We start from the raw sequence: 281,892 nt of genomic DNA on the forward strand, positions 1-281,892 counted from the left end.
CCCCCCCGCCACTAACTCCGAACCCTGGTCACCATTTCCATCCCCTGCCCTGGCAACTGTTTCAGACTGAACTAGACTGCTTGCTATCTTAGTGTTCTATTTTATCCCAAGATGAACTTCCAACCCCACGTCCTCTCCATCACAAAGACCACCTACTGCCACCTCTGTAACATCGTCTGTCTCCACCCCTACCTCAGTCCATCTGCTGCTGAAACTCTCATCCAGGCCTTTGCCACCTCCAGATTCAACCATCCCAATGTTCTACAAAAAGAAAATACTGCAGATGCTGGAAATCTGAAATAAAAACAGAAAATGCTGGAGATACTCAGCAGGTCAGGCAGCATCTGTGGAGAGAGAAACAGAGTTAACGTTTCAGGTCGATGACCTTTCGTCAGAACTGGAAAAAAAGCAGGAAATGGAACAGATTTTTCAGCAAGTGAAGAGGCTGGGAAAGGGGGGAGGGGATGAAAGAACAAAAGGGAAGGTCAGTGATAGGAAAAAGGCAGGAGAGGTTAAAAGACATTAAGAGATACCCATTACCATCTCCTTTTGCCTTGAATATCTCTTAATGTCTCTTAACCTCTTCTGCCTTCTATCCTATCACAGACCTTCCCTTTTGTTCTTTCATCCCCTCCCCCCTTTCCCAGCCTCTACACTTGCTGAAAAATCTGTTCCATTTCCTGCTTTTTACCAGTTCTGACAAAAGGTCATCGACCTGAAACGTTAACTCTGTTTCTCTCTTCCCAGAGGCTGCCTGACCTGCTGAGTATTTCCAGCATTTTCTATTCCAATGTTCTTCTGGCTGGCCTCCTATCCTCCACCCTCTGTAAAGTTCAGTTCATCCAAAACTCTTCTGCTCATATCCTGTACACCAAGTCCCACGTGTGCATCACCTTGTCCTCACTGAACTACATTGGCTCCCTGTCCCCCAAAACCTCCAATTTAAAATTATCACCCTTATGTTTAAATCCCTCATTGGCCTTGCCCCATCTTCTCTCTTTAACCTCCTCCATCCCTACAGCTCTGAACCCGAAATCTCCATTTCACTGACAGTGGCCAGACCACTGGTGCCTTTCAACTACCCTCCCTAAACCACCTCACAACCTCTCCAACTTCAAGACCGTCTTATAACACACTGCTTTGACCAAGCTTTTGGTCACCCCTTCTAATATTTCCTTTGACTCTGCGTCCATTATTTTTGATTACACCTCTGAATCGTTTTGGGATGGTTTTCTAAATTACTTGCTACCACAGGTAATAGTTGAGCCAAATAGATAGATGCATTCAAGAGGAAGCTAGATAAGCACATGACGGAGAAAGGAATAGAAGGATATTTTGATCGGGTTAGATAAAGAGGGGTGGGAGGAGATTCGCGTGGAGCATAAACACCGGCGTGGACTTATTGGGCCAAATGGCTTGTTTCTGTGCTGAAAATACTTTGCAATACTTTGTAAAGCTAGTTACAGCCTGCCAACCTGAAAAAGTCCCGTTTATTCCCACTCTCTGTTTTCTGACCATTAACCAATCCTCAATCCATGCTAATATATTATCCCCAATACCATGAGTCCTAATTTTGTGTAATAACCTCTTGTGTGGCACCTTATTGAATACCTTTTGAAAATCCAAATACACTACATCCACTGGTTCCCCCTTATCCATCCTACTAGTTACATCTTCAAAAAATTCTTAACAGATTTGTCAAACATGATTTCCCTTTCATAAATCAGTGTTGACTCTTGCCTAATCCTATTATGATTTTCTAATTGCCCTGTTATCACATCCCTAATAATAGATTCTAGCATTTTGCCTACTAACCGGCCTAATAGGCTAACCGGCCTATAGTTACCCATTTTTTCTCTCCCTCCTTTCTTAAATAGCGGGGTTTAGTTTCCTACCTTCCAATCCTTGGGGACTGTTCTAGAATTCTCTTTTAATTCATTATGAAATAGCATCTAACATTTCTTTATTTTAATTCATTTTATTTGCTCTTGGGATGTGGATGATGTTGCAAATCTACATTTATTACCAATTTCAACTTGCCCTTAGACATGCAGTCCTTGTGGTGATGGTGTTAGGTAGTGGATTCAGGATTTTGACCCAACAACAATGAAGTAACAGCGATATATGCCCAAGTCAGGATGTTATATAACTTGGAAGGGTAACTTACAACTGATTGTGTTCCCATGATGCTGCTACTCTTGTCCTTCTTGGCGATAGAGATCGTGGGACTAGGAAGTGCTGCTGAAATAATTCAGGTGAGCAACTGCAGTGCATCGGTAGACAGCACACACTGCATCCAGTGAGCGTAATTTCTAAGGTGGAAGGATACTGGTGAAAAAAATATGGTTCAACTTTTGCAATTTGTTCTTGCTTTTGCTGAGCTGGGAATGCTTATTTGATACTGAGCTCAGAAATGGAAAAACATTGAATTTTCCAGCACCTTTTGCTCTGTAATGAGCACAAAAATTTGTCCTAACTCCATTCTTAAAATGTGCTTAAGGTCAAAAAGGTGCAGTTTTACCAATTAGCCTATTGTTTTTGGATTGAATAATCATCTGCAAAGTATATTGTGGAGTTGGAAAGCTTACTAAATGGCTTACAATTTGATCCCAAATAAATTCCATTTTTTAAAAGTTGGATCTCCTGTCTGTGCATCAAATTGCAACGTGCAGCTGGATGGTATTTAAGTAGATGAGAAGTCTCTTTCAGTCTTGAGATTTTTGAAACTAGGGGATAGAGTGGAAGTTAGGCATTGGACTCTTGTTTCTTCAACCTCTTGCCCCACCTGCTGGACTATCACCATCAGCATGTTTGCCTTGCCAGCTACCTCCCTGCCTTCAAAAACCTCAAGACACTCCTCTTGAAATGTGCTTTTGCCCACCCCGCCCCTTTTCTGTTTCCCCCCCCCAACTCAATGTCCACTCTATCTATTGACCTATAAAACAATCTGAGCTGTCTCTTTGTATGTAATGATGCAACAGAAACCCAAGTAGTTGTTAATGTTGGATTCCTTTCCTCATGGCATAATACTAATCTGATCATACGTGCTTGGTACATAACTATTCTTTCTTTTCTTTACTTATTTTCTCTCCTTCTTCAAGTTCCCTGGCATCACATACCATTCTCTGGATGAAATGACCAGCTTAGAATTTGCACCCAAAACTGTTTTATAACTGCCCATTATGAGATGTAGGATTGTGGCCTAAGATGATCTCCCTTTGATTTTTCTTCCCTCTGGAAAGGATACAGTTTTTCTATTCTGCATTGTTTCCTGATGACTCAGCCAAGATTGGGAATTTGCTAAAGAAGTATTGCACTGAGGACTTGTTTTAATTTTCCAACTATGTACAATAAAATATTTTTTCCTTCCTTTCTTTCCTGAAAACAAAAATAATTTGCTGTGGTAGTTCCATGGGCACCAGTTGTCCTCTAGTACCTTGTCTAAGTGGCCAATATTTATGTGTAAAGCTAAACGGTGATCATTAGCAGACTATACAAAGGCATCATTACCGGGCCTGATCCAGTCCACACCTGCTGTCTGTACATACTATTTCATTGGACAGTGTTTAGGATGATTCTTCCTTTCCAAATGCTGAGCCCAACACAACCTGGCTGAGATCAATGAACTCAGGACAGACGGGAGACTGAACTCAGGACCTTTCTGGTCCATATAGTTTAACCAGCTGATGCATGTGGGGGAACTGAGTTTTAAAAAAGAGCACCATGAAGAATTATTAGCATAGGCACATACTCAGAAACTAGTATTGCAGGTACAGCATACACCTGTACATTGCCTCACTCCTCCACCGTAGTGCAAATTCATCCATAATCATGATCAGGGATGTAGGCAATACCAGTACTTCAGCTTATTCCAGTCAGAGATAATTTGGAGCTTTATATGGGGAGCTTTTTCTAGCTTTTCCTTTTGGCAACTTGGAGCCTACTTTAACAGTCTCATTCTCAGGGACTGATGCTGCTTCTTTGTTAAGCAATTTTTTATTTTATATTTGAATTTTTTTTTCCACTAACAATCATTTAGTTCAGTAACTAGTTCTATAACTGCTTTTCAAACTGAGCAGAAACACCAAGGCCAGTAGATGTGCTCTACTTATCACTCAATTTTGTTGCAAAGTTTCACCAGCTCTTATCACAAGATAGATATGGATGAGGAAGGTCATTCAGCTCATCCTATCTCATCCATCCAGAAAAGAAACCCTGCAGTTCACTTGTTACAGCATCAAACTGGGTCTTAAATTATTCCAAAGTTCTCACCTCCATGACTCTACCCAGAAGTCCATTCATAGGTTGATCACTTTGCATGAAGAACTTCCTGACAACAGTCCTACATCTGGGATGTGAAAGACACTATATAAATGCAAATTCTTTCATTACATGACATAACTTGTCATGAGTATTAACAATCCCTTGGGGAGAAGGTAGTGACTGAGTTAATGCAATAACCTTACACCCTTGATTCAAACAAATCACAGACCAATGGATAGAAGTTGTTTCTCTCAGTTGTTGTAAATAGTCAACATAAAATGAGCTTGAGCTGTCTCATCCTGTACTCAACCCAGTTCTTGGATGCAGCCCAGCAACAAAAAAATTGGCCACAAAATTGGCAAGTCTCATTTAAAGACCACAAAGGAAGCTGGTGTGAGAAATGAAAAGCTCCACACTGGTGCTGAGGTTAGTATTAAAGCATACTGTTAGGTTGACTGTAGGAAGTTGTAATCTGCATCTAGCCTGTGGAATATCTCCGTGCTTTTCAATTTTTTCTGTGTGGGGCACCCTTGTAAATATTAACACAGTGGTGACCATGCCCTGAAGATTGCAACACACTCCTGTGACTGTCCCAGGACATCGTGTCCAAACTTGTAAAAGATGGTATCAGCTACCCAAAGGAAAACAGTTCTATCCTAAAATAAAATGATTTGTATTAGTTATATGTAGCAACATGTGCTAGTACTTCAATAAAATAAAGACTTACTATATACTTCGCTTCAAAGATAATGCCCATTTAGCTTGAAGTAAATACTTTACCGAGAACATAAACTACTCCCCTTTTCAACCAGTGCTCTGCTGCAAGTTTTAATAATTCAGGCTCATTCTAAATGCTTCACAGTCTATTAGCAAGGTGTGGAATTTTCATGCAGTTTCCATAGTCCTCTGGTACTTGAGTAAGAGTGCCTATCTCATTTACGATAACACTTACACTGAGTTAAGAACTTGCATTTTTCAAAAGCAACATTTTGAATGGTCAAAAAATGTAGTTTTTCAAAATCTTCAATTTTAAAACTGGTAAGTATGACAGGGTGTGGTAAACCACTGTTTGTATTCCTGTTTGTCCTGTTTGTATTCCACTGTGTACATGCCTGGACATGCCTCGGCTGACTCCTCCCACAGGTCCTAGTATAAAGGTGACTGCTCCCCAGCCCTTGGTATCCTGGACCGGTCGACCACTCGAGGCAGACCTCCATTCTGTTGTTAATAAAAGCCTTTAGTTACTCTTCTAACTCTCAGTCTTTTATGAGTAATTGATAGCGCATCAATTTTATTAACAACATTTTTATAATGGAGAAGATCCTCACACCAGCATGCCTGGACTTAGATCATCGGGAGGCGGACTCATCCACCAAGTTTACTCACTGGCTTAAGTGTTTCGAAAAATTCCTGACTGCCTCCGAAGCAATCAAATCGGACGAGGACAAACTGGATGTCCTGACCTCCAAAGTGAACCACCGAGTGTACTCGGTCATCCAAGACGCGACCTCGTACGCGGATGCTATCAAGCTCCTCAAGGACCAGTACACGCGCCCAGTGAACGAAGTGTACGCCAGGCACCTCCTGGGGAGTCGTAAACAACAACCTGGGGAATCGACCGTGGAATACCTTCAGGCACTGTCTGTGCTTGGCCGGGCCTGTGGTTGTAAGGATGTAAAGGCCGCCGTGTACACAGAGGAACTTATCCGGAACGCTTTTGTAGCGGGCCACAGATCCAATTACACACGACAGCGACTGTTGGAGCAGAGTAACCTCGACCTCAACAAGGCCTCTGAACTCGCACTATCGTTGGATGCAGCCTACCAGGGCATGGATGCCTACTCCTCTGCACCGTGGACGCCGCGGGGAATGACAGCCTGGGACACGGTAGGACCGCCTCATAGCGCCGTGCCACCCCAGCCACACCCCAACAACGGCCCAACTACCGCAGCAGTGTCCCAAGGCCAGACAGCAGTGCCCCAAGGCCAGAAATGCTACTTCTGTGGCCAGGCAAAACACCCCAGAGCGCGCTGCCCGGCAAAAAACGCGATCTGCTCGGGCTGCGGGAAGAAGGGACACTACGCTAGCGTCTGCAGGGCCAAAGCCACCCCGAACCCCAGCAGCGCCGCGTGTGGGCCATGCGGGCCGCCATTTTGGACCTCCCCGGCCGTGTGCGAATCACCGGTACAGCAGCCATTTTGGACGCCTCCAGCCACATGGGGATCATGGACGCCGCCATCTTGGACGACAGCCGGGACGCAGCAGGCCCCCGACACCGCCTCATCTGATACCCGCAGCGACACACCGACCCCTACGCTGGCATCCGTTACACTGGACCAAGCGAGACCGCACCAACTGGCCAGTTCCACAATGGACATTAAGGTAAATGGTCACGATACAATCTGCCTTTTTGACTCTGGGAACACGGAGAGCTTCATCCACCCCGACACGGTGCGGCGTTGCTCTCTCCCAGTCCTGCCTGCGCAACAGCGGATTTCTATGGCCTTCGAGTCCCAGTCGGCGGACATCGGCGGCTACTGCGTGGTGACACTCGTAGTAGACGGGACCGTGTACGATCATTTTAAACTTCTGGTCCTGCCTGACCTCTGCGCTGCCGTCCTGCTGGGGTTAGATTTTCAGTGCCACCTTAAAAGTGTTACGATGGCGTACGGTGGACCCCTACCCCCACTCACAGTCCGCAGCCAGCAGCTTCCAAATTGCCCGCCGCGCACCAGGTGCAACCTCTCCACACTCAGAGTCACCCCCCCACCACTGTTTGCTAACCTCACCCCCGACTGTAAGCCCATCGCCACAAAGAGCAGGCGATACAGTGCCGGGGACAGGGTTTTCATTAAAACCGAAGTGGAGCGGCTCCTGAAAGGAGGGATTATTGAGGGCAGCACCAGCCCCTGGCGAGCCCAGGTTGTGGTCGTTAAGACCAGCGAGAAGCAGCGCCTGGTCATCAACTACAGCCAGACAATAAATCGCTACACCCTGCTGGACGCCTACCCACTCCCCCGTATAGCTGATATGGTCAACCAGATCGCGCAGTACCGCGTCTTCTCGACCATTGACCTGAAATCAGCGTACCACCAGCTCCCCATCCGCCCTGAGGACCGCCAGTACACTGCCTTTGAGGCAAACGGCCGCCTCTATCACTTCCTTAGGGTTCCCTTTGGCGTCACCAACGGGGTCTCCACCTTCCAAAGGGAGATGGACCGGATGGTAGATCAAAATGCGTTGCAGGCCACTTTCCCATATCTGGACAATGTGACCATCTGCGGCCGTGACTTGCAGGACCATGACGCAAACCTCGAAAAATTCCTCCGCACCGCCCAACTCCTAAACCTGACATATAACAAGGAGAAGTGCATATTCCGCACAAACCGCCTCGCCATCCTTGGCTGTGTTGTGGAACACGGAGTCATCGGCCCCGACCCCGACCGGATGCGTCCCCTTATGGAACTTCCACTGCCCCACTGCCTCAAGGCCCTGAAGAGGTGCCTAGGGTTTTTCTCCTATTACGCCCAGTGGGTCCCCTACTATGCGGACAAGGCCCGTCCGCTGATCAAGTCCACCTCTTTTCCCTTGACGGCAGAGGCCCGCTTAGCCTTCCACCGTATCAAGGAGGACATTGCCAAAGCCACCATGCACGCAGTGGACGAATCCATCCCCTTCCAGGTGGAAAGCGACGCGTCCGACTTTGCCCTGGCCGCTACCCTCAATCAGGCGGGGAGACCCGTGGCCTTCTTTTCACGAACCCTCCAAGGCCCGGAGACCAGACACTCCGCTGTTGAGGAGGCCCAGGCGATTGTGGAGGCTGTGCGTCATTGGAGGCACTACCTGGCCGGAAAACGATTTACCCTGCTCACTGACCAGCGTTCAGTTGCTTTTATGTTTAACAACAAGCAGAGGGGCAAAATCAAAAATGACAAGATCTTGAGGTGGAGAATCGAACTTTCCACCTACAACTACGAGATCTTGTACCGGCCCGGGAAGCTAAATGAACCCCCGGATGCGCTATCGCGTGGCACCTGCGCCAGCGCGCAGATCGATAGACTACGGGTCCTCCACAATGACCTCTGCCACCCGGGGGTCACCAGGTTCTTCCACCTCATCAAGGCCCGCAACCTGCCTTACTCTATTGAGGAGGTCAGGACCATGACCAGGAACTGCCAAGTCTGCGCTGAGTGCAAACCACACTTTTATAGACCAGACAGGGCCCACCTGATAAAAGCCACTCGCCCCTTCGAGCGCCTGAGCGTTGATTTTAAAGGGCCTCTCCCCTCCTCCGACCGCAATGTGTACTTCCTCAATATTATTGATGAGTACTCCCGTTTCCCGTTCGCCTTCCCCTGCCCGGACATGACCAGTGCCACGGTCATTAAATGTCTGAACAACCTCTTCACCCTGTTCGGCTTCCCCAGCTATATCCATAGCGACCGGGGCTCATCGTTTATGAGCGACGAACTCCGTCAGTACCTGCTAACTAGGGGTATTGCCACAAGCAGGACCACCAGTTACAACCCCCGGGGGAACGGACAGGTGGAAAGAGAAAATGCGACAGTTTGGAAGGCCGTCCTGCTAGCCTTAAAGTCTAGGGGCCTTCCAACCTCCCGCTGGCAGGAGGTGCTCCCCGATGCGCTCCACTCTATTCGGTCACTGCTCTGCACTGCCACTAACGCCACCCCTCATGAGAAAATGTTTGTCTTCCCAAGGAAGTCCACATCAGGGACATCGCTACCGCCATGGCTGACGTCCCCAGGGCCGGTCCTACTGAGAAGACACGTGAGGACCCATAAAACGGACCCCCTGGTCGAGAGGGTCGACCTCCTCCACGCCAACCCCCAGTATGCTTACATCGCATACCCGGACGGGCGGGAGGACACAGTCTCCATAAGAGACCTTGCACCCTCGGGGACCACAGTAACCCACTACCACCCCCCCCACGATCCGATATCCAGCCCCAGCAGACGGCAGGCCTGGGCCCCGCGACCCGCTCGACATCTACGAGGACGACACGCCTGTGCCACAGCCTACGCTGGACTCGACGCCGGAAGCTTCACTACCCCTGCCGTCGCCACGCCGATCACAGCGGCAGACAAGACCTCCGGAGAGACTCCAATACACTAACTTTTAATACACTTCACCCCGCCGGACTCAATTTTAAACAAGGGGTGAATGTGGTAAACCACTGTTTGTATTCCACTGTGTACATGCCTGGACATGCCTCGGCTGACTCCTCCCACAGGTCCTAGTATAAAGGTGACTGCTCCCCAGCCCTTGGTATCCTGGACCGGTCGACCACTCGAGGCAGACCTCCATTCTGTTGTTAATAAAAGCCTTTAGTTACTCTTCTAACTCTCAGTCTTTTATGAGTAATTGATAGCGCATCACAGGGGTACAAAAGCAAGGGTTGATGAAGGGTCACCGACCTGAAACATTAACTCTGTTTCTCTCTCCACAGATGCTGCCTGACCTGCTGAGTATTTCCAGCATTTTCTGTTTTTATTAAGTATAACAGAGGAACTTTTACTGAAAAAGAATTAAGGTGCAGCAGGGTTACAATTCAATAATGAGCAGCAGAAATGAATAAAACTAGACTAAGGGCACTACAGTATGCAAGTCTTGGATTGGGTCATATTGTTAGGACTTGCCAAATATATGCTAATGTGCATAATTAATATTTTTGGGGAACTTTAATATATTAGTTTAAGTTACTGCCTTGAACTGGGCTTCAATGTCCTGTAGCTACCATTAAAAGTGTTACAGGCTTTTTATGTTATTAGTTGGTCAGTGGCCACTAATCCCAAGTAGCTGATTATACACTCTGAAAGGTATGTGTGCTTTCTAACAAATTCTATACTTGATATGGATGCCTACTTATAAATACCACATCTATTTTCACTCCTTGTTTAACATAGAACCCCAAGGAGACTGCACTAAGGGCACCATGTTTGCTATCTACTTGGTCTGATGTCAATTTGCTCATAATAGGCACAAAGTCGTCTTCTTCGTCTCCTTCTTAGGCAGTCCCTCGGAACCGATGACTTGCTTCCACATTAAAAAAGAGTTCGCAGGTGCGGGACCTACAGTCTCTGTCACAGGTGGGGCAGATGGTGGTTGAAGGGGCGGGTGGGTGGGGTGCTTGGGTTGACGTGTGCTCCTTGCGCTGCCTGTGCTTGGCTTCCGCTTGCTCCCGGCGAAGAGAGTCGAGGTGTTCGGCGCCTTCCTGGATGCTTCTCCTCCACTTTGTGCGGTCTTGGGCCAGGGATTCCCAGGTGTCAGTGGGGATGTTACACTTTTTCAAGGAGGCTTTGAGGGTGTCCTTGAAGCGTTTCCTCTGCCCACCTAGGGCTCTCTTGCCATGCCGGAGCTCCGAGTAGAGCGCTTGTTTTGGGAGTCTCCTATCGGGCATGCGGACAATGTGACCCGTCCATCAGAGCCTTGGACAACATGGACCACTTTGCATACCTCGGGAGCCTACTGTCAACAAGGGCAGACGTCGACGACGAAGTCCAACAACGCCTTCAGTGTGCCAGTACAGCCTTCGGTCATCTAAGGAAGAGAGTGTTTGAAGACCAGGACTTCAAACCCGGCACTAAGCTCATGGTCTACAGAGAAGCAGTGATACCCGCCCTGCTGTATGCTTCAGCGACATGGACCATGTACAGCAGGCACCTCAAAGCACTGGAGAGGTACGACCAACTCTGCCTCCGCAAGATCCTGCAAATCCATTGGCAGGATAGGCGCACCAACGTCAGTGTTCTTGCTCAGGCCAACATCCCCAGCATCGAAGCTTTGACCACGCTCAATCGGCACAAAGTAGATCTCATTCTTCTTATAGAAATCACATGCAAATATAAAATAAAATGAAATTACCCAATCCAATATAGTATTTTTATAAAACAAAGCAAACTAAAGCACAGCTCATGGGATACAGAGGATGCTAGTTTCAGTGATTTTGTTTGAAACATTACAAAACTGTGCTTTCTTATGCATCTTTTATAGGATTTGTTCTGGTAGCAGCACACAAACTTTAGTTACAAAGATCAAAGCAGTCAGTCTGACATTTTTCTATATTTTCTAGCAACTTCAATCTGTATTGGATTTCATGAAACTGAACACAGTGTCTGCAAGAAAACCTCAGAAGTGTTACAATCATTAGAACTTACCATAAAAATGAATTATTAGAGAGTGTAGGCTCCAAGGAACCAGAAATTCTCAGTGGAATCCATTATCTTAAAAGCTATAATGAGAGCTGAATACTGGTGGATAGAAACACAAACCTTCAGGAATGAATGTATGCATATTTGTACTGCTGTGTAAAGGATTTCTACAAATAAAAGGGCCTATACAAGATACAAAAGCAAAACATGGCAGATGCTGGAGATCTAAAATAAAAACAGAAAATGCTGGAAATACTCAGGTCAGGCAGTATCTGTGGAGAGAGAAACAGAGCTAACGTTTCAGGTTGATGATCGATCTGAAACATTAACTCTGTTTCTCCCTCCACAGATGCTGCCTGACCTGCTGAGTATTTCCAGCATTTTTTGCTTTTATTACCTATACATAGAAACTAGGAGCAGGAGTAGGCCATTCGGCCCTTCGAGCCTGCTCCGCCATTCAACGAGATCATGGCTGATCACCCAAGCCCTATCCCCGTAACCCCACGTATTTAATCCCCCCCTAACACTAAGGGCCAATTTTTTTATCATGGCCAATCAACCTAACCCGCACATCTTTGGACTGTGGGAGGAAACCGGAGCACCCGGAGGAAACCCACGCAAACACGGGGAGAATGTGCAAACTCCACACAGTCACCCGAGGCCAGATTTGAACCCGGGTCCCTGGCGCTGTGAGGCAACAGTGCTAACCACTATGCCACCGTGCTGCCCCGAATACAAGATCTTGGATTCAGTATTTGCTCAAAAAGGTGTCAAGATGTGACATTTTGTGTCAGTATACCTAAATGGCCCAGCCTCCTTCACAATGCAGATTGCTTAAGCCTCATTTACAGATACAAACTAAGAATGAAGCATACCCAATCTCAGTCTGGATCCCACATTCAACTGAGTTTTGTAAATGTCTGTTCTTTCATTAAAATGGAAATCACCTATGGGCTTGGTGCCTTCTTAGAACTAATTAGAGGCAGTAATCTACAACTTAGATCAACTGCCAAATTAATTCTCCCTACAGTCCTACCTCATAAAAAGGGGCCTGAAGTAAGTCAATGCAAAATGGGATAATTCCACTCAGGCACTGTAAATTTGATTGTCAAGTCTAATATGAGAACTTAACATTAAAAAATGTTCAGGAAAGAGACTAAGCTTTTTTTAAAAATAATTACACTTTACATTTTGAACTTGACAAAAAGATGCTTATTGAATGTTAATGAGTATGCCTAGGAGTTATTTTAAACAGATGGTATTAACAGGTGTTTGATAACACACACCTTTAGTACAGCCAAGTGTGTCTTGCACAGGAATGTGTGCCAACAGATGGTTCTGTCCTTCCATTTTCTCATTGTAGAATTTCTGTTAATAGTAATTAATGAAAGTGTGCTATTTCCTAATCAGGCATTCTTCAGTCAAACACCTGTCCCTGAACACAAATATAATCCTAATAGTGATCCGCATTGCTGCCTGGCAGAAAGTGAGTCAACAACTAACATTAACTGCTCATTAATGAGATGTTGTCAAGGATACTCTAGTCAGTTCAAAAACAGAAATTGTATTTTTTAAATCAAAAATTGTATTTTTAAAACCAAAAACTTGAACAAATGATTTGAATCATTTACTACAGCCTTATGCTTATGTTGGGGTTACTCATTTTGAAATTAGGCTTTCCTTATGTAGATGATACTATGGTAATGTCCCATTCAACTCAGCAAAGACTAATAACCAAGTTGCAAGATTGGAACAGATTAAAACTAAAAAAAAGGCAATTAATGATTTAGGGCTCTGTAGGCAAAGCAAACAGTTTGATGGATGCAATTTAGACATGGATTATAATTTCTAGTTAAGTTTGGTAACAAATCTGGACTAACATTTGGTTACAGCAAGAACTAGGGAGTTATCTTCAGATTTAACAGAAATTCAGATAGGGGCAGTATGTGCTACAGAAATTGCAAGCAAAAATAAAGCTAATTTCTCATTGCTCAGAAATCTTCATTTCACTAATATTCACCTTTTAGTGAGATTATAACTTCTTTGGGAGGACCCTATGATTAAAGTACAGTGCCTGTTTAGTTACATACTTCCTTAAAATCTCGACTTCCCTTCACCTCCAAAGTATCTTTTGGCTGCTTCAATATGAAAAAGGGACAAAAAACCATTTCCTAGTTTACCTTTGTAGAACTACTTATAAAAAGGCTAGACTGGAACATATTTGAAAAAAAATCAAATTCAAAATTGAGACAGCGGTCTTCCCAGGTTAAAATTGCTTGGATATTTAACTGGACATGAAAAAAGGTTGGGATGCAAAAATTTCCTAACAAAGCTCAAAGGAAAAATTGGGGCTGGAAATCAAAGTTTGTTGCTGAGAAGAACAGACTTGCATTTATATGGTATCTCACCACATTGCAAAGCTCTTCATATTCAATTGTTTAAAAAAAATACAATCACAGCAACTAATTTGCACACAAGATCCCACAAATACCAATTAAGATAAATGAACAGTTAAATCAATTTTTTGTATTCACGGGGAGAGATCGCCAACTGTTCCCATAAACGTGAAGTTCAACCTCTCCCTTAATCCCTTTCCACCCCAGCTCCTGACCACCCAGCTTCCCTTCCTCAAAGCCATGATTGTCAACATCAATCCATCCCTAACCTCTGGCATGGATCCTACATTGTTTCAAAACCATGATCAACCATTCCTCAAAAACAAACAACTCTAACTTATTACTTCCTTCCTATCAAAATCCAGGAATGTGCATTTGTCTTGTAATTGTTCTCTCACCCGAGTTCCAACATACCAATCGGACCTCTACCACACTCACAGCATGGAGATTGCACTGGTTCAACACCTAATGTTTTGCTCCACTCTATCTCTAGGATCTCCTCCAGCTGTATGTCCCTCTGCTCTTCGATTCCAACCTACTCCTCATTCCCCATTTCTGCTCCATTGTCAGCAGCCATTCTTCACCTATGCCACTGCTTTTGAATCCCCTCTCTCAGTATCTCCACCTCATCACTTCCTTTTTTCACCCAAAAGCTTAATTCATCAACTGTGCTATTACCCTCTCCTAATCCCTCTTGTTCTCTCTCCTACACAGCATCCACCACCTTGGAAAATGGTCAGAAATGTTTGCCTGTAGATGAAGAGCGCTAAAGAAATGTAAGTTGCTGTTGGCAGTTGTTGGAATCAACAGAAGTACAACATTGTCTAAACCTTTAGACGTGAAGGCTTTTTATATCTACATCATGTAAAAGCTAGAATTTATATACAAATAAAGATATCACACCACAAGAAATGAACCTAAAAAGGGTCGAGTCATTTCATACCCACAAAAGGGTTACATGTAAAAATCATCTCTGATTCAATGTATACAGCACCTTAATTTTCCAAAACAGAATCAGTGATAGTTTAAATATGACCCACATGAAACATAATTTCTGCAGTGCCCACTTTACCTACCTCTAGAAACAACAGTATAAATTCTTTTAATGTGCTATAATTTTATTCACAAAATTTCAAGTGAGAAATCATTTCATAGAAATGGTTTTAAAAGAACACTTAATTACATTTTATATAAATAGTATCTGATTGCAAACAGTTGTAAATTCACTCAGTACAAGAACATATTTATGGTGCTTAAGTCATACTCAACTGCAATCCCCTGCCGGTCAGATACAGTGGGGTAGATTTTCATCCTTAGCCCCTGGGTAAACCATTGTCTGGCCACAGTGCAGAAACGGAAATTGGGCAGGGAGGATTGCATGCCTGTAACTGTGCCTGCCCAATTTTCTTGCCAATTAATTTAATGGAAGGACATCTGTTGGACTCCATTTCAGGGGTGAGATCACCTCTGCGCTGTGCTCAAGCACTAAAGATGAAAACCTACCCCATGTTCTTTGAAAATACCACACTAAAGTCAAACAATTTCTAACTTGGCAGAGGCATCTCAGACCACTGGGCAAGAGGATAATGCACATGGTCAACATATGCTTTATACAAAATATTCTAATAACTTTTAGATTCTGGAGTGCTTTATAACCAATGACTAGACTACTTCTAAAAAGTAGATTTCTTGTAACATACATATTCTAGGTGGCAGACTAAAAATCCCCTTACTATTTTCCAAAAATGTGAAGTTAAATTCTAGATAAAGGATTTGCTGATCAGTGGAATGCTTTATTGCGTAGATACTGGAAGATTACTTGCATATTTTCTTAAAAAGGCCACGTATAATTCTGTTAAATACAGGATTGAAGCTTAGACAATCCTAGACTCTATCCTGCAGAGTTCACATTACATTCCAGAGACTTATGACCTTGGCGGGCACAAAATGTACTGATGATCAAAAGTAGGGCGCCTCATTCAGTTCCTTCTAGAAGCTTTTGCAGATTCTTCTGTATCTGAAAGTGAAGATACAAAATTTGAGAAATCTATGTACAGAAGGAAATTCTGGCACATTTGGGAAGTGACTAATCGTTGTTTTTACAGTGGTCCATGTCAACAGAAAATTACATTAAGGATATAGGGAGCTAGGTAGCAGATTAAAAAGCAGGACCTCAAAGGTTGTAATCTCTGGATTACTCCTGGTGCCACGTGCTAGTGAGTATAGGAATAGGAGGATAGAGCAGATGAATGTGTGGCTAAAGAGTTGGTGCAGGAGGGAGGGCTTTAGTTTCCTGGATCACTGGGTCTGCTTCTGGGGAAGGTGGGACCTGTACAAGTCAGACGGGTTGCACCTGAACCGGAACGGGACCAACATCCTTGCAGGGAAGTTTGCTAATACCATTGGGGGGGGGGGTTTAAACTAACTTGGCAGGGGGATGGGATACGGAGTGGGGCTATAGTAGGGGGTGATGCACAGCCAAATATAGAGGAAAAAACAAGTCAGCCTGGAAGGCAGAGCAAATATGTAACGGCACAAGGGAGTATGGCAAGGCTGGATGGCATTTATTTTAATGCAAGAAGTCTTGTGAGTAAGGCAGATGAATTGAAGGTGTTGATGAACACATGGGAGTATGATATTGTTGCTATCACAGACACATGGTTGAGGGAGGGGCAGGACTGGCAGCTCAATATTCCGGGTATAGAATCTTCAGGCGAGACGGGGGGGGGGGGGGGTGTAAAAGAGGGGGTGTCGCAATATTAATCAAGGAGGCAATTACTGCTGTAAGGAGGGATGATATCTTAGCAGGTTCCTCTAATGAGGCCGTATGGGTAGACTTAAAAACAAAAAGGGAGCAAGCACTTTGCTGGGAGTGTACTATAGGCCCCCAAACAGTCAGGGAGAGATAGAGCAACAGATGTGTAGGCAAATCTCAGAAGTGTAGAAATAATAGGGTAATAATAGTAGGAGATTTCAACTTCCCCAATATTAACTGGGATAGTCAGAGTGTGAAAGGCTTAGAGGGTGCGGAATTCTTAAAGTGCATCCAGGAGAGCTTTTTGAGCCAGCATGTAGAAAGTCCTACAAGAGAGGGAGCGGTACTGGACCTAATTCTAGGGAATGTAGCTGGGCAAGTGGTAGAAGTGTTAGTAGGAGAGCATTTTGGTGACAGTGACCATAATTCAGTGAGATTTAAGGTAATCGTGGAAAAGGACAAAGATGGACCGGAAATAAAGGTTCTAAATTGGGGGGAAGGACAATTTTAATATGAAAAGGCAGGATCTGGCCAAAGTGGGCTGGGATCAGCTACTTGTAGGTGATGCGCTATCAATTACTCATAAAAGACGGAGAGTTAGGAGAGTAACTAAAAGGCTTTTATTAACAAAGAACAGAGCATGCCTCTCGTGGTTGACTGGTTTCCAAGAAGTCAGGGGGCTGCAGAGCAGTCACCTTTATACCTGGGCATGTGGGTGGAGCCAGGGGCAGAGCCAGCTGAGGCATGCACAGATACAACAGTGTGCAACAACAACAACAACGGTGAACAACAATAACAGTGGTTTACCACAGTAGGAAAATCCACATCAGAGCAGTGGGAGTCTTTCAGAAAGGAAAGAGAGTACAACACCAACATGTTCCCGCAAAGGGACCAACAAGCCCAGGGAACCCTGGATGTCAAGGGATATACGAGAATGGATTAGGAAAAAAAGGGAGGCTTTTGGCAGATACAAAGGACTAAAAACAGTGGAAGCCCTTGAGGAGTATAGAAAGTGCAGAGGGGTACGTAAAAAAGAAATGAGAGCGAAGAGGGGGCATGAAAAAACACTGGCAGGCAAAATAAAGGAAAGTCCCATGGTGTTTTATAAGTATATTAAGGGCAAGAGGCTAACCAGGAAAAGAGTAGGGCCCATTAGGGACCAAAGTGGCAATCTGTGTGTAGAGCCAGAAGATGTAGGTGAGGTTTTAAATGAATATTTTGCATCTGTGTTCACTATGGAGAAGGACGATGTAGGCATAGAAATCAGGCAGGGGGATTGTGATATACTTGAACAAATTAGTATTGAGAGGGAGGAGGTACTAACGGTTTTAGCGGGCTTAAAAGTGGATAAATCCCCAGGCCCAGACAAGATGTATCCCAGGCTGCTGCGTGAGGCAAGGGAGGAGATTGCAGGGGCTCCGACACAAATTTTCAGAACCTCTCTGGCCACTGGGGAGGTGCCAGAGGACTGGAGAACAGCTAACGTAGTACCATTATTCAAGGGTAATAGGGATAAACCAGGGAATTACAGGCCAGTGAGCCTAACATCAGTTGTAGGGAAATTATTGGAAAAAATTCTGAGGGACAGAATTAGTCTCCACTTGGAGAGGCAAGGATAATCAATGATAATCAGTATGGCTTTGTCAGGGGGAGATCATGTCTGACCAATCTGATTGAATTTTTTGAGGGGGTGACTAGGTGTGTGGATGAGGGTAGTGCAGTTGATGTGGTCTACATGGACTTCAGTAAGGCTTCTGACAATGTCCCGCATGGGAGACTGGTCAAGAAGGCAAGAGCCCATGGGAATCCAGGGCAACGTGGCACATTGGATCCAAAATCGGCTTAGTGGCAGGAGGCAGAGGGTGATGGTCGAAGGTTGTTTTTGTGACTGGAAGCCTGTGTCCAGTGGTGTAGCACAGGGATCGGTGCTGGGTCCTTTGCTGTTTGTAGTGTACATTAATGATTTAGATATGAATGTAGGAGGTATGATCAGTAAGTTCACAGATGACACATAAATTGGTGGGGTGGTAAATAGCGAGGAGGGAAGCCTCAGGCTACAGGACGATAGACGGGTTGGTTAGATGGGCAGAACAGTGGCAAATGGAATTTAACCCTGAAAAGTGTGAGGTGATGCATTTTGGGAGGACTAACAAGGCAAGGGAATACACAATGAATGGTAGGACCCTAGGAAGGACAGAGGATTAGAGGGACCTTGGTGTGCATGTACATAGATCCCTGAAGGCAGCAGGACAGGTGGATAAGGTGGTTAAAAAGGCATATGGGATACTTGCTTTCATTAGCCGAGGCATTGAAAGCAAGAGCAGGGAGATTATGATGGAGCTGTACAAAATGCTAGGTAGACCACAGCTGGAATACTGTGTGCAGTTCTGGTCGCTGCCCTATAGGAGGGATGTGATTGCATTGGAGAGGGTGCAGAGGAGATTCACCAGGATGTTACCTGGGCTGGAGCACTTCAGCTATGAAGAGAGACTGAACAGGCTGGGGTTGTTTTCCTTAGAACAGAGAAGGCGGAGGGGGGACCTAATTGAGGTGTACAAAATTATGAGGGACATAGATAGGGTAGATAGAAAGGAACTTTTCCCCCTTAGTAGAGGGTCAATAACCAGGGGGCATAGTTTCAAGGTAAGGGGCAGGAGGTTTAGAGGGGATTTGAGGAAAAACTTTTTCACCCAGAGGGTGGTTGGAATCTGGAACTCACTGCCTGAAAGGGTGGTAGAGGCAGGAACCCTCAACATTCAAGAAGCATTTAGATGAGCACTTGAAATGCCACAGCATACAAGGCTACGGACCAAGTGCTGGAAAATGGGATTAGAATAGATAGGGCTTGATGGCCGGCGCGGACACGATTGGCCGAAGGGCCTCTTTCTGTGCTGTATAGCTCTATGGGCTGGATTTTGATTCTGGAGGCGTGTAGGAGGCGGGACTACAACTTTCGGGATTGTAGTCCCGACTCCATCGAGTTGCAGCCAACCCATATGATTTTCACTTGATTGACCTTGTTGAGCCCGCCCAGCAGGCCAATTTTGAAGCTGTCAAACACTGACAATCTGTACACTAAGTTAATTCCTTCCTCTCAGGCTGATTTAGAGATTTCTCCAGAACAGAAAGCTGAATGCTGCAACTTTTGACAGCTCACGGCCATTCCACTTTCTGTGCCGGTGAGATGAGGGACTCCCGAGACCTGAAGGAAGGAAGGCTGTAAAAGGTTAAGTAAAACTTTTTAAAAACACTTTACACACACCAAACACACTTACCTCTTCACTCATGCACCCATCACTCACCTGAACACTAACTTGGTGTGGTTTGGAGCTGTCGGGAATCCCACACATCAGGAATAAAAATAGGGATTAGGCTAAAAACTGCCTGTTAACTGCCTGTTAACAGGCAGTGATGGGCCTTCAATAACCACAAAACTAGAAGTTATAGACTTAAACAAGTTGGCTTTTAATCACTAAGATCAGAGCTAACATCTCAACACGCCGACTGGTTCACAGGAATGAGTCATACAGATCCTGGGATCTTTATGTAAGAGAAGTCAGGGGCAGAGCCAAGACCTGGAACCTCCCAGGTTAGTCGGGAAAGAGGAAGTGAAACTATACACAGTGGGGGAGGGTAATATACATGAGTGCAAAACGAATACAGGATCAAGACAAACAGATTTCATTACATTCACCCCTTCTATAGATTTAGTCCATCGGGGTGATGTTTCTTAAAAGTTGGTATAAGTGAGTCTGTCAGGAGGTTTTGCAGTTCTCAGTGATCGGCACAAAGCCGGTTGGGGTGCCCCTAGGGGAGTGGATTCTGGTTTCTCCGCTGTCCGGGCCGCCGCAGTGTCTTCCAGGTTATCTGCAGTGTCCTCCAGGTTAAAGTTGGGTATTGATACCTCTGGGCGTCCTGTCTCTTTGTAGTGTAGGTCTTCATCGGGTAGTCTCCCATCGTTCTCTCCGCTCCCCGAGGGAGCGAGGTCTTTTATGGAAACAGTGTCCTCTCGCCCGTCAGAGTATTCGATATAGGCGTACTGAGGGTCTGCATGGAGGAGCTGTACCTTTTCCACAAGGGGGTCCGTTTTATGGCCTCTCACGTGCTTCCGCAATAGTACTGTCCCCGGAGACGTCAGCCACGCGGGTAGAGATATGCCCGAGGTGGATTTCCGGGGGAAAACGAACATCTTTTCGTGAGGGGTAGCGTTAGTGGCAGTACATAACAGAGACCTTATGGAGTGGAGCACGTCTGGGAGGACTTCCTGCCAGCGGGAGGTCGGAAGGCCTTTTGACTTTAAGGCTAACGTGACAGCCTTCCAAACAGTAGCATTCTCCCTTTCCACTTGCCCATTACCTCGGGGGTTGTAGCTAGTGGTTCTGCTAGTGGCTATCCCCTTCGAGAGCAAGGACTGGTGCAGCTCGTCACTCATGAATGACGTCCCCCTATCGCTGTGTATGTAGTTCGGCATGCCAAACATGCAGAATAGATTACAGAGACACTTGATGACCGTGGCACTGGTCATGTCTGGGCAGGGAATGGCGAAGGGGAAGCGGGAATATTCATCAATGATATTGAGGAAGTATACGTTACGGTCGGCAGAGGGAAGGGGTCCCTTGAAGTCCAGACTTAGGCGCTCGAATGGCCGTGTGGCTTTGATAAGGTGTGCACGGTCAGGCCTGTAGAAACGAGGCTTGCATTCCGCACAGATGCGGCAGGCTCTGGTCATTGCCCTGACCTCCTCGATGGAGTGGGGCAGATTGCGGGACTTTATAAAATAGTATAGTCGGGTGACCCCTGGGTGAGAGGTCATTGTGGAGACCCTGTAATTTGTCCGTATGAATGCTGGCACACATTCCCCGCGATAGGGCATCTGGGGGTTCATTAAGGGCTCCCGGCCTATACATAATATCATAGTCGAACGTGGATAGTTCGATCCTCCACCGGAGTATTTTGTCATTCTTGATTTTCCCCCTTTGTTTGTTATTAAACATGAAAGCCACCGACCGCTGGTCGGTGAGCAGGGTGAAACATTTGCCGGCTAGGTAGTGTCTCCAGTGCCGCACTGCCTCCACTATAGCCTGTGCCTCCTTCTCGACAGAAGAGTGCCTGATTTCAGGTCCCTGAAGGGTTCGGGAGAAGAAGGCCACAGGTCTCCCAGCCTGATTGAGGGTCGCAGCTAAGGCAAAGTCTGACGCATCACTTTCGACTTGAGAGGGAATGCATTCGTCCACTGCACACACTGCAGCCTTTTCAATGCCCTGTCTAATACTGGTGAAAGCCTCCTGAGCTTCAGCTGATAGTGGGAAGGACGTCGATTTAATGAGGGGTCGGGCCTTATCAGAGTAATTGGGCACCCATTGGGCATAATACGAAAAAAATCCCAGGCACCTTTTTAAAGCTTTGGGATTGTGTGGCAAGGGCAGTTCCTTTAGGGGGCGTAATCGGTCAGGGTCCGGTCCAATTACCCCATCTTCCACCACACAGCCGAGGATACAGAGACGGGTTGTGTTGAAGACACATTTGTCTTAGTTGTAGGTTAGATTCAGCTTTAGGGCAGTTTTTAAAAATCTCGCAAGATTTAGATCGTGGTCTTGCTGGTTGTGCCCGCAGATAGTGACATTGTCCAGATAGGGGTAGGTAGCTTGTAGTTTATTCTCGTCAACCATGCGGTCCATCTCACGTTGGAAGACCGAGACCCCATTTGTTACCCCGAAGGGCACTCTGAGAAAATGGTAGAGGCGCCCGTTCGCCTCGAAGGCGGTGTATGGACGGTCCTCCGTTCTAATGGGGAGCTGGTGATACGCGGATTTGAGGTCGATAGTCGAGAAGACTCGGTATTGCGCAATCTGGTTGACCATTTCTGATATGCGGGGTAAAGGGTAGGCGTCCAGCTGGGTATAAATATTAACAGTCTGGCTGTAGTCAATTACCATCCGTTTCTTTTCGCTATTTTTAACTATGACTACTTGGGCACGCCACGGGCTGGTACTGCATTCAATAATGCCTTCCCGCAGGAGTCTGTCCACTTCCGCCTCGATAAAGTGTCTGTCTTCCAGACTGTACCGTCTACTTTTGGTCGCTATGGGCCTACAGTTCGGAGCGAGATTAGCGAATAAAGAGGGCAGGCTGATTTTTAAGGTTGATAGGCCACAGGCTGTGAGTGGTGGCTGGGACCCGCCATATGCTAGCGTGACACTTTCGTGGTGGCACTGGAAGTCCAGGCCCAAGATTACATTAACACAGAGTTCCGGCATCACGAGGAGTTTAAAATCCTTGTAGTCCGTGCCTTTTACAGTCAGTGTTACCACACAGTAGCCCAAAATGTCCGAAGTGTGGGGCTTAGCAGCCATAGCAATTCTGCTCCGTGTAGGGGTTACCGTTAAGGAGTGCCGCCGTACCGGGCTAGGGTGGATAAAACTCTCGGTACTCCCACAGTCAATTAAACATTTCGTTAAATTCCCGTTTACCTGTATGTCCATCATGGATTTTGTCAACGGGTGTGGCCTGGATTGATCCACCATGATCGAAGCCACTGTTGGGCCCTGGGCGGCCGTTGAGTCGGGAAAAGATGGCGGATCCCAAGGTGGCGGCCGGCACGGCACGCACGAGGCGGTGACGGAGTTGGAAATCGGATTCCCCCTGCAGACTTTGCTAAAATGCCCCTTTTTCTTACATTTGAAGCATGTAGCGTCCTTCGCCGGGCATCGTTGTCTGGGGTGCTTGGCCTGGCCGCAGAAGTAGCATTTCGGGCCTCGAGACATTGCCGCTGTAGTAGGACTCCTGGGTGAACTTCTGTGTGGGGACTCCGGCGGCGTAGAGCTGGTCTGAGACCTGGATGGGGAAGATGGCTGATTCCAAGATGGCGGCCCCCTCGGCGCGCACGAGGCGGTGAGGGCCGCATGGCCGGAAGAATAAGAGTCAGAGTTTTTCTGGGCCACGTCCAGCGATCGCGCAGTGGCCACTGCCTTTTTTAAGTCCAGGACCTCCTTCTCCAGCAGTCTCTGCTGGATATAATTCGATTTGAGGCCCGTGATGAAGGGATCGCAGACCAATTCGTCAGAGTACGCATTGGCCGTCACGGCCTTGCAGTTGCAGTCCCGGACCAGGTCCTTTAGGCCCTGTAAGAAATCGTCCATTGATTCCTCTGGTTGCTGCCTGCGTGTAGCCAGCAGATGTCTGGCGTACACTTCGTTTACCAGCCTCTGGTATTGGGCCTTCAGGATAGTGATGGCCTCCGTGTAAGAGGTGGCGTCCCGGATGAACGAATAAATCCGATGACTTACGCGAGTAGTCAGTAGACTCAGTTTATCTACCTCGCTAGCGGATGAGGCGCCCGCGAAGAGTTCGAAGCATTTGAGCCAGTGTCCAAATTGATTTGATGCTTCAGCAGAATGTGGATCCAAGTCCAGATGCTCTGGTTTTAGGAGTCGATCCATCCTAGTATTCTTTAGTGATTAAAATTGATGGGCCTTCAATAACCACAAAACTAGAAGTTATAGACTTAAACAAGTTGGCTTTTAATCACTAAGATCAGAGCCAACATCTCAACATGCCGACTAGTTCACAGGAATGAGTCATACAGATCCTGGGATCTTTATGTAAGAGAAGTCAGGGGCGGAGCCAAGACCTGGAACCTCCCAGGTTAGTCGGGAAAGAGGAAGTGAAACTATACACAGTGGGGGAGGGTAATATACATGAGTGCAAAACGAATACAGGATCAAGACAAACAGATTTCATTACAGGCAGTTAATTGGCACTAATCCCCTTCCCGCCTCAGGGAGGCGGGTCCCAGCACAGGTCGGGTATCCGCCTCCTTTGAAACTGACATGGAGGCGGGATGGGTTTGTGCCCCCCGATTGAGAGATTTTAACCCCCCACATGCCTCCACGGCCCAATGAAAATCCTGCCCTATGACTCTAAATTGAATTCAGAAGACAAGAGTGATCCGTCTGGTCATTATTCACTTAATACTCATGAATATCCTTTTTCCTTCATTTAATTTTAAAGAAAATAGAGGCACAATATGCTCATTTACACAACAGTCCCATTATTCTCATAATTTGTTTCCCTGACATTGTAATGGGGGACAGGTGTTATCTGCAGTTTATGATTGAACCCACAAAAAAGGCATTTTGAATTTTAAATCCTCTTCCTCATCTATAAATCTCTCTACCACACCAACCCATTCTACCTCTGCAACCTTTCCCAGTCTTGTGCCCCATTACATCTGCAGACTCTGGCATGCTGTGCAGTCTCTCCTCCCCTGCCCCATAACTTGTGGCAGAGCCTTCAGTCCACGTGGCTCTATTCTCTGGAACTCCCTTGCCAAACCCTTCAGGCTCTCTACCGCTCCACCTTTAAAATGTCTTTTCATGTCTCACCTCTCCCTCGAAGGGTCAGAATCTGTTTTGTGTTAAAAGGTGCTATACTGTTGTTAAACAAGGTTGCTTATTGGCATCTATGTGATTAGTTTTGTGGAGATGGGGGGGAGAAGATATACACAGACACTAAGGTTTGTGCAGACACTTAGTAACAACATTTTCTTTTTTTAAATAGCTGAAGAAAAAATAGGGGTGGTTCGGAGATCTAGCATTCCCAAAGAACATAAGAAACAGGAGCAAGAGTACGGACCCTAGAGCTTGCGCCGCCATTCAATAAAATCAGGTTGATCTTCTACATCATCCCCACTTTTGCACCCTATCCCTTGATTCCTTTGGTGTCCAAAAATCTATTGATCTCAGTATTGAATATGTTCAATAACTGAGCATCCACAGCCCTCTGGGGTAGAAAATTCCAAAGATTCACAACCCGCCGAGTGAAGAAATTACACCTCATCTCAGTTCTAAATGGGCGACCCCTTATCCTGAGACTATGCCCCCTAGTTCTACGCTCTCCAGCCAGGGGAAACAGCTGCCAAGCATCTACCTCATCAAGCACTTTAAGAATTTTATATGTTTTAATGAGCTCACCTTTCATTCTTCTAAACTCCAGAGAATATAGGCCCATTCTACTCATTCTCTCCTCATAGGCGACTCCTCTTCCCAGGAATCAATCTATTGAACCTTCATTGCACCTCCTAAGGCAAGGAGACCAAAACTGCATACAGTACTCTAGATGTGGTCTCACCAAAGCCCTATATAATTGCAGCAAGACTTCCTTACTCTTGTACTCCAACCTTGCAAGAAGGGTTAACATATGATTTGCCTTCCTAATTGATTGCTCTTCCTGCACGTTAACTTTCTGTGATTCGTGTACATGGACACACAAATCTTTCTGAATACCAACATTTAATAGTCTCTTATATTTTAAAAAATATTCTGCTTTTCTATTCTTACTACCAAAGTGGATAATTTCACACTTCCTCACATTATACTCCATCTGCCACCTTCTTGCCCACTCACTTAACCTGTCTATATCCCTTTGCAGCCTCTTTGCATCCTCCTCACAGCTTACTTCCCAACCTAGTTTTGAACAGTCAGCAAACTTGGATACATTACACTTGGTCCCCTCATCTAGGTCATTGATAGATTGCTTGGGCCTCAGCTATTTACACTGATACCTGCAGCACCCCACTAGTTACAACCTGCCAACCCAAAAATTACCTGTTCATTCCTACTTGATTTTCTGTCCATTAACCAATCCTCAATCCAAGCTAATGTATTAAAAAGATAGACTTGCATTTATATAGCGCCTTTCACGACTACCAGACGTCCCAAAATGCTTTACAGCCAATGAAGTACATTTTTGAAGTGTAGTCATTGCTGCAATGTATTATCCACAATCCCTTGAGCCCTGATCTTGTGCAACAACCTCTTGTGTGGCACCTTATTGGATACCTTTTGAAAATACAAATATACCACATCCACTGGTTCCACCTCATCTACACTTCTAGTTACACCCTCAAAAAGCTAATAGATTTGTTAAACATTCATAAAACAGTGTTGACTCTGCCGAATCATATTATGATTTTCTAAGTGCCCGGTTACCACGTCCCTAATGATAGTAGTGGGGAAAATGATAGATTCTGATGTCAGGCTAACTGGCCAAGAAGTTCCCTGTTTTCTCTCTCCGCCTTTCTTGAATAGTATGATTTTCCAGAGATATGCTCTCCAGGAGTTAATTCCATGCTGGAGCTCGATTGTAAAAATCACCCCCAATAAATATTCTGTTGGTTTACAGGGCTATGCATTGCCAAGATTAGATTAGCCTTTATGAACAGCCAACGCTAACTCCTCAAAAATTCTTCGAAGAAACCCACCCTAGTATTTGGATGAATTAGTCAAATAAAGTAACTTGTATTTACATTGTATTGATGGTTAGGTGTTTCTCATCTTGCTTCCCCACGATTTTCTTTGTCCTCCACTCCGGAAGGCAATGCCTTATGTGGCGTATAGTTTTACCGGCACTGGCAGCAAGTTGGTACATCACAATAGCCATCTATAATTGGGTATTTAATTTCCCTGACATCGTAATAGGTGACAGGTGCTGTCTGCAGTTTACGATTGAACCCACAACAACAGCATTTTGAATTTTAAATCCTCTTCTTCATCTACAAATCCCTCTACAACCCAACGCATTCTACCTCTGCAACCTTTCCCAGTCTTGTGTCCTTTACATCTACAAACTCTGGCATCCTGTGCAATCTCTCCTCCCCTGCTCCATAACTTGTGGCAGAGTATTTAATTTAGCTGATGCCAGCAGCGTATTTGCAGTAAAGTTTAATCCTATTGTGTCCAATGTCCATTTTCCAGGAGAAGTTGGCACCCTGGCCGATTCCCTCCACCTCCCTGTGCTGCAGGCACACTAAGCTTGCATGCTACCTCGCTGCTGTCCTGGCTGTACACAGACCACAAATATATCACATCCCACACTAAACATCAGCCATCCAAGATGTCATCTTTACAAAAAAGCAACATTCTTGGAGTTAATGTATTGTAGATTTAAAAGCACCAATTATAATAAGCATAATAAGCAGTGGATGATCCATATCAGCCTCCTCCTCAGGTCCCCACCATCACAGAAGCCAGTCTTCAGCTAATTCGATTCACTTCATGTGACATCAAGAAATGGCTGAGCACATTGGATACAGCAAAGGCCCTGACAACATCCGGCTGTCATGCTGAAGAATTGTGCTCCAGAATCAGCCGTGCCTCTAGCCAAGCTGTAAGAAGTCACACAACACCAGGTTATAGTCCAACAGCTTTATTTGAAATCACAAGCTTTCGGAGCGCTGCTCCTTCTTCAGGTGAAGTGGAGAAATGCATAAAGACACAGCTTATATAGTCAGAGAATCATGTCTCTAGCCAAGCTGTTCCAGTACAGCTACAACACTGGCATCAACAATGTGGAAAACTGCCCAGGTATGTCGTGTCCACAAAAAGCAGGACAAATCCAATCCGGCCAGTCAATCTACTCTCAATCATCAGCAAAGTGATGGAAGGTGTTGTTGACAGTGCTATCAAGCAGCACTTACTTACCAATAACCTGCTCACCGATGCTCAGTTTGGGTTCCGCCAAGACCACTTCGCTCCAGACCTCATTACAGCCTTGGTCCAAACATGGACAAAAGAGCTGAATTCCAGCGATGAGGTGAACGTGACTGCCCTGGACATCAAGGCAGCATTTGACTGAGTGCGGCATCAAGGAGCCCTAGTAAAATTGAAGTCAATGAGAATCAGGGGGAAAACACTCCACTGGCTGGAGTCATACCTAATACAAAGGAAGATGGTTGTGGTTGTCCGAGGTCAATCATCTCAGCCCCAGGACATTGCTGCAGGAGTTCCTCAGGGCAGTGTCCTAGGCCCAACCGTCTTCAGCTACTTCATCAATGACATTCCCGCAATCATAAGGTCAGAAATGCGGATGTTCGCTGATCATTGCAGTGTTCAGTTCCATTCGCAACTCCTCAAATCATGAAGCAGTCCATGCCTGAATGTAACAAGACCTGGATGACATTCAGGCTTGGGCTGATAAATGGCAAGTAACATTCACACCACACAAGTGCTAGGCAACGATGATCTTCAATGAGAGAGTCTAACCACCGCCCTGTGACATTCAATGGCATTACCATCGCTGAATCCCCCATCAACATCATCCTGGGGGGGGGGGGGGGGGGTCCACCATTGACCAGAAACTTAACTGGACCAGCCACATAAATACTATGGCAACAAGAGCAGGTCAGAGTCTAGGTATTCTGCAGTGAGTGACTCACCTCCTGACTCCCCAAAGCCTTTCCATCATCTACAAGGCAGAAGTCAGGAGTGTGATGGAATACTCTCCACTTGCCTGGATGAGTGCAGCTCCAACAACACACAAGAAGCTCAACACCATTCATGACAAAGCAGCCCGCTTGATTGGAACCCCATCCACCACCTTAAACATTCACTCCCTGCACCACCAGCACACCGTGGCTGCAGTGTGTACCATCCAGAAGATGCACTGCAGCAACTTGCCAAGGCTTTTTTGACAGCACCTCCCAAACCCGCGACCTCTACCACCTAGAAGGACAAGTCAGCAGGTGCATGGGAACACCACCACCTGCAAGTTACCCTCCAAGTCAGACACCATCCTGACTTGGAAATATATCGCCGTTCCTTCATAGTCACTGGGTCAAAATTCTGGAACTCCCTCAACAACAGCACTGTGGGAGTACTTTCACCACACAAACTGCAGCGGTTCAAGAAGGTGGCTCACCACCACCTTCTCAAGGGCAACTAGGGATGGGCAATAAATGCTGGCTTTGCCAGCGACACCCAGATACCAGGAAAATTAAAAAAAAAAATCAATGCCTAATCTGCTGCAGTATGTTTTTATTTATAGGTATTTGAATAAATTAATGCTCACCTTTTCCAATTTTGCAAGATTTTCTGACAATTCATCATAGATCACATCTGTATTAACATGGAACTGTAATCCCATGTCATGCTGAGTGAAGGAACTGTACAAAATCAGAAGAAAGTAGGTGCAATGAAATTCATTGTTTAATTAATAAAGCAAAGCAATCATAACTGAAGACCAAAGGTTTAATAGGACATCAACCTGAGCAGCTTAAATCCACTCCCATCCATTCAGCTCTACAAATATCAATAAACCAATTGCTGTGGTTCACTAAGGATATAAAATATAGCCAACATAATGGAACCATGTGCAATCCCTTTATTGCCCCAAAACAGAAATTGTTGCTCATGAAAAAATCTAAGCTCTGTACAAAATTTGCTATCAACATGGTGCAGGGAAAGCTTTTCATACCAGTCAAGATAAATCCCTTTTATTTTAATAAGGACACAGTGCTTGCATTTTTAGTAGTGGCAGGGGCTTTAGATCAATCATACTTAACAGATTACAGTTAAAAAGTAATTTCACAAAATATTCATTTTAAAACTAATACTCACTACTGTGCCAGCCCACAAATCCATTACTGTATGTGAGCTAGCTCTTCAGAGTCTGTTATGCCTAACAGGGGAAAACTATTGGCAATTACTAGCTTACTGAGCATTGAGAATTGAAAGATGCCTTTTCCCCAGGATAAGCCAACCAAAACATACAAATATAGCCATTTCAAGTTGATTCCTAGGCAAAAAACTCCTCTTCATCATCAGGGGTGCATAAGAGGCTGGAGTCAGTAATGGAGAGCTTGGAGGGGGGATAGTTGGAGAAGTTTAGAGATTGCAAGGGTTGAGGCTGTTTATGCACTTAAAGGCATGTAATGAGGCATTGGACAAATGTATGTCAGTGCGCGTAGTCATAATGGGCAAGTGTGCCTTGGTGTGCGAAAGGGCAAAAAATTCTCTGTGCTACTGGTATGTGCTCAGAGCACATTTGCTACGTATGTGAATAAAACTCGTTTATTGAATTGAAGCCAATTGCTTCACACTACATATTTTAGATTTCCTTCTCAAGCTAGATGGCAACTCATGCTGATGTATGGTTCCACAGGCATCAGCAGTCCTCCCACCAGCACCTTGCCAAACAGACCACTCCATGTGTGAAGCTACATTCAATTACGGTTGGGGGCGGGTAAGGATGGGGGAGAAAAATAAAAATCACTTAAGCCATCACACACAGACGTGGATCACTGGAGAGCAGTCATAAGCTCAAACCCAGGAATATAATTATATGGTTACACAGCAGCCCTCCCTGAGATTGGCTAACTCAGCACAATTCTTCCTGATTTGTATGGCTCAATAACACCAGGTGGTATATTTACACACTAAGCATTTTAGCTTTTATTAGTGTTGATTGGAAAAGTCTGAGATGTAGCAGTTTTGGCAGGAGTGTGTTTTCTGTAGCTGCAATATTAGCACGTTGCCTGCTAAGCTTTTAAGAATACACCATTTCAAAAATTGAGTTTGTCTGAAAAATTCTCCAATCAGAACATGATTTCTCAATGTATACATTTGTGGATAGGTCACTTTGAGCTCTTCTGAAAACAAGGTGCTGGAAATAACCACTAGCACTATTTTCAACATTAAGTATCAGTGGGTTTCCAATTAAAATTATACCAGTGAAGAGTGGTCAAAACAGCCCATTGGTCATTACCGACCAAATTTAGTCACTCTGGCTTAACCATTTAATTGTTCAATTACAAAAGCTGAGCAAATAAACTGCTTGGCCAACTGAATGTGAATACTTACTCTTTGTGATGTGCGTGGTATTCTGGCAATGCTCCTAGTGAGGCTAGGCGCTGCTCCAAAGCAATTATTTTTAAGCCCATGTAGAAGGATGACAGAACTAGCACAATGACTCTGTAAAACAAGTGATTCTTTAGCAAGTATTTTCTGTTTCTTGGTACAAGACAGATTCCCACACAACTATGGCCAGTTACATTTTCCAATGTGCAGCAGCTTTTGAATTCAGTACTTTACATTTGCTTAAAGAAGTTCTCACCAGCAGTTATATCCAATGTCTAATTACATTTCATGCAACTTTTAAAAGATTTTAGATTTTGCTCTTCAATACTTCAACTGTGCCTATTTTTTGTCTATGAACTTGACTTCACCACTATCTTTGAATCAACGGTTACTTCAGTTACTGAGAACTGTCCTAACTTTAGCCTAAATCCCCGCCCCCAACAAAATTTAGAAAATCCAACTGCAATTTAAACTTAAACACAATTGGTATAATGTGACATTCTTTGTAAACACCTCCCTCTCCCAAACGGGAAGAAAATAATGGGCTCATCAAGAGTAAGAATGGCCAGAGAAAATAAACACTTCCCAACACCCTCCACCCCCAACCTCACCACTCTGTCACTCAGCATTAGCAGCAAGCACTCCAAGATTGGATATAGCACAGGCTAAACTCCTAATCTACCTCAATGAACCTTAACTTCAACTTCAGAAAAGCATTTGCTACTGCACCAGTGTGAATTTACCAGCCATCAGCTGACCTTTCAGAGTGGGATTCCCAGTTTGTGGGTAGCTTGGTGCTGTGGCCTGAAGCCTGCTACTGTCTGGATTGAGATTGACCAGACTCATTTAACACATGGCCCTTGGAACCAGCAAAAATACATAAATTTCAGTCCAGGTTAGATTCAAACCTGGTCCCAGAGGTGAAAGGATCCTAATCCAAAAGGACATCCAGTCCCAATTTAGCTAGTATCTTCAAAAGATCCATTGACAACATATGCAAACTATCGTATCAAATTTATCAAAAAGTAACTTTAAAATTCTATACAGTCTTTAAGTAATTGAAAACAATACTCACATAATCAGATAGAGCGCCAGCAAGGTAGTCACAGAAAGATGCTGTACACCATTAGATTTCACTTTGTGCAATAACCCCCAGACCAAGGAATGTCCTGCAATTGTACAGCAAGTATCAGAACAATACTTTTCCTCACAAATACACAAAACCGTGGCAAGCAGAAAGGAGAAAAACTAAAAGGAACTGCTGATCATTTTTCTTCTGTAAAAGTAGTTAGAATCAGTGCCCACAGCTACAGGAACAAAAGGCAGTGGCTTTTTCCAAAGTGCTGAGGTGGCTAATGGTTCCTTTGAACCACAAGATGGTTGTTAGAAGGAAGAAAGAAGCAGTGGCAAAATCTCAAATGTTTGGTTCGTTCATTTCTATAGCTAGGCCATGCTCTTAGTTGACTGAAAAACCTCAAGCATTAGTGAAGAATACACATCTTAACCGTAGTCATGGGACTTTCAAGTATTGTAGGTGCTTACAGTGGCCTTTTAAATTCTTAGGCCGTGAAATTTGGGGGTGTAGCGCCAGCCGTTAAGGCCGGTTTTGTTGAAAAAAATTGCAGCCACATCGCTTCCAGCGCAGAACATGGCAGCCGCCATTTTGGAGAGGTCATTAGCGCTGCCGTTGCCTGCGCGCGCCTCTCCTATGCAAATATGCAGATCTGGCGTCAATCGGTGTGCAACGCCAGAGTTGACGCACGACTGCGATTTTGGATGTCGTTGCTTTCCATCCCACCCTCTCGAAACCACATGGAAGAACGTGTGTGCAGCAGTACTACAGAGATGCAGCCAACGCTTCTTAAAAGGGACACGCACATCTTGCAGCTAAGTTTCGATTTCAGCTTTTGGACTTTTTTACATTTTATTGGAGTAGTGACTTGGTGCAATACATTTAAAAAGTTGTTAAAAAAGTGTGCAGGGAGTACCGCTGGATGTTAAAAGAAGGCCTTTGAGAACACAACTTGTTCCCAGTCCTGGGGGCTCTAGGTGCAGTTCCCCTTGGGCTGCAACATCACATGGAGATGAAGCAGAGGCAGCAAAAGGGACAAGCGGCTGAAAGAGAGAGCGTGAGAAAGAAAGAAATTTGCATTTATATTGCGCCTTTCACAACCCCCCGGGAGTCCCAAAGCACTTTACAGCCAATGAAGTACTTCTTGAAGTGTAGTCACTGTTGTAATGTAGGAAAGAAGGGAAGAAGAAGCAGAAGAGGAAGGAGTCAACCCAGACAGCACCTTTCTGGCCAGGATATCCGGGATCGAATCATCCGCCTGCAATACCAGTGAACACAACCTCAATTCCTCTTTCAACATCTGTCCCACACCTTCCCTTCCCTCGGTTACTGACCATCACAGTGTCCTCTTGGACACAGTGCTAAAGTAAAAGCCACCACAAAGCAAAACTTTCCAATACAAATTTATCCTTATATGCATCCAATATTACATTAAAAAAATCAACTAATCACCCTTTTGCATTCCCTTAATGAATGTCTTGCATGTGCCTTTGCCTATTCTAGTGATGTCACACAGTGCTACTCCAGTGGCTGCAGCATGGCTGGTGAAAGGCTGCAGGCTTTCAGTGGGGAACACTGCAAATGGCCTTGTAGAATGACCTTGAGGAGCTGGGAGTGTGAAATTGAGTGACTGTGTTGTTTCTTCTTCACTCTCCTCTCCCACTGCTTGGTCAGGCTGGAATTCTTGAGAGTCTGAAATGAGGAAGACACAAGGGCAGGGTTGTGGTGAGGGGAGGGTGGGAAAGCAAGTGGTGCATGCTTACACCATGTACATCAGAAGAGATTGTGGGATGGGGGTGAAGTGGGATGCGAGAAGGAGGATAACGTTATGAGGATACCAGCATCTTGCATTCTTTCAGCCCCGTCACTGGCCAAGGGTTCAGCCATGCCCCTGCCAAGAATGGCCAACACCATCTCCTCCAAGGTGGTGAGGTGAAGCTAGGAATGGGAGGTGTGCCTTGTGTGTGGTAGAGATTGTTGCCAGGGGAGTGATGGGGGTGGGTTGTGCATTGAGCTAGTGGTGCAGTTGGTAGGAGACGGCTTTTGAAGACGCATTCACTGACCTTGCCCACTCGTCTGAGGTCATGAAACTTCTTTGGGCACTGGAGCCAGGTCTTTTTTTTTTGGGGGGGGGGGGGGGGGGGGGGGGGAGAAACTCTGCTGGCATTGACCACCTCGGCGATTTGGCCTCCCTGTGGGTAGAATGCCCCCTGCACAAAACTCAAGTGCAGCATCCGAGACCCTGGGTGCCCTTTCCCTGGCCTGTTGAGCCATTTGTGTTAGTGCTGAAGCACTTTTACCATTTCTTATGTGCAGAAGGCTGTTCAGTTTTTAAGAGTTGCAGATCGCCTAGTTTGGAATGATTTTTTCCCCCCCAGAAGACAGTTCAGCTTCAAGGGTTAGAGGCTGCCTTCAAAACTAAAAGCCTTGCTGTAAGGAACTGTGGCGTCGCCGCAACCTCGGGACTCCTGTTGAGCGCACAGCCTGTCAGCAGCGAGATAGTCACTGGGCTGTGCCCTAAAATCATTTAAATTAGCAGGCAGCACCAAATTAACATGCTGCCTGTGCTTTTTAAATGGGCGCGAGCAAATCTCACCCAATGGTGCCCAAACCCGTTTTCCGGCCTTATTGAATTTCCCGGCTGTAGAATTATTTTTGGCCAACATTTTGTATACGTCAACCAGATACTAGTACTCACTGCTCTCATGACTGATTCTTCTCTTCACTTCAGGCATTTCTTTTATGTGAACATCAGCAAGCACAGGAATATCATCATTCTTTGCAATTTTCAATAATGTTTGGGCCGCACTGGTAAACTCTGTTAATGACCAAGTTAGTTATTTGTATTTGAACATTTTGCAAAGAAAAAGCTGGTGTTCTAAGCATGTAGAATGTCACTGCACTCTACATGCTCAACATTACAGTTCAGAAACATTTTTACAACTTTGATAATGTTGCAAAGAAGCATTAGGTAAACACATTCAGAGCATTCATTCGAAATCTTGCCAGCCAAATAATTCACCATCTTGCATTCTCACTTGCTCAGTAAATATTACCCATCTTCCAGCTCCACATACCTGCACAGTACAGAACCCAGTTACTAATTCTTGATTGTAATGGATATTATAAATCACAATGTCCATGTTATTCAGCTTTTTGTAAGCTTTTAAAGTAATGTTGCACTCTAAAAAGTTATTCTAGTGCTCGCTAAGGTGCACTGTATTTTGTTTCATCATTAAGTTTCAACAAATGTTTAATTTCTGCATTGACAGTTACCAGCACTAAGGTGCCTGGATAAGTTGAGATTCTACCATACATTTTAGCAAACCAGATCTAAACTGTTCAGGAATTTAACAAAACACTACACTCAGTTAAAAGATCAACTTTTGAATTCTAGAAAGCCAGGCAGACTCTCAGTGAGTGACTAATCTTAAAATTAAATACTAGTATACTTGACGATGTGAATTAACCGCTAAATTATCAAAGTGGCACCTTATTCCTCTGAATTGTCTTAAGTAATAAAACTGACCAACCTTGAGAATTTTCAGACTCTGGAGTTTGAGATCCAGAGCTACTAGATTGCTCCAATTCCTGTCTTCTACATACTGCAGCAAGATCGGACAAATCTTCTATATTGAATTCCTTTAAAAATAAAGATATTTTATATTAGCTTGCTTGCAGATTGTATGTATGCATCAATACAAATCAGTCCGAGTCCTAGGTAGTCTCATCTGTAGTCAGCAAATGAAACATAGGGAAACAAGTGTTTATAGTATGTATTAACTATCTTCCACATTCATGTTCAAACTAATGACTAGCTTCTCGTAATTTACCACCCACTCATCAGATTATGGGAACGCATGGCTTAGAAACCAACTGCACTGAAAAATGTTAGCAAGGATGCAAGAAGCAAGGTAAAAGCGAAAACAGGGTAATGCAAATTACGCTATACATATTATAAGGTAATGTATTACAGGAAAAATTTGCATGGACCAAATCACTGTTTCAAAACTGATTAAGTTTATGTTCAACGGCAAAACTCGCAACAAGAAAGCAAATCATCAAACAGGATCCCATGATATTAAACAACTCACTCTATATGAGGAAGCAATGAAGATTTATTTGGGAGGGAGGCACTGGAAATCATTTTGACTATGGAGATTGCCATTTGTGACAAATTCTGACTCTGTTTCTGCATGGGCTTCCACAGCCTGGAAATTGGGTCATGACATTTAATGTATAATTTTAAAACATAACCTTTCGTCCCACTTTAGATTCAAATTAGTTCCCAGAGATAAATATAAATATGGCGAGAGTGCAAAAGAGAAATAAAGGGAATGCGACAGTGAAGTTAGCAGCAAAGAAGGAGGCCAAATGTGTTTGTGCCAGCTCTTTGCTCCAGCAATGTAAAACTAATCCTACGGCCCTGCTGTTTCCCCAGAGTGAGAGGCGCAATCCACTGCACTATTCAGTTTCTCCTCTGCCCCCAGAGTCACAGGTTATGCACAGCTGAAGGGAACATAGCTGGAATGGGTGTAGGGAAGAAGTGCCTATAACATTGTACTAGTTTAAAAGACATTTTGTACAAGGTGAATGTGAATAGGTCAGCTCCATTACATAGTAATTTGGAACTCAATAGTTTAACTGGCATATTCATACAGGAATGTTGCAGATCCAAGTATAGACTAGCAAATTAATCATATTTTTTTAGCATTTACTTGCTAATTGAGAATACAGCCAGGTGTCTTAACATTTTTGGTGATCTACTGAAATTCAAGTAAATGTTTATATGCATCCAAAGTTACCAGATAAGGACTTGTAGGTTGTAGAATTTATTCAGGGAGACCTACCCTGTCAAACCTTAAACTTTCAGTTAAAGTATATGCTATTCACTGTAGTTTGAAAAAACATTTGTCTCCAGTCGCAGTTTTAACTTGTACACCTGGCTCTAATTCAGCCTCACAGCAAAATAACTCAACTTTCTACTGATCAGCATAGGGAATATTCTCCTGTGGGTAGCACAATTATCCACTTCTGCATAAAGTTTTCTTAGTGACCGTCATATAAAAGAATTTTCCACCTTTGTGTTAATTGCTTACTGCCTATGTGGGCAAATTGATGGAATTGTCACCTGCTGCTTTATAAAGGCTAACTGGTAATGGAGCATATATAATAGTTCTCAGTACAATCTGGGATTTTCAGCCCACCTCCACTGTGATCCTCAACAGACTTGCTGGTCTATACAAGTCTGGGCCTACCCAATTGTGCCATGCTGATTCAGTGCAGTTCCCTCTCATTTTATTGTTCCCTTGGAAAAGGTGCCATGCATCAAGTGAAAGGATCCCACTAAAGCAAATATGGATCCTGTGCTCTTTCTCTTCCATTCATCTATTCCTGTGGGGAAGTGCCTGGCCTCCACTTGGTAACTGCCAATAAGCTTACCATTGTGGGCTATCATAGGCATCTGTGCTCCATTACTCTGTGGTGCTCCATGCCCTTGAGCAAGGTACCACCCAAGACTGGGGCCCTTAAGAATATACAGTAACCACAGCAAGCAACAATACAACCTACTCGCAATTCAAATTATCTGATAATTTTTTTTTATTTTTTTAAAAACACTACATTCCCAATTTGTCATACAAAAGCAAAATGCTGCAGATGCTGGAAATCAAATAAAAACAGAAAATGCTGGAAATACTCAGCAGGTCAGGCAGCGTCTGTGGAGAGAGAAACAGAGTTAACATTTCAGAATGATGACCTTTCGTCAGACCTGGAAAATGTTAGAAATGTAACAGATTTCAAGCAAGTGCAGGGGCAGGGAAAGGTAGGAGGGGAGGAAAGAACAAAAGGAAGGTCTGTGATAGGGTGGAAGGCAGGAGTGATTACACGACAAAGGTATGATAGTACAAAGCAAAAGGGTATGGTAATGGGGCAAGTAAAGAAACAAAAAGATGGTGCAAATAGGAATGGCAGAAACAGCCGACACCTGAAAAAAATAGGGACATAGAATTCAACAATTTCAGACCATAACCGATGTTGAGTCCAGAAGACTGTAAAGTGCCTAATCGAAAGATGAGGTGCTGTTCCTCGAGCTTACACTGAGCCTCGTTAGAACAGTGCAAGAGGCTAAAGACAGAGGTCAAAGTGGGAGTGGAGCGGAGAATTAAAGTGACAGGAGACCGGAAGCTCGGGGTCACACTTACGGACTGAACGGAGGTGTTCCGCAAAGCGGTCACTAATCTGTGTTTGGTCTCCCCAGTATAGAGGAGACCACATTGTGAGCAGCGAAATTGCAAGTAGTACAAGTAAACCATTGTTTCACCTGGAAGGAGTGTTTGGGGCAGGGGACAGTGGGAAGGGATGAGGTAAAAGGGCAGGTGTTGCATCTCCTGCACTTGCTTAAAATTATTGGACAATACAATTTTTAAGCACAAAAAGTGAACTGTCAAGAGTAGACTGCATAGTGCAGTGGAAAGAGAAAATCCCTGTTTAACTGCTATTTAAAATTACTCCAATGTCATTATACTAGCTTATTTCTAGCTATGCAGGTTATATTTTGTCCACTAATAGCAGCCATCAATTCTTGTAGAGATCTCTTCACCAGTGGACGTCACTCTTTGAAGTTATAGAATCATAGAATGGTTGCAGCACAGGAGGCTGCCATTTGGCCCATCGAGCCCGTGCTGGCTTTCTGCAAGAGCACTTCAGCTAGTCCCACTCCCCCGCCCTGTCTCCGAAGCCCTGCAAATATTTTCCTTCAGGTACTTATTCAATTCCCTTTCGAAAGCCATGATTGAATCTGCCTCCACCACCCTGTCAGGCAGTGCATTCCAGATCCTAAACACTCGCTGCATAAAAAAGTTTTCCTCATGTCGCCTTTAGTTCTTTTGCCAATCACCTTAAATCTGTATCCTCTGGTTCTCGACCCTTCCGCCAATGGGAGCAGTTTCTCTCTAGACCCCTCATGATTTTGAACACCTCTATCAAATCTCCTCTCAACCTCTCTGCTCGAAGGAGAACAACCCCAGCTTCTCTGGTCTATCCATGTAACTGAAGTCCTTCATTCCGGGAATCATTCTCGTAAATCTTTTCTGCACCCTCTCTAAGGCCTTCACATCCTTCCTAAAGTGCGGTGCCCAGAATTGGACACAATATGCCAGTTGAGGCCGATCCAGTGTTTTATAAAGGTTCATCATAACTTCTTTGCTTTTGTACTCTATGAGGACGATTTTCCCACTGATAATCTCAATTTTTTGAAAACTTTCCCATGTTTGGCCACTTGATTTCAGAGATGTGGGATGCCCTTGGTCAATTAGTGTTTTGGGACTGAAACCCGCCTCTGTTGACAGCACTTTTCCAGTCTGATTTTATGGCTTCTTGCTCCCTTAGCTCATCACGCCACAGGATTTCTGTCTATGCTGCACCACCTGCAACATATTCTGAGAAACCACTGTTTCCAATTCCAAGGCAAGGGTCTCCCCGAGGCTCTCGGATGAGGCGCTGCAAATGTTGTTTGAGGGGGTGACAGCTAGCATGGAGGTGCTCTTCCACTCATCTGGGAGGAAGAGGCCTGCCAAAGAAACTTCTGTGGGTACAGCTGGCAAGGGATATAACCTCCAGACCTGTGTGCAGATTGGGAGAATGTTTATGTGTATTGTTGAAATGCCATCCCTGTTGGAAAGCATTAAAATGATTTGAAGCCAAAATGTTACCATTATGGCATCTGTTCTTTCACCTTAGGCAGCTCCACATTGTGGGCTCCGCAACACTTGCATTGTCAGGTTGGTGACCTGAGTGAAAGGAGGCCAGAGTCATGTCCATTGTCAATGATATCCTAGGATGGAGCCAAGGACATGTGCAAACTTGGGCAACCTATGCAAGTCTAGCCAGGTAAGTTCATCCCTTGCATCCCAGGCAGCCATGTGCTCGCGTGCTGCCGCTGCCACTGGTTGATACACCGGCACTCTGATCTCCTCCTCCTGCTCCTCCTCATCTGAGGTTCATGCAGAAAGAAAACGAATGGTTCCCATGCTGCTTACAGATGCCTCCTTTGGGGAAGTGTTCATTGCAAGCGGGGAGAGGGTCTTCCAAGGAGGTCCCACAGTTGATTGATTCAAGCTGCAGCACCTCCGACTTCAGAAGGCCTTCTAAAAATGCTCAGAGACCTTTTAAAGCCAAGGTCTGGCACCTGCAAGTAATCCTTGCTGCAATAAACGATGTCTTGTTAGACCTGCAGCTGTGAGGAGGCCACCCACGAGTCAACCCGACAGGTTTACCTGGAGTGGTTCAGGCCGAAATGCTTGAAAAATCACAATGGCCTCTCAAAATAGGCTTAGAGAGGTCCTTAACGAGTATTTAATGATCACAAGTATTGCTATGGCCAGCTGGAGGTGGGACAGTTTCCCGAACTCCAAAACTGGCACCGGCAAAATCCCCCAGAGGTGGGTTCCGAACCCGCCCTCATTGAATCAGATTTTCCTGCCTTTCCCGCCTCCAAACCCGCCTCCTCCGACAGCAGAAAATTGCCCCCTATGCCTCAATTTATGAAGCCCAGGATCCCGTATGCTTTTTTAACCGCTTTCTCAACCTGCCCTGCCACCTTGCAACGATTTGTACACATATACACCCAGGTGTCTCTGTTCATGCACACCCTTTAGAATTGAACCCTTTAGTTTATATTGCCTCTCCTCGTTCTTCCTACCAAAATGCACCACTTTGCACTTTTCTACATTAAATTTCATTTGCCATATGTCCGCCCATTTCACCAGCCTGTCTATGTCTTCTTGAAGTCTATCACTATCCTCCTCACTTTTCACCATACTTCCAAGTTTTGTGTCATCTGCAAATTTTGAAATTGTGCCCTGTACACCCAAGTCCAAGTCATTAATATATATCAAGAAAAGCAGTGGTCCTGGAACCGACCCCTGGGGAACACCATTGTATTCCTTCCTCCAGTCCGAAAAACAACCGTTCACCACTACTGTTTCCTGTCACTTAGCCATGCTTCATATCCATGCAGCTACTGTCTTTTATTCCATGGGCTTCAACTTTGCTGGCAAGCCTATTATATGGCACTTTACCAAACGCCTTTTGGAAATCCATATACACGTCAACCGCATTGCCCTCATCAACCCTCTGTTACCTCATCAAAAACCTCCATCAAGTTAGTTAAACACGATTTGCCCTTAACAAATCCGTGCTGGCTTTCCTTATTTAATCCACACTTGTCCAAGTGACTGTTAACTTTGACTCAGATTATCATTTCTAAAAGCTTCCCCACTAGAGGTTAAACTGACTGGCTTGCAGTTGCTGGGTTTATCTTTACACCCTTTTTTGAACAAGGGTGTAACATTTGCAATTTTCCAGTCCTCTGGCACCACTCCCGTATCTAAAGAGGATTGGAAGATTATGGCCAGTACTTCTGCGATTTCCTCTTCAGCATCCCAAGTTTTATTTTTTTTTAAATCTAGAAATTGTTATTTTCTCCCCCCTCTTTCCCAGAGGACAGTTATAACCACGAACAAAACTAAACTATCAAAAAAAGTTTATTACAAATTTGTGTAGGTTAACTATCATTTATACATTTTAACTTAGCAAGTGCAATCAGGGTGACACCCGGAAAGAAAAGGCTATTTTTTTTGAAGTAATAAATGGCTGAAAAATGATTTTTTTTCTGGTCCAGTTATAGAACCAGACAGATAGAAATGCTCTGTACTTGTGTTTCCGACCAGAGTCCGAGGGTGCTCTTTAAAAGGAATGTTCCAGGAAAAATGTATATCTATATCTGTGAACCTCCCTTCTTGCACAAAACAAAAAAATTAAAACTTACCATTTGGGGTTTTAGTTTTACTTTCACTAATAGTGATCTTGTGCATCAAGATGTACATAAGAACATAATTAGGAGCAGGAGTAGACCTATGGCCTCCTCGAGCCTGCTCTGCCATTCAATAAGATCATGGCTGATCTTCGGCCTCAACTCCACTTTCCTGCCCTATCCCCATATCCTTGGATTCCTCCAGAGTCAAAAAATCCATTGCCCACCAAAAAAACGTAACTACTTGCATGAAGCACTGAGAGACTTCTCAATGAGGCGCCACATAAACGCAAGTGTTTATTTCTTTCAGACATCAGAGATCTTCCTGCACACATCTTCAGAGTGCTCGAAAGTGATACAGGATGACTTGCAAGTGCTGCACCTCATGTCTTCAGACCCTTGAGTTTGATACAATGTTATAATACACTGCTACTCCAACAGGTTCCACCACCCCCCCCCCCCGCCGCCCCCCCATTAGGAATATAGAAGAACTCTCTGCTGGGACTGCAGTTTGTCCATTATTAGAAGTGTTAGTTCTGTACCTGGTATAACTCTAAAGCTGAGGGAAATGTCAGCATTCAGTGCACCCAGCAATGCTGAATCAGTTTGAAAAGCTATCACAGGAGATCAAATGGAAATGGCTGTAATAACCTTCATGTGGAACAATGAACTACAGGCAAGTTTCAGGTTCACATTTTACCAGAGTAGGGTTTGAAGTGATTTTTATGAACCTACCCTGGAACATTCCTTTAATTGCTAGCTAACCTATACATTTCTGAAAAATGCATTAAAAAAATCTTAATATTTTAAAGTATATACATTGAACTGGAAACTTGAAAATCTTCATGCGTCACTGATACGCAATATAAATTTGTACAGCTAAAACTTACTGAGTCATCTTGCTGTGAATTACAAAACAGAAAAGGACCATTCAGAGGACTATAAATTTCCACTTACTAGAGGCAAAGATGTTGGACGCTCAGCTCTGAAACTATTTTCAACAGGGGATGGGTTTGGACTGATATCATCAGATCTCTCCTATGAAAGGTTAAACATATACAACACTGAAGATTAGAATATTGGATTTTGTATAGAATTTTGTTAAAAACAATCCTAAAACCAGTAGTGCATAAATGAATTTGTTCTCATGCTAGATGCAAGAGCACAATAATTTGAGGATTTGAACAAACAAACCCACAAGTGCTACAATATCAAGTGCCCACGCCCGTTACCCTTAATGCTGCAAGTCTAATGAAACAGCAAAATGTAGTTTATCTAAAATGTTATATATTAAACAGCAAGAAATTCAGATTAGAAATAGGTATAATGGCCCGGATTTTGAGATAGGAATAACGCAAGGCTGTCAGTGCTCAGTTATTATGGAGTAAATCGGACAGCAACTCAGGCCTCCGCACATGTGCAGATAAACGTGAAATCAGGAAGTTGTTGTCCAATTTGCCCTGCTCCTCCAGAAGCTTTGCTGTACTGGTACCTTGTTGAGAGACTCGGCATTCAAATACATGAAGGGTGTGAAGTTGCTGTACTTACCCACAAAACATACCAGAAAAGGTTAGGGCTGGTATATTCAGGTGTAAATTAATTTTTAATGGCGTGATAAGTCTTAATTACTGCCAAACAACCTCTCTGGCACTGAAAAGTTCAATTTATAAAAGTGTGGAGTCTCATTCCTTCAGAATTTAATTATTGTTGGAGATGTAAAAAATTTTTTTTTTGTTTTTAAAACTTTTTCTTTGTCTTAGTCCCATCTTCCTTTCTCTCTTTTTATTTTGCTTTCTGTACATGATTTTACATTGAATTAAATATTCTAATTTATACTTCTTGGTTTAGACTCTGCGGTCAGAATTTTAATTCGGAGGCGGGTTGGGAGCGGGCTCGGAAGTGGTTGGGAATGCAAATTTAATGGCAGGGCCCCATTTGCATTTGAAACCTGTTTCCCACCCGCAGTCAGATGGAGAGGCTAATGGGGGGGGGGGGGTACTGGAGGAGGATACAGGGTGAGGAGGGCAGGAACGTGATCAGATGCATCATTGGGGGTGTGGGGGGAAATCGGTGGCCTCGTTTGGTGTGGGGGGGGGGGGGGAGGCAGTTCTCTGATCGTGGGGAGTGGATTAGGCAGGGACGCTGGATCCAGGAGGTAAGTATAAAATTCAGCAAGGCCACACAGGGACTTGTAGACTAGGATTTTGAAATCACTGCATTCGGGGATGGAAAACCCATGTAAAGTTAGTAAGTGATAAGTTACTTTTTCAGATACTGATGCATCTGCTGTATATTTCCAGCATATTTTGTTTTTATAATTTGAATGCACAGCTGTTAGTTGCTCCTTCTCTCTTCCTGTCTATGGATATGGAATCACAGGCTGCAGGATTGGGGAGGGGACAGTGAGTGCATGCAAGCAACAGAGCAAAAAAAAAAAAAATCTATGAACAGACTCTTTGGGCTCGATTTTCATTGAGCCGTGGAGTCGGGCTTGGAGGCGTGTTAATATCGTGAAAACTGGCGGGCAGGACGCCCCCCTCCCTCCTCCCGCCTGGTTCCCGACTCCGAGCAATTTGAACTCGGGCGTGCCTGATGGTCCCGACTCCGTCCCGCATCCAACAGGCGGGACTGGTCTTTAAGGCCCTTAATTACCACTAAATGGCCTCTATAATTCTATTTTAACAGGCCCTTGCAACTTTAACCCTTTTCCCACGTAAAACATGCCTGGTGGGAATCACAAATGTGAAACCTGGCGGGAGCACTATTGGATTGCTGACTATCAACTGCAGGTCAACCATTAAAGAGGAGATTTGATCAGCCGTCATTTGCAGGTGGCAGGACTTAGTGGTCTCAGGTCTGGGGCAACTTTTACAAGGCTTACCCACACCTGTGGAAGGTTGGAGCCTCGCACCCATCTCCAGTGTGGCCTCCTGGGAAACCCCTCTCGCCACCTTCACTCAGTGCTTCCTCAACGGAGGCATATACCAGAAGCATGGGAGCCATTTATTTCCTTCCCATCTGGGCATTAGAGGAGCTCGAGCACCAGCCGTGGCAGCAGCAGAACCAGGAACAACAGCAGCACCAGCAACAGCAGGAGCGCCAGGCTGCTGCTCACCCACCTGAGGCTGCACAGGCCAGAAGGGGCCAGCGCCTGGAAGCCCATCGGCACAGGAGATGCCCCCCAAACAGGGTCTACAGTCGCAGGGTCACCTATCTCAACATGTCTGAGCAGCAGTGCCAAAGGCGGCTCCGACTTTCGCGAGAGGTAGTGACTGACATCTGCGCAATGCTACAGCAAGACCTGCTGCCCAGAGGACCAGGTGGACAAGCATTACCAGTGGCCGTCAGTCACAACCGCACTCAACTTTTTTGCCTCAGGCTCATTCCAGGGATCAGCAACAGACATCAGCGGCATCTCCCAGGCGGCCGCACACACTTGCATCATGCAGGTAACCGATGCCCTCTTTGCCCTTGCGCACAATCACATCCATTTCACCAAAGATTGCGCAAGTGTCACGGCGCGAGTGGTTGGATTAGCTCATCTGGCAGGCTTTCCAAGGGTGCAGGGCATTGTTGACTGCACACATGTGGCCCTTAGGGCACCCCATCGCAATCCAGGTACTTTTGTCAACCGCAAGGGCTTCCACTCCCTCAACGTTCAGCTGGTGTGTGACCACAAGGAGATTTTGCATGTTTGTGCCATGTACCCTGGCAGTTGCCATGACTCCTTCATACTGCGCCAGTCTAGTGTGCCTCCGCTATTCAGTCTGCCAGACCAACTTAACGGATGGCTACTTGGAGACAAGGGCTATCCCCGGAGGACGTGGCTAATGATGCCATTGAGGAGGCCAGCCAACGAAGCTGAGGAGAGCTACAACTCCAGCCACATGTCCACCAGATCCATTATCGAACAAACCATCGGTTTGCTGAAGATGCACTTCAGATGCTTGGATAGATCAGGTGGAGCCCTGCAGTACTCAGCAGCCAGGGTCTCCAGAATTGTCGTGGTTTGATGTGTACTTCACAATATGGCACAGCGTCGTGGCTTGCAGATTCCTGTGGACCAAGTGGCCCCTCACATATCCTCCTCAGATGAGGAGGGAGGAGGAGGTGGGAGGAGGGTGGCGAAAACGAACATCCTGAAGAGGCCCATCAACCAGCAGCAGCATTACGCGAGAACATTGCTGCCCGGGATGCAAGGAACGCACTCATCCTGGCCAGATTTGCTTAGCCTAGTCAAACACTTTTGCCTCGCAGCTTCTTACCAGAGCATTGACAATGGCCAAGAACCAGAGGATTCCTAGCACTCTGACCACCATGCTGACAGTTGCAAGTATTCCTAAGGCCTCAAAGTGGAAGCCCCAATAGCGAAATGACAGACGCCACAACTGCAACATTTGCCATCAGAATTTTTTATGCACAATTACGACATGATGGCATTTTTACACCAAACACAAAATTCCACCCAAGTGACTACCCTTGTGACTACTTGTGCTTTATCTTCCTCTTACGCGTGCTATGTAGTGCTTCCCCTGTGGCTTCAGCAGATGTGGAGGCCCCTTGCTCACTTTCCTGCTGCTCCTGTCTCGACACCTTTGGCGGGCACCCTCTGGGGTTGTGAGCCTGTGAGGCTCGTCAACAGTCTGCTGCTCCTGCGGCTGTGCAGGGGTTGAGACGTCTATCTCACTTGGGTGTGGACTCCGGTGGGGCTCTGACCGAGGGCTCTGCAGTGGCATGGAAGTGTGAGCGCTTGGAGAGGAACCCCCACTTCCTTGATGTCTGCCACCAACCTCCCTCTCATGGGTCAGGTTCCCCTCCACGCCTGCAAGTGGCTGGAGAGCACCTTGCTGCACATCAGGGGGGCCATGGGGACCCGTATCTGCAATGGCAGTCCTACTCAGAAGGACTTCCATGAAGGTCTGGTTTCTCTGTTCAATAGATGCCCATTGCTCCTCAAGAGATGTCATTCTATTTTGAACAATGACCATGTTTTCCATACCCTGGCGACTAAGCTCCTCCATGGCCATAGCCATCCTCTCCTCTACGGTAGCCAGCCTTACCACAGAGGTAGCCATTTGTTCCGTGGTGATGCGTTCATGCGCCAATGACTCCACAAAGACTCTGCTCATGTTCGCTATGGACTCCTCCATTCGCTCCACACTCGCAGCAACCCTAAAGACAAAACCTGACAGACTCCTGCATCTGTGCCCGGAGTTCCATCATCTCTGATCTTATGGATGGACCCAGAGGCAGAGGGTCGACATGCTGCTGAGCCAATCTGGCAGAGTCCTGTGCCCTCCGACTAGGACTCTCCACTGCTGTCCCGGTCTCCACAATCTGCTGATGCTCACTTGTGAGCTGTGATACACCAGGTGGCAACACTACTCTATGTCCCAAAGGTCCCACCAAGGTATGAGTGTCTGCGCTGGTGCTGGGTGCGCTGAATTCTACTGATGCTGCGGCCTCAGAGGTTGCAGCTTCCTCTGAAGAGTCTGGCTGCTCAGCCTCTTCTTCCTGGCTAGGGGGGATGGATGCTTGTGATGGTCTTGTGGGGGAGTAAAGGAAAGAGTCAGAGATGTGATGCAAAGGCTACATGCACATAGCTTTTTGCAGATGCTCATAAGTGCATCTGTTACAGCTTCACAATCATTATCAGCAACTCATGCAATGTCAAAGAGAAAGATGGGAAACTTTTCTGTCACCAGCTTGCTGTGTTGCACCCATTTGTCCGTCCCCCACGCGCAAATCATCCTCTATTCCCATAATTTCCAGGATGGCCTCCTCCCAGGTGGTGAGGTGGGTTATAGAGGCTATCCCTCCTCCTGTCCTGGCTCGCTCTCTTTTGTTGTGTGCTCTCTTTTCCTGCAATGAGGGAGACAAGTGGAGTTTGAATGAGAATGAAGGAGTGAGTGTAGAGATTGCATAGCATAGATACTTAGAAAGAGACAAAGATGGAGTGAGGTTGCAAGACCAAGGGCCCTCCCTGTGTGTTAGTTGTGTTCAAAGCATCAGAGTGATTGGGAGTGTGAGGGCTGCATGGTGGAATAGTTATGTGAATGTGAGCATAGAAAGAGAGAGGGAATGGGTAAGGGTGCATGGACGTCAGTGTCAAGTGGAGGAAGAGATTGCTCAAGTGGAGTGCTGGTGAGGAAAGGCAATGGGGATCAGATTGAGGGTGATGGAAACGTCACACTCACTTTACCAGTGCACTGAAGGTCATGAAATCTTTTCCTGCACTGTGTCCAGGTTCTGCGGGTGACTCCCAAGGAATTGACCTCCTCAGCCACCTGCATCCACACAGCCTTGGTCTGAGTGGGAGGCCTCTTCCTCCCTGATGAAGGGAACAGGACCTTCCTGTTGGCCCTAGCCCCATCCACCAATGCCTGCAGTGCCGCCTCATCAAAGCGAAGAGCTGCTCTTGCCCTCCCGCTTGTCATCTTTCCTGCAGGTCCCTCTGACACCAAATGGAGAAAGCTTGGAAGCCTGCAGAAGAAGCAAGGCTTGCTGTGGACCTTAAATGCAGCAGCAAAGATGACGTCATCGGAGGGGACTTGCAGTCATGAAAAACCCATTTGCCAAGGCTTCCCACACGTTGGAAATCAATTGGCCAATTGAGTTAAAATTGCATCAATCTCCCACATCCATTTAGATTCGTGTGGGAAACACGAAATTTGGATAACACAACACCATCCCGCACCAGAGTTAAAATCCAGCCCTTTGTAGCTACAGATGATGCAAACAGTAATGTATTTTATTTCAATTTTCATGCAGACCAGTGCTGCTGAGAAAAATCTGGGGCCTGAAATTCTTGGGGGCCAGGGAGGCCAGAATTTGAGGCAGATGTAGAGTCCAGCAGGGTTCAGCCTCTTTTCAGCCTTGTTGGAAATGACATCGTTTTCAGGGTGGGCCTATAATATGCCTGCCTTCCAATCAGCATAATTCAATGCAAGTCATACGATGCATTTTGCTCAGTTAAGCTCTTAAACCGGGATAATTAAAAACACTACAGACCTGTTTCACAATGCAAAACTAGCAGAGTGAAGCAGGAGAAAATGTTCACAAATGAGCCACTAACTAAGCCTCATGAGCCCACAAACACTGTGGAAAGATGCTGCAGTACGTTCCTTTACTCTACTCGTGCTGGATATGGCACACGTGCTTGTCCAGGACATGCAAGTTGCCCTGGCACTAGGGTTTCTGATGGAGTCAGGAAGGTGGTCAGTGGTTGGGTAGAAGTTCTTCTCTGCCCCAGATCCTCTACCACAAGAATGGTCAAGTTATAGCTTGAACAGCTCCATTGCACCATTTAATGTCAAGCCAGATTGAAAGGCTTGACATATTTTTCTGATATCCTCTTAAATCTAACATAGTCTACTCTTTAATCTTCATTTTCAATTACTTGGACTCACCTCCAGATGCATACAAACGGATTTCAGAAGCTTATAGGCTGCATCCCTGGAGAGCAATGAAACAAACATAAACTGCAACAAAAAGTTTAAAAAAGCATTATTAAACTTCAGCTACATAGGAGGATTACACTTGCTCTGAATTAAATATGTTAAGCCTTGTAAGACAGCATTCCCAGTGTGGCTGGATACTCACCTTCTCAAGGTCTGTTGATATGCATAAAGCATTTGGCACCAGCAAGGCAGTTTTTTGTTTCTTAATCTGAGTCACAGAAAAGGCAGGTATCGCAATCTGAAATGTAAAAAGCAATGTAAAAATAGTTACAAATCTTGCACTTGGTTCATCTGATGCCAGCTTTCAAAACCTCGAAATTACAGAAAATTATGCTGAATTAAATTTTAAAATCTCAACACTGTAAAACACCAAGGGTAAATTTTGCAAGGCCCCATCTCCAACCCATACACCCATCTAGCAAGGCTCCATACTGGGAGCAGGGCCGTTCAAAATTATCCCTTATATCTTTTGGGATTAAGTCAATATTGTTGCCAAGGCAGATGGACATAGGAAAACCAGAGTTAAGGAACTGAATATATTGTTCGAAACAAATTATAAACTACTTACTGGAACATACAGCTCAGAATGAGAGATAATGCAAAGGTTGCAGCAATTTTATAAACCTGGGGTTTAATTATCCTCAATGATCTTCACCCACGTTTATTGATGCAGAAACAGGCCGCTAGACTCCTCACTCAAGACAATGGTCTACTTGACATTTCCTATTAAACATTGCCATAATGGCCAGTTTTAGCCAAGCCTTCCTTGCTCCCCTATACAAACAGTAAAAACCTCAAACCTTAATATCTCTTCCGAAGACTTTGGAATTAAAGCAAATCCAGTTTTCGGACACAAACAGTTTCCCTTGGTATAGTATGTCCTTTTGTAAAGCACAAGTAAAACCTAGAAATAAAATTAAAATAGTGCTGGTATTTTAGGTTTTAAATTTCAGCAAGGAAACACACAATTACTTTTGCTGTCGCCATTCTTAAGTCATCAAAATGCTGTAATTTGGCACAGCTTGCTAGGACTTAAAAAAAAGTGTAAACACCCACCGAAGGGCAGACATCCAATTGATAAAGGCCCCATGTTGCTGAGCCACACAAACAGGAGTTTCCCCATTTTCAATTCGTGGCTTGTGCAGAGTTAGCTGATCTCAGCTGGAGTAGTAATAGAGACATCAAAATTGATCCCATGCCACTGGGCTTGGGGAGAGGTGGGAAGAGAAAGCCAAGGTTTACACTCCTGTTTATCCAATGACTCCAACTGAATACGTGCAGCTGTGTCAACAATGAAAGACAGGATTACGTTTAGCCTACAATGGTTGAACAGGCTGCTAATGCTCACGGTTTAGGTTCACAACGGTCACTTAAGACAAGGTACCAGGAGATGCCCAGCACCCGTGGAACCATACACTATAACCCACACTTCAGCTGACTTCCAAAAAAAACAGGACAGAAACGTGTGTGGGTAGTTCCCCACTTACTTTGTTTTAATGATTCATCCTTTTCAACATTCTTAAAGATCTTGTGGTAGGTTGCATTAGTCTTTGAAGGCTAGAGAAAAAAAATCAGTGATGTAAAAAACAGTAAATAATCACTTGCATTTCTCCTCTCCACCCAACATGTGAAAGCAAAAGAGAAACAGTTAACAGATATTCAGTTGTACCAATTTCCAATGTTTCCCAGTTTTCTTTCCATTCTATGACCAAAAGGGTGGTAGTTAACTAGTTTCTTGGCCTTGATCAGTGTCAGTAATGACTTGTTTAGTGTACGCATGCAACTTAGTAAAACTCCAGATCGGTGTTCAGTTAGCAGATCTTGGGCAAGTGTGCTACAATTGGCAATAGTAGGTACTTTTCGATCAGTTCCATGTAGTTCAGATCCTGGGAGACTAATCACAGTATATACGTTTGCTGCTTTTATATTGTTATAATGCTGCCGGAGACAATCACACAAGTAGTCAATGATTAGATTCATGCAGACTGGTTCTTCTGGCACCCATGGAACTAGAGCAGGCATAAGACATTTTTGAGGATGCTCCATTTTGAAATGTCATTGAATTACAGCCGTAGGAATTTTTCCATACTGCTGATTAAGAATTCTTTTATTTTACTATCCTAATGCAGTGCTTTCCTCCAAATTTGAAGATTCCTTGATCATCAACTTTGATGTTCCATTTGACATCACACCAGATTTGGTTTGATGTTGAACTGGTCCCATGTATCATTGTACTCTTATACCCACATGTTGTGATGCAAGTAAACTTTGTGGATTCACTAAGGTGGTCAGCACACTTAGTGGGCTAATGGAGTGAGTCGTGTCTCTGATGATATGCTGCGAGACCCATGGATAAGTGCACCTCTAGTGCCGCTGGCTGTGTAAAACTTGTGAAGGTCATGGGGGGGAATTTTGCCAGCCCTGGGGAGGCAGGTAGTTGACAAGCAGTTAAGAGGCTTATCCCCATTTTACCCCTGCAAGTGCGGGCTTCCCGACGGCTGCGAACCTCACCAGGGTCAGCGAGGAGAGCAGTAGGTCTGTGGGGGTGAGTGGGATCGAAAAGTCCACTGTGGAGGTGAGTGATGGGTGCAAGTGTGGAGAGGTAAGTATGAGAGGTGAGTGTAAAGTGTTAGAAAAAGTTTACTTACCTTTGTTTCTTCCTGCAGGCTTCAACCCTTGGGGATCCGGAGGTGACTCATCTGAACGGCAGAAATGACAGAATGCCTGCTGCATTCTCGGATGCAGCAGCCATCCGATTTCTGCTGAGGAAAGGAGGTTTGGTGAGCCTTCAGTACAAGTGCTCACCGTGGAACAGAGATGGTCAGTGTTTGACAGCTTCTCAAAAGTTTTTGACAGATGAAACGTCATATGCTGACATCGTCAGTCACCGGATTTCCCTTAATTGGCTGGCTAAGCCGCTTAACAAGGTCAATCAAGGGAAAATAGAGTGGGTTGGCCTGACATCGTTGGGGGCGGGACTGAAACCAGACAACCAGCAGTCCCGCCCCCATTGTCAAAATCCAGCCCTTAGACTGTCAGATGGCATCAGACTTGTTTTTGGAGGGGGAGAAGAAAATGTAAGATACATGTTCCTGATTCCTACCTTAAAAACCCTGCTGGAAAATTCATGTATGTGAATATTCTGTTAGAACAGCCTCAACTTTAGTAAATGCAGTCACCATTTAATAGCCCGTCCATAGTAGTTGTCTAGACTCACATGAGTAGTCATGTGGGAAAGGATCTGAAGGCAGCTGGCACCCATGAAACTAGAGCATGGGTCAATAGCTTCAGGAGATGAGAGAACTGGAATACTGGAAATGTTCAATTGGAATATATAGAGCAATAGCTGCTGCAGCAAATTCCTGCATTTTTAGTTTAAAATTTTCAGTTCACATATACAGCTGCTGAAACCATTAGCACAGTAGCAAAGCATTCAGATCAGGATAATTTTTTTTTTTTTTTACAAAAAACACTGCCATTTTTGTTTCCCTATCAGGTTCCATTGTTTAGTTTTGGTACCCAGTGAGGAAAAAAAGCCTCCAAATTACCTGAAAACTAGCTCCAAAATTGATGAATTATGAGAGTAAACTGGCAATAAATATTAAAACAGAAAGCAAGAGCTTCTACAGGTATATAAAAAGGAAGAGAGTAGCTAAAGTAAACGTTGGTCCCTTAGAGGATGAGAATGGGGAATTAATAATAGGGAATGGGGAAATGGCAGACTCTCAACAAATATTTTGTATCTGTCTTCACAGTAGAAGACACTAACAACATCCCAATAATGGATAATCAAGGGGCCACAGGGAGGGGGGGAACTAAAGACAATTACTATCACTAAGGAAAAAGTACTTGGTAAAATAATGGGACTAAAAGACAACAAGTCCCCTGGACCAGATGGCCTGCATCCCAGGGTCGTAAATGAAGTGTCTGCAGAGATAGTGGATACAATATACCAAAATTTCTTGGACTCTGGAGAGGTCCCAGCGGATTGGAAAACTGCAAATGTAACACCCCTATTTAAGAAAGGAGGGAGACAGAAAGCAGGAAACTATAGACCAGTTAGCCTAACATCTGTCGTTGAGAAAATGCTGGAGTCCTTCATTAAGGAAGCAGTAGCAGGGCATTTGGAAAATCATAATGCAGTCAAGCAGAGTCAGCATGGTTTTATGAAAGGAAAATCATGTTTAACAAATTTGCTGGAGTTCTTTGAGGATGTAACGAGCAGGGTGGATAAGGGTGAGCCAGTGGATGTGGTGTATTTGGATTTCCAGAAGGCATTCGATAAGGTGCCACATAAAAGGTTACTGCATAAGATAAGAGCTCAGGGAGTTGGGGTAATATATTAGCATGGATAGAGAATTGGCTAACTAACAGAAAGCAGAGAGTCGTGATAAATGGGTCATTTTCCGGTTAGCAAACGGTAACTTGTGGGGTGCCATTGGGAATCGGTACTGGGGCCTCAACTATTTACATTAATGACTTGGATGAAGGGACCAAGTGTAATGTAGCCAAGTTTGCAGATGATAAAAGATGGGTGGGAAAGCAAGTTGTGCAGAGGACTCAAAGAATCTGCAAAGGTATATAGACAGGCTAAGTGAGTGGGCAAACATTTGGCAGATGGAGTATAATGTGGGAAAGTGCGAGGTTATCCACTTTGGCATGAAAAATAAAAAAGCAAATTATTATTTAAAGAGAGATTACAAAATGCTACAGTTCAGAGGGACCTGGGGGTCCTTTGCATGTAATACAAAAAGTTAGCATGCAGGTACAGCAAGTAATCAAAAAGGCAAATACAGGAAACTTTTGTTTAAACGGCACCTAAATATCTGGAATTCTCTATTAACCGGCAAAATTCTCCTCCCCAAAAAACACCTCAATAACCGGCAATGTTGCCGAGTCTGAGTCCGAGTCCAAGTCTCCCGCGGTGGCTGAGTTAGTCAGTGGGGGTAGTTCTCCAAACTGCCACTACTCGGCTTCTTGACGCTGTCAGAAGTCGGAACACCTCAATACCCCTGTATCAGGAGTCTGACTCTCCCGCGCTGCCGGTAGTCTCTTCTGATCTGCCATTTTACAGGGGTACTGTGTGTCTCCCACGCTGCTGGTAGTCATTGCATTGCATTACCCTCAACTGGCAGTACTGTACTTAATCAAGCATCTTCCACCATCCATTTAACACAACATTCTGTAGGTGAGTACCCAATTACTGTATACTGCACATTTCTTGATTTTTTAATTTTTCTTTGTTAAAAATAGCTTCGGTAGATAACCCTCTCCGTCATCCGGAATTTTTGATCAACCGGCAACACGCCGGTCTGTCGGTGCCGGATACCAAAGAGTTTCCTGTAGAATGTTGGCCTTTATTGCAAGGGGGTTGGAGTATAAAAGCAGGGAAGTCCTGCTACAACTGTACAGGGTATTGGTGAGACCACACCTTGAGTACTGCGTACAGTTTTGGTCTCCTTATTTAAGGAAGGATATACTTGCATTGGAGGCAATTCAGAGACAATTCACTCGGTTGATTCCAGAGATGAGGGAGTTGACTTATGAAGAAAGGTTGAGCAGGTTGGGCCGAAACTCATTGGAATTTGGAAGAATGAGGTGTGATCTTATTGAAACATAAGATACTGAGGGGGCTCGACAAGGTAGATGCAGAGAGGATATTTCCCCTCGAGGGGAAATCTAGAACTCAGGGGCATAGTTTCAGAATAAAGGGTCGCCCTTTTAGAACGGAGATGGAGGAGGAATTTCCTCGGAGGGTCATAAATCTGTGGAATTCTCTGTCCCAGAGAGCCGTGGAGTCTGGGTCATTAAATACATTTAAGGTGGAGATAGACAGATTTTTGCAAGATAAGGGAGTGAAGGGTTATGGGGAGCGGGCAGGGAAGTGGCTTTGAGCCCAAGATCAGCCACGATCTTATTGAATGGTGGAGCAGGCTTGAGGGGCCAAGTGGCCTATTCCTGCTCCTAGTTCTTATGTCCTTAAAAGGGGCATTTTCATTTTTATATAAAGCTAATTAAGGCCTATGAGGTTAAACATCAAAGTGTTTACATCAAAATATGTGACCAGACTAAGTTGACACATTGGCCCAGAAATTCAGGTCCCAACGCGTGAGTACGGACGGAGTACTCACGCGTGGACCCGATGGAAGTGCCGGAATCTTGCATGCACTATGCATGCGCGGGAAACCGGCATTTCCGATCCTCTGAACCAAGGGGTTCAGAGGTCGAACGCGTGCGCGCAGGAGTCTGGCCGTGCGTGTTGAACTTCCCTTTTTTTTCCCCCAGGTTTGCCCATGCGTGAAGGCCTCCACTTTTTACACTTGAAAAAAGCAGACGTAAGGACTTCATTTTAAAAAGGTAAGTGGTCTAATAATTAAAATTAGAATTTTTTTTCCACAGGTTTATTATTTTTAAAGACTTTACAGTAAGGTAAGTGTATTTTTAGCCCCGATTTTTTATAAAATTACTTTTTTCAAAAATTAAATTTATTGTTTAAAACAGTTATTTAAAGTTATTTATAGTTCATTTAAATACTGTGATTTAAAAAAAAAATTATTTCAAGTTTAAGTACTGTTTTGGGCGCCCAGAGTTTTCATGAGTTTGACAGTTCTTACTGTCAAACTCATGAACTTTTGCATCCTCCGATTGGTTGCCCAGTGCTCACGTGATCCCAGCCGACACATCGCACTAAGTACGCCGCTGGGTCACGCAAGCACAGCACGCCGGGAGCTGAACCAGGCCACAGACAGGAAATCCACGCAGGCCCAGGCTTCAACTGTCGGCACGCTAGGTAAGTGTAGGTCGGGGGCTTGCACCCGCGGGAAGCCCCCGACACGAATTTCTGGGCCGTTAAGTTTTGGACCAGATGTGCTACCACATGGCATTGTTGTCCACAGCATTCTAAAGGGTTAAAAATGTTTCCAGAGCAAAATGTGTGTTTCAGTGCATACATTTAAAAAAGTGTTTCATGCTAGCACTAAATTTGGGACAATTTTGAACACAACCATTTGTATAAAGTGCAAGTGTGCTTTTGCTAGTAAGTCTCAAGTCAACTAGTTTACTACTGACCACTTACTGAAGTCAACATCAATAATGGTAATACTGGAAGGTACATTTGGTTGATGTTATGGGATGCAACGTTATTTCTCCAGTCTAGAGTCCCCAACCTCAGCTGTTTTAATGTGAAAATATATAGTCACCTGATCACTTGCACAGACCAGCTCAGGAGCAGAACTGGTAGAGACCTGGGAATAGGTCAGCCAGCCATCTGCTCAGTTGCAAGACCTAGAATACCAAGAGGGGAAAGAAAGACAAATAAAACCCCAAAACATTAGAGCACATTAAAACACTCACATTGGAAGTGGATTTTTTTCGTTCAAGTTTTTTCTCATACTCTGTAGGACTGGGTGGAAATACTGTATCGTAAGTCTTTGATCTGAAAAACAAATAAACTTGATATAATTTGAAACTTATTAACAGGTTACAGGAATTTTTGCCTCGATTAAATACATATGGCTGCCTTCCAGTTCTTTGGTATAGACATCCACTTAGTCATGAATGCAAACTATGATGCAACAATTTTATTGAAACAGTTTGGCAATCTTCATTGGAGAACATGCAGCTTTCCCAGCTCACTTGATAATAACAAAGACAAATGTCCCTTTAGAATAATCATGTACCCAAATCCTTTGAAACAGAGCTAGAGTTGTGCACATCGAGGAAAAGTTAAAAAGGGATATTGATGGAGTAAACAACATAGGGAGAAATAATATAACAGCGTTAAAAGGCATACAAATGAGTATTGCCTCAAAATTCAAAGAATGTCATGTAGTGCTCTCTGGTATACTTCCAGTGTTTGGGAAAGGAGAGGAATTCGCGAATAAAATTAAGGATGTAAATAAATGGCTGACAACCTGTCAAAGCAACCATGCTACCTTCATAAATAATTGGGAGCACTATCAGAATAAAAAAAGGACTGGCACAGGAGACTAGGGCTGCACCTAAATCGAATAGAAACACAAACTTGCAAGGAATATTGATGCAGTAATTGAAAAATCATTTAAACCAGATAGATGGGGAGGGGTGGGAAAGCTGCAGGAAGATAACCAGATCCCATATGGAATGGATTGTAGGGTAGAATGTAGCTAGCAGATGGATATGGACACAATAACCCCATAACATACATGTGCAGGAGCCCATGCATAAGCAGACATTGGGGGACATGCAAGAAAGCAAATCTGCATTAAGATGCTTGTATATAAACACTAGAAGCATTAGAAATATGACAGAACTAGAGGCTGTTGTGGCAGTAGGGAACTACGACGTGCTGGGAATATGAAACAATGTTGAGAGAGGAGAGCGCGAAACAGAAAAGGAGGTGGTATAGCCTTAGGGACAACTGTGGAGGCAAATAAAGTTGATCCTGAGGGGGGAGAAATGTAAGAAATCACACAACACCAGGTTATAGTCCAACAGCTTCATTTGAAATCACAAGCTTTCGGAGCGCTGCTCCTTCGTCAGGTGAAGTGGAGAGATGCATAAAAACACAGCTTATATAGTCAGAGAATAATGTAATATTATTCTCTGACTATATAAGTTGTGTTTTTATGCATCTCTCCACTTCACCTGACGAAGGAGCAGCGCTCCGAAAGCTTGTGATTTCAAATAAAGCTGTTGGACTATAACCTGGTGTTGTGTGATTTCTTACATTTGTCCACCCCAGTCCAACTCCAGCATCTCCACACTGAGGGGGGAGGCTGCAGAAAGAACTATTTTGGACAGAAATCTCAAATTAAAAAAATAATTCCAAGCCAAAACTGAGAGGACAGTTTGTTTTATAAAGACACAAGAACAATGTCTGACAACAGGAAAGTTATTTTATGGGTGACTTTAATTAACCCAATATAAAATGAGAAAAACAAGTAATCTAGAGTCAGAGTTGGTAAATGTAATGCACGACTGTCACAAGAGGCAGTGCTCATCATGACCTTGTATTTGTAAAATATCCCAACATACGGGAAATGGAAGTTACCGCACCTCTGGGGGCCAATGACCACAGACGACCAAATTTAATGTTAACTGGGACCCAACTAAACCCAAGACCAGGAGCAAGGTTTTTAAACTTTAAAAGGGCCAAGTTCAGAGAGATGAGAGAAAATTTAAAACAAGTGAATGGGAGGAGAATGCTTAACAACATTTCAGTAGAACACCTTTAAAAGAATAATGCTGGACATGCAAGTCAAATACATAACCAAGATCAGCAAACTCAGATTAAAGAAGTGTGATCTGAAATGGGTTAAACAAATTTAAAAAAGTGAATCAATAGGGAAGATTACCTCTACAAATCCTGCACAGAGAAAGGAGAAGGGTCTCATTGAGATGAATAGAAAAACCAGAGAGAAACAAGTTAAAAAGGTCAGAGAGGCAAAGAGAGATCGAGAAAAAATGCATTGCTGTACAGACAAATCAGAACAGTAAAAAGTTATTTCAATACTACAATGGCCCAGAACTTGGTGTCGGGGGCTTGCCGCGCGTGCAAGCCCCCGATCTGCACTCACCCTGCGCGCTGACATCTGAAGCCCGGGCCTGCTTGCATTTCCTGTCACAGGCCCGGTTCAGATGTCAGCGCGCAGTGCTTACCTGATCCAGCGGCGTAGTTAGTGCGATGTGCCAGCTGGGATCAGGTGAGCACTGTACAACCAATCAGGGGAGGGGAAGGTTCATTCATGAGTTTGAGTGTAAGAACTGTCAAACTCATGAAAACTACGGGGGCCCAAAACACTACTTAAACTTTAAATAAAAATTTAAAAAACATCCCAATCATTAAATTAAGTATAAATAAGTTTAAAAAAATTTAAACAATAATTTTTTTTTTGAAAAAAATAAATTTTTAATAAAAAAGGGTCTAAAACTAAACTTACCTTATTGTAGATTCTTTAAAATAATAAACCTGTGGGGAAAAAAATTCTAAATTACACTAAAACACCACTTACCTGTAAAAATAAATACTTACGTGAGCTTTTTACAAGCGTAAAGACCGGAGGCCTTTAGACATGCGCAAATCCCCCAAAACAGAGGAAATCCAAGACGCACACGCTGCCCCCTACAGCGCACGCGCTAGCCTCTTCAACTCTTGGGTTAGAGGAGAGGAAATGCCGGTTTTCAGCGCATGCGCTGTGCATGCTGAAAACCGGCATTTCCTCCGGCCAGACGCGTGAGTACCCCTTCCGTACTCACGTGTTTGGGGAGGAACTACTGCCCCAATATCATGAGGAACATCATTGGCAACGGAGTCAATGGACACTGGGGAGGTACCAGAAGAGTAGAGCAACACAATGCCATGAATGCTATTAGAACAACAGGATGAGGTTGCGGGAGACCTAAGCGTCTCAATAAACTTAATGTTCAACCAATGCAGAGCAGCAATCAACAAAGTTAACAGAATGCTGAACTAAATAGTCAAAACAGTAGAATAAAAGCCTAAAGAAGTCATGATCAAACTACACAGTGCTCTGGTCAGACAACCCCTGAAATATATAATCCCACCACAGCAGCTGGGGAATTTAAATTTAGTTAATTAAATAAATCTGGAATATATAAACGTATGAATTAGGAGTAGGAGTAGGCCACTCGGCCCCTCGAGCCTGCTCCACCATTCAATAAGATCATGGCTAATTTGATTACTCCACATTCCTGCCTACCTACGATAACCTTTCACCCACCCCCTTGCTTATCAAGAATCAATCTACCTCTGCCTTATAAATATTCACTCTGCTTCCACTGCCCTCTGAGGAAGAGCGTTCCAAAGTTTCACGACCCTCTGAGAAAAAATTTCTCCTCATGTGTTAAATGGGCAACCCCTTATTTTTAAACAGTGACCCCTAGTTCTAGATTCTCCCACAAGAGGAAACATCCTCTCCATATCCACCCTGTCAAGACCCCTCAGGATCTTATATGTTTCAATCAAGTCACCTCTTACTCTTCTAAACTCCAGCGGATACAAGGAATAAAAAGCTAGTAACAGTAATCGTGACCATGAAACTACCCAATTGTTGTAAAAACCTCATCTGGTTCACTAATGTCCTTTAGGGAAGGAAATCCGCCATCCTTACCTGGTCTGGTCTATATGTGTCTCCAGATCCACAGCAATGTGGTTGACTCTTAACTGCCCTCTGAAATGGCTTCGCAAGCCACTCAATTGTATTCAAGGCAGCAGCTCACCACCACCTTATCGAGGGCAATAAACGCTGGCCTTGCCGGCGACATCCATAGCCCATGAATGAATTAAAAAAAAAATAAGAAATAGGAGCAGGAGTAGGCCATTCAGCCCCTCAAGCTTGCTCCGCCATTCAATAAGATCATGGCTGATCTGATCTTGGCCTCAATGCCACTTTCCCGCCCGCTCCCCATAACCCTCGACTCCCCTGTAGCTCAAATCTGTCTATCTCTGCCTTTAATATATTCAATGACTCCACCTCCACAGCTCTCTGGGGTAGAGAATTTCAAAGATTCACAACCCTCAGAAGAAATTCCTCCTCATCTCAGTTTTAAATGGGCGACCCCTTAACCTGAAACTATGCCCCCTAGTTCTAGATTCTCCCACGAGGGGAAACATCCGCTCTGCATCTACCCTGTCGAGCCCCCTCAGAATCTTATGTTTCAATAAGATCACCTCTCATTCTTCTAAACTTCAATGAGTATAGGCCCAACCTGCTCAACCTTCCTTCATAAGACAACACCTTCATCTCAGGAATTGACCTAGTGAACCTTCTCTGAACTGCCTCCAATGCAAGTATATCCCTCCTTAAATAAGGAGACCAAAACTGCACGCAGTACTCCAGGTGTGGTCTCACCAGCGCCCTGCACAGTTGTAGCAAAACTTCCCTACTTTTATACTCCATCCCCCTTGAAATAAAGGGCAACATTCCATTTGCCTTCCTAATTACTTGCTGTACCTGCATGTTAACTTTTTATGTACAAGGACCCCCAGATCTCTCTGTACTGCAGCATTTTGTAGTGTCTCTCCATTTAAATAATAATTTGCTTTTTTATTTTTCCTACCAAAGTGGATAACCTCACATTTTCCCACATTATACTCCATCTATTGTGCCCCATTCTGGTTGTGGAGAAATAGGGGAGGCAGTGAAGCACAGGAGGAAGTGAAGGGCAAGGGTTGATCTCTACTATAAAGGGGTCTAGGTTACATGGAGAGACTTGGTTTCTTCTTCCAGCCTGGAAAGGAGGCATCTGAGAGGTGATCTTAGTCGTATATAACATAATAAATGGTATAGAAAAGATTAATATGGAGTACTTCTTAAAATTAAACCATGGGAATAGGGCTGCCTGGGGCTCTCTTGCCGTGCCGGAGCTTCGAGTGACCCGTCCATCGGAGCTTAGTGAGCGTGGTCAAAGCTTCGATGCTGGGGATGTTGGCCTGAGCAAGAACACCAATGTTGGTGCGCCTATCCTGCCAATGGATTTTCAGGATCTTGCGGAGGCAGCTTTGGTGGTACCTCTCCAGTGCTTTGAGGTGCCTGCTGCACATGGGTTATCAATGCATCCACTATCTCTATAGCCACTTCTTTCAAAACCCTAGGATGTAGGCCATGAGGTTCAGGGGATTTATCGGCTTTCAGTCCCACTAATTTCTCCAGTACTATTTTTTTACTAATACTAATTTCTTTCAGTTCCTCATTCTCGCCAGACCCTTGTTTCTCCACTATTTCCGGAACGTTTTTTGCATCTTCTTCCATGAACAGACACGAAGGGCTGGATTTTGTTAATGGGGACGTGATGGAGGCAGGACTCCCACTTTTTGGGTTGTAGTCCCGCCTCCATCAATTTGTGGCCAACCCACGCGATTTTCCCTTGATTGACCTTGTTGAGCCCACCCAGCGGGCTCAGCAGGCCAATTAAGGGACATCCAGTTACAGGTGATATGTCAATCCCTGACAAGAGCTCTTGACAGGTGAAATATCAGCGTTTGACAGCTCTGTGAAGCTGTCAAACACTGACAATCTGACTTCTAACTTGAGTCCTTCTCCACAGACTCAGTTAGAAATCTCTCCAGAACAGAAAGCAGAATGCTGCAACTTTTGACAGCTTGCGGCCATTCTGCTTTCTGTGCTGGTGAGATGAGGAACTCCCGAGACCTGAGGGAAGGAAGCCTGCATTAGTAAGTAAAGGTAAGTAAAACTTAAGCACTTTACACACACCAAACACACTTACCTCTGCACTCATCACTCACCTGAACACCGGACATCTCGAACCCTCCAAGCCCTTCAGCCCGACGGTCCGCCTTGCTAACTTGGCGTGGTTTGGAGCCGTCGGGTAGTCCACACTTCAGGGCTAAAAATAGGGGTTAGGCCAAAAACTGCCTGTTAGCTACCTGTTAACTGGCACTAATCCCCTTCCCGCCTCGGCGAGGCGGCTCCCAGCACAGGTCGGGTACCCGCCTCCTGGGAAACGGGCATGGAGGCGGGAAGGGTTCCTGCCCCCCCGATTCTGCAATTTTCCCCCCACCCCCGCCTCCACGGGGCTTGGAAATTCAAGCCCAAAGTATCAGTTTAATTTCTCTGCCATTTCCTTATTCCCCATTATAGTTTCTCCTGTCTCAGCCTGTAAGGGACCCACATTTACTTTTGCTAATCTTTTCCCCTTTACATACCTATAGAAGCTTTTACAGTCTGTTTTGATGTCTCTCGCGAGTTTACTCTCATATTCTATTTTCCCTTTCTTTATCAAATTTCTTGGTCCTCCTTTGCTGAATTCTAAAATCCTCCCAATCCTCAGGCTTACTACTCTTTTTGGCAACCTTACAAGCCTCTTCCTTTGATCTAATACTATCTAAGTTCTCTTGTTAGCCACGCTTGGACCACTTTTCCCGTGGGGTTTTTGTGCCTTAAAGGGAATGTGTATTTGTTGTAAATTATGTATTAGCAACGTAACAAAATAAAATCACTTGTGTAGAAACATACTTGTCACAGTTGATTCTGTACTTTATAACAATTCAGTGCACTATGGATGCATTGCATAACTAGCTTAACAGGCCGACCAATTTTCGAGCAAAAGATCACAATCGCCCACCTCCTGGGAAGCAAGAGAAACTGAAACAGCAGCTGCTTTTATGCTAGGCGGAAGAGTTTGCAGGTTTCGGAGGTGCTGCCGAAGAAGCTTTGGCGAGTTGCTGCAGTGCATCTTGTAGATGGTACACACTGCAGCTACGGTACGCCGGTGGTGGAGGGAGTGAATGTTTAAGTTAGTGGATGGGGTGCCAATCAAGCGGGCTGCCTTGTCCTGGATGGTATCGAGCTTCTGTTGTTGGAGCTGCACTCATCCAGGCAAGTGGAGAGTATTCCATCACACTCCTTACTTGTGCCTTGTAGATGGCGGAAAGGCTTTGGGGAGTCAGGAGGTGAGACACTCGCCGCAGAATACCTAGTCTCTGACCTGGTCTTGTTGCCACAGAATTTATGTGGCTGGTCCAGTTAAGTTTCTGGTCAATGCTGACCCCTAGGATGTTGTTGGTGGGGGATTCGGCGATGGTAATGCCGTTGAATGTCAAGGGGCGGTGCTTAGACTCTCGCTTGGTGGAGATAGTCATTGCCTGGCACTTGTGTGGCGCGAATGTTACCTGCCACTTATCAGCCCAAGCCTGAATGTCGTCCAGGTCTTGTTGCATGTGGGCATGGACTGTTTCATTATCTGAGGAGTTGTGAATGGCACTGAACACTGTGCAGTCATTAGCGAACATCCCCATTTCTGACCTTATGTTGGCGGGAAGATCATTGATGAAGCAGCTGAAGATGGTTGGGCCTAGGACACTGCCCTGAGGAACTCCTGCAGCGATGTCCTGGGGCTGTGATGATTGACCTTCAACCACCGCAACCTTCAACTTCCCTTGTGCTAGATATGACTCCTGCTAGTGGAGAGTTTTCCCCGATTCCCACTGACTTCAGTTTTACTAGGGCTCCTTGATGCCACACTTGGTCAAATGCTACCTTGATGTCAAGGGCAGTCACTCTCACCTCACCTCTGGAATTCAGATCCTTTGTCCATGTTTAGACCAAGGCTGTAATGAGGTCAGGAGCCGAGTGGTCTTGGCGGAACCCAAACTGGGCATCAGTGAGCAGGTTTATAGCACTGTCGATGACACCTTCCATCACTTTGCTGATGATTGAGAATAGACTGATTGGACGGTAATTGGCAGGATTGGATTTGTCCTGCTTTTTGTGGACAGGACATACCTGGGCAGTTTTCCACATTGTCGGATCGATGCCAGTGTTGTAGCTGTACTGGAACAGCTTGGCTAGAGGCGCGGCTCGTTCTGGAGCACATGACTGCTCCCTGACCCCGTGTCTGCGACATGCAGCTCTTCTCCAAACTTACTTGATCCAGACACTATTCGGGGAATAGAAATAGTTGAATCAATGGGCCACATGTTACTGTAGCACAGTAACTTTTAATTTGACTTAGGAGACAGCAACGACACATAACCAAACCCAGTAATGTATACAACTTCAGGGGTACAAGGGCCTAAGGTTAGCAATAGACTAGGAAGCACCACTCAAAAATGAATCCGTCAACAGTAGATCAAACAAGTCCTTACCATAATGCAAGTAAAGCAAAGCAAATAATGAATAGAAATGGATTAACAAGAAAATTTGAAAAAAAAGAGACAAAGAAAGTTACAGGAGTTATAGGAAAGGAAAGGGCGACCACTGAACTGAGTACAAGATTGTAGAAAAGCAGTCAAAGAGATTAGGAGTGGCAAGAGACAATTGGGGCTTGATTTTAACTCTCCTAACCTGGTGGAAATCAGCCAGGGAGCAGTTAAAACGGAGCAAGAAACTAACCCACTCCTTTCTTGCCCTGGTCTGGCCGAATGCAATGTTAAATTGTGGGCAACAAGGACACCTGCCCCAAGCTGGCTGGGTCCCCTTTAAATATCCAGATCAGGGTCCAATCCGTCATTTTAACCGGAGTCCTGAGCAGGGGAGTCATAGTGGCTTTCCTGCCAGGCAAAACCTCTCGGGAATGGCAACCAGAAGAGGCCCAGCAAGGCAATTTTAAAAATCTGCTTCACCGTTGAGTTGGCCGGACGGGAAACTCACTGCCGCTTCCTGCTCGGGCTTCCTAGTAAAAATTGTGGTTGGGTCCCGATGTTATGAAATGGAGAGGAAAGAGAAAAATGTTTTTAGTGAAGCACTCCAAGGGTCCATGGTGGTACCTTACCTTCTCCTGGCATACATAAATGACCTAGAATCAGTTTCAGAGCAAAACAGTTACATTCCTAGAAGATACCAAGCTGAGGGGGTAGGGAATGAGAGAGGAGGCAACCAGAACTACAGCAAGCTTGGCAGAGTTTGTGCTTGAGCAAATGAAGGTCAATTACAGGCAAATCCAAGGTACAGGTAGACTATCCTTTATCCGAAAACCTCGGGACCAGCCGTGTTTCGGTTTTAGGAAAATTTCGGATTTCGGAAGGTGCGCGAAAACACTTCGGTTTTCGGGAGTGCGGATAAAGGATACACTATCCCTTATCCGAAAGGGTGGGATAAATAACGACTATAAATACTGTAGTTACAGGGATAAATACTGTAGTACAGTTTATTTGTAAGGAAAACATTCAGTAAAACTTCAAACATGTACAGGTACAAACTAAGTTAAATACCTGTACATAAACATGCAATAAAGGTACATTACATCTGGCTTGAGGATCTTGGAGAAGATGGTACATCAGTGTTGTCATCATTGTCATCAGGTTGGAGTTGGACATCTGAAGATGGGCCAGGAACAGGATTCTCAAGTGATGAAGCATGACTACGACAGACGGCCTTTTTAAAGACTTCTTCCAGTGTCATCTGTCTCATTAACATTGGTTTCTGTCTAAGCAGTCTCTCTTTAATTGAGTAAACTTGCATAATCTCTTGCTCACTGATAAATGCATGTTTTTCAAGGCCAGCAATTAACTGATCACACATTGTCACCATATCGTCTATGGGGATTTTTTCACCTGTGTTCACAATGTCATCATCATCATCACTACTGTCCTCATGCTTGTCTTTATTTAACACCATTTCAGCAATTTCCCCATCACTCAATGAATTCACAACAGGTGCATCATTGTCAATGTTCAGCACTTCTTCGATGTCAGCTTCCTCTAACGTATTTACACTTTCGGATGATAAACCTTTGGCGTAAGTGAGGAGGTTTGATATCATCTTCTCCTGACTGACAGGAAATCCTTCAAACTCGTCATCTGCAGGTCCATCTTCATGAAACATCGTTGAAGGCCAAAGTCTGTGCCAAGCATTTGTTAATGTTGGTTTGTCAACATCGTTCCAAGCATTAGCAACTGCATAAATGGCATCCTTAACATTGAATTCTTTCAGGAAGCTTTGGATTCCTTCGCCTCTGTTGATTGCATCAAGCATAGAGTTCAAAAAAACGTCTTTATACTTGCTCTTCATGGAGCGTAAAATTCCTTGGTCACAAGGCTGTATTAAAGATGTCACATTAGGGGGAAAGTTAATGCTGAAAACATAACTTTTCACAAGAAGTTCAGGAGGGGGATGTGCGGAGCAGTTGTCCAGGAACAATAAAATTTTGCAGTTTTCTTCCAGTCCAACTTGCCTGCAATGAGCTCGTGTCGCTGGTACGAAGTGGTTATTGAACCAGTGAGAAAATATTCCTCTGGTTACCCATGCTTTCCTGCTCGCATAATAATGCACAGGTAAATTGCATACACCTTTCAAACAGCTCGGATGTTGGCTTTTTCCAATCACTACCAACTTTAACTTGTGTGTGCCTGCAGCATTGGCACACCCAAGAACAGTCAACCTGTCCTTAGCATCCTTAAAACCTGCTGGTGCACTCTCATCAGCCGTTGCTAATGTTTTTCTAGGAACGTAGCGCCAGAACAGAATTTCATCAGCATTGTAAATTTGTTCAGGACCGAGGTTTTCATCTGATATTATTTTTGCAAACTCATCTATGTAATTTTCAGCTGCTTCATGATCAGCAGAAGCTTTTTCACCACAGATTTTCAGATATTTTATACCATGACGCTTCTTAAATTTATGCAGCCAACCTTCTGAATATTCACACTCAACTTCAATGTTCAGTTCTTCATGGTATATTCTAGCTTGCTTCATGACCATCAAACCAGTCAGTGGCACACGTTCACCTCTGCGTTGTCGAATCCACTCAATCAGCACACGGGGTCAAGGTCTTCATTTTTTGCCCTATGCAATGTTTTCCTAATTTTCATTAGTTTATGGTCATCACTGTCAGTGTAAAATTTCAACAACTTGTCTTTCTGTTTCTTTAAGTCATATACGGTGGTACTTCCCACACCATATTCTTCAGTAAGATGTCGCACAGACACACCACGATCAAGCTTCTGCAATAACTCCACTTTCTGCGATATCGATAATGAGCGATGCTTCCTTCTCTGCTTCTCACTGTTACCCATTGGGGTATCTGCAGCTCTTTTTAGCATTTTCACAAATTGTTAAAAGCCAGCAAATATCTAAGAGAGCAGCAAATATCTAAGAGAGCAGCATAACACCTGCGTGGGTCAAGCATCGGCAGCGTCGGGTCATGCTTTGCGCCACTTTCGGCTTTCAGAGGTTTTCTGGTTTCGGATGTGCGGATAAAGGCTGGTACGCTATCTCTTATCCGAAATGGGGTGGGGGTCGGCGGGGGTGGGGTACGGCGGGGGGGGGGGGGGGGGTACGGCGGGCAGTGGGGGTCGTGGTCGTGCGCATTTCGGTTTTCAGAAGTCATGCTTTGCTCCACTTTCGGCTTTCAGAGGTTTTCTGGTTTCGGATGTGCGGATAAAGGCTGGTACACTTACGCTGAGCGATTTCGGTTTTCAGAAGTGCGGAAAAATGCTACACTATCCCTTATCCGGCTAGGCCTGTAAGTCGTGCGCCACTCTGGTCATGTCATGCGCACGACTTACGCTGACCGAAAAAACCTTCGGTTTTTAGAGGGTTTCGGTTTTCGGAAGTCCGGATAAAGGGTAGTCTACCTGTACTGCATAATAGAAGTAAAACACATCTTCCATGGGTGAGTGAGAGACAAAGAGACAGAGGAGAGAACTGAAACAGCCATTGGACATCAGTTAACTCATTGAGCAATGAGTGAACAGTATGAGGTAACAAAAAAAAAATGATGCCTGGTTATATTGCTAAATTATTCAAAAATGAGTGCCCGTTCAATCCACTGTGATACAAGCAGCCATCTAGGCTTAGACATAGTGCAGAGGAGAGCAGTTATGAAAGGAACAACTTGATAAGCTAAAACTCTTCAGCCTTGAAAGTGGCATCCCATAGTGGACTTTGAGATATACTTAATGGGTAGAGAAAATAAAACAATGTTTTCAGATATGTGGTTGACGCTTAACTGCCCTTTGAAGTGGCCTAGCAAGCCACTCCGTTATATCAAACTGCTACAAAAGTATAAGAAAAATAAAATTGGATTGACCACATGCTTTCGACCTAGGCATCAGATTCGGATACGTCAACTGCACATCTGGCCCAGTCGACCCTGCAAAGTCCTCCTCAATAACATCTGGGGACATGTGCCAAAGTTGGGAGAGCTGCCCACAGACTAGTCAAGCAACAGCCTGACATAGTCATACTCACAGAATTCTACCTAGGAGCCAACATCCCAGACTCCTCCATCGCCATCCCATGATATGTCATGTCCCACCATCAGGACAGACCCGCCAGAGGTGGCAGCACGGTGGTATGCAATCGGGAGAGTGTGCCCCTGGGAGTCCTCAACATTGACTCCAGAAACCATGAAGTCTCATGACATCAGGTGAAACATGGGCAAGGAAACCTCCTGCTGATTAACACCTACCGCCCTCCCTCAGCTGATGAATCAGTACTCCTCCTCCATGTTAAACACCACTAGGAAGAAGCACGGAGGGTAGCAAAGGCACAGAATGTACACTGGGTGAGGGACTTCAATGTCCATCACCAAGAGTGACTCAGTCGTACCACAACTGACTGACCTGGCGGAGTCCTGAAGGACATAGCTGCCAGTCTGGGCCCGCAACAGGTGGCGAGAGAACAAACACAAAGGAAAAAGCTACTCGCCCTCGTCCTCACCAATCTATCTACCAGACAAAGATGCATCGCTATGTGACAGTATCCCCTCCCTATCTCTGTAACCTCCTCCAGGCCTACACTCCGCCAAGATCTCTGTGCTCCTCCAATTCTGGCCTCTTGCGCATCCCTGATTTTAATCGCTCCACCATTGATGGCTGTGCCTTCAGCTGCTTAGGCCCCAAGCTCTGGAATTTCCTCCTGAAAGCTCTCTACCTCGCTCTCCTCCTTTAAGACGCTCCTTTAAACCTACCTCTGACCAAGCTTTTGGTCATCTGTCCTAACACCTTATATAGCTCGTATCAAATTTTGTTTGATAATGCTCCTGTGAAGCGCCTTGGAATACTTTACTACATTAAGGGTGCTATATAAATGCAAGTTGTTATTGTTGTTGTAGTATTGGTAGGAGTGAGCACCGCACAGTCCATTTGGAGTCAAAGTCCTGTCTTCGCACCGAGGACACCCACCATTGTGTTGGGTGGCACGACCACCATGCTAAATGGGATAGATTAAGAACGAGGAGTGTAGAAGAGCATGCCAGGAGCGGCACCAGATGTACCTGAAAATGAAGTGGCAACCTGTTACAATACAGGACTGCATACATGCCAAACAGCAGAACATAACAGAGCTAAGCGATCCCACAGCCAACAGATCAGATCAAAGCTCTGCAGTCCTGCTACATCCAGTCATAATTAAACAACTAATGGGAGGAGGAGGTTCCATGAACATCCCCATCTTCAACGTTTGCGCAGCACAGCCCGTGAGTGCAAAAGGCAAAGCTGAAACGTTCACAACCATCTTCAGCCAGAAATGCCGAGTGGATGATCCATTTCGGACTCCTCCCGAGGTCCCCACCAGCATGGAAGCCAGTTTTTAGCCAATTCATTTCACTCCACGTCAACATCTCCCTAAGGTGCACAGTCTGCTCACCAGCTATTGCTGCTGGAAAAGATACAGTGCATGCACGGCAGCACAGCAAATTTAAAGGGGCTGCGCATGAAAAAAAAGCTAGAGAGAACATTGCTCCACATAATATCAAGAAATGGCTGAGTGCACTGGATACAGCAAAGGCTACGGGCCCCAACAACATCCCGGCTGTAGACCCGAGCTTCAGAACTAGCCGCGCCCCTAGCCAAGCTGTTCCAGTACACCTACAACACTGGCATCTACCTGAAAGTGGAAAATTGCCCAGGTATGTCCTGTCCACAAAAAACAGGACAAATCCAATCCAGCCAATTACTGCCCCATCAGCCTACCTTTCAATCATCAGCAAAGTGATGGAAGGTGTCATTGTCAGTGCATTTACTCACCAATAACCTGCTCGCCGATGCTCAATTTGGGTTCCACCAGGATCACTTGGCTCCAGACCTCATTACAGCCTTCATCCAAACATGGATGAAAGAGCTGAATTCTATAGGCAAGGAGTGAGTGACTGCCCTCGACATCAAGGCAGCATTTGACCAAGTGTGGCACCAAGAAGCCCTAGTAAAACTGAAGTCAATGGGGATCAGGGGGAAAACGCTACACTAGCTGGAGTCATACCGAGTACAAAAGGAAGATGGTTGTCGTTGTTGGATGCCAATCATCTCAGCCCCAGCACATTGCTGCAGGAGTTCCTCAGGGCAGTGTCCTAGACCCAACCATCTTCACCTGCTTCATCAATGACCTTCCTTCCATCATAAAGGTCAGAAGTAGTGATGTTCACTACTGATTGCACAGATGCACAGGGCAGGATTTTCATTGTGCCGTGGAGTCGGGATTGGAGGCGGGAGGCGGGGGGGGGTTAAAATCCCGAAAATCAGGGGTCTCGACCCCTTCCCGCACCCTTCCATGCTAGTTTCAAAGGAGGTGGGAAGGGATTAGTGCCAATTAACTGCCTGTTAACAGGTAGTTAACAGGCAGTTTTTAGCCTAATCCCTATTTTTGATGTTGAAGTGTGGGATTCCCGATGGCTCCAAACCACGCCAAGTTAGAGGAGGCGGGCAGTCGGGTTGAAGGACTTGGAGGGGTCGAGATGTCGGTGTTCAGGTGAGTGATGTGTGCATGAGTGCAAAGGTAAGTGTGTTTGGTGTGTCTAAAGCGATTAAATAAGTTTTACTTACCTTTTCAGCCTTCCTTCCTTTAGGTTCTGGGAGTCCCTCATCTCACCGGCACAGAAAGCAGAATGGCTGTGAACTGTCAAAAGTGACGCCTTCAGCTTACTGTGCAGGAGAGATTTCTAATGGAGTCTGTGGAGAAGGACTCAGACTGTCAGTGTTTGACAGCTTCAAACAGCTGTGAAACACTGATATTTCATCTGTCAAAAGCTCTTGACAGATGAAATTTCAGTCTGTGACGTCACCCGTTGCCGGGTGGCCCTTAATTGGCCTGCTGAGCCTGCTGGGCGGGCTCAACAAGGTCAATCAAGTTAAAATCGCGTGGATTGGCCGCATCTCGATGGAGGCGGGACTACAACCCCGAAAGTTGTAGTCCCGCCTCCAAAGTTAAATTTCTGCCCAGTGTCCAGGTTCATTCACAATGCCTCAGATAATGAAGCAGTTTGTGCCTGAATGCTGCAAGACCTGGACAACATCCAGGCTAGTCAGCTGTGGCTCAGTGGGTAGCACACTCGCCTCTGCATCAGAAGGTTGTGGGTTTAAATCCCACTCCAGGGACTTGAGCACATAAAGCTAGGCTGACACTCCAGTGCAGTGCTGTTCTGTCAGAGGTACAGTCTTTCAGATGAGACGTTAAACCGAGGCCCTGTCTGCTCTCTCAGGTGGATGTAAAAGATCCCATGGTATTATTTCAAAGCGGGGGAGTTATCCCCAGTGTTCTGGCCAATACTTATCCCTCAACCAGCATAACAAACAGATTATCTGGTCATTATCACATTGCTGTTTGTGGGAGCTTGCCGTGTGCAAATTGGCTGTCGCGTTTCCCACATTACAACAGTGACTCCACTTCAAAAAGTACTTCATTGGCTGTAAAGCGCTTTGAGACGTCCGGTGGTCATGAAAGGCGCTATATAAATGCAAGTCTTTCAAGTCTTTCTTTTTTAGGGCTAAGTGGCAAGTAACATTTGCACCACACAAGTACCATCTACCCATGATATTCAATGGCATTACCATCGTCAAATCAACATCGTGGGTCATCACTGAGCCACATAAATACTGTGGCTACAAGTGCAGGTCAAAGGCTGGGTATTCTGTGGCGAGTATCTCACCTCCCGACTCCCCAAAGCCGCTCTACCGTCTATAAAGGCGCAAGTCAGGAGTGTGATGGAATACTCTTCACTTGCCTGGATGAGTGCAGTTCCAACAACACTCAAGCAGCTCGACACCATCCAGGACAAAGCAATCTGCTTGATCGGCACCCCATTAAACATTCACTCCCTCCACCACTGGCACACCCGTGTCTGCAGTGTGTACCATCTACAAGATGCACTGCATCAACTTGCCATGGCTTCTTCAACAACACCTCCCAAACCACAACTTCTACCACTTAACAGGACAAGGGCAGCAGGTGCATGGGAACACCTGTAAGGTTCTCAAAATTCCCACATTCCCCAAAAGTTATGGATAAAGGGACCCTGCATGGACAAGTTATTAAAAAGGGTACCCAAAATGGCTTCTGTAACCTCGTGACCAAAACGTACAGGATTTTAAAAGCAAGGCCCTGCAAAAGGCAGGCACTTTCAAAACCTGAAACGAAACCTAACATGCATGGATTTGTGAAAGACTTTGTGAAGCCAGACAACTAGGTAAACACAGAATATGCATTCTTCATCTTGGAACAGATCAAGTCAGAATGGGCCTAATCTTGAGGCCATTAAGTTTCTGCATACATAATCGGTAACAGCTCAGTAGCTACCAAGGCAGGAAAAAGACAATTAAATTTCATAAATAACAAACAGCCAGGATATCGAAGCCATTAAACCAGGGGACAACCGCCCCAAAAGCCGTTAAAGTGGATGACCGTAATCACTTTGGACGAGCTCGCCAAAAGTTAGACAAAGGACTGACCTGATTTGGCGCGCAGATAAGAGATGAAGAATCGGGTATAATTGTAGGCCCACCGGTAGCCAAGGTCTCTTGCCGCTTGCCTCTTGGGTCTCTCCGCTCTCTCTTGCCTCTCGCTTTGTTGCGGGCTCTCTTCTCTCTACCCGCGCTACTCGACACCAAGGATGCCCATTACTACACCGGGGGCCAAACGCGGGAGGAGAACGAGACCCGAATCAAAAACGCACAGGACACACGGGGCCACGAGCGGGCAGATGAGGCGAGACAAACGTTAAAACCGATAAAGGCAGAGAAGGGCAGCGGAAAAGACGCGTTGGGGACGAGCGGGTACTCACCCCGGCCTAGTTATAAGCTGGCGTTCGAAGCATGGGTAGGAAGATCAATTGACAATATAAACCACCAACTGAGCCCCAACCGCAACAAAACCGTCGGCGACCAAACTGCCACCAGAAGAAGAAAACCTATCGCTGCAAAGTACCCAACGAAGACGTTAATGGAGGAAAAGGAGGGTACTTCGCACAAATGACTCCATCGCCGCACCCTGTGACCACATGACAAAAACGGACCCCAAAAGGACAACAAGAGCGAACCCCAAAAACCACAACCGGTTTAATCAACAGGTTTCGAATTGGTGAGCATAAATCCTTGGCCCCTCATAGCTTAATCTAGTTAGGTATTGGGGGTGGGACAAGGGTAGGGGGATTTTAATGTGTTTGTTCCCTCAATGTACAGTGTGTTCCCCATTCCCAAATAAGTGTATTGTTTTTATATGCCTGTAATTATCCTAGTAATTCTCAGTATTGTGACTTTGTTTTGCCTTCAATAAAAATTACGGTTTTCTTGCACCAAGCCAGTTGTCTACTCTATTTTCTGTATCGCCGCCTGTACCTAAGTCCGGTGTCCAGAACCCAGGGGTGTGGGAGCGATTTGAACCGCTCAGGGGCAGAGCTGACTGGGCACATGCCACCCCCTACAGAAAATCAGCTCCAAGTTCCCTTCCAAGTCACACACCATCCTGACTTGGAAATTTAATCGGCATTCCTTCATCGTCACTGGGTCAAAATCTTGGCACTCTCTACTTAACACTGTGGGAGTATCTTCACCAAATGGACTGCAGCGGTTCAAGGTGATGGATTGTCACCACCTTGTCAAGGGCAACTAGGGATGGGCAATCAATGCTGACCTTGGCAGTGATGCCCACATCCAGTGAATGAATAAATAAAAAAAGATATGCCAGGGTATCAAGACAAGAGGATACAGATTCAGGACTGTGAAGGGCAAATCTAAGACAAAGTTCAGGAAATGTCTTTACAAGGGTGATTAAAGAGCTGGAATGGGTTGCCAGGAAACTGGCCTCAATGGGATGACAGTAGATTAAAAGGTAGGAAATTTTGGAGGGCAAGATTACCTAAAATTATAAGCTGCAATGCAATTTCTAAGTGTTTCATCATAAATAGAGCGCAACTCAGAAAAAGACAACTAGCTCTTCTGATCCATCATCAAACCCACAGTTATTTGATGTATTACGCTGTGGTAAACTGTAATCCTATGCAAAGCCGAAGGTAACCTTTGCTTTCCTCAGCATAACTGAACAAATCTTCCAGGATTTTTTTTTTTTTTTTTTTTAAAAAGGATGGAGGGAAGAAGGGGAAGGGAGACGTGAAGAGAGATTTTCACAGTGTGCTAACCCCAAGGGCAACATCCAAGTTCTGAGCCCGAAAGGAGTGTAATGGCAGCACATTCTTGGTTTAACAATGATAGTCAAAACAATTTTTATATAGTTAACTAATACTGTACTTTAAAATCTAGGATAAAAAGCTGAAGTGAACCTTGCAACAGAGATGCAGATCATGTTTTAAATCATAAAAGGCAAAAATGCTTTATCTTTTTAAACTCACTTTTCTTCAGCTGCTCCCTATTGAATGGGGGTAGAAAAAACTGAGACCAACCACTGCACCAGGGTGCAAAAATCTATGGGAGAGTGACAAGAGACATGTTTCTTCCAGCTAATGTCAGTTTTCAGAGCCAGTCTCCAGGAGAGGAAAAAAAAGGACAAACTTGGAAGTGAAATGTTTGAAGAAAAAAATACTTCCATCAAGTCCATTGCTTTTGTAGCCAACAACATTTAAAAAGGTTAGAGTCGCCTTTGTTACTGAACCAATGATCACATGGTGAAGTTGATAACACACACCAGTCACAACATTCAGGACTAACCTGGCAAAAAGAGTACTTTGAAAAAAGGAATCAGAAGGAATGCACAAATCTAGATTTTACATTCAAACTCCAAAGCAGAAAGAAAAGGAACAAAGCACATATGTGCAAGTTACCTAAACTCTGAATTCATTTTAATAAACAATTACTTTAGCTCCAGAAGGGTTAGTTTTCTTGAAAAACAGTTTGCCAAACTTGCTTCATTGTTATTATATAAAAGTAATTTAATGATGGATTTTGCCATAATTTATATTATCTTGGGGAAACTTTTAATTCAGTAACTTACTTTGAAGGAAGACGGTGGCCCTTTAAATGATCTTCTACTTTATCATACAAAATATATATTCTGGCTTGCTGAGTCAACAGTCATCTGAGCCAGAGAATCAAAAGGCCATCATGCCAGTCCTGGTTTCTTAATCAAGCCCAGTAGATGAACCTGCATGGAGAGATATTGCAGCTATCCACTTCACACTGCTGTGAGCGTCAGCGGCGGCGGCGGGAGGAATCTCGGCGGCGGCGGTGATATAAAAAGGCCCCAGAGGCTCAGGTAGGCCTCAGAGCGTCAGCAGCGAGTATTTAAAGCACAGTGGAGACCAGGTAGGTTTACTAATCTCCAATCTCAGAGAGGGAGAGAAGTAAAAAGTAATCGAAGTGTGATGGCACCAGAAAGCAGGTAAGTGATTGGTTGGTCAGTATTTCTCTCTTTAGAAACTATAAACCACAGAGTTAAAGTTTATAAAGTCGCTGTGGTGTAGCGGGGACTGTTTATAAACCAGGGCCCTTAAATATACCATTTAACTGTAGTGTAATTGGTGGGATTGATTTGATTTAATTTAATTGCAATTAATTAAAGGGTAAGTCATGGCAGGACAGCCCGGTGCCGTGGTATGCTCCTCCTGCGCTATGTGGGAAATCAGGGACACTTCCTGTGTCCCTGACAACTATGTGTGCAGGAAGTGTATCCAGCTGCAGCTACTGGCAGAACGCATTGCGATGATGGAGCTGCGATTGGATAAATATTGGACCATTCGCGAGGCTGAGGACATCGTGGATATCACATTTGATCAGTTGGTCACACCGCAGGCAAAGGTTGGACAGGCAGAAAGGGAATGGGTGACCAACAGACAGTACTAGGCACAGGCAGGTAGTGCAGGGGTCCCCTGTGGACATCCCCCTCTCAAACAGATACACCACTTAGAGTACTGTTGAGGGGGATGGCTTATCAGAGGAAGGCAGCAGCAGCCAACTTCCTGGCACCAGGGGTGGCTCTGCTGCACAGGACGGGAGGAAAAAGAGGGGTAGAGCTATAGTAATAGGGGATTCTATTGTAAGGGGAATAGATAGGCGTTTCTGCGGCCGCAAACGAGACTCCAGGATGGTGTGTTGCCTCCCTGGTGCAAGGGTCAAGGATGTCTCCGAGCGGCTGCAGAACATCTTGGAAGGGGAGGGTGAACAGCCAGTTGTCGTGGTGCATATAGGTACCAACGATATAGGTAAAAAGCGGGATGAGGTCCTAAAAGCTGAATATAGGGAGTTAGGAGGTAAATTAAAAAAATAGGACTTCAAAAAGGTAGAAATCTCAGGATTGCTACCAGTGCCACGTGCTAGTCAGAGTAGAAATAGAAGGATATTTCAGATGAATACGTGGCTAGAGGAATGGTGCAAGGGGGAGGGATTCAAATTCCTGGGACATTGGAACCGGTTCTGGGGGAGGTGGGACCAGTTCAAACCGGACGGTTTGTGCTAGTGCTCTGGGGGAGGGATTAAACTAAAATGGCAGGGGGTTGGGAACCTGAGCAAGGGGACAGAGGAAAGGGAAACAAGGATAAAAGCAAAAGATAGGAAGCAGAAAAACAAAAGTGGCAGTCAGAGAAATCAACGGTTTAAATCAAACATGGCCACAGTAAATAATAATTCTAATAGGTCTAAGAGCGTTAAAAAAACAAGCCTGAAGGCTTTGTGTCTTAATGCGAGGAGCATTCGTAATAAGGTGGATGAATTCGCTGTGCAAATAGAGGTAAACAAGTATGATTTGATTGGGATTACGGAAACATGGCTCCAGGGTGGCCAAGGCTGGGAACTCAACATCCAGGGGTATTCAATATTCAGGAAAGATAGGCAAAAAGGAAAGGGAGGTGGGGTAGCATTGCTGGTTAAAGAAGGGATTAACACAATTGTAAGGAAGGATATTAGCTCTGATGTGGAATCTGTATGGGTAGAACTGAGAAATACCAAGGGGCAGAAAACGTTAGTGAGAGTGGTATATAGACCTCCAAACAGTAATGCGGAGGTTGGGGATGGCATTAAAAGGGAAATTAGAGAAGCGTGCAATAAGGGCACAGCAGTCATTATGGGTGACTTTAATCTACATATAGATTGGGCTAACCAAATTAGTAACAATACTGTGGAGGAGGAATTCCTGGAGTGTTTACGGGATGGTTTCCTGGACCAATATGTCGAGGAACCAACCAGAGATCAGGCCATCTTAGACTGGGTATTATGTAACGAGAAAGGATTAATTAGCAATCTTGTTGTACAAGGCCCCTTGGGTCGGAGCGATCATAATATGATCGAATTCTTCATTAAGATGGAGAATGAAGTAGTCGACTCAGAGACTAGGGTCCTAAATTTAAATAAAGGAAACTACGATGGTCGGAGGCGCGAGTGGGGTAGGATTGATTGGGGAATGTCACTCAAAGGGTTGACGGTGGATAGGCAATGGCAAACATTCAAAGACCACATGGATGAATTACAGAATTTGTTCATCCCAGTTTGGCATAAAAATAAAACAAAAAAGGTGACTCAACTGTGGCTAACAAGGGAAATTAGGGATAGCATAAGATCCAAGGAGAGGACATATAAATTGGCCAGAAAAAGCAGTAAATCTGAGGATTGGGAGCAGTTTAGGATTCAACATTGGAGGACAAAGGGATTAATTAAGAAGGGGAGAATAAAATATGAGAGTAAGCTTGCAGGTAACATTAAAACTGACTGTAAAAGCTTTTATAGATATGTGAAGAGAAAAAGATTGGTGAAGTCAAGCGTAGGTCCCTTGCAGTCAGATTCAGGGGAATTTATAATGGAGAACAAAGAAATGGCAGACCAATTAAATACATATTTTGGTTCTGTCTTCAAAGTAGGACACAAATAACCTACCAGAGATGTCGGGGAACATAGGGTCTGATGAAAGGGAGGAACTGAAAGAAATCAGTATTTGTAGGGAAATGGTGTTAGGGAAATTGATGGGATTGAAGGCCGATAAATCCCCAGGGCCTGATAATCCACATCCTAGGGTACTTAAGGAAGTGGCCCTAGAAATAGTAGATGCATTGCTGATCATCTTCCAACACTCGATGGAATCTGGAACAGTACCCATGGATTGGAGGGTAGCTAATGTTACCCCACTATTCAAAAAAGGTGGTAGAGAGAAAACGGGGAATTACAGACTGGTAAGCCTGACATCGGTAGTGGGGAAAATGCTAGAGTCCATTATAAAAGACGTAATAGCAGAGCACTTGGAAAACAGTGACAGGATCAGACAAAGTCAACATGGATTTACAAAAGGTAAATCGTGCTTGACTAATCTCCTGAAATTTTTTGAGGATGTAACTGGTAAAATAGATAATGGAGAACCAGTGGATGTGGTGTATTTGGACTTTCAGAAGGCTTTCGATAAGGTCCCACATAAGAGATTAGCGTGTAAAGTTAAGGCACATGGGATTGGGGGCAAGGTATTGACTTGGATAGAGAACTGGTTGGCAGACAGAAAGCAAAAAGTTGGAATAAACGGGTCTTTTTCCGAGTGGCAGGCAGTGACTAGTGGGATACCGCAGGGATCGGTCCTTGGACCCCAGCTATTCACAATATATATTAATGATCTAGACAAGGGAACTAGATGTAATATCTCCAAATTTGCAGACGACACAAAGCTGGGTGGGCGTGTGTGCTGCGAGGAGGATGCCGAGAAACTCCAGAATGATTTGGACAGATTGGGCGATTGGGCAAAAACATGGCAGATGCAATATAACGTGGATAAATGTGAGGTTATCCATTTTGGTGTCAAAAACAGGAAGGCAGATTATCTGAATGGCAATAGATTGGGAGAAGGGGAAGTGCAATGAGGCCCAAGTGTTCTTGTGCACCAGTCGCTGAAGGTAAGCATGCAGGTGCAGCTGGCGGTTAAGAAGGCAAATGGTATGTTGGCCTTTGTAGCGAGAGGGTTTGAGTACAGGAACAAAGATGTCTTGCTGCAGTTATACAGGGCCTTGGTGAGGCCACACCTAGAGTATTGTGTGCAGTTTTGGTCACCTTATCTGAGGAAGGATGTTCTTGCCATGGAAGGAGTTCAGCAAAGATTCACCAGGCTGATACCTGGGATGGCAGGAATGACCTATGAGGAGGGATTGGGTCGATTGGGCTTGTACTCGCTGGAGTTTAGAAGAATGAGAAGGGATCTCATTGAAACTTATAAAATTCTAACAGGACTGGACAGACTAGATGCAGGAAGGATGTTCCCAATGTTCAGGGAGTCCAGAACCAGGGGTCACAGTCTATGGATAAGGGGTAGGCCATTTAGGACAGAAATGAGGAGGAATTTCTTCACCCAGAGAGTCATAGTCATAGAGTTATACAGCACAGAAAGAGGCCCTTCGGCCCATCGCGTCCACGCTGGCCATCAAGCCCTGTCTAATCTAATCCCATTTTCCAGCATTTGGTCCGTAGCCTTGTATGCTATGGCATTTCAAGTGCTCATCCAAATGCTTCTTGAATGTTGTGAGGGTTCCTGCCTCTACCAGCCTTTCAGGCAGTGAGTTCCAGAGTGGTGAACCTGTGGAATTCTCTACCACAGAAGGCAGTAGAGGCCAATACATTAAATATATTCAAGAAGTAGTTGGATATATTTCTTAAGGCTGAAGGGGTCAAGGGGTATGGGGAGAAAGCAGGGACTGGGTACTAAATTTGGATGATCAGCTATGATCGCATTGAATGGCGGAGCAGGCTCGAGGGGCCGAATGGCCTACTTCTGCTCCTATCTTCTATGTTTCTATGGCTCTCAAATGGGATTTTTTTTTGGTGTTTCAGATCGATATCAAGGTGCGGTATAGATGTATTAAGAAAAAGGAAACTTATACAACTGCTGTAACCTCTGGGAAAAAAAAAAGAGTGCATCACTTTCTAACAAGACTTTCTATCACAAGCTACACCACATGACTAAGTTTCACCGCTGCTGCTAAGTCAAGTTTAATTTGAGAAAATGAAATGTTAAAATTACAAAATAAATGCCTACATATGATAATTTACAAAAGTTTCCAAATGAAACATGCAACAAATCACAACGGTCACCATATTCCTCCACGACAGTGTATACAAAATTAGATCCACAATTTGCTTACATTTATGCACAACATTCTTAAGTTTTATTATTCAGCTGGTTTGGTCACTTGCACTATGTGGTCAGGTCTCATTTAAATGATGTTAGTTAGTTGGTTGGCCCATCTCATTTAAATGTTATCACTCGTATTAATGAATAGCAAAATTATGTAATGGCAATGGAAAATCTAGATGCCATTTATATTTGATAAGTCTTCAAATTGATTGCACACAAATTTGTGTGTGGACTAAATCAAATGTTTTAATTACCACTCTGGAGTTTTATATTAGCAATTGGAGTAAGATTTATACAAATACACATTCCGTTCCAACTTTCAATTGGCAGTATAATGGTTTAAAAATCTCCCCCAATAGAATTAAAACATTGGGATTATTTTTTCAAGTTGGGGGGGGGGGGGTGGGGGGGAGGGGGGGTGGCGGGAGCAGTCAAAGTTTCAAAAGGATACAAGTCTTTTATAAAAGAATGTTGTAGTTCTGCTGGTCTAACATTCTCTAAGCTGGTCACCATTATGGAAAATTAAAGCACTGAATACAGCAAAGTGTTCTTTAAGTTTGGTTGTTTTCTGTGAATACTGCATCAAATAGATCTTACCTGGTCAGGTAAGTTCGCTTTTTAGTTTCAAAGATTTCTGCATCCAAGTTCAGCGACTGTAACTGTTGATTAAGCAGTTTCCCAGCTTTCTTCGGTTTTTCTTCCAGCCCTGCATTTTCCGGCTCTGAACTGCACACAGATTTAGAGTCAGATTACTGATCAGTCAAACACAAAAGAAACATTCTACAAAAAAAAAGAAAATCCAGTTCTGAGCAAGTTACCATGGCAATTTTCTTACAGCATTGGTGAATTTTAATAAGGTTCACTAAGCTAAGAGTTTACGGTTCACAACTGTCCTGTAATATAATGGCATCCATTGATTTCCTAAACAGTGCCGTGCTCTACGTATAATAAGATGAGCCACAATAAAGTTGCTTTATACTGGCCTCATTTTAATTTCAATCTGAGAGGCCAGCATCTGTGAGCCAGCTCCTGGCATTTATGCCAATAAATCTGGCTCCCTCATCTCGGAGGCAGACTCATAAATTGCTTTTATATTGTGCGAGACCCATACCAATGGTATAAGCTTTGATATGTGGGTCTTGCACAGCCAGCTGCAACCTGAATTTCCTCATTCAACATTCAGACAGGCTCATTTTCCAGCAGTGGTTGCTGGATAATGATCAGGAATGGGATCCCTTGCTGATTTTCCTTTCCTTACCCTAGATGTATTGAGGCCATTTGTGGCACCCAAACACATTTTTGGCTGAAGTCAGCTTACTCAGCACAGACTGACATTCCAGTTCGCCCTCCTTTATGAGCAATTACCTGAATTAAATATACATAAAGAATAAACTTCTGATTTCTCCCCAGCTCCTGTCAGTGTTGATACAAGTTGGCGGACAGGATTCACACTTTGTGGAGGATAGATATGTTTAGTTGGTTCACAGCATATTTTATGTTGAACAGAATAAACAAAGGCTTTGGGGTCCTAAAGCAGCTTCAGAATCCCCAAAGTGACAACTCACCCTATCACCACCAATCTGACTTCAGCCTCATCAGATTGAAGGTCAAATGAATACTCAAACAGTTAGGCAAATTTAAAAGCACAGAATAAAAGAAATGGTGTACAAAAATTTTACAAAGAGCTCACTGATCCATTTATACTTTTTATTAAAAGTGGAAAAACTTCAATGGCATAGTGGGTAAACTGCACAACTAAGCCAGAGAGACCAAAAGATCACATGACCGATTCATAGCTTATGCCGAGGCAACAGTTGCAGGTTTTACTACAAACTGGCCTCGTGCTCTAGAGCATGGAGGAAAAGGACGACTGGTTTCCCGATTGTTAACCAGTGACCCAAAAACGAACCGCTGGGAACATCAGGTTTGACGGTCATGTCCTCTGCAGTCGAATGACAGGAGTGCTGGTTGACTAGGACTCACACCATCAAACTGTACACTTCAGTGAGGTATGAGAAGACAACTGCTGCTCTGAAATCATACCACAGCAAGTTAGTAGCCCAGAGGGAGGTAAATTGGAAAAGGGAAAACAAAAATTTGAAAGTGTAAATAGAACTTTGAAATAAAATTCAGTAGTTTGTGAAAGTTTATATTTCCATGAAAAAAGTTATACAATTCGAATTTTAAAAAAGAGGATAATGTTAGTAAGCCAGAAATGGTCATCTATGGACAAGGAACTTCCCATTATAAAAAACTGTAGGAGACAACCTCCAATAGTCAAAAAGCTTAATGTACTCCAAGTAGTACTACTATTGTATTGTTTTCCTCAATACTTAAAAAAAACTATCCATTTGCTCATGCCATTAAGCATCTTACCAGATACAAAATGAAATTGACTATTGATTTTTCTTCAAGTCCCATTGATTTTCTGCATGCTTGTGAGCGCCAGCCTACATTTTCTAACAGAACTACTGTGTTGGTAAAGGGAGAAAGGACTGACTAAAAATTACATTTAGCAGGAATGGGTTTCTGCGTATGCCCCAAATACTTACAGTAGCCAGCTACATCGACTTTAAATGTCTGAACAAGGAATTACTTGCAATACGTTTACTATCCTAACTGCGAACAGGTAACAGACAAAATCCTCATAATACTTCATTCTGGGCGACATACTTAAATAAATGCAAAGTTATACATTTCTACCATTAAATGGCAAAAGTGTCAGCACAAGGATTTTAGACAACCCATTGCCCTCTTTCTCCACACTCCTTCCCGAGTCTGTAAAAAATCCAAAATAAACTACACTGGTTTTAAAAAGTGTAATTGATATGTTGTGAAAAATTATTTTTATGATTAATGGTCCCTTTTTGCATCGGGGCAATTTGATTTCTATAGTACTCTGTAAATTGCAGACCAGAAAATTAACCTAATTGTTTTTAGGGTTGTGGCAAATGCACTCAATTGGATCTAGTTTAGAAAAGGACACCTCAGCCAGCAGAATTTGACTGCTGGCTTCAATCCGTTTCATCTCAGCAATTCCGTAAGTCAGCAGACAGGTGAAAAACACCCAAAGAGGCTCCTGCTGTCATGCAGCTTTCGTTTTCGTATTCGTTCTCTTCCCCTCGCTTGCCCATACACACACTCACACTTGACTGCTGCATAGGGAGCAGCTGACAAATCAGGATAAAAAGGGCTCTCAAAAAAATAAATGTGCACGATAGATGTCATGACATCAATTGTCAATATATTAATTTGCTTTGCAGAGAACCACCCTCCCTACCGCAAATTGCATTGACAAATGGCAGCTCTGGTTTGGAAGGATTTGTTCAAAAAATGAAGGGGGGGGGGGGGGAAGTACTCCACAATACTGGGAGAGGAAAGGTCAAACCTTGAGCCAACATGAAATCTGACATGACCTCTCCAAAATTACAACCCTCCTCTTCTGGAAACAGTTCAACGCCAGTCAGCAATGTGTTTTGATGTTTATCGTGCGTATCCAAACACTGAGGAAAAATCATCGGTCACAGGAAATCTGTGCAACAGTAAGGAGGGCTCTATGAAGGCGCCGGACGAGTTATACAGCATTAGAAACAAGTTCATTTCTTTCAACTTAAAAACATTCTATTACCCGCCAAAGCATTTGTTTTAAAGTACAAAACACCATCTGTTTCTATAAATCGTATACCGATGTAATGCAAGATTTCAGCAGAAAATAAACAGCCTTTTGTCGATGGCCTGGACAATATCATTGGAGAGGTCGGCGTCATGGTTACATTCTGGCAGCTCATTTTCCTGTAAGACTGCTTGCTGCCTGAAGGCCCACCTACACAAACCAAAACAATTCAGACTTTTACCAAACTTACGTTGGATACTCTCACTGTAACAATAATGTAAGAAGAAAAGAACTCCCACCTCCCCACGTTCATTGAAGTTTCTCCGATCCAAGGACTTTAGAAGCAGTCTGGTCTAAGTTTAAGTTTCGGCTTACTTCCTGCTACATGCTAGGCACTGTTGCATCACATCAAGCTTGTAATTTGATACCATCTGACACAGATCCTGGGATATGAGAGGACGCAGAAACGTCTACGCTCTGAAGGATGAAGTAAATGGGCTAGAATTCAAATATGGTCAAACGTTTCAACCCAAAACAACCCCAGAAAAATCACCCCATCATCCGAGTACTGCTGTGTAATCAGTTGCCATTACATTTTCACCTGTGAGAGATAACTAGTTTTAGTTGCTGGGCCATTCTGAAGCTATGAACCTGACTGCAGTCAGTCATCATCATGCTTATAAAAAGGGAGACATTTTAAATGGTAGCAGAGATGTGAAAAAAATCTAGACCAATAAACTGATCAGAAAGTTAGAATTCTCTTAACCACTCTACACAGCTCAGTCTAAAACTCAATCAATCTTTCTCATTGCCTTTATTTAAATCCGCTTTTATACTCTGCCTCATGCGAAGGGGGAGGGGAGGAGGAAGAAAGAAAGAATCAGGCACTTTGACAATCTAGTCCATTCAGATGGATATTCTACATTCTGTTTCTTTATCATTCTTTCCTCCACTATCTCTCCCTGCCCCCCATACTTCAGCTAGGCATGGGAGTCATTAAAAAACTTCTGTATAACACCAAAGCTGTTCAGTTGACCTGTGGCAATTATCAAATAATCAGACTATTCAATTGGGCAAGTGGGTGGGTTTTTAAAATCAGAAGATTGATTCTTCACCAAATATCTCTGTAAAAGGATTGGCTACTGAACAGCTCATGCTTATACACATCTAAATTCAGGGTTTATTATCTAGAACTACCCAATTAGAACATAAGAAATAGGAGCAGGAGTAGGCCATTTGGCCCTTCGAGCCTGCTCCGCCATTCAATGAGATCATGGCTGATCTTCTGCTTCAACTCCATTCACTGGCCGTATCGCCATATCCCTTGATGCCCTTACTAGTCAGATATCTATTGACTTCTGTTTTGAATATACCCAATGACTGAGCCTCCACAGCCCTTTGGGGTAGAGAATTCCAAAGATTCACCACCCTCTGAAGAAATTTCTTCTCAGCTCAGTCCTGAATGGCCTACCCTTTATCTTGAGGCCGTGGCCCCTGGTTCTAGACTCCCCAGCCAAGGGAAACATTCTCCCAGCATCCACCCTATCAAGCCCTGTAACAATTTTGTATGCTTCAATGAGATCCCCTCTCATTCTTCTGAGTTTACTCAATCTCTTCTCATACGACAGTCCAGGCCATCTCAGGAGTCAATCGCGTGAACCTTCGTTGCACTCCCTCTATGGCAAGTATATCCTTCCTTGGGTAAGGAGACCAAAATTGTACACAGTACTCCAGGTGTGGTCTCACCAAGGCCCTATATAATTGGAGTAAGACTTCTTTACACCTGTACTCAAATCCTCTTGTAATGAAGGCCAGCATACCATTTGCCTTCCTAATGGCTTGCTGCACCTGCACATTCACTTTCAGTGACTCATGTACAAGGACACCCAGGTCCCTTTGAGCACCTGCATTCCCCAATCTTTCACCATTTAAGAAATACTCTGCCTTTCTGTTTTTTCTACCAAAGTGGATAACTTCACATGTATCCACATTATATTCCATCTGCCATGTTCTCACCCACTCACTGAGCCTGCCGAGATCCCCTTGAAGCCTCTTCACATCCTCTTCGCAAACTGCCACTGCCACATAGCTTTGTATCAGCAGCAAATTTGGAAATGTTACATTTAGTCCCCTCATCCAAATCATTGATATAGATTGTGAATAGCTGGGGCCCAAGTACCGACCCTTGTGGTACCCCACTAGTCACAGCCTGCCATCCTGAAAAAGACCAGTTTATCCCTACTCTGTTTTCCGTCTGTTAACCAATTCTCAATCCATGCTAGTATATTACCCCCAATTCCATGTGACCTAATTTTGTTCACCAACCTCTTGTGTGGGACCTTATCGAAGGCCTTCTGAAAATCCAGATACACCACATCTACTGGTTCCCCTTTGTCTACTCCACTAGTTACATCCTCAAAGAACTCAAATAGGTTTGTCAAACAGGATTTCCCTTTCATAAATCCATGTTGACTCTGCCCAATCTTACTATTAGTTTCTAAGTGCCCAGTTATTGCATCCTTTATAATAGATTCCAGCATTTTCCCAACTACTGATGTGAGGCTAACAGGTCTGTAGTTCCCGTTTTCTCTCTCCCTCCTTTCTTAAATAGTGGGGTTACATTTGCTATCCTCCAATCTGCAAGAACCGTTCCAGAATCTATAGAATTTTGGAAGATGACAACCAATGCATCCAGTATCCCAATGGCCATCTCTTTCAAAACCCTAGGATGTAGGTCATCCGGTCCTCAGGATTTATCAACTTTTAGTCCTATTAATTTTGCTAGTACTTTAATATTAATTTCTTTAAGTTCCTCATTCTCGTCACACCCTTGGTTTTCTCGTATGTCTGGGAAGTTTTTTGTGTCTTCCTCCGAAGATAGAAACAAAGTATTTATTTAATTGCTCTGCCATTTCCTCATTCTCCATTATAAATTCTCCCGTCTCAGACTGTAAAGGACCTACACTTACCTTCGCCAGTCTTTTCCTTTTCACATACCTATAGAAGCATTTACAATCTGTTTTTATATTTTTCGCTAGTTTGTGCTCATATTCCATTTTCCCTTTCTTTATTAATTTCTTGGTCCCCCTTTGCTGATTTCTAAAAAGATCCCAATCCTCAGGCTGACTGCTTTTTCAGGCAACTTTATAAGTTTCCTCCTTTGACTTAATACTAGCTTTAATTTCTTTTGTTAGCCATGGTTGGATCACTTTTCCTTTTGGGTTTTTATGCCCTAGAGGAATATATGTTTGTTGCAAATTATGCATTATTTCCTTGAATGTTAGCCATTGCATGTCTACCTTCATACCTTTTAGTGTAGTCTCCCAATTGTAAGAATTCGCAATAATTTACAGTTCTGTAGATTCATTTTTTTGATTAAAGGATCCCTGAGCGAGTGGTGCTTTTAACTTTCCAGGGATAAAATGGCTGTCACCACATGGCCGAAGACAAGGACAATACTTTGTTTCCAAAGCAACTGAATGCTATTAGCATTTGTTTAGATACACCTGAAACTGCAGAAGAGACGTTTGCACCTTGAATGGGAAGCGTTAACTTTAAATGGGTTTCCAATCACCCAGTACTGGACTATAGAGCAGATGTATCTCCCTTTTGTTTCAGCAAAGGGAGCTCTGAAAATCACATTAACTCAATCTAACCACTTTGAGTTAGCCTATCACAGGGAAATTTTGCACACAGCCTGCAAGGCAGGATATGAGGGGCTCACCAGGTATAAAGATAGATGCTGAAGCCAGCTCTTTCTCTTGACTTCCTGGGACGATAAGGTGAGCTCTCTCTCTCTCTCTCTCTCTTCGCTGGACCATGTGAGCAGAGATTTTCTGACTCTCAACAAGGCAACCTAGCAGGAGTTAAAGGGGGATGGTGATTTAAGGGAATTGCTAAGATTGTTTAAATACATTGTCGCCATTGTACCCCTCGTTTTTGCCGTGTGTACCCCCTTGATATATAGTTTTACAATTTTACTGTGTTCGTGTGGGATAGTTTGATATTGTGATTGTAGTTTCTTTTAGTTAATAAAGATTGATATTTTTCTCTCATCCAAACCACGTGTTCCGTTTTAATATCATTAATTATAAGTTCCTCTACTCAGAACTAAAGGAGGGGTAGTGATTCGAAACCACTGTTTTAAAATTGGTTTAGAGTGCAGCAGCAAAAAGACTGCTGGCCAGGTAGATTACCTTAAACCAGTTAAAAGAAACCCCCGAAATCCTTACACAATCGACCATGGCCAACTTGTCCCTCATACCCTTGTAGTTTCCTCTGTTTAGATTGAAGACCTTAGTTTCAGATTGGACTACATCACTCTCAAACTTAATGTAAAATTCCATCATATTATGGTCACTTGTCCCTAAAGGCCCCTTTACCACAAGATTATTGATTAGCCCTGCCTCATTACACAGTACCAGATCCAGAATAGCCAGTTCCCTGGTTGGTTCCTCCACATACTGATCCAGGAAACCATCTTGCATGCATTCTAAGAATTTGTCCTCCACACCTGTAAGAGTCATGAAAGTTTAAGAAAGAAAATACTTTAAAATATTGGTTAAATAGTATAATACAGTTAATTTACCTGACTGACTTATTGTATTGAGAAACCCCCTATTTTCTTGTTCCAATAGTATAGTCTGAGATACCCCCTTTATTCTTGCTACAATGGTACAGTCCTTAAGCTTGTCACATGGTATCCAGCCATTTTACAGCTCAAGCTCCACGAGGCTAGAGAGAAGGTAAAAGCTTGATAGTTGGAGCAATATAGTTTTTGACCGTGTTCGTTTAAACGTGTTTTGCTTTGTAATTCTGTTTGTAAGGTGTTACAGTAAACAGTTTAAAGACAAAGTTATGGTTTGGAACGTTTTATTTCGACACGCGTCTACTCGTTGTTAAAAGCCTCAAAGCTCAGTGGCTGCATGTTTGGAAATTACGAAGCGCCACTACAACACCATTAGTGGTAATTTGATTTGCCCAGTCAATATGTAGGTTAAAGTTTCCCATGCTTACCGTATTGCCCTTGTTACATACACTTTTAACTTCTTGATTGATACTGTGCCCTACATTACCATTACTGTTTGGTGGCCTATACACAACTCCCACCAATGTTTTCCACCCTTTGCTGTTTCTTAGCTCCACCCAAACGGATTCCAGTTCTACATCACGATCTGCCAAGCAAAGATCTTTTATCTCTACCGTACCGATCTCATCCCTTATTAACAACGCTACACTGCCTCCTTTTCCTTTTTGTCTGTCCTTCCTAAATGTTGAGTACCCTGGAACATTCAGTTCCCAGCTTTGGTTACCCTGCAACCATGTCTCTGTAATGGCAATTACATCATACCCATTTACTTCTATTAGTGCCATTAATTCATCCACCTTGTTGCGAATGCTACGTGCATTTAGATAAAGTGCCTTCAACTTTGCATGTTTCAATTCAAAAGTCTTTCCAGGATTTCCCTCCAAGTCAGCCTTTTATCCCTCAAGCAACACCACAGAATTAGCTGTTCAATCATCTCATTGCTGCTTGTGGGGTCTTGCTGTGTGCATTTACCTACATACCATTTGAAGTGCAGTCACTGTTAATTTGTTGGCTGTCAAGAGCTTTGGGACATCCTGAGGATGTGAAAGTCACCATATAAATGCAACTTTGTTTCCTTCTCCGGGTTTTTTTTGGGTGAGGGAGGGCAACCTGAAGAGGACTTGTCATTCGGTACTTCACCCTCATTTTTTTCCCTTCAGCCCGCTAATCTTCAGGCCTTGTGGGCAACAGCAGCCACGAAGCCCCAACACCAGCAGCTAGAAGCACAATTACTGCTATCACAGGCCATTTATATTAAAAATTACTTTGACAACCGAGTACCAGACAGTGTAAAAGTGCCTTACCAGAGGGTTTCAAAACTCAGTTGATATTTTTTCTTCAAGTGAATTCCATTACAGATATAAATAGTTAATGCTTACTATGGGCATCATCATTCTTTGCTTAGGCACAAAATAGAGAAAAAATAAACTGCATCTAAAAAAAATATTGGAGGTATCCAAAAAAAATGCTTAGCATATAAAATGCAACGGTTTAATATGATTTTCTCCCTAATGAGGTAAGAGTTGGTTTTTAACTCCTGAAAAGTCAGGGTACAATGTATCAATTTTGGTACCAAATTACAGGGGGGAAAAGGTAGCAAACAAGCTACCAATTTAAAAAGGTCATACTGACTGGCTACTGACAAACAAATTATCGAGGATCATCTGAAGCTTCCTGTTGTGCAAGTCTTGGCCAGCACAGATCAACTTGTCCTTATGAACAGCAGCCAAACCTGTTGCTAACAGACAAAATATGCCCTTTGTCAAAAGTATTTTTTTGGGTTGATTTTTAGCAGCAGTTTTGGCCATTTCGCCAACTTAAATTTGACAAAAGTTGTCCCATTTTCATCCCTTCAGGTTTCAAAGTTTTTTCCATTGTGGCAGAAAACGATTTACTATAATAGTACAGCATTATGCCCACTCGATCACATAAAAACACAGTTCAGAAACAGTTTTGGTGCTTATAGTGCAAAAGAATTCAACATATCTGCTAATTTATGCACAAGTATCAGATAGAATGATTGTCATAAAAACCCTTCAGGTATGGGAATCTGCTGCTCCTACCCAGTCTGACATACAAGTCACTCCAGTCCTGCTCTACATAGTTGAGACTCTGCTGCCCATATCCTAACTCACACCAAGTCCCGTTCACCCATCACCCCTGTGCTCGCTGACCTATGTTGGCTCCCAGTCCAGTAATGCCTCAATTTTAAAATTCCCATCCTTGTTTTCAAATCCCTCCATGGCTTCACCCCTCCCTATCTCTGGTTGTAGGTCTGGAGGAGGTTACAATGTTCCCTTTAACCTGCGTGGCAACACAGCACACTGCAGCTCCTGCGCAGGGGGCTCACTGGCTTTTAAATAGGTAAAACCACATATGCACAATATTTTGAATGGGCCGTGCACCCAGAAAACAATAAACTGAACATTGACTACAACCCTCCAAGATCTCTGCACTCCTCCACTTCTGGCCTCTTGCACATCCCCAATTTTAATCACTCCACCACTGGCAGCCTTGCCTTCATCTGTCTAGGCCCTAAGCTCTGGAATTCCTCCCTAAACCTCTCCTCCTTTGAGACATCCTTAAAACTTACCTCTTTGACCAAGCTTTAGGTCATCTGCCATATATCTCCTTGTGGCTCGGTGTCAAATTTTGTTATGCAACACTCCTTTGAAGCGCCTTGGGACGTCTTACTACATTAAAAAGGTGCTATATAAATGCAAGTTGTTGTTGTTGATGATGATACTCTCTGAAGTAGCCTAGCAAGCAATTGAGCTGTACAAACAATTTCTGCCCTCCACCTTGTCAGGGCAACTAGGGATGGGCAATAAATGCAGACGTGCCAGAATCACCCATATCCAGAGAACAAAGAAAAGCAAAATTTCAAACATTTTTATGGTTTGGATTGCAGGAGTGCAGGATCTGTGAACTGGGTCTATACATGACAGACCATCAATGGTAGGTTCTACTATGGCACTGGCCATTGGCATGGAGAGAACCTGGTGCTCCCTGTGCTAAACACAGAAGGGGCTGTGCATATCAGAACTTCAATATACATTTTGATATTAATATTTCCAAATGTTGTTGGATCTAACTACTAAATTTAGGAATTCATCTTTGAGAGTACTGTCATGTTTACACCCAAGAAACAAAACAAATCAGAAAGCTCAATTACATTCAGCACACCTAATAAGCATTTCAAGAGAGTGGTACCAGCAAAGAAATAGGTTGCCTGCCCAGCTTCTTAGTCAAGGATGGGAGAGCTTCAAAACAGCTAAGATATTGCAGTGAGGAGGAAGCAAGCTAATTGTGAAGTAGTTATGCATAAATGCACTGTGTGGCATGCAGTGATTTACAGGGAAATATATCCCATTTAGAGAGCATGGCTTCAGTCAGCAACTAACAGTACATTATACCATTATTGGTCATAAACTAAGTTTATGATTAATAATGTCAAGTGTGATTGAGATGATTGCTCAATCATTCTGGAAAGTCTAGCACAACAGTCAAGCTGTGGCTATTAAAGCTGTAGCAGTTTTTAAATCAAATGGTTACCACTTACAGTAGCAGATGAAAAATCTGATCCTGAAAGATGTCTAATTTCAAGAATAACCATTAAAAATGATTGAATATTCAGTATTGGTAACTGTACAGAGATAGTTTGTCATATTGCACGATTTGCTGAAATTAGTACTTCAAGTTATCGTTTCTTCACCCAGTTGGTGGCAATGCCTTCAGCCATCTAGGCCCCAAGCTCTGGAATTCCCTCCCCAAACCCCTTTGGCTCTCCACCTCTCTTCCTCCTTTAGGATGCTGCTTAAAACATATCTCTTTGAACAAGTGTTTGGTCACCTGCTTTGCTCGGTATCAATTTTTGTCTGATTACTCTCCCGAGAAGTGTGTAGGGAGGTTTTACAACGTTAAAGCTCTATATAAATGCAAATTGTTGTTATAGTAGACTGAATATAGGCAAAACAAAAAAAAATGCAAACTTTGTAGTGTATTCAATTACAAAGTCACTCCAATTGCATTTAAGAATAGGAGTACAGGCTAACCTGCACAAGCAGCTACAGTGCAAAGCAGAGTTCAAAAAGATTTAGGTGGTCCTTTGACCTATTTGAATTAGGACCAATAGGGTTACACTGGGTACCCAGTTCCACCATGACAGGCAGCACTTAAAGTGCCTCCTAAAGAGGAGGGCACCACTAATACAACACTATGATGTTCAAATTAAACTAAAAATGTTAAAAATAAAATAAACCTAAATCATAACTGTATTCTCAACGATACAGTTAATGTCCTGCAATGCCCACTGGTTGGGAAGACCTCAAGCAGACTGATGGACATGGAGCGATCCCTCTCCAGAGCCACCCGGGTGCACACAGGGCTGTGGAAGAGACTCAAGCAGTCAGAGCAACCTTCCTTGTGGATGCTATACGTTCTGGACCGGTGAAGAGAGATTCCGGCCACACCCTCAAGGAGGCCCTCCAATCTGCTCGTCTTCTTAAATAGCAGGTGACAGAAAATTAGAAGCACCCGACCTAAGTATAGAAACAAAATGAGGAGCAGGCCTTAATTGCGACCTCTCACATTGCAAATAAAAATGGAAAGCAGCTTTGTCCATGCCACAGCAAGTGCATGTGGTCTGGGTATCCGTCAAGTGGACCAACAAAATATTCAAAGCCACTTCTCCATGCAACACTCTCTAACCCAGGTCCCCAATAGTGCAGGAGAGGATATCCAGATATAAGGCTTTCATTTGTGGACACTCACCTCTGGTGCATAACAAGACATTTTCCCACAGTGTGTCTGCATTGAAGAGGGGGGCAAGGGAATGGAGTGTTTGCAGGAACACCTATACAAGACATACCTCTGTGCAGAATGGAATGGCATTGAGGAATTTCCAAGCGAAGGCTCATGTTGTGAGGTGGAGGTTCCCAAGGGAGGTTTCGGGGCTACGCACTGATGAGCAAAACCAGCCCAGCAGGGGCAAGATCAGACGGAATCGCTCTATGTGCTTGAGCCTCCTCAATACAGTCAATGCAGGGCTGAGTGGCCTTCAGCACCTGAATGGCTCTGGTCTCCTTAGGACAAGCTTTCTAAAAGTTCATTTTCCATCTTTTAAACATTAAAGAGCCAAAAGAACAGCTGTAGATTAAAATATAACTGCTGTCTGGTTCCAGTGATTGGAACTCTGTGCAAACACAAACATGCAGAATTCAGTTTCCTTTAGTCACACAGTATTAGCAATACAGGTGGGTCTAACTAGCCTACATTGCTTTCAGTGGGTGCCAGTCTCAAACTGGTTCCCTGTAGTATGGCAACCTTAAAAGTTCAGCGAGACCACCTTAATAAAGTCACAAATTCTTTGACAACTCTTGTTAGCTAGCAGTGTGGGAACGGGTGACTAAAGGTCATCACAAACACAATGAATTGTTGCTGCTCTTTGTCTGAAATCAAGTGGGGAGTGAGAATGGGGAAAAGGATCAGTGATCCAGATTTCACTCTTAACTGAAGTGATAAAATTACTACTTGAAACAAGATATTGCAGTGTTTGACATTCAGCTTATTCTTTGTAACTTAGGCAGTTTTCCTTTTAAAAACAATAGTGTGTATGGAATTTGTGTTAGGTCAGGTCATGTTCTTGGCAGAGTTCACATCTAACATAGCAGCAGTGCTTCAGTCTGACTGCTGGCAGATTAACAAGTACTTCCATCTGATCTATTCTTAATGACAATATTTACCATTAGTGAGTTGAGTGAATTTGACTTTGGGACTCTACTTAACTTTCAAAGTCCAAAATTTATGTTCAAACTAAATTTCCATGTAAACATTGATTTGCTTAGTGTGGACTCAAGCCATATTATTGCCAAAAATTAGTAAACAAGTCAACGTGATTGTATAGTGTTACAAACGCCCATGTTGAGGCATAGCAATAGAAAACAGAATGCTGCAAGTACAGCTGACAATATAATTTTTATTGACTGGATTTTAAGGTTTTTAAAAAAGTTTTCTTGTTACTTTAGTAGGTAAATGTGGTCTAGAATGTGCCAGGTACAATCCCAGTCTGTGCTAATATACAAAATTAGAGCCAGGGCACCAGTTAAGGCACAATCATCCCAGCCTAGGGAGAAGGCAGTCCAAAAAAACTCAGCCAGCTTTCCTTTCCTTAATTCTAGTATGTAGACATTACACGAGTGCAGGTTGAAGCTCGACTAGGTTGTCCTCCAGAGTCAATTACCTTGCCAACACTCAAAACACCAAGAATAACCACTTGGGCATGGTAACGGAAGTCTGCTGACACCCACTGAACTGCACCCTGGCAAGTTATTGGCTTCCAGGAAGGGGAGGAGGTAGAAGAAGATAGGCAGGAGGGGAATGGTCACAACATTTTTAATATCTGAAGTGATGCTCATGATCATTAAGCTACGATGATGTATGGAATTAACCACTTGTAGGATCCCTCATTGGATTAGAACATCACAACCGTTTACTACAACTACAGATTATTGGTGTTATGAGGCCTAACCATTTTCTGAAGCTTAGAAGCTGGCTACCCATCTTTAACCTTATATCATAGCTTATCTCAGGTGATGAATCCAACATTAATACTGATCTTTGCCATGCATGAAGTTTACCGCACAGGAGGGACCTATTCAGCCCTTTGTATCTGTACCAGCTCTTTTCACTACTCCACTGTCTCCCTATAGTCCTGCCCTTTCCTCTGCTTAAAATATTTATTCAACTTCCCCTTAAAAGAGGCAATGGTCTCCCTGCAGTAAAGCATCTATGCTCCCGCAACCTGCTGCATAAAGAAATGTTTAATAACCCCACCCCCCACTCCTACTCAGTGACAATTTAAAATTAGTTTCATTTAAATTAAATTAATGACTTCACGAATAGAGGTATAGAGTACAAAAGCATGGAAATGATGATGAACCTGTATAAAACACTGATTCGGCCTCAACTGGAGTATTGTGTCCAATTCTGGGCACCGTACTTTAGAAAGGGTGTGAAGGCCTTAGAGCGGGTGCAGAAAAGATTTACGAGAATGATTCCAGGGATGAGGGACTTCAGTTACGTGGATAGACTGGAGAAGCTGGGGTTCTTCTCCTTAGAGCAGAGATGGTTGAGAGGAGATTTGATAGAGGTGTTCAAAATCATGAGGAGTCTGGACAGAGTAGATAGAGAGAAACTGTTCCCATTGGCATTCAAAAAAGGTGGAGAGAGAAAACGGGGAATTACAGACCAGTAAGCCTGACATCGGTAGTGGGGGAAATGCTAGAGTCCATTATAAAAAATGTAATAGCAGAGCACTTGGAAAACAGTGACAGGATCGGACAAAGTCAACATGGATTTACAAAAGGTAAATCGTGCTTGACTAATCTACTGGAATTTTTTGAGGATGTAACTGGTAAAATAGATAAGGGAGAACCAGTGGATGTGGTGTATTTGGACTTTCAGAAGGCTTTCGATAAGGTCCCACATAAGAGATTAGCGTGTAAAGTTAAGGCACATGGGATTGGGGGCAAGGTACTGACTTGGATAGAGAACTGGTTGGCAGACAGAAAGCAAAGAGTTGGAATAAACGGGTCTTTTTCCGAGTGGCAGGCAGTGACTAGTGGGGTACCGCAGGGATCGGTCCTTGGACCCCAGCTATTCACAGTATATATTAATGATCTAGACAAGGGAACTAGATGTAATATCTCCAAATTTGCAGATGACACAAAGCTGGGTGGGCGTGTGTGCTGCGAGGAGGATGCCAAGAAACTCCAGGATGATTTGGACAGGTTGGGTGATTGGGCAGAAGCATGGCAGATGCAATATAACATGGATAATTGCGAGGTTATCCACTTTGGTGTCAAAAACAGGAAGGCAGATTATTATTTGAATGGCAATAGATTGGGAGAAGGGGAAGTGCAACGAGACCTGGGTGTCCTTGTGCACCAGTCGCTGAAGGTAAGCATGCAGGTGCAGCAGGCGGTTAAGAAGGCAAGTGGTATGTTGGCCTTCGTAGCGAGAGGGTTTGAGTACAGGAACAAGGATGTCTTGCTGCAGTTGTGCAGGGCCTTGGTGAGACTACACCTTGAATATAGTGTGCAGTTTTGGTCGCCTTATCTGAGGATGGATGTTCTTGCCATGGAAGGAGTTCAGCGAAGATTCACCAGGCTGATACCTGGGATGGCAGGAATGACATAGGAGGAGAGATTGGGTCGATTGGGCTTATACTCGTTGGAGTTTAGAAGAATGAGAGGGGATCTCATTGAAACATATAAAATTCTGACAGGACTGGACAGACTAGATGCAGGAAGGATGTTCCCGATGGTCGGGGAGTCCAGAACCAGGGGTCACAGTCTAAGGATAAGGGGTAAGCCATTTAGGACAGAAATATGAGGAGGAATTTCTTCACCCAGAGAGTGGTGAACCTGTGGAATTCTGTACTACAGAAGGTAGTGGAGGCCAATTCATTAAATATATTCGAGAAGGAGTTGGATATATTTCTTAAGACTGAAGGGATCAAGGGATATGGGGAGAAAGCAGGGACCGGGTACTGAATTTGGATGATCAGCCATGATCGCATTGAATGCTAGAGCAGGCTCGAGGGGCCGAATGGCCTACTCCTGCTCCTATCTTCTATGTTTCTATGGCAGAAGGGTCGAGAACCAGAGGACACAGATTTAAAAGGTGATTGGCAGAAGAACCAAAGGCGACATGAGGAAAAACTTTTTTACTCAGCGAATGGTTAGGATCCGGAATGCACTGCCTGAAAGGGTGGTGGAGGCAGATTCAATCATGGCTTTCAAAAGGGAGTTGGAACGATAAGTATCTGAAGGAAAAAAAAATTGCAGGGCTATGGGGAAAGGGCGGGGGAGTGGGACTAGCTGAAGTGCTCTTGCAGAGAGCTGGCACGAGCTCAATGGGCTGAATGGCCACCTTCCGTGCTGTAACCATTCTATGATTCTTGTCACGGACTCCCAACCAAAAGGAAATAGTTTTTCCCTTATTCAGCATCAAAACCCTTCATAAATTTAAAAACCTCTATTAAACATTCTCTGCTCCAATGGAAACAGTTATAGTATCTCAAGTTTTTTTTCGCATAGCTGTAGTTTACTATTCCTGGTTTCATCTTGGGGAATCTATGCTGTATGCTCACTGTGGCTTTAATATCCTTTCAATAATGGGGCACTTAAACCTGAACACAGTACTGTAACTATGGTCTAACCAATGTTTTGTACAAGTTTATCATTAGTTCTTTATACCTTTAGGCCTAGAAATTCGGCAATTATCGCAGGCGCAAAAGCCCTGGCGGAGGCAAACCTAATTTCTCGGCCTTAGTCTATGCCCTCAAATTATAAAACCATATTTTTAAATTGTCTGGATGTGGGAATCATTGGCAAAGGCAGCAGTTATTGCCCATCCCCAGTTGTTCGAGAAGGTGGTGGTGGGCCACCTTCTTGAACCGCTCCAGTCTATGTGGTGAAGGAACTCCAACAATGCTGTTAGGTAGGGAGTTATTTTTAATCCAGCAATAATGAAGCAAAAGCAATGTATGTCTAAGTGACGATAGCAAAATACTGCTGATGCTGGAAATCCGAAATAACAGAAAATGCTGGAAAAACTCAGCAGGCCAGGCAACATCCGTGGAGAGAAATTAGAGTCGACGTTTTGGGTCGAAACGACCCGAAACGTCGACTCTAATTTCTCTCCACGGATGTTGCCTGGCCTGCTGAGTTTTTCCAGCATTTTCTGTTGTTATGTCTAAGTGAGGTTGGTGTGTGACTTGGAAGTGATGGTGTTCCCATGTACCTGCTTCCTTTGTCCTTCTAGGTGGTGGATGCAGCGGGTTTGGGAAGTGCTGCCAAAGAGGCCTTGGCAACTTGCTGTTGGCCTTTTTCTATGGCTTTGTCTAACTGCACTCACTTTTGAGGAATTATGCATTTGAACCCTGGTGTCCTTTATTCATAACCCTTAGCATCTTTACATTGAGTGTACACTTCATTCTTTGTTTTTTCTCCAAAATGTCTTGCCTCACACTTCACCACATTAAATTGCATGTCAACTGTCTGTCTTCCTGAAGTCTTTTAAACCTCCTTTCTTTTTATGTACAGTATATGGAGAACAAAAGTAGACTCAGCACTGACCCCTGGAGTATATCACTTCCAATCCTTCTCCAATCCAAATAGCATCCATTTACCCTAACTGTTTACCACGTGCCAACCAACTGTTTATTTATTCTACTACATTTTCTCATCAATGCCTGAGGATTCATACTTTATTTACTGTAATCTCTTCATCTTTTCAGTCAGCTTGTCAAAACACTTCATTGGCCCAGAAATTCGGGTCTCCACGGGTGAGTACGCATGAGGTACTCACCCATAAACCCAATGGAAGTGCCGGTTTCCTGCATGCACTGCGCATGCGCGGAAAACCGGCACTTCCATTCCCCTGAAAGAAGGGGTTGAGAGGTGGAACGCGTGCGCATCGAACTTACGTTTTTTTTGCAGGTTTTCCCAGGAGGGTAAGTCCCCAGAAGTTAGACATGTAAAAAGCAGTCATAAGGCCTGCTTTTTACAAGGTAAGTGGTGAATTAATTAAAATTAAAACATTTTTTCCCCACAGGTTTATTATTTTTAAATACTTTAAAGAAAGGTAAGTTTATTTTTAGCCCTGTTAGAAAATGTAATTAATTTTTTCAAAAATTTAAATTGTTTAATAGTTATTTCATGTAATTTATAGTTTATTTTAAAATGTGATGGTTTTTAAAAAATTTATTTGAAGATTTAGTGATGTTTTGGGGCTTGTAGTATTTATAGGTTCGACAGGTCTTCCTGTCAAACTTATGAATGAAGCATTCCCTGCTACCATTGGCTCTCCATGGCCCACGTGATCCCAGGGGACGCATCGAACTAACTGCGCCCCTGGGATACACAAGCACTGCACGCCGGCAATTGGAGGAGGCCCAGGATCGCAATTCCACAGGGGCCCACAGCTCAACGGCCGGCGTGCAAGGTAAGTGCAGGTCGGGGGCTTGCACCTGCAGGAAGCCCCCGGCCTGAATTTCTGGGCCAATATATTTGTGAAAGATAACTTACCTTTAACATTTCTGCGGTTGTCGCTGACTAATGTTTAATATAAAAAATCCTTTAATTTTGAAGCTTTTATGACAATTCTTTCTATGCTTATAGTATGGCATCTCTGAACTTGCATTCTAAGTGTAGAATGAAAAATTGGGAAGGTTTGTTCCAACGTCAAGCCAGAGTGAAATGATGCAATCTGATATGAAATGGAGGCTTGTTTAAACTCAAAAATAGAAACCAAAGCTTCAGCATCAGAGTAATTCACTATTTCTTTTGCAACCAAGATCTCCTTTGTATTTGGATGAAATAAAGAGTTTCTGTCAACTGGTTGCTGGTTAGTGATATGGCAGAAATACTGCAGAGGCTGATGGGTTCAAGTAACAGGTCAAACAATGGACACGTGGGGCTGGATTTTGCCAGCCGAAACGAGTTGGGGGTGGGACTGCTGCCTTCCGGGTTCTAGTCCCGCCCCCAGCGATGTCTGATGAACCTATGCTATTTTCTCTTGATTGGCCTTGTTGAGCCTGCCCTACGGGCTTACTGGCCAATTAAGGGAAAGCCGGTGACAGATGGTGTCAGCGTATGACTTTTCATCTGTTGAAAATTTTTTGACAGAAAAATTGTCAACGTTTGACAGCTTTGAGAAGCTGTCAAACACTGACAATCTCTGTTCTAAGGTGAGCCCTTGCACATTAGGTTCACCAAGACTTCTCTACTCAGCAGAAAGCAGATGGCTGCTGCATCTGTGAGATGAGGCACTCCGGATCCTCAACAGTTGAAGCCTGCAGAAAGAAGCAAAGGTAAGGAAACTTTTTCCAACACTTTACACTCACCTCTCATACTTACCTGTCCACACTTGCACCCATCACTCACCTCTACAGCTGACATTTCGACCCTCTCACCCCCGCAGACCCACTGCTTCCTCGCTGACCTTGGCGAGGTTCGCAGGCGTAAAACGGGGAAAAGCCTCAAAACTGCCCGTTAACTAGCAGTTAATTGGCTATAATCCCCTTCCTGTCTCGAGGAGACAGGTCCCTGTGCGACTCGGGGACCCGCCTCCCGGGAAGATGGCACAGAGGCGGGTTGGGAGTGGGGTCGGTACCCGCTCCCAGTTTCTGCCATTTTCCTGGCAGTCTCACCTCCAAACCCGCCTCTTCAGGGCTGCGAAAATTCCCCCGTAATCTTTCCAAAAATTAAGTTGACATCTGATGGCTTTGGAGTAAGAAGACAGGTGCCTTCAAGCAACCGGCTGCGAGACTGATTTACTTTTTCCCAAATCTTTGGTTTGACATCACCTGGCCTATGCAAAGAGGTTACTAATCTACTTTGATCAGAAAAGTTATGCTGAACCTTTATAAAGTGCTGGTTCGGCCACAACTGGAGTATTGTGTCCAGTTCTGGTCACCACATTTTAGGAAGGATGTGAAGGCCCTCGAGAGGGTGCAGAGGAGATTTACCAGAATGGTTCTGGGGATGGGGAATCTTAGCTACAAGGACAGGTTGGAGAAGCTGGATTTGTTTTCATTAGAGCAAAGGAGGATGAGGGGTGATTTGATAGAGGTGTATAAGAGTATGATGGATTTGGATAGGCTAGACAGGGAAAGGCTGTTCCCACTAGTTGATGGTACAAGGACTAGGGGACACAGATCTAAGGCTTCGGGCAAGATATAAAAGGGGGATGTGAGTGGCGAGGACCTGGAACTCGCTGCCGACGGAAGTGTTGGAAGTGGAGACAGTCAATGGTTTCAAGGGGAGACTGGATAGGCACTTGAGGGAAATAAACTTGCAGGGCTATGGGGATAGAGCAGGGGAATGGGACTGACTGGATTGCTCTACAGAGAGCTGGCACGGGCTCGAGGGGCTGACTGGCCTCCTTCTGTGCCATTATGACTCTGAGAGCTCAGTTACATTTAGTCACACCAATCCAAGCAGTCGTTATTCTACATTTCCCACTACAAAGCCAGCATCAACAAACATGGACACTAAAAGATAAACTAGCACTAGTTAAAAACTCAACCTTGTGATCCTACTTCAGAAGGGATCATTAGATTTATTAGAGCTAGTGTGCCACTGTAACTAAAGCTGTACACAAGTAGTTTTTTTGTTTTTAAAGAAAAGTCTTGTGATGTTTGAAAAATACAATGTCAAATATAAAATTTAGCTAGCAAGTACTTGGCACAGCCTGGGAGGAGTAAGTGAAGCGCTGGAACAAACTTGGGAGATGGGCATGTGAGAACAATGGAGCAGCTGGGTCATGAAAGGAGTCGGATGGATGTAGGAGCACTGAAGAGGGAGCAGATATCATTAGGTGGAAAGTGGGGGGACTTGAGCATTGGGATAAAAGGTGGGGGAGCAGGCAACCTGGGAGAATTGTGGGCTACAAGCACTGAGGGTACATGGCTAGAAGCAGTCCAGGATACGTAATCAGAAACAGAGTAACAGCGCAGGTTGTAGGAGTGAACAAAACCAGGGCATGCCCATTCGATGTGCTGCAGCAGAGTGACATGGACAGCAGAAAGACTGAGCAGCAGTCAAGAAATGCTGTAGAGACAGAGTAGCTGGAAGAGGCTGTGAAGATGTTTTTATGAGGAGCAGGCTATAGGGGACCCAGCATGATCCAAGTGTGGAAACCACATTGTTGAATCCGTGATTCTTAAAGTATGATGTTTTGCAATAACTAGACGGAGGCTGTAACTTAACAATCAACAGGTGTTTACTGGAGGAGGGTAGTCTAAAGACTGACAGTACAGAGGCATGCTCAAGGCTTATATACAGGTGTGGTCACTGCCGGTACTACAGTATACAGGAGCTGTAAAAGTAGTTCTCTCTTAAAGATACATACACTACAATTCCTCCCCTTTTAGATTAACAGTACCCATAACATTCAAATAACAGTTAACACTTTAACATGCACATTAAACTGAAATAGTCCATTTATAGATTCAGTCTTTGGGGCGGCTTCCTGATCCTTTCTGGATAGCGCCTTTCCTGAGGTTCTTGTTCTTGGTGCGGAGGCGATTTTGGCCCCCTTTCGTCGGTTAGTTCATCAGTTTCCGCTGCTACTGTTTGAGGTAGATGCTACCGGTATGTCGGGTTCATCCCCAGGTCTGCGAGACATGGGGTTGACTCGTTCCTGTGACGCTAGGATCTGGTCGACATGGCGTCTCACAATGTTCTCCCCGACATCCACTGTGTACATTAATGGCCCCTGCCGTGTGCATATCGTTCCGGGTTGCCATTTCTCTGTTCGGTAGTCGCGGGCCAAGACTGGTTGTCCTACATTGAAGCTCCTTGTCGGCTTCTCATTGATGTGCTGGAATTGTTTATTCTCAACATTTCTTCGCACATTTGGTCTGAGCAAATCCAGACGAGATCTCAACCTTCGGTTAAAGAACATCATGGCCGGGGTCTGGTTGGTAACTGCATGTGTCGCATTTCTGCAGGCTAACAGGAAATTGTCTACCTTATGCTGTAGTGGAATGTCATCATCGCACATGGCCCTTACTGCCTTTTTAAAGGTTTGTACGAACCGCTCAGCCAATCCATTTGTGGCTGGATGATACGGGGCGGATGTGTCATGCCTTACCCCATTCCTTCTCATAAATTTCCGAAACTCTTCGGACACAAACTGTGGTCCGTTATCAGAGCAAATCTGCTCTGGCAAGCCGTTCCTGGCAAATATGGTCCGTAGGACTGCAACAGTTTTCTCTGTAGTGGTTGAGGACATTTTTATCACCTCAGGCCATTTCGAGTGTGCAGCCACTGCTATTAAGAACATTAAGTCCATGAATGGACCAGCAAAATCAATATGCACCCGTTGCCATGGAGAGGAGGGCCACTCCCATGGGTGTAGAGGGGCATGTGGTGGTGCATTTTGGACCTTCTGGCATCCTGAGCAGCTCTTTGTTAGGTCCTCAATTTGTTGATCGATCCCCGGCCACCACACATAAGCCCTAGCAAGGCTTTTCATTTTCACCCCTCCCAGATGACCTTCGTGAAGCTCATTGAGCACTCTCTCGCTTAACTTGGGTGGAATTACCACTCGGGATCCACACATCACTGTCCCCTGGCATACTGACAGCTGTTCTCTTCTGGATGAGAATGCTGGCAACAGTGAGTCGCCATGTGTTGGCCATCCCTTCACCGTCAAATCATGTACCCGAGACAGTGTCGGATCATTGCGGGTCTCCTTCTCTATATCCGCGTTAGTTACTGGCAATCGTTCAATTATCGATGAATAAAATATTTCGATAGGGTCCACTGCTGGTGCTTCCTCCACAGTAGGCAGTGGCAGGCGTGATAGCCCATCAGCATTTCCATGCTGTTTCGTGCCTTTATACTCTATGTCATATTGGTTCGCCCCTAGGAAAAGGGACCGTCTTTGTAGCCGTTGTGCAGTCATCACCGGAACGCCCTTCTTTGGATTAAAGATGGAAACAAGTGGTTGGTGGTCAGTCAGCAAGGTGAACTTCTGCCCGTGCAGATAGTGGTTGAATTTTTTTACTCCCCATACTAGGCTGAGGGCCTCCCTGTCGATCTGGGCGTAGTTACGCTCGGCTGAGGTTAGTGACCGAGACACAAAGGCTACTGGCCTCTCCAACCCGTCTGGGAATTTGTGCGACAGCACCGCTCCATTACCATAGGGTGATGCATCACATGCCAACCGAATTGGTAGTGCTGGGTTGAAATGGGCCAACACCTCTTGATGTGATCAATTCTTTGCACTTCTGGAAAACTCGTTTACATTCGTCATTCCACTTCCATGGTACCCCCGTTTGCAGTAGGGTGTTCAGTGGGTGTAATACTGTAGACAAATTTGGTAAGAACTTATGGTAGTAGTTCACCAGCCCGAGGAACGACCTCAGTTGTAACACATTTTCCGGTGCTGGAGCCTTGACTACTGCCTCAATCTTTTCAGGTGACTTATGTAACCCCTCTTCATCAATAACGTGGCCACAATACGAGATCTGCTTCTGGAAAAACTCGCACTTGTGGCGATTAGCTCGTAGCCCATATTCCTTTAATCTAGTGAGCACCTTCTCCAGGTTGGCGAGGTGATCACTGTCATTTTTGCCCGTGACCAGGATGTCGTCCAAATAACACTGGGTCCCTGGAATCCCTTGCAGGACTTGATCCATTGCCCTTTGCCAAATAGCCGGAGCCGATGCCACCCCGAACACCAGCCGGTTGTATTGGTAGAGACCTTTATGAGTGTTGATTGTGAGGTATTGTTTCGAGGCTTCTTCCACCTCCATTTGCAGGGACGCCTGGGCCAGATCAATTTTGGTGAAGTGTTTACCTCCAGATAGCGAGGCGAAAATATCCTCAATCCGTGGAAGTGGATATTGTACCGTGCGAAGGACTGGGTTCACCTTCACCTTAAAATCCCCACAGATGCGGACCTTCTTTGGTTCCCCAGGCGTATTACTCAACGACCTCTTCATTACAGGAACGATGGGTGTAGCCCACTCGCTCCAGTCTACTTTGGACAGTCCTCCTGAACGTTCCAACCCTTCTAGCTCTGCTTCGACGGCTGGTCGGATCGCATAAGGCACCGGTCTGGCCTTAAAAAACTTTGGGCTTGCATTTTCCTCTATTTTAATTGTTGCTGTTATGCCTTTTAGTGTTCCAAGTCCCTCCTGGAACACTTCTTGTGCATCAGTTAGCATTTTTGACAGTCGTCCAGATGTGACGTCGTCATCCTTTTTGGCCTCCACCTTCAGTGCCTGTATGGAATGCCAATCTAATTGCATCTTCCGGATCCATTCACGTCCTAGTAGTGGTGGTCCTCCATCTGGCAATACATATAGGTCCATTTTAGGTATTTCCTGGCCTTTGTATATCACTTTCACCCTTATTTTTCCTTTGGGGTAGACTTTTTGCCCCGTGTACGTCTTCAAGACAATTTCTGTAGCTTTCAAGGGTATATGTGAAAATAGCCACTTTGGTTTATGACTGTTAGGGCTGATCCTGTGTCCAATTCCATTTTCACTTGGACTCTGTCTATCTTGAGCATGACCCAGATAGTCTGGTGATCCTCCATTTTGATTACCTTATGTAGTTTCAGACAACCCAGCTCCTTGCTTCCGGAGTCTGTATCACTTTTCTGTTCGTCTGAACTACTATCCATCACCTTGTGTACTTTTTTGTACTTCTCCTGTGGAGATTTCTTGCTGCTGGTTTTCTTCCCTGACCTGCAGACTCTTGCTATGTGTCCTGCTTTTCCACACTGTCTGCACACTTGGTCCTTGAACCAACAATCCTTCTGGTCGTGTGTTGTTCTGCTGCAGCGATAACACTTCCCTGTTCCATAGGACATTTCATTGGTGCCATATTCTTGCGGTCTCCGTTGTATCTCTGCAGCGCCCCGTGCGGCTGCTTCGTGTGATACCTCCATGCTGAAAGCCTTGTCCAGCGTAAGATCCTTTTCTGATAGAAGCCGTTTCTGGGTTCCTTCACTTTGAAGCCCACACACAAACTTGTCCCTTAACGTATCTGCTAGTCCCAATCCAAACTGGCAGTGTTTCGATAGCTTGCGCAGTTCCGTTAAGTACTCAGCATTACTTTCGTCTTTATGCTGGTTCCTTTTGTGGAACTTAAATCTTTCTGCTATCAGCAGCGGTGTGGGGTTTAAGTGGTCCTGTAGGATTTCCACTATGCTTTCGAAATTCTTATCCACGGGCTTCTCTGGGGTTATTAGGTTTCGCAGTAAGCCATAAGTTTTTGCACCCATGGAATTTAACAAAACCAGTGCTTTCCTAGCATCTGGCACTTCATTCGCCCTGCAGTACACCTCAATGCGTTCCACATGTCGCCCAATCTTCGACTTCATTGTCGAACGCAGTGATACTGCCACTCTTCAGCATCCCTGGGTGTGATTTAACTGTCTAAAATGGCGTCTCCCACGCTCACCCTTCTTCTCTGCTGGCACAAAATGGCGTCTCCCGCGCTTTCCTTTCTTCCCGCGCTCGCCCTTCTTCTCCGCTGCGGCTTCTAAAATGGTGTCTCCCGCGCTCTCCCTTCTCCGCGGCTCAATGGCATCTCCCGCGCTTCCTTTCTTTCCCCCGCGGACGCTGTTCAGCCCTTGAGCCCTGGCTGTGCTCTGCGCGTTCTCCTGTGCGCCTCGCCCGTTGCCGCCGCTCGGTCCTGAACCCGGCTGCTGCTTTACCCTCTCTCTCTCTCTCTTTTGTTTTTCCTTGACGCCGCTCGGTTTTCAACCCCCGGCTGCGCCCTGTGCGCTTCACCCTCTCTCTTACCCCGTCGACGCTGCTCGGCTTTTTCTGTGCCGTCGGTCGGCTCCAGCCGCCGCTGTCCGGGAAGGGCCTGCGCTGTACCCGTTGCCAGTCTGTTGCTGGATCGTCGTGGCTGGGGAACCAAGCCCGGCTCTCAACAGCCTCCCCTGCGATGTTCACTCTCTGCCGGATGACTGGGCGGTTGCTCATGGTCGACGCCTGTGCTTCTGGCCTCGACTTTCTTCCACCGCCCTCCCAGAGCGAATCCTTGAAAGGAAATGCAGAGTTGCAGGTAGATTCGAATCGACCTCGTCGCCACTGTTGAATCCGTGATTCTTAAAGTATGATGTTTTCCCAATAACTAGACGGAGGCTGTAACTTAACAATCAACAGGTGTTTACTGGAGGAGGGTAGTCTAAAGACTAACAGTACAGAGGCATGCTCAAGGCTTATATACAGGTGTGGTCACTGCCGGTACTACAGTATACAGGAGCTGTAAAAGTAGTTCTCTCTTAAAAGGTACATACACTACACACATCTCACAAGTGAGCCTTGGGTGGGGACACACCCCAAGTTTGAGCAAAACCTCAGTGGGAGCACTCTCGTCTCAGTCAGAAGTTTGTGGGTTCAAGTTCCGGTCCAGAGGCTTGTGCACTAAATCTAGACCGACACTGCAGTGCATTACTGAGGAGTGCTGCACTGTCGGAGGTGCCGTCTTTCGATGAGACCTTAAACCGAGGCCCTGTCTGCCCTCTCAGGTGGATGTAAAAGATCCCGTGGCACTATTTTGAAGAAGAGCAGGGGAATTCTCCTCGGTGTCCTGGCCCATATTTACCCCTCAAATCAACACCTAAAAGGGGAGTGGGACGAACTAGATTGCTCTTTGAAAGAGCTGCCGCAGACCTGATGGGCCGAATGGCCTCCCTCTGTGCTGTACTATTCTATGAGTCTTTAGCACATTGTTGTTTGAGAGACGTTGCTGTGCGCAAATTGGCTGCCGCATTTTCTACAATAGTGACTACATTTCAAAAAGCATTTAACTGGCTGTAAAGTGCTTCAGGATGTCCTGGGGTTGTGAAAGGCGCTATATAGATGCAAGTCTTTTCTTTCTTACATGGAGTTATACTCCATGGGGTGTCAAGCTCAAGTGGTGTGCGACTGCCTCCCCAGAACGCCTCCCAATGGTGAATCAGAATAGATCAGCACCTGGTTTTGGAATTATCAATGTTACATTGTTGTGAAAATAAGTGAGATAAAAGTGACCCCTTTAGTGTCAGCAATTATGGTACCCATGTAAATTGTCAAGAAACATGAAAAGTCTGCCTGCTGTGTTGTTGCATCAAGACCAAGTTTCTTTATTCGTTGGAAAGGAAATGCTTTGGCTTTTAAAAAAAAGCACTGAAGTCCCTCAAGAAGTATTTGCTAAAGAGTTACTCTTGAATTGCATCTAAAATATCATTGCTTGCTTGCTTTGGACTCATCTAACAACAATTACAGAGGCTATATAGTGTAGTTAAGGAAGGTAACCTTTGGAACTGAACCCAAACAAAAAGTTCAGCATTGGCCATCATCTGCTTATAATTTCCTTTGCTTAGTTTTTAAATAAATATAAAGCACACATTAGTTTCTAAATTCCTCCCTTCTCTAGAAGCCTATGCTTCATGCTGGGGTGCATTTCAACTCAGGCATTGGTTGTATATGTGTTTATGAAAAAAGTGATTCCAGCCAAATGCATACAAGTCATTCAGCAATGGGTGCAAGGGCGACTTATACATTTGAGAGGCAACCTCTTCTTCAACATAATTTCTCACGAAAAAAAAATGAAATAATGTGGTGTTTTAGAAGACACCTAAATAATATTGTCTGTAAACACAAATCACTCATCATTCAAAAAAAATTGAGGTTCAGTAATCCAAAATAAACTACAGTTGACAGTATCAATGTCCATGTACACATACATATATAAGCAAATAAACAAAAACCAACTATACACTAAAGCAGATTGTCAAGTTTCAAAATCAGGCATTCTTTCGTACACAATATAGCCTTCAGCAACTGCAATTTAAAATAATACTTGGGAGGGGAAAAAGTGGTACTTACTTAAATGAAACGTTTTTAGAGTCTTTTTTACTAGGAAATCTTGTAGACTTCAGTTCTTCCCCAGGAACACAATTCTGGCTTTGCTCAGTCATCAGGACTCTTTCTTGAGAATTACTTCACTCACACCAAACGGTCTTTAACAGTGTATAAAGCTCCTCGGGACCTCAGTAAGGAGGGAAAATTCTTTGTTTCAGGCAGACGTGAGTAGGCTTGAACTAGTACTACTGGGCCCAGTCCAAAAACTGAGGACAGCCTTTCCTAAGTAAAGCCAAAGAAAAGGAACTGTTCAGCAATCTAACAAGGGGAACTTACTCGGATAAGCAACTGCTGCAAATTTTCTCCAAGCACGGCTGGAAACTTTATTTGAGATATTTCGGAACAATCCGCCTATCTTCCGGAGGGAACACCTGCAGTTGTGCAGCATTAAATTAAGTGCGTTCCACCCCCTCCTGGATACTTCATAAACAAAACCACTAGAAGTTCTACAGGCAATCCTCGAGTCTCTTGCAGCTATTGATGATGTAGCAGCTACTCTGAATTATTTAGACAGGATATTACTTCACCAGGTGCCCATACATTTCGATAACAATGAGTCATTTAAGTACACAATGTCAGATAACACTGGGGGGGGAAAAGTACTTTGCTGCTGGAACCTCGCAGGAGCAATCACCGAGTGCCTCTATAGCGGTGGGTGCAGGGGAGCTTTTCACCCCAGCACTCTTGGCTTTGGTGATGGGTGCGTTCGAGGCGCGGAAGTCCCTGTTTATATTGGAGAGTGCCGCTAATGTTACTCTGCTTTTTTATTGATTAGCTTAAAAAGAATTACGTTTCTGCAGCTTAGTTCGTATGACGTAATAAAATTGAGGACTTAAGGCTGTTGCCAAGTTGGCGGTTAATGCCTTCATATGCTGCTTGAAGAACCTCTGTAATACCGCCTGAGGCATTCAGTATAATGAAGTTTGCCCTGTTCTGGAAAGGATTGTACCGGACGGGAGTAAGCAATTATGCTCGTGCAGTTTAAAGGTAATTGTAAGTTTATTTCTTAGCCTTTGGTTTTTCCCCGCCAATTTGGAAAAGCAGATGCAAACCAGTAGATGGAAATTTCTTCTGCATAACGTACACTGAAATGGTGGACACGTTTAACTATGTGCCGAATCTCTTCATAATTTTGGTATAGTACACAGACGCATTTTCTCCTCATCCTACCCCACCAATGAAAAATTAAACTATTGGTTTGTAGTGGTGGAGTGAGCTGCTCACCCCTCTAGTGGGTGGAATACATGGTGGCTTCTGCCAGCAATTCGGGAGATGCTGGTTAACCCCAGGGACAGACTGGCCAAGGGGTACATTGGGAGATTTCCCGACGACCACTGTGAATGGTTCCATAGCACTATTGTGTTGGTGCCCCTTTTTGTGTGAGAATCCCGTGCCCTTTTCGGGGAGCAAGTCCACCCCTGGTGAAACTCCTTTCTTCAGGTGGGTTTCAATGGATCCAAAGGCAGCAATGCCACTTTATTTTTATTATTACTCTGCTGCTGCTGATATTGGGGTTCCTGTTGACAGCAGTGCTATAGAATGGACATGAATTTGATGCCGAGGATCACTGTAATCTCACGTTTAGCACGAGGGACATGAGATTCCAAAGATTTTGGCTATGAATCTGGGGAGCCTCTGGGGAGCAGTGATCATAATATGATTGAATTTTATGTTGAGTTTGAGAGTGATTTAGTTAAGTCTGAAACTAGGATCCTAAACCTGACCAAAGCAAATTATGTAGGTATGAGAGGCGAGTTGGCTAAGGTAGGTTGGGAAACTAGATTAAAAGATATGACAGTAGAAAAGCAATGGCAAACATTTAAAGAAATAATTCATAATTCACAATGAATATACATTCCCTTAAGGAATAAAAACACCATGGAGGAAAATGGTCCACCCGTGGCTAACAAGAGAAATTAAAGACAGTATTAGATTAAAGGAAGAGGCCTAAAATGTTGCCAAAAAGAGTAGTAAGCCTGGGGATTGGGAGGATTTTAGAATTCAGCAAAGGAGGACCAATAAATTGATAAAGAAAGGAAAAATATAATACGAGAGTAAACTAGCAAGAGACATAAAAACAAACTGTAAAAGCTTCTATAGGTATGTAAAAAGGAAAAGATTAGCAAAAGTAAACATGGGTCCCTTATAGGCTGAGACAGGAGAAATTATAATGGGGAATAAGGAAATGGCAGAGAAATTAAACAAATACATTGGCCGGAATTTTACTGGCACTCAGAGGATGGGATTGGAAACGGGTCAGCTGTGAAATTTGAAATGATTGACAGTGGGTAGGGAACCTGCTGTCAACCCGCCTCCACGTTCGTCTCCCAGGTGTCAGGTCTGTCAGTGCTGAACAGACCCAACGCCAAGCGATGGGTGAAGCAATTTTTAGATTATTAAGAGATTGTTAACGGGCACTTAAAAACTATTTTAAGCTCGTCTTTAGATTTTTAGAGTTCTCCAATTGCTTCCCCGCTGCTCGGGAATAACTTCAGGTAAGGAGATTGGGTGTTGTGTCAGCATGGGATGGTTTACTAACTTGATAGCTGCAAATGGTCTATATAAAATTTCCCATTTCATAGGTGTTCACTTTCCAAGGTTAGAAGCTGTTGCTTCCTGCATTTGGAAGACAGATTGAGCATTATGCAACTTGCAAGTATTTGGAGCAAACTCTCTATCCAGTGTCACCCTATTGGAACAACCTCCCTCACCATTGACAGATCACTTCTATCATCTCAGCCTCAACTGCCATCTATTCCATCAGCATCAGTGCCCTTGGAAAAAAATCTCACCTTGGTCCTCAGAATCCCACCATGATCAGCCCCAACACCAGCAGCAACAACAACACCACCAACCTTCTTCACAATCAGCTGGTGCTGCAGAGGACAGAGGGCATCAGCACCCGAGCACGTTGCTGCCCAGGACGCCAGGGATGGCCTCACCATGGCCACATTTACTTTACTTGACCCCACACCAGCACCATAAAGCATCCCTACAAAGCCCAAGCCAGTCCTTTCATACTCCTCACCATTGCGGGGGGTACACTTATGTCTCACCATTCACTACTACTCACTAAGCCGCATCCAAAGGTGCACACAAATCTGTCCAAGAAAGGAAAGTGTTGAAAATAAAGATTTCAATGTTTAACAACACATTAACAGAAACGTTACATGAATATTGGCAAACACACCCAAGAGCCACCTTGTGTGTTGTTAGTTGGTATGCTTGCACTAGGATGAGGGTGAGTATGAGAGGTGGCTAGTGAGATGGGGAAGTGATAGTGTAGCTAGAGAGGGATGGGTGGACGTGCAAAGTAGGTTGGTGTGTGTAAGGATGTGCAAGAGTAGGGTAGGGAAGGCAGAGTGATGGGGATGTGATGAGTGGCACAGCAGGATGAGGATGAGTGTGGCTTTGCAGTAACATTTGTGATCTACTGAGATCATTGAAAGGTTTGTGCCACTGCAGCCTGGTCCTCCTGACGACATCCTTGCTTGTGCCCTCCTCTGCACTGTGCAACCAGGCTGTGTTGATCTCCTGGGGAGGTCTCTTCCGCCCATTGGAAGGGAAGAGAACCTCCCCGTGTACTGTGACTCCCTCCATAAGCAAATGGAGGGAGTCATGGGAGAGCCTGGGTGCAGCTGTGCACCTTTGTGCAGTGATTATCAGTGTTTGCAGCATCTCAATGCTGTAGAACACTGACAGCACAACTGTTAAAGTAAATTTGGACATGGCCCCTTTAAGGAAACTGGCTGATGACACGTCATGAAATTACATAATCAGACCCACTTCCTTTTCATTAGCCGGGAACCTCGCTGGCCCAATCATCGTAAAATCACTTCAACAGAGTGGAACAAAGCAGGCAGCGGGCTGGGACCGCACTACTCGCCCCGGGCCCGCCTCGGTAGGTGAAATCGCGGCCTTTGTTTCTGTCTTCATGGAAGAAGATGCAAAAAACATTCCGGAAATAGTGGAGAACCAAGGATCTAGTGAGAATGAGGAACTGAAAGAAATTAGTATTCGTAAAAAAAATAGTACTGGATAAATGAATGGGACTGAAAGCCGATGAATCCCCTGGACTTGATGGCCTACATCCTGGGGTTTTAAAAGAGCTGGCTATAGAGATAGTGGATGCATTGGTTGTCATCTTCCAAAATTCCATAGATTCTGGGACGGATCCCATGGATTGGCAGGTAGCAAATATAACCCCACTATTTAAGAAAGGAGGGAAAGAGAAAACGGAACTATAGACCAGTTAGCCTGACACCAGTAGTAGGGAAAATGCTAGAATCTATTATTGAGGACGTGGTAACAGGACACTTAGAAAGTACTTATAGGATTGGGCAGAGTCAACACGGGTTTATGAAAGGGAAATTGTGTTTGACAAATCTGTTGGAGTTTTTTGAGGTTGTAACTAGCAGGATAGATGAGGGGGAACCAGTGGATTTAGTGTATTTGGATTTTCAGAAGGCATTTGATAAGGTGCCACACAAGAGTTTATAAAACAAAATTAGGGCTTATGGGATTGGGGTAATATACTAGCGTGGAATAAGGATTGGTTAATGCACAGAAAACGGAGAGTAGTAATAAATGGGACATATTCGGGTTGGCAGGCTGTAACTAGTGGGGTACCGCAAGGATCAGTGCTTGGACCTCAGCTATTTATAATCAATATCAATGATTTGGATGAGGGGACCAAATGTAATATATTCAAGTTTACTGATGATAAAAAGCTAGGTGGGAATGTAATTTGTGAGGAGGATGCAAAGAGGCTGTAAGGGAATATAGACAGGTTAAGCGAGTGGGCAAGAACATGGCAAATGGAATATAATGTGCAGAAATGTGAAGTGATCCACTTTGGTAGGAAAAATAGAAAAGCAGAGTATTTGTTAAATGGTGAGAGATTGGGAAATGTTGGCGTTCAGAGGGACCTGGGTGTCCTTGTACACGAATCACTGAAAGTTAACATGCAGGTACAGCAAGCAATTAAGAAAGCAAATGATATGTTGGCCTTTATTACAAGAGGATTTGAGTATAAGAGTAAATATGTCTTACTGCAATTATGTAGCGCCCTGGTGAGGCCACACCTGGAGTTTTGTGTACAGTTTTGGTCCCCTTACCTAAGGAAGGATATACTTGCCTTAGAGGGAGTGCAGCGAAGGCTCACCAGACTGATTCCTGGGATGGGGGGATTGTCCTATGAGAAGAGATTGAGTAGACTAGGCCTATATTCTCTGGAGTTTACAAGAATGAGAGGTGATCTCATTGAAACATACAACATTCTTACAGGGCTTGACAGGGTAGATGCTGGAAGGATGTTTCCCCTGGCTGGAGAGTCTAGAACCAGGGGTCACAGACTCAGAATAAGGGGCCACCAGCCATTTAGGACTGAGATGAGGAGAAATTTCTTCACTCGGAGGGTAGAGAATCTTTGGAACTCTGTACCCCGGAGGGCTGTGGATGCTCAGTCGTTGAGTATATTCAAAGCAGTGATCAATAGATTTTTGGATATTAAGGGAATCAAGGGATGTGGGGATAGTGCAGGAAAGTGAAGTTGAGGTAGAAGATCAGCCATGATCTTATTGAATGGCGGAGAAGGCTTGAAGGGCCGAATGGCCTGCTCCTGCTCCTATTTCTTATGAATCAAATGTCTATGTTCTGGCAAGCTTATAAAAAAATTATTGTAGTCTTTCCTTGAGCCAGCAGGTAGGGGAAAATATACCTGTTACCTTCCCAATTGCTTCCAGTGTAGGCTTTGTGTAATTGGTCACACTCTTGTCCCTGAGTCAGAAGGCTGTGTGTTCAAGCCCTACTAAAGGCTGATGCTTGAGTGTATATATGGTTATTGTGTAGAATTTGACAATGTTTGGTAACTTCAATCAGAAGCCATAGGATGGCTGACATGGGAAATGAACGATGGAGCATGAGTGATGTAAAGGGTACCCTTGGGCACATTATTGGAGCTTTACTGTACATGTAGCTGTGTTGTAGCTGTCCTAGAAATGTTTGCTAATATTGGGTGTCTGAAATGGAAGATGTTCTATTTCCGAGCGTAAGCATCTCTCATTTTGATGAGCACAACATTTACAAAACATACATCCATCAAATTACTACATGTATGCAAGTGAGCACATACACACCATTTTTCTTCTATTTTAACTTTTTTTTCAGCTGCATTTCTCAGACTACCACCATACATTGACCAAGATGTGTTAGAGGAAAATCTGCTATGTGTAATTACAGCACAGCTATGGGAGATTAGGAGCAGCTGGGAGAGATAGCAGTACGGTTTGAAGCATATGAGCTTCAGGAATAAAGCCAGCGCACCTGTTCAGTAATGTCGACTCCAAGTTGCTTTGGGTCTTTGATCAAGGTTAGATTTGGACTTGGCCAACTTGTGCTGTATTATTATTACAAAATCACTTCAAGAAGTGGCCTAACTTACCTGATACCTAATGGGTAAAGGAACCACCTGAGCCATATAAACCAGATTGTTGCAAGTTTGTTCCTCAGTCTGTGCTGAGTTAGTTGATTTCAGCCAAGGCAATAGTTGGGCTTTGCAATTGACCTCAGGAGGGAAACATCAACCAAAATTTCCACTCCAGATCACTATCTAATGATGCTTTTTACAATGTGTGAATATCTGGACATTGGGTGAGGACAGAATTGGGCTGAGCTTGATGTCCTCCATTGCTGAGTAGCCTGCAGGCACTCACTGTATTACATATGACAAATGGTCACCGACACATGAAGTTAAACACATTTGGCACAGGTGAATAACACACCTTTTCTACTGCACTGATGCCAACCGCGCAGAATTGTCATGCAGGTTGAATAGCTGAGATTTTTGCAAATTTTAAAATACCCCTTCATAGTGTTCTGGTTCCTTGGACTGAAATGTGGCACCAGCCGACAGTATATTTTTGGTTTTGGTCAGCTGGATATATGACACATACTTGAACCCATCAACATGCCTCAGGGTCTCCACTGTAAACAGTAGAGAAATCCACATAATTAGAGCTTCTGTTTGCCTGATATGGAGCATTCTTTTGCTATAGGGATACAGCACACTTACCTAAGTGAAGAGATGTATGCACAGTTTGGCAAGAGCCAAAAATTTTGGAACGTCCCTCCCCACAATGTATGTAGAGGTACTGCTGGAGTTTAACGAGCTGAAATTCTATATTTTACTAGCACATAGTTTTATTGAGCTTCTTGCTGTTTGTTCAGCTAGGGACACTGTCATAGAATCATAGAATGATGCAGCACAGAAGGAGCCCATTCGTGCCTGTGCTGGCTCTTTGAAAGAGCTATCCAACTAGTTCCACTCCCTGGCTCTGTCCCCATAGCCCTGTAAATCTTTTTTCTTCAGGTATATATCCAATTCCCTTTCGAAAGTTATTATTGAATCTGCTTCCACCACCCTTTCAGGCAATGCATTCCAGATAACAACTCGCTACGTTAAAAAAAAAGTCTTCGTGTCTGTTGTGTATGTAGCTTTAAGAGAAGAACTGATTCTATACTGCAGTACCGGCAGTGACCACCCCTGTATATAAAGCCATAGCAGGCTTCTGTATTTCAGTCTTAAGTTACCCTCTGTTCAGTAAATACCTGTTCTTATTGTTCTCCTGCAGTCCGTGTATTATTTATACTCGGACACTACATTGGCGACGAACAGGTTCGAACTCACCTGCAGTACTGCATCACCTCACGGGGATCTTTCCCTGAGAAGAAGCTTTTGGAGGTCGAAGTCAGAACAACAGGCGTCGACCGCGGGCAACCGCCCAAGGATCCATCGGAGTTCGGAAAGTTGCAGGAGAGGCTGTGGAGAGCTGGGCTTGGCTCCCCAGTCAAGGTGTTCCAGCAAATCGTGCTGGTAGCAGGTAGTGCGCTGATCCTTCCGGACTGCGGCGGGCTCGAGCTCGATCGAGCGGCTTTGCAAAGGGGCCGTCGGGAGGAAAAGAGAGAGAGAGAGAGAGGGTGGAGCGCACAGGGCGTGGTCGGTGCTCAAGAACCGGGCAGCGTAGCGAAAATATACAAGGGGAAGGAAAAGTGAGACGCGTCGAAGCCGCGGGTCGCCGCCATTACCCTGCAGAACGCTAGGAGCAGCGTGGCAGCAAGGGGAAGAAGGAAAAGCGCGGGAAGCGCCATTTTATTCCATTGGGGAAGAAGGAAAAGTACGGGAGGTGCCATTTTAATCCATTGGTGAAGAAGAAAAAGCGCGGTAGGCACCATTTTAAATCACCCAAGATGCCGAAAGGTGGCAGTATCACTGCTTTCGACAACGAGGTAGAAGACTGGACCACGTATGTGGAAAGAATTGAAGTGTACTGCAAGGCAAATGAGGTGGCCGATGGAAAGAAGGCGTCGGTATTATTAAATTTGATGGGCGCGAGAACGTACGGCCTATTGCGGAATTTAATTACCCCAGCTAAACCAATGGAGAAAAGTTTTGGAGAGATTGTTAATACCTTACAGGAACACCTAAACCCTACACCGCTGCTGATAGCAGAAAGATTCAAGTTCGATAAAAGAAACCAGCACAAAGATGAGAGCAATGCTGACTATCTTACGGAACTACGCAAGTTATCGAAGCACTGCCAGTTCGGAGCAGGACTGGCAGACACCTTGCGGGATAAGTTTGTCTGCGGGCTCCAGAGTGAAGGAACCCAGAAACGACTACTTTCGGAAAAGGACCTGATGCTAGAACAGGCTTTCAGCGTGGCAGTATCCTATGAAGCAGCAGCACGGGGAGCTGCGGAAATACAACAGAAACCACAGGAATACAGCACTAACGAAATGGCGTATGGAGCAGAAAAGTGCTATCGCTGCGGCAGAACAACCCATGATCAGAAGGACTGCTGGTTTAAGGACAAAGTATGCAGGCAATGTGGGAAAATGGGACACATAGCAAGAGTCTGCAGGTTGGGAAAGAAAACCAACACTACAAGAACTACTAAGGAAAAGTACAAGAAAGTAAAGAAATTGACAGACAGTAGTTCGGAAGATCAGGAGAGTGATAAGGACTCCGGGAGCAGGAGACTAAGTTGTCTAAAGTTACACAACGTGATTGCAAAGGAGGATCACCGAACCATTTGGGTCACCCTCATGATAGCAGGGTCCCCAGCAAAGATGGAATTGGACACAGGATCAGCTCTAACTGTCATGAATCGACGAGACTATGAGCGGCTATTCTCACACATACCCTTGAAGGATACGTCCATTGTATTGAAGACATACACGGGGCAAAAAGTCTACCCCAGAGGAAAAATAAGGGTGCCAGTTGAATACAACGGCAAGGAAACACATAAACTGTATGTATATATACTACCAGATGGAGGACCACCATTATTGGGACGTGAATGGATCCGAAAAATACAATTGGATTGGCATTCCATTCAGGCGCTAACTGTGACTGATAAAAAGGATGATGACGTCACACCTGGACGACTGTCAAAAATTCTAACTGACGCGAAAGAGGTGTTCCAACAAGGACTTGGGACTCTAAAAGGAGTAACGGCAATGATAAAAATCGAAGATAATGCAAACCGAAATTTTTTTAAGGCCTTACGCGATCCGCCCAGCCGTTGAAGCAGAGCTGGAGAGTCTGGAGCGTTCGGGTGTGCTGTCCAAGGTGGACTGGAGCGAGTGGGCCACACCCATCGTTCCTGTAATGAAGAAATCATTGAGCAGCACGCCTGGGGAACCGAAGAAGGTTCGCATCTGTGGGGACTTCAAGGTAACTGTGAACCCAGTCCTGCACACAATACAATACCCACTTCCACGGATAGAAGATATTTTCGCCTCACTATCTGGAGGGAAACGCTTTACAAAGATTGATCTGGCCCAAGCGTATCTACAAATGGAGGTGGAAGAAGCATCTAGGAAATACCTCACGATAAACACTCACAAAGGCCTTTACCAGTACAATCGACTGGTATTCGGGGTAGCATCAGCCCCGGTTATTTGGCAGAGGGCGATGGAACAAGTCCTGCAAGGGATCCCGGGGACCCAGTGTTATTTGGATGACATCCTGGTTACAGGCGAAAATTACAGTGAACACCTTGCCAACCTGGAGCAGGTGCTCACGAGATTACAGGAATATGGGCTACGAGCCAACCGCCCCAAATGCGAGTTCTTCAGGAGACAAATCTTGTATTGTGGCCACATGATTGATGAGGAAGGGTTGCATAAGTCGCCGGACAAGATTGAGGCTGTAGTCAAGGCTCCAGCACCGGAAAATGTGTCACAACTGAGGTCGTTCCTCGGGTTGGTGAACTACTACCATAAGTTCTTCCCGAATTTATCTACAATTCTGCACCCACTGAACGCCCTACTGCAAACTGGAGTAACATGGAAATGGAGTGATAAGTGTAAGCGTGCCTTTCAGAAATGTAAATGCCTAATCACTTCAAAAGAAGTATTGGCCCACTACAATCCAACACTACCGATTCGGTTAGCATGTGATGCGTCTCCCTACGGCATCGGAGCGGTGCTGTCACACAAATTCCTTGACGGTTCAGAGAGGCCAATAGCCTTTGCGTCGCGCTCGTTAACCTCAGCCGAGCGTAACTACGCCCAGATTGACAGGGAGGCCCTCAGCCTGGTGTGGGGGGTGAAGAATTTCAATCACTATCTGCACGGGCAGAAATTCACCCTACTGACTGATCATCAGCCCCTGGTCTCCATTTTTAACCCAAAGAAGGGCGTTCTGGTGATGACGGCGCAACGGCTGCAAAGATGGTCCCTTTTTCTAGGGGCACATCAGTACGACATAGAGCACAAGGGTATGAAACAGCATGGAAAACGCTGATGGGCTGTCGCGCCTACCGTTGCCTACAGTGGAGGAAGCACCTGCAGTGGACCCTGTTGAGATATTCCATGCGACAATAGTCGAATGTCTACCTGTTACAAACTCAAGTATAGAGAAGGAAACCCGAAATGACCCGACACTCTCTCGGGTCTATGATTTGACGGTGAAGGGATGGCCAGCACATGGCGACTCACTGTTGCCAGCATTCTCGCCAAGGAGAGAACAGCTGTCAGTGTGCCAGGGGACCTTGATGTGTGGATCCCGAGTGGTAATTCCACTCAAGTTGAGAGATAGAGTGCTGAATGAGCTTCATGAGGGTCATCTGGGAGGGGTAAAAATGAAGAGCCTAGCCAGGGCGTTTGTGTGGTGGCCGGGAATCGATAAAGAAATCGAGGATATGACCAAGAGATGCACAGGATGCCAGAAGGTCCAAAACGCTCCACCACAGTCCCCGCTACATCCATGGGAGTGGCCCTCATCTCCATGGCGACGGGTACACATTGATTTTGCTGGTCCATTTATGGACTCAATGTTCCTAATCACCGTGGATGCCCATTCGAAATGGCCAGAGGTCATCAAAATGTCCTCCACCACCACGGAGAAAACTATTGCAGTCCTACGGACCATCTTCGCCAGGAATGGCTTGCCAGAACAGATTTGCTCCGACAATGGGCCACAGTTTGTGTCCGAGGATTTCCGGAGGTTTCTGAGGAATAATGGGGTGAAACATTACACATCTGCCCCGTATCATCCAGCCACAAATGGATTGGCTGAGAGGTTTGTTCAGACCTGTAAAAAGCCAATAAAGGCGATGTATAACGATGACATACCACTACAACACAAGGTGGATAATTTCTTGTTTGCTTACCGGAATGCGACACATGCAGTCACCAACCAAGCTCCAGCCATAATGTTCTTCAACCGAAGGCTAAGATGTCACCTGGATTTGCTCAAACCAAACATAAGGCGAGATGTTGAGGATAAGCAATTCCAGTACATCAATGAGAAGCCAACCAGCAGCTTCAAGATAGGGCAACCAGTCTTGGCCCGCGACTAGCGAACAGAAAAATGGCAGCCAGGAACGATATGCACACAGCAGGGACCACTAATGTACACAGTGGACATTGGAGAGAGCATCATGAGACGCCATGCTGACCAGATTCTAGAGTCACAGGAACAAGCCAAACCCATACCATGAGCAGATGCACCTGGTAATCAACCCGAAGTACAGATTGCGTCTACCTCAGAAGCAGTGGTATTGGAAGCTGACGAACCAACCAATGACAATGAGCCAGAATCAACTCCGCCACAAGAACAGGATACTCGAGAAAAGCGCTATCCAGTCAGGATCAGGAAGCCTCCTCAAAGACTGAACTTATAAATGATTATTTCAGTTGATGTATATAGTACAGGGAAAATTGTAATTGTAATTTGTTATTATTTAGTTGTTAAATGAATGCTATGTACTGTTTATCTAAAAGGGGAGGAATTGTTGTGTATGTACCTTTTAAGAGAAGAACTGATTCTATACTGCAGTACCGGCAGTGACCACCCCTGTATATAAAGCCATAGCAGGCTTCTGTATTTCAGTCTTAAGTGACCCTCTGTTCAGTACCTCATTCAAAGCATTGCTGGCTGTGCAGCTGCAAGGAGAAGGAGCAGCCAGACTAGGAGAGTGGACTAAAGTGGTGGTCCCCTGACCAGGAAGAGGAGGAGAACGCTGGACCGCCACCAACTCCACCATCATAACATCAACTGAGGTGCCTGGAGAAAGAGGACAGAGGAGGAGAAGGAGAGAGGAGGCCAGCAACAACACCAACCAGGGGAGAGGCCTTTCCCATTACTGCCTCCCCAAATTGGCCTCCATTCCAGGAGAGAGGGGAGAGAAACAACTAACAACCACCAACTGTTTGGAAGGAGGGAAGAACAACATCATCTTTCAGGTGGGTATTATTTGGTGCACTCTCCCAAAGACTTTGTATTTTAGGTGGGGGGAGAAAAGAAGAAAAAAGGGCCGGATCATCAAGGGGTGTGTGTGTGTGTGTGTGGCTCTTGTAAAACACTAGGCCACACACACCACTAATTAAGCACCCCTTCCTATTGCCTGACCTGGGATAGCTGGAGCTGCCTCGGTGATCAGCCCAATTGTACATCGTTAAGACCTGGTGTGAGACTGAGCCTGGGGCATCTCCAGCTTTCCCAGGTGAAGACATCTTCTCCCCCTGCTAGAAGACCACCTTCAAAGACTTGAATTTTTCATCGGAGAGTGCACCCCTGCCGACACCCACCCACCCACCATCCTGAGTGGCGACCCTGCCTTTGCGGCCTCCCTCCTTCCCACCCCCCCTCTCTCTCTCTCTCTCTCTTTGTCTTTCTCTGCCTTTCTCTCTGAGGCACCTCATTCCATCTTTATTTACTAATTGCCTATTGAGCAGAGGGGAGAAGGCCCCCCTCCCAATTTCAATCAATAACGGGGAGAGGTGTGCCTTCAATTTAAACAGCTCCCTCTGCTCAATTGAGGACCAAAAAATACCTGAGGCCACAATTAACACCTTCAGGCCTGTGACTTTGGGTGAGTGTAGCCCTTTTTAGAAAACACCCCAGAATGGCGACTGCATCTTCGCCGGTGGCGGGGCCAGCCAGGACTTATGCGGGAGTAGCAGCCACAGCCACAGCTGCTCCCGCTGCTTCTGCTCCCCGTCACCATTTAGATTGATAACAAAAAAGCTTGGGGTGAAGAGCTACACTCACCCCACTATGACCATTGAGGCCTGCGTTAAAGCCATGGCTGGGGTTGTCGGCCCCTCAGCCATCGTCGCGGCCTCAAAAATGTATGGGAAGGCTGTGTTCTTCCTGGGGTCGGAGCGGGCGGTGTCCCTGGCCGTCGCCAAGGGGCTCACCATGGGTGGGACCTTCCTGCCGGTGGATCCTCTCGAGACCACCGCGCAGAGGATCGTCATTTCCAACGTCCCGCCCTATGTTCCTGGTGAGCTCCTCCTTCCCCATTTACGTCAACTTGGGGAGGTGAGGTCGGGGATCACACCCATCCCGCTCGGCTTCCGGGAGGCCAGCCTTCGCCACGTCTTCTCCTTCCGGCGCCAGCTGTTTATCCAGCTGGCGCGGGAGGAGGACACCGACGGGGCGTTCGTCGTCCTCCACGAGGGGACCGCCTATCGCGTCTTTTGGACGTCGGACGGTGTGCGGTGCCATGCCTGCAAGGAGGTGGGGCACATCAGGAAAAACTGCCCCGCCTCCAAGGCCGCCGGATCATCTTGTGCGGCCGAGGCTGGCGCCGCCGCTGCTCCTCCCCCCGGATCTGCCCGCGCGTCGAGAACATCTGATGCGCGGTTGACGTCGGGGGCCGATGCCACCAAGGCCTCCGGTGGGGGGGAGGGAGCGCGTCCAGCTGGAAAGAAGGCACGGATAAAATCAAAACACCTTAGGGCGGGTCCCCCCGTGGAGGGCCAGCCCTTGCCCCTTGAGCCCCTTACACCCGCGCTCCTCGCGGAGTTAATCGGGGCGGATGTGAGTGGGAGGGGCCTTGTGCCCGAGCCTGTGGTCGCAACCGCCGTTGCGGAAACGTCGATACGTGCGGCCGGGCTCGGGCCCGAGGAACCCGACCAAACCTGCTCCGCCGGAGGGAGCTGAGGAGGAGGCCTCTGCAGACATGGAGGTCTCCCTCGCTCCATCCGTGCTAAAAAGAAGGTGCGACCCCCTGGAAGAGGAGGCGGACCGGGAGGAGGAAGGCCCCTCCGAGCAGGGGGAGTCGTCACCCGCCGCGGGTACTGCGCCCCCCCTCCCCTGCTGTCGTCATCACCAGCGATCGGCAGGGGTCGCCTGTCCCTCGGGAGGCTGAGGCAGATGTGTCTGTCCGGCGCATGCCTCCCGGGGATGGGGACGAGACCCTGCCCGTGGGGGGGGTCGCGGAACAACCCGCGGCAGGAATTGACATTCTATCGGTGCCGTTACCCCTCGCCGGGTCGGGCGGCCTGGGGTCTGGGTCGGGCGAGCTCGAGGATAATGAGCTCGCCCAATGCGACCCGGACATCTCCCAGGGGCTGCTCGACCTGGTAGAGGTTTTAATTCAAAACACCCCATCCGCTGGGTCGGAGGTTGGTGGCGGGGAGGAGGATGGCCCCCTGGCTGCGTCTCTGGTGCCGGACGTACTGGAGGAGCTGGGAATTGTTCTCTTCCCGGTTTCTCCGGTCGTTCCGGCGTCTGGGGCGGAGGGGGGCTCTGAACCGCCGCCGTCTTCTGGCCCAGCACCCCTAGAGGAGCCCAGGGAGGAATTCTCTGCCACCGATCCTGGGGGTGGGATCCGGGCGGAGGCGGGGCTGGCTGGTGCGGCCGAGCCGTTCGCTGCGCACTGCGCGGCGGACGGGTCGGCCACTAGTGACGACCCCCTGGAGGAGGATGGGGACTCGGTGATGGGCACGGAGGATGATTCGGACTCCAGCGCCGACGAGGCGATGGATGACTTCGTGCCCCTTGCCGAGTCTCCCCTCATTCCCGTAAGGGAACTCCGGGATTTTATGGCCACGTGCCTGGGTCGGCGCAATAAGGTCCGGCTGGCCCTCGACAGGTGGTCGGAGCTGGCGCTGCTCATCATGTCCATCCGCGCCGCCGTTAAGATCATGGGCGCGGACGAGGGTGTGAACCCGCTCGAGCTGCGTCAGCTCAGAACGTTTCTCACGGGGCTGCTGAGGAAGTGGCGGCTGACCAGCGGCTGCGCTTCCTCCCCCCCGTTAGGTGTAGGTAGAGGTTGCACTATGCTTCTGACATGAAGATAACCATAGCCAGCCTCAACATCAACGGCAGCAGGGAGGCGCGCCGCAGATTCAATAACTTCTCTGTCCTTCGGGACGGGAAGCATGCGGTGTGCTTCCTGCAAGAAACCCACACCGTTCCGGGAGACAAAGCCACGTGGCTCCTGGAGTGGCAAGGAGGGGTCAACATGAGTCACCTCTCCAACAATTCCAGCGGGGTGGCTATCTTGCTGGCCCCGCATTTTCAGCCGGAGATCTTGGGGGTCAAGGAGCACGTGCCGGGCCGCTTGCTCCAGGTCACTGTTTGCCTGGGGGGCGTGCCGCTCCATCTAGTGAACGTGTACGCCCCTCCGACCGGTACGCAGCAAGTGCGCTTCTTCGAAGAAGTGTCCGCTCTTTTGGGCTCCGTCGACGTGGGCGAGTGCGTCATCCTCGGGGGGGATTTTAACTGCACCCTCGAGGCAAGGGACCGTTCGGGTCCCCCGCAAAGCCCGGCGGCGATGAAGTTGAGGGACCTGGTCGGGTCCTTCGACTTGGTGGACGTCTGGCGAAATCTCCACCCCGACTCCAGCGCCTTCACTAGCGTGAGGTCTGGGGGAGGTAGGTCCAGAATCGACTGCCTTTACATTTCCCGGGCGTACGTCTCCTGCGTTCCGGCGGCTTCCATGCGGCCGGTGCCGTGCACGGACCACCACCTGGTGTGGGCGGAGCTCGCTCCGCTGCGCGCGCGGGGGGGGGGGGTCCGCGTACTGGCATTTTAACAACTTGCTGGAGGACGCGTGGTTTTGGGATTCGTTTCGTCGGTTCTGGGCCGACTGGAGAAGGAAGCGGGGAGGCTTCCCCTCCTTGAGGCTATGGTGGGATGTGGGCAAGGCTCACGTCCGTCTCTTCTGTCAGGAGTACGTGAAGGGGTCGACCAAGAGGCGGGAGGCCCGGGTCGGGCGGTTGGAGAAGGAGGTGCTCGACCTGGAGTCCCGTCTCGGTCAGGTCGTCGAGGACCCGGCCCTGCGGATGGTGTACGAAGAGAAGAAGGGCGCGCTGAAGGACCTGCAGCTCGTCGGGTCCCGAGGCGCGTATGTGAGGTCGCGGATCCAGTTCCTGCGGGACCTGGACCGCGGCTCCCCCTTCTTCTACTCGCTGGAAAAAAGACGGGGGATCCGTAAGCAGCTCTTGGGGCTGCTGGCCGACGACGGATCTCTGGTCTCGGATCCGGAGGGAATCAGCGTGGAGACCCGCGCCTACTACGGGGCTCTGTTCTCTCCGGATCCGTCCAGCGAGGATGCGCGCAGAGTTTCGTGGGAGGACCTGCTGAAGGTCGGCCCGGAGGGCGCCGAAAAATTGGACGCTCCGCTAAGCCTGGTGGAGCTGACCGCCGCCCTCCGCCAGCTCTCTCGGGGAAAGTCCCCGGGGCTGGACGGGCTGACTGTGGAGTTCCACAGGACGTTCTGGGACGTCTTGGGGGGCGACTACGTGCGGGTCCTGGGGGGAAGTTTGGCGACCGGGGAGATGCCCCTCTCTTGGCCCAGGGCGGTCATTGTCCTGCTGCCTAAGAAGGGCGATGTCCGACTCCTTAAGAACTGGCGCCCGGTCTCCCTCCTCAGCACGGACTATAAAATCTTTGCCAGGGCCATGTCTGCTCGCCTTGGCACCGTGCTGGCCCACATGATCCACCCCGACCAGTCCTACACGGTCCCGGGCCGGACCATCCACGATAACATTCATCTGGTCCGGGACCTGGTCCACCACTCCCAGAGGGCTGGCCAGTGCTGGGGCTAGAGTCCTGGCGGATCATATAACTAGGGCTGTAGAGAGGGCTTTAAACTAACTAGTGGGGGGGAGGTTCCTAGAGAGCAAATAATAAAAATGACAACAGAGAAGGTCATAGACTTAGGTAGCAGTGGGGAAATTAAAAACCAGAGTGTGTCAGGAAGGGGCAGAAGGTATGGAGTAAAAGGTAAAGTAATAAAAAGGGCAAAAGCAGGAACTAAGTGTCACAAAACATATTTGAAAGTTCTCTATCTGAATGCACATAGCATTCGTAACAAAATGGACGAGTTAATGGCACAAATAACTACATATGGGTATGATCTTGTGGCCATTACAGAAACATGGCTGCAAGGTGACAATGCCTGGGAATTAAACATACCAGGTTATTTAACGATCAGGAAGGACAGGCAGGAAGGAAGGGGAGGTGGGGTGGCTATGTTAATAAAGGAAGGAATCACTGTAATACAGAGAAATGATATTGGGTCAAAAGATCAGGATAATGAAACAGTTTGGGTGGAGATAAGGAATAATAAGGGGAAAAAAACACTAGTGGGCGTAGTCTATAGGCCTCCGAACAGTTGCAACTCGGTTGGACGGAGTATCAATCAGGAAATAGTTGAGGCTTGTAATAAGGGAACATCTATAATTATGGGGGATTTTAACTATCATATTAATTGGACAAATCAAATTGGGCAGGGCTGCCTTGAGGATGAGTTCATTGAGTGTATTAGGGATGGGTTTCTTGAGCAGTATGTAACTGAACCAACCAGGGGGCAAGCAACCTTAGATCTGGTCCTGTGTAACGAGACAGGGTTAATTAAAAATGTCCTAGTAAAGGATCCCCTTGGAATGAGTGACCATAACATGGTTGAATTCCATATTCAATTAGAGGGTGAGAAGGTTGGTTCTCAAACAAGCGTGCTAAGCTTGAATAAAGGAGACTATGAAGGTATGAGAGCGGAATTGAGTAGAGTGGATTGGGAAAATAGATTAAAGGGTAAGACGATACATGATCAGTGGTGTACATTTAAGGAGTTATTTTACAACTTCCAAAAAAAATATATTCCACTGAAAAGAAAAGGGTGTAAAAGAAAAGACAGCCATCCGTGGCTAAGTAAAGAAATTAAGGATAGTATTCGATTAAAAACAAGGGCATATAAGGTAGCCAAATCTAGTGGGAGGATAGAGGATTGGGAAAACATTAAAGGACAGCAAAAAATAACAAAAAGATTGATTAAGAAAGGGAAGATAGATTATGAAAGTAAATTAGCAAAAAATATAAAAACAGATAGTAAGAGTTTTTATAGTTATATAAAAAGAAAAAGGGTGGCTAAAGTAAATGTTGGTCCCTTAGAGGATGAGACCGGGAAATTAATGGTGGGAAATATGGAGATGGCAAAAACACTGAATGAATATTTTGTATAAGTCTTTACAGTAGAGGACACTAAGAATATCCCAACACTGGACAAACAGGGGGCTATAGGGGGGGGGAGGAGCTAAACATGATCAAAATCACTAAGGAAGTGGTACTCGGTAAAATAATGGGATTCAAGGCAGATAAATCACCTGGACCTGATGGCTTACATCCTAGGGTCTTGAGGGAAGTGGCGGTAGGGATTGTGGATGCATTGGTAATAATTTTCCAAAACTCCCTGGACTCAGCAAAGGTCCCAGCAGACTGGAAAACTGCTAATGTAACACCCTTATTTAAAAAGGGCAGTAGACAGAAGGCTGGAAACTATAGACCGGATAGCCTAACATCTGTGGTAGGTAAAATGTTGGAGTCCATTATTAAGGAGACAGTAACAGGACATTTGGATAATCATAATTTAATAGGACAAAGTCAACATGGTTTTATGAAGGGGAAGTCATGTTTGACAAATTTGCTGGAGTTCTTTGAGGAAGTAACATATAGGGTGGATAAAGCGGAACCAATGGACATAATGTATTTAGACTTCCAAAAGACATTTGACAAGGTGCCACACAAAAGACTATTGCTTAAGATAAAAAATCACAGGATTGGGGGTAATATTCTGGCATGGATAGAGGATTGGCTATCTAACAGAAGGCAGAAAGTTGGGATAAATGGTTCATTCTCAGACTGGCAATCAGTAACTAGTGGTGTTCCGCAGGGGTCAGTGCTGGGTCCCCAACTCTTTACAATCTATATTAATGATTTGGAGGAGGGGACCGAGTGTAACATATCAAAGTTTGCAGATGATACTAAGGTGGGAGGGAAAGTAGTGAGTGAGGAGGACATAAAAAACCTGCAAGGGGACATAGACAGGCTAAGTAAATGGGCAGAGATTTGGCAGATGGAATATAATACTGGAAAGTGTGAGGTTATGCACTTTGGCAGGAAAAATCGTTGAGCAAGTTATTATCTTAATGGCAAGAAACTGGAAAGTACTGAAGTACAAAGGGATCTGGGGGCCCTGGTGCACGAAACTCAAAAGGTTAGTATGCAGGTGCAACAAGTGATTAAGAAGGCCAATGGAATGTTGGCTTTCATTGCTAGGGGGATAGAATATAAAAATAGGGAGGTATTGCTTCAGTTGTACAAGGTATTGGTGAGACCGCACCTGGAATACTGCATACAGTTTTGGTGTCCATACTTAAGAAAAGACATACTTGCTCTTGAGTCAGTACAAAGAAGGTTCACTCGGTTAATCTCGGGGATGAGGGGATGGACATATGAGGAGAGGTTGAGTAGATTGGGACTCTACTCATTGGAGTTCAGAAGAATGAGAGGCGATCTTATTGAAACATATAAGATTGTGAAGGGGTTGGATCGGGTGGATGCGGGGAGGATGTTCCCGATGATGGGTGAAACTAGAACTAGGGGGCATAGTCTTAGAATAAGGGGCTGCTCTTTCAAAACTGAGATGAGGAGGAACTACTTCACTCAGAGGGTGGTAGGTCCATGGAATATGCTGCCCCAAAAAGCTGTAGAAGCTACATCATTACATAAATTTAAAACAGAAATAGACAGTTTCCTCGAAGTAAAGAGAATTAAGGGTTACGGGGAGCGGGCAGGAATTTGGACATGAGTCTAGGTTCGGATCGGTCATGGCCCTGTGGGTAGCGGAGCGGGCCCAGGGGCCGTGTAGCCTGATCCTGCTCCTATTTCATGTGTCTAATTCTGTTAGATTCAGGAGATAGTTCTGTGATAGTAGATTGGCGGTTAGGATCAGATCAGCCATGATCTTATTGAATGGCCGATTGGCCGATTGGCCTACTCCTGCTCCTATTTCTTATGTTCTTATGTTCTTTTACTATTTATATGTTTATAAAAGACTTTTGGGTTCTCTTTTATGTTAGCTGGCAATGTATTCTCATACTTTATCTTTGCCCCTCTTTTTTAGATCTCCTCTGTACTTTCTATATTCAGCTTGGTTCTCTACTATTGTTACGAACCTTACAATTGCCATAGAAACATAGAAGATAGGAGCAGGAGTAGGCCATTCGGCCCTTCAAGCCTGCTCCGCCATTCAATGAGATCATGGCTGATCATCCAAATTCAGTACCCTGTCCCTGCCTTCTCCCCATATCCCTTGATCCCTTTAGCCTCAAGAAATATATCCAACTCTTTCTTGAATACATTTAATGAACTGGCCTCCACCGCCCTCTGTGGCAGAGAATTCCACAGGTTCATCACTCTCTGGGTGAAGAAGTTCCTCCTCATTTCAGTCCTAAATGGATTACCCCTTATCCTTAGACTATGACCCCTGGTTCTGGACTCCCCGGCCATCCGAAACATCCTTCCTGCATCTAGTCTGTCCAGACCTGACAGAATTTTATAGGTTTCGATGAGATCCCCTCTCAATCTTCTAAACTCCAGTGAGTATAAGCCCAATCGACACAATCTCTCCTCATACATCATTCCTGCCATCCCAGGTATCAGCCTGGTGAATCTTCGCTGCACTCCCTCCATAAGCCTCCTTTTTCAGTTTCATTTTAACCTCCATATCTTTCATTATTCAGGGAGCTCTAGCTTTGGATGCCCTTCATTCCCCCCTCGTGGGAATGTGTCTACTCTGTACCTGAACTATCTCCTCTTTGAAGGCCTCCATTGTTCAATTACTGTTTTGCCTACTGTATTGATGCAATTTTTGTTCCAATCCACCTGGACCAGACCCCTTTTTAACTCACTGAAATTAGCCCTCCTCCAGTTAAGTATTTCTACACTTGATTGTTCTTTGTCCTTTTCCATAACGATTCTAAACCTGTTTATATTATGATCACTGTTCCCCAAATGCTTCCCGATTGAAACATGCTCCACTTTCCCCATTCCATTCTGCAGAACTAGATCCAGCATTGCTCCCTTCCTCATTGGGCTGGAAACATACTGATCAAGAAAGTTCTCTTGCACACGTTTCAAGAATTTCTCCCTCTCTTTGCCCTTTATACTGTTACTATCCCAGTCTATATTAGGATAATTGAAGTCTGCCATTATCACTACTCTAAAGTTTTGCATCTTTCAGTAAGTTGCCTGCAAATTTGCTCCTCTATCTCCATCATACTATTTGGTGGCCTATAGTACATATTCAGTAGCGTAATAGCTCCTCTATTGTTCCTTAATTCTAACCAAATAGACTCTGTCTTTGACACCTCAACTATATCATCCCTTTCCAGTGCTTAATAGTTTAATTGATCAATAATTTCACCCCCTTTTTTTCCTTCCCTATCTTTCCTGAACACCTTGTAGCAAGAAATATTGGCCTAGAAATTCAGTATCGCCACGTTTGGGGCGTTATAGTCGAGCGGGCGCGAAATTTAGCGCCCAGCGCAAATTATCGCACCTTCAGCGAAATTGACCTGCTTCGCCCCAAGAGGTGCTTGGAGTGCTAAAGCAGGCGCTGCACGACTGTCCTAAGGCGCTAAGACGGAGAAGTGAGGTGCTACCACCGAGGGCGGGCGCAGCGCAGGTGCGGCCAGTTAGCGATTGCAGGCAGACACGCTGGCGCCGGTCAGCTCTTAAAGGGGGAGGGTCGATTTGGATTGCAGCCACGCCCTGCACATTGGAGCCCTGATTCTCGGCCTGGACAGACCTGCTGCCACATTCTAACGCCTACGACCATGGAGAGCACCAGGGAGCGAGCGCAGCGGCTCAGTGAGGGGGCCCTGCAGGTTCTGGTTGGCGCAGTGGAGCGCAGGCGATCTATCCTGTTTCCGGACAATGGCAGGAGGCCACTGCCCACCGACTACCGCAAAGCTTGGAGGGAGGTGGCTCACAGAGTGACCTCCCGCAGCATGGTACCTAGGACCCCTGTGCAATGCAGGAAGAAGTTCAACGACCTCACTCGGGTCGTCAGGGTGAGTACCCTTTTCAGTATCCTCTTCATCCCTGCATGTGCACCTCACTTTATGGCCACAGGGTTCTGAAAGCCCCAATGGCCAGCCCTCATCCAACACATATGGGGCTTTCATGGAACTCACATGCACATTCACCACTTTACACACTGTAAGGGGTATTCAACCATGGGAGGCAGTGCAGCCAAGATCAGGGCTTCACACTGTAAGGGCTATTCGACCATGGGAGGTAGTGCAGCCAAGATCAGGGCTTCACACTGTAAGGGCTATTCCACCATGGGAGGCAGTGCAGCCAAGATCTGGGCTTCACACTGTAAGGGCTATTCCACCATGGGAGGCAGTGCAGCCAAGATCAGGGCTTCACACTGTAAGGGCTATTCCAGCATGGGAGGCAGTGTAGCCAAGATCAGGGCTTCACACTGTAAGGGCTATTCCACCATGGGAGGCAGTGCAACCAAGATCAGGGCTTCACACTGTAAGGGCTATTCCACCATGGGAGGCAGTGCAGCCAAGATCAGGGCTTCACACTGTACTCCGAGCCCGTCCTTTCTCTTGCAGGGCAAGCTGGCCCACAATAGGAGGCAGCAGCAACGGACCGGGGGAGGCCAGCCTCGCCTTAAAGACCTCAGTGATCTGGAGCAGCGAGTTCAGCGCATTATGGCAGGCCGGCTGATTGGCCCCGTCGGCACTGGAGATGCTGACCCCGTTCTGGACAGCAATGATCAGGTCATCACCTTTTCACCCCTCTCCTTCCACTTGTGCCTCACACCAGCATCCTTTGCCACTATCGAGCCAATACAGTGCATTGCAGCACTCATGCCTCCCTCGCTGCCGCCCTGTCCTCACGCTAAAGCAACTCTTGTACCTCCCTGCTTTCAGATGGTGAATCGGTAGGTGAGGATGCGGGCCCTCAAGCTGCCACTGTGAATGATTCTGAAGGCGAGGAGGAAGAGGAAGCCGGACCATCAGTGCCACCCTCAGCCGAGGCAGCCCATGGCCATAATGGGGACACGTCTTCCCTGGAGGGGAGCAGGGGGGAAGGGTCTGAGGAGGGTGAAGCTCCGGGGCCCAGCGGGCTGCAGCAACGCGCGGGGGGGGGGTTAGGGAAGGTCGGCGGCCTTCTCCCCGGAGGGAGAGTCTGGCCTCCAGTCCTGCTACAGTGAGCGCAGAAGAGGTGCGGCTCCTCGCTGAAATGGGCGCCCAGGTGGAGCAGAGGCACATTGAGCTCATGGCTGCAGTGGCAAGGATGCCCGACTCCATTGAGTCAATGGCAAGCAGTATCCAGGACTTCGGTGCAGCACTGGCAAGGAGTCTGCAGGACTTCGGTGCAGTACAGGCAAGGAGTCTGCAGGACTTCGGTGCAGCACAGGCGGCTTCCACCCAAGTGCTTAATGGGGCCATGCAGTCAGTGGCTGGTCTGATGCAGACACAGATTGAGGCCACACGAGCACTGACTGGTGCCACCCTCGCTGCATCGGGCACGAATCGCCGGTGCCCTCGCCGCGCCGCGCCGCAGAAGGCCAGCAGTCTGTGCTTCAGCAGATTGCTCCGCATGCTGCAGTGCTGCCCCGTGGGAGTGCCAGTGTGTCGTCTGACCAGGGAGTGCCTGTCCTCTGTCAGGATAGCAGCATTCCTGCTGCCAACACTGTCACTCCTCCACTGCAGCTGCCACCACCCGTAGGACAGACTGCTGCCGCCCATGCAGAGTTGGAGCAGTCAGCAGCCGGGCCCTCCAGGCCCAGAGCTGGTCCAGGCCGTCCCCCAAGGGCATCTGCCGACTCAGTTTCTGACACTCAGCAGCCTTCCCCCAGCCTTGCTGCAGCCACTGGGGTCCCATTGCGGAGGAGCTGCAGGGTGGGAAGGGGCCAATCTCGCAAGCGAAGCAGATCACCCTCGAAGGCCAAAAAGTAGGAGGTGTGGCAAAATGCTGTAAATTTTTTTAGTGAAGGCCAAGGATCATGGTCATTTTTTGTTAACTCTTTTGTTCATTGTCTCCAGGTTGTGAGAGCCAGTTATGTGTCTGACTGTGTTTTCTGGGGGTTCTCTGTATTACTTTGTCATGCGGGAAGGGCACACAGTTTGTTAAATAAATAATTGTCTTTATTCAGATTGTGCATGATTGCCCTTTGAACTATTTGTTGCCTTGACCAGCTCAGGGTTTGCGGAACCGGTCCATTCATGTTCTTTCAATGGCACAAGCCATTCCCTCAGAGGGGGCCTAGAACCGACTTGCAATAAGCCGCTGATGGACGACCCTTGCACTTTGTGCCTCCCTCCCGTCTTGGTGCTCCTCCTCCTCCTCCTCTGCTGGTGCTCCAATGTCTGCTGGCAGTGGCTGAGTCCTGAGGATAGCCAGGTTATGCAGCATGCAGCACACTACAACGAAATGGGAGACTCGCTCAGGCGAGTACTGAAGGGCTCCCCCGGAATGGTCCAGACAGCGGAACCGTTGCTTTAGCATGCCGATTGTGTGCTCAATGATGTTCCTGGTCGCTTGATGGCTGTCATTGTATCGTTCTTCAGCAGGGGTGCTGGGTGCACGGAGCGGGGTCATCAGCCAGGTGCACAGAGGATAGCCCTTGTCCCCGAGAAGCCAGCCTCCTGGGTGAGCCGGGGCTTCGAAAAGGTCTGCCACAGAAGTCTGGCACAGGATGAAGGCGTCGTGGCTGCTGCCTGGAAAGCGGGCATTGACAGCTAGTATCAGCTGTCTGTGGTTACACACCAACTGCACGTTCAACGAATGGAACCCCTTCCGGTTGCGGTAATACTCGGCATTCTCTTGAGGCGCCCGCAAAGCCACAAGCGTACAGTCAATGGCGCCCTGGACCATGGGGAAGCCCGCTATTCTTGCAAATCCCATTGCGCGCTCTTGCTCCTTGTCCAGGGTCATGGGGAAGGAAATGTACTGACGTCTCCTTTTGAAGAGGGCATTCGTGACTTGGCGGATGCAGCAATGCACCGCACACTGGGAGACATTGGCAATGTCCCCAGTAGCGGTTTGGAAGGAGCCGGTGGCATAGAAGTTGAGAGCCACTGTCACCTTCACTGCCACTGACCGAGACGTCCTGCTCCTCAGCTGAGGCTGCAGATCTGTCTGAAGCAGGTGGCAGAGCTCAGTGACCACCTCCCTGCTGAATCGAAGCCTCCGAATACACTGCTCCTCAGACATGTTGAGGTAGGAGAACTGCTGGCGGAATACTCTGGGAGGGTAAGGTCTCCTGTGCCGACGCCTGTTGGCCCTCCTCTGTCTGGCCATGATTGGCACTCTCTCTCGGCATCTTTGAGCCCTCTCAATGCAATGGAGAAACCCAACGTTTCCACCCATTGCAGCCCCCATAATATGTGGCCACTCAAGGCTATGGCACTGAAAAATCAATCCAACTGCAAAGTTCTGGGCTGAAGCCAGAAGCACCTGTGCGAGCGCTGACTCAATGCAGAAAGCTCTCTCCCTTTGTCGCTCTGCAAATCTCTCTCTCTCTCACAGAAGGAGTGGTCCAAAATGGCTACCACTAAGAAGCCTGGACGAGCCCCCTTTAAATAGTGCCCCCCCAGCCCCACAGCGACTGGGAACTGTTCCAGTCAACCAGTCGCTGGGAGCGCCAGGCGGAAAGAAAGGGGGTGCCACTGAAGTTCCTGTTCGGGGCACCCCAAGGGCGTTGCACCATGAAATGACGTCAGGATCTGCGCGCGCAGCTGAGCGTGCATTGTGGTTTTGTGCCATCGCTAAATGTCCGCTCAATTTCACGAGAGGCGCAGGTCTCGCCATGCCCAGGCGCTAGCCGCTTCGCGCCCCACATATCGCCCTCTTAAGGCGCTAATGGCTGGCGCTAACAACTGAATTTCTCCCCCATTAAGTTCCCAATCCTCCACTTATTTGAGCTAGGTCTCTGTTATTGCCAATATATCATATTTCCATGTGGTGACTTGTGCCTGCAGCTTACCAACATAACTTACCATGTTCCATGCATTCATGTACATACACACCAAACCCATCTTAGATTGCTTTGCATTTGCCCCCTGTCTGATCCCTCCTATTTCTGAACTATTCTTTACTGCACTGCTATTTATGTTTCCCAGTCCCCTATGCAACTTGTTTCTCCTCTCAAATGTTTCATTCTGGTGCCCATCCTCAGGAATCATGTTAGGGATGATTTTTCTACTGCAAGGTCTTGGAGGAAAAGAAAAGTTATCTATTAAATGTGTTTTAAAGCAATGTATTGATGCAAGTTTTTTTTTTAAAGGCTCTTACGATAATAGGTATTTAAGATGATATTTAGCTAATTTTGTTTCCCCATGGACTGTAGATAATCATTTTGTTAGCTTGTCTCTGTAATCGCTAAAGATTTCATTCACACTGTGAAGAGTTGCTCGTCTTGAGTGCTGGGCAGGGGATCTGGCAAGCCTTTCTTTTATGGCTGTCGATAGAAAGAGATAAAACAGACACCGGTAGTTATGTTTTTTGAAAGAAAATGCTGCGAGGGAATTTAGAGGGCAGCAAAGGTTCTGAGAAGATTGGAAGGCAAGAGAGAAGTCATAAATCATTTTGTTTGTCAAGCTAGACAATCTGCTGGTGTGGGGAAGTGTAGAGTGTTCATTAATTTGTATATGTAAAGATAAGTTGTACTGATTGAACTAAATAAATCTGATCATAACTGTTAACTCTTTGTTAACTTACTGTGAAGTAGAGCAGCTTAATGATTCGTATCTGGGCTCATTTCACCAAATGTTTGCTTGTTCTGCCTTCAAAGAAGCATTTGTATGAAGGACATGACTAGCCAGTTCAGATCACAAGGGGATACTAACGTTACACCCTTAGGTTATGCTATTGTACAAGTAAATATAGACAAATGGTGGCCTAGAAATTTGATTAGGCTGGGAAATGGCTGGTGTCAACGCGGACTGATGTTAATGGCCGCCCGCAAAAAGAGTGCAGGCAGCACCGGTAATTTGGTGCTGCCTGCTGATTTGAATTAGCGTAGTGCATAACATACTGTGTAATGCACTGTTTTAGGCAGTTGTCTCAGAAGGAGGCCCAATGTAGCGCGGCCGTAGCATCCCTAGAGTGAGGCAGCATTCTCTTAAAGCTAGCCTGTCATTTTAGAAAGCAGGATCGATCACTTAAAGGGGAACTGCCTTCTAAAATGAAAAAAAATAATCATTAAAAAATATGCAGTCTTTACCCCTTAGAGCTCAACTGCCTTGTCAAAAAAAAATTAAAATAATTCTGAAATGGCAATCCTCCCTGCATCCAGTCTGTCTAGTCCTGTCAGAATTTTATAAGTTTCAATGAGATCCCCTCTCATTCTTCTAAACTCTAGTGAATACAGGCCTAGTCAAACCAATCTCTCCTTATACGACAGTCCTGCCATCCCAGGAATCAGTCTGGTGAACCTTCGCTGCATTCCCTCTATGGCAAGTATATCCTGTCTTAGGTAACGATGTGAAGGAATAAGCAATAAAACCTATTCAGAAAAATACACCATTCTATGAAAGAATTCTGGCCTTACTAAAACATGAAAAATTGGGTCTGGAAATCTAGAATCCTAATGATGAAAAAGCTGTGATAGCATTCTGGCTATTAAGATAAGATAAGTTGTTGACACTGAATCTATAACCTTATTGAAACAGAAGGTTAAAGGCTCCTGGAAATCTGAATCTTTGGGAACAAGACAATAGTTACTCAGTACAAGGCGTTCTAATTTACACCTCATAAAGGAGCACATAAAAGTAACAAACATCTGCCTTCGTAAAGATGATACCAGGTGGAGCGCACCTGCAGTTACATTGCTTTTTATGGTAAACTTAGAACACCTAAAGAGACATTGTTCTGTACTGCTACCAAGTAAGAACTGCAAGGGTCAGCAGAAAAATGACTAGAGATGATTAGCTTACATCAGCAGAAAACCTTAAAGGAAATACCACTGGAAAAAGGGTATAAATATTGAACTCTCAAATGGGATAATAGAATCGCTTAAAGGGGCAAAGCGATTCTCGGCTTCAGGGCTAGCTCTGTAAGTCTACAACTATTTGTACCTCAGGGATCAAGGTACTGTATTTGATTTTGGTGGATATCCTGAATAAACTTTAAGAACTGTAAAACTGTAGCGAAGTTAAGATTTGAGGGTAGGTTCTCTGATAATAGAATTGTAAAGCTTTCTCTTTTTGGAACTCTTAATGTTGCGATTGACTCATCAACTGTAAATTATATGTCGGTTCTTTAATAAATCTATATATTTTTAGAATTGTCTCACATAATACTTCTGTATCAAACTCGTGAACTCAATCTCTGTACACTCTTTGGTGAGGAGTTGCAGAATTCTGGGGGAGTTTTCTGGACCATCATAATATCCAGAACATTACAGTCTAGCTAAACTTATTAAAAGGGCTATCTGGAGGACGTTAACATTTTCAGGTTGTTCCTTTCCTTTAGGGAGAGATAGTCTGGACCTTTAGACCCAATTAAGCGTCTTTAGGATTCGGCTACCTCAAACTTTAGTTGAAAGTGAACGTCTGAGGAATACGCCTGATCTGGGGTAGCCCTAAAGGGGCTAGGACTAGTAATAATCCTTTCAAGGAGACCAAAACTGCACACACTACACCAGGTGTGGTCTCACCAAGGCCCTGTATAACTGTAGTAAGACATCCTTGCTCCTGTACTCAAATCCTCTTGCAATGAAGGCCAACATACCATTTGTCTTCCAAACTGCTTGCTGCACCTGCATGTTTGCTTTCAGTGACTGGTGTACAAGGACACCCAGGTCCCTCTGTCCATCGACATTTCCCAATCTATCACCATTTAAATAATACTCTGCCTTTCTGTTTTTCCTACTGAAGTGGATAACTTCACATTTATCCACATTTTCCTGCATCTGCCATGTATTTGCCCACTCATTCAACTTGTCTAAATCGCCTTGAAGCCCCTTTGCATCCTCCTCACAACTCACAATCAAGCCTAGTTTTGTGTCATCAGCAAACTTGGAAATATTACATTTGGTTCCTGTTGTGTATGTACCTTTAAGGGAATAACTGGTCTCAGACTGCAGTACCGGCAGTGACCACCCCTGTATAAAAGGCCCTAGCAGGCTTCTGTAGTTTCAGTTTCCAGGTTGTCTGCATTCAGTAAAGACTTGTTATAATCAACTCCTGCAGTCCGTGTCTCAATTATACACGGACATAATGCTGGCGACGAGTAAGAAACGAACTTACCTGCAACTCGGCAGCACCTCAGATGACGTTATTGAAGGTCGAAGCCAGAAGAAAGAAAAAAAAAAAATAATCCAAAGAAACTCGAGAAACGGGCGTCGACCGTGGGCAACCGCCCTCCAAATCATCGAATTGAAAAGTGCAGGAGAGACTGTCGAGAGCCAGGCTTTGTTCTCCAGTCTGTGGTTTCCCAGCTAATCGGGCTGGTGGCAGGTAGTGCACTGATCCTTCCTGGGCTGAGCTCGATCGGGTGGCTCTGCAACGGGGCCGGGCAGCGAGTCGGGAAGCAAAGAGAGAGAGAGAGAGGGTGGAGCACACAGGGAGCGGCCGGTGCTTCGAAGCCGGGCAGCGTTCGGACCTAAGAAGAGGGAGGGAAGTGTCCCAGAGGGTCCGCTCCACGACGGGAACGGTTCTTCAATTAACGGAGCAAATATTGAAGCGCGATAGAGAAATACCGCGGAAAGCGGCGTTGGCAGCAGCGATCGGGGAAGCGCGAAGACCATAGGGCGTCGCCATTACAGGATAGTAAAATAAATATAATCGCCAGCAATAGCATTGGCAGCAGCAGCAGCAGTGGCAGGAAAGTGCGGGAGGCGCCATCTTAACTCGGCGGGGAAGAAGGAAAAGCGTGGGAGGCGCCATTTTGATCCATCGGGGACGAAGGCAAAGCGCGGGAGGCGCCATCTTAGATTTTTAAGATGCCAAAGACTGGCGATATCACTGCCTTCGATAATGCAATAGAAGACTGGACCACGTATGTGGAAAGAGTGGAGGTATATTGCGAGGCAAACGAAATAGCCGATGAGAAAAAGGCATCGGTATTGCTAAATTTAATGGGCGCAAGAACGTACGGCCTATTGCGGGACCTGATTACTCCAGCCAAACCGAAGGCGAAGAGTTTTAACGAAATTGTTGCTATCCTACAGGAACACCTAAATCCTACACCGCTGCTGATAGCAGAAAGATTTAAATTCCACAGGAGAAATCAGCATAAAAATGAGAGCAATGCTGATTACCTTACGGAACTACGCAAGCTATCAAAGCACTGCCAGTTCGGAGCAGGACTGGCAGATACCTTACGGGACAAATTTGTCTGTGGACTCATGTAATGAAATCTGTTTGTCTTGCCTGTATTCGTTCTTGCCTGTATTCGTTTTACACTCATGTATATTACCCTCCCCCACACAGTGTATAGTTTCACTTCCTCTTTCCTGACTAACCTGGAAGGTTCCAGGTCTTGGCTCTTGGCTCCGCCCCTGACTTCTCTTACATAAAGATCCCAGGATCTGTATGACTCATTCCTGCGAGCCAGTCAGTGTGTTGAGATGTTAGCTCTGATCTTAGTGATTAAAAGCCTACTTGTTAAAGTCTATGGCCTAGAAATTCATTATAGCCACTTTTGGGGCGGTAAAGTCGGGCGGCCGCTAAAGTTTGCGCCCGGCGCAAAGTCGAGGCCACTTAGCCGATATTCAGTTGCATCGCCCTAAGAGGTTGCTGCTGCGCTAAAACAGGCGATGCATGACTATCATTAGGCGCTAAGCCGGCAGCCCGGGGCGCTAACACCGGAAGTTGGGTGCAGGGCAGGTGCGGCGAGCTGCTGATTGCCGGCAGACACTCTGGCTCCGGTGAGCTCTTAAAGGGGGAGGGTGGATGTTTTTTTGACAGGCTGAGACTAGTGTATTTGTGTTTTTGGGGAGGGCTTCTCTCCATCACTTTGTTGTTGTTCCTTCTCCTCCTCCTCCTCCTCCTCCTCCCAAAGAAGGAGTGTTGCAAAATGGCTGCCTTTTCTACTGCAGGAGTGCCCTTTAATTTGCGCTCCCCGCGGCCCGCCTCGGCTGTGTACCGTTCCACTTCACAGTCGTTCGGGCCGCCAGGCGCACAATGGGGCGGCGCGAGTGAAGTTCTGGTTCCGGGCGCACAAAGGGCGTTGCACGATGAAATGACGTCATGATCTGCACGCGCAGATGAGCGTGCGCAATGACTTTGCGCCGGCGCTAAATGTCTACTGAAGTTGGGGCGAGGCGCAGATCGCGCTGCGCCCGGGCGCTAAGCGCCTAGCGCTCGAGATCTACTCCTCCTAAGGCGCTAACAGCTGGCGCAGCCAACTGAATTTCTAGGCCTATAACTTCTAGTTTTGTGGTTATTGAAGGCACATCAATTTTAATCACTAAAGAATACTAGGATGGATCGACTCCTAAAACCAGAGCGTCTGGACTTGGATCCACATTCTGCTGAAGCATCAAATCAATTTGGACACTGGTTCAAATGCTTCAAACTCTTCGTGAGGGCCTCATCCGCTAGCGAGGTAGATAAACTGAGTCTACTGACTACTCGTGTTAATCATCGGATTTATTCGTTCATCCGGGACGCCACCTCTTACACGGAGGCCATCACTATCCTGAAGGCCCAATACCAGAGGCCAGTAAACGAAGTGTACGCCAGACATCTGCTGGCTACACGCAGGCAGCGACCTGAGGAATCAATGGACGATTTCTTACAGGGCCTAAAGGACTTGGTCCGGGACTGTAACTGCAAGGCCGTGACGGCCAACGTGTACTCTGACGAATTGGTCCGCGATTCCTTCATCACGGGCCTCAAATCGAATTATATCCGGCAGAGACTGCTGGAGAAGGAGGTCCTGGGCTTAAAAAAGGCAGTGGCCACTGCGCGATCGCTGGACGTGGCCCAGAAAAACTCTGACTCTTATTCTTCCGGCCATGCGGCCCTCACCGCCTCATGCGCGCCGAGCGGGCCGCCATCTTGGAATCAGCCATCTTCCCCATCCAGGTCTCAGACCAGCTCTACACCGCCGGAGTCCCCACACAGAAGTTCACCCAGGAGTCCTACTACAGCGGCAATGTCTCGAGGCCCGAAATGCTACTTCTGCGGCCAGGCCAAGCACCCCAGACAACGATGCCCAGCGAAGGACGCTACATGCTTCAAATGTAAGAAAAAGGGGCATTTTAGCAAAGTCTGCAGGGGGAATCCGATTTCCAACTCCATCACCGCCTCGTGCGTGCCGTGCAGGCCACCATCTTGGGATCCGCCATCTTCTCCCGACTCAACGGCCGCCCAGGGCCCAACAGTGGCTTCGATCATGGTGGATCAATCCAGGCCACACCCGTTGACAAAATCCATGATTGACATACAGGTAAACGGGAATTTAACGAAATGTTTAATTGACTGTGGGAGTACCGAGAGTTTTATCCACCCTAGCCTGGTACGGCAGCACTCATTAACGGTAACCCCTACACGGAGCAGAATTGCTATGGCTGCTAAGCCCCACACTTCGGACATTTTGGGCTACTGTGTGGTAACACTGACTGTAAAAGGCACGGACTACAAGGATTTTAAACTCCTCGTGATGCCAGAACTCTGTGTTAATGTAATCTTGGGCCTGGACTTCCAGTGCCACCACGAAAGTGTCACGCTAGCATATGGCGGGTCCCAGCCACCACTCACAGTCTGTGGCCTATCAACCTTAAAAATCAGCCCGCCCTCTTTATTCGCTAATCTCGCTCTGAACTGTAGGCCCATAGCGACCAAAAGTAGACGGTACAGTCTGGAAGACAGACACTTTATCAAGGCGGAAGTGTACAGACTCCTGCGGGAAGGCATTATTGAATGCAGTACCAGTCCGTGGCGTGCCCAAGTAGTCATAGTTAAAAATAGCGAAAAGAAACGGATGGTAATTGACTGCAGCCAGACTGTTAATATTTATACCCAGCTGGACGCCTACCCTTTACCCCGCATATCAGAAATGGTCAACCAGATCGCGCAATACCGAGTCTTCTCGACTATCGACCTCAAATCCGCGTATCACCAGCTCCCCATTAGAACGGAGGACCACCCATACACCGCCTTTGAGGCGAACGGACGCCTCCACCATTTTCTCAGAGTGCCCTTCGGGGTAACAAATGGGGTCTCGGTCTTCCAACGTGAGATGGACAGCATGGTTGACGAGAATAAACTACAAGCTACCTACCCCTATCTGGACAATGTCACTATCTGCGGGCACAACCAGCAAGACCACGATCTAAATCTTGCGAGATTTTTAAAAACTGCCCTAAAGCTGAATCTAACCTACAACGAAGACAAATGTGTCTTCAACACAACCCGTCTCTGTATCCTCGACTGTGTGGTGGAAGATGGGGTAATTGGACCGGACCCTGACCGATTACGCCCCCTAAAGGAACTGCCGCTGCCACACAATCCCAAAGCTTTAAAAAGGTGCCTGGGATTTTTTTCGTATTATGCCCAATGGGTGCCCAATTACTCTGATAAGGCTCGACCCCTCATTAAATTGATGTCCTTCCCACTATCAGCTGAAGCTCGGGAGGCTTTCACCAGTATCAAACAGGACATTGAAAGGGCTGCACTGTGTGCAGTGGACGAAAGCATTCCCTTTCAAGTCGAAAGCGATGCGTCAGACTTTGCTTTCGCTGCGACCCTCAATCAGGCTGGGAGACCTGTGGCCTTCTTCTCCCGAACCCTTTAGGGACCTGAAATCAGGCACTCTTCTGTCGAGAAGGAGGAACAGGCTATAGTGGAGGCAGTGCGGCACTGGAGACACTACCTAGCCGGCAAACGTTTCACCCTGCTCACCGACCAGCGGTCGGTGGCTTTCATGTTTAATAACAAACAAAGGGGGAAAATCAAGAATGACAAAATACTCAGGTGGAGGATCGAACTATCCACGTTCGACTATGATATTATGTACAGGCCGGGAGCCCTTAATGAACCCCCAGACGCCCTATCGCGGGGAATGTGTGCCAGCATTCACACGGACAAATTACAGGGTCTCCACAACGACCTCTGTCACCCAGGGGTCACCCGACTGTACCATTTTATAAAGTCCCGCAATCTGCCCCACTCCATCGAGGAGGTCAGGGCGATGACCAGAGCCTGCCGCATCTGTGCGGTATGCAAGCCTCGTTTCTACAGGCCTGACCGTGCACACCTTATCAAAGCCACACGGCCATTCGAGCGCCTAAGTCTGGACTTCAAGGGACCCCTTCCCTCTGCCGACCGTAACGTATACTTCCTCAATATCATTGATGAATATTCCCGCTTCCCCTTCGCCATTCCCTGCCCAGACATGACCAGTGCCACGGTCATCAAGTGTCTCGGTAATCCATTCTGCATGTTTGGCATGCCGAACTACATACACAGCGATAGGGGGACGTCATTTATGAGTGACGAACTGCGCCAGTTCTTGCTCTCAAAGGGGATAGCCACTAGCAGAACCACTAGCTACAACCCCCGGGGTAATGGGCAAGTGGAAAGGGAGAATGCTACTGTTTGGAAGGCTGTCACGTTAGCCTTAAAGTCAAAAGGCCTTCCGACCTCCCGCTGGCAGGAAGTCCTCCCAGACGTGCTCCACTCCATAAGGTCTCTGTTATGTACAGCCACTAACGCTACCCCTCACGAAAAGATGTTCGTTTTCCCCCGGAAATCCACCTCGGGCATATCTCTACCCGCGTGGCTGACGTCTCCGGGGACAGTACTATTGCGGAAGCACGTGAGAGGCCATAAAACGGACCCCCTTGTGGAAAAGGTACAGCTCCTCCATGCAAACCCTCAGTACGCCTATATCGAATACTCTGACGGGCGAGAGGACACTGTTTCCATAAAAGACCTCGCTCCCTCGGGGAGCGGAGAGAACGATGAGAGACTACCCGAGGAAGACCTACACCAAAAAGAGACAGGACGCCCAGAGGTATCAATACCCAACTTTAACCTGGAGGACACTGCAGATAACCTGGAAGACACTGCGGAGGCCCGGACAGCAGAGGAACCAGGATCTACTCCCCTAGAGGCACCCCAACCGGCTTTGCGCTGATCACTGAGAACCGCAAAACCTCCTGACAGACTCACTTATACCAACTTTTAAGAAACATCACCCCGATGGACTAAATCTAAAGAAGGGGTGAATGTAATGAAATCTGTTTGTCTTGCCTGTATTCGTTCTTGCCTGTATTCGTTTTGCACTCATGTATATTACACTCCCCCACACGGTGTATAGTTTCACTTCCTCTTTCCTGACTAACCTGGAAGGTTCCAGGTCTTGGCTCTTGGCTCCACCCCTGACTTCTCTTACATAAAGATCCCAGGATCTGTATGACTCATTCCTGCGAGCCAGTCAGTGTGTTGAAATATTAGCTCTGATCTTAGTGATTAAAAGCCAACTTGTTAAAGTCTATAACTTCTAGTTTTGTGGTTATTGAAGGCACATCAACTCCTGAGTGAAGGAACCCAGAAGATGTTACTCTCAGAGAAAGAGCTGACGCTAGATAAGGCTTTCAGCGTGGCAGTATCGTACGAAGCAGCAGCAAGGGGAGCTGCGGAAATACAACAAAAGCCACAGGAATACGGCACCCACGAAATGACACGGGGATTTGCAAAATGTTATCGCTGCGGCAGAACAATCCATGACCAGAAGGACTGCTGGTCCAAGGACAAAATATGCAGGCAATGCAGAAAGATGGGACACATTGCACGAGTTTGCAGGTCTGGGAAGAAGACCAACGACAACAAAAAGGCTACTAAGGAACCGTACAGGAAAGTACAAAAGATGACGGACAGTCGTTCCGAAGACCAGATGAGTGATAGTGAATCCGGGAACAAGAGATTAAGCTGTCTCAAACTTCACAATGTAATCGCAAAAGAGGATCACCGAACCATTTGGGTCACCCTCACGCTAGCAGGGTCCCAAGTCAAAATGGAATTGGATACAGGATCAGCTCTAACCATCATGAATCGACGAGACTATGAGCGGCTATTCTCACAGATACCCTTGAGAGAGACATCCATTGTCTTGAGGACGTATACGGGGCAAAAAGTATACCCCAGAGGAAAAATAAGGGTGCCTGTCAAATACAACGGCAAGAAAATACGGAAATTGTATCTCTACATTCTGCAAGATGGTGGACCACCGTTATTGGGACGTGAATGGATCAGAAAGATAAGTTTAGACTGGCACTCCATTCAGGCACTGACGGTGGCTGGTAAAAAGGATGACGACGTCACTCCTGGACGATTGTCAACAATCTTAGCTGACGCCAAAGAGGTATTTCAACAAGAACTGGGCACTCTTAAAGGCGTAACCGCCTCGATAAAAATAGAGGAGAATGCAATTCCCAAGTTTTTCAAAGCAAGACCGGTACCATATGCAATTCGCCCAGCCGTCGAGGCAGAGCTGGAGAATCTGGAGAATGCAGGCGTGTTATCTAAGGTAGACTGGAGCGAGTGGGCGACACCCATCGTTCCTGTCATGAAGAAAACGTTAAACAATAAGTCTGAGGAGCCAAGGAAGGTTCGCCTCTGTGGGGACTTCAAGGTGACGGTGAACCCAGTCCTTCACACAGTACAATATCCTCTTCCAAGGATAGAAGATATCTTCGCCTATCTGGAGGGAAGCGTTTTACAAAAATTGACCTAGCACAAGCATATTTGCAGATGGAGGTTGAAAAATCCTCTAGGAAGTATCTCACGATAAACACTCACAAAGGTCTTTACCAGTATAATCGACTGGTATTCGGAGTAGCATCAGCTCCGGCGATATGACAAAGAGCGATGGAACAAGTCCTGCAAGGGATTCCGGGGACTCCGTGTTACTTGGACGACATTCTAGTGACAGGTGAAGATTGTTGAGTCTGTGTTTTCAATTGCAGTTATCCAAATATATAAATCAGTACTTCTGTCTCTCATTCTGTCATTCTGTCTGTCATTCTGTCATTCTGTCTGTCATCGCCTGTGCGTCTGTCGGGCTATGCGCTCGAAAGTTACAGGGCGTACCTACGCGCGCGTTACCTCCAAAGAAAGCTTACGCTTCCGAGACGGTTTTAAGCGTATTTACGTTTCGGCCGGGCTAAAATCGCGCCCGCGGTATCCGAAAAACCTTCAACGTTCCGCTCATTAGCATCTCATTATCCGCTCATTAGCGACAGAGTGACCTCGAGGTCGACCAATCGTACGGCGGCTTGCTGTCGCGTGCGGCCGGGCCCTCCTACGGTCGAGTGACGGGCCGATTGACCAATCCTACGCTTTGGTGACCTGACGGTCGACCAATCGGTGCGTGTGTGGGCGGGCCTTATCGTTCTGAACCGAGGTGAGTCGCCGCCATCTTGCTTCCGTTCTTTTTCCTGCTTTCTGCGTCTTTCTTTTCAAATATACATTTCCAGCAAAATAAAATTGAATTTATTAAATTGTTTTAAAAAAAACTTCATTCATTTGTAAATATTTTTTCTAACCTCAACATTCTTTTTGCTACCTTTCCCCGTTTTTTTGTTAGGCCCTGAAAGCCTGGGCCTTTCTTGCCCAGCCAGGCCCGAGCTAGGGCTTCTGCTAAGCTCTTCAGCCCCCCCCCGCGTCACGTTACCCGGGGCAACGGCATCAGCCACGAGGGTCAGGGTGCGCGCGCAGCAGGAGCAGGTGAGACGTGGCGTCTCTGTTCCGCGCTCGGCTCGGGCGGGTGGGGGGGGGGCCTCGGCCGGGGGGGGTGGGGCGGGGCTCGGCCACCGGCCGTCTCTCAGAGCCGCAATCGGGCTCGGCCGGGGTGGGGGGTGGCGGGGCTCGGCCGGGGGGGGGGGCGGGGCTCGGCCGCCGGCCGTCTCTCAGAGCCGCAATCGGGCTCGGCCGGGGGGGGGGGCGGGGCTCGGCCGCCGGCCGTCTCTCAGAGCCGCAATCGGGCTCGGCCGGGGGGGGGGGCGGGGCTCGGCCGCCGGCCGTCTCTCAGAGCCGCAATCGGGCTCGGCCGGGGGGGGGGCGGGGCTCGGCCGCCGGCCGTCTCTCAGAGCCGCAATCGGGCTCGGCCGGGGGGGGGGTGGGGCTCGGAGAGCGGGGCTCTCGGCCGGGGGGGGGCGGGGCTCGGAGAGTGGGGCTCTCGGCCTGGGCCCCCCCCTTCCACCCCCCTTCTCCTTCCCGTCCCCCCGCCACCCCCCCCTTCCCCCCTTCCCCTTCCCTCCCCCCGCCCCCCCTTCTCCCCCCCTCCCTTCCCCCCGCCCCCCTCCCTTCCCCCCCTCCCTATCCCCCCCTCCCTTCCCTCCCGCCCCTTCCCCCCTGCCCTCCCTTCCCCCCCCGCCCTCCCTTCCCCACCCGCTCTCTTCCCCCCAGTCGCTCTCTCTCTTCCCCCAGTTGCTCTCTCTCTACCCCCCAGTCGCTCTCTCTCTTCCCCCCCAGTCGCGCTCTCTCTCTCTTCTCCCGCCCCCCCCCCCAGTCGCTCTCTCTTCCAACAACAACATGCCCTCGAAAAAGCCTCGGCACCGCCGGGCACTTCAGCTGGTACTGAGTAACAGGACACAGACTACAGAAGTAAGTAAACAGGTCTTTAGTGATTGAGGGTCAGGGCTAAACTGAGATACACTTTGCTCCGCAGGGTTTATATACCGGTGTGGTCACCACCGGTACTACAATGTACAGGAGCCATCAAAAAGTAGTCCATCACCTTAAGGTATCCTCTTTAGGTGGTACAGGTTACGTACACTACAATTCCTCCCCTTTTAACTTAACAGTGTACACCCCAAATTAAACATTACATGGATAACATATATACAATTTACACACAAAACTGTTCAAAGATTCAGTCTCTGAGGAGGCCTCCTGATCCGGGCCGGATAACGCCTTTCAGGGGTCTCTGGTTCTCGTTGCTGGGGTGACTCATCCACTTGATCTCCTATGGATTGAACATCATCATGTACGTTCGAGTCTGAGGTAGATGCTACAGGCTCAATAAATTCTTCAACTGGTGTCTCTGCCGTAGACATGGGGTCGACCCTTGTTCTCGATTCCACAAGTTGGTCAGCATGACGTCGTATTACGTTCTCTCCAACGTCTACCGTGTACATCAAGGGTCCTTGTCATGCACGAATTGTTCCAGGTTGCCATTTATCATCCCTATAGTCCCTGGCCAACACTGGTTGTCCTATTTCGAAACTACGAGTGGCCTTGTTATTTACATGCTGGAATTGCTTGTTTTCGACTTCCCTTCGCACATTGGGTTTTAACAAATCGAACCGGGACCGCAACCTTCTGTTATAGAACATTATGGCAGGGCTTTGATTTGCCACTGCATGCGTGGCGTTATGACCCAGATAGTTTGGTGGTCTGCTGTGTTACCCACATTATGTATTTTCAGACAACCCAGTTGCTTACTGCTGGAGTCTGAATCCGTCTTCTGTTCATCCGAACTGTTCTCTGTCACCTTGTGTACTTTTTTGTGCTTCTCCTGCGGTGACATTTTGCTGCTGGTCTTCTTTCCCGACCGGCATACTCTCGCTATGTGACCAAGTTTGCCACATTGCCTGCATTCTTTATCTTTGAACCAGCACTGGTTCTGGTCATGCGTTGTCCTTCCACAACGATAGCACTTTACTGTGCCCAATGCCATTTCATTGGTGCTAAATTCCAATGGCCTTTGCTGTATCTCTGCAGTGCCCCGTGCTGCTGCCTCGTGGGATGCTGCAATGCTGAAAGCTTTGTCCAGCGTAAGGTCCTTTTCCTCTAGCAGTCGCTTCTGGGTTCCTTCCCTTAGGAGCCCACACACAAACCTATCTCTCAGTGCGTCTGCTAGTCCTGTTCCGAACTGGCAGTACTTTGATAACTTGCGCAGTTCTGTTAGGAATTCAGCGTTGATTTCTTCTTTAAGTTGAATTCTTTTGTAGAATTTAAATCGTTCCGCTATCAGCAGTGGCGTGGGGTTTAAATGCACCTGCAGGATAGTAACAATATCCGCGAAACTCTTCCCTACCGGTTTGTCTGGTGTGACAAGGTTCCTTAATAACCCGTACGTCTTCGCACCCATTGAGTTTAATAGGGTTAGTGCTTTTTTATCATCCGGTATCTCATTCGTTGTACAGTAAACTTCGATGCGTTCCACATAAGTGGCCCAACCTTCCACATTGTTATCAAAAGCAGTGATGTTACCCGTTTTTGGCATCCTTGCTGAGTTTCTCCTTCCCCTTTGGATATTATTATTATTATTTTTTTTTTTTTCAAGATGGCAGCTTTTCCCGCGCTTGGCGGCTTTTCCCGCGCTTGTCTTCTTCCCCCGCCGACTCAAAATGGCGATTCCCACGCTGTTGCCGTCCACGCCTCCCAGCGGTCCTTTATTTTCCCCTGCGTTGCTGCTCTTGTTCCCTCGCCGCTCCTGCGGTCCTTGTGGCCATAAACGCTTTTCTGGCTGCTGCGCGTCTCTGCCCGATTGCAGTCCGGCCCCTGACACCGGCTGCGGTCGTGTTCTCCGTCCTTTTCGTTGTTTTACATAGAGATAGGAACAGGAGTAGGCCATTCGGCCCTTCGAGCCTGCTCCGCCATTCAATGAGATCATGGCTGATCTTAGTCTGAGATCATAGCTGATCTTACCAGTTCAGTACCCCGTCCCCGCCTTTTCTCCGTAACCCTTAATCCCCTTAGCCTTCAGAAATATATCCAATTCTCTCTTGAAAATATTTATTGAATTAGCCTTCACAGCCCTCTGTGGCAGGGAATTCCACAGGCTCACCACTCTTTGAGTGAAGAAATTCTTCCTCATCTCTGTTTTAAATGATTTGCCCGCTATTTTTAGACTGTGGCCCCTGGTTCTGTGCTCCCCGGCCATTGGAAACATTCTCTCTGAATTCAGCCTGTCCAGGCCTGCCATAATTTTATATGTTTCGATGAGATCCCCTCTCAATCTTCTAAACTCCAGTGAGTACAAGCCCAAACTATTTAATCTCTCTTCGTAGGTCATTCCCGCCATTCCAGGTATCAGCCTGGTGAATCGCCGTTGCACTCTTTCCATGGCAAGAACATCCTTCCGCAGATGGGGCGACCAAAACTGTACACAATACTCCAGATGCGGTCTCACCAGCACCTTGTACAGCTGTAGTAAGGTATCCCTATTCCTATACTCGAACCCCCTTGATATGAAGGCCAACATACCATTTGCCTTCTTAATCGCCTGTTGCACCTGCATGCTCTCCTTCAGTGACTGGTGCACAAGAACACCCAGGTCCCTCTGCACTTCCCCATCTCCCAATCTATTGCCATTTAGATAATAATCTACCCTCCTGTTTTTACCCCCAAAGTGGATAACCTCGCATTTATCCACATTATAGTGCATCTGCCACGTATCCGCCCATTCCCCCAACCTGTCCAAATCGCACTGTAGCCTCCTGACATCCTCATCAGAGCCCACCCCTCCTCCTAGTTTAGTGTCGTCAGCGAATTTGGAAATATTGCATCCAATTCCCTGATCCAGATCATTTATATATATTGTGAACAGCTGGGGTCCCAGGACAGATCCTTGCGGCACCCCGCTGGTCACTGCCTGCCACTCCGAAAACGAGCCGTTTATTCCAACTCTCTGTTTTCTATCTGCCAGCCAGTTCTCTATCCACGTTAATACTTTGCCCCCAATCCCATGAGCCTTAATTTTGCATGATAATCTTTTGTGTGGAACCTTATCGAAGGCTTTCTGGAAGTCAAGGTACACCACATCCACTGGCTCTCCCCCATCTATTCTACCAGTTACCTCCTCAAAAAATTCCAGCAGATTAGTCAAACACGATTTACCCTTTGTAAATCCATGTTGACTCTGTCCGATCCTTTCCCCATTTGTCAAGTGCTCCGCTATTTTATCCTTAATAATGGACTCTAGCATTTTGCCCACAACCGATGTAAGGCTTACTGGTCTATAATTCCCTGCTTTCTCTCTACCCCCCTTTTTAAATATTGGGGTAACATTAGCTACCCTCCAATCCACGGGTACTGTTCCCGAGTCAATGGAGTTCCGGAAGATGATCCTTAGAGCATCTGCTATCTCCAGGGCCACCTCCTTAAGTACCCTAGGATGTAGTTTATCAGGCCCCGGGGATTTGTCGGCCTTCAGTCCCCTCAACTTACCCAACACCATATCCCTAGAGATACTAATTTCTGTCAGCTCCTCCCTCTCATTAGTCCCTATGTTTGCCGATATTCCTGGGAGGTTATTTGTGTCCTCCTTTGTGAATACAGAACCAAAGTATGAGTTTAATTGGTCTGCCATTTCCTTATTCTCCATTATATATTCTCCCGAATCGGACTGCAAGGGACCGACTTGGGATTTTACCAGTCTTTTCCTCCTGATATACCGATAAAAGCTTTTGCAGTCTGTCTTTATGTTTGCTGCAAGTTTACTTTCGTATTCTATTTTCCCCTTCCTGATTAATCCCTTTGTCCTCTTTTGCTGTATCCTGTACTGCCCCCAATCTTCCGGTCTGGTGCTTTTTTTTGCCAGTTGATATGCCCTTTTTTTTGATTTTATGCTGTCCCTAATTTCCCTCGTTATCCACGGTTGAGTCACCTTTTTAGGTTTATTTTTATGCCAAACCGGTATAAACATGTTCTGGAATTCTTCCATTCTATCTTTGAATGCTTGCCATTGTCTATCCACTGTCAATCCCCCCAGAAACACCACCCAATCAATCTTACCCAATTCCCGTCTCATACCCTCGTAATTCCCTTTATTTAAGTTCTGGACCTTAGTCTCTGATTCAATTTCCTCACTCTCCATCTCGACTGAGAGCTCGATCATATTATGATCGCTCTGACCCAAGGGGCCTCGTACAAGAAGATTGCTGATAAGTCCCTTCTCATTGCACAATACCCAGTCTAAAATGGCCTGATCTCGAGTCGGCTCCTCGACATATTGGTCCAGATAACCGTCCCGAAAACATTCCAGGAATTCCTCCTCCTCAGAATTTTTACTAATTTGGGTAGTCCAATCAATATGTAAATTAAAGTCACCCATGATGACAGCTGTGCTCTTATCGCACGCTTCTCTAATTTCCCTTTTTATGCCTTCCCTCACCTCCATATTACTATTTGGAGGCCTATATATCACACCCACTAACGTTTTCCTCCCCTTGCTATTTCTCATTTCTACCCATACAGATTCCGTTTCATCCGAGTTAATATCCTTCCTTTCCATTGCATTAATCCCCTCCTTTACCAGCAATGCTACCCCACCTCCCCTACCTTTTTGCCGATCCTTCCTAAATATTGTATATCCCTGGATGTTAAGTTCCCAGCCTTGCCCACCCTGCAGCCACGTTTCTGTAATCCCAATCAAATCATACTTGTTTACCTCTATTTCCACAACTAATTCATCCACCTTGTTCCTAATGCTTCTAGCATTAAGATACAAAGCCTTCAGGCTTGCTTTTTTCACACTCTCATTATGAATTAGTTTGGCCCTTTGTGTTTCTCTCCTTTGCTTATTGCTTCTCACCTTTCTACCATCTATTTCTGACTTCATATGACTTCCCTCTTTTCCACTACCTAGGTTCCCATCCCCCTGCCAAATTAGTTTAAATCCTCCCGAACCGCCCTAGAAAATATTACCCCGAGGACATCGGCTCCCTCACAGTTCAGGTGTAGACCGTCCCCTTGGTACAGGTCACTCCTCCCCAAGAACTGGTTCCAATGCCTCAGGAATTTAAATCCCTCTCCCTTGCACCACTGCTCAAGCCACGTATTTAGCTTATCTATCTTACTCTCTCTAAACTTATTAGCTCGTGGCACTGGTAGCAATCCAGAGATTACTACCTTTGAGGTCCTACTTTTCAATTTAGCACCTAACTCCCTAAATTCAGCTTGTAGGACCTCCTCCCTCTTTTTACCTACACCGTTGGTACCTACATGTACCACGACAACTGGCTGATCCCCCTCCCCCTTCAGAATGCTCTGCACCCGCTCCGAGACATCCTTGACCCTTGCACCAGGGAGGCAACATACCATCTTGGAGTCTCGGTCTCGGCCGCAGAAACTCCTATCTATCCCCCTTACAATTGAATCCCCTATCACTATAGCCCTATCCCTCTTTTTTCCACCCTTCTGTGCAGCAGAGCCAGTCATGGTGCCCTGAACCTGGCTGCTGGTGCCTTCCCCTGATAAGTCATCTCCCCCAACAGTACCCAAAACGGTAAACCTGTTTTGGAGGGAGATGACCGCAGGCGACTCCTGCACTACCTTCCTGCCTTTACCCTGCCTTTTGGTCACCCATTTACTGTCTGAGCTAGCCTTTACCTGCGGTGTGACCAACTCACTGAATGTGCTATCCACAAGATCCTCAGCATCGCGTATGCTCCAGAGTGAGTCCATTCGCAGCTCCAGCGCCGCCATGCGGTCCGCTAGGAGCTGCAGCTGGACACACTTCCTGCACACATAGTTTTCCTTCCCCTTCTCCCACTGACAACTCAGCCGACTCCCCCCCCCGTGCCGCTCGATCGGGCTTACCCGCCGCTGTCGTAGAAGGGATGCTCACTGATGCTTGACTTCATGGCCAGCAAACCAACCCGGGTTTCCGATGGCCTCCCGTGCGATGCAGGATGTTGAGGGCGGATGCCGTTTTTCGATGCCCGTTTCTGAGGACGAAGCTTCCTTTGATGCAAAGCTGCCGCTAGGCAAGATCAGACTTGTCGCCACTGTTGAGTCTGTGTTTTCAATTGCAGTTATACTGAATAACAGGACACAGACTACAGAAGTAAGTAAACAGGTCTTCAGTGATTGAGGGTCAGGGCTGAACTGAGATACACTTTGCTCCGCAGGGTTTATATGCCGGTGTGGTCACCACCGGTACTACAATGTACAGGAGCCATCAAAAAGTAGTCCATCACCTTAAGGTATCCTCTTAAGGTGGTACAGGTTACATACACTACAAAGATGACAGTGAACAGCTTGCCAACCTAGAGCAGGTGCTCACTAGACTACGTGAACATGGGGTACGAGCCAATCGCCCCAAGTGCGAGTTTTTTAAGAAACAGATATCGTATTGTGGCCACGTGATTGATGAAGAGGGGTTGCATAAGTCCCCTGACAAAATTGAAGCGGTAGTTAAGGCTCCAGCGCCTGAAAATGTGTCGCAACTGAGGTCATTCTTCGGATTGGTGAATTACTACCATAAGTTTTTGCCGAATTTGTCCACAATTCTGCACCCACTGAACGCCCTACTACGAACGGGAGTAGCATGGAAATGGAGTGATGAATGTAAGCGGGCCTTTCAGAAGAGTAAGGACCCAATCACTTCAAGAGAAGTATTGGCTCACTACAACCCTTCACTACCGATAAGACTGGCGTGTGATGCGTCTCCCTACGGCATTGGGGCGGTACTGTCACATAAATTCCTTGATGGTTCAGAGAGGCCGATAGCTTTTGCGTCACGCTCGTTAACTTCAGCCGAGCGTAACTACGCCCAGATTGACAGAGAGGCCCTCAGCCTGGTGTGGGGGGTGAAGAAGTTCAATCACTACCTGCACGGTCAGAGATTTACTCTACTAACTGATCATCAACCTCTCGTCTCCATTTTCAACCCTCAGAAGGGCGTACCGATAATGACGGCACAACGGCTACAGAGGTGGTCCCTGTTCCTAGGGGCACACCAATATGACATCGAGTACAAAGAAACTAAACAGCATGGGAATGCTGATGGATTGTCGCGCCTACCGTTGCCGACGGTGGAAGAAGAACTGGCAGTGGATCCAGTGGAGTTATTCCACTCGACTACAGTCGAATGTCTCCCTGTGACGAATGCAAACATAGAAAAGGAAACACGAATTGACCCGACACTCTCCTGGGTCTATGATTTAACGGTGAAGGGATGGCCAGCACATGGTGAACCACTGCTGCCAGCATTCTCGCTGAGAAGAGAACAGCTGTCAGTGTGCAGAGGAACCTTGATGTGTGGATCCAGAGTAGTAATTCCACCCAAATTGAAGGATAGAGTGCTCAATGAGCTTCATGAGGGTCATCTGGGAGGGGTAAAAATGAAGAACTTAGCCAGAGCGTTTGTGTGGTGGCCGGGAATCGATAGAGAAATCGAAGAGATGACCAAGAGCTGTACTGGATGCCAGAAGGTCCAAAACGCCCCACCACAAGCCCCTCTACATCCATGGGAGTGGCCCTCATCTCCATGGCAAAGGGTGCACATTGATTTTGCTGGTCCCTTTATGGACTCGATGTTTTTAATTGCGGTGGATGCACATTCAAAGTGGCCAGAGGTAATAAAAATGTCCTCAACCACCACAGAAAAAACTATCACAGTCTTACGAACCATATTCGCCAGGAATGGGCTGCCTGAACAGATTTGCTCTGACAATGGACCACAGTTTGTGTCTGAAGAGTTCCGGAGGTTCTTAAAGAACAATGGTGTTAAGCATTACACATCCGCCCATATCATCCAACCACTAATGGATTGGCCGAGAGGTTTGTTCAAACATTCAAGAAGGCTATCAAGGCAATGTATAATGAAGATATACCCCTACAACACAAGATGGATAAATTCTTGTTTGCCTACCGGAATGCGACACATGCGGTTACCAACCAAACTCCAGCCATGATGTTCTTCAATCGAAGACTATGATGCCGCTTGGATTTGGTTAAGCCAAACGTCAGAAGAGATGTGGAGAACAGGCAGTTTCAGAATATGAATGAAAGGCCGACCAGGAGTTTTAAGATAGGTCAACCAGTTTTGGCCCGGGGCTACCGCACAGAGAAATGGCAGCCAGGAACGATCTGCACATGGCAAGGACCTCTCATGTATACCGTGGACGTTGGAGAGAGCATTGTAAGACGCCATGCTGACCAGATTCTAGAGTCACTGGAAAACGTCAACTCCACACCACGATCTGATACACCTGGCGATGAAACCGAAGCACCAATTGCATCTACCGCAGAATCGGTGATATTGGAAGCAGACAAACCAAACAACGACATTGATCCCGACTCAACCTTGCCAGAAGAACCTGATATCCCAAAGACAGAATCAGGAAGCCCCCTAAAAGACTGACCTTATAATTGCTTAACTTCAACCAATGTATCTAGCAACCGTAATTGTAATTGTAATTAGTTATTATTTAGTTGTTAAATGAATGTTATGTACTGTTTATCTAAAAGGGAGGAATTGTTGTGTATGTACCTTTAAGGGAGTAACTGGTCTCAGACTGCAGTACCAGCAGTGACCACCCCTGTATAAAAGGCCCTAGCAGGCTTCTGTAGTTTCAGTTTCCAGGTTGTCTCCATTCAGTAAAGACTTGTTATAATCAACTCCTGCAGTTCGTGTCTCAATTATACACGGACATAATAGTTCCCTCATCCAAATTATTGATACCGCCTGCTACCCCGAAAAAGACCCATTTATTCCTACTCTCTGTTTCCTGTCTGTTAACCAATTTTCAATCCATGCCAGTATATTACCCCCAATCCCATGTGCTTTAATTTTGCACACTAACCTCTTATGTGGGACTTTATCAAAGGCCTTCTGAAAATCCAAAAACACCACATCCACTGGTTCTCCCTTAACTATTCTACCAGTTACATCCTTAAAAAACTCTAGTATGTTTGTCAAACACGATTTCCCTTTCATAAATCCATGTTGACTTTGTCTAATCCCGTTGATATTTTCTAAGCGTCCTGTTATCACATCCTTTATACTAGACTCTAGCATTTTCGCTACTACTGATACTTCAATAAAGTATAAAAAAAAGTCCAAAAGCTTAAATCCAAACTTACCTGAAAAATAGGTGTGTCCCTTTTAAGAAGCGCTGACAACGTCTCTGCAGGGATGCTTCACGCATGCTTTTCTGTGCGTGGTTAGGACACAGCGTAAAGGAGAGAGCGAGAATGTCCAAATTAGCAGTCGTGACATGCAGATTGACCTCACAATCTTCTAATTTACATTTGAGAGGCCAGCACTGTCAACAGCAGTGCTATGGCCCTCGCCAAAATGGCAGCTGCCGTGTCCCCCAACGGAAGCGAGGCGGCCGCCATTTTTTCAACAAAACCGGCCTTAATTTCTAGGCCTGTGAGTCAACTCCAACAACAATAAGCTGCTTAAGCTGCTTATGGGAGCAACTGGTGCCAATGAACCCAAGAAGATATCTGTGGTAGACCTGAATTTGTAACCTACCCATTATATAGTTTGTGCCCAGGTAATTCTGAGCACGAATATGTAGTGTATGCCAGTTAATTGGATGTCTTCTGTAACCAGTTGGCACCATGTGGATTTTTTGTTTTTATTACCAGATTTTGTTACCTTAACTTCATTTATTTTTGTTCAGATTAGCTTGGGCTATCCCTCCCTGTAACTAGTGCTTCTTATGGAGGCCTATCTACCTTTTGTACATGTAATGGATTATAAGGAAATTGTCCCCTTTGAAGTTCAAACAATTTTTTGCAGATGGCACCACCCCATCAAGCTTGATTACATTAAGCATCAAATCAAGAATTGCTTTGGTTGGGAGAATGCCATTCACAATGGTGCTTCACTGATACTATTGAGACATAATCCAAAAGTGTAAATATCCACACAGATTAACATGGTGAGGTTTCAAAAATAGAAACAGAATAAATTGCAAACACTCAGCATTTGAGGAAAAACAGCAGTCGATGTTCGAAGCTATTGTCCCTTCCTCAAGATGAGGTTGCAGTCTAATGAATTCAATTGATGGGACTTGGGTGAATATTCAACATAAAGTATTAACCAATTTAACAATGATGAAGGCCCATACATTGCAGCCAACTATGTGGATTTGCCCTCGACAGGCTACATTTACTACAAAATGAAGAAAATTTCACAAACATTTTGCAAAACCATATCTAGCTGATTCCATTTTAAATATTGAATTGCTCTAAACTATTTAAAACTGTATAAATCTGAAGAATAAATTCCTATTTTTGTCACATTTTACTACAATCCATTTCCTGCCCTCCTGTAGCCTGATCTAATTTTCCTACCAACATTAGGTTTTAGCAATCATTTTTGTTTTGTAATGTCTCTGACCCCTGTTGATAATGGCCTAGAAATTCAGTTCGGACGCTATTGCGGCGCTAAAGTCGGGCGCTCGGCAAATTTAGCGGCCGCCGGAAAGTGCAGGCGACCTCGCCGAAATTCAGTAGATTTGGCCAACTTTTTGGCCGAGCGCTGTAATAGGCGTTGGAACCCTGTGTTCAGGCGCTAATCCGGCGATGCGGCCTGATAACGCCGATTCCGGGCGCAGCGCAGGTGCGATCATGTGGTGAGTGTCAGCAGACACCCTGACGCCGGCCAGCTCTTAAAGGGGGAAGGGTCAACTTTGACTGCAGCCACGCCCTGCATGCTGTAGCCCTGCAACTAGGCCTCAGGACTGGTTGTGTACCAAATCAACGCCTGGAGGTAATGGAGAGGGCCCGTGAAAGAGCCCAGCGGTTCTCTGACCATGCGCTGGGTGTGCTCCTTCATGGGGTACGCAAGAGAAGACGGGTCGTGTGCCCGGCTAGTGGCAGGAAGGCTCCCAGGAGCAAGTTCAGGGAGGCCTGGACCAAAATTGCCCGGAGGGTCTCCTCCAACTCCGATGTTCCCAGGAGTGCGGACCAGTGCCGCAAGAAATACAATGACCTATGTCGGCTGGTCAAGGTGAGTACCCTTTCCAGTGTCCCCCTCATCCTTGCATGTGCACCTCCCATTAGGGCCAAAGGGACATCAAAGGTCTAATGCCCAGCCCTCCTCCCGCTGCAATGGCACTTGCATGTTAATCAATAGCTCTTTCTGCACTTATCACACTGTCCAAGCTATTCCACCATGGGAGGCCTCACACACAGCAACAGGGCACCACACTGTCCAAGCTATTCCACCATGGGAGGCCTCACACACAGCAACAGGGCACCACACTGTCCAAGCTATTCCACCATGGGAGGCCTCACACACAGCAACAGGGCACCACACTGTCCAAGCTATTCCACCATGGGAGGACTCACACACAGCAACAGGGCACCACACTGTCCAAGCTATTCCACCATGGGAGGCCTCACACACAGCAACAGGGCACCACACTGTCCAAGCTATTCCACCATGGGAGGACTCACACACAGCAACAGGGCACCGCACTGTCCAAGCTATTCCACCATGGGAGGACTCACACACACCAACGGGGCACCACACTGTACTTAGACGCCCTCCTTTCTCTTGCAGGCCAAGCTGGCGAGGAACGCCAGGAGCCTGCGTGTCACTGGTGGAGGCCCTCGCGATTACCAGGAGCTAACGGTTCTGGAAGAGAGGGTGGCCCGACTCCTGCGTCACCCGGTGACTGGGCCTGTGGCGCTCGGCGACGCAGACCCTATACTGGAACCCACTGGTAAGGACAGGACCGGGTGCACCTCTCTCCTTGCCCTCGCGCATCAGATCTACATCCTTCCCCACTGGCCGAAAAATGCGCATAATGCACCAGTGCGGCCTCCCTCGCTGTCGGCCTGTCCTCACTCTAAAGCTACACTTGTGCCTTCCTGCTTTCAGCTGGTGAGGAGGAGGTGCTCCCTGAAGCCCACACAGCCAGGCCCTCGGAGGAGGAGGACGTCGAGGAGCAGCAGGAAGGCGCCACCTCGGGGGAACCCTCCTCCGCTCCAGGAGATGGCAATGAAGGGGAGAAGTCTGGCGTGCCGGAGAGCCAGGGGGAGGCGGGGGAGGGGAGCCCCGAACCTGGTCCCAGTGGCATGGACGCACGCGGCAAGGCTCTGGCGGCACGCCAGCCTTCTGCCCAGAGGGGGGAGGCGGTGGAGGGGAGGGCAGAACCTGCTCCCAGTGGCGTGGCCGCACGCGGCAAGGCTCCGGCGGCACGCCAGCCTTCTGCCCAGAGGGGGGAGGCGCCCTCCAGTCCGGACTCAGACGTCGCCCAGGAGGTGCGCCTCCTGGACGAGATGTCGGCGGCGTCGGAGCGGCGGCACGTCGAATTCATGGAGGTGGTGGCACAGATGCCTCACGCCATCGAAAGCCTCGCACAAAGTGTGGTGGCTTTCGGCCAATCCCAGGCCAGGGGGCTGGAGCAAATCGCAGCAGCGCACGCCAGGGGGGTGGAGCTCCTTGTGGCAGCGCATGAGAGGGGGGTGCAACAACTCGAGGCAGCGCAGCACGCCAGTTGCCAGCTGAGAGGTGCTGGGCAGACAATGGCACTGCAGATGCGGGCACATGCCGGCGCAGTTGGGGCACTGACTGCCACCCTCGCACTGGCGCGGAGGCGTCGCCAGGCCAGCCGCCGCCCTGCTGCCGCACACCGGTCTGGCGACCAACAGTTTGGCGCGCTTGCTCCCCGGCCAGGCCGCCCGAGTGCACGTGTGTCTGGCGAGCAGCGCGCACCTGGCATCACCCACCTTGTCCCCATTGGTGCAGGCGAGCCTGCCACTCCCCCAGCCAGGGTGCAAGGAGCTGCTGCAGGCAGTGAAGAGGGCCACCCACAGCTGCAGCAGCCACCAGCCGGCCCCTCCCGGGCCCGCCCTCGTGTAGGCCGACCCCCAAGGGCATCTGGCGAGACGCCTTGTCGCCCTGAAGATCCTTCCCCCAGCCTCGCCACAGCCTCACGGCCCAGCTTGAGGCGCAGCAGCAGGACGGGCCGGGGCAAAAGACGGCTGTCGACGGACTCGCCCTCTCGCCACACCGAATAGAGTGTGGTGAGCGAGGGTTTGGGTGATGCGGGGGCTTCTGTTCTGGGGGGCATTATGTTGTTTGGTTTTATGGGGGTGTTTGTGTTGTGGGGGGGGCTTGTTTTTGTTAGGCCAGTGAGGAAGGCCATTTGGATGTTGATGTTTTGTTAGTCCTCCCCAGGTTTTGGGAGTGACAGAAGTTTGTGACTGTTTTTTGGGGGTCTTCTCTGTTTTGCTCTTCCATGTGGGAAGGGCCCTGAGTTTTTGAAATAAAGATGTTTATTTATTCACCATGTGCAGGTGTCATGTTTCAAGTGGTTGTTGGGTTAACCGGCTGAGGGCTTGCGGAGCGGCTGCCTTCAGCTGCGTTCAGTGGCCCAGGCCATTCCCTGACAGGGGGCCTCGAAGTGTCGAGCAATAAGCCCCCGGCGGACGGCCCTTGGACCTTGTCGCTCCCTCCTGGCCTGGTGCTCCTCCTCCTCAGGGTCCTCCTGCTCGTCCTCCTGAGTTGGTGGGGCAATGTCAGGTGGCAGTGCCTGAGTCCTGCGGATAGCCAGGTTGTGGAGCATGCAGCACACCACGACGAACTGGGAGACTCTATCCGGCGAATACTGAAGAGACCCGCCCGAACGATCCAGGCAACGGAACCGTTGCTTGAGGACGCCTATCGTTTGCTCTATTAGGTTCCTTGTGGCTTGATGGCTTTCGTTGTATGCCAGCTCCGCTGGGGTCCTGGGCGCGCGGAGCGGGGTCATGAGCCATGTGCACAAAGGGTAGCCCTTGTCCCCGATAAGCCATCCCCTTGGTGGAGGCTGTGCCTGGAACATGTCAGCCACAGTAGTCTGGCGCAGGATAAAGGCATCGTGGCTGCTTCCTGGGAAGCGGGCATTGACAGCTAGGATGCGCTGCCTGTGGTCACACACCAGCTGCACATTTAGGGAATGGTAGCCCTTCCGGTTGCGGTATTGCTCGGCATTGTGGATAGGTGCCCGCATAGCCACATGCGTGCAGTCAATGGCGCCCTGCACCATGGGGAAGGCCGCGATCCTGGCAAATCCGACTGCACGCTGCTCCTGCTTGTGTTGGGTCATGGGGAAGGAGATGAATTGGTGCCTCCTCGCGAAAAGTGCTTCGGTGACCTGTCGGATGCAGCGATGCGCGGCGAACTGGGAGATGTTCGCAATGTCCCCAGCAGCGGCTTGGAAGGAGCCGCTTGCATAAAAGCTGAGAGCCACCGTGACCTTCACTTCCACCGAGAGAGACGTTCTGGACATGAGCTGTGGCTGCAAATCTGCGTGAAGCAGCTGGCAGATCTCTCCAACCACCTCCCTTCTGAAGCGCAGCCTCTTAACACAATGCGCCGCAGTCATGGTGAGATATGAGACCTGCTCCCGGTATTGCCTGACTGGGTAAGGCCTACGTTGGCGACGCCTAATGGCCCCTCTGCGTCTAGGCATGCCTGGCCCTCTCTCAAAGCGTCTGCGAGCCCTTCGCACAAAATGTAGCAACTAAGGGTTGGCCCCCCATGCAGCCCCCATTACAAAGTTCCAAACAGCAAAATCACAAGGATGCAAATGTCAAAGCACTGGCTAGAAGCCAAAAATACCTCTCCTATGGTGTCCGAAATCAGTAATCTCTGTGCCTTGCTCTCTGTGCAGAAATCCAAAGCAGTAAAGTCATTGCAGCAAAATGGCTGGCTTTTATGGGTGAGTGGATGTGCCCTTTAATTAGCACTCCCCGAATCCCACAGGGCCTCTGTTGAGTTCCATTTCACAGTTCTTAGCAGCGCCACGCCCACATCGGCCGGGCGCCACTGAATTTCCGGTTTGGGGCGCACAAACGGCGTTGCACGACGAAATGACGTCATAAGATGCGCGCGCAGCTGAGCGGGCGCTAACACTTTGCGCCAGCGCTAAATCCCAGCTGAATTTCGGCGTAGGCGCAGATCCGGTGGTGCCCGGGCGCTAAGTGGCTAGCGCCGGAAATCTGGCGCTAACGGCTGGCGCAAACAACTGAATTTCTAGGCCACTGGATCAGCACAGAGCCAGCAGAAATTGTAAGGCCTAGAAATTCAGTTGGGCGCGCCAGCCGTTAGCGCCTTAGGGGGAGTAGATCTCGAGCGCAAGGCGCTTATCGCCCGGGCGCAGCGTGATCTGCGCCTCTCCCCAACTTCAGGACACATTTAGCGCCGGCGCAAAGTCTTAGCGCGCGCCCTGCTGCACGCGCAGATCATGACGTCATTTAATAGTGCAACGCCCTTTGTGCGCCCCAAACCGGAACTTCACTCGTGCCGGCCCATTGTGCGCCGGGCGTCCCGAGTGACTGTGAAGTGGAACGGTACACAGGCCAGCCGGGCCGGGGGGAGCGCTAATTAAAGGGCACTTACCCAGCAGTATTAAGGCCAGCCATTTTGCAGCATTCACTCTTGTGCAACGGTTTTTTGGACAGAGACCAAGGAGGAGAGTTTACTGGTTTGGACCAACACTTGGACAGGTATTTTTGGCTCAGGCCAGAGCTTACCAATTATCTTAGCCTTCATTCAGAGCTCAGTGTTTGCCAGCATATAATGGGGGCTGCATTGGGTGGCAACGCTGAATTTCAGCCTTATGCCAGAAGGGCTTACAGACGCCGTGAGAGAGTGGCAGCCCTGGCTAGACGCAGAGGGGGCAACAGGCATCGCCAACTGAGGCCTTACCCACGCAGGGTATACCGCCAGCAGACCTCCTATCTGACCATGTCTGCCGCGATGTGTGTTAGGAGGCTGCGATTCTGAAGGGAGGTGGTTACAGACATCTGCCGGCTGCTTCACAGAGATCTGCAGCCACAGCTGATGCGCAGGACGTCTGTCGGTGGCAGTGAAGGTGACGGTGGCTCTCAACTTCTATGCCTCCGGCTCCTTCCAATCCGCTACTGGGGACATCGCTAACATCTCCCAGTTCGCCGTGCATTGCTGCATCCGCCAGGTGACCGAAGCCCTTTTCAGAAGGAGACATCAATTCATCTCCTTCCCCATGACCCTGGACAAGCAGCAGCAGCGTGCAGTGGGGTTTGCAAGAATAGCGGGCTTCCCCATGGTGCAGGGCGCCATTGACTGCACGCATGTGGCTTTGCGGGCACCTCTTGAGCATGCCGAGGATTACCGCAACCGGAAGGGCTACCATTCCCTCAATGTACAGCTGGTGTGTGACCACAGGCAGCGCATCCTAGCTGTCAATGCCCGCTTTCCAGGCAGCAGCCACGATGCCTTTATCCTGCGACAGACAACTGTGGCTGACATGTTCCAGGCACAGCCTCCCCCAAGAGGATGGCTTATCGGGGACAAAGGCTATCCTTTGTGTACCTGGCTCATGACCCCGCTCCGCGCACCCACGACCCCTGCTGAAGAGGCATACAACGAGAGCCATCAAGCGACGAGGAACCTCATAGAAGAAACAATCGGCGTGCTCAAGTAACGGTTCCGCTGTCTCGACCGCTCCGGGGGAGCCCTCCAGTATTCGCAGGATCGAGTCTCCCAATTCGTCGTCGTTTGCTGCATGCTGCACAACCTGGCTATCCGCAGGACTCAGGCACTGCCACCTCACGTTGGACCACCACCTCAGGAGGAGGAGCAGGAGGAGCATGAGGACGACGAGGACGAGGAGTACCAGCCCAGGAGGGACGCACAAGGTCCAAGGGCCGCCCGTCGTCGGCTTATTGAACGTCACTTCTAGGCCCCCTGTCAGGGAATGGCTTGTGCCAATGATAGAACATGATTGCAGCCGCTCCGCAAGCCCTCAGCCGGTTAAGGCAACAAACACTTCAAAGATCAAACATGGACAATGTGAATAAATAAAATGCTTTATTGTACAAACTCTGGGCCCTTCCCACATGAAAACCAAAAACAGAGGAAACCCCCAAAAAACACTCAAACACATTACTCGCTCCCACAACCTGGGGAGGATTTACAAAATAGAGCAACTAAAATGGCCGTCATTCTCGGCCTTCGTCCAAAACAAACATCACATCATCGGCCTTCAAAAAACAAACATCCAATTCTCGGCCTCAAGAAACAAACACAAATGGCCAAACATTCGACTATTTGGCCCGCTAGGGCGATGCCTTGGCCATCTTTGTGTGGCCCCTGCCCGCCCTGCTGCTCCGCCTCAAAGTAAGGCCATTGGCTGCTGCAAGGCTGGGGGCAGGCTCCTGAGGGGCACATGTCGTGACGGCAGATGCCCTTGGGGGTCGGCCTAGTCGAGGTCTGGGCGTCGAGCGGCCGGCTGTTGATTGCTGCAGCTGTGGCTGGCCAGCATCAGTCGCTGCAGCAGCTCCTGGCAGCTCCACTGGGGGAGTGGCAGTGGTGGCTGGAGGAATGGCGGCAAGCTGGCGGATGGCAGGCGCTCGCTGGTCGCCTGAGACACTGGCACTCGCCCGGGCCAGCACTGCAGCATGCGCACCAATCTGCCAAGGGACAGACCGATGTGCTGCTGCAGCGCGCCGGGTGCCCTGGCGATGCCTGGCTGACACAGCGAGTGTGGCAGCAGTGAGTGCCCGTGTTGACCTGTTCACTGACCGCAGCAGAGCAGCCAGTGACTGGACGGCACCACTAATCACCTGGCCAGTCGCTGAAAGATCTGCCCGGTATTCCGCCCGACTGGTGGCCTCTAAGGGCCCGAACTCAGCCACACTCCGAGAGAGGGAATCGATGGACTCAGGCAACCGTGCCACTGCCGCCATGAGCTCCGTGTGCCGGCGCTCCGAGTCCGCGGACAAGTCTTCGAGGCGTTCCATCTCCTCGGCGAAGAGCATCTCCTGACTGGAGGCCGGACCCTCCCTCTGGGGAGAAGGCCGCCGAGCTGGCCGACCCTTCCTGCGTTGCTGGAGGCCGCTGGGCCCAGCAATTGGACTCCCCTCCGACACATCCCCCCTCTGGGGAGAAGGCCGCCGAGCTTCCACCCCCCTCCCGCCTTTCTGCAGCACGCAGGTCCCAGGAGCTCCCCTCCCCTTCGACACTTCCGCCACGCTGCCCTCCAGGGAAGACGTGTCCCCTACATTGGCCTGGGTGGCCGCGGCTGAGGGTTCCCCTGATGGGCTGCCTTCCTCTTGCTCCTCCTCCTGCTCCTCCTCGGAGGGTCTGTCACTGGCAAGTTGAGGGACCTCCTCTTGACCATCTGAAAGCAGGAAGGCACAAGAGTAGCTTTAGAGTGAGGAGAGGGCGTCAGTGCGGGATGCATGAGTGGTGGCATTCAGCGCATTGGTCGGACAGTGGCAAAGGATGTAGATCTGATGCGCAAGTGGGACGAGAGAGGTGCAAAAGGTGATGTCCTTACCATTGCTTCCCAGAACAGGGTCGGCATCTCCACATGCAACGGGCCCAATCACCCGGTCACCCATGAGGCGCTCCACGCGACGTTGCAGGTCGGTGAGTGGCTGGATATGGGGTCGCCCTCCCCCGGTCGCAGTCCGGCTCTTGCAATTATTCGCCAGCTTGGCCTGCAAGAGAAAGGACGGCCTCTAAGTACAGTGTGTCGCCGTGATCTTGTGTGCACTGCCTCCCATGGTGGAATAGCCTGGCCAGTGTGTCGCCATGATCTGGTGTGCACTGCCTCCCATGGTGGAATAGCCTGGCCAGTGTGTCACCATGATCTGGTGTGCACTGCCTCCCATGGTGGAATAGCCTGGCCAGTGTGTCGCCATGATCTGGTGTGCACTGCCTCCCATGGTGGAATAGCCTGGCCAGTGTGTCGCCATGATCTGGTGTGCACTGCCTCCCATGGTGGAATAGCTTGGCCAGTGTGTTCAGTGCAGAATGTGCAATTGATGCTCATGCCTGTGCCATAGCTGCTGGATGAAGGCTGGCCATTAGAGCTTTCAGGTCCCTTTGCCCATAATGTGAGGTGCACATGCAAGGATGAGGAGGTCATTGGAAAGGGTACTCACCCTGACAATGCGTGTGAGGTCATTTAACTTTTTGCGGCATTGGGCACCGGTCCTGGGGACGTCGCTGTTGGCTGACAGCTTGCTGGCGACATGCCTCCAGGCTCTCCTGTAGACGCGGACCGTCGCCTTCTTGCCATTGTCCGGGTACAAAACATGGTGCCTCTTCTCCACAGCAGCAAGCAGCACACTCAGATCACGCTCTGAGAAGCGCTGTGCACGTTCACGGGCCTTCTCCATGTCTTCAGGCGCTATTTGGGTCCAGCAGCAGTGTTCAGGCCTAGCTGGAGGGCTCCACTATCCAGGGCATGGCAGCAGACACAGTCGACCCTTCCCCCTTAAGAGCTGGCCGGCGCCAGGGTGTCTGCTGTCAGTCACGAGATGGCCGCACCTGCGCTGCGCCCGGCCTCGGCGCTCTCGCTCAGCACCTCCGGCTTAGCGCCCAAAGAGAGGCGTCCAACAGCAGTTTTAGCGCTCGCCCGAACTAGTAGGGCGAAGCCAATGAATATCGGAGAAGTGGCCTAGATTTGGCGGCGGCCGCAAACTTTAGCGGATGCCCCACTTTAGCGCCCCAAAAGTGGCGTCAATGAATTTCTAGGCCTAAGTGTTTTCATAAACATGATGTTAAAATGGAACAAAAAGTGCTCTCTGTTGAATTAGGGAGTGGGATGAGGAGTGATATATATATTCAACCCTATAAGATCTTATTTTATGGTTTTGGCTTTGGAGGCCTAGAAATTTGGGCCCTCAGTAGAGCAAATGATTTGTTGCAACATGTGTCACTGAAACTTATAATGTAAAATCATGGTTCCCAGACAGCAAATTGCACTATATGGTGTAAGTGTCGACATTTGTGGGGTCTGCTCTCTTTCCTTTCTCCCTCCCCCTCCTTTCTCCCTGTTTTTGATCTCACTGCGCATTGTACAACCTGCACCCAAAAGGGTGCGCAAATGACTTCTTCCCTTCTTTATCTGGCCATGAAGTTCAAGAGTGGTTCAGAGTATAGTTTCTTAAGATTATAATTTTTAAATGCCTCCCTATTAATTTCTATTGAAGCTTTTTTAAAAAATATAGTACAATAAAGTGAATTTTCCGTCTATAGCATTGTTTTTCAATCTAATTCGAATTCTTAGAATTGTACACATGTCACATTTTGGTTTTTTTTCCACAGAAAGGATTTGGAAAGAAGAATTACTTTTTAAATGTTTTGCTTTAAACCCTAGTATATTCATGTAAGGCATGAAAGATGCTCTGAGACAAAACGTAGTTAAGGTGCTATTTCCCCATTGGCAACTGATAAACATCTCACACCCGCTGTATTGGAAAATCTCTGATTCCCTTTTGGCTGTAAACTGAGTTAAAACACAGTGGTGGGTGATGTTCATGTCCCGACTGCCGTTTGTTTTTAAAATGTGGGCAATAGTGCTACCAAAATAGCTTGCAGAACAGAAGCGCTGACTTAGTGTTGTGTTCCCGTCTGTCCCTATTTTTGAATCGACTGCAATCCTCGTGGCTGGAGCTGCTGCCTGAAACAGCCGTATACATATAAGCTCATCAGGGTCAGATATTAAGTAGTTAAGACCCCCCAATGTATTTTCATTTCTGGCTGCATTGCTACTGCTACTGCCTGCTGCCGCCCAACAACCATGAGCGGTATAAGTCGGGAGGCAGCCATTGTCAGCATAAATTGAAGGTATCTGTAGTGTATGTAACCTGTACCACCTAAAGAGGATACCTTAAGGTGATGGACTACTTTTTGATGGCTCCTGTACATTGTAGTACCGGTGGTGACCACACCAGTATATAAACCCTACGGAGCAAAGTGTATCCCAGTCCAGCCCTGACCCTCAATCACTAAAGACCTGTTTAATTATTTCTGTAGCCTGTGTCCTGTTATTCAGCATAACTACATTTGAAAACACAGACTCAACAGTATCCTAAGTTGAAGTCACGAAAAGCTGAATGGAGGTTTGGGACACGTTTTTATGGCAGTTGCTTGTGGGTTTTGAGTCTTAAAGGCTTCCAGATTTAATGTGCGTGTTTCTGTAGGTTCTGCAAAATGACGCCTGCTACTCTGAAGTGATCTGATGCTTGTTTTCACTCTCTCTGCCTTGTTTTTAAGGTGCTGCTGCAGGCTCTTCACATTTGGGTGATTTCCCGATTACAATTGGCAAGCTGTCTTTTGAGGAATGTGTTTCATGTTGGTAGCTCGTTGTCCAATTTATAATGAGGACCTGATGTAAAATGGACCAGGCCCCCCCGCTGACTCCTCTGGGTGGACGCCATAAATGTTCCGCCCACTGCTCACCTGATTAATGCACAACACCCAGATCGCCCCAAGAGACACAAGTCAGGTTTTTGAAACAGAAATAACAACAGAAAATGCTGGAAATACTCAGCAAGCCAGGCAGCATCCGTGGAGAGAGAAACAGAGTTAACGTTTCAGGTCGAAGACCCTTCATCAGAAAATTGCACGGCAGTCAGGCCCAACAAAAGCATGAGAACTTTGAATCCAGAGAGTAGTTAGAAAATATTTTAAGTCAAGTAAGATGACCCACTAATGAGGGGAAGTGTAGCATGTTCATTACTTTGTGCTTTATTTGAAGATAAATTGATTAAAATGTATATCCAATCACAACAGTTGCTCTGTGTGTTCACGTGCAGCTTAAGGATTTGTACCTGGCCTCACCTCACCAACTGTTTGCTCCGTCTGGCGGAGGTGGAGGTCCCCAATGGAGGGCTCTCTACGTGGGAGTCCTCCCCTTTTCTATTGGGGACTTGGCCTGGAGGGTGTTGCATGGAGCAGTCCCGTGCAATAAAACGTTAAGCAGGTTTACGGACTCCCAGGCCGCCTGCCTTTTTTGCGGCCTAGAGGAGTCCGTGTTCCATGTTTATATTCAATGTGAGAGGTTGCAGCCCCTGTTCCATTATTTAAGGGGGCTGCTCCTTGATTTTTGGTTGCACTTCAGTCCCACGCTCCTGATCTTTGGTCACCCGGTGCGGAGAGGAGCGGGCAGGTCGGAGGAGCTCCTCGTAGGACTGCTCCTGGGCCTGGCCAAAGTGGGCATTAATAGGTCCTGGCAGCGGGTGGTCAAGGGGGTCGTCTGGCCCGATTGCCTGCCTCTCTTCTGCGGCTATGTTCGCGCCCGGATGGCCCTGGCGATGGAGCATGCGGTGTCCGCCGGCACACTTGAGGCCTTCCGAGACCAGTGGGCGCCGCGGGGACTGGAGTGCATTATCACCCCGGCAAACCAAATTTTAATTTGATTTGATAAGTTTTATTTAAAGTTCTATTTACAGTTAATTGGGTCTAACCAAAAGAGGACCAACTGTTTGCTTGATCCATCTTCACTGAAATTGAAAGGGTACATCTGCAAAAGACATAAAATATCTAGTTCAGATCACAAAGGGCTAGTATTGTAACCCAGGGGTGTAATGCTAGTTAGACATTGGATAGTAAGGGGACCCCCTGAAACCTGAAACACTCAGATGCTTGCAGGAGGCTGTACCTGAGAGAATGTCTAATGCAAGACCCTAATCTGGTAACAACAATATTCTGTTAATTATCTATCTATGTCCTAGAATTGCCCATGGAAAGATCCAAGTCAAAGCTCTTTAAACAGTTCTATATTGTTATTATGTGTAACTATAAACAACTATTCAAACAAACTGTTTTCTGTATTACACTATAGGGAAAATCTCTGAGCTTGTCATTGTAGTTTATGACTGCTTCCTGACTCAGGATGCTTCAAACTACAAGTGTATTTGTGAGGGAGTTTTGCTTTAGATTGACACTGCAGTAATAGTGTAAAATACAGCCTGAATCCAGGGTTAGATTGTGCCCTGACACCAGAATGAAGCAAAGCAAGACTTCCTGGAGCAGCAAATCTTACTCCACTCCACTCCAGGAATCAGTTCTGATTTACATACTGGGTTTAGCGTCGGCGTGAAGCAGTTTCAGCTTCGTACCAACAATAAACTCGTGAAGTATGAGTGCTTCAGGAAACAGCTCTTTTCTAGACTTGGTTCCCGAGCGTGACCCAACGCTGTTCATGAAGCAGATGTAGTTGAGCTACAACTGGTGCTGGCAGCGTCAGCACAAACCAGTGTTGTGGTGGGAACCTGAAACAGGCATTAAGCAAAGGGCCTAACGTTTCCTTCAGGCGTGGGTAAAGGACGCCTCTTATTTGTCCTTACCCAATATGGTGGATGGTGCACTTCTGGTCAGAAGTGTGCGCGTGCTTCCTACGTGCAATTTTGGGGACATAGGAGGCCATGTAGCACCTGAAAAATGGGCACTATGTGGCCCAATTTCTGGACCCAACAGACTAGAAATAGACAAGTGTAGATCCCATGTTCATAAAGAGTGATATAGTTAATACTTGGCAACTATAGATCCATTTAACCTGACTTTCAGTAATCGGAAAACTGATAAAATCAATAATTAAAAAAAATGGAAGAAAGGTTATTTTCATGCAGCCAAATAAAGGATGTCCATTGCGGCTTTAGAAGCGGCAGATCTTGTCTAACAAATTGACAAGAGTAAGCAAATAACATCTTGCAAGGGGTGGGGAGGAAGATATTGAATGGATTGCCCTGTGGTCAATGCTAGGACTCCTTTTTCCCATAAAGCAGGGGTGTCCATATTTTTGGAGTAGTGAGCTGGAGCTGTGTGCTACAACCAGTGAATGGGCCTGGTTTTAGTACCTGATTTGGCTCTAAGCACTTCGAGATTAATGCCCCCAATGTTTTCACCATACTCCAATACAACTTTAAGCATAACTAATGGAACCAAAGTAAGCATTCAATGGGTATAAAGTCAAAGAAGAACTCCTGTGCATGAGCAATACCTGATGATAGACCTTGCAAACAATGTAATACCAAAACCATCAAAAATGTTTCATTTTTGTAGCATTCTATTTTTATAATATGAAATTACCAGTGTCATTTTGAACTTCTGTAGTATGTATTTTGAGTTGTATACAATCATCAATGAGCTTTATATGATATATTGGCAAGAGTTCCTGCTTTGGGTACAATCATAGTATTGTAAACTCTCGCGATTTCAGAGTGAAATGAAGCTTCACACACGATCTCGCGATGGAATGCCTAAATCTCATGATTTTTTTTTTTAAACGCCGATTTGCGCATGCGCAGAAAAATAGGCAATTTGCCATTCGGCAGGGAATGGCCTCTTCTCGGCCTGTTAGAAATGACAGCAGCCTCTGAGTGAGTGAGTGACAAGGGGATGGCAGAGGCTCAGCAGTTTGCAGCAGCAAAACTGAGGGGCAGTGGCGGGAGTGAACGCCATTTTTAAATTAGCGGAGGATTACGGAATGGGGGTGGTTAGCCTGTGAAAGTACCTGCATCCACCGCTGTGTCCCAGAGCTGTCCTTTTTTAAAATTCATTCATGGGATGTGGACATCACTGGCAAGACCAGCATTTATTGCCCATCCCTAATTGCCCTTCTTGAACCGCTGCAGTCCGTGTGGTGAAGGTACTCCCACAGTGCTGCTGAACAGTTGCAGGGCAGTGTAAGATGACCGAGACCAAAGTTGGCAAGAAGGTGGAATGGTGCATGGTGGACACGGTGCTGCAATTAGGTGTTGGCCTTGGCTTAGGAATCGTATTTTCTGTTGTCGTTTTTAAGTGGCATATATGGCCTATTTTAGTGCAGGGATGTGTAAAGGAATGGCCTATGCTAACTGCCAGAATGATTTGCAGTCTCCATATCTTCTGCATGGAAAGTTTGTCAAAGACCAATTGCCTTAGGATGATTTTCTCAAACTGTTTACTTACTGTACAGTACCAGTTTCCTGCAGATCAATTCAACCTGTGTGCTTGTAATAGAGATTCTTATTGCTGTGCTGTATTTAATTTCACTTCTCAAACTTGTGCACTAGAATCATCATTAATAAAAAGAACTAACAATGCCTAAAAAAGTGTTTGCTGTTGCCCGGGCAACTGGCTTGGTGGCAGGGGGAGGGGAGGGGTGCAGCAGCAGCAGCAGGGCCTCCAGGCCACTGGAGACTGATGGGGGTTGCTGAGTTCAGCAAGCACCCTGCTCGTCGTCTCCACTTCATTTGGAGGTGGGGAGCATGATCTTAAGCACACAGGTAGGGATCAAACTCTATGGACTGTGATGTAAATGTCTTATGATTTATTGAGGCAGATTGACCTGGTGTCTGCAGAGTCTGGGGCAGCAGTCACTGCAAACATGAGATTGTAGGAGTCTACGTACTCCTAGCAAAAAATACTGAACTCGGAGAGGTTCAACAGAAAAGGTTTAATTGTTGAGGCTGCATGTTGAACACAAAATGGCGTCAGAGCCTACACCAAGTCCGACTGCCTTTCATCAGTCCACAGCTTCGACTGCTCCTCCCCCGCTCTGGGCTTAACTATGTTGCAGATCGAGTTTCTTAAAGGTGTGATCCTTCTTAAAGGCATGACGCCTGATTTATAGTCTACGGACCGAAAAGCGGATTGTGTCCTTTCTGTGATCGGTACGCCACAAGATAATCTCATTCTCCACCCAATTAAATAGGTTCTCAGTGTTAAACCCTATAATTTCTTCAAATAATAGGCTACTGTCTGTGGAAAAATTCTATATATGCAGTTGGATTGTAGCCATTGCTGCCATATGGGTTTATATTTTGTTTTTGCTTGTAGCACAAATAACGTACCAATAAATTAACAGCCATTTTAACACCTAATTTCCATCTTTCCTGGTCTGTTGTGGTTTAATTACACTGGTACATTGAAGCGTGTTGAACACTGGCTTACAGTTATGTTATCTCAAAGAAGGAAATTAATTTGGCAGAGGTCGATAACAACAACAACAACTTGCATTTATATAGCGCCTTTAAAGTAGTAAAATGTCCCAAGGTGATTCACAGGAGTGATTATCAAACAAAATTTGACACCGAGCCACATAAGGAGATTTTAGTGCAGGTGACCAAAAGCTCAGTCAAAAAAGTAGGTTTTAAGGAGCACCTTGAAGGAGGAGAGAGAGGCGGTGAGGTTTAGGGTGGGTATCCCAGAGATTAGGGCCAAGGCAGCTGAAGACACGGCTGTCAATTAAAATCGGAATGCGCAAGAGGCCCGAATTGGAGGAGCGCAGAGATCTCGTAGGGCTGGAGGAGGTTATGTTCAAAAGCAGAGCGAGGCCGGCCTGCGAGTGACACGATAGCGGGGCCACTGAGTCACCTACTCCTGCTTCTATTTCTTGTGATCTTATGTCAGTAATTGGTTAGTGACAGCTGAATGCACTTCCTATCCGGGAGCAAAGGTCACGGAATGCACTTCATGTCCGGGAGCATAGGTCAGCGAGGGATCGGGGCAGGAAAAAGTTTAAGAGTTTGTCTCATGATTTATGAGACTGTGGGGTTGGCATTACTGCAATCGTCAATCCGGGCGCAAATTGCACTAAAAATTGTGGTAGTTTTACAAAGTGGTCCTTTTGCTCAAGTTTCCACTCAAACTTATTTGCATATCACCAAACATAAAATCTTCCATGAACCAACGCAATTGGGCAGTGTTTTAGAACTTTTAAAAAAATGTTTGCATTAAAAAATATTCCTTTTTATAATTAAGAGTGGTAACCTGGTGCAGTTTTATTAATACAGCTGAAAATGGGTTATCACAAAAAATACGCCTTTTTAATCAGAGTGTCTGGTCCACCACTTGTAAGTAATGCATTTTTAAATAATTGAAAATTACTTTAAAAACTATATAGTACCATTTACTAGTTACAATAGTGTACAGTAATCAACTTCTAAGTAAATTAAAAAAAATATTTAAAAGCTTCAAAACGTACCTATTATTGTCCTCACGCCTAAAAGAAAAAGCTTAATTTTAAGAGCCTCCTTGAAGGCCCGCAATATGCTCAATTAGCGGAAACTCGCCATGGTGATTAATTCGATCTGGGGGTGTGGCCAGTTTTGTGGGTGGGGCCGGCTTCTAGCACAATATTTTTTAAAGCAAAAGATCACGTGAACTAAATTTGCGTTTGATGTAATTTACTCTTGAAATTCCTCAATCTTTTGCGCGGGTTTGGCCGCTTTCAGACAAATTGCACTGAAAAAACAGTGCAACCTAGTGGAAACTCCAAAGTACTTACAGCACAGAAACAGGCCATTCGGCCCAATAGATCCATATCAGTGTTTATGCTCTACACGAGCCTCCTCCCACCCTTCTTCATCTAACCCTATCAGCATATCCTTCTATTCCTTTCTCCCTCATCTACTTTTCTAGCTTCCCCTTAAATGCATCTATGCTATTTGCCTCAATTACTCCACATTCTAACTAGTCTCTGGGTAAAGGAATTTCTTCTGAATTCCTTATTGGATTTATTAGTGACTATCTTATATTTATGGCCCCTAGTTCTAGTCTCTCCCGCAAGTGACAACATCTTCTCTATGTCTACCCTATCAAACCCTTTCATAATCTTAAAGACCTCTATTAGGTTGTCCCTCAGTCTCCTCTTCTAGAGAAAAGAGCCCCAGCCTGTTCAATCTTTCCTGATGGGTATAACCTCTCAGTTCTGGTCTTATTCTAGTAAATCTTTTTTGCACCTTGTGTTTTAAGACTTGCCAAAATCAGCAAAATAAAATTAATAGAAAAAGTTAATTTTACTTTGAGACCTGTAATCACCAAGTTAATTGTTGCTAGCTTCTACTTTTTAAGATTTATAAAATTATCAAACCAAACAAAAAGTGCCCAGACAATGTTGCAGCAAACTTGCATCTTGATCAAGCTAGACTGGGGGGAAAATTGACACCAGCCAATAGCATACCTCGTCTGGCAGGGTCTCAATCCCAGGGCACTGCCACTTATTGGTCCACTTATGGACATCCACAGGAAAAAAAAAGTTATACCCTCAGAAAAATTAAAATTGATTGAATTGGAAAGCAAACAAAGGACCTTCAAAGAATTACATGGCATGGGAGATGCTGGCTGGCCTCCCCTGTTTGGTGTTTCTGTGAATGAAGACTGCTTCAGTAATGACACGGTAAACTGTGCAATGGTATCAAACAAAAAGATCAGTGTGCTCTTCAAAAGAAAAACATCTGGTTGCAATATAGAAAACAATTTTCTTCTTTTGACATTTTACATGAGAGTTTGAATCCTTCTATTTTCACACCAGTCCCCTTGGTGCTTGTAGGATCTGAGCCCATGGTGTGGATCTTTTGTTATTACAATTGGCAGAACCACCTTGTTTTGTTTGCATTTCCTGTCTAAATTTCTCTTTCTAATTTATTTTCTGTGTGGTCCTCTCCTATTTTTTATATATTCATCCCCACTATTTGCACATTCTTCTGTCCTCAAATTTTTATGGGCTTGATTTTAACAGGATTGGTACATGGGGGACCCAAAGCAGGTGGCGCACCTGAAAGTCGAGAACAAAGTGAGGTATGGCCGATATTAACTGCTGGGCGTCCTATACTTGGAGTTGCTGGCTCCCGGCTGAACCCAGTACCTGGTCAGCGGTTATTTGTTGTGCAGACCTAAACCCTGCACTTTGTACTTTGCATAAGGCTTGTTGGTTGTTCCTTTTCTATTCATGTGACAGATTTATCAGACATGTGACATTGCTGCTTGTACTGTTGCTTAATAAAATTATCAAAACAAATAACTGAATAACCTGAGAAGTAAATAATCTATTATGAAAAGCTGGATATTTGCTACTGGGCCATGTATTATTGCATGGAGCTTCAATCTACATTGCTAGGAATTCAGATCTGCCGCATGTAACTACTTGGGTTCAATGGTGGCATTCGCTCCTTTTAATTTGTCTGGTTGTCTGCTTTTTTACAGAAGTTGACTCCCACTGCCCTGTATGTATCTGGTAGTACAGTAGTAGCACTTGGGAGTGTAACAATGAAACTCCCTCGTGATCTGATCTGACTCTCCATGTCTTAAGCATATGTACATAACCTGGACCTCATCCAAGTCTGCTGCCCATATCCTAATATGCACCAAACCCCACTCACCCATCGTTCCTATGCTCACTGACCTACATTGGCCCCCAGTCTACTAATTCTTCAAATTAATAATTCTCATCCTCCAGTTCATATCCCTTCATGACCTCTCCTCTCCCTATCTCTGTAACCTCCTCAAGGCCTACAACCCTACGCAAACTCTGTGTTTCTCTTGCGCATCAACCGCTCCCTTCCCTGCACCATTGGCATTCATGCTTTCAGCTGACAAGGACCGAAGCTCTGGAATTACCTCTAGGCCTCTCCACCTCGCCTCCTTTTAAGATCCCCCTTAATACCTACCTCTTTGACCAAGCTTTTAGCTACTCCTCCTAATATAATAACATAAAAGAAATAGGAGCAGGAGCAGACCATATGGCCCCTCTAGCCTGCTCTGCCATTCAATAAGATCATGACTGATCTTCTACATCAACTCCACTTTCCCCATACCTTCTTCTTTGGCTCAGTGTCAATGTTTGTCTGATTATGCTTCTACCAATCGCCTATGGATGTTTTCCTACATTAAAGATGCTACGTTAAAGCCCAACAAGAGAGGAGGCAAACACAAAAAATGCTGGAAATACTCAGTAGGTCAGGCAGCATCTGTAGAGAGAGAATGTTCTGACGAAGGGTCATCGACCTGAAATGTTGGCTCTGTTTCTTTACAGATGCTGCCTGACCTGCTGAGTATTTCCAGCAATTTCTGTTTTTGTTTCAGATTTCCAGCATCCACAGTATTTTGCAGTTCTGGACTTAGTTTTAGAGAATGAAGCTGGGCAGGTGGAAGGGGTATCAGTGGGAGAGTATTTTGTTGGTAGTGTTCATAATTCAGTTAAATTTAGCATAGTTATGGAAAAGGACAAAAATAGACCAGGTATAAAAGTTCTTGATTGGGGAAAGGCCAATTTTACTAAGCTGAGATGGTATTTAGCAAAAGTGCACTGGAAACAGCTACTTGAAGGTAAATCAGTGTCAGAGCAATGGGAGGCATTCAAAGAGGAGATAGTGAGGGTCCAGAGCAAATATGTTCCCACAAAGAAAAAGAGTGGGACTCCCAAATCTAGAGCCCCCTGGATGTCAAGGGGCATACAGGGAGAGGAGTATAGAAAGTGCAGGGGTGAAATTAAAAAGGAAAGCAAAGAGAGGGCATGAAAAAATATTGGCAATTAAAATCAAGGAAAGCCCAAATATGTCTTATAAATACATAAAGAGCAAGAGGATAACTAAAGAAAGAGTAGGGCCTATTAGAGACCAAAAAGGTAATCTATGTGTGGAGGTGGAAGACGTGGGTATGGTTCTTAATGAATACTTTGCGTCTGTCTTCACAGAAGAGAGGGACGATGCAGACATTGTAGTTGAGGAGGAGTGTGAAATATTACATGGGATAAACATAGAGAGAGTGGGAGTATTAAGAGGTTTAGCATCTTTGAAAGTAGATCAATCGCCAGGCCCGGATGAAATGTATCCCAGGCTGTTAAGAGAGGAAAGAGCAGAGGCTCTGACCATTTTTCAATCTTCTCTGGCTACGGGCATGGTGCCAGAGAACTGGAGGACTGCTAGCATTGTGCCATTGTTTAAAAGGGAGAAAGGGATAGACCAAGTAATTACAGGCCAGTTAGCCTAACTTCGGTGGTGGGAAAATTCTTGGAAAAATTCTGAGGGACAGTATAAATCGTCATTTAGAAAGTCACAGATTAATCAAGGACAGTCAGCATGGATTTGTTAAGGGAAGGTTGTGTCTGAATAACTTGATTGAATTTTTTGAGGGGGTAACGAGGAGGGTCAATGAAGGTAGTACATTTGATGTAGTCTACATGGATTTTAGTAAGGCCTTTGACAAGGTCCCACATGGCAGGTTGGTCAAAAAAGTAAAAGCCCATGGGATCCAAAGGAAAGTGACTAGTTGGATCCAAAATTGGCTCAGTGACAGGAAGCAAAGGATAGTGGTCGATGGGTGTTTTTGTGACTGGAAGGCTGTTTCCAGTGGGGTTCCACAGGGCCAAGTACTAGGTCCCTTGCTTTTTGTGGTATACAGGAAACTTTCGTTTAACCGGAGGTTAAATGCCCGGAAAGCTATCTACCGGCAAAATTCAGGAGCCGTTTCCTATAAGTTTTTTTACTTCTCGTTGCTTTTTTTTTCCAGTCGTGGCGCCCAAGCATCTAGCTGAAGCTGTTGCTTAGCTGCAGAGATGCTTTGAAGCTGCGGCCGACTGTTTTGAAGCTGTTGCTAAGCAACAGGGTTTGTTGTTTCATACGGAGCTGAGAAGCTCCGTATGTTTTAACATTAGCGCTGGTTTATACGGCAGTTTTGATGGGACGGCACCAACTCGGTCCCGTCGGTGCCGGATACCAGAAAGTTTCCTGTATATCAATGATTTAGACTTTAATGTAGGGGGCATGATTAAAAAGTTTACAGATGATACAAAAATTTGTCGTGTGGTTGATAGCTTTAGACTGTAGGAAGATATCAATGGACTGGTCAGGTGGGCAAAAAGTGGCAAATGGAATTTGTAGTGTATGTACCTTTAAGGGGAGAAATACTTTTTACAGCTCCTGTATACTGTAGTACAGGCAGTGACCACACCTGTATATAAACCCTGAGTAGGGATCTGTACAGTTAGTTTTAGAGTAACCCTCATCCAGTAAACACCTGTTGATTGTTCCCTGCAGTCTCTTGTCTAGTTATTGAAGGACACACAACATCAAGATACACGGATCTAACATTGGCGACGAGAAGATTCAAACCTACCTGCAACTCTGCATCACCTCCCAGGGATTCGCTCCGGGAGAACAGTGAAAGAAGAAGGCCGAGTCCAGAAGCATGGGCGTCGACCATCCAGCGGAGACTTGAGCATTGCAGGGGAGGCTGTTGAGAGCTGGGCTTGGTTCTCCAGTCATGCAGGCCAGCGAAACGGGCTGGCAACAGGTATGGCGCAGACCCTCCCCGGACAGCGGCGGCTAGAGCCGACCGACGGCACAGAAAGAGGCCGAGCGGCGTCGACGGGAGAAGAGAGAGGGTAGAATGCACAGGGCGCAGCCGGTGTTCAGGACCGAGCGGCGTCAACGAGAGAGAGCAGAGCGCAGCTGGTGTTCAAGGGCCGAGCAGCGTCAACGAGAGAGAGAGGCGCGCAGGAAAACGCGCCGAGCACAGCCGGTGTTCAAGGGCCGAGCAGCCGCAGCGGAGAAGAAGGGAGAGCGCGGGAGATGCCATTTTGAGCTGCAGCGGAGAAGAAGGGAGCGTGCGGGAGACGCCATTTTGAGCCGCAGCGGAGAAGAAGGGAGAGTGCGGGAGATACCATTTTGAGCCAGTCTAACCACACCCAAAAATGCCGAAGAGTGGCAGTATCACAGCGTTCGACAATGAAGTCGAAGATTGGACAACATATGTCGAATACATAGAAGTGTACTGCAAGGCGAATGAAGTGCCAGATGGCAGGAAAGCGCTGGTATTGTTGAATTCAATGGGTGCAAAAACGTATGGCTTACTGCGAAACCTAGTAACCCCAGAGAAGCCAGTGGAAAAGGATTTTGAAAACATAGTGTCAATCCTACAGGACCACTTAAACCACACACCGCTGCCGACAGCAGAAAGATTTAAGTTTCATAAAAGGAACCAGCATAAAGATGAAAGGAATGCTGAGTATTTAACGGAACTGCGCAAGCTATCGAAACACTGCCAGTTTGGAACGGGACTAGCAGATACCTTAAGGGACAAGTTTGTGTGTGGGCTTCAAAGTGAAGGAACCCAGAAATGGCTTCTATCAGAAAGGATCTTACGCTGGACAAGGCTTTAAGCATGGCAGTATCACACGAAGCAGCAGCACGGGGCACTGCAGAGATACAACGGAGACCGCAAGAATATGGCACAAATGAAATGTCATACGGAACAGTGAAGTGCTATCACTGCGGCAGAACAACACACAACTGTGGAAATATGATTTTGCCCTTACTAGTGCATGATGGCATACTTGACATCTAATGTATTTTTGTACCATTGCCTGTGGACTAAAACCGAGTCAGCAGCAACTAACGTAATCTTCTGACCTATTGCAATTAAGTTAATCACAACCTGCCAGAACAATACATTGCAGAACTATTGGGTAACTGCACTGATAATGACATCTGGCCAAAGAATGAAAACAATTCTGTTAAAGGTCAATCTCGTTTCTCTTTATCTGCATGAATACTACATGACCATATTGAACTTGTGTTCTTCACTGTATAAATATGATAATCAGACATGAGTGAGCAAATCATTTTTTGGTAACAAGATTCAAACAAAACCTCCTGACAGAATATAATTAACTAACTTTGTCTGAAGACATTTCTGTCCTGCTGACCTTTTGATTGTCCTTGTTTAAACTCTTAATTGGTTTAAGATGATACAATACCATTACACGTGATCTATGGAACGCTTGCTTGTTTGAGTGTATAAATATGCTGCATTCACTGATGTCCTTAAGAGATGTTGGCCTAGCCTTTGTCCAGGCAGCTCTCTCCTTGTATACACTTGTATGCAAGAAAAATAAAGCTTTGCTTATCTGACGATACAGTTTGTTTCAGAGTCTTACTCGGAGTCGAGACTTCGACACAACCATAAGGATTGCTGGTTCAAGGACCAAGTGTGCAGACAGTGTGGAAAAGTAGGACACATAGCAAGAGTCTGCAGGTCGGAAAAGAAAACCAGCAGCAAGAAATCTCCACAGGAGAAGTACAAGAAGGTACATAAGGTGATGGAGAGTAGTTCAGACGAACAGAAAAGTGATACAGACTCCGGAAGCAAGGAGCTGGGTTGTCTGGAACTACATAATGTGATCAAAACAGAGGATCACCAAACTATCTGGGTCACGCTCAAGATAGCCGGAGTCCAAGTGAAAATGGAATTGGACACAGGATCAGCCCTAACAGTCATAAACCGAAGGGACTACAAGCGGCTATTGTCACATATACCCTTGAGAGATACAGAGATCGTCTTAAGACGTACACGGGGCAAAAAGTCTATCCCAAAGGAAAAATAAGGGTGAACATTATATATAACGGCAAGGAAACACCAAAAATGGACCTATATGTATTGCCAGAGGGAGGACCACCACTACTAGGACGTGAATGGATCCGGAAGATACAGCTAGATTGCCATTCCATACAAGCACTGACTGTAGATGCCAAAAAGGATGACGACGTCACACCTGGACGACTGTCAAAAATGCTAACTGACGCACAAGAAGTGTTCCAGGAGGAACTCGGAACACTAAAAGGCATAACAGCGATGATCAAAATAGAGGAAAATGCAAGCCCAAAGTTTTTTAAGGCCAGACCGGTACCTTATGCGATCCGCCCAGCCGTCGAAGCAGAGCTGGAAGGTTTGGAACATTCTGGAGTACTGTCCAAAGTGGACTGGAGCGAGTGGGCTACCCATCATTCCTGTAATGAAGAGGTCATTGAGTAAAATGCCTGGGGAACCAAAGAAGGTTCGCATCTGTGGGGACTTTAAGGTGACAGTGAACCCAGTCCTTCACACTGTACAATATCCGCTTCCACGGATTGAAGATATTTTTGCCTCGCTATCTGGAGGGAAACGCTTCACTAAGATTGATCTGGCCCAGGCGTACCTGCAAATGGAAGTAGAAGAAACCTCGAAACAGTACCTCACGATCAACACTCATAAAGGTCTCTACCAATACAACCGGCTGGTGTTCGGGGTAGCATCAGCAAAGGGCAATGGATCAAGTCCTGCAAGGGATTCCAGAGACCCAGTGTTATTTGGATGACATCCTGGTCATGGGCGAAAATGACAGTGATCACTTCGCCAACCTGGAGCAGGTGCTCACTAGATTGAAGGAATATGGGCTCCGAGCTAATCGCCACAAATGCGAGTTTTTCCAGAAGCAGATCTCGTATTGTGGCCACGTTATTGATGAAGAGGGGTTACATATGTCCCCTGAGAAGATTGAGGCAGTAGTCAAGGCTCCAGCACCGGAAAATGTGTCACAAATGAGGTCGTTCCTCGGGCTGGTGAACTACTACCATAAGTTCTTGCTGAATTTGCCTACCGTACTACACCCACTGAACACCCGACTGCAAACGGGGGTACCATGGAAGTGGAATGACGAATGTAAACGAGCTTTCCAGAAGAGCAAAGAATTGATCACATCAAAAGAGGTGTTGGCTCATTTCAACCCAGCACTACCAATTCGGTTGGCATGTGATGCATCACCCTATGGCATTGGAGCGGTGCTGTCGCACAAATTCTCGGATGGCTCAGAGAGGCCAATAGCCTTTGCCTCACGATCACTAACCTCAGCCGAGCGTAACTATGCCCAGATTGACAGGGAGGCCCTCAGCCTAGTGTAGTGAGTGAAAAAGTTCAACCACTATCTGCACGGGCAGAAGTTCACCTTGCTGACTGACCACCAACCACTTGTCTCCATCTTTAATCCAAAGAAGGGCGTTCCGGTGATGACTGCGCAACGGTTACAAAGATGGTCCCTTTTTCTAGGGGCAAACCAATATGAAATCGAGTATAAGGGCATGAAACAGCATTGAAACGCTGATGGGCTATCACGCCTGCCACTGCCTACTGCGGAGGAAGCACCAGCAGTGGACCCTGTCGAAATATTTCATTCGACTATAATTGAACGCTTGCCAGTAACTAACGCTGATATAGAGAAGGAGACCCGAAATGACCCGACACTGTCTCGGGTATATGACTTGACGGTGAAGGGATGGCCAACACATGGCGACTCACTGTTGCCAGCATTCTCATCCAGAAGAGAACAGCTGTCAGTATGCCAGGGGACCTTGATGTGTGGATCCCGAGTGGTAATTCCACCCAAGTTAAGGGAGAGAGTGCTCAATGAGCTTCACGAAGGCCATCTTTTTTTTTTTTTTAATTCAACTTTATTGTCATTGCACAAGTACATGAACAACAAAATGTGATCTTGCAAGCTCCCATGACTGGGAGAAGCAAAGCCGCTGCGTCGGTGCGTGCCGCCATTCCATTATTCCTCCTGTCCGACAATCTTCAGCCCAACGCCCGGGCCTGCTCACGAGCCGCTCCTCCTTCCGTGACCTTCTCACCAACCACCCCTCCTCGGGGCTCCTTCCGTGACTTTCTGTACCTGGTCTTCCCTGATGGTCACCCCCTCCAGGTATGAACCAGGCCTGGCTCTGCTTAGCTTCCCAAGCCTTGCCAGTGACCCTGTCCCTAGTCCCAGGAACAGAATCTGGGAGGGGTGAAAATGAAAAGCCTTGCTCGGGCTTATGTGTGGTGGCCGGGGATCGATCAGCAAATCGAGGACCTGACAAAGAGCTGCTCAGGATGCCAGAAGGTCCAAAATGCACCACCACATGCCCCTCTACACCCATGGGAGTGGCCCTCATCTCCATGGCAACGGGTGCATATTGATTTTGCTGGTCCATTCATGGACTCAATGTTTTTAATAGCCGTGGATGCGCACTCGAAATGGCCTGAGGTGATCAAAATGTCCTCCACCACCACGGAGAAAACTATTGCAGTCCTACGGACCATATTTGCCAGGAACGGCTTGCCAGAGCAGATTTGCTCTGATAACGGACCACAGTTTGTGTCCGAGGAGTTTCGAAGATTTATGAAAAGGAATGGGGTAAAGCATTACACATCCGCCCCGTATCATCCAGCCACAAATGGATTGGCTGAGAGGTTCGTACAAACCTTTAAAAAAGCAGTAAGGGCCATGTGCGATGACGACATTCCACTGCAGCATAAGTTGGACAATTTCCTGTTAGCCTACAGAAATGCGACACATGCAGTCACCAACCAGACCCCGGCCATGATGTTCTTTAACCGAAGGTTGAGATCTCGTCTGGATTTGCTCAGACAAATGTACGAAGAGATGTTGAGAATAAGCAATTCCAGCACATCAATGAGAAGCCGACAAGGAGCTTCAATGTAGGGCAACCAGTCTTGGCCCGCGACTACCGAAGAGAAATGGCAACCAGGAACGATATGCACACGGCAGGGGCCACTAATGTACACAGTGGATGTTGGGGAGAACATTGTGAGACGCCATGTTGACCAGATCCTAGAGTCACAGGAACGAGTCAACCCCATGTCTCGCCCATACGTACCTGGTGAGGAACCCGACATACAGATAGCATCTACCCCAGAAACAGTAGCATCGGAAGCTGATGAACCAACCGACGACAGGGGGCCAGAATCGCCTCCGCATCAAGAGCAAGACACTCAGGAAAGGCGCTATCCAGAAAGGATCAGGAAGCCGCCCCAAAGACTGAATTTAGAAATAGACTATTTTCAGTTAATGTTGCATGTTAAAAGTGTTAATTGTAATTAGTTGATATTTAATTGTTAAATGAATGTTATGGTACTGTTAATCTAAAAGGGGAGGAATTGTAGTGTATGTACCTTTAAGGGGAGAACTACTTTTTACAGCTCCTGTATGCTGTAGTACCGGCAGTGACCACACCTGTATATAAACCCTGAGTAGGGATCTGTACGGTTAGTTTTAGAGTAACCCTCATCCAGTAAACACCTGTTGATTGTTCCCTGCAGTCTCTTGTCTAGTTATTGAAGAACGCACAACATCAAGATACACGGATCTAACAGAATTCAATCCGGAGAAGTGTGAGGTAATGTATTTGGGGAGGGCTAACAAGGCAAGGGGAATACACAATAAATGGTAGGATACTTAGAAATGTAGAGTAACAGAGGGACCTTGGAGTGCATGTCCACAGTTCCCTGAAGGTAGCAGGACAGGTAGATAAGGCGGTGAAGAAGGCATATGGGATACTTTCCTTTATTAGCCAAGCCATAAAATATAAGAGCAGGGAGGTTATGCTAGAACTGTATAAAACACTAGTTAGGTCACCGCTAGAATATTGCGTACAGTTCTAGTCACCACATTACAGGAAGGATGTGATTGCACTAGAGAGAGAGTACAGAGGAGATTTTCAAGGATTTTGCCAGGACTGCGGAAGTTTAGCTATGAGGTAAGATTGGATAAGCTGGAGTTGTTTTCTATGGAACAGAGGAGGCTGAGGTGGGACTCAATTGAGGTGTATAAAATTATGAGGGGTCTAGATAGAGTGGATAGGAAGCACCTATTTCCCTTAGCAGAGAGGTCAATCAGGGGGCATAGATTTAAAGTAATTGGTAGATGGATTAGAGGGGAGTTGAGAATTTTTTTCACGCAGAGTGCAGTGGGGTTCTGGAATGCACTGGCTGAAAAGGTGGTAGAGGCAGAAACACTCATCACATTTAAAAGGTACTTGGATATGCACTTGAAGTGCTGTAACCTACATGATGAGCCAAATTGCCTCCTTCTGTGCCGTAAATTTCTATGATTCTATATATAAATGCAGGTTGTTGTTGGTGTTTGAGTGAGATGGCATAGTGGTGAGCACTGTTGCCTCACAGCGCTAGAGACCTGGGTTCGAATCCGGCCTCGGGCAACTGTCTGTGTGGAGTTTGCACATTCTCCCCGTGTTTGCGTGGGTTTTCTCCGGGTGCTCTGGTTTCCTCCCACAGTCCAAAGATGTGCGGGTTAGGTTGATTGGCTATGATAAATTGATCCTTAGTGTTAGGGGGATTAAATACATGGGGTTACAGGGATAGGGTGGGATATGTGTTGGTGTAGGGGTTACGGGGATCGGGTGGGATATGTGTCGGTGCAGGCTCGATGGGCCGAAATGGCCTCTATCTGCACTGTGGGGTTTCTGTGATTCTGTGATGTCATTTGGTTCAGTTCATAAGCTGCTTTGTTCCATAGTGGTTAAAACATACAATGATAATTCTTCTGTTTATGGATTTTTGCTGAGATTTTTTCTCTGCTCTCTGTCCTGCTAAAAGTACTGAGGTTATTTTTTTATCTTACAACCTTTCTGCTGCCTTGACTGATTGGCTTCTGGTGTTGTGTTGATCCCTAAAAATATTTCTTTCAAAGATCAGCAAAGATCAAAGAAATTTGTCAAAGTCATAGTTCTGGCAGTCTCCTGAATGACCAGAAATTACTAATGGATGAGGCATTGTTTGGGATCTACATTTGAATTGCCTATGGTCTGCCATAGATTACCAACCCAGCATGGGGGCAGCTAGGGAAACGATCCCCTTTCAGGCATGCTTCTGCCCAAAACACACAATTAAATGTAGTGCATCTGGGTGTTGTATGTGAAAGTAAAAGGCCACAGAATGATGAATAGGGACAGTGCAGAGCATGTTTTCGTCGTGTAGGATAAGTTAAATTAAAAAATGTTTTTTAGAACACAACCTTTACATCAGCTGTGATGTCTGAAATCAGTCTTTCATTGTGACAGATGGGGATGTGTCTGTTACCACAAAGCAAAAGCTCTGTGTTTCAATGGGTTTTTCATTACCATAGATTACAAATCATGGCTAATGCTGGGAACACCATTTTGTCAGAGCTAAGAATGACATTAAACCCTATATGGTAGAACTTCTGTTTATTCTCATCTACATGCTACCCTCGGTGACATCATCCAAAATCACAGCGTCAGGTTCCACATGTACAACATGGTTGCGAACAGTCTAGTTCAGACTCAGAGAGATGCTAGGGAGAGGGATGGAGTCAGTGGCTAGGGAACGGAGATTTAGGTGGGGACAATTGCTTTGGCCTTCCCAATATTTAGTTGGAGAAACTTTCTGCTCATCCAGTATTGGATGTTGGACAAGCAGTGTGACAAATTAGAGGCAGTGGAGGGGGTCGAGATAGGCGGGTGGTGGTGTAGAGCTGGGTGTCGTCAGTGTACATGTGGAACCTGACGTTCTGTTTCCTGCCCTTCTTCTAGCCTGAGACGCACTCATAGTAATGCAGATGCCTGATCTTTTTATTTGAATCAGCGATTCTCTCTTGACTCCAGTCCTTCTGCTGAGATGCTAGATGTGAAGATTTTCAGCCCAAGTGGCTCTTCTTAACATCTGACCATAGACAGTGAATTTCAGCAGGTTGTTCATCTACAGCAGGTATCACGGCCAAACCTGATCCTGCCTTCAACTGATGTTTATAAACGTACACCTTCCAGCGGAGATCTGTGGCTAGCACTCGAGCATTAATTTACCCCCCCCACCTCGCCGAGAGACACTAAGGTCAATTGTAGCTCCCTACTATCATCCCAGTAGAGATGAGGTAACTCAGCGTGGACCAAAAATTAAACTTGGTGCCCTCCTGGTTTATATGGTTCAGTACCATTGTGGGCAGCACATGTACCCAATAAGCTATTGGAGGAGCTTCGTAATTCAGTATTTTGTTAATCTACTTGATTATGGTGCAATGTTATGAATAACATTTTAAAATCTAATGTGCTCAAAGAATTCTGGTTGGTGCAATTGCAATTGATAAAACGGACCTAAAATTGTCAAAGAGTAATGTTGACAGAAGAGTGTTGACATACTTAACTCTGTACATCGTAAAGTTAATATTCTGCAGAAAGATAAACATAAACACATTTATTTTCCTCAGGAACAGGGGCACAGTTTGTTGACATTGATTATCTGCTCTAGTTGGTCCAGAGGATTACTCTTGCATAGTGTTTTAATATTCCTATTTTTTGATGAGCTGCAATCTGCTCAGTCTTTCTTATTACATATTAAGCACGCTCATAAACTCCCTGCAAAAGCCAGGTTATTTACATAAGGGAGCATAAATCAGCCCACGATGAAATACTACACTGTATATTCAATTTGCATTTAGGAGAACCATACATGGTTTATTGATCATTGTCAAATGGTGTGCTGTGTTTATAAAAAGAAAATTAGGTATATTTGCAAAAATACCTATAATGTATTTATAATCCATTAAATATTAGTGTAAAATAATATTTTTGAATGGATATTATGCCAGCATTTTACATTAGAGCAGTGATTGATTTGTTCCCACACTGACTAAAAGCCAAAAGAAACCCACGAGAATTGCAGTTTAATTCCTTGAAATGACACTGACATCGCATGCCCAAAAATGGATCAAGTATTTACTTCTCTACTACTGACATTGCCAGTGCTCTGAATTTTGTAACAAATGTATACATGGTAGATACAGAGCAGCAGCTGCCTAAACACATTCCAGTGGAAGTGGTTTAGCGATCTAAACATGGTATAAAACTCACATTGGCAGAACAATTAGAGTAAAGAAAGAACTCTATTTGCCCTCATTAAAAAGACACAGAGGATGATGTGAGATCAAGATATTTTTGGTTGTTTTACCCTTGAAGACTTTATTGGCCATTTTAAAGACTACAATCGCTGAGATAAACTAATGTGGAAGGGTGGCAATAATTATCTTACTGTACCATTTAATCAGTTCTAATTATAATCTATTGTTAAGAGAAGGCATAAATAATTAATTTTGCAATGGGCAAAAATAATTTATCATTTTAGAAACATTATCACTGAGGTCACAAACTGGAAAAGTGAAGACCTAACCCTTTCCAATATGTTCAACTTTATCTTGTTGATTCAGAACATGCAAGGAAACATCACAATAGCATGATTCCTTCATTATGCATGCTAACAATTTCAGTGACAAAACAAGCATAAGTGAGAAAATGGTTGAACAGACATTAATGTCCAATTAAGATGACAATCAAGTTTGCATACAATGTAATGCGATCCTCATTGAATTGCCCAAACAACCATTGAAAGTGACTGATACGTCCTACGATTAATGACTCTGGATAACCACAATGATCAACAAGCTGGACTTTTAAAAGATGGCAGTTGAGTAAATAAAAATTATTAAATTTTTTAAAATTAATTGATGGGATGTGGGCGTCGCTGGCTGGCTAGGTCTGCATTTAATGCCCATCCCTAATTGCCCTTGAGAAGATGGTGGTGAGCCGCCTTCTTGAACCGCTGCAGTCCATATGGTGCAGGTACACCCACAATGCTGTTAGGAAGGGAGTTCCAGGATTTTGGCCCAGCGACAGTGAAGGAATGGCGATACAGGTCCAAGTCAGGATGGTGTGTGGCTTGGAGGGGAACTTATAGGTGGTGATGTTTGTTGTGTCCGCGTATAATAAGACACAGACTGCAGGAGAACGGTACAACAGGTGTTTACTCAACGTGGCTCACAGTGGAACTGATCTGTACAGATTACTACTCAGTGCTATATACAGGTGTGGCCACTGCTGGTACTGCAGTATACATGAGCTGCAAAAGATAGTTCCCCTGTTGTGTATGTACCTTTAAGAGAATAACTGGTCTCAGACTGCAGTACCGGCAGTGACCACCCCTGTATAAAAGGCGCTATTGAGCCTCTGTGTTTTTAGTTTCACTATTGACTTCCACCAGTAAAGACTTATTTTGTTCACTCCTGCTGTCCGTGTCTCAATTATTCACGGACGTAACACTGGCGACGAGTAAGAAACGAACTTACCTGCAACTCGGCAGCACCTCAGACGACGTTATCGAAGGTTGAAGCCAGAAGAAAGAAAAAAAAAAAATCCAAAGAAACTCGAGAAACGGGCGTCGACCGTGGGCAACCGCCCTCCAAATCGTCGGATTAAAAACTTGCAGGAGAGACTGTCCAGAGCCAGGCTTGGTTCCTCGGTCTGTGGGTTCCCAGCTAATCGGGCTGGTGGCAGGTAGTGCACTGATCCTTCCTGGGCTGCGGCGGGCTAGAGCTCGATTGGGTGGCTTTTCAACAGGGCCGGGCAGCGAGTCGGGAACCAAAGAGAGAGAGAGAGGGTGGAGCACACAGGGCACGGCCGGTGCTTCGAAGCCGGGCAGCGTTCGGACCTAAGAAGAGGGAGGGAAGTGTCCCAGAGGGTCCGCTCCACAATGGGAAAATAATAAAAGAAAAAAAATCAATATTAAACGCGCAAGAAACCGTGGAAAGCAGCGCTAACAACAGCGGGGAAGAAGGCAAAGCGCAGGAGGCGCCATTTTGTTAAATCGGGGAAGAAGGCAAAGCGCGGGAGGTGCCATTTTAGATTTACAAGATGCCGAAGACTGGCTGTATCACTGCTTTTGATAATACAATAGAGGACTGGACCACGTATGTGGAAAGAGTCGAGGTATATTTTGAGGCAAACGAAATAGCGGAGGGGAAAAAGGCATCGATGGGCGCTAGAATGTACGGCCTATTGCGGGACCTGATTACTCCAGCCAAACCGAAGGCGAAGAGTTTTAACGAAATTGTTGCTGTCCTACAGGAACACTTAAACCCTGCACCGCTGTTGATAGCAGAAAGATTTAAATTCCACAGGAGAACTCGGCACAAAGATGAGAGCAATGCTGAGTATCTTACGGAACTACGCAAGCTATCAAAGCACTGCCAGTTCGGAGCAGGACTGGCAGATACCCTACGGGACAAATTTGTCTGTGGACTCCTGAGTGAAGGAACACAGAAGAAGTTACTCTCAGAAAAAGAGCTGATGCTAGATAAGGCTTTCAGCATGGCAGTATCGTATGAAGCAGCAGCCAGGGGAGCTGCAGAAATTCAACAAAAACCACAGGAATACGGCACCCACGAAATGACACAGTGATTTGCAAAATGTTATTGTTGCGGCAGAACTAACCATGACCAGAAGGACTGCTGGTCCAAAGACAAAATATCCAGACAATGCGGGAAGATGGGACACATTGCACGAGTTTGCAGGTCTGGGAAGAAGACCAGCGACAACAAAAAGGCTACTAAGGAACCGTACAAGAAAGTACAAAAGATGACGGACAGTAGTTCCAAAGACCAGATGAGCGATAGTGAATCCGGGAACAGGAGACTAAGCTGTCTCAAACTTCACAATGTAATCGCAAAAGAGGATCACCGAACCATTTGGGTCACCCTCACGATAGCAGGGTCCCAAGTTAAAATGGAATTGGATACAGGATCAGCGCTAACCGTCATGAATCGACGAGACTACGAGCGGCTATTTTCACACATACCCTTGAGAGAGACATCCATCGTCTTGACGACGTATACGGGGCAAAAAGTATACCCCAGAGGAAAAATAAGGGTGCCTGTCGAATACAATGGCAAGAAAATACGGAAATTGTATCTCTACATACTGCCAAATGGTGGACCACCGTAATTGGGACGGGAATGGATCAGGAAGATAAACTTAGATTGGCATTCCATTCATGCAATGACGGTGGACGGTAAAAAAGATGAAGACGTCACTCCTGAACGATTGTCAACAATCTTAGCTAACACCAAAGAGGTATTTCAACAAGAACTGGGCACGCTTAAAGGCGTAACCGCCTCGATAAAAATAGAAGAGAATGCAGTTCCCAAGTTTTTCAAAGCAAGACCGGTACCATATGCAATTCGCCCAGCCGTCGAGGCAGAGCTGGAGAATCTGGAGAAGGCGGGCGTGTTGTCTAAGGTCAACTGGAGCGAGTGGGCGACACCCATCGTTCCGGTCATGAAGAAAACGTTAAGCAATAAGTCCGGAGAGCCAAGGAAGATTCGCATCTGTGGGAATTTCAAGGTGACGGTGAACCCAGTCCTTCACACAGTACAATATCCTCTTCCAAGGATAGAAGACATCTTCGCCTCACTGTCTGGAGGGAAGCGTTTTACAAAAATTGACCTAGCACAAGCATATTTGCAGATGGAGGTTGAAGAGTTCTCTAGGAAGTATCTCACGATAAACACTCACAAAGGTCTTTACCAGTATCATCGATTGGTATTCGGAGTAGCATCGGCTCCGGCGATATGGCAAAGAGCGATGGAACAAGTCCTGCAAGGGATTCCGGGGACTCAGTGTTACTTGGACGACATCCTTGTAACAGGTGAAGATGACAGTGAACACCTTAACAACCTAGAACAGGTGCTCACTAGACTACAGGAACATGGGCTGCGAGCCAACCGCCCCAAGTGCGAATTTTTTAAGAAACAGATTGTGGTAAACCACTGTTTGTATTCCACTGTGTACATGCCTGGACATGCCTCGGCTGACTCCTCCCACAAGTCCTAGTATAAAGGTGACTGCTCCCCAGCCCTTTGTATTTCTGGACCGGTCGACCACTCGAGGCAGACCTTCATTCTTTTGTTAATAAAAGCCTTTAGTTACTCTCTTAACTCTTAGTCTTTTATGAGTAATTGATAGCGCATCAATTTTATTAACAAAATTTTTATAATGGAGAAGATCCTCACACCAGCATGCCTGGACTTAGATCATCGGGAGGCGGACTCATCCACCAAGTTTACTCACTGGCTTAAGTGTTTCGAAAAATTCCTGACCGCCTCCGCAGCAATCAAATCGGACGAGGACAAACTGGATGTCCTGACCTCCAAAGTGAACCACCGAGTGTACTCGGTCATCCAAGACGCGACCTCGTACGCGGACGCTATCAAGCTCCTCAAGGACCAGTACACGCGCCCAGTGAACGAAGTGTACGCCAGGCACCTTCTGGGGAGTCGTAAACAACAACCTGGGGAATCGACCGTGGAATGCCTTCAGGCACTGTCTGTGCTTGGCCGGGCCTGTGGTTGTAAGGATGTAAAGGCCGCCGTGTACACAGAGGAACTTATCCGGGACGCTTTTGTAGCGGGCCACAGATCCAATTACACCCGACAGCGACTGTTGGAGCAGAGTGACCTCGACCTCAACAAGGCCTCTGAACTCACACTATCATTGGATGCAGCCTACCGGGGCATGGATGCCTACTCCTCTGCACCGTGGACGCCACGGGGAATGACAGCCTGGGACACGGTAGGACCGCCTCATAGCGCCGTGCCACCCCAGCCACACCCCAGCAACGGCCCAACTACCGCAGCAGTGTCCCAAGGCCAGACAGCAGTGCCCCAAGGCCAGAAATGCTACTTCTGTGGCCAGGCAAAACACCCCAAAGCGCGCTGCCCGGCGAAAAACGCGATCTGCTTGGGCTGCGGGAAGAAGGGACACTACGCTAGCGTCTGCAGGGCCAAAGCCACCCCGAACCCCAGCAGCGCCGCGTGTGGGCCATGCCGGCCGCCATCTTGGGCCTCCCCAGCCATGTGCGAACCACCGGTACAGCAGCCATTTTGGACGCCTCCAGCCACATGGGGATCATGGACGCCGCCATCTTGGACGACAGCCGGAACGCAGCAGGCCCCCAACACCGCCTCATCTGATACCCGCAGCGACACACCGACCCCTACGCTGGCATCCGTTACACTGGACCAAGCGAGACCGCACCAGCTGGCCAGTTCCACAATGGACATTAAGGTAAATGGTCACGATACAATCTGCCTTTTTGACTCTGGGAGCACGGAGAGCTTCATCCACCCCGACACGGTGCGGCGTTGCTCTCTCCCAGTCCTGCCTGCGCACCAGCGGATTTCTATGGCCTCCGAGTCCCAGTCGGCGGACATCGGCGGCTACTGCGTGGTGACACTCGTAGTAGACGGGACTGTGTACGATCATTTTAAACTTCTGGTCCTGCCCGACCTCTGCGCTGCCGTCCTGCTGGGGTTAGATTTTCAGTGCCACCTTAAAAGTGTTACGATGGCGTACGGTGGACCCCTACCCCCACTCACAGTCCGCAGCCAGCAGCTTCCAAATTGCCCACCGCGCACCAGGTGCAACCTCTCCACACTCAGAGCCACCCCCCCCCACTGTTTGCTAACCTCACCCCGACTGTAAGCCCATCGCCACAAAGAGCAGGCGATACAGTGCCGGGGACAGGGTTTTCATTAAAACCGAAGTGGAGCGGCTCCTGAAGGAAGGGATTATTGAGGGCAGCACCAGCCCCTGGCGAGCCCAGGTTGTGGTCGTTAAGACCGGCGAGAAGCAGCGCCTGGTCATCGACTACAGCCAGACAATAAATCGCTACACACTGCTGGACGCCTACCCACTCCCCCGCATAGCTGATATGGTCAACCAGATCGCGCAGTACCGCGTCTTCTCGACCATTGACCTGAAATCAGCGTACCACCAGCTCCCTATCCGCCCTGAGGACCGCCAGTATACTGCCTTTGAGGCAAACGGCCGCCTCTATCACTTCCTTAGGGTTCCCTTTGGCGTCACCAACGGGGTCTCCGTCTTCCAAAGGGAGATGGACCGGATGGTAGATCAAAATGCGTTGCAGGCCACTTTCCCATATCTGGACAATGTGACCATCTGCGGCCGTGACTTGCAGGACCATGACGCAAACCTCGAAAAATTCCTCCGCACCGCCCAACTCCTGAACCTGACATATAACAAGGAGAAGTGCACATTCCGCACAAACCGCCTCGCCATCCTTGGCTGTGTTGTGGAACACGGAGTCATCGGCTCCGACCCCGACCGGATGCGTCCCCTTATGGAACTCCCACTGCCCCACTGCCTCAAGGCCCTGAAGAGGTGCCTAGGGTTTTTCTCCTATTACGCCCAGTGGGTCCCCTACTATGCGGACAAGGCCCGTCCGCTGATCAAGTCCACCTCTTTTCCCTTGACGGCAGAGGCCCGCTTAGCCTTCCACCGTATCAAGGAGGACATTGCCAAAGCCACCATGCACGCAGTGGACGAATCCATCCCCTTCCAGGTGGAAAGCGACGCGTCCGACTTTGCCCTGGCCGCTACCCTCAATCAGGCGGGGAGACCCGTGGCCTTCTTTTCACGAACCCTCCAAGGCCCGGAGGCCAGACACTCCGCTGTTGAGAAGGAGGCCCAGGCGATTGTGGAGGCTGTGTGTCATTGGAGGCACTGCCTGGCCGGAAAACGATTTACCCTGCTCACTGACCAGCGTTCAGTTGCTTTCATGTTTAACAACAAGCAGAGGGGCAAAATCAAAAATGACAAGATCTTGAGGTGGAGAATCGAACTTTCCACCTACAATTACGAGATCTTGTACCGGCCCGGGAAGCTCAATGAACCCCCGGATGCGCTATCGCGTGGCAACTGCGCCAGCGCGCAGATCGATAGACTGCGGGCCCTCCACAATGACCTCTGCCACCCGGGGGTCACCAGGTTCTTCCACTTCATCAAGGCCCGCAACCTGCCTTACTCTATTGAGGAGGTCAGGACCATGACCAGGAACTGCCAAGTCTGCGCTGAGTGCAAACCGCACTTTTATAGACCAGACAGGGCCCACCTGATAAAAGCCACTCGCCCCTTCGAGCGCCTGAGCGTTGATTTTAAAGGGCCTCTCCCCTCCTCCGACCGCAATGTGTACTTCCTCAATATTATTGATGAGTACTCCCGTTTCCCGTTCGCCATCCCCTGCCCGGACATGACCAGTGCCACGGTCATTAAATGTCTGAACGACCTCTTCACCCTGTTCGGTTTCCCCAGCTATATCCATAGCGACCGGGGCTCATCGTTTATGAGCGACGAACTCCGTCAGTACCTGCTAACTAGGGGTATTGCCACAAGCAGGACCACCAGTTACAACCCCCGGGGGAACGGACAGGTGGAAAGAGAAAATGCGACAGTTTGGAAGGCCGCCCTGCTAGCCTTAAAGTCTAGGGGCCTTCCAACCTCCCGCTGGCAGGATGTGCTCCCCGATGCACTCCAATCTATTCGGTCACTGCTCTGCGCTGCCACTAACGCCACCCCTCATGAGAAAATGTTTGTCTTCCCAAGGAAGTCCACATCGGGGACATCGCTACCGCCATGGCTGACGTCCCCAGGGCCGGTCCTACTGAGAAGACACGTGAGGACCCATAAAACGGACCCCCTGGTCGAGAGGGTCGACCTCCTCCACGCCAACCCCCAGTATGCTTACATTGCATACCCGGACGGGCGGGAGGACACAGTCTCCATAAGAGACCTTGCACCCTCGGGGGCCGCAGTAACCCACTACTCACTACCACCCTCCCCCACGATCCGATATCCAGCCCCAGCAGACGGCAGGCCTGGGCCCTGTGACCCGCTCGACATCTACGAGGACGACGCGCCTGTGCCACAGCCTATGCGGGACTCGACGCCGGAAGCTCCACTACCCCTGCCGTCGCCACGCCGATCACAGCGGCACACAAGACCTCCGGAGAGACTCCAATACACTAACTTTTAATACACTTCACCCCGCCGGACTCAATTTTAAACAAGGGGTGAATGTGGTAAACCACTGTTTGTATTCCACTGTGGACATGCCTGGACATGCCTCGGCTGACTCCTCCCACAAGTCCTAGTATAAAGGTGACTGCTCCCCAGCCCTTTGTATTTCTGGACCGGTCGACCACTCGAGGCAGACCTTCATTCTTTTGTTAATAAAAGCCTTTAGTTACTCTCTTAACTCAGTCTTTTATGAGTAATTGATAGCGCATCACAGATATCGTATTGTGGCCACGTGATTGATGAAGAGGGGTTACATAAGTCCCCTGACAAAATTGAAGCGGTTGTTAAGGCCCCAGCGCCTGAAAATGTGTCGCAACTGAGGTCATTCCTCGGATTGGTGAATTACTATCATAAGTTTTTGCCGAATTTGTCGACAATTCTGCACCCGCTGAACGCCCTGCTACGAACGGGGGTAGCATGGAAATGGAGCGATGATTGTAAGCGTGCTTTTCAGAAAAGTAAGGACTTAATCACTTCAAGGGAAGTATTGGCTCACTACAACCCAGCACTGCCAATCAGGCTGGCATGTGATGCGTCTCCCTACGGCATTGGGGCGGTACTGTCACATAAATTCCTTGATGGTTTAGAGAGGCCGATAGCTTTTGCGTCACGCTCGTTAACTTCTGCCGAGCGTAACTACGCCCAGATTGACAGAGAGGCCCTCAGCCTAGTGTGGGGGGTGAAGAAGTTCAATCACTACCTGCACGGTCAAAAATTTACTCTACTAACCGATCATAAACCTCTTGTCTCCATTTTCAACCCTCAGAAGGGCGTACCGATAATGACAGCACAACGGCTGCAGAGATGGTCCCTTTTCCTAGGGGCACACCAGTATGACATCGAGTACAAAGGAACTAAACAGCATGGAAATGCTGATGGATTGTTACGTCTACCGTTGCCGACGGTGGAAGAAGTAGACCTTGCAGTGGATCCAATGGAGTTATTCCACTCGACCATAGTCGAATGTCTCCCTGTGACGAATGCAAACATAGAAAAGGAAACACGGAATGTCCCAACACTATCACGGGTCGATGATTTAACAGTGAAGGGATGGCCAGCACATGGCGAACCACTGCTGCCAGCATTCTCGCCGAGAAGAGAACAGCTGTCAGTGTGCAGAGGAACCTTGGTGTGTGGATCCAGAGTAGTAATTCCACCTAAGTTGACGGATAGAGTGCTCAATGAGCTTCATGAGGGTCATCTGGGTGGGGTTAAAATGAAGAACTTAGCCAGAGCGTTTGTGTGGTGGCCGGGAATCGATAGAGAAATCGAAGAGATGACCAAGAGCTGTGCAGGATGCCAGAAGGTCCAAAACGCCCCACCACAAGCTCCTCTGCATCCATGGGAGTGGCCCTCATCTCCATGGCAAAGGGTGCACATTGATTTTGCTGGTCCCTTCATGGACTCGATGTTTTTAATTGCGGTGGATGCACATTCAAAGTGGCCAGAGGTAATAAAAATGTCCTCAACCACCACAGAAAAAACTATCACAGTTTTACGAACCATATTCGCCAGGAATGGGCTGCCTGAACAGATTTGCTCTGACAATGGACCACAGTTTGTGTCTGAAGAGTTCCGGAGGTTCTTAAAGAACAATGGTGTTAAGCATTACACATCTGCCCCATATCATCCAGCCACTAATGGATTGGCCGAGAGGTTTGTCCAAACATTCAAGAAGGCTATCAAGGCAATGTGTAATGAAGATATACCCCTACAACACAAGGTGGACAACTTCTTGTTTGCCTACCGGAATGCGACACATGCGGTTACCACCCAAACTCCAGCCATGATGTTCTTCAATCGAAGACTATGATGCCGCTTGGATTTGGTTAAGCCAAACGTCCGAAGAGATGTGGAGAACAGGCAGTTTCAGAATATGACTGAAAGGCCGACCAGGAGTTTTAAGATAGGTCAACCAGTCTTGGCCCGGGACTACCGCACTGAGAAATGGCAGCCAGGAACGATTTGTACACGACAAGGACCTCTCATGTATACCGTGGACGTTGGGGAGAGCATTGTAAGACGCCATGCTGACCAGATTCTAGAGTCACTGGAAAACGTCAACTCCACACCACGATCTGATACACCTGGTAATGAAATCGATGTTCCAATTGCAGCTACCGCAGAACCGGTAATATTGGAAGCAGATGAACCAAACAACGACATTGATCCCGACTCAACATTGCCAGAAGAACCTGATACCCCAAAGAGGCGTTATCCAGACAGAATCAGGAAGCCTCCTCAAAGACTGAACTTATAATTGCTTAAACTTAACCAATGTATCTAGCAACAGTAATTGTGATTGTAATTAGTTATCATTTAGTTGTTAAATGAATGTTATGTACTGTTTATCTAAAAGGGGAGGAATTGTTGTGTATGTACCTTTAAGAGAATAACTGGTCTCAGACTGCAGTACCGGCAGTGACCACCCCTGTATAAAAGGCGCTATTGAGCCTCTGTGTTTTTAGTTTCACTATTGACTTCCACCAGTAAAGACTTATTTTGTTCACTCCTGCTGTCCGTGTCTCAATTATTCACGGACGTAACACCCCCCTTAAAGGTATATACATTACAATTCCTCCCCTTTTAGATTAACAGTACCATAACACTCATTCAACAATTAAATATCAAACTAATTACAATTAACACTTTTAACATGTTAGCTGAAAATATTCTATTTATATATTCAGCCTTTGGGGAGGTTTCCTGATCCTTTCTGGATAGCGCCTTTCCCGCGTGTCTTGCTCTTGGTGCGGAGGCGATTCTGGCCCCCTGTCGTCGGTTGGTTCATCAGCTTCCGATGCTACTGTTTCTGGGGTAGATGCGACCTGTATGTCGGGTTCATCACCAGGTACGTATGAGCGAGGCATGGGGTTGACTTGTTCCTGTGACTCTAGGATCTGGTCAGCATGGCATCTCACGATGCTCTCCCCAACGTCCACTGTGTACATTAGTGGGCCCTGCCGGGCGCATATCGTTCCTGGCTGCCATTTTTCTGTTCGGTAGTCGCGGGCCAAGACTGGTTGCCCTACATTGAAGCTCCTTGTTGGCTTCTCATGGATGTATTGGAATTGCTTACTCTCAACATCTCTTCGTACGTTTGGTCTGAGCAAATCCAGGCGAGATCTTAACCTTCGGTTAAAGAACATCATGGCTGGAGCCTGGTTGGTGACTGCATGTGTCGCATTCCGGTAGGCGAACAGGAAATTGTCCACCTTGTGCTGCAGCGGAATGTTGTCATTGTACATAGCCTTTATTGCCTTCTTAAAGGTTTGTACGAACCTCTCAGCTAATCCATTTGTGGCTGGATGATACGGGGCGGATGTGTAATGCCTTACCCCATTCTTTTTCAAGAACCTCCGGAACTCTTCGGACACAAACTGTGGTCCGTTGTCGGAGCAAATCTGTTCTGGCAAGCCATTCCTGGCAAAAATGGTCCGTAGGACTGCAATAGTTTTCTCCGTGGTGGTGGAGGACATTTTGATGACCTCAGGCCATTTTGAGTGCGCATCCACGGCTATTAAAAACATTGAGTCCATGAATGGACCAGCAAAATCAATATGCACCCGTTGCCATGGAGATGAGGGCCACTCCCATGGGTGTAGAGGGGCCTGTGGTGGTGCATTTTGGACTTTCTGGCATCCTGAGCAACTCTTGGTCAGGTCCTCGATTTGTTTATCGATTCCCGGCCACCACACATAAGCGCTGGCTAGGCTTTTCATTTTTACCCCTCCCAGATGACCCTCATGAAGCTCATTGAGCACTCTATCCCTTAACTTGGGTGGAATTACCACTCGGGATCCACACATCAAGGTCCCCCGGCACACTGACATCTGTTCTCTCCTTGTCGAGAATGCTGACAACAGTGAGTCGCCATGTGCTGGCCATCCCTTCACCGTCAAATCATATACCCGAGACAGTGTCGGGTCATTTCGAGTTTCCTTTTCGATACAAGCGTTAGTTACCAGTAGGTATTCAACTATAGTCGAATGGAATATTTTGACAGGATCCACTGCTGGTGCTTCCTCCGCAGTAGGCAGTGGCAGGCGCGATAGCCCATCAGCATTTCCATGCTGTTTCGTGCCCTTATATTCAATCTCATAGTGGTGCGCCCCTAGAAAAAGTGACCATCTTTGTAGTCGTTGCGCAGTCATCACCGGAACGCCCTTCTTCGGATTAAAAATGGAGACAAGAGGCTGGTGATCAGTCAGCAAGGTGAATTTCTGCCCGTGCAGATAGTGGTTGAACTTTTTCACTCCCCACGCTAGGCTGAGGGCCTCCCTGTCAATCTGGGCGTAGTTACGCTCGGCTGAGGTTAGTGATAGTGACGCAAAGGCTATTGGCCTCTCTGAGCCGTCCGAGAATTTGTGCGACAGCACCGCTCCAATGCCGTAGGGTGACGCATCACATGCCAAATGAATTGGTAATGCTGGGTTGTAATGGGCCAATACCTCTTTCGATGTGGTTAGTGTTTTGCTCTTCTGGAAAGCTCGTCTACATTCGTCACTCCACTTCCATGGCACCCCAGTTTGCAGTAGGGTGTTCAGTGGGTGTAGTATTGTGGACAAATTTGGCAAGAACTTATGGTAGTAGTTTACCAGCCCGAGGAACGACCTCAGTTGTGACACATTTTCCGGTGTTGGAGCCTTGACTACTGCATCAATCTTCTCTGGGGACTTATGTAACCCCTCTTTATCGATAACGTGGCCACAATACAAGATCTGTTTTCTAAAAAACTTGCATTTGGGGCGGTTAGCTCGGAGCCCATATTCCTGCAATCTAGTGAGCACCTGCTCCACGTTGGCAAGGTGATCACTGTCATTTTCGCCTGTGACCTGGATGTCGTCCAAATAACACTGGGTCCCTGGGATCCCTTGCAGGACTTGTTCCATTGCCCTCTGCCAAATAGCCGGAGCTGATGCTACCCCGAATACCAGCCGATTGTATTGGTAGAGACCTTTATGGGTGTTGATTGTGAGGTATTTTTTTGATGCTTCTTCTACCTCCATTTGCAGATACACCTGGGCCAGATCAATCTTAGTGAAGCGTTTCCCTCCAGATAGCGAGGCGAAAATATCTTCAATCCGCAGAAGTGGATATTGTACGGTGTGAAGGACTGGGTTTACTGTTACCTTAAAGTCCCCACAGATGCGAACCTTCCTTGGTTCCCCAGGCGTGCTGCTCAACGACTTTTTCATCACAGGGATGATGGGTGTAGCTCACTCGCTCCAGTCTACCTTGGACAGTACACCTGAACGTTCCAGACTCTCCAGCTCTGCTTCGACGGCTGGGCGGATTGCATAAGGTCTGGCTTTAAAAAAATTTGGGTTTGCGTTTTCTTCAATTTTAATCGTCGCTATCATGCCTTTTAGTGTTCCGAGTCCTTGCTGAAACACTTCTTTCGCGTCAGTTAGGATCTTTGACAGTCGCCCAGGTGTGACGCCGTCATCCTTTTTGTCAGCCACAGTCAGTGCCTGTATGGAATGCCAATCCAGTTGTATTTTCCGGATCCATTCACGTCCCAGTAATGGTGGCCCTCCATCTTGTAATACATACAGGTCTAGTTTTGGTGTTTCCTTACCGTTATATATAACGGTCACCCTTATTTTTCCTTTGGGGTAGACTTTTTGCCCCGTGTACATCTTCAAAATAATTTTAGTGTCTCTCAAGGGTATGTGTGAGAATAGCCGCTCGTAGTCCCGTCGGTTTATGATTGTTAGGGCTGATCCTGTGTCCAATTCCATCTTTACCTGGACTCCTGCTGTCTTGGGAGTGACCCAAATGGTTCGGTGATCCTCCGTTGTGATCACATTATGTAGTTTCAGACAACTCAGTTCCCTGCTTTCGGAGTCGTTATCACTCTTTTGTTCGTCTGAACTATTTTCCTCATCTTATGTACCTTCTTGTACTTTTCTTTGGTAGGTTTCTTATTGCTGGTTTTCTTTCCCGACCTGCAGACTCGTGCTATGTGTCCTACTTTTCCACACTGTCTGCACACTTTGTCTTTGAACCAGCAATCATTCTGGTCGTGTGTTGTTCTGCCGCAGCGATAGCACTTCTCTGTTCCATATGACATTTCGTTTGTGCCATATTCTTGCGGTCTCTGTTGTATCTCTGCAGCGCCCCATGCTGCTGCTTCATATGATACCGCAATGCTGAAAGCCTTTTCCAGCGTAAGGTCCTTTTCAGATAAAAGCCGTTTCTGGGTTCCTTCACTTTGCGCCCTGTAGGTTTCACGTGCTTCTCCTGCGCTGCTGCCAACACCGCTCTCGGCGCTCCTCGTGGCAATGGTGGCGCCTCGCGGGTTTCTGCGCGTCTCTCTCTCCCTCTCTTCGACGCTGCTCGGCCCCTGAACACCGGCTGCACCCTGTGCACTCTGCCCTCTCTCTCTCTCTCTCTCCCCCGTCGACGCTGCTCGGCCCTTTGCTGTGCCGCTTGGTTGGGCTCTAGCCCGCCGCTGTCCGGGAAGTGTCTGCGCACTACCTGTTGCCAGCCCGTTTCGCTGGACCACCTCGACTGGAAAGCCAAGCCTGGCTCTCGACAGCCTTCCCCGCAATTCTCGAGTCTCTGCTGGATGACTGGGCGGTTGCCCGTGGTCGACGCCCGAGTCTCTGGCCTTGACCTCCAATCCACTGACCTCCAGGAACGAATCCCCGGGAGGTGATGCAGAGTTGCAGGTAGGTTCGAACTTGCCTTGTCGCCAATGTTATGTCCGTGTATAATAAGACACAGACTGCAGGAGAATGGTACAACAGGTGTTTACTCAACGTGGCTCACAGTGGAACTGTTCTGTTCAGATTACTACTCAGTGCTATATACAGGTGTGGTCACTGCCGGTACTGCAGTATACATGAGCTGTAAAAGATAGTTCCCCCCTTAAAGGTATATACATTATAATGTTCCCATGCGTCTGCTGCCCTTGTCCTTTTAAGTGGTAGAGGTCGCGGGTTTGGAAGGTGCTGTTGAAGGAGCTTTGGCGAGTTGCTGCAGTGCATCTTGTAGATGGTACACACTGCAGCCACAGTGCGCCGGTGGTGGAGGGAGTGAATGTTGAAGGTGGTGGATGGAGTGCCAATCTAAACCTAAACATTTTAGATATTGGAACCAAAAGATATTCAAAAGTGAAGGAAACTCATGGGTGAGTTATTTTAATGCAGAGGACATCTGCAATTTGTTTTTTGGAAAAATGTATAAGAAATATGTGTCAAACCTTTTTTAAAAAATATATATTTAGGGGTTTCCAGGGATTCTGAGGCGTGGATCTGGACCTGTGCTTGCAGAAGGTGCAGGTCCAATTATTCCCAGTAAATCCAGTGCAGGAAATAAGTTTTAATAACTTTGGCCTAAAACTTCGGTTGCTTTGCGCCTCCCGTTAGTGCCTGGCGCTAACAGGGCACAAAGCAACTAGCGCCCAGGCGTGGCACCGCGAACGCCTTCCGCAGAATTCAGTGGGCGGTTAGCGGCGGTGGTAACCGTTCGTGCCCTGCGGCGCTACGCCGCCGGCGATGATATCATTGCCGTGCATAGCGCCCTGCTCGCAGCCCGGCTGCAATCTTTGGTAGCGCCCCCTGACTTACCAGCTGATGCCATGTCCGACGGGGTTAGGGGTGCCTACCTGCGGCCGGGGCGGCATTAATTAAAGGGGAGGTGTCGGGCGGCCATTTTTGTTGCTGGTCGCCTGCCAGCACCTGCCCACTCTGCCATCCCCGGCCTCCTCTGAAGCCCCCTCGTGGAGTGCCAGCTGCGCTCCGTGAGCCCGGCACTTCTCTTGAGTACTGGGCTCTTTTGCTTGCACTCCGATCCCTGGTGGCCCAGCTGGGCCCTGGGTCACACTGCGCTAGGCCCCTCCCCTTTACGAAGGGGAGGAAGGCATGCAGTACCGCAGCGTGACGTGCCGCAGAACCAAACAGACTAGGACAGTCCCAGGTTCATTTCTCAGTCCGTGCTGAGTCAGCTGGGGTGGTAGTAAAGGGGTACAATTGAACTCAGTGCCCTTTTGTTCGGCCATGGTCTCTACTCCTGATAGCAGTCAATGTTGGGAAGTATGCATGTGTAACTATTAGGTGAGGACAACATTGGTATCAGCTCTTGTGCCCCTCCTCCCCACAACTGCACAGCCTGCAGCACCACCTACCAAGAATCAAATCAATAATGGGTAATTGGGTGGTGCCCTGAAAGCTGTAATTTTACCCTAGCAAGGAATCAACCACTTCAGAAGAGGAGTGGCGGGCACACGATCAGTAAGAATTTTTCTTTAAAAATTGAACATCAATTTGTCCTGGGAGGGGGGAAATTGCTGCAAGCTACAGCCATGGTGGGGGAGGTGGGGGTGATCACGATTCCTGTGGAGTCAGGGGAGCACTCTTGCTCCTCCTGGCTCCATTGGATGAGTTTCCGACAATTATTTTTAACTTACCTGGAGTCGGTGACTGCTGAACAATCCTGATTGGGACGGGCCTGATGCCTGCCCCACTCATCGACAACTAATTTCTTGATGGGGTCTTTCTACAGGCGTTAGGCCCCTAAATTACATATTAAAGGAGCCTAACTCCTGTTTTAGGCATCTGTCCAGAACTCCTTAAAAAAAAAGGCACCACAAGGTTAACAGTGGGACCAATGCCTGCGCAGATTGGGCACAGGCAATCCCACTGATAAATTGGTATGCTTTGTGCCCATTTTATACCTCATTCATAGCAAACAGCATTTCTTTGAAATCTGACCCTTTCTCCTCTGTGGAATCAACTTACCGTAATGAAACAACAGCATCAAGTGAGATTTTGTAAGGCCGTCGAACTGGAATTTTCCCCCCATTGGCTGTGAGCCTGTGAGTGTGGTGGAAAATTCCAGCTAAAGCTCGGAGCAATATAAATAGCATTAACGAGCTAATCAAGATCCAGGAACAATCATTGCCTGTCATTACAGTTGAAAAGCATGAGTAAGTTTAGATGGTACACATTGTGGAATGTCTATATTATATCATGTCAGGTATCTTTTCAGTAAGAATAACATGCATATTACACCTGATGTCATGTATTTGAGACTATGTAAAAATTAAATTTAGAATTAAGTAAATTTCCTGCTGTTTATCTAAGCAGGTTCCTGGTAATGGTTACCGCATGATTAGTTTGTTGGAAACAAGACAGATTTATGTTCAGAGACTGAGAAATATTTGACTCAAAGGAGAGATATGCTTTAATTAGCATTGTTGGTGGGGAATCACTGATATTAAAGATTCTATCACCAACAACCTACCAATTAAAAATCCATCAAATTGATTGTGTACTTTTTTTCATTTTTATTGAAGTGGCGCAGCAGTCTTGTCACCCTGTGATTCTGATGTAGTTGGGCTGCAGTGTGTGCATCTGTGTGTTTCCAACTGATATTGTAAGATCAAACCTAATCTGGTCAGGGTTCACAAGATTAATAATGTAAAATGTAATAATAAAAATCAAAATTATATCACTTCTGAAAGTGCAACGGTATATTCTACTTTCATTTTTTAAAATGACTTAAATATAGCATGCTCCTTCACTAACCCTCGAGAGGAATTAAGTACATCAGTTTAGACTATTAATAAAATTACTTTTTCAATAATATCATAACCTATACTATGAGACACGTCATCTACTCAAATAGGCATTATTGTAAGGTGCCTTCTTATAATTTAAGGTTAAAAGATTGATATTTGAATAACGGTAAAATGCTGAGCAGCGGGCGCGGTATGGTATTTACATCCATCACAAGATCCACACATGATTTAGGAGCTGAGTTCACTTTTTTGGCATCAAAATCAAGCCTCAAGCTCCATTCACATTCCCCACATATATAAAACTGGCATGCTATAAAAACCTCACCTACATATACCCCTCATTGCATTCCTCTTAGTGACACTGAAGTAATAAACTCTGGATTTAAAGTGTATTTTCTTTTCCATGTCTTGTCCTCTGATGCTCTTACAGCTTCAGTCTGAGACAAGAAATGTAGATTGCTGAGTGAATGTGTAATAAACATGTGATGACTGATATAAGCTGCAAAGGCATGTAACTGACTTAGCAGCAAGAAATCGGCAGATTGAAATGTATCAAAATAGTTTTTCCCCATCTTTCTTTCCATTTTACATTCTGATGTAATTACTGCCAGGTCAACTCTATTGCCACAACTGTCAGAAAGATACCGTACATCAAAAATGTATTTTCATGTCCTGAATCTTCAAAGGTATAAGCAATTCAGATAAAATTAAATCAGCTTTAGTTCAGAAAGTAAGCATGTATCCACACCCTCAAGTAGGTGCCTAAGTCACTGTATGGTGCCTTTATATGTGTAAAAGTCAATGTCAATAACAATCAAATCCCTCTCAAATGTCCCCTTTGGATTAGAGATCTACTTTAAGTAGAAATAGGTTTGGAACATCCTGCAGCTCTTTGTGCTGTGTAATTTGTCCCATTAATATTGCAGGCTAAATCTGGACACAGCAGCAACACACAAAATAGAGTCTGCTATTTAAGTACTCATAATTTAGGATGTCATTTAAAGTTATCAATTAAATTCGTACTGTAATCACTCCTATTATGTGTGCATCGATTGTTAAACTCACCAGGACCAGCGCGGACCTGAGCGGGAGCAGAGGCAGCGGCAGCTTAAAGAGACCTGAGCAGAGACTTAAAGAAAAAGGAGTGACATCACAGGACAGCAGGTAGGTGATTGGTTTGAGAGTAGTACAGCTCTTTTGCTCTCTATGTTAGGTGAGTGGATTACATTCAGAACTTGGAGAGTATTAACTACTATAACTGCATTGAATTAACAACTTAAACTAAATTAACTAATTAAAACTAAAAATTAACAGTAAAAATAATCATTTGAATAAATACTGTAACTATTTATATAAATAAAATAAGGTTAGATAGAGATGGCAGTGCAGGTGGTGTGCCGTAACTGCAGCATGTGGGTGTTGATGGAGACCAATGCGATCCCGAGCAACCACATCTGCGGTAAGTGTCTGCAGCTCGAGGCATGTCAGCTCAGAGTTGTTGAGCTGGAGTCCGAGCTGCAGACATTGTGATGCATCAGGGAGGGGGAGAGTTACCTGGACACTTTGTTCCAGGCGGCAGTCACCCCCCCCCCCTTAGGTTAAGCGGTACTTTAGAGTTAGTCAATGGTCAGGGACAGGAGGGTGTGACTGCGAGTCAAGAAGTATGGGGACCCAGGATGTAGTGATGGAGGAGCCTCAGCCCTTGACCTTGTCCAACAGGCACGAGGTACTTGCTGCCTGTATGGATGAGAACAAGGACTGCAGGGAGGATGGGCAAACTGACCACGGCACGGAGTAAAAAGGAATGTGGTAGTGGTCGGTGACAGTATAGTCAGAGGGATAGATACTGTTCTCTGAAGCCGTGACCAGGAGTTGTGAAGGTTGTGTTGCCTGTCTGGTGCCAGGGTTAAGGATACCTCCTCGCAGCTGGAGAAGAACTTGGAGTGGGAAGAGGAGGATCCAGTTGTTGTGGCCCACGTAGAAACCAACGACATAGGTAGGACTAGGAAGGAGGATCTGCTGAGGGAGTTTGAGGAGCTAGGATCCAAATTAAAAAGCAGAACCTCAAAGGTAATAATCTCTGGATTGTTATATGAGCCACGTGCAAATTGGCATGGGGCAAAGAGATTAGAGGTTTAAAAGCGTGGCTCAGATGTGGTGTGGGAGGAAGGGGTTTCAGTTCATGGGGCACTGGCACCAGTACTGGGGAAAGAGGGAGCTGCTCTGTTTGGATGGGCTCCACTTAAACTGGGTTGGGACCCGTATCCTGGTAAACCGAATAACTAGGGCAGTAGATAGGGCTTTAAACTAAGGAAGGGCGGGTGGGGAGGATTCAGGAAAGAGTAAATTTAAAAGCAGCAGGAGAAATTTCTAGGTTCTAGAGCAGAGTAGAGTTTTGGGTAAAAATAAGCAGAGTGGGTCAGGAAGGGACAGAGAGAGTAACAAAGGTAACAGGGCATCAGTGACTAAGGTGACATTAGGGAAAAATAGAAATAAGTCAAAGCTAAAGGCACTATATCTGAATGCGCTAAGCATTCAAAATAAAATAGATGAATTAATAGCACAGATAGAAATAATAAGTGTGATCTAATAGAAATTACGGAGACGTGGTTGCAAAGTGGCTAAGGTTCGGAACTAAATATTCCAGGATACTTAACTTTTGGAAAAGATAGGCAAAATGAAAAAGGAGGGGAGGAGCCCTGATAATAAAGGATGGGATAAAGACAGCAGAGAGAAAGGATCTTAGTTCCAATAATCAAGAAGTAGAATCAGTTTGGTTGGAGCTAAACATAGAAACATAGAAGATAGGAGCAGGAGTAGGTCATTCGGCCCCTCGAGCCTGTTCCAGCATTTAATGAGATCATGGCTGATCATCCAAATTCAGTACCCTGTCCCTGCTTTCTCCCCATATCCCTTGATCCCTTTAGCCTTAAGAAATATATGTAACTCCTTCTTGAATATATTTAATGAATTGGCCTCAACTGCCTTCTGTGGTAGAGAATTCCACAGGTTCACCACTCTCTGGGTGAAGGAATTCCTCCTCATCTCTGTCCTAAATGGCTTACCCCTTATCCTTAGACTGTGACCCCTGGTTCTGGACACCCCCGCCATCGGGAACATCCTTCCTGCATCTAGTCTGTCTAGTCCTGTTAGAATTTTATAAGTTTCAATGAGATCCCCACTCATTCTTCTAAACTCCAGCGAGTATAAGCCCAATCGACCCAATCTCTCTTCATACGTCATTCCTGCCATCCCAGGTATCAGTCTGGTGAATCTTCGCTGCACTCCCTCCATGGCAAGAACATCCTTCCTCATATAAGGCGACCAAAACTGCGCACAATACTCAAGGTGTGGTCTCACCAAGGCCCTGTACAACTGCAGCAAGACACCCTTGCTTCTGTACTCGAATCCTCTCGCTACGAAGGCCAACATACCATTTGCCTTCTTAACCGCCTGCTGCACCTGCATGGTTACCTTCAGCGACTGGTGCACAAGGACATCCAGGTCTCGTTGCACTTCCCCTTCTCCCAATCTATTGCCGTTCAGATAATAATGTGCCTTCCTGTTTTTGCCACCAAAGTGGATAACCTCGCATTTATCCACATTAAACTGCATCTGCCCAATCACCCAACCTGTCCAAATCATACTGGAGTTTCTCTGCATCCTCCTCACAGCACACACGCCCACCCAGCTTTGTGTCATCTGCAAACTTGGAGATATTACATGTAGTTCCCTCGTCTAGATCATTAATATATATTGGGGGAGAAATTCGGTATCGCCCCGTTTGGGGCTTAAGTATCGGCTGGGCGCGAAAGTTTGCGCCCGGCGCAAATTATCGCCACCTACTGCTAAATTGGCCTCCTTCGCCCCAGGAGGTGCTTGGAGTGCTAAAACAGGCGCTGCATGACTGTTTTAAGGTGCTAAGCCAGAGGAGCAAGGTGCTACCTCCGAGGGCGGGCGCAGCGCAGGTGCGGCCAGTTAGCGATTGCACACAGACACGTTGGCACCGGTCAGCTCTTAAAGGGGAGGGTCGATCTTGAATTGCAGCCGCACCCTGCGCATCGGAGCCCTGAATCTCGGCCTGGACAGACTTGTTGCCACATACTTAAGCCAAGTACCATAGAGAGGACCAGGGAGTGAGCGCAGCGGTTCAGCGAGGGGGCCTTGGAGGGTCTGGTTGGCGCGGTGGAGCGCAGGCGATCTCTCCTGTACCCGGACAGTGGCAGGAGGCCGCTGCCCAGCGACTATCGAAAAGCTTGGAGGGAGGTGGCTCACAGAGTGACCTCCAGCAGCATGGTGCCTAGGCCCCCTGTGCAATGCAGGAAGACGTTCACTGACCTCACTCGGGTCGTCAGGGTGAGTGCCCTTTTCAGAATCCTTTTCATCCCTGCATGTCGACCTCACTTTATGGCCAAAGTGTCCTGAAAGCCCCAATGCCCAGCCCTCATCCAACACTTATGGCCCTTTCAGGAAACTCACACGCACATTCAGCACTTTGCGCACTGTAAGGGCTATTCGACCATGGGAGGCAGTGCAGCCAAGATCAGGGCTGCACACTGTACTCGGAGCCCGTCCTTTCTCTTGCAGGGCAAGCTGGCGCATAATAGGAGGCAGCAGCAATGGACCAGGGGAGGCCGGCTTCACCTTCAAGCCCTGACCGATCTGAAGCAGCGAGTCCAACGGATTTTGGCAGGCCGGATGATTCGCCCCGTCGCCACTGGAGATGCTGACCCCATTATGGACAGCAATGGTAAGGTCATCACCTTTTTGACCTCTCTCCTTCCACTTGTTCCTCACACCAGCATCCTTTGCCACTTTCGAGCCAAATCAGTACATTGCAGCACTCATGCCTCCCTTGCTGCCACCCTGTCCTCACGCTAAAGCCACTCTTGTACCTCCCTGCTTTCAGATGCTGATTCACCAGGTGAGAAGGCGGGCCCTCAAGCTGCCACTGTGAGTGATTCTGAAGGTGACGACGAGGAGGAAGCCGGACCATCAGTGCCACCCTCAGCCGAGGCAGCCCATGGCCATAATGGGGACATGTCTTCCCTGGAGGGGAGCAGGGGGGAAGGGTCTGAGGAGGGTGAAGCTACGGGGCCCAGCGGGCTGCAGCAACGCGAGGGGGGTAGGGAAGGTCGGCGGCCTTCTCCCCGGAGGGAGAGTCTGGCCTCCAGTCCTGCTACAGTGAGCGCAGAAGAGGTGCGGCTCCTCGCTGAAATGGGCGCCCAGGCGGAACAGAGGCACACTGAGCTCATGGCTGCAGTGGCAAGGATGCCCGACTCCATTGAGTCACAGGCAAGGAGTCTCCAGGACTTCGGCGCAGCACAGGCAAGGATTGTCCAGGACTTCGGCGCAGCACAGGCAAGGATTGTCCAGGACGTCGGCTGCCACGCAATTGCTAACTGCTGCAATGCAGTCAGTGGCTGGTCTCATGCAGACGCAGATTGAGGCCACACGAGCACTGACTGCTGCCACCCTCGCTGGATTGGGCAGGATACCCCGGGGCCCTCACCGCGCCGCAGCAGGCCAGCAATCTGTGCTTCAGCAGATTGCTCCACATGCTGCAGTGCTGCCCCGTGGGAGTGCCAGTGTGTCGGCCGAACAGGGAGTTGCTGTTCTCTCTCAGGATGACATCATTCCTGCTGCCAGCACTGTCACTTCTCCACTGCAGCTGCCACCACCTGTAGGACAGACTGGTGCCGCCCATGCAGAGTTGGAGCAGTCAGCAGCCAGGCCCTCCAGGCCCAGAGCTGGTCCAGGCCGTCCCTCAAGGGCATCTGCAGTCTCAGTTTCTGACACTCAGCAGCCTTCCCCCAGCCTTGCTGCAGCCACTGGGGTCCCATTACGGAGGAGCTGCAGGGTGGGAAGGGGCCAATCTTGCAAGCGAAGCAGATCGCCCTCGAAGGGCAAAAAGGAGGAGGTGTGGCAAAATGTTGTTAATTGTTTTAATGAAGGCCGAGGATCGTTGTCATATTTTTGTTACTGTTTTGGTGATTGTCTCCAGGTTGTGAGAGCCAGTTATGTGACTGACTTTTTTGGGGGGGTTTCTTTCTATTACTTTGTCATGCGGGAAGGGCACACAGTTTGTTAAATAATGAAGTGTCTTTATTCAGAATGTGCATGTTTGCTCTTTGAACTAATTGTTGCCTTGACTGGCTTAGGGGTTGTGGCATGGTTCCATTCAGGTTCTTTGAATGGCAGAAGCCATTCCCTCAGAGGGGGCCTAGAAGCGACTTGCTATAAGCCGCTGACGGACGGCCCTTGCACTTTGTGCCTCCCTCCCATCTTGGTGCTCCTCCTCCTCCTCCTCCTCCTCTGCTGGTGCTCCAATGTCTGGTGGCATTGGCTGAGTCCTGAGGATTGCCAGGTCATGCAGCACACAACAACGAAGTGGAAGACTCGCTCAGGTGAGTACTGAAGGGCTCCTCCGGAATGGTCCAGACAGCGGAACCGTTGCTTGAGCACGCCGATTGTGTGCTCAGCGATGTTCCTGGTAGCTTTATGGCTCTCATTGTATCGTTCTTCAGCAGGGGTGCTGGGTGAACGGAGCAGGGTCATCAGCCAGGTGCACAGAGGATAGCCCTTGTCCCCGAGAAGCCAGCCTCCTGGATGAGCCGGGGCCTCAAAGGTCTGCCACAGAAGTCTGGCGCAGGATGAAGGCGTCGTGGCTGCTGCCTGGAAAGCGGGCATTGACAGCGAGTATCAGCTGTCTGTGGTCACAGACCAACTGGACGTTCAACGAATGGAACCCCTTTCGGTTGCGGAAATCCTCGGCATTCTCTTGCGGCGCCCGCAAAGCCACATGCGTGCAGTCAATGGCGCCCTGCACCATGGGGAAGCCCACTATTCTTGCAAAGCCCATTGCGCGCTCTTGCTGCTTGTCCGGGGTCATGGGGAAGGAGATGTACTGTCGTCTCCTTTTAAAGAGGGCATTCGTGACTTGATGGATGCAGCAATGCACCACGAACAGGGAGATATTGGCAATGTCCCCAGTAGTGGACTGAAAGGAGCCGGTGGCATAGAAGTTGAGAGCCACTGTTACCTTCACTGCCACCGACAGAGACGTCCTGCTCCTCAGTTGAGGCTGCAGATCTGGCTGAAGCAGGTGTCAGAGCTCAGTGACCACCTCCTTGCTGAATCGCAGCCTCCGAAAACACTGCTCCTCAGACATATTGATGTATGAGAACTGTTGGCGGAAAACCCTGGGAGCGTAAGGTCCCGTGTGCCGACGCCTGTTGGCCCTCCTCCGTCTGGCCATGATTGCCACTCTCTCTCTGCGTCTCTGTGCCCTCTCAATGTAATGGAGAAGCCCAACGTTCCCATCCATTGCAGCCCCCATAGTATGTGGCCACTCAGTTATGCCGGTGAAAAAGCAAAGCAACTACAAAGTCCTGGTCAGAAGCCAAAAGTACCTCAGCGAGCGCTGACTCAATGCAGAAAGCTCTCTCCCTTTGTCTCTCTGCAAATCTCTCTCTCTCTCAGAAGGAGTGGTCCAAAAATGGCTACCACAAAGAAGCCAGGAAGAGCCCCCTTTAAATAGCGCCCCCCCAGCCCCACAGCGACTGGGAACCGTTCCAGTCAACCTGTGGTTGGGAGCTGTGATGAAATATATGCCTTCATCAGCCCCTGTGTTTTACCTGCTTTGTATTGTGTGTACCGCCCCCTTTTTCCTATTGTGTGTATTGGCTACGCCCCTGTCTTTTGTCTTAGAATGACTCATACAGCTCTTGAGGCCTTTATATCAGACAACCCCGATGTGGAAAGACCTACAATGTTCTTAGTGATTAAAAGCCTCCAGTTGAATCCTTTAAACTCCTTGGCCTAGAAATTCAGTTAGGGGCGCCCAGCTCGCCTGGGCGCCGGAATTACCGCTGCGCGCGGAGCCACTTGCGCCAGCGGGATATTCAGTTTCAGCGCCCCAAGTGGAAGCCGGCCGCTAAACAAGGGTTTCGTGCTGAAACTGAATATCGGCGTGCAAAGTGCTGCAGCGCCACCCGCTGCGGCACGGCAGCCTGCGGTACTGCAGGCCTTCCTCTCACTCTTAAGGGGGAGGTGCCTGCAACAGCGCGATCCCCGCTCGCGAGTGCCGGCAAATGAGCCCGGCACCAAGGAGAAGTGCCGGGCTCTCTGGAAACAGCCGGCAATGCCGCGGGGGGGGGGTGTAGGAGGCCGGGGACGGAGGTGCGGGCAGGCGGCCGCCGAAAAAGCAGCCAGCCACACCTCCACCTTAACTCGCCCCACTACCGGCACAGGTAGGCCCCTGTGTACCGGTCGCTGTTTGCGGCCGGCGCGGAGGAGGCGGCAGCAACCAAATATGGCCAGCGGGGCGCTGCGCACACCGATGACATCGGTGGCGGCGCAGCGCTACAGGCTAACGCCGCCATTAGCGCCCCGCTAAATATCGCGGTAGGTTTGGACAGTGGCGCAAAAGCCCTCTTTGGGCGCAAACTGGTGGCGCAGGCCACTGAATTTCTAGGCCCTTGTCTTTGAGTTATTGATGGCACATCAGGAGCGACAGGCGGAAAGGAGGGGGACGCCACTGAATTTCCGGTCCAGGGCGCCCCAAGGGCGTTGCACTCTGAAATGATGTCAGGATCTGCGTGTGCAGCTGAGTGGGCGTTGTGGTTTAGCACCGCTGCTAAATGTCCGCTCAATTTCGCGAGAGGCGCAGGTATCGCCGTGCCCGGGCGCTAGCTGGTTCGCGCCCCACTTATCGCCCTCTTAATGCGCTAATGGGTGGCGCAACCAATTGAATTTCTCCCCCATTGTGAATAGCTGGGGTCCTAGCACTGATCCCTGCGGTACCCCACTAGTCACTGCCTGCCACTCGGAAAAAGACCCGTTTATTCCAACTCTTTGCTTCCTGTCTGCCAACCAGTTCTCTATCCAAGTCAGTACCTTACCCCCAATCCCATGTGCTTTAACTTTACACGCTAATCTCTTATGCGGGACCTTATCGAAATCCTTCTGAAAGTGCAAATACACCACATCCACTGGTTCTCCCTTATCTATTCTACCAGTTACATCCTCAAAAAATTCCAGTAGATTAGTCAAGCACGATTTACCTTTTGTAAATCCATGTTGACTTTGTCCGATCCTGTCACTGTTTTCCAAGTGCTCTGCTATTACATCTTTTATAATGGACTCTAGCATTTTCCCCACTACCGATGTCAGGCTTACCGGTCTATAATTCCCCGTTTTCTCTCTACCACCTTTTTTGAATAGTGGGGTAACATTAGCTACCCTCCAATCCATGGGAACTGTTCCAGAGTCTATAGAATTTTGGAAGATGACCAGCAATGCATCTACTATTTCTAGGGCCACTTCCTTAAGTACCCTGGGATGTAGATTATCAGGCCCTGGGGATTTATCGGCCTTCAATCCCGTCAATTTCCCTAACACCATTTCCCTACAAATACTGATTTTATTCAATTCCTCCCTCTCATTAGACCCTATGTTCCCCGACATCTCTGGGAGGTTATTTGTGTCCTCCTTTGTGAAGACAGAAACAAAGTATGTATTTAATTGGTCTGCCATTTCTTTGCTCCCCATTATAAATTCCCCTGATTCTGACTGCAAGGGACCTACGCTTGACTTAACCAATCTTTTTCTCTTCACATATCTATAGAAGCTTTTACAGTCAGTTATTATGTTCCATAAGAACATAAGAAATAGGAACAGGAGTAGGCCAATCGGCCCCTCGAGCCTGCTCCGCCATTCAATAAGATCATGGCTGATCTGATCCTAATCGCCAATCCACTATCACAGAACCATCTCCTGAATCTAACAGAATTAGACACACGAAATAGGAGCAGGATCAGGCTACACGGCCCCTGGGCCCGCTCCGCTACCCACAGGGCCATGTCCGACCTACACTTGACTTCACCAATCTTTTTCTCTTCACATATCTATAGAAGCTTTTACAGTCAGTTTTTATGTTCCCTGCAAGCTTACACTCACACTCTATTTTCCCCCTCTTAATCAATCCCTTTGTCCTCCTTTGCTGAATCCTAAACTGCTCCCAATCCTCAGGTTTGCTGCTTTTTCTGGCTGATTTATATGTCCTCTCCTTGGATCTTATGCTATCCCTAATTTCCCTTGTTAGCCACGGTTGAGTCACCTTTTTTATTTTATTTTCATGCCAAACAGGGATGAACAAATTCTGTAGTTCATCCATGCGATCTTTAAATGTTTGCCATTGCCTATTCACCGTCAACCCTTTAAGTAACGTTCCCCAATCCATCCTACCCAACTCACGCCTCATACCTTCATAGTTTCCTTTATTTAAATTCAGGACCCTAGTCTCTGAATCAACTACTTCACTCTCCTTAATGAAGAATTCTATCATATTATGATTGCTCCTCCCCAAGGGGCCTCACAGAATAAGATTGCTAATTAATCCTTTCTCATTACGTTATACCCAGTCTAAGATGGCCTGATCTCTAGTTGGTTCCTCAACCTATTGGTCCAGGAAATCATCCCGTATACACTCCAGGAATTCCTCCTCCGCCGTATTGTTACTAATTTGGTTAGCCCAATCTATATGTAGATTATAGTCACTCATGATAACTGCTGTGCCCTTATCGTACGCATCTCTAATTTCCCGTTTAATGCCATCCCCAACCTCAGCATTACTGTTTCGGGGTCTGTATACAACTCCCACTACCATTTTCTGCCGCTTGGTATTTCTCAGCTCTACCCATACAGATTCCACATCATCAGAGCTAATATTCTTCCTTACTATTGTGTTAATCTCTTTAACCAGCAATGCTACCCCACCTCCTTTTCCTTTTTGCCTGTTTTTCCTGAATATTGAATACCCCTGGATGTTGAGTTCCCAGCCTTGTTCACCCTGGAGCCATGTTTCTGTAATCCCAATTATATCATATCCGTTTACATCTATTTGCGCAGCTAATTCATCCACCTTATTATGAATGGTCCTCGCATTAAGACACAAAGCCTTCATGCTTGTTTTTTTAAATCTCTTAGGCCTAGAAATTGGGTTGGGACGCCAAAGTGGCGCAAAAGTCGCCTGAGCGCTGGATTTAGCGCAGCGTTCGAGGGTTTAGCGATCGTCAGATATTCAGTTTCATTGCTCCTCGAGGGACACGGGGCGAGGCTCGAGGCGCTCCGCGTCCCCCTTAAGGCGCTGAAACTGAATATCGCAGCGCAACGTGCCGCAGCGCCACACGCTGCGGCACGGCACGCTGCGGTAGTGCAGGCCTTCCTCCCACTGTTAAGGGGGAGGTGCCTGCAACAGCGCGATCCCCGCTCGCGCGTGCCGGCAAATGAGCCCAGCACCAAGGAGAAGTGCCGGACTCTCGGGAAACAGCCGGCAATGCCGTGGGGGGGTGGTTAGGAGGTCGGGGACGGAGGTGCTGGCAGGCGGCCACCGAAAAGGCGGCCGCCCCGCACCTCCACCTTAACTTGCGCCGCTGCCGGCACAGTAAGGCCCCGTGAACCGGGCGCGGGTAGCGAGCGGCACAAATGCGGCGTTCGCTACCAAATATCGCGAATGGGGTGCTGCGCACACCGATGACGTCATCGGTGGCGGCGCAGTGCAAATGCCTAACGTCACCATTAGCGCCCCTACTGAATATCGCGGGAGACGCAGCCAGTGGCGCTACAGCCACTGACTGCCTCTTTAGACGGTACTCACCCAATTTCTCCCCCTTAGTCCTTTTAGAATTATTATTTACTGTGGCCATGTTTGATTTAAGCCCTTGATTTCTCTGACTGCCACTTTTGCTTTTCTCCTTCCTGTCTTTTGCTTCTATCCTTGTTTCCCTTTCCTCTGTCTCCCTGCACAGGTTCCCAACCCCCAGCCATTTTAGTTTAAACCCTCCTCAGCAGCACTAGCAAACACTCCCCCTAGGACATTGGTCCCGGTCCTGCCCAGGTGCAAACCATCCAGTTTGTACTGGTCCCACCTCCCCCAGAACCGGTTCCAATGTCCCAGGAATTTGAATCCCTCCCCCTTGCACCATTCCTCTAGCCACGTATTCATCTGAAATATCCTTCTATTTCTACTCTGACTAGCACGTGGCACTGGTAGCAATCCTGAGTTTACTACCTTTTGAGGTCCTATTTTTTAATTTACCTCCTAACTCCCTATATTCAGCTTTTAGGACCTCATCCCGGTTTTTCCTATATCGTTGGTAACTATATGCACCACGACCACTAAGAAACCTCAAGGGGCAGAAAACATTGGTGGGAGTTTTTTTATAGGCCCCCCAAACAATAGTTGTAATTTAGGACAGATAGGCCTAGAAATTCAGTATAGCCACGTTTGGGGCGCTACAGCCGGGCGTTCGCCCAGCGCCCAGCGCAACTTAGCGCCACCTTCGCCGATATTCAGTTGCATCGCCCCAAGAGGTTGCTGCTGCGCTAAAGCAGGTGATGCACGACTATCATAAGGCGCTTAGCCAGCGTGCTGAGGCACTAACACCGAGGGCGGGCACAGCGCAGGTGCGGCAAGTTGCTGATTGAAGGCAGACATGCTGGCGCCGGTCAGCTCTTAAAGGGGGAGGGTGGACTTGTTTGGCTGCCACGCCCTGCACACTGCAGCCCTGAAGGAAGGCCTGACCATTGCTGGATCATCATTTCTACGCCAAGGACCATGCAGAAGGCTAGGGAGCGAGCGGAGCGCTTCAGCGAGGGTGCCCTGAGGCTACTGGTTGGCGCAGTAGAGCGCAGGCGACCTGTCCTCTTCCTTGACAGTGGGAGGAGGCCGCTTCCCAGCGAATACCGAAAAGCCTGGAGGGAGGTGGCAAACAGGGTGACCACCAACAGCATGGTTGCCAGGACTCCACTTCAATGCAGGAAAAAGTTCAACGACCTCACTCGGGTTGTCAGGGTGAGTACCTTTTCCACTACCCTGTTCATCCCTGCATGTGCACCTCAGTTTCTGGCCAAAGGGACCTGAAAGCCCCAATGCCCAGCCCTCATCCAAGAGCTATGGGACTCTCATGAAAACCACTTGCATATTCAGCACTTTGCACACTGGGCTATTCCACCATGGGAGGCAGCGCAGGCAAGATGAGGGCTTGACACTGTCAGGGCTATTCCACCATGGGAGGCAGTGCAGGCAAGATCAGGGCTTGACACTGTCAGGGCTATTCCACCATGGGAGGCAGTGCAGGCAAGATCAGGGCTTGACACTGTACTTAGAGGCCATCCTTTCTCTTGCAGGGCAAGCTGGCCCACATTCGCAGGCAGCAGCGACGGACCGGGGGAGGCTGTCCTGACCTCAAAGAGCTCAGCGACCTGGAGCAGCGTGTGGAGTGCATTATGGCAGGCCGGCTGATTGGCCCCGTCGCCAGTGGAGATGCCGACCCTGTTCTGGACAGCAATGGTAAGGTCATCACCTTTTTGACCTCTCTCTTTCCACTTGTGCCTCACACCAGCATCCTTTGCCACTATCGAACCAATGCAGTGCATAGCAGCACTCATGCCTCCCTCGCTGCCGCCCTGTCCTCACTCTAAACCAACTCTTGTGACTCCCTGCTTTCAGATGCTGAATCGCCAGGTGAGGAGGCGGGCCCTCAAGCTGCCACTGTCAGTGATTCTGAATTCGAGGAGGAGGAAGAGGAAGCTGGCCCATCAGTGCCACCCTCAGCCGAGGCAGCCCATGGCCATGATGGGGACGCATCTTCCCTGGAGGGGAGCAGGGGGGAAGGGTCTGAAGAGAGTGAAGCTCAGGGGCCCAGCGGGCTGCAGAAACGCGGGAGGGGTGGGGAAGCTCGGCGGCCTTCTCCCCGGAGGGTGAGTGTGGCCTCCAGTCCTGCTACGGTGAGCGCAGAGGAGGTGCGGCTCCTTGGTGAAATGGGCACCCAGGCTGAGCGCAGGCACACTGAGCTCATGGCTGCAGTGGCAAGGATGCCTGACTCCATAGAGTCGCTGGCAAGGAGTGCTCAGGAATTCGGGGCAGCACAGGCCAGGAGTCTGCAAGAATTCAGTGCAGCACAGGCAAGGAGTCTGCAGGACCTTGCGGCAGCACAGGCGGCTTCCAGCCAAGTGCTCAGTCGTGCCATGCATTCACTGGCTGGTCTGATGCAGACACAGATCCGGGCCACACGGGCACTAACTGCTGTCATCCTCGCTGGATCGGCCAGGCATCGCCGGGGCCCTCGCTGCGCCGCAGCAGCCCAGCAGTCTGTGCTTCAGCAGATTGCTGCGCATGCTGCAGTGCTGGCCCGTGTGAGTGCCAGTGTATCAGCCGACCAGGGAGTGCCTGTGCTCTGTCAGGTTGGCAGCATTCCTGCAGCCAACACTGTCACTCCTCCACTGCAGCTGCCACCACCTGTAGGACAGATTGCTGCCGCCCAAGCAGAGTCGGAGCAGTCAGCAGCCGGGTCCTCCAGGCCCAAAGCTGGTCCAGGCCGTCCCCCAAGGGCATCTGCCGTCTCACCATCTGATCCTCAGCAGCCTTCCCCCAGCCTTGCTGCAGCCACTGGGGTCCCATTGAGGAGGAGCTGCAGGGCGGGAAGGGGCCACTTGCAGAAGCGAGGCACATCACCCTCGCAGGGGAAAAAGTAGAAGGTGTGGCCAAATGTTTTTTTTATATATGAAGGCCGAGAAGGTTTTTTTTACATATGGAGGCTGAGAATGTTTTTTTTATATATGAAGGCCGAGACTGTTGTGTTTGTTTTTTATATGAAGGCCGAGGATCATGGTCATTTTTGTTTAACTGTTTTTTTCATTTTCTGAAGGTTGTGAGAGCCAGTTATGTCTCAGATAAACCCCCCAAAAAACAGTCAGAATTAGTTTGTCATGCAGGAAGGGCACAGAGTTTGCACAGTAAAAAATTTTCTTTAATCACATTGTCCATTTTTGCACTTTGAACTATTTGTTGCCTTGACCGTCTGAGGGCTTGCGGAGTGGCTCCATTCATGTTCTTTCATTGGCACAAGCCATTCCCTGAGAGGGGGCCTAGAACCGAGTTGCAATAAGCCGCCGACGGACGGCCCTTGCACTTTGTGCCTCCCTCCCGTCTTGGTGCTCCTCCTCCTCTGGTGGTCCTCCAATGTCTGCTGGCAGTGGCTGAGTCCTGAGGATAGCCAGGTTGTGCAGCATGCAGCACACTACAACAAAATGGGAGACTCGCTCAGGCGAGTACTGTAGGGTTCCTCTGGAACGACCCAGACAGCGGAACCGTTGCTTGAGCACACCGACTGTGTGCTCAATGATGTTCCTAGTAGCTTGATGGCTGTCATTGTATTGCTCTTCAGCAGGGGTGCTGGGCGCACAGAGCGGGGTCATCAGCCAGGTGCACAAAGGATAGCCTTTGTCCCCGAGAAGCCATCCTTGTGGGTGAGCCTGGGCTTCGAAAATGTCTGCCACAGAAGTCTGGCGCAGGATGAAGGCATCGTGGCTGCTGCCTGGAATGCGGGCATTGACGGCTAGTATGAGCTGCCTGTGGTCACACACCAACTGGACGTTGAGCGAATGGTAGCCCTTCCATTGCGGTAATCCTCGGCATTCTGTAGAGGTGCCCGCAAAGCCACATGCGTGCAGTCAATGGCGCCCTGGACCATGGGAAAACCCGCTATTCCTCCAAATCCCATTGCACGCTCTTGCTGCTTGTCCAGGGTCATGGGGACGGAGATGTACTGACGTCTCCTTCTGAAAAGGGCATTGGTCACCTGGCGGATGCAGCAATGTACCGCGAACTGGGAGATGTTGGCAATGTCCCCAGTAGCGGATTGGAAGGAGCCGGTGGCATAGAAGTTGAGAGCCACCATCACCTTCACTGCCACCGACAGAGACGTCCTGCTCCTCAGCTGTGGCTGCAGATCTCTGCGAAGCAGGTGGCAGATCTCAGTGACCACCTCCCTTCTGAATCGCAGCCTCCAAACACACTGCTCCTCAGACATGTTCAGATATGAGAACTGCTGGCGGTATACCCTGGGTGGGTAAGGCCTCCTGTGCCGACGCCTGTTGACCCTTCTCCATCTGGCCATGACTGGCACTCTCTCACGGCGTCTCTGAGCCCTTTGAATGCAATGCAGTAAGCCAACGTTTCCACCCATTGCAGCCCCCATTATATGTGGCGACTCAAAGCTATGGCACTGAAAGTTAAATCCAAGTGCAAAGCTCTGGCCTGAAGCCAGAAGTACCTGTGCGAGCGCTGAGTCAAACCAGAAAGCTCTCTCCCTTTGTCTCTCTCCAAATATCCGTCTCTCACACAGAAGGATTGCCACAAAATGGCTGCCACTTATAATGCAGGAGGAGTCCCCTTTAAATAGCATCCCCCGCGCCTCGTGGCGACTGGAAACCGTTCCCCTCTAGCAGTCGCTGGGGGCGCCAGGTGCACAGAAGAGCGGCGCCACTGAAGTTCCGGTTCGGGGCGCACCAAGGGCGTTGCACCATGAAATGACGTCAGGATCTGCGCGTGCAGCTGAGCGGGCACTGCGGTTTTGCGCCGCCGCTAAATCTTGAGTGAGGTTCGCGAGAGGTGCAGATCGCGCCGCGCCCGGGTGCTAGCCGCTTAGCGCCCCACTTCTCCTCCTCCTAAGGCGCTAGCGGCTGGCGCTAACAACTGAATTTCTAGGCTATTATCTTTTTCTTAGGCAGTCCCCCGGAACCGAGGATGACTTGCTTCCACACTGAAAATGAGTTCTCAGGTGACTGATGAGTCCAATGCGGGACCTACAGGGCTGGATTTTGATACTGGAGGTGTGTAGGAGACGGGGCTACAACCTTTGGGGTTGTAGTCCCATCACCTACCCGACTCCTCAATGAAAATCCAACCCAAGGTGTTTGGTGCCTTTTGGATTCTTCTCCTCCACTTTGTGCGGTCTTGGGCCAGGTGTTGGTGGGGATGTTGCACTTTTTCAAGGAGGCTTTGAGGGTGTCCTTGAAGCATTTCCTCTGCCCACCTGGAGCTCTCTTGCCATGTCGGATCTCCGAGTAGAGCGCTTGTTTTGGGAGTCTCATATCAGGCATGCGGACGGTGTGACCCGTCCGTCGGGGCTGATCGAGCGTGGCCAGAGCTTCAATGCTGGGAATGTTGGCCTGAGCGAGAACACTGATGTTGGTGCGCCTATCCTACCAATGGATTTGCAGGATCTTGCGGAGGCAGTATTGGTGGTACCTCTCCAGTGCTTTGAGGTGCCTACTGTACATGTCATGCAGAGTATAAATCAGGAAATTAGAGGCGCATGTAATAAGTGTAATACCATAATCATGGGGGACGTTAATCTACATATAGACTGGGCAAACCAAATTTGCAGTAGGAATGTGGAGGACGAATTAATGGAATGTATGCAAGATAGTTTTCTAGATCAGTATGTTGAGGAACCAACCAGGGAACAGGCTATTTTAGATCTAGTATTGTGCAATGAGAAAGGGTTAATTAATAACCTTGTAGTAAAGGGGCCTTTAGGGAAGAGTGACCATAATATGATAGAATTTTATATTGAGTTTGAAAGTGATTTAGTTAAATCCGAAACTAGGGTCTTAAATCTAAACAAAGCAAACTACGTAGTTATGAGGGGTGATTTGGCTATGGTAGATTGGGAAACTACATTAAAATGTATAACAGTAGACAAGCAATGGCTAGCATTTAAAGAATTAATACATAATTTACAACAAATATACATTCCTTTAAGGCACAAAAACCCCATAGGAAAAGTGGTCCAACCGTGGCTAACAAGAGAAGTTAAAGATAGTATTAGATCAAAGGAAGAGGCTTATAATGTTGCCAAAAAGGTAGTAAGCCTGAGGATTGGGAAGATTTTAGAATTCAGCAAAGGAGGACCAAGAAATTGATAAAGAAGGGGAAAATAGAATATGAGAGTAAACTAGTGAGAGATACTAAAAATAGACTGCAAAAGCTTCTGTAGGTATGTAAATGGGAAAAGATTAGCAACAGTAAATGTGGGTCCCTTACAGGCTGAGACAGGAGAAATTATAATGGGGAATAAGGAAATGGCAGAGAAATTAAACAAATACTTTCTGTCTGTCTTCACGGAACAAGACACAAGAAACTTCCCGGAAATAATGGAGAACCAAAGGTCTAGATAGAATGAGGGACTGAAAGAAATTAGTATTAGTAAAAAAATAATACAGGAAACTTTGTGATATCCGGCACCGATGGAACCGGCATGTTGCCGATCTATCAAAACTGCCGGACATACAAAGTTAATGTTGAAGCATACGGAGGTTTTCATCTCCATATCTGACAACAAACACTGTTGCTTAGCAACAGCTTCTATAGAGTCGGCTGCAGCTGCAAGCGTCTCTAGCTGAAGCTGTTGCTATAGCTACAGACCTTGCAGTGCCTGACTGGGAGAAAAAAAGAACGAGAACTAAAAAACTTATAGAAAACGGCTCCTGATTTTTGCCGTTAGATCGAATATTCCGGACATACAACCTCCGGATAAACCAAAGTTTCCTGTACTGGAGAAATTAATGGGACTGAAAACCAATAAATCACCTGGAATTGATGGCCAACATCCTAGGGTTTTAAAAGAGGTGGCTATAGAGAAAGTGGATGCATTGGTTGTCATCTTCCAAAATTCCATAGATTCTAGAACGGTTCCCGTGGATTGGAAGATAGCAAATGTAACCCCACTATTTAAGAAAGGAAGGAGAGAGAAAACGGGAAACTACAGACCAGTTAGCCTGACATCAGTAGTAGGGAAAATGCTAGATCTATTATTAAGGACGTGGTGGCAGGGCACTTAGAAAATAATATTGGGATTGGGCAGAGTCAACACGGATTTATAAAAGGGAAATTATCTTTGACAAATCTGTTAGAGTTTTTTGAGGTTGTAACTAGCGGAATAGAAAGGGGGAACCAGTGGATGTGGTGTATTTGGATTTTCAGATGGCATTCGATCAGGTGCCACACAAGAGGTTATGAAACAAAATTAGGGCTCCTGGGATTGGGGATAATATACTAGCATGGATTGAGGATTGGTTAACTGACAGAAAACAGAGAGTAGGAATAAACAGGTCATTTTCAGGTTGGCAGGCTGTAACTAGTGGAGTACCGCAAAGATCAGTGCTCGGGCCTCAGCTACTCACAATCTACATCAATGATTTGGATGAGGGGACCAAATGTAATATATCCAAGTTTGCTGATGATATAAAGCTGGGTGGGAATGTAAGTTGTGAGTAGGATGCAAGGAGGCTTCAAGGGGATATAGAAAGGCTAAGTGAGTGGGCAAGAACATGGCAAATGGAATATCATGTGGAGAAATGTGAAGTTATCCACTTTGGTAAGAAAAATAGAAAAGCAGAGTATTTTTTAAATGGTGAGAGATTGGGAAATGTTGGTGTTCAGAGGGACCTGGGTATCCTTGTACACGAATCACTGAAAGTTAACATGCAGGTACAGCAAGCAATTAGGAAAGCAAATGGTATGTTGGCCTTTATTACAAAAGGATTTGAGTATAAGAGTAAAGGGCCTAGAAATTCACTGGCCTTAGCGCCGCTTTTGAGGTGCTAGAGGGCCTAGCGCCGAAGTTATGGCCAGTTTAGAAATTGACAGGGGCCCTAAATCGGCGTTAGGCCGGTAGCGCTGCGCCGGCACCGATGACGTCATCGGTGTGCGCAGCGTCCCGGTTGCCATGGTAACCCGCCCGAACTCGGAAATTGAGTTGCGGCCGCCTCGCCCGTGGCAGCCGCAAGCAACGTTCTGGCAGAGGTGCCTTACAGAACTTTGCACCGGCGCATTAAAGGCCCCGCGGCGGCCGGCCGCTTTCCCGCCGGCCGCCTGGCCGCAGCTCCCTCCCCGGACTTCCCCCCCCCCCCCCCCGGAACAGAAGCAAGCCCGGCACTTGTCCGAGGTGCCGGGCTCATTTTTAAAAAGATTATCGCGGGCCGCGGCCGGGTGCAGGCAGCTCCTCCTTAACGGAAGGAGGAGGCCTGCACTTCCCGAGCCTGCCGCACCGCAGCGGGCGCCGCAGCGCCGGAATAGCGCCACAATGCGGCGCGTGGCGCCAGTTTTGAGGCGCTGAGACCCCTCAGTAGCACCGGCAGCCGTTTGGGCGCGGCGCTACTGAATTTTTGGCGCGCGCAGGGGGACTTAGCGCCGGCACTAACTTCCGGCGCTAAAGCCCTCGCTGCGCCAAAACCGAATTTCTAGGCCAAGATGTCTTACTGCAATTATATAGGAGTCACAGTCTCAGAATAAGAGGTCAGCCATTTAGGACTGAGATGAGGAGTAATTTCTTTACTCAGAGGGTGGTGAATCTTTGGAATTCTCTACCCCAGAGGGCTGTGGAGGCTCAGTCATTGAGTATATCCAAGACAGAGGTTGAAGATTTTTGGATATTAAGGGAATCAAGGGTTATGGGGATAGTGCAAGAAAGTGGAGTTGAGGTAGAAGATCAGCCATGGTCTTATTGAATGGCGGAGCAGGCACGATGGGCCGAATGGCCTGCTCCTGCTCCTATTTCTTATGTTCCTATTATTACAGAGTAAATCGGATTGCAACTTCCGGCATCCGCACATGCACAGTTAAACGCAGAAATTCGTAAGTTGCTGTCAGAAATACCCCACTCCACCACAGGCTGCACTGTAACAGTCCTCACTGATAGATTCGGCATTGAAATCAATGCAATGGCGTGATGTTGGGGTACTTACCCTTTAGTTACACATTAAACATGGCAGAAAAAGTTTGGGCTGCTGAATTTTTAATGGCGTGATATGTCATAATTACTGTCAAATAACCTCTCTTGCCCTGAAAATTGAATTTTAATTTAATTAGTGATCGAGATTTAATTAAAAAAAAAATATTTTAGTTTTTTTGCCTGTCTCTTAGCTCTTTCTTAACCCATCTTTCTTTCCCAATCTTTATTTCGCTTTCTGTACTTTATTTAAATCTAATTTATACTTTTTGGCTTATAATTCCTGGTTTAGACTCTGCAGAGGGAATCATAACCCCAAAACACGCGCGGGTTTGGGTCAGTAGGAAGTTAAAGTGTTAGAAATCTGAATCCCGAACCCAACCTGCCTTCAACCCGCCCACTTCCGGATTTAACGGAGGCGTGACGGGTGCAGGCGGCTAACCCACTCCCAGGAGGCAGGTTGGCAATTTAAATATTATAATGAGGCTGTATGCCTTCTTTTGATCCACCATTTTAAATTTAACTCTGTGCGGCTGGGTTTCCCAGGCCTTGGGGAACCCGGCAGCTAAAGGAAGGCGAGGACTGCTGGATCCAGGAGGTAAGTGCCTTTCCACATACCTGCTGCATCCAGCGTCCCTGCCTCACCCACCCCCTGCGATCGGACAACCCCCTCCGGCCTCCGATCCCTGCCCCCGATCTCCGGTTTCCCCTTCTGACCTTCCGATCTTCCCCCCAACTCATCTCTAACTCTCTCTGATCCCCTGTTTCCTGATCTCTGACCAACCCCCCTCTGGCCTTCCAAACCTCCCCCGACCCCGGCCTTCCAACCCCCTCCAATCCTCAGCCCCCGACACCCACTCCGGCCTCCGATCCCTCCCTCCCTCCCTCCCTCCTCTCTGATCTCTGGCTTCAGCCTGGTGCTGCAGGCCTACCCACTCGACAGTCAGCCAGCCTCTCAGAAACAGTGGAAAAACTGTTAATCAGGCCCTTCCATTAAATTCGGCAGGTTCTGACTGCAATCCAGCACCCCCCGCTCCCTACCCACCTTCAAGTTAAAATCCTGCCCTACATGCCTCAGTGAGGATTCTCACTGCTGCTTGTTCTGCTCACAGGCGCCACAGATACCTTGTAGAGGGTGCCGTGCTGGGTCAGGTGCCCGATGACAGCAAGTCTCCTCTCAAAAGCCCGAGAGAACTTTTTGGGCAGCTGTCAGCGTACTGAAAGCTGAGAGCTGTTCCTTTGCCGCTGACCGCAAACTCCAGGCCTGTATGTTTAAATTGCTACTTGGCGATAACCACCACTAAGGGAATAGTTTTATCTCCTAAATAAATCATGTAGTATCTATTTATCTATTTTCTTTGCACAATTTCCAGATAAAAGAATAATTAAATATTGAGATATTGTATTAAATGTAATTTGCTAATCAATAATACTTGCAATAAAGTAAAGGTCAATTTATAAAGAGATTGCTGGAGCAGTGTAATGGAATGCTGGTGAAAAGAAAGAAATGTCAACTGAAATCAGGATATTCACAGGGGATTGCAACCCTAGGCGCAGATAGTGTATGAGCTAATGATTTCTTAGACAAGTAAGGTGGTTGCTTAGGCCTCAGTCAATAAAAGCATTGTCCTATAGACAGGGTGATTTTTATCTGCTGTTTTAATAATTGCTACTCTTTTTGAAGCATCTTTTTCTATAGTCACATTATCTGTTTAATGATTACAGATGATATCAACATTGGTTAGCACAAACCTGGCTCACCAGCACTGGAACTGCTGCTTCTAATGTTAAACATATGTAGGCATTTGTTAAACTGAGTCTTTCTACGTTTTGTAGAGTTCAGTACAGCCATTCGGTTTTCTTCTCCAAACCACAGTACAGAGTGCAGAATGTGACAGAGTGAATCTATTACAGACTCCACTCTGAAGGAAAATATACAGTGTGAACACCTCATAAAGTACCAGTCTCAAACTGGTGCCAAACGTCACCCCACTGGCCACAGATACAGTATATTTCATTCATTATGTGAACTGACTGTTGCGTGATCTTGTTGATCTAGCTGAATATTTATGATCAGATCAGGCTCCTGGGTCCCAGGTGCAATTGTGTGCTGCAGTGTTCAGACATTTTAAATACAAAAGAGATAAAACACAACTAGATGGCATAGCGGCATGGTTTGCCTCACCTTTGCCTGATGTTGTTCCTAGATGGCTCATGTGAAAATTGCATTTCTGTGCATCTACAAACCATGCTGCTACATCCTTAAAACATCTGGACACTGTAACATCTGGACACTGCACCTGCAACCTAGGAGCCTGATCTGATCATAAAATATTAGGTTGGATCAACAAGACCACTGAATAGCCAGCCTCAAATAATGAATTGAGCATCACCTTTGTGTCAGTTTACAAGGACAATCAAGCTAAGAAATAAAGGTACGTAACATTTACAAAACTCACAAATTAATTAATGTAGAAAAATCATTTCCATATTAAAGTTGTGATGGCCTCTCAAAGCTATATCTAGATTTTATGAAAGTACCTGTACTGTATTATTTTATGTCACATGGCCACTTTTATATCTCTATAAAATGCAGTCAGTTTAAGGGCTTATTCATCTGACAGAAAAAAACCAGAGCATTTGTACAGAATTTAGATACGGTTTCTGCAGACTGTCACTATCATATTTCCTTTAAAATGGAATCAATCCACTGAAAATACCAAGTGTCACTAAAGCAGAAAAAGAGTAAATCAACTGACCTTGAAAAATTTCTGTGTAAATAAAAGCTGAACTGACAGTAACATACACAACTGGGAAAGGTTTGCAAAGGATAGGACTACTCCTATAATCTCTGCCTTAAATAATATTGATGTTATTCTGGCAAGTATTTTTTCCACTCAGTTTTCTCTTGCTTTTCTTACGCTACTGAAGGCAGTGAATCATGCCAGTGTATGGCTTCACAGGTACTGGTTGTTTTCCTGTACCTCACCCAAATATAATTCTCCATTCTTCAAGAGTCTAAAGAGTGAGTACAGCCAGATTTTTGACTTTACCCTCCGACACTTATATACACTTTCCGACAAGAGTCACCGGATAGCAATCAAGAGTGGGAAACCTGGCTGATTTCCCCCCCCACTCCCTAGTCCAGGGTTACTAAGGTTAATTTTAGGCCATCAACACCATGGTGACTGTGATCAGCTGACTTGGCACAGATTGGGGTTTGAACCTGAAGCCTCCTAGTCCATCAGGCTGAATCACAGACCAGTAAACAGTAACTATTATTTGTGGATAAATTGCAAGACGATCTGTATACTCATGATCATACAGTGAATATTGGGTCAAAAAGTGTCTGCTTTGGTTTGGGTTTGCATGTTTTGTTTGACTAATGACAGGAAGAACTTAAAATCCTTTGACCTGCTCTTCTGCACCTCGTTAACGATTGTCTATTAACTAATGGTGGAAGAGTTCAACAGTCTTATTGACGACATGCACAGTTATATTTAACGTGGATTGCTGCTACATAAAAGCTATGAAGATTGGTTGGACCAATCTTATAGCTAAATGCACTCAAATGCAAAATGGGGCATGAGAAATATAACTTGCTTCTGAGCATATTCGAGCAGAATTATTGTAAAAAAGAATTGGTGCACTAATCTGAACACTATCACTTTGCTGTCACTAAAGCTAGAACTTACTGTTAGCAATATTAGCAGCTGAATGTTAAATATATTTCTATGTCATGCCTTGTCTATAATACTAACAGAGGTGCTAAGTTTTTTTTAAGGTAAACTGGTTACAACAGTGGGGAGAGAAATGTCACACAAATGCATTCGGTGTTCATCCACTAATATCAACAGCCATTTTTAGCCATAAATACACTTTTTTTTGACAGTAACATCATTTTGCAAAATAGGTTTCTTGCTGCAGGTACAGGACCTTACAGCCCAGATTCAGTATAAACACAAGTAATGATCTAGGTTTGTTCTTTTTGTATCAAAGCACTTTCTCTTAAAATTCAGCTTGAAAGCTACTTAAGACTTTCCAAGAGGGATAAGCATTGGTGATCAGTTGAGTGTTAAATTTAAGATGGATTTGAAATACAATCTTGTGTTTAGGGTCAATGCTAGAACAATCACAGTTTGAAAGGCTTTGAACTTATTTAGACATAATCTTGAAATAAAAGTGTGTAAAACTTACCTCGCAAACAGAGATTTTATACTCTCTGTAGGACTGTGTTGGGGAGATTTCAGGGCTAAACCATTTCCATCAAGACACAGAACAGAGTCCTCCAAAGAAATACTTTTGACCATTTTGTTGTATTAAATTGACAGCAACAAGAGAAAGAACTAGTACAGTGTAATGGCTTTACTGCAGAAGGTTGGACTTCCAATGACACCTGGAACTTATTAGGTAGAACAGCCCAACCCAGTCCAGTCCAGTCCAGCTAGTTTTTATCAGTTAATGCGTGATATATTCTTCTACTGTGACTGCTGCTCAGGTCACCTGATAAAGATGTTTCTATGGAAACCATTACTTTCTTCAATGGTTATTTTGTTGTACATTAACTTTAAACACAAAATGAATCTTTTCAAATAACCTGGAGGGGGTACAGCACAGATTCATGTCACTGTGACCAGTCGTTTTCAGCCTTTTCTGACTCTGTGAACCAAAATAATTGAACTTGCTTCTAACTTGGTGCTGCATGTATGGTTTGTGAAACACAGTATATGTAGAGTGTGATATCCACACTCAAAATCTAAAAAAGAAGTTACATTCTATTTGACTTAGACAAAAACCAGCATAACGGATGACTTCAGTTCCAGCATCATATCGGTATTGAAAGAAATACAGGCAGCTCAGTTTCAGTTGTAAGTTGATACAGCCTATTAATTTCGAACATGCAAAAAAGATCATTGATCCATCCAGTCTGACCCATTCAAGCAAGGTGCAGCCTATGTGCACCATCAATCCACTCCCCAGTCACACAATCTCCTGGGAGAGGCAAAACAAAATAGAAAAAGCCTTGGGTCAATTTAGGTAAAAAACTCTGGAAGGTTTCATAGAAGATAGGAGCAGGAGTAGGCCATTCGGCCCTTGAATGAGATCATGGCTGATCATCCAAATTCAGTACCCTGTCCCTGCCTTCTCCCCATATCCCTTGATCCCTTTAGCCTCAAGAAATATATCCAACTCTTTCTTGAACATGTTTAATGAACTGGCCTCCACCGCCCTCTGTGGCAGAGAATTCCACAGGTTCACCACTCTCTGGGTGAAGAAATTCCTCCTCATTTCAGTCCTAAATGGCTTACCCCTTATCCTTAGACTATGACCTCTGGTGCTGGACTCCCCAGCCATCAGAAACATCCTTTCTGCATCTAGTCTGTCCAGACCTGATAGAATTTTATAGGTTTCGATGAGATCCCCTCTCAATCTTCTAAACTCCAGTGAGTATAAGCCCAATTGACACAATCTCTCCTCGTACGTCATTCCTGCCATCCCAGGTATCAGCCTGGTGAATCTTCGCTGCACTCCCTCCATGGCAAGAACGTCCTTCCTCAGGTAAGGTGACCAAAACTGCACACAATACTCAAGGTGCGGTCTCACCAAGGCCCTGTACAACTGCAGCAAGACATCCTTGTTCTTGTACTCGAACCCTCTTGCTACGAAGGCCAACATACAATTTGCCTTCTTAACCACCTGCTGCACCTGCATGCTTACCTTCAGCGACTGGTGCACAAGAACACCCAGGTCTCTTTGCACTTCCCATTCTCCCAATCTATTGCCATTCAAATAATAATCTGCCTTCCTGTTTTTGCCACCAAAGTGGATAACCTCACATTTATCCACATTATAGTGCATTTGCCATGTTTCTGCCCAATCACCCAACCTGTCCAAATCGTACTGGAGTTTCATGACATCCTCCTCACAGCATACCCTCCCACCCAGCTTTGTGTTGTCTGCAAATTTGGAGATATTACATCCAATTCCCTCGTCCAGATCATTAATATATATTGTGAACAGCTGGGGTCCTAGGACCGATCCTTGCGGTACCTCACTAGTCACTGCCTGCCACTCGGAAAACGACCCGTTTATTCCAACTCTTTGCTTTCTGTCCGCCAATCAGTTCTCTATCCAAGTCAATACCTTGCCCCCAATCCCATGTGCCTTAATTTTGCACGCTAATCTCTTATGCGGGACCTTATCGAAAGCCTTCTGAAAGTCCAAATACACCACATCCACTGGTTCTCCCTTATCTATTTTACCAGTTACATCCTCAAAAAATTCCAGTAGATTAGTCAAGCATGATTTACCTTTTGTAAATCCATGTTGACTTTATCCGATCCTGTCACTGCTTTCCAAGTGCTCTGCTATTACATCTTTTATAATGGACTCTAGCATTTTCCCCACTACCGATGTCAGGCTTACCGGTCTATAATTCCCCGCTTTTTCTCTACCACCTTTTTTGAATAGTGCGGTAACATTAGCTGCCCTCCAATCCATGGGTACTGTTCCAGAGTCTATCGAGTTCTGGAAGATGACCAGCAATGCATCTACTATTTCTAGGGCCACTTCCTTAAGTACCCTGGGATGTAGATTATCAGGCCCTGGGGATTTATCGGCCTTCAGTCCCATCAATTTTCCTAACACCATTTCCCTACAAATACTGATTTCTTTCAGTTCCACCCTTTCATCAGACCCTATGTTCCGCGGTATTTCTGGGAGGTTATTTATGTCCTCCTTTGTGAAGACAGAACCAAAATATGTATTTAGTTGGTCTGCCATTTCTTTGCTCCCCATTATAAATTCCCCCGATTCTGACTGCAAGGGACCTACGCTTGACTTCACCAATGTTTTCCTCTTTACATATCTATAAAAGCTTTTACAGTCAGTTTTTATGTTCCCTGAAAGCTTACTCTCATATTCTATTTTCCCTTTCTTAATTAATCCCTTTGTCCTCCTTTGTTGAATCCTAAACTGCTCCCAATCCTCAGGATTATTGCTTTTTCTGGCCAATTTGTATGTCCTCTCCTTGGATCTTATGCTATCCCTAATTTCCCTTGTTAGTCACGGTTGAGTCACCTTTTTTGTTTTATTTTTATGCCAAACTGGGATGAACAACTTCTGTAGTTCATCCATTCGGTCTTTGAATGTTTGCCATTGCCTATCCACCGTCAACCCTTTGAGTGCCATTCCCCAATCAATCCTGCCCAACTTGCTCCTCAGACCATCGTAGTTTCCTTTATTTAAATTGAGGACCCTAGTTTCTGAGTCAACTACTTCATTCTCCATCTTAATGAAGAATTCGATCATATTATGATCGCTCCGACCCAAGGGGCCTCGTACAACAAGATTGCTAATTAATCCTTTCTCATTACATAATACCCAGTCTAAGATGGCCTGATCTCTGGTTGGTTCCTCGACATATTGGTCCAGGAAACCATCCCGTAAACACTCCAGGAATTCCTCCTCCACAGTATTGTTACTAATTTGGTTAGCCCAATCTATATGTAGATTAAAGTTACCCATGATGACTGCTGTGCCCTTATTGCACGCTTCTTTAATTTCCCTTTTAATGCCATCCCCAACCTCCGCCTTACTGTTTTGAGGTCTATATACCACTCCCACTAACGTTTTCTGCCCCTTAGTATTTCTCAATTCGACCCATACAGATTCCACCTCATCAGAGCTAATATCCTTCATTACAATTGTGTTAATCCCTTCTTTAACCAGTAATGCTACCCCTCCTCCCTTTCCTTTTTGCCTATCTTTCCTGAATATCGAAACCTCCAAAGGCAATCAAGCAAACTCCAGGCGATGGCAGTAATTGATAACACTAGTGATTTCTGGCCCCATCTACCTTCTATAATTTGAGGGCCTAGAAATTCAATAAGGCCCGAAAACGGGCGGTGGCACCGCGGGGCGAGAATTGCTCGCACCCGTACAAAAATCGCAGATAGCACGTTATTTTGGTGCTGCCTGCTAATTTGAATGATATCAGCGCACAGCCCAGCAACGAACACGTTTCCTCAGGCTGTGCGCTCAGCAGGAGGTCCAATGTTGCGTCCCTGGAGTGAGGCTGCTTTTTCTTAAAGCAATGTTGTCATTTTAGAAAGCAACCTTAAATGGGAACTGCCTTCTGAAAATGTTTTAAAATTTATTCTTCAACTCTTAGAGCTGAGCAGCCTTCTGCACGTAAAAAATGGCAAAAGTGCTTCAGCACTAACAAAAATGGCTCAACAGGCCAAGAAATGGCACCCAGTGTTTCGCACGCAGCACTCCAGCTTTGTGTAGGGGGTCAACACTGGAACAGAGATTCCCTATCCACAGGAGGCCCTCCAGAAAGAAGGATATGGGACCAGATCACCGAGGCCGTCACTGTCAGCAGTGCATCTGCAGTCGCCCCCAGGACCTAGCTGCAGTGTCCAAAGAAGTTTCATGACCTCAGACAAGTGGTCAAGGTCAGTGAATGCATCTTCAAAAGCCATCTCCTACCAACTGCACCACTTGCCTCACATACGCCCCCACCCCGTCACTCACCTACCAACATCTGTACTAAAGGTGTGGCTCACCTTACATTCCTAGCTTCACCTCACTCTATTGGAGGAGACAGTGCTGGCCATTCTTGGTAGGGCCATGGCTGTACCCCTGGCCAGAGGTGGGGCTGAAAGAATACAGGATGCTGGTATCCTCATAAGTAATCCTCCTTCTCACATTCCACTTCCACCCTCATCCCACAATATCTTCTGATGTACAAGCTGTACATGGTGTAAGCATGCAGCTCTTGCTTTCCTGCCCTCCCCTCACCACAACCCTACCCTTGTGCCTTCCTTATTTCAGACACCCAAGAAATCCAGCCTGCCCAGCCAGTGGTTGACCAAAAAGAGGGAGAGGAGAGTGAAGGAGAAGAAGAAGAAACATTGTCACTCGATTTCACACTTCCAGCCACCAGCTCCTCGAGGTTGTCCTGATTGGAAAGTTTGCTTTGTGGTGGCTTTTATTTCAGCATTGTGGCCAAGAGGATGCTGTGATGGTCAGTAACAGAGGGAAGGTAAGGTGTGAGACAAATGTTGAAAGGGGAATTGTGGTTGTGGTCACTGGCACCACAGGTGGACAATTCGATCCTGGATATCCCGACCAGAAAGGGGCTGTCTGGGTTGCAACCTTCCTTCTGCTTCCTCCTCTTCCTCTTCTGCTTCTGCTTCTTCCTCTTCCCTCTGCGAGCAGCTTGTCCCTTTTGCTGCTTCTGCTTCAACTCCATGTGCCCCACAGGACTGTGAGCAAGCGGTCTTCTCAGAGGCCTTCCTTTAACATCCAATGCCTTGCAATCATCCTGCAGTCCCTGCACACTTTAGCAACTTTTTATAGGTATTGCATCAAGCACTACTCGAATAAAATATATTTTAAAAAGTCCAAAAGCTGAAATCAAAACTTACCTGAAAGATGTGTGTGTCCCTTTAAGAAGCGCTGGCAGCGTCTCTGCAGTATTACTGCATGCACGTTCTTCTGTGCGTGGTTAGACGAAAGCGTTATGGCATGTGGCGACCTCCAAAATTGCAGGCGGCAGGAAATCAGGTGTTGCACACCGATTGACGTCACGATCTGCATTTTTGCATTGGATAGGTGAGTGCTGGCACCACTATCGCTGTTGACCTCTCCAAACAGGAATGGTAGCATCGTGGTATGAGAACGGTAGTGGTTATATTACTGGACTAATAATCCAGAGGCCTGGACTAATGATCCGGAGACAGTGGCCATGATTTTGCTTACCTCGGCAGGTCTGTGGCCCTGGTGCTGGCTCCATCCCGCTGTGTAAAATGACGTTCCATTGATTGAGCTTGTTAAGCCCACCCAGCGCGTTACCTGGCCCAATTAGAGGAAGTAGGTCTGGTGACATCATTTCATGACTCGTCATCAGTCGGTTTCCTTAAAGGGACCAGGGCCACATTTGTCTTGACATTTGTGCTGTCAGTCTTCTACAGCATTGAAGTGCTGCAAACGCTGACAATCACTGCACAAAGGTGCAGGGCTGCACCCAGGTTCCCCCATGACACCCTCCATATGTTTATGGAGGGAGTCACAGTACGCAGGGAGGTCCTCTTCCCTTCCGATGGGTGGAAGAGACCTCCCCAGGAGATCAACACAGCCTGGGTGCACATTGCACAGGAGGACATAAGCAGGGATGTGGTCAGGAGGACCTGGGTGCAGTGCCGCAAACGTTTCAATGATCTCAGTAGATCACGAAACGTTAGTATAAAGCCACACTCAACCTCATCCTGCTGTGCCTCATCACATCCCCATTACTTTGCCTTCCCTACCCTACTGCTCCACATCCTTACAACAACTTACCTTGCACCTCCACCCATCCCTCTCTATCATATTATCACATCCCCATCTCACTAGCCACCCCTCACACTCACCCTCATCCTAATGTAATCATTCCAACTAACAACACACAAGGTTAGGCACTTGGGTGTTTTATGCAATGTTCATGTAAAGTTTCTGTTAATGTGGTGTCAAACATTGAAACCTTTATTTTCAACACTTTGCCTTCTTGGACAGATTTGTGTGCACCTTTGGCAGTGGCTTAGTGAGTTGTAGTGAATGGTGAGACATAACGGTTCCCCCCGCAATGGTCATGAGTGTGAAAGGAATGGCTTGCGCATTGTAGGGATGCTTTATGGTGTTGGTGTGGGGTGGTGCCAGCCTGGCACATCATGTAGCAGCCAGGGTGTACAGCATCAAGTGAAGTAAATCTGGTCATGGTGAGGCTATCCCTGGCCTCCCAGGCAGCAATGTGGTCGGGTGCTGATGCCCTGTGTCCTGTGCAGCATCAGTTGATTGCGGAGAAGGTTGGTGGTGTTGTTGGTGCTGCTGGTGTGCCTGATGCTGCTGGTGTTGGGGCTGATCATGGTGGGCTTTTGAGGACAAAGGTGAGAGAGTATAAAGGGCACCCATGCTGATGGAATAGATGGCAGGTGAAGTAGAGATGAGAGAAGCATTCTGTCAATGGTGAGGGAGTTCTTCCAATGACGTGAGAGTGGTTGGAGAGTGCAAAGCCTGCAGAATGTGGGCTCGAAATAGAGTGAGAATAAGCTTCTGCCTGAGTATAGTGAATATCAGTCAGATGTGAGCTTTTACTGTACATTTGAAGCTGTCAAGTAATCAGCTGGAGTAATGTCCACTGAACTCATGCCTCAGCTTGTCAGCCGTCGTCTGCGCACAGCGGGGAACCCGTGGTCATGAAGTTAAAGACAAAAGGCAAGTGAAAAAAAGGCTATTAATCATCTGGCAACTAGAGGCTAATCATTTTAATTAGGTCCCCTGCCACTGCCGGTCGGATCTGCTCAGCATTGACAGACCCGACATTGGGAAAGGCGTGTGGTGGCGGGTTGACAGGGGGTTCCCAACTCGCTGTCAAAAAAACAACACTTTCCCAATCGACCCACCACCGATCGCGCCCGCTGACCCTCGCAAAATTGCGGCCTCTGAGTTCAAATCCCACCACGGCAGCTGGAGACTTTAAATTCAATTAATTAAATAAATCTGGAATAAAAAGCTAGTATCAGTAATGGTGACCATGAAACTATCGGATTGTCTAAAAACCCATCTGGTTCACTGGTTAATGTCCTTTAGGGAAGGAAATCTGCCGTCCTTGCCTGGTCTGGCCTACATGTGACTCTTAATTGCCCTCTGAAATGGCCTAGCAAGCCATTCAGTTGTAACAAACTGCTACGAAAAGCAATAATAAAAAGAAAACCAGACGGACCACCCGGCATCGACCTAGGCACCGGCTTCGGACACAAAAACTGCACACCCAGTCCAGTCGACCCTGCAAAGGCCTCCTCACTAACATCTGGGGACTTGTGCCAAAATTGGGACAGCTGTCCCACAGACTAGTCAAGCAACAGCCTGACATAGTCATACTCACAGAATCATACCTTTCAGCCAATGTCCCAAACTCCTCCATCACCATCCCTGGGTATGTCCCGTCCCACCGGCAGGACAGACCCACCAGGGGTGGCAGCACGGTGGTACAGGAAACTCTTTGATATCCGGCACCGACGGGACCGGGACGGTGCTGGTTGATTACAAATTCTGGATGACGGAGAGGCTTATTTACCAAGGCTGTTTTTAACAAACAAAAATAAAAAAAATCAAGAAATCTCATCCTCTTCACTTTCCATCTCACTTTCCTTTTCTTTCTTTGGATTCAAAACAGTCTCAATTATTTCATCATCACTTAGCATATGCACAACAGCAACTTCTCTATCTGCATCAACCCACTGCTCAATATCACTTTTTCACTGAGGTTATGTAGAGGGTTTGCTGGGCCTACATTTTTCACCATACCAGCCATTTCCATTATTGTACTCTTCTTGGGACGAACATTGAACCCATGAAATTCCTCCTCTGAAGAACCACCTTCAGCAAACATTACAGAAGGCCACAATTTGCGCCAGGCTTGCCTCAAAGTGTGACCTTTCACCAAGTTCCAGGAACATGCAACATTAAAGATGGCGGGCTGAAAATTCAGTAGGGTTAGCGCCCATTTTGCGGCGCTAGAGGGCCTAGCGCCGCAATGATAGCCGTTTCTGAAATTCACTTCGGCGCTGCCATCGGCGTTAGCCGGTTGCGCTGCGCCGGCACCGATGACGTCATCGGTGTGCGCAGCGTCCCGGTTGCCGTGGCAACGCGCCCGAACACCGAAATTCAGTTGCGGCCGCCTCGCCCGTGGCAGCCGCAACTAAGACTCTGGCAACCGAGTCTTACACAAGTTAGCGCCGGCGCATTAAGGTCGCGCGGCGGCCGGCCGCTTTCCCGCCGGCCGCCTGCCCGCACCTCCCTCCCCGGACTCCTCCACCCCCCCCCCCCGCGGACAAGTGCCGGGCTCATTTTTGAAAAAATCAAACGGCCAGCGATCGGGTGAAGGCAGCGCCTCCTTAACGGGAGGAAGGAGGCCTGCACTTCCCCAGCCTGCCGCACCGCATCGGGTGCCGCAGCGCCGGATTAGCGCCGCAATGCGGCACTCAGCGCCCATTGGGAGGCACTCACGCCCGCCAGTAGCGCCGGCAGCCGTCTGGGCGCGGCGCTACTGAATTTTTGGCGCGCGCAAGGGAATTAGCGCCGGCGCTAAATTTCCGGCGCTAAAGCCCTGGCGTGGCGTCAACTCAATTTCTAGGCCGGCATCTTTAAGATTGTATTCCTTCTCAAATGCGTGAATATTGCCATCTTGATTTATCAGTTTACGTAGGAAGTCTTTCTTGTAATGACACTTGAGATTTTGGATAACGCCCTGGTCCATGGGTTGTATGAGAGAAGTTACATTTGGTGGCAAATAAATGGTGAAAATATTTCCCAAAACCAACTCGGATTCATGCGGATGGGCTCTACAATTATCAAGCAATAAAATGCATTTGCTATTCAGGTTTCCCTATTTTACGGAAATGTTCCCTCACAGATAGAACAAAAATATGATGGAACCAATACAAAAAGATTTCCTTATCCATCCAAGCATTTCTTTGAGCTTTGTACTCAACTGGTAAGTGCCTCACATTTTTAAATGCACGGGGATTTTTAACCTGGTGTGATCCAGCAGCGTTCGCACATGTTAGCATGGTTACACAATCTTTATTTTTCTTTTAACCTTAAGCATTAGCCTCACTAGCCCCAGCAAGTGTTGATTCTGGCAAAAACCTCCAAAATAAGCCAGTTCCATCGGCATTGTATATCTGTGCTGGCAACAAATAATGTTGCTGCACAATCCGATTGAAATAATCGCAGTATTCTTCTGCAGCATTGTGATCAGCTGATTTCTTCTCCCCGGAAATATCGAGTCGTCGTATCCCGTGCTGTAACTGGAAGCACGTTCGCCATCTCTCGGAGAAAGCATACTTGTCAGTGAGCTCCATCTTTACGTAGAAATCCTTCGCTTTCTCGATTAGCATGGGTCCGGAAAGTGGAACACCCTCTGAACGCTTAAGAGAAAACCACTCATAAAGCACGGTATCCAGCTCTTCAAGCTTAGACTTACAAAGCGTACGCCGTTTCTCTACACTCTTAAATGTCTCCGAGCTTGAATAAAACTTGAGCAGCTTATCCTTGTGTGATTTCATGTCGTAGATTGTTAACGAACTGTTTTGAATTCATTCATAATGTTGATGCGCTTCTCTCCCCTTTCTAGTCGTTGGCATATTTCGATTTTCTGTTTTAAAGTTAACACCATTCTCTTCCTTTTGCTTGGACCAACTTTTGGGAATTCCATAATGCAAGATGGGGGAGATAATTCACGATAAAGATGGAGAGACACACAGAAAAATGGCGGATTGGAAGAGACTACCGGCAGCGCAGGAGACACACAGAAAAATGGCGGATCGGAAGAGTCTACCAGCAGCACGGGAGAGTCAGACTCCTGTTATTGAGGTGTTCGGCCTTCCGACAGCGCCAAGAAGCCGAGTAGTGGCAGTTTGGGGAAATGGCCACCGCGGGAGACTCGGACTTGGCAACATTTCCGATTATTGAGGTGTTTTTGGAGTATAAATTTTGCCGGTTAATAGAGAAATCCGGATATTTAGGTGCCGTTTAAACGAGAGTTTCCTGTATACAGTCGGGAAGGAGTGGTCCTGGGAGTCCTCAACATTGACTCCGGACCCCATGAAGTCTCATGGCTTCAGGTCAAGCATGGGCAAGGAAACCTCCTGCTGATTACCACCTATCACCCTCCCTCAGCTGATGAGTAAGTACTCCACCATGTTGAACACCACTTGGAAGAAACACTGAGAGTAGTAAGGGCACAGAATGTACTCTGGTTGGGGGACTTCAATGTTCATCACCAAGATTGGCTCGGTAGCACCACTACTGACCGAGCTGGCTGAGTCCTGAAGGACATAACTGCCAGACTGAACCTGCAGCAGGTGGTGAGAGAACCAACACGAGGGAAAAACATACTTGACCTCGTCCTCACCAATCTACCTGTCGCAGATGCATCTGTCCATGACAGCATTGACCACTGCACAGTCTTTGTGAAGATCTAGCAGCTCAAAACTGGCCATCAGCAGCAGCAGAATTGTATCCCACCACAATCTGTAACCTCATGACCCAGCATATCCCTCACTTTACCATTACTATCAAGCCAGGGGACCAACCCTTGTTCAATAAGGAGTGTAGAAGAGTATGCCAGGAGCAGCTCCAGGCGTACCTAAAAATGCAGTGCCAACCTGGGGAAGAACACAGGACTACATGCATGCTAAAAAGAGGAAGCAGCATGCTATAGACAGAGCTAAGCAATCCCACAATCAATGGATCAGATCAAAGCTCTGCAGTCCTGCCACATCCTGTCGTGAATGGTGGTGGACCATTAAATGACTAACAGGAGGAGGAGGCTCCATGACTATCCCCATCCTCAATGATGGTGGAGCCCAGCACGTGAGTGCAAAAGACAAGGCTGAAGTGTTTGCAACCATCCTCAGCCAGAAGTGCCGAGTGGATGATCCATATCGGCCTCCTCCTGAGGTTCCCATCATCATAGAAGCCAGTCATCTGCCAATTCGATTCACTCCACGTGATATCAAGAAACGGCTGAGCGCACTGGATACAGCAAAGGCTATGAGCCCCGACTGTCGTGCTGAAGACTTGTGCTCCAGAACTAGCCGCCCCTCTAACCAAGCTGTTCCAGTATAGCTACAACACTGAGATCTACCTGACAATGTGGCAAACTGCCCAGGTATGTCCTGTCCACAAAAAGCAGGACAAATCCAATCCGGCCAATTACCACCCATCAGTCTACTCTCAATCATCAGCAAAGTGATGGAGGTGTCGTCAACAGTACTATTAGGGGCCTTGCGCTCGGCCCCCACCTCCCGCTGCAGGCGCCTGGCCCGCTCCTCGGCGTCGTCGGCCTGGTTCTGCAGCACTTTGATCTTGCGCTTGACCGCTTCAGGCCGAGGCGGAGGTGGCCTCCCTGAACCGCCGCATCCAGCTGGTTGAGGAGGAGTTGGATCGTGCTCAGGAGCGTCTGGCCACCGCCCTGCAGAAACTGGAAGCGGCTGAGAAGGCGGTGGATGAGAGCGAGAGAGGAATGAAGGTGATTGAGAACAGGGCCCTGAAGGATGAGGAGAAGATGGAACTGCAGGAGATCCAGCTAAAAGAAGCCAAGCACATTGTGGAGGAGGCCGACCGCAAGTATGAAGAGGTTGCCCGTAAGCTGGTGATCATTGAGGGTGACCTGGAGCTCACCGAGGAGCATGCTGAGGTGACAGAGTCCACAATGCGGAAACTGGACAAGGAGCTTAGAAGCAGGGATCAGAACTTGAAAGCCTTAACTGTGTTAGAAGAAAAGTACTCTCAAAAGGAAGACAAATATGAGGAAGAGATCAAGCTCCTGACTGATAAGCTGAAAGAGGCTGAGACCCATGCAGAGTTTGCAGAGCGCTCCGTAGCGAAGCTGGAGAAGACCATCAAAGATAAATTCTCTCAAACAAAGGAGGAGAACCTGGACATGCATCGGATGTTGGATCAGACCATGAAGGAGCTCCACAATTTATGAAGCGCCGCCATTTGCATCGTCGCCTGGCTTGCCTTGTCTTCCCCCCCGCCACCCTCTCTCTTCCCCCGGCCCCCCTCCCTTTCTCTGTGCTCTTTAACCCCTGTGTCAAAGGCCATCTCATCCATTTTGCCAATGTCGCCAATGCACCATTGAAGGAGGTGGGGGGCAAACAAAGGATGAGAGGTTGCCAGCGAGTGGGAATCGCTGAGCCGAGTGGGCAATTTAATAATGCAATAATGTTTAAAATTCTGCAGATGTTCACGTCTTTCTAATGGACTGGAGCATTCCGGATGCTGTGTGTTTATTCACCTCTCTACTGTGTGTGTGTGCTAGGCCGATGTAGCAGAGCCTGGTCTCCAATCGTCTTGGATCCCCTTGCCATTGAACCAAGACCTTGCTCCGTCAAGCCTGTGTGGTAGCTGGTGTGCAGCGGCCACCACACGTTAAAAGAATTCACGCACAGGCATCTTCCACCCTTTAAAATGAAGTTCGGGACCTGGAACGTCAGGACCCTCATGGACAACCCAACAGTGACAGACCGGAACGCCGTACACTGCACCCACCCGCCCCTTCAACCACCGTCTGCCCCACCTGTGACAGAGACTGTAGGTCCCACACTGGACTCATCAGTAACCTGAGAACTCATTTTTAATGTGGAAGCAAGTCATCCTCGGTTCCGAGGGACTGCCTAAGAAGAAGACTATTAAGGGGCACTTACTCACCTAACAACCTTCTCTCTGATGGCCAGTTTGGGTTCCGCTAGGATCACTTGGCTCCAGACCTTATTACTGTTGTGTATGTAACCGTTTACCTTTAAGGGAACTATAGAATGTGACCGTTCGCCTTTAAGAGCACTACTTCAGGGTGGCACTATTTATTGGCTCATGTATACTGTAATACCGATAGTGACCACACCAGTATATAAGGGTTGTGATACGTTAACTAGGGCAGAAATCGCCCAGACCTCTGAATAGTAAAGACCTGTTTTGTTTGTACTTCTAAAGTCTCTGAAGTTATTTACTGCACAACTTACAGACTTTACAATGGCGACGAGGCCGATCGTACCCTGCGGCAACAGTAGTTCCTAAGCAACTAAGGAGCGTCGAAGTGAGGCACCCGCCCTCGTCGTTCTGCTGGGTGAAAACTCGAGGCTGCAGCGATAGCAAAGAGGAAGATTTTGGCATTGAAAACTTCCATCTGCAACAGGCACTGACGGTCCCTTCTGCCACAGTGAGGAGCGAGCCGATCGACAAGAGAGGCAAGGCTGCCACGGACTGTGAGTAAGGGAACAGTAAAAGAAAATAAGGAAGGAGTAAAACCAGAGGATAAGGGCGGTACACTCGACCACGGTCGAGGGGGAAAGGAGCCAGACAAAGTCGGGTCCAGAGGCGCTGAGACCGGGAGCAGGCCGGGTGAGACAGAGCCGAGAAATCGGGAATTGGCCGAGAGCCAGTTCAGAGGCTGTAACTGTCCGCCGTCATCGGGGGTACCCGGAGCCGGTTGCCTGCCGCGGGAAGGAGAGCGCTGAAGCCGACGCGCGGGCTGGGGATCTGAAAGCCAGCGGAGAGCGCTGAAGCCGACGCGCGGGCTGGGGATCTGAAAACCAGCGGAGAGCGCTGAAGCCGACGCGCGGGCTGGGGGTCTGAAAGCCAGCGGAGAGCGCTGAAGCCGACGCACAGGCTGGGGACCGGTAGCCAGCGGCCGTCGCCCGCGGGGGAAAGTGTACCCCTCCCGCCAGGGGAAGAAGCGGGAAACCGCCATTGCCGTGGGCGGGGAGAACAGAAAAGCGCGGGGAAAACCGCCATTAAAGTGGGCGGGGAGAGCCGAGAAGCACGGGAAAGCCGCCATTTTTCGCGGGAAAACCGCCGAAGAAGAAGGAAGAAGCGGGAAACCGCCATTTTGGAAATTATTAAGAATTTCAGAAAAGTAATAAGATTTTTCAGAAAGGCTGGTGTGTTCTCAAGAAGAGAGAAGAAAATTAATAATAATAAGTAAAGTAATACTTGTACTGTTCTCAAAAAGAGAAGAAGATGCCTAAGCGAGGAAATATTAATGACTTTAATGCAGAAATAGAAGACTGGGCCACGTATGTGGAACGCATAGAAATATATTGCGTAGCCAACGAAATTGAGGATGACAACAAGGCAATAACTTTGTTAAATTCGATGGGAGCAAAAACATACGGGCTTTTGAAACATCTAATAGCACCAGTTAAACCAGTGGACCAGACCTTCGAAGAGATCGTAACAGTGTTGAAGGATCACTTGAACCCCACACCGTTGATGCTGGCTGAACGATTTAAATTTTACGCCAGAACCCAGAGGCAAGATGAAAGCAATGCGGAATACTTAGTCGAACTGCGTAAGCTAGCGAAATACTGCCAGTTTGGAGGGAATTTGACAGAGGCGCTGCGGGACAAGTTCGTATGCGGCTTGGCCAAAGAAGGAACGCAGAAGCGACTTCTGGAAGAAAACGACCTCACACTGGACAGGGCTGTCCTCATAGCTTCATCGCACGAAGCCGCAGCGAAAGGGACGGCGGAAATGCAGCTAAAGGCGGCGGCACTCGGGGTGGACCAAATTACAACAAGCACTCCCAAATGCTACCGTTGTGGAAAGACAACGCACGACCAGAATCAGTGCTGGTTTAAGAACCAAGAGTGCAGGAAATGTGGCAAACTGGGTCACATCGCGAAGGTATGCAGGTCCGGAAAGAAGACCAACAAGCAAAGGAAGCCACCACCACAAGGAAAGTACAACAAGGTGCATCAGGTGGCTGAAAAGAGTTCAGACGAACAAAATTCAGACTCAGACCCAAACAGCCAGGAGCTGGATAGTCTGAGAATCCACCATGTGGGTAAAGTAACTGATCTACAGTTGATCTGGGTCACACTAAAAATAGCGGGAGTCCAAGTACGAATGGAGCTGGACACGGGATCAGCTGTATCCGTCATCAACCAAAAGGACTATCACCGGCTATTCTCTCACATACCCTTAAGAAATACAAAATTCGTATTACAGACATACACGGGGCATCATGTATACCCCCTGGGAAAAATACGAGTCAAGGTGAGAGATAGGGGTAAAGAACACCCACGAATGTATCTGTACGTACTACCTGAGGGAGGACCACCACTTCTGGGACGGGAGTGGATCAAGAAAATAGACATGGAATGGCACTACCGACAAGCAATGACGAGTGAGGACTCGGTGCAGACAAGCAGCTCAGACTCCGAGCCGGAAGACGATAAGTCCAGCTTATGTATGAAAAACAAGATTAACATGAACTCACGGACTAAGGTTGGGAAATCGATGGCGTGCATAAAGACAGAGAATTCTGAGTCTGTTCAAGCTACAGACAGATGCATTACGGAGGAACACCGGGCTAGAACTCAACGTTATGTCAAAGTACAACGACAATTAGAACAGTTGAGTGCCCGTCTCCTACAAGAGATGGAAAAGGTGAAAAAGTTCTGGGACACCGAATGGGAGTCCCTGGAAAGACAACAGAGACAGCTCGCTCAAGCAGAGAGCGACCATAGAGCCATCGTGGCCAAGTACCAATCACATCTCCCTGAGGCTGTTCAGGAACTAGAATATACACAGAACGATCCAAAGGAAGAGGAATCTTCAGGAAGTCAGGATGGTATTCCAGTTCACCTCTACGACTTGTTGCAAGCAGAGTGTAACGAGTTGAAAGAACAGTATGAACAGGCTCGGACTACAATCCTGGAAGGGGTTAACTTGGCAACTTCCGAAAAGCTCGTGTTAGTGAAAGAACATGAACGACTAAAGGTTGACCATAAGCAAGAATTACAAAGTCTGCAGGAAATGTTTGATGAGCTTCAGGCCAAGGCTGACTCATCGTTAGGGATTCAATCCATAGGAAAAAAATTAGTGGTGGAAGACATACCAGAACAGGGAATACAGGATGTCCAAGAACTCGTTAAATTATTAAAGGAAACACAAAATAAATATGAAGCGGCAATGGCCGAGGTCCAACGACTTGAAGAACAGATGCAACTGGAAATCTTTTCAGTGGAAGAAAAGGGAACTGTAAGAAACACAGAGACCGTAAGAATGGGCCATGAACATGAGCTTAAATCGTCAGAGGAGAAGGGTTTGGAGCTCTCAAAAGTTATTGAAATAGCCGAGGTTGCAACACAGACTGAGAAGATGGCAGCAGAGCAACCTTTAGATACCAAAAGTACGCTGACTCATGTCAAGGTTGAACAACAGAACGCTGAAACAACTGCTCCGGTAGAGGGATTGAATAGTCCGATCAATCAATCTCCAAAGGAAGTTGAAGTATTAAAATCACAAATGAGGTCATTAGTAAACAACTTGCTGAAAGCCCAGAAAAAGTTAGAGGAAGCGGAACACGTGAAGAAGTCTCTTCAGGAAAGATGTCTGGATTTGGAACAAAAGCTGGCTGACGTCCAGCTGGGTAGGGAGGACATAGAAGACCCTCTCGCTGGCCTAGCTCAGGACGACTCCGAATATTACTATGTCCTGTCCTGCCCAACTTGTAACTTCGACTCCCACCATACAGAAATCATGGAGGAGCACCGAAAGTCTACGGAACATCGGGAGAAGGTGGCTCTACTACGGAAAAAGGAGGAAGAGAAGGAGGAACTGCGCATGCAGCTGGCAGCTGACAGTGGAGCCCAGAGAGTCTCCAAGAAGCAGAAAAGGAAAAGTCGAAACAGAAGATGACCCATCTGAACCATGATTACCTCTACCAGATCACACACGTGGTCCCTCCGAACGGAGCCAATTCAGTTCGGAAGTTCAAACTGTTAAACCCATGGAAGGACTATTGAATGAGTCACTCCAGCAATGTGAACCGACTACACCACAGAGACTGAATCTATGAACTGTTTTCCACAGAGACTGAATCTGTGATCTGTTTTGACATGAAGTTATATATGTTATTATGTTATGTTAAACATGAAGTTATATGACGTTGACTCCATCGAGAGTATATCTGTAAATTGTTATATGACGTTGACTCCATCGAGAGTATATCTGCAACCTGTTTATATAAAATTGAAGATTGTATGTTTAACGGGATTCTGTAAGTAATAAGCTAGGAAGGGAGGAGTGTTGTGTATGTAACCGTTTACCTTTAAGGGAACTATAGAATGTGACCGTTCGCCTTTAAGAGCACTACTTCAGGGTGGCACTATTTATTGGCTCATGTATACTGTAATACCGATAGTGACCACACCAGTATATAAGGGTTGTGATACGTTAACTAGGGCAGAAATCGCCCAGACCTCTGAATAGTAAAGACCTGTTTTGTTTGTACTTCTAAAGTCTCTGAAGTTATTTACTGCACAACTTACAGACTTTACAATTACAGCCTTGGTCCAAACATGGACAAAAGGAGTTGAATTGCAGAGATGAGGTGAGAGTGACTGCCCTTGACATCAAGGCAACATTTGACTGAGTGTGGCATTAAATAGCCCAAGTAAAATTGAAGTCAATGAGAATCAGGGGGAAAACTCTGCACTGGCTGGAGTCATACCTAGCACAAAGGAAGATAGTTGTGGTTGTTGGAGGTCAATAATCTCAGCCCCAGGACATCGCAGCAGGAGTTCCTCACGGTAGTGTCCTAGGCCCAACCATCTTCAGCTGCTTCATCAATGACCTTCCCTCCATCATAAGGTCAGAAGTGGAGATGTTCGCTGATGACTGCACAGTGTTCAGTTCCATTTGCAATGCCTCAGATAATGTCCATATGCAGCAAGACTTGGACGACATGCAGGCTTGGGCTGATAAGAGGCAAGTAACATTCAGGCCACACAAGTGCCAGGCAATGACTATCTCCAACAAGCAAGAGTCCAACCACTGCCCCTTGACATTTAACGGCATTACCATCGCTGAATCCCCCACCATCAACATCCTGGGGGTAACCATTGACCAGAAATTTAACTGGACCAGCCACATAAATACTGTGGCTCCAAGAGCAGGTCAGAGGCTAGGTATTCTGCGGCGAGTGTCTCACCGCCTGACTCCCCAAAGCTTTTCCACCATCTACAAGGCACAAGTCAGGAGTGTGATGGAGTACTCTCCACTTACCTGGATGAGTGCAGCTCCAACAACACTCAACACCATCCAGGACAAAGCAGCCTGCTTGATTGGCACCTCATCCACCACCTTAAACATTTACTCCCTCCACCACCGGCACACCGTGGCTGCAGTGTGTACCATCTACAAGATGCACTGCAGCAACTCGCCAAGGCTTCATTGGCAGCACTTCCCAAACCCGTGACCTCTACCACCTAGAAGGACAGGGGCAGCAGGCAACTGGGAACACCATCACCTCCAAGTTCCCCTCCAAGTCACACACCATCCTGATTTGGAAATATATCGCCGTTCCTTCATCGTCGTTGGGTCAAAATCCTGGAACTCCCTACCTAACAGACCTGTGGAAGTAACTTCACCACACGGACTGCAGCGGTTCAGGAAGGCGGCTCACCAACCACCTTCTCAAGGGCAATTAGGGATGGGCAATAAATGCTGGCCTTGCCAGCGATGCCCACATCCCATGAATTGGAGAAAAAAAGGCAGTTGCCGTGCCCCGCGCTGGAAGCGGGTGGAAGCGAGGCTATCACCATTTTTTTTAAAAACAGCGTTCATGGTCGGCACTAAGGTAGGGAATTTCTAGGCCGAGATGTCTATCACTTGCAGGAAGTCATCCAGCTCCATTTGGAAGGCCTGTAGGAAAACTATACTCATTGCTTTTTCTGGTAATCTGTTAGAGTTTGATGACTCTTTGCAAAAATAAGTAATTCCTGGTGTCTAAGCTAATTTTATGCCTTCATATTTTGTACCGATGCTCCCTAATCCACCCTGTCCTGTATAGCCCAAATAACCAATCCACCTGAACAGAATCTATTTCCTTAATCATTTTAAAGACGCAATCTTATCCCTTCAAAATCTATGGGCCTGTTTTTAACTCCCCCTGCCTGGTGGAAACCGTGTGGGGAGTGGGGACCGAGGGGGTAGTTAAAATAAGGGCTGTCACTTTCCCCCTTTGATCCCACTTCCTTCCTGTTGGGTCCCAATGTTAACCTGCTCTCTTTGAGCAAGCGAGCATGCGACCTGCAGGAAGGAAGTAGGGCTTGTTTAATATGCAGATCGAGTCCCGATTATGTCATTGGGGCCTGACTGCAATTTTAATCGGAGGCCTGAGTTGGGGAGCAGTGACTGCTTCCTAGTCAGGCCAGACCTGCCAGGACGTGGATCATAGGCCATAAGACAGGAAACACCTCCTTGACAGGTGGTTTCGTACCCTCCTTACAAAAGGAATGTGGCACTTAAATGGTCATCACTGGTGAAAGTTGTCATTGGGGCCATCATTTTATTCTGGTTGAGCTCTCATCTTCTACCAACAAGCTTGTGAACATGACATCTGAACAACTGCGCATGCACTAATCCTGCACATGTACATTTGTTCCAATTTTGGCATCAGTCTCTGAATCCACCCTACAGTATATATGGGACAAAGTTAGAGCATGGGTTGTCACAACATATTTCAGTGGAAGCAATTCAGAAAACTACCTGAGATACTAAAATGGCTTGGAGTGCTCTGAATAATCATAGAATAGGAGGCATTGATTAGCTGCAATAAAAAGGGGAAGAGGAATAAGATACAAAGGGGGAAAAATTCAGTTGCTTTGTGCCTCCCGTTGGTGCCCTAAATTCAGCAGGAGGTTAGAGGCGGGGCTAACATCGCTGTGCACAGCGCCCCGGCCGCAATCTTCGGTGGCGCCCCTGATTTACGGCCGAATGCTATGTCTGACGGGGTCAGGGGGGCCTACCTGCAGCCGGGGCAGCGCTATTTAAAGGCGAGGTGCCGCACAGCCATTTTTGTTGCTGGCCACCTGCCAGCACCTGACTCCGCTCCCGTCTCCGGCCTCCGGCCTCCTGACCCGCCCCCCTCCCCCCCCCCCCCCCGTGGAGAGCTGGCTGCACTCCATGAGCCTGGCACTTTGCTTGAGTGCCGGGTTCTTTTCCCGGCACTCCGATCTCCAGTGGCCCAGCTGAGCCCCGGGTCGCGCTGCGCAAGGCCCCTCCCCTTTAAGAAGGGGCGGAAGGCTGCAATACCGCAGCACATGGAGACACTATATTCCCTCACAGTGCCCCAAGAGGGAGGCGGGGCGCTTCCAGTAACACCCTGCTTCCCTCTTGGGGTGCTACCACTCAATTTTGGCCACGGGGTCGCTAATTTTTCCGGGGTGCAAAAAGTAGCGCCCTGGCGAAGTTAGCGCCCCAAAGTGGGCGCGACTCAATTTCTCCCCCAAAGTATTGTGGATCAGAGCATTGTGTAGCAGCATGCAAATTATATTTCAGCTGCTCCAGGGAGGAATTGCTATAATGATTGATGATAAGAACAATGGGCCATCCCTACCATACAATTTACATAAAATGACATGGCATTTACAGCACAGAAATAGGCTATTCACCCCAACCAGTCTATGCCAGTGTTTATGCTCCATGCTATCAACATAATTTACTATTTTTCCTACAGAATTTTCCAGGAATTAACAAAACATGAAAATTGAATGGCTTTTATCTGGTTGAGTTAAGTCTCTTTTTGGTTTGTTTTGTATAAAGTAGGAGTTAGGAGATAGATTTGTAGACATTGAGTGTGAAATTTCTCCTGTTGATAATTTTAGTGAAAAAATTGTCATGAGTGTGAGGATTACTGTTTTATAGTTACATTAACTTTTTTGGTAAAATTATCAACAGGAGGAATCTCATCTCTTCATTCATTATGTTCCCCATTAATGATCGTGCTTATGTCTTTAGAAGAAGCCGATTCTACACTGACACTCAATGCAATACTGAGGAAAGCAAAATTGAAAGGTAAGATATCCACTCTCATCCATTCTCTTGTTCTTCTAATGACTAGTTCAAGACTGGCATTTAGCATTGGCTTGGAGATTGCTTGCCCATACTCCTGGCCATCCAGTGTTGCAAAGTACAAAGGGACCAAAGAAGAAAGGAAAGGATGGAATAATAAATAAAGAATGGAGTATTGGAAAAGTGAAATTTGCCACAAAGCACTAGGGCTATGTTCCCTGTTATTAGCTTAATTTCAGTGTATATGCAAGCAGATATTGATAAGGACTAAAACCTAAGAAATTCATTTCTTTAACAGTGAAATTTCCTTTGATGAAGTACAGCCAAACTCTCCCAAGCAAGTTTAGTGAATTTAACACTTAAAAACTGGCCTGGCTAGCTCCGTCTGTACAGCATGAGACTCTTAATCTCAGGGTCGTGGTTCAAGCCCCACGTTGGGCAAATTGTGCTTAAAGCGATGGTGATATAGTCGTGAATATAGTTGCCTTCCAAGCAGTTAACCTGGGTTTGATTCCCGGCCATCACAGTTTAATCCTTACATCAGAAACTCCAAGATTGTAACTGAATTTGATGCTGTTCAAAGGGATTTTGATTGCAAAACACAAACGGATATAATTTATGATGGCCACACTACTATGAGCATGCCTGATCTCATCTGATCTTGGAAGCTAAGCAGAGTTGGGCCTGGTTAGTACTTGGATGGGAGACCGCCTGGGAATACCAGGTGCATTATTATTGTTTGTGAGATTGTGGAAATATCTGGAAGAGGAAAAACTGGCTACCTTGACAATGGCCCAGAACTTCAGGTCTCCACGGGTGAGTACGCACGGGGTACTCACCCGTAGGCCCAATGGAAGTGCCGGTTTCCTGCATGCACTGTGCATGCGTGGGAAACCGGCACTTCCGTCCCCCTGAAAGAAGGGGTTCAGAGTTCGAATGCGTGCGCAGGAGAGGCTGCGCGTGCGCATCGAACTTACGTTTTTTTTTGCAGGTTTTCCCGGGAGGGTAAATCTGCAGAAGTTAGACATTTAAAAAGCAGTCGTAAGGCTTGCTTTTTACAAGGTAAGTGGTGAATTAATTAAAATTAAAACATTTTTTCCACAGGCTTATTATTTTTAAATACTTTAAAGAAAGGTAAGTTTATTTTTAGCCCTGTTAGAAAATAAAATTAGTTTTTTCAAAAATTTAAATTATTGTTTAAAATAGTTATTTCATGTAATTTATAGTTTATTTTAAAAATGTGATGTTTTAAAAAAAATTATTTGAAGATTTAGTGATGTTTTGGGACCCGTAGTATTTCTAAGTTTGACAGCCCTTCCTGTCAAATGTATGAATGAAGCATTCCCTGCTCCGATTGGCTCCCCATGGCCCACGTGATCCCAGGGGACGCATCGAACTAACTGCGCCCCTGGGATACACAAGCACTGCGCGCTGGCAGTTGGAGCAGGCCCAGGATTGGAATTCCACGGGGGCCCACAGCTCAACGGCTGGCGCGCTAGGTAAGTGCAGGTCGGGGGCTTACACCCGCAGGAAGCCCCCGACCCGAATTTCTGGGCCATTGTGTCTCCTTTGAGCATTCAGCTTCAGGAAAAGCATTATGTTAAATTTTGTCTTTCATAATTAAGTTATTCTATCACTACATCAGTGAGGTGTGGTTCAAGAATAAAAAAGTGTCAGTTTGCCTCAGTGGTAGCAATCACACCTGAGCCTGAATGTTGTAGGTTCAAGCCGCTCTCCAGGACTTGAGTACATAATCTAGGCTGACACTTTAGTGCAGTACTGAGGGCGTGCTGCATTGTTGAAGCTGCTGTCTTTTGGATGAAATGTTAGACCAAGGTCCCATCTGTAATGATCAGTAACCTGTCATTCTGGAATGGTACACTAGGTGCTGCTGTATGCATATAAGAGTGGGCTACCCACGATGCACTAGGCTACCCACAAGGCAGCAGTCAAGATGGAGGCCTCTACAGATACTGTACCGAGTCCACATGTGCTCAATAAATTGTCTAGCAAAAGGTATCTGTTCTTAATAAAAACGACTAGTTATTGATGAACATAACATGGTACCAGGATTGGTAAGATCTGCTGAATATTGTGCAATGCGACATGGAGAATTTGAAGCCACCAGAGCATTTGAAACGCACAGGAAATGTCGACTACAATTGGCAGACTTTTAAACAACAATTCGAACTCTACATTGCTGCCATCGGGTACGGTACGAAGCCAGACGCAAGGAAAATAGCGTTGCTGCTCACGGTTGCAGGCCCACAGGCGATAGAGGTATTTAATACATTTGTATTTAATCCAGAGGAGAACAGAGAAAATTTAGATGATGTGCTAAAGAAATTTGATACACATTGTTCTCCCAAAAAGAATGAGACCTATGAAAGATACGTGTTCTGTTCAAGGACACAGCAGCAAAATGAGACTTTTGATAGCTTTGTGACCGATCTGAAACTGAAAGCACAGACATGTAATTGCTCTGAGCTGAAAGCATCTATGATTCGTGACCAGATTGTGTTTGGTATTCATGATAAAAAAAGTCAGGGAACGTCTGTTGAGAGAAACCGAACTAACATTGGAAAATGCTGTGAAAATATGCCAAGCCAGCGAGCTAGCTCAAAAGCATGCGAAGACTTTCAGTGAAATCAATAATGATGCGATTGTAGTAAGTGCTGCTGTCGGTGCTGTGTCCTACAAAGGGAAGAAACATGGGCAGAACAGAAATGAAAAGCAATCGGAGGAAGGAATTTTTAATTGTAAACGCTGTGGTTACAAACACCAGTTAAGACAATGCCCAGCATTTGGAAAAATGTGCACAAAATGTCATGGAAAGAATCACTTTGCCGAACAATGCTTTTCAAAAGTAAAAACAAAGAAAGGGCAACAAGTCCAAGTCAAGGTGATTGAGGACACTGATTTAAGTGAGACATTTTTTGTAGGAATGGTGTCATGTGACAATATCAAAAATGATACAGAAAATGTGCAGCCCTCAGGAATGGACAATGCTGAACATAAAATTAATGCAGTAAAAGAGGACAAATGGATGATCCCACTGCAGGTAAATGGAGCATTAGTTACATTGAAACTAGACACTGGGGCAAAAGCAAACTTAATCAGTATGAGTGACATTAAAAATAGGAAAGAAAAGCCCAAAATACAGAAAAAGTCAGTACTACTGAAGAACTATAATGGTCAGAAAATAGATAGCTTAGGTGTATGCAGACTTAAAGTGACAGTCAAAGACAAAGTGCATCATCTCATGTTTTCTGTTGTGGCTGAAGGACTTGATTCACTACTGGGTGACAAAGCTTGTGAAGACTTAGAACTGGTCAAGAGAGTCTACCGTATAAACTGTGCCATAAGCAGACCAGATGACTCGATGGATTCTGTAGTAAATAATTTCCAGGATGTGTTCAAAGGATTTGGAGTTCTACCATTCACTTACAAGATCTAGCTAAAGGAGGAGGCTCAGCCAGTGGTACATGCTCCACGAAGAGTTCCAGCACCCCTGCGTGACCGGCTCAAGAATGAACTGGACAGAATGACCACACTAGGAGTCATCAGGAAAGTCGAAGAGCCAACAGACTGGGTTAACATAGATACATAGATACATAGAAGATAGGAGCAGGAGTAGGCCATTCGGCCCTTCGAGCCTGCTCCGCCATTCAATGAGATCATGGCTGATCGTCCAAATTCAGTACCCAGTCCCTGCCTTCTCCCCATATCCCTTGATCCCTTTAGCCTTAGGAAATATATCCAACTCTTTCTTGAATATACTTAATGAACTGGCCTCCACCGCCCTCTGTGGCAGAGAATTCCACAGGTTCACCACTCTCTGGATGAAGAAATTCCTCCTCATTTCAGTCCTAAATGGCTTACCCCTTATCCTTAGACTATGACCCCTGTTTCTGGACCCCCCGGCCACCAGAAACATCCTTCCTGCATCTAGTCTGTCCAGGCCTGACAGAATTTTATAGGTTTCGATGAGATCCCCTCTCAATCTTCTAAACTCCAGTGAGTATAAGCCCAATCGACCCAATCTCTCCTCATACGTCATTCCTGCCATCCCAGGTATCAGCCTGGTGAATCTTCGCTGCACTCCTTCCATGGCAAGCACGTCCTTAGGTAAGGCGACCAAAACTGCACACAATACTCAAGGTGTGGTCTCACGAAGGCCCTGTAGCAAGACATCCTTGTTCTTGTACTCGAACCCTCTTGCTATGAAGGCCAACATACCATTTACCTTCTTAACCGCCTGCTGCACCTGCATGCTTACCTTCAGCGACTGGTGTACAAGAACACCCAGGTCTCTTTGCACTTCCCCTTCTCCCAAACTATTACCATTCAAATAATAATCTGCCTTCCTGTTTTTGCCACCAAAGTGGATAACCTCACATTTATCCACATTATAGTGCATTTGCCATGTTTCTGCCCAATCACCCAACCTGTCCAAATTGTGCTGGAGTTTCACGACATTCTCCTCACAGCATACCCTCCCCCCCCCAGCTTTGTGTCGTCTGCAAATTTGGAGATATTACATCCAATTCCCTCGTCCAGATCATTAATATATATTGTGAACAGCTGGGGTCCACCGATCCTTGCGGTACCCCACTAGTCACTGCCTGCCACTCGGAAAATGACCCATTTATTCCAACTCTTTGCTTCCTGTCCGCCAACCAGTTCTCTATCCAAGTCAATACCTTGCCCCCAATCCCATGTGCCTTAATTTTGCACGCTAATCTCCATGGTATGTGTAATGAAAAAGAACAATGATCTAAGAATATGCATGGATCCAAAGGACTTAAATGCAAACATAAAACGTGAACACTACCAGATTCCCAAGCGAGAAGAAATCACCAGTGAAATGTCAGGTGCCAGATACTTTACAAAGCTCGATGCCTCACAAGGATTTTGGCAACAAAACTGGATGAAGAGAGCACCAAATACTGTTCCTTCAACACACCATTTGGCAGGTATTGTTTCCTCAGAATGCCTTTCGGGATAATATCTGCATCTGAAATCTTTCATAGAGCGATGGAACACATAATTAAAGGTCTGGAAGGAGTTTGGGTCTATGTTGATGACATCATCATCTGGGGCTCCACACTGAAAGAACACAATGAGAGACTGACTAAAGTGCTACAGAGCATATGCCAGAATGGACTGAAGCTCAACAAAGCCAAGTGTCAGTTTGGCGTCCAGGAAGTCACTTTCCTAGGAGATTATCTGGTAAAGGAATAGAGCCAGCTATGGAAAAAGTAAACGTCATACTCAAAATGCCCCGACCCACTGACAAAAAAGGAGTGCTACGCATCATGGGGATGATAAACTTCATTGGAAAGTTCATTCCTAACTTGTCAGCCAAGACAGCCTGTCTGCGAGACCTGCTACGTAAAACAAATGAGTTCGCATGGACAGAAAGACATGAACAAGAGTGGATAAACCTCAAAACAGTGCTGACAACCACACCTGCACTCACCTTCTTTGACCCAACAAAAAGAATCAAAGTGTCAACGGATGCATCAAAAGATGGCCTAGGTGCGGTCTTGCTACAAGCAGAGGGTGAAGATTGGAAGCCTGTTGCCTATGCCTCCAGGTCTATGACTGATACTGAGTGTCGATATGCCCAGATTGAAAAGGAATGTCTAGGCTTGGTAGTTGGACTAGAAAAGTTTCATGGCTACATATATGGACTTCCCACCTTCACAGTTGAGACAGACCACAGCCCACTGGTTGCCATCATAAAAAAGAACCTGAATGAGATGTCTCCAAGGATTCAATGACTCATGATGAAGCTGCAAAGATATGACTTTGAACTGATCTACACACCAGGCAAATACATAGTGTTAGCAGATGCACTATCCCGAGCACCCACAATGAGTCATGTGAGCTCCACTGAAGAAGACGTGGATGTTCATGTGAGTATGGTCACTGCTGCGCTGCCTGTGTCAGACACAAAATCAAAACAAATAGCAGAAGAAACAGTAAAAGATACAGTATTACAAACAGTAATAGAGAACATTCATCATGGTTGGCCAAAAGGTTCCTGTCCAAAATATTTTCACATAAGGTCAGAATTGAGTGTCGCAAGTGGACTATTACTTAAACAGAACAGAATAGTCATTCCACAGGCTCTACGTCAAGACATGCTCAAAAGGATTCATGAGGGACACCTCGGAATTGAAAAATGCAAAAGGAGAGCAAGAGACACTGGCCTAGAAATTCAGTGGCCTGCGCCACCAGTTTGCGCCCAAAGAGGGCTTTTGCGCCAGTCTGCAAACTTCAGGCGAAATTCAGTGGTGCACTAATGGCGGCGTTAGGCTGTGGCGCTGCGCCGCCACCGATGACGTAATCGGTGTGCGCAGCGCCCCGTTTCCGCGAAGAACGCCATATTAAGTCGCGCCCGCCTCTTCAGCGCCGGCCGCAAACAGCGACCGGTACACAGGGCCTACCTGTGGCGGTAGTGGCGGTAATTAAAGTGGAGGTGCGGCCGGCCGCTTTTTCGGCAGCCGCCTGCCCGCACCTCCTTCCCCGGCCTCCTCCACCCCCCCCCCCCCCGCGGCATTGCCGGCTGGTTTCCGGGAGCCCGGCACTTCTCCGTTCTGCCGGGCTCTTTTGCCGGCACTCGCGATCGGGGCTCCGGCTGCTGCAGGCACCTCCCCCTTAAGAGAGGGAGGAAGGCCTGCAGTACCGCAGCCTGCCGCTCCGCTGCGGGTGGCGCTGCGGCCACTAGCGCGCCGATAATCAGTTTCAGCGCCCAAGCGGGGCGCCGAAACCCCTGTTTAGCGGCCGCCTTCCACTTGGTGCGCTGACACTGAATATCCCGCTTGCGCAAGTGGATCCGCGCGCAGCGGTAATTCCGGCGCCCAGGCGAGCTGGGCGCCCCAAAATGAATTTCTAGGCCACTGTTTATTGGCCTGGCATAAATAAGGACATTGAGAATATGATAGGCAAATGTGAGACATGTCAGAAACACCAAAACAAACAAGCAAAGGAACCAATGATAGTAGCTGACATACCAACAGCACCATGGCAAATGGTTGGTATGGACCTTTTTCATTTAAATGGTAAAGACTATCTTATAGTGATTGACTACTATTCTAACTATCCTGAGATGGCGCTACTCTCAAGCACCACAGCAAGCAGTGTCATAATGCATGTGAAATCCATCTTCGCCAGACATGGAATTCCCAGGATTGCCGTTAGCGACAATGGTCCATGCTTCAACTGTAAGGAGTGGCAACAGTTTGCAGCACATTATGACTTTCAACACATCACATCCAGTCCTTTGTATGCTAAGTCGAATGGTAAGGCGGAGAAAGGTGTTCAAGTTCTCAAGCAGCTACTGAAGAAAGCGACAGAAAGCAAGTCTGATCCTTATCTCGCCCTGCTGAGCTACCGAGCCTCACCTTTAGACTCTGGTTCTTCACCTGCTGAACTCCTAATGGGTCGCAAGTTGCGTACCACGCTACCCTGCTGTGCAAAAGAAAAGCAGAGTAAGGAACTGAGACAGAGACTTCAACTGTTAAAGCTGAAACAGAAATTATACTATGACAAGTCATCCAAAACTCTGAAACCATTGACAAGGGATGATGTTGTCAGGATTGAGGGTCCAGATGCATGGAACAGGAAAGCTACAGTTCTTGAGGAAGTAGGACCAAGGTCATACACTGTTAGAACTGAGGAAGGACAGATTCTCAGGAGGAACTGCCGTTCCCTCCTAAAAACACAAGAGGCTATCGAAGAGCAAATCGATGACAATGCTGCAACTGAATCTTGTCATTCACCACCAGAACAATTTAACACAAATACACATACAGGCTCTCATGAAAACACATCAGACTTACCTGTGCTGAGAAGATCCACACGTGAAGTAAAAAAGCCTGATAGACTTAATCTTTGAGTACAATGAAAACTACATTGAAAATGTTTTGACTGTTGAAGATGTTTGTGTTGTTATTGATTGATATTGATTGATACTGATTTTGTTTAACCTCAAAGAAAGGGGGATGTAATGATCAGTAACCTGTCATTCTGGAATGGTACACTAGGTGGTGCTGTATGTATATAAGAGTGGGCTACCCAGAATGCACTAGGCTACCCACAAGGCAGCAGTCAAGATGGAGGCCTCTACAGATACTGTACCTAGTCCACATGTGCTCAATAAAGTGTCTAGCAAAAGCTAGCTGTTCTTAATAAAAACGACTAGTTATTGATGAACATAACACCATCTGCCTATTCAGGTGGACATAAAAGATCCTAGGAACAGAGGCAATTTTTCATTTCTCAACTAACACTATTAAAATACATTAATTGAACATTCATCTCATTGCAGTTTGTGAGACGCTGCAGTGTGTAAAATTGGCTGTCATATTTGCGTATAAAACAGCAGTGACTACATTTCAAAAGTAATTAATTAGCTGTGAAGCACTTTGGTATATCTTGAGACTGTGAAAGACACTTTATAAATACAAGTTTGTTCTTTCTATAATGGGATGAAATTTCTGATTAAAGAATCATTATATAAAATATCTTGGGTAACCATTTAACATTTAAACCCAGTAGGTTAAAAAAACAGGAGTTAGGTTGGTTATATATTATTGCCCTTCCAATTGTGTCTGCTTATTTGATGACTTTTGTTGGCTGACTTGTTATGCCCTTTGTCCTGTCAGGAGGCAGGAAACATTGACCTTTTGCTGTATTGTAACTGTCCCTCTAGGATCCTGATGATGACAAGAACAAATGTATGTTGTGTTTATTTATCCATGCAGGGTCATATGTATGACTGCTGCTTCTGAATGATGCATAGCATAAAAATAATAAATACTGCAAGGGCAATTGTAATATACAGCCTCGAGGGTTATATGGAAACTTGATAATGTATTATGATACATGAAGCTGCAGGCAAATATTTGTCGATTAAAGATGCATCTTGTAGCTCTTGTTTGCACAAATTCTGCTGTAGTATTAAAAAAAAAACTGCAGTCACCCCTTAGTGAGAAATATAACCTTGCTAGCCAACACTGTAAATATATCACATGGAGAATGGTCTATATTTTTTAAGCTGTCTGACATTGCAGAAGGAGAAAAGGATGCATTTTGTTTTGCTAGCATATTTTAAGCTTTTTTACTTGTTGCTGTTATTTCTATTCTAAGAGTATATGGGCTAGAAATTCACCTCGAGCCCCATTTGTGGCGTTAAATCAGAAAAGCTGGAAAAGTTAGCGCCAGGCACTAACCTCTTCCGGCCTTTCTAAAATTCCCACTTTTTGCTCCAAGAGGGAAGTGGAGCACTAAATCAAACGCTCCACTTCCTTCTTGGAGCGCAAGAGGGGGGTAGCTCGCGACCCGGGGCACACGGCTCAGCAGCACCACGCACTGGGCCGCGTGGTGCTGACACGTTCCAGGGGCTCTTCCCTGAATTAAAGGGAAGGGCCCCATGCTACAAACTCTGCAGTTTTTTTTTAACGTACCTGCAGCACCGGGGAGCGGGGGTGAGAGTGCTGGGCTGACCGATTATGGCACAGACCCTGTGTCCGGAGCATAAAAACATTTTCAAAAAAGCCGACATTTTTTTCATGGGGGCCAGCCACCTCACCTTTAACTTCTGCCATGCTAGCGGCCGGCCGCCCTGCTCGCGTCCCCTGTAGCAGACGCTGACATCGCCCAGCGCTGCTGCAGTGGGTGAAGGGGAATTTTTCTGCTGGGGCGCTACCGGGGCGATGCACCTGGAAATGCCGTCATGATCTCTGGGCGGTTGAGATTGTGGTGCAACTCGGCAGCGCTGCCGCTAACCTCCCGCAGAATTTGGCGGGAGGTGCAGTCAGTGCCACGGCTGGGCGAAAAGGCCTTTACGCTCTGTTAGTGCCCCCAACGGGAGGCGCAAAGGAGGGGAATTTTGAAAATGAATGTTTTTGAATTCTGTACATAAACAAAATAGTCTTACGAGAGCTTCATCGTTGGTTCAGCTCTTTTCTCAGGTATGAATCTTGTCATCATTCAGGACTAATGTCTTTTGCACAAATGTCCCCCAATATCTTAGGGACTGATCCAATGAGTAGCTGACCAGACCAGAAAGGTTCCAGGTTTAACCTCTGGCCTCTGATGAATTCGCTGATAGTTGTAGGGGTGCTACCGTTAACCTCACTGTCTCTGGCTCAGGAAAGGAAAAGTTGACCAAGCTTCTCATTCCTGATCACTGTACAGTGGCCTGGCTGGCGGTGGGCATGAATGTGGATGTCAGGGTCAAGCTTGGCCTGTCGTAAAGCATTTTTGTAAATTTTGTACATGAAATTTTACATTCTTTCTTGGGATGGTTTGATGCAGAGAATATTTTCAGGTACATGCAGTGAAGCTTGTACACACTTTTATATAGTTCTAGAAATGTGGATGAGGGGTGCTTGGTGACAGCATTAAGGTCATCCTGAGTCAGGAGAGACTGGAGGCTTGTGGTGGTGATAGGGGTGAGATGTTGCAATAGACTAAATCAGCGGCAGGTTCCAATCAGCACTGTACAGGGTACTGTCTCCTCAACAGGTAGTTATGGGGTCATTCTGAATGTGGAAGCTTGGGGTATAGAAACATAGAAGATAGGAGCAGGAGTAGGCCATTCAGCCCTTCGAGCCTGCTCCACCATTCAATGAGATCATGGCTAATCATCCAATTTCAGTACCCTGTCCCTGCCTTCTCCCCATATCCCTTGATCCCTTTAGCCTCAAGAAATATATCCAACTCTTTCTTGAATATATTTAATGAACTGACCTCCACCGCCCTCTGTGGCAGAGAATTCCACAGGTTCACCACTCTCTGGGTGAAGAAATTCCTCCTCATTTCAGTTCTAAATGGCTTACCCCTTATCCTTAGACTATGACCCCTGGTTCTGGACTCCTCGGCCATCAGAATCATCCTTCCTGCATCTAGTCTGTCCAGACCTGACAGAATTTTATAGGTTTCGATGAGATCCCCTCTCAATCTTCTAAACTCCAGTGAGTATAAGCCCAATCGACACAATCTCTCCTCATACGTCATTCCTGCCATCCCAGGTATCAGCCTGGTGAATCTTCGCTGCACTCCCTCCATGGCAAGAACGTCCTTCCTCAGGTAAGGTGACCAAAACTGCACACAATACTCAAGGTGCGGTCTCACCAAGGCCCTGTACAACTGTAGCAAGACATCCTTGTTCCTGTACTCGAACCCTCTTGCTACGAAGGCCAACATACCATTTGCCTTCTTAACCGCCTGCTGCACCTGCATGCTTACCTTCAGCGACTGGTGGCCAATAACACCCAGGTCTCTTTGCACTTCCCCTTCTCTCAATCTATTGCCATTCAAATAATAATCTGCCTTCCTGTTTTTGCCACCAAAGTGGATAACCTCACATTTATCCACATTATAGTGCATTTGCCATGTTTCTGCCCAATCACCCAACCTGTCCAAATCGTACTGGAGTTTCACGACATCCTCCTCACAGCTTACCCTCCCACCCAGCTTTGTGTCGTCTGCAAATTTGGAGATATTACATCCAATTCCCTCGTCCAGATCATTAATATATATTGTGAACAGCTGGGGTCCTAGGACCGATCCTTGCGGTACCCCACTAGTCACTGCCTGCCACTCGGAAAAAGACCCGTTTATTCCAACTCTTTGCTTTCTGTCCACCAACCAGTTCTCTATCCAAGTCAATACCTTGCCCCCAATCCCATGTGCCTTAATTTTGCACGCTAATCTCTTATGTGGGACCTTATCGAAAGTCTTCTGAAAGTCCAAATACACCACATCCACTGGTTCTCCCTTATCTATTTTACTAGTTACATCCTCAGAAAATTCCAGTAGATTAGTCAAGCATGATTTACCTTTTGTAAATCCATGTTGACTTTGTCCGATCCTGTCACTGCTTTCCAAGTGCTCTGCTATTACATCTTTTATAATAGACTCTAGCATTTTCCCCACTACCGATGTCAGGCTTACCGGTCTATAATTCCCGCTTTTTCTCTACCACCTTTTTTGAATAGTGGGGTAACATTAGCTACCCTCCAATCCATGGGTACCGTTCCAGAGTCTATCGAGTTCTGGAAGATGACCAGCAATGCATCTACTATCTCTAGGGCCACTTCCTTAAGTACCCTGGGATGTAGACCATCAGGCCCTGGGGCTTTATTGGCCTTCAGTCCCATCAATTTTCCTAACACCATTTCCCTACAAATACTGATTTCTTTCAGTTCCTCCCTTTCATCAAACCCTATGTTCCCCGGCATCTCTTATGTCCTCCTTTGCGAAGACAGAACCAAAGTATGTATTTAGTTGGTCTGCCATTTCCTTGTTTCCCATTATAAATTCCCCTGATTCTGACTGTAAGGGACCAATGCTTGACTTCACCAATCTTTTTCTCTTCACATATCTATAAAAGCTTTTACAGTCAGTTTTAATGTTACCTGCAAGCTTACTCTCATATTCTATTTTCCCTTTCTTAATTAATCCCTTTGTCCTCGTTTGTTGACTCCTAAACTGCTCCCAATCCTCAGGATTATTGCTTTTTCTAGCCAATTTATATGTCCTCTCCTTGGATCTTATGCTATCCCTAATTTCCCTTGTTAGCCACGGTTGGGAGGCCAGCCTATAGGAAGGAGCTGAATACCTTCCGGTGTATTCCAGCTCCATACTCAGTGTGTACATTACTCGCTCTGACTGGCAAATGTTCCACATTTGCTTAGAACACATATTTGTTGTGGGTAGTGTTGGGTTGCTCTGCAACAGAGGAATGCATCTTTTTGCTGTGAGGAGAGAGAACTGTGCAGGCCTCCTATGCACTAAGAGGCTGAAATTCTGTTCCCAGGAGCCAGTAATGCTGAAGCACACCAGGTGCAGAGCGAGCAGAAAACTGTGAACATTATCAGTGCACCTAATTTGAGCTGCTGCTGCTACTTTACTACTACCAACAACAAAAACAAGTTGCTGTTGATTTGAGCTGACCATGGATTTTACGATTAGGCTACGCAGGAGATATTTGATGGTCCATGGCAGAAGCCTCATTGTAGCATTCATTTGAGGTGTTTTGGGGGCATGTCTTTGCTGCCCCAGGAATTCCTATAAGTTGCACCCATGGCAACTTTAATAATTGCAGTAAATAGGCTCAGGTGCACACCAACTATAAGCAATGTTCCCCCTAAGGTACATGGCCACACGAGGTCCTGCAGAGGCCGCTCACCAGCGCTGCTGGAAGAAGAGATACCACACAGCAAATTTAAAGGGCCCACATAGGGAATACAAAAATTAGAGGGAAGATTGACTATAAGTCGCTTGAAAACTGTCAGAATGAGTTTAAACCTAATTTTTTTGGTTTTGGTTTCTTGGCATTGTACCATTGCTCAATTCTTTGAGTTGGATATTTAGTTGCTCCTTTTTTTTAATGGGTACCACCATTCAAAGCATTTTGCTTCCCTGCTCTTGGACATTAGCAATATCCTGCCTTATCGCAGCACAAAACACAACAGAAAATACCCAATTTTAAATTTTGCCACCAACAGGAAGTGCAGATGCCACTTTAAGAAACTGCCGCAGCACATTTCTGCTGCTACCCGGGGAATCCTGGCTCCTGTGTTCTCAGTGCATGACACAAATTGAGCTGGGAGCATAACAACTGCATTGAAATGAGGGGGCAGCAGAGAATCCAGAGAAGTCCCCTCTGTGTGCTGGCAGTGCAAAAGGTGCTATCATCGCCAATGCACTAGGAGGAGCACTTCAGCTTCTATGTTCATGCATGAATATTGGCCACTGGGGAGTGATATTGTAAGATAAATAACACCATCAAGGTTTGTTTTTCCAAGGTCCATACCCCAGCAAAGAATTAATCTCTTCAGGAGAGGAGGAGGAAAGGGGAGAAAATTGGTGGAAAATAGAGAAAAAAAAATATTTGGTGAGAATGTATGGAATATTTTTAATTGACCTTAGTCGAAAATGCAGCAGGTAAAAAGAAAAGCTCAACCTGCGCACAAGGTTTATTCTACACCAGAGGTTGGTACAGTGTTACCAGAAGAAGCTGAAAAATATTGTCTGCAACACTGTCAGCGTGCAAAGCTCTGCTCCGCGAGTGTTGAAGACGAAGGCCCCGATTTTCGGCTTGTGGGAAACGGTCGGATTTCCCCGAATGTGGGGTTTCTGACACACATAAAAAAGTGTCAGCCAGCTCCACGCAATTTTCCCTCAAGTGGCCAATTAATTCCCAGCATGTGGGAAGCCTTGCTAATTGTCCAATTCGAGTCAGAAATCCCCACACTATGATGTCATCATTCGTGGTGCTTTCAAAGTGTCCAGCAAGCTTCTCCACCTCTGCAGGCTTCTCAACCACTCTTGCACAATGGCAGAGGAGCCTGCACCAGCTGCTGCCAGCGGCAGAGGCCGAGCTGCCTTCAAATTTGACGAGGCTTCACTGCAGGCATTATTGGATGGGGTTGGGGCCCACAGGGAGGTCCACTTCCCTAGGTCAGGGAGGAAGAGGCCTCCCACTGAGACCAATGCTGCATGGATGCAGGTGTCAGCAGATGCCAACTCGCTGGGAGTCACCAGAAGAACCTTGGCATTACATCTCTATCTCCTTCCTTTACTCCCCCACAGTACCATCCAGAGTCCCCGTCCTCACTGTGGAGGAGGAAGAGGCTGTGCAGCCAGACTCCTCAGAGGAAGCTCCAACCTCTGAGGGCGCAGCATCAGCAGAAGTAAGCGCACCCAGCACCAGGGCAGACACTCACACCTCGGAGGGACCTTCGGGACATAGAGTAGTGTTGTCACCTGGTGTTTCACAGCTCACAAGTGAGCCTCAGCAGATTCTGGAGACAGGGACAGCAGTGGAGAGTCCTCGTCGGAGGGCGCAGGACTCTGCCAGCTCAGCTCAGCTGTGCTGCATGACGACCCTCTGCCTCTGGGTCCATCCGCAAGAGAAGAGGTGATGGATCTCCATGCACAGATGCAGGAGTCTCTGGCAGGTTTTGTCTCCAGGATCGCTGCGAGTGCTGAGCAAATGGAGGAGTCCATAGCTGTGGTAAACCACTGTTGTTCACTTCACTGTTGTTCACTTCACTGTTGTTCACTCTTGCCCATTGTTGTACCTGTCTGTGCAAGCCTCAGCTGGCTCCGCCCTTGGCTCCACCCATATGCCCTGGTATAAAGGCGGCTGCTCTGCAGTCCCCCAGGCATTCAGAACCGGTCGACCACTAGAGGCATGCCTTCGTTCTTTAGCTAATAAAAGCCTGTTTGTTACTCACTTAACTTCCAGTCTTTCACAGTAATTGATAGCGCATCAATTTTATTAGCTAATTTTTTTTTCGATGGAGCAAATCCTCAAACCAGCATGCCTGGAACTAGACCCTCAAGAGGCGGATGCATCTACCAAGTTCGCACACTGGCTGCGATGCTTTGAACTTTTCCTAGAAGCCTCCGTTGATTCTGTTCAAAACGATGGCGACAAACTAAAAATTCTGACCTCCAAGGTGAACCACCAAGCTTATTCGCTCATCCAAGATGCGACTACCTATGAGGGTGCCCTCGACCTTCTTAAAGAACAGTATGCACGCCCGGTAAATGAAGTTTACGCCAGGCACCTCCTGGGGTCCCGCAAACAGCAACCCGGGGAATCGATGGAGGTGTACCTACGGGCGCTGAAGGTGCTCGGCCGGGCCTGCAAATGTAAAGAGGTGTCGTCCGCGGTGTACACGGAGGAACTTGTCCGGGACGCCTTCGTCGCGGGCCTCAGGTCCAACTACACCCGGCAGAGACTGCTATAGCAGGGCGAACTCGACCTGAAGAAGGCCACGGCCCTCGCACTTTCGCTAGACGTGGCCCAACGGAATATGGACGCCTACTCACCTGACCGCACGGCCGCATCGTGGATGGCGTGAGCGCCGCCATCCTGGGACACGGTAGGACCGCCACCCGGCACCGCGCCACCCCCGCCACATCCCGCCAACGGCCCAACTTCTGCAGCGATGTCCCGGGGCCCGAAGTGTTACTTCTGTGGCCAAGCCAAACACCCCAGAGCGCGCTGCCTGGTGAAAAACGCTACCTGCTCTGGTTGTGGGAAGAAAGGGCACTGCGCCAGCGTCTGCAAGGCTAAACCTACCCCAAACTCCAGCAGTGCCGCGTGTGGGCCGAGTGGGCCGCCATCTTGGATGCCGCCATCTTGGACGCCTCCAGCCACGTGTGGATCATGGGCGCCGCCATCTTGGACGCCCTCGACCATGTGTGATCCGCTCCGGCCGCCATTTTTGCAACGGGCCCCCGACTCACCTGATGACTACAGCGATGCGCCTGACCCTACGCTGGCCTCCGTTACACTGGACCAGTCTAGACCTCACCAACTAGCCAGGTCCATGATGGACATAAAGGTAAACGGCCGCGCCACGACCTGTCTTTTCAACTGCGGGAGCACAGAGAGCTTTATCCACCCCGACACGGTGCGGCGTTACTCTCTCCCGGTCCTGCCAGCGCGCCACCGGGTCTCTATGGCCTCCAAGTCCCATTCAGCGGATGTCGGCGGCTACTGCACGGTGACCCTTTTGGTGAGGGGCACAAAGTACAGAAACTTTAAACTGCTTGTCCTACCCGATCTCTGCGCTGCCGTTCTACTGGGGTTGGATTTTCAGTGCCACCTTAAGAGTGTCACGATGGCGTACGGTGGACCCCTTCCCCCACTCACAGTCTGCAACCAGCAGTTTTCAAATTGCCCGCCGCGCACCTTTTGCAGCCTCTCCACGCTTAAAGTCACCCCGCCCCCGTTGTTCGCCAACCTCGCCCCAGACTGTAAGCCAATCGCCACCAAAAGCAGGCAATACAGCGCTGGTGACAGAGTTTTTATTAAATCTGAGGTGGAGCGGCTCCTGAAGGAGGGGATTATCGAAGCTAGCACCAGCCCCTGGCAAGCCCAGGTTGTAGTCGTCAAGACCGGCGAGAAGCAGCGCCTGGTCATTGACTACAGCCAAACAATAAATTGATATACCCAACTGGACGCATACCCCCTCCCCCGCATATCTGATATGGTCAATCAGATCGCGTAATACCGCGTATTCTCCACTATTGACCTTAAGTCAGCATATCACCAACTCCCTATCCGCTACGAGGACCACCAGTATACTGCCTTCGAGGCAAACGGCCGCCTCTACCACTTCCTTCGGGTCCCCTTCGGCGTCACCAACGGGGTCTCCATTTTCCAAAGGGAGATGGACCGGATGGTCGACCAAAATGCGTTGCAGGCCACTTTTCCCTACCTGGACAATGTGACCATCTGCGGCCATGACCTGCAGGACCATGACGCCAACCTCGACAAATTCCTCCGCACTGCCCAACTCCTAAACCTTACGTATAACAAGGAGAAGCGCATATTCCGCACGAACCGCCTCGCTATCCTTGGCTGTGTTGTGGAACACGGAGTCATCGGCCCCGACCCCGACCGCATGCGTCCTCTTATGGACCTTCCCCTGCCCCACTGCCTCAAGGCCCTGAAGAGATGCCTGGGGTTTTTCTCCTACTACGCCCAGTGGGTCCCTAATTATGCGGACAAAGCCCGTCCACTTATCAAGTCTGCCTCTTTTCCCCTGGCGGCAGAGGCCGGCTTAGCCTTCCACCGTATCAAAGAGGACATCGCTAAAGCCACCATGCATGCGGTGGACGAGTCCATCCCCTTCCAGGTGGAGAGCGATGCGTCCGACTTTGCCCTGGCCGCTACCCTTAACCAGGCGGGAAGGCCCGTGGCCTTCTTTTCACGAACCCTCCAAGGCTCCGAAATCAGACACTCCTCTGTCGAAAAGGAGGCCCAGGCCATTGTGGAAGCTGTGAGACATTGGAGGCATTACCTGGCCGGAAAACGATTCACCCTACTCACTGACCAGCGTTCAGTTGCTTTTATGTTTAATAACAAGCAGAGGGGCAAAATCAAAAATGACAAGATTTTGAGGTGGAGAATTGAACTTTCCACCTACAATTACGATATCTTGTACCGGCCCGGGGAACTCAATGAGCCCCCGGATGCTCTATCGCGTGGCACCTGCGCCAACGCGCAGGTTGATAGACTGCGGGCCCTCCACAATGACCTCTGCCACCCGGGGGTCACCAGGTTCTTCCATTTTATCAAGGCCCGCAACCTGCCTTACTCCATTGAGGAGGTCAGGACCATGACCAGGAACTGCCAAGTCTGCGCTGAGTGCAAACCGCACTTTTATAGACCAGACAGGGCTCACCTGATAAAAGCCACTTGCCCCTTCGAGCGCCTGAGCGTTGATTTTAAAGGGCCTCTCCCCTCCTCCGACCGCAATGTGTACTTCCTCAACATTATTGACGAGTGCTCGCGCTTCCCGTTCGCCATCCCCTGCCCGGACATGACCAGTGCCACGGTCATTAAATGTCTGAACGACCTCTTCACGCTGTTCGGTTTCCCCAGCTATATCCATAGCGACCGGGGCTCATCGTTTATGAGCGACAAACTCCGCCAGTACCTGCTCGCTAGGGGTATTGCCACAAGCAGGACCACCAGTTACAACCCCCGGGGGAACGGACAGGTGGAAAGAGAGAATGCGACAGTTTGGAAGGCCGCCCTGCTAGCCTTAAAGTCTAGGGCCTAGAAATTCGCTATCGCCGCGCCAGGTCTTTAGCGCCCGAAAGTTAGCGCATGCCCGGATTCCCGTAGCGCCCGCCTGAAATTCAGTTGCAGCGCCCCAAGATGGAGGCGGGCGCTATTGCAGGGTTTGGCCGCCTCCGCTTGGGGCGCTGAAAGTCAATTTCAGGCGTCCAGCTGCCGCAGCGCCACCCGATGCGGTGTGGCAGGCTGGGGTACTGCAGGCCTCCTCCTTCTCTTAAGGAGGAGCTGCCTGCAGCCGTGAGATCGCCGCTGGATTCCCCCGGCAAATGAGCCCGGCACCACGGAGAAGTGCCGGGCTCGCGGGGGTCAGAGACCAATGCCGCGGGGGGGGTGGTGTGGGAGTCCGGGGAGGAAGGTGCGGCCAGGCGGCCGCCGGGAAAGCGGCCGGCCGCACCTCCACCTTTACGCCCCGGCCTCTCGGAGCTGCAAGGCCCCGTTTTACAAACGCTCTTTGCGGCCGCTACGGGAGAGGCGGCCGCAACTGAATTTGGGCGTCGGGCCGGCATCGTGTTGGAATCGGGGCGCTGCGTACACCGATGACGTCATCGGTGCCCGCGCAGCGCTACCGGCTAACGCCGAATTTCATCCAGAACTCAATTTCAGGCGCAACAACACTTCCGGCGCAAAACACCTCCTCAGGCGCTAAGTGGGCGCAAACGCCACTGAATTTCTAGGCCTAGGGGCCTTCCGACCTCCTGCTGGCAGGATGTGCTCCCCGATGCGCTTCACTCTATTCGGTCACTGCTCTGCACTGCCACTAACTCCACCCCTCACGAGAAAATGTTTGTCTTCCCAAGGAAGTCCACATCGGGGACATCGCTACCGCCATGGCTGACGTCCCCAGGGCCGGTCCTACTGAGAAGACACGTGAGGACCCATAAAACAGACCCCCTGGTCGAGAGGGTCGACCTCCTCCACGCCAACCCCCAGTACGCTTACATTGCGTACCCGGACTGGCGGGAGGACACAGTCTCCATACGAGACCTCGCACCCTCGGGGGCCCCTGAAACCAACATCACTGCTACCCACAATGTACCGGCGGCAACGGACCCATACCTAACCCCTGTAGACGGCACGCCATGGCCCCGTGACCCGCCACTGATCACCAACCAACCCAACACCCAGGAGGACGACACGCCAGTGCGCCGGCCCACGCGGGACTCGGCGTCGGAAGCTGCACCACCTCTGCCGTCGCCACGACGATCATGACGGCATACAAGACCCCCAGAAAGACTCAATTATACGAACTTTTAATACACTTCACCCCGTCGGACTCATTTTAAGCAAGGGGTGAATGTGGTAAACCACTGTTGTTCACTTCACTGTTGTTCACTCTTGCCCATTGTTGTACCTGTCTGTGCATGCCTCAGCTGGCTCCGCCCCTGGCTCCACCCATATGCCCTGGTATAAAGGTGGCTGCTCTGCAGTCCCCCAGGCATTCAGGACCGGTCGACCACTAGAGGCATGCCTTCGTTCTTTAGCTAATAAAAGCCTGTTTGTTACTCACTTAACTTCCAGTCTTTCGCAGTAATTGATAGCGCATCAATAGCGACCATGAGCAGAGCCTTTGTGGAGTCATTGGCGCATGAACACATCACCATGGAAAGGTTGGCAACCTCCATGCAGGAGATAACTCGCCAGGGTACGGAAAACATGGTGAGTGCTCATAAGACAATGACATCTCTTGAGGAGCCTTGGCCATCTGTTGAACAGAGAAACCAGATCTTCATGGAAGTCCTTCTGAGTAGGACTGCCAGTGCAGAAACTGGTCCCACTGGCCCCCTAAAGCGCAGCAAGGTGCTCTCAAGCCACTTCCAAGTGCTGGCCCCTTCTGGCCTGTGCAGCTTCAGGTGAGTGAGCAGCAGCCTGGTGCTCATCCTGCTGTTCCTGGTTCTGCTGCTGCCGCCTCTGCTGTTGGAGATCCTCTAATGCCAGGAAGGGAACGTCCCAAAGGCCTCCCATGCTTCTGGCAGATGTCTCCGTTGAGGGGGCGCTGAGTTAGGGCGGTGAGAGGGGCTTCCCAGGAGCTCACACTGGAGAAGTGTGTGAGGCTCCAACATTCTGCAGCTGCTCCTAAGGCTTCAAAAAGTTCCCCCAAGCCTTGATCAACAAGGTTCTGCCGCCTGCAAATGCTGCCTATTTAAATCTCTTCAGCCCTCAGCGACCTGCTGCTGCAAGCAAGCAAGCCAGCTGTTTTCACGCCAGCTGTCAGCAGCGGGGTTCCCCGCAGGCGGGTTTCAGGTGGGGAAAGCCCCAAAGTCGCAACGGCATGGGAAAATCCACTTCAACAAGTGCTCCGACGACCAGTCCCGCCAGCGGCGGCCGGGACTGAAGCGGGGCACGCGGAAACGGCAGTCCGAAAGTCGGACGGGGCGGGGAATCAGGCGGCGGGGGGGGTGTCCCGACCCGCTTTTTTGCCGATTTTCGACCTCCGGCCGCATGAAAAGCCGCCCGACGGCGGCCAGAAAATCGGGGCCGAAATCTTACCCCATCTCTTGCCATGTAAATGTCATATTCAAGGAACTTCTAACTGGCCTTCAGTTATAAACACCATATAATATGATTTTAATCATTAAATCTATATTAAATATAGATATATTGTTATATATTTGTAATCCACTATTCTCCTTGCAAGCATTTTCTCAAGAGTTTTCTTGCTCTGCATAAATGCTGACTGTGGAAGCAGTACTGCTGCACTTTATCATGGTTTTCAGTCTGGTATAGATACACTTTTGGCTTGTGAAATTGAAGACTTGACCCCTTACTAGAAGAGTTGCTGGATCTAACTTCTGCACTAACAATTTTTGTGATTACTCTTCTGTGGAGAGCCCATTCCATTTTCATTGGTTACTTTGTCATGATAGAGTCTTTCATAATCAGGAGAATAATTTTGCAGACATGGGAAACCCCATGCAAGTGGATTCAACTGATGTAATAACTTTAAGATTTTGAGCTGCTTAGTTCCAAGAAAAGGTTTAAACTCTTACAAATCTTGGTGTAGCATTGGGATTTTTCCTCAGCATTTCTTCACGACTTTAAAGTGCTAACTTGTGCTATGGTGACTGCACAATAAAAGTAAGCAAACTGAACTTGAATGATGTTAGTACTGGGGTGATGCTGCCTGGATACTTTCAGGTTGGGTGCAGTTGCGTCAGTTACAACAACCCCTTCTACAGTATAGCTGTGCATGTTCATTTATTTTTCTTTTTAGCTCCCTGCAGCATTTCAAACCTTGAACTTCATCAAGGACATATTTTCCATACTTCTGCAGCAGCCCAGCCTGGTCCCTTCTGCTTTCCATGCAATTGTAGCGGCCTTGTCCTCTCTCTTTCCCCCTCCCCATGCTCCTTTAGTGGCTTGTTCTCATCTGCTTCAGTGGCTCTATCCATTGTCTGACCTTGTTCAGTGGCCCTAGCCTGCTCCCACTGTCTCTCTGAGCTATTTTAACGGTCTACTTTCATCCCATCACGTGCAGAGCTAAACAGGAGAAAGGGGAAATAAGAGAAAGGGAAGGTGAAAAGAGAAGACACAGAAGGGAAGGAGGGAGAGACAGAATTAGCAAGGAGGAAGACAATATAAAAACGAATGAAAGAGGTTACAGACCGAGATTAAAATTAAGCCCCCATCTAGTTCAAGGCAGGGGCTTCCAACGCCCATCAAACCAGAGCTGGAAAAGCAAGCGATGCATTAAGTGGGTGAGTTCCCGTGTTACAGATCGCATCCCCCTTTTGTCTACTTTATGCTCAAAAATGAAGTTGTTGCACTTTTAAATTTCCAGCCTGTCATTTGAAATTGCTTGCTACATTAGTAAAGTGTTGCCTGTTCTTGGATATCCCATTAGATCAATACTGCAAGGAAATAAACATTCCATCTCACCAGGGGTGGTGATGTAAGGAAATACTAATGTGTCTTGCAACATGTCTTTTCATTGACGCAAATTAGCACTGATAATGATGGTGGCGATATCTGCAGCTCAGTGCTACTTGAAACTGAAACAGGAAAATGTAGTAGGAAGAAAAACTTCCTAAATGAACAAAGAGGAACATTGATTGCCTTTGGGAACCAAAGACTGAACAACTTATTTGAGAGTACATATTATCCTCAGCTGAATAAACAAATGTAATTAATACCTATAGGGAGTAAAGATACAAGAAATGATAAAAAGACTAGGGTACTTAAGGAAGTGGCCCTAGAAATAGTAGATGCATTGCTGGTCATCTTCCAAAATTCAATAGACTCTGGAACAGTACCCATGGATTGGAGGGTAGCTAATGTTACCCCACTATTCAAAAAAGGTGGTAGAGAGAAAATGGGGAATTATAAACCGGTAAGCCTGACATCGGTAGTGGGGAAAATGCTAGAGTCCATTATAAAAGATGTAATAGCAGAGCACTTGGAAAACAGTGACAGGATCAGACAAAGTCAACATGGATTTACAAAAGGTAAATTGTGCTTGACTAATCTACTGGAATTTTTTGAGGATGTAACTGGTAACATAGATAAGGGAGAACCAGTGGATGTGGTGTATTTGGACTTTCAGAAGGCTTTCGATAAGGTCCCGCATAAGAGATTAGCGTGTAAAGTTAAAGCACATGGGATTGGGGGCAAGGTATTGACTTGGATAGAGAACTGGTTGGCAGATAGAAAACAAAGAGTTGGAATAAACGGGTCTTTTTCCGAGTGGCGGACAGTGACTAGTGGGGTACCGCAGGGATTGGTCCTAGGACCCCAGCTATTCACAATATATATTAGTGATCTAGATGAGGGAACCAGATGTAATATCTCTAAGTTTGCAGACGACACAAAGCTGAGTGGGCGTGTGTGCTGTGAGGAGGATGCTGAGAAACTCCAGTATGATTTGGGCAGAAGCATGGCAGATGCAATATAACGTGGATAAATGCGAGGTTATCCACTTTGGTGTCAAAAACAGGAGGGCAGATTCTTATCTGTATGGCAATAGATTGGGAGAAGGGGAAGTGCAACGAGACCTGGGTGTCCTTGTGCACCAGTCGCTGAAGGTAAGCATGCAGGTGCAGCAGGCGGTTAAGAAGGCAAATGTTATGTTGGCCTTCGTAGCGAGAGGATTCGAGTACAGGAACAAGGATGTCTTGCTGCAGTTGTACAGGGCCTTGGTGAGACCACATCTTGAGTATTGTGTGCAGTTTTGGTCACCTTATCTGAAGAAGGATGTTCTTGCCATGGAGACAGTGCAGCAAAGATTCACCAGGCTCATACCTGGGATGGCAGGAATGACGTATGAGGAGAGATTGGGTCGATTGGGCTTATACTCGCTGGAGTTTAGAAGAATGAGAGGGGATCTCATTGAAACTTATAAAATTCTAACAGGACTAGACAGACTAGATGCAGGAAGGATGTTCCTGATGGCCGGGGAGTCCAGGACCAGGGGTCACAGTCTAAGGATAAGGGGTAAGCTATTTAGGACAGAGATGAGGAGGAATTTCTTCGCCCAGAGAGTGGTGAACCTGTGGAATTCTCTACCACAGAAGGCAGTAGAGGCCAATTCATTAAATACATTCAAGAAGGAGTTAGTTATATTTCTTAAGGCTAAAGGGATCAAGGGATATGGGGAGAAAGCAGGGACAGGGTACTGAATTTGGATGATCAGCCATGATCTCATTGAATGGCGGAGCAGGCTCGAGTGGCCGAATGGCCTACTCCTGCTTCTATGTTACTATGACTGAAATTATAACCAAAGGAACAGGCAATCATGTAGGCCCACAGATAAATTCCTTAATAAAGATAGAACATGCATTCATATAGCACCTTTGTCCGCCATCTTTCATCACCGTAAATGACAGCATCCTGTGAAAGAGGTATGCAGGCCTGTGTGCCTGTTTTCACAATGTGCGCTTCCCCTCCTGCAGAGCAGAGCTCCACAAGATCAGGACTCGTGTATGTACATTCTGAATCAAGAGTACGTCAAAACAACTGAAACACTGAGGTCAAGTTTCGGAAACTGTTTACAAGATGTTGAATTTGCGATACATTGACTTTATAAGTTGAATACTCAGCTGAAAAATATTTGAAGCTACAAAAATCTGGGCCTGGTTTATCCTTGAATATGAATCTCCTTTGAACTGTTCAAACTGTTTTCTAGCAAGTAACATTTGCAAAGAGGTATTGCCTGAAATAAGTGGGGGCTAATAATCCTAATGTGGTTAATCCATAAAGGTCAAGTTAAATTCATATTGTACTGTGGGATAAAACCTTTGATGAAGCAGCTGTCTTGTTTTTATTTCACACACTGACTTTTTCTGCTCAGTTGCATTCACTTATTGTTAACTAGCTGGGGGAGCCCGGCGATGCCAGGGCTGTTTTGGGCCGGGCGGTTTAAATCGAGTCCGAGGCTTTCGGCCCTGTCTCTCTGTCCCTCTGTGAATCTGCTGCCGGGCAACATTTCTACCTTTTAATACCTTGAAAGATGAAAGTGAAAGTATTTATAAAACGTTTTTGGTAAATCTTATGTTATTTTTGAAAGAGATACTAACTTTTTCGAAGCTGGATTAGCAGATTTTGAGCTGGAAGTAGTTGAAGCAATGGCTGCCCGATGCCTGAGTTGAAAATCATTAGTCCCGCCCACAGACGCAGCGATTGGCCAACCATCAGGTGACTGAACTGTAGGATTGGTCAATCATGACGGCACAGGATTGGTCGAGCTTGACGTCAGTCAATCAATGCTAATGAGCGGATAATGAGTGGCATTTTGAAGGTTTTTTGCATAACGCGCGAACAAGTTTTGTCGGACCGAAAAGTAAATATGCTTACGACCGTCCTGGAATGGTAAGCTTTCTTTAGATGTAACGCATGTGCAGGTACGCTCTATAACTTTCGAGTGTATAGCTGGACAGACACACCGAAGGACAGACAGATAGACAGACAGACAGATCAATCCTTTTATATATATAGACTAGCTGGGGGAGCCCGGCGGTGCCGAGGCTTTCACGAGGGCATGTTGTTGTTGGAAGAGAGAGAGGGAGCGACTGGGGGGAAGAGAGAGAGGGAAGGAGAGAGAGAGAGAGGGAATGAGAGAGAGGGAAGGAGAGAGAGAGAGAGGGAAGGAGAGAGAGAGAGGGGGGGAAGGAGAGAGAGAGAGAGGGGAAGGAGAGAGGTGGAAGGAAAGAGAGAGAGATGGAAGGAGAGAGAGAGAGAGGGAAGGAGAGAGAGGGAAGGAGAGAGGGAAGGAGAGACAGAGCGAGGGAAGGAGAGAGAGAGAAAGAGAGGGAAGGAGAGAGAGATTGGGAGTGTGAGAGAGAGAGAGATTGGGAGTGTGAGAGAGATTGGGAGTGAGAGAGAGAGATTGGAGTGAGAGAGAGAGAGATTGGGAGTGAGAGAGAGAGAGATTGGGAGTGAGAGAGAGAGAGATTGGGAGTGAGAGAGAGATTGGGAGTGAGAGAGAGAGAGAGATTGGGAGTGAGAGAGAGATTGGGAGTGTGAGAGAGAGAGAGATTGGGAGTGTGAGAGAGAGAGATTGGGAATGTGAGAGAGAGAGACTGGGAGTGAGAGAGAGATTGGGAGTGTGTGAGAGAGAGAGATTGGGAGTGTGTGAGAGAGAGAGATTGGGAGTGTGAGAGAGAGAGATTGGGTGTGTGAGAGAGAGAGATTGGGAGTGTGAGAGAGAGAGACTGGGAGTGTGAGAGAGAGATTGGGACTGTGAGAGAGAGATTGGAGTGTGAGAGAGAGAGACTGGGAGTGTGAGAGAGAGAGAGATTGGGAGTGTGAGAGAGAGAGAGATTGGGAGTGAGAGAGAGAGAGAGATTGGGAGTGTGTGAGAGAGAGAGATTGGGAGTGTGTGAGAGAGAGAGATTGGGAGTGAGAGAGAGAGATTGGGAGTGTGTGAGAGAGAGAGAGATTGGGAGTGTGTGAGAGAGAGAGATTGGGAGTGTGAGAGAGAGAGATTGGGAGTGTGAGAGAGAGATTGGGTGTGTGAGAGAGAGAGAGATTGGGAGTGTGTGAGAGAGACTGGGAGTGTGAGAGAGATTGGGAGTGTGAGAGAGAGAGAGATTGGGAGTGTGTGAGAGAGAGAGATTGGGAGAGAGAGAGATTGGGAGTGTGTGAGAGAGAGAGATTGGGAGTGAGTGTGAGAGAGAGATTGGGAGTGTGTGAGAGAGAGAGATTGGGAGTGTGAGAGAGAGAGATTGGGAGTGTGAGAGAGAGAGAGATTGGGAGTGAGAGAGAGATTGGGAGTGTGAGAGAGAGAGAGATTGGGAGTGAGAGAGAGAGAGATTGGAGTGTGAGAGAGAGAGAGATTGGGAGTGTGAGAGAGAGAGATTGGGAATGTGAGAGAGAGATTGGAGTGTGAGAGACAGAGAGAGATTGGGAGTGTGAGAGAGAGAGATTGGGAGTGTGAGAGAGAGAGAGATTGGGAGTGTGAGAGAGAGAGAGATTGGGAGTCTGAGAGAGAGAGATTGGGAGTGAGAGAGAGAGAGATTGGGAATGTGTGAGAGAGAGAGACTGGGGGGGAGATAGAGAGAGATTGGGAGTGAGAGAGAGATTGGGAGTGTGAGAGACAGAGATTGGGAGTGTGAGAGAGAGACTGGGAGTGTGAGAGAGAGATTGGGAGTGAGAGAGAGATTGGGAGTGTGAGAGAGAGAGAGATTGGGAGTGAGAGAGAGAGAGAGAGATTGGGAGTGTGAGAGAGAGAGACTGGGAGTGAGAGAGAGAGAGATTGGGAATGTGAGAGAGAGAGAGAGATTGGGAATGTGAGAGAGAGAGAGATTGGGAATGTGAGAGAGAGAGATTGGGAGTGTGAGAGAGAGAGACTGGGAGTGTGAGAGAGAGACTGGGAGTGTGAGAGAGAGATTGGGAGTGTGAGAGAGAGAGAGATTGGGAGTGTGAGAGAGGAGAGACTGGGGGGGAGAGAGAGAGAGAGAGATTGGGAGTGAGAGAGAGATTGGAGTGTGAGAGACAGAGATTGGGAGTGTGAGAGAGAGACTGGGAGTGTGAGAGAGAGAGATTGGGAGTGTGAGAGAGAGAGACTGGGGAGAGAGAGAATGGGGAGATAGAGAGAGAGAGCGACTGAGGGGGAGAGAGAGAGCGACTGAGGGGTGAGAGAGAGAGAGATGTGGAGAGAGAGAGAGGGAGAGACTGGGGAGATAGAGAGAGAGACTGAGGGGGGAGAGAGAGAGAGACTGAGGGGGAGAGACAGAGCGACTGAGGGAGAGAGAGAGGGAGACTGGGGGAGAGAGAGAGAGATGGGGGAGAGAGAGAGACGGGGGAGAGAGAGGAGACTTTTTCGAGGGCGTTGTTGGAAGAGAGAGAGCGAGTGGGGGGGAAGAGAGAGATGAGAGCGAGTGGGGGGGGCGGTGCAGAGGCTTTTTTGAGGGCATGTTGTTGGAAGAGAGAGGGAGCGACTGGGGGGAGAAGAGAGAGAACGACTGGGGGGGAAGCGAGAGAACGACTGGGGGGGAAGCGAGAGAGCGACTGGGGGAAGAGAGAGAGCGACTGGGGGAGAGAGAGAGCGACTGGGGGGGAAGAGGGAGAGCGACTGGGGGGGAAGAGAGAGAGCGACTGGGGGGGAAGAGAGCGACGGGGGGGGAGGAAGTGAGAGAGCGACGGGGGGGTAAGAGAGAGAGCGACGGGGGGGGGAAGAGAGAGAGCGACGGGGGGGAAGAGAGAGAGCGACGGGGGGAAGAGAGAGCGCGACGGGGGGAAGAGAGAGAGCGCGACGGGG

The 281,892-nt window shown here is 47.0% G+C and overlaps 1 protein-coding gene and 2 pseudogenes across 7 annotated transcripts; 2 read left to right on the forward strand and 1 right to left on the reverse strand.

The window, feature by feature from the left end:
- Positions 1 to 11,149: 11,149 nt before the first annotated feature.
- Positions 11,150 to 232,539, reverse strand: gramd2b (GRAM domain containing 2B). Of its 7 annotated transcripts, none has more exons than XM_085986521.1 (15): positions 85,487 to 85,600; positions 85,193 to 85,370; positions 81,878 to 82,006; positions 56,916 to 56,997; positions 51,050 to 51,119; positions 50,363 to 50,466; positions 49,705 to 49,800; positions 49,512 to 49,583; positions 43,060 to 43,140; positions 35,822 to 35,930; positions 34,987 to 35,106; positions 32,292 to 32,385; positions 31,220 to 31,330; positions 29,430 to 29,523; positions 11,150 to 15,845 (listed from the first exon to the last, which is right to left on the reverse strand). In XM_085986521.1, exons 2-15 carry the CDS (start codon positions 85,204 to 85,206, stop codon positions 15,804 to 15,806), a joined length of 1,218 nt encoding a protein of 405 aa, XP_085842647.1. In that variant the 5' UTR covers positions 85,207 to 85,370; positions 85,487 to 85,600; the 3' UTR covers positions 11,150 to 15,803. The 7 variants fall into 7 exon arrangements, with proteins under 7 accessions (XP_085842647.1, XP_085842657.1, XP_085842611.1 ...); XM_085986531.1 differs by having other exon boundaries at positions 85,495 to 85,509; XM_085986485.1 differs by lacking the exons at positions 85,193 to 85,370; positions 85,487 to 85,600 and adding an exon at positions 232,358 to 232,536.
- On the forward strand, positions 173,581 to 173,964 carry LOC147124400 (MICOS complex subunit Mic10 pseudogene; annotated as a pseudogene).
- Positions 232,540 to 254,193: 21,654 nt separating the features above from the next.
- Positions 254,194 to 254,311, forward strand: LOC147124401 (5S ribosomal RNA; annotated as a pseudogene).
- The last annotated feature ends 27,581 nt before the right edge of the window (positions 254,312 to 281,892 follow it).

Source organism: Somniosus microcephalus, chromosome 1 (genome assembly GCF_052327205.1).
Source record: "Somniosus microcephalus isolate GS21.2 chromosome 1, FLI_Smic_1.0, whole genome shotgun sequence".
NCBI classification, from domain to species: Eukaryota; Metazoa; Chordata; class Chondrichthyes; order Squaliformes; family Somniosidae; genus Somniosus; species Somniosus microcephalus.

Excerpts from the sequence above, each read along its gene's own strand:
- gramd2b (XM_085986485.1), bottom strand. The coding sequence starts at position 232,470 with ATGGTCAAAAGTATTTCTTTGGAGGACTCTGTTCTGTGTCTTGATGGA. Across the intron at positions 35,931-43,059 it reads GTCCAACATCTTTGCCTCTA|GAATTCAATATAGAAGATTT; the intron begins GTAAGTGGAAAT and ends TTATTTTTAAAG. Across the intron at positions 29,524-31,219 it reads TACCACGCACATCACAAAGA|TTCCTTCACTCAGCATGACA; the intron begins GTAAGTATTCAC and ends GATTTTGTACAG.